A 253550-nucleotide genomic window follows, 5' to 3' on the forward strand; every position below is an offset into this window, starting at 1 on the left:
TTCTAAATGGAACAGGGGACAGTACACAAGATATGAAGGGGGAGGGGCCGTGGCTCTGCCAGAAGACAGGGGGGAGGAAGCAACAGTGAAAAGACAGGTCACAAAAATGAGTTTGAAACATTATTGCAATTGTTGTTATAATGTAACTGTTGGAAGTGACATAAAAGATGATTGAATATATTGTTGATATAATGTAAAACAAAAAGCTGCCAATGTTTATCTCTTAATTTTTGATTCTTTTTTTTCTGTAAAAGTTGTGAGATTTGGGGGGATTTCTACCTTTTGCACGATGTAGCTGTCAAAATTTTCTGTACCTATTTACCCCTTTCCTATAAATATTTGTAAAAACCAATAAAATTCTTTAAAAAAAGAAGAAGAAGAAATAGCTCCAAAGAGAATTGAGATTAATGTTCCATTGATTCTGCAACTAGTTATATGCTATAGCAGGGATGTCAAAGTCAAGGGTGCTTAAAATTGGCCCGCGAGGCTGGCCTGGAAATAGCGAAGGGCCATCCCACAGTGTCTCTGCCATCCCAAACAGGGCATGTGCACCCCCATGCCCCATTTTGGCCGGCAGGGTTTGGAGGAAGCCGTCAAGGCCAAAATTGGGGCATGGTGGGGCTGTGCACGGGCCCCCCATGCCTGGTTTAGGCTGGCAGGATGCTGGAGGCCATCCGGGCCAAAAACAGGGCATGAGGGGCTGTGCATAGGGCCCCTGCCTGATTTTGGCCACCAGGATGCTTTAGGAGGCTGTCAAGGCCAAAAACAGGGCACGGGGGGAGTGTGTGGGGTTCCCCCCCACCCATTTTGGCCAGCAGGGTACTGCAGGAGGCTGTTCAGGCTGAAAATGGGGAACAGGATGCCACGGGCGTTCCCCATGCCCCATTTTCAGCCTGGATGGCCTTCCAGGCTGAAAATGGTGCACAGGGAATGCCCGTGGCATCCCGTGCCCCGTTTTGGCTGGCAGGGTGCTTCAGGAAGCCATTATGGCTGAAAACAGGGCAAGGGGGGAATGTGCAGGCCCCCCGCACCCAATTTTGGCTGGCAGGGTACATCCTCAAATGGGGCAAAAAGTCACTTACAACTGTCTCACTTAGCAACAGAAATTTTGGACTCAATTGTGTTTGTAAGTCAAGGACTACCTATAAAATGACTGATAGAGAATAGAATAAAAGGACATATGAACATATCTGGGGAAACAACAGTTCAGAATCAATAATAACAGTGGTGAGGTAATAAGATAACAACTGTGCACAAAGAAATGTATATGATGGCAAAATAGATTAGTTAACAATAAAATGATGTTTGCAACAATACAATGAGTACCCAATGTTCAAAACAACTGAATACTTTTATTCTGTAATATGATACATCTCAGTATTGGAATAGTAATTCTTAAACAAGAAATTCAGAAGTTAGATTGCAATGATAATGGAGTTAAATGATTTTAGTTAGACAATATTTTAAAGTCCTGATACAACATTCTTCATTAGGAAAATCTTTCAGGACATCTCATTTCAAGATTGAAAAAAAAATCTACCACACAAAAATAATATTTTGCACACAGAATTAAAAACAAAGCATTCAAAGGCTTTTGAAGCCAATGATTATTAAAATTAACACAGTTAAATTTCATTTTAGAAAGCTTGGAACAAATTCAAATGCACTTTAAAAATACCATAACATTACACATTGAAGTGGAACTGGTTGCAGGGGACATAGTACATGTGAGATGCCAAAACTAAGCAACTAAAAATAATGATGCATTGTATTAACTCAGCCCCTGGTGTTTACATGGGACATATTTAAATGTATTATGGCATATTACATAGCCATCACTGCCCTACACCATTTCTGACAAATGGCAGTCCGGTCTCTTCTTGAAAGCTTCCTGGGATGAAGCTCCCCCAACTTCTGTAGGCAAGCTGTTCCATTGGTTGATTGTTCTCACTGTCGGGGAAATTTCTCCTGACTGATCAAGGAGAGGTTGAATCTCTCCTTGATCAGTTTCCATCCATTGTTCCTTGTCTGACTTTCAGGTGCTTTGGGAAATAGCTTGATCCCCTCCTCTTTAAATTACTTAGCCTATGATGAAGATGATGAAGGTAACCATAATGCACCAACAATTCCTTGTCAACTCTTAGAGCTCACATATTTTTTTCCCTGACCTCTATTCCTGACCCGGTGTTGCAGATCTTCTGCACCGACTGCTACTGTCATTGAATCCATTCATCTGATCCTCAATTTCAATATAGATTTGTTTTGAACTTTTTTTCCTCTAATCCCTTCTCTCCAACTTTTGAGTAGCATAGCAAAGGATAAAACTTCGGACAGAAACTCAACCCCGCAGACTCGACTTACTGTGACTTGTGAAGAACTAAAATATTGGAAGCCCCAGAGCGATCACTGAAGCAAATGGAAAAGAGAGGCGCCAACTCGCCTCTGCTGAATATAAAGCAAATGCGTAACAGCCGAATGACCCCTATACGGGTACGTTTTAAAATACCTATACCTTATCTCATGAGCCATCTGACCATAGCGCGGCGCTACGTATTAGATGCCCTCTCCTCTGCGCCCTATCGGAGGGGAAAGAATTCCCCAGGGGTTAAGCCTCCCCCGCCTTCTTCACTCCCGTATCTAAACGCCGGTGTGACCTTCGTTGGATACGAAAGAAAGAAGAAGCAGCAGCAGCAAAGGACAACTCAGGAACAGTTCCACAGCAGCCTGGCTCAACAGCGAGCATGCTCAGTGCCTCTCTGACCTACTTGTGCAAACCGAGTCCGGGGAGCTCAAGTCTGCAGCTTTGCTGGGAGCGCGCGGAGGAAAGCGCAAGCCAGCAGGGACTGCGGCGGCGGCGGCGGCAGAAAACGCGAGTAAAAAGGGTGCAACACCCGGGAAAGCGAGTCCTCCTGCACCTGCTGGGGCTCCAAAAGCCGAACATACCTGGAAGTAGCTTCCAAATTTGCTTAAGCGGCAGCTATAAGAAAAGCTGTAGACGAGAAGACTCAACGGCCAACGAAACTGCCTCTCGGTAAACATTTCTGTCCGGTTTATCTCCATCCCTACTGGGAATCGCCGAACGCCCTGGCATTGGGCAATGCAGACAGGGCGCCCCACGCTAGGAGGTGGGGTTCAAGACAGTCAGGAGGGAGGAAGAGAGCCTTCGCCTCTTTTCCAACTATCCCCGATAGATTGGACCAGCAAAGGTAGTGGTGGGTGGCAACAAGAGAGGTATAAAGGGCGATATTGCAGAGAAAGGTAGCGATGGTTCTTTGGTGCCTTCTTGTGTGGCAACTTCTGCGGGCGCAGCGCCCAAACCCATCGTTTGCGTTTAACGAAGAACTGAGGCGGTAGTTGTGATGGGAATTAGTTTGCCCGATTGGAATTTGGTCAGCGTTTAAACCAGGGGTGTCCAAACTTGGCAACTTTAAGACTTGTGGACTTCAACTCCCAGAATTCCCCAGCTGGCTGGGGAATTCTGGGAGTTGAAGTCCACAAGTCTTAAAGTTGCCAAGTTTGGACACCCCTGGTTTAAACCATTAGGCATAAGTTATCTATTATTTTCCTTTTGATCTGCCCACTTTCCTAGAGCGAAGTTTGGCTGGCCTCACCTGACTCTTGACTAGACTTATGAAGCATTCTGCTTTCAGAGACTTAATGAGAAAGGAAAATGAGAAGGAAAATATCCGGGGCTGGCATAAGAACACATGAGTTGATACTTCTGTGAAAAGATTATAAGACAAGGACCCTGTTAGTCTATAGGAAAGGGCTGCAGAGGGTGGGCAAAATATTTTCTCCTTAATCTTAGCCATATATTGTGTCTAAGGAAAACTTGTTTCCCATCCAGAAAGCTTGAATTAAATCAGGACAGAGGAGGTACTTGCTTCCATCTATTGCAGAGCTACAATTCCCAAATTTGTGAATGTTAGGAGTTAGATTTCAACAACATCTGAAGTGCAAGAGATTCTATGTGACTGTTTTAGGATATTAAAAATACCAATAGAAGTTCAGGATTGAACTTGGGATCCTTGCCTCTCTCTGGGTTTTGTAGTTTTCTTGCAGACTTTTCATTACCAAACTAGGTAACGTCATCAGAGCTAGAGGGATTACGATTCAGAGATCACCAAGAACCCCACAATATTAAAAGTAGAATGCAAATGGACTCTAAAGACAGGGAGATCAGCAACTGAGAGACTGCTTTAGATTGGACTTCTTTTCTATTGATAGACATGGGAGAGTAGGGAGCGTCTCAACTTCTGCTGACCCACTCTGGCTCTGACGCTTTCCAGGAGAGCAAAGCTTTAGATTGCCTTGTCCTTGCTACTTGTTGTTTTGGGAAAGGGTCTACAGTTTAACAGTCCTAAGAGCTTTACGCAGAAACAGGGACATGAGGTGATATCTATGCTGGAATTAAATACATGGAAAAAATAATAGCAAGTGTATTTGAACTGGTGTCAGTGTTTTCACTTGGGGAAAAAAAACTGAATAAATATGATAACTAGTATTGAGGTTGGCCAGGTATCCACACTTATTGAGACCAAGGCAAATTCATTTGATTAAGTGCAGGTAGTCACTGACTTACATCCACGATTGGGATCAGAATTTCTTTTGATAAGTTGTGAGTCATCCCTCATTTTATGACCTTTTTCTCATGATCCTTAAGCAAATCTCTGTAGTTGTTAAGTGAATGATGTGGACATTAAGTGAATTCCCCCATTAAGTGATTTTACTTGTCTAAACCAGCTGGGAAGGTCACAAATGGGGATCATTTATGGTGACCCTGGGATGCTGCAACTGTTGTAAATACACGCCCATTAGCAAGTACCCAACGTTTGATCATGGGATTGTGGAGATGGTGCTATAGCCATAAGTGTGAGGAATGTTTGTATGTTACTTTTTTCAATGCCATTGTAACTTTGAACGGTCGCTAAACGAATGATTGTAAGTTGAGGACTACCTGTATGGAAGAAAAATAAGTGCAAATAAGGCCAGTCACACATCTTTCAGTATCAAGTATGAAAGCATATCTAAAAGCACCTTATGCTTCACAATTTTGCTCTTTGTTTTACCATTAATACTGTACATTTGCTGTGGTACAATTGGTTGCCAAAAACTGTTGGTGGCTAACACTTGTTTCACAACTAAAAGAGACATCTGGGATTCTTAGCACAATTTAGTAAGAGCAGCATGTCATCCGCCTGATTAAGCTCAGTAGGTTGTATAATTATTTTGACATGATTAATCAATTTCCATTCTTATATTTGCCTTACTTCCTAAACATTGTGCCTTGGATCCTTTTCAGGAAGTTTCTCTGTATATGCTGCTTCTTTTCCTTGCAAGCACCTGTTTCTCCCAGATAGGAGAATAATTGCTCCTGAGATTATGGGACTGGACTAGGATAGGGGAGTTGTTTAGGAAAGGGAAACAAAGCTTAAGATCCATGAAATTTCCTAAATTAACTTATCTTAGAAACCAAGCTGTCATCATAAATAATTGTAATGTAAACAAGGGTAAAATGACATCTAAAAGGGGAGGGAAGCATTAATGTAATACACAGTAAAGTTCTCAAAATATATATTTTTTAAATGGGATTTGATGATAAGCCTCAAAACAGGGTTCTGGAGCAAAATTATTTAAGGAAAGAGTTTCAGAAAAGAGAAACAACTGTACAGTTCTATACATGGAAAATTGATTTAGGGTATTTCCCATCCTTTTGTTCCCGGTGTTTTATTTAAACTGGACTTTCAAAGTTTGAACCTGGGAACTTAAACTTTCCTACAGGTAGAAGTTGTGGGTACTCCATCACTGGAGGTTTTAAAGAAGAGATTGGACACCCATTTGTCTGGAATGATATAGGGTCTCCCCCTTTTATAGGGGGTTGGACTCGAAGACTTTCAAGGCCCCTTCCAATTCTGTTATCTAAAGATTGGGGAAAGCTGTTCCAGTTACTATGCCTTATCAAATTTAATATTGGAAAATGCTCAAATGATTAAAAAAACATAAAAAAGCATAATTTCTCTCCAATATTTTGGTGGCAAAACACATGCAGAGATTCCATTATGCCACCTAAACCTCTGCAGAACCCTCAGAATGGTCTGCCTAGCATGCCAAGGACATATTTAAGAATAGCATTCTATTATATTAAAAGAGTATAAAGAGAGCCCTAACCAGAATTAGAGAAAAAAAGGCTTCCATGCCGAGTGGAAAAGGCTTTCTCCTTACTCGGAGAAAGAAGTGAGTTTTGACTGATCTTTGTGTAGAAATGAAGCATTGAAAACAGATGAAGCAAAAAGCTGGGGGGGGGGGGGAGAGAAGATAGGAAGTATTCTATTAATACGGCTGATTTTCCCCTACTTTCTGTACAATAAGAAGGATTTAAGTGATTGGGTTGTTTTATATGTACGTGTGACTCAGACACTGCTGCTGAGAAAAAGAAGCTGCACTCACAAACATCATAGTCTTGGGTATTCCTGTGAGTTAAACAAATATCTAATAAAGAGATACAGCTGTTTCCAGCTTTGTACACTAAACCTGGAAACGTGGTTTACTTGTCATTGTAACTAAACATGAGTGTGAATAAATCCAGATGATTTATGCAGCTATAGTATTGACAAAACCTATAAGACATTTATAAAAAAATGTATAACAAATCAGTTAAATTGACATAAAATAAGATTTTAGTCAAATAAAATTGAAACAAAAACATTTCACTTTTCTTGCATACAGTTGTTCCTGTTTAACATAAATTTCATAAACAACCCTTTTTCAAAAACCTCCCTATACAGATATTTAACAGATTAACAGAGTTGGAAGGGACCTTATAGGTCAAATTTCTCCACATGCCCCAGGTTTTCTGGTTGTCTGACATCGTAACAAAAAAACATATTATATTATGATTTTTATTTCTAAGACCGCCTCTGACTCCCAATAAACGCCATAAATCCAGTGCTTTATTTGGAAGTATCTCACCTGTCCAGAACAGTACAGAACCAGATGGGACAGAAAAATAGACTATTCTGGATCATCCATATTGAATTAAAAATGTCCATCAGCATTAAAGGACAAAGAAGCAATATAGGTTGTCCTCAATTTACAACCACAATTGAGCCCAAAATGTCTGTTGCTAAGTCAGACATTTGTTGGGTGAATTTTGCCCCATTTTATGATCTGTCTTGCCACATTTGTTAAGTGACTCACTTCGGTTGTTAATTTAGTAACAGGGTTGTTAAGTGAATCTGGTTTCCTTGTTGACAGAAGGTTGCAAAAGGAGATTACATAACCCCAGGACCAGAGGTGGGTTGCTCCCAGTACGCACCAGTAAGGGCATACCGTTAGGGGAAATTGGCGGGACGTTTGTGGACTGGTAGCGGCAGCAGCCTGGCCATGCCCCGTACCAGTACGGTCCCCTGGCCTGCCTCCACTCGCTCCCTCTGCCAGGCCCTGGGATGGTCAGCAGTCCACGTACTGCTACCATGTGACCGCTATGGGGGCTCAGCGTCCGGCTGGAGTGGTGGGGCTGCCCCAGGAGGTCTCGGCCAACTAGGAAGGATCGCCAGGAGAAAGCCAACTGCAGCCAGCAATGGGACGCAAAGGAGCGGCTGTCCAGCAGAGCCGGGAGTGTCACAAAGTCGGTGGGGGGCAGGAAGGTTATGCAGACAAATTTTCACCAACTGGAAGAGATGTGTGTGTGAGAGAGAGAGAGTGTGGGAGACAGAGGGAAGGAAGGAAGGAAGGAAGGAAAGAAAGAAGAAAGAAAGAAAGAAAGAAAGAAAGAAAGAAAGAAAGAAAGAAAGAAAGAAAGAAAGAAAGAAAGAAAGAAAGAACATTTTGAAACCCACCACTGCCCAGGACACTGCAATTGTCATAAGTATGAGTCAGTTGCCAAGCTTCTGAATTTTGATCATATGACCATGGGGATGCTGCAATCATTATGCAGTGTGAAAAACTGCCATAAGTCACTTCTTTCTGTGCCTTTATAACTTTGAATGGTCACTAAAGAACTACTGTAAATTGAGGACTACCTGTATGCAGTTCAAGGAAAGAAATCTATTAAGGTCATCTAAACAGACCATTGGATTTTCTAGCCAATAAACCCTGCCAACTGAGATCTCTTTAACTGACAATGACACACACCAAACCAGGGATATTTTATATGCAAAGCAGGACTTTTAACTTTGAATTAATGTTCCCTGCCCTATTCTCTCACATGCCTTCACTGAGAATTATGCTGACTAACAAGCCACTTGCTCTTACTTTTAACAACAGATGTAGGATGACACTGAATTCTTTTTGTATGATTATCAACTGCAAACTATGTAAGGATACTCTTTGAAATATATGCTATAACTCATTTCCAGTGGAAAGCACTTTGTTTAGATAGATGCTTGCTAAAATGTTGTCCAAATAAAAAACCATCTAAAAATTCTATTTGAAATACAGTACATGCTAAACCCTTAGTTACATTGTGTCGTGCATACAAAATGTTTACCTTCATATTATATGTATATTATTGCTTTTTTTCATCTAGCATAACCTGAGACATTTTTAGAGATGCATTTTTAGATAAATAGATTTGTTAAGAACATTAATTTCTGTTACATTAATCCTTATTCCTATACAATATGATAGTGATATGAACTCAACCCCAAAAAAACATTTTTGTTTTGCTTATATATCAGAAACAGTTTCTGATTTTTTTTAAAAAAAAATTAAAATCACTGAACAAAACAGGGTTTTTCTGTCGTTGAAATTATATCAAAAAATACACAAAAAACTTAAAAAATATATCAGGGGTTATGATAGCAGCAACATTGAAGTTAAACTTTTGAAACGATGACTTCTGAGATAGATTGTTAGTTTAAATCAAAATTGCTTTAACTACTTCTGCTACATCTATTTTTATTTTTTTATTGCTGTAACTTGTTTTATTTTGCAGGTCTAGATTTTGTTTGCTTTTGAAATTTGATGGATCAAATTTGATGGGCTACTGCAGCCTGGTATATTCCCCAGTTCCAGGTCCACTAATTCTAATTGGCAGATATATTTGAACAGGCGAACATGTTCAAGAGCCACCTTTTTTTATACTACTGGACCATCTTTCATGTTTTCAATTTATTAGCAGTATGGACAACTGCTGAAGATGTCATTAATAGCACTTTAAATCACACAGACCTGCTGACAGGATCTGTGCCTATGGTAATCTCCAGTCTTGACCATATTATAGTCAAGGAAGGTTATAGTGCCTTGATTGACTGCAACGTTCAAGGTTATCCAGAACCAGTGTACGAGTGGTACAACTCAAATGGCCATTTGGTGAAAGAAGATGGAGGTACAGTTTTCAGATGTTTTTCTATGCATCCTATGCAAACATATTGTCTTCATGTTATATTGTCTTAAAAGCACCAATTGTTGTAAATGTGTTTTTCTCTATTTACTCAAGATAAATGAGTAAATAAATGCAAAGTATTAATTATACTTGATAGATTGAGGCAACTACCAACTCTACCCAGCAGGAAGATTCTTTTCCTAAATTTAATATAGATATTTTACAGAATGCTGATGGAGCTGAGAAACTTGTATCTATATGTAAGAAATTTATATGTTCATTAACCATTTATAGTCATAAATCATAAATCTACATACCATGAGTGACTTATACCACACCACACTTGTCAACTCACTCGGATTAGGGCCAGTCTTTAATCCCAATGATGTTGATTCTGGCTATTGCTGTTACTTCTCTTGTTTTTTTTTCTAATTTCTTCTGTGATGTCATGATTAGTAACAGAGTTTAACTTCCTAATGCACACCACATCTTCAGAAACATCATTTTTTGTTAAGGGAAGAATTATAGCCATTGCAGTGTTGATCCTGATTATTCTACCCATATTCCATTGCACTTGGAAAGAGGACATGTGGAAGAAAAACATTGTTGTAGATTCCTGCTCATGGACTCATGGGAAGTAGCTGGCAGGATTAATAGCACATTATCTGTTGTAACTGCTATATCCATTTCTTCAAAAGTCAAACAAGGAACTATCTGGAATTTGGAAAATCAGATATTACAAAAAAGCATATGAGCTTTTGAGTGCTTTGCTTCAGTTGGAATGATACTGCTGGATTCTTCAGAACATTGATGATCCCAAATCTACATAATTCGTTGGGATGCTTTGCTTTAAGCATCAGTATACGCCAAGTGGGAGTAATGGTGAGAAATCATGCCTATCACAAGACAAGATGAATTGGAGATTATCTTTGGTTGTATGGATATGTATGGAGTGTTAGCATTCCGAGTAACGCATCCACCAAAAGCAGAACTCCAAGGCAGGTAGATTCTTCAAAGAACAGGTTTATTGGCTACATCATATCAGCACCGCTAGTGAAAACCAACTCTAAAAGTTCCCATGGTTTTTCCCTTAACTTAAAAGAACAATTAATTCCCTCCCCAGATGTCCCGTCACATTGTCCAATGACAGGCTGCTTGGTCACTCCACTCCTCCTTCAACTGCCATCTGTTGGGATGACCTTGGTTCCCGCGAGAAAACTTTTTGTTTTGACTGGTAGCCAGTCTATCTACTCCCCCTCCCCCTCATGGCAACTATGAAGCAGCAAAACATGGCTCCAGCCAGGTTCGCTTCAGAGTTGACAGGAATATTTTTTTTGTGCAAATGACAGCTCTCCACTGAAGCAAATGTTCTTTGCCCACTATCCTTTCTTAGATTGGCAGAAAATTATTCCAGCATGCATTTAACTGTACTGAATTCCATTTCCTGTTTGGCCTCTGTGGTATGTCTTCTGAGTCACATTCAGTGATCATGCCCCAAATATGCAAGGTATGTTAATAAAACAATTGTTTGATTTCCCCAGTTCAACCCCTTCCCCTGCCTGGGGAGATGCAGAAATATGGTTCCCAACAGGCGGGCCACATTTCCTTACTATTTTGCCAAACATACAGAAGGGCCTTTTTCCAAGCTATTTCTTCCCTTCCTTGAAATGTTTATCAAGGCAAGGAGAAACCAAAGATGCAAATTTCATCCAAGACTTTGAATGATAATTTTAAAAAAAATGATCAGCAGTTCAGCCTTGTTTTGACAACGGAATTGGCATTCTTTTTCAAAATTCCAGTTCTGATACTCTAAACCAGTCTAAAAACAAGCCAGAAGAACAACTGAACAGTCAGGCTAGTGAGCTGCATGTCTTCAAACTCAGGGTCGCAGGGTTTTGAGAAAACCGGTTCTCCTGTGTATAGAGTTGCGCCTCTGTCTCTATTAGCTATTCTGCAGGCTTCAGGGAACTGCAGGTATGGGAGCAATTGGCATCTGTATCCAGCATTTCTTCAGCCAAAGAAAGAGCCAGACCCAGGGAGAGGACACGCATGTACAGCTTAAAAGGGTTAACCTTAAGTGTACAATTCACTAGAGTCTGCCATGGACAAAAGAGGCTGCAAAGTCACCCAATTTTAGGTACTTGAAACTGCCATGTATGTCTGCTGGCTTAAAGGGGAAAACACTATTTGGCTATTTGTTCATGGACTTAAGATGAGGTACAGGCAACCTCAATAAATGTAGCAAAATAAAAAGGTTGCAGGACATATTCGTATTTGGGTGAGTTACAAGGGAGGAAAAGCACAACGATTGGCATTCTTGTTTAGGCACGCCCCTCAATTGCTTTTCTGATATAGTTTTCCTAGCCCAGTTCTTTACTGTGATCTCTTTGGGCTTGGAAATTTTCAACAAGTATACCAGCTAAATAGTATATAAAAATAGAAAAGCTTCATCCAGGAAGTTAAATCTGTGACATATGCAGCCAAAAGTAGGAAAGATTCTAATCTAAAATTATGAAGAGCTGCTATCAGAGCTGTGACCAATACATAAAATGGATGGATAGTGAGATAATCCCTTGGGTACTCCAAGCATTAGAAATAAAATTCCAAGGTTTACTTGTGTCGGGTAGCTATGACAATCAAAATAGACAATAGGGGTTTGGGCAATCAAGTAATCTGACCTGTTATACTAGAAGGAAATCTCTTGCTTAAACATTAAATAGCTCACTCCTCATAACTCTTCCGTCTTGTTATGCCTGTATTGTAACAAAATTAATTTAAGCATCTTTTGAAATATATGTGCAATAAAATGCTGATTTAATTGGACAAGTCCAGAAATACATCAAAGTTCTTTTTTACATGTCCTTAATTTACAGGAACAGATTACTTTTTTGCTTATATACAAATCATTTACAATCTCTTGCCTACACAAAAGTAACCATAAGATTTCTTGGGATTAGATTAGTTTAAAATCATTGGAAATGTGTGCAAGATAATTACAGAATGGTTTAAGGGATAATTTTGCTTGGGAACATAAACAGTTTTACAATCTAGCAATATCATAGGACATTCTATGGCAATCTTGGACAAGCAGTTTGGGGTATTTACTAGATCTAATTAATGGCCAAGACTTCAAGTTTCTTAGCAGCAGTTATTCCAGAATATTGTAGATGCATTATAAGATGTCTTTGAATCTATTACTTGAATGTATTGTGATATTTCCTAAATGATGATAAGAAAATATGGATACATTTTACTAATTAATTCTGGCTTCTTTCCAGCAGGAAAATGGATTCTCAATAGCGGGGAACTAAATATTACCAGTGTGTCATTTGAAGATCGAGGAAAATACACATGTGTTGCTTCTAACATCTATGGCAAAGTGAATAATACTGTCACCCTGAGGGTTGTATTTACCGCTGGAAACATGGGGATCTACTACATGATTGTATGTCTTGTAGCATTTACCATTGTTTTGATCTTAAATATTACTAGACTATGCATGATGAGTAGCCACTTGAAAAAGACTGAGAAAGCGATCAATGATTTTTTTCGGACAGAAGGAGCTGAAAAGCTGCAAAAAGCTTTTGAGATTGCTAAGCGCATCCCAATAATCACCTCAGCAAAAACTCTTGAGCTTGCCAAAGTAACCCAGTTTAAGACAATGGAGTTTGCCCGCTACATTGAGGAACTAGCTAGAAGTATTCCCCTACCACCTCTTATAATGAATTGTAGGACTATCATGGAAGAAATCATGGATGTAGTCAGATTAGAGGAACAAGGCCATAAATTCGTAAGGCAATCAGCCGTGGGGCAAGGGATCATGGACCCTGATGAAATGTACATGATTTCCAGTCCCCTAAAGCGTAGTGATTCTCTTGCCGCCGATTCAGATGCATCTTCTTTGCATGAACCACCACTCAAGATTGCTATAAAAGTCTCAGTTCATCAGTTAACTAAGAAGGACTGTATTGATCACCTCACACAGGATAGTATAGCTTTAGAAATGAAAGAAGAGAAAGAAGTCGCTCAGGTACAGACGCAATCTAGTGACCTGGTCTTGGACCCTTCAACTGAATTCAGCTCAACTGAATTCAGCTCAACTGAATTGTCAACTGAGACAATTGTGGGAAGTGGCAAGGACACATGTACTATTTATGAAACCAATTTATGATCATTTATCAGCAAATGTATACTGATAAAAATAGTATAAAATGAAGTGACAGAGTTGATAAGCCTTATCTGAACACCATAATAACAAAAACATCTATATGGATTTCTTGATACATTCTTCCTCATTATATACTGTGCAGTATATTTAGCTGGGACACCTGATATAATTTCTATGACACTAATAATTTAATTACTTTTTTGATCCAGGGAAATTTTAATGAACATTGCTTTAGCTCACAAAACACCTCAGAACGTGGATTAGGATTCTGCTACTTGCAAGAACATCTAGAAATTGTGTTTATCACTTAGAAATAAGATCTTAAAATTCTCACTCAGAACATTCAATTTCAGAGCAGAGATGTTGAAGTCAGGGGAGCTCTTGGTAAGGTCTGTATTAGCAAGATGCTATAATACCTAATGCTATATTACATAAACCAAAAAAAAAAAAGATCTGTATTTTTCATTTTGTTCTATCAATTACTCCTTTGTGTACTTTCCTAAATTCAAATATTGTACATGGAGAACATTTTTGTAGCCAAACTAAACCATTGTCCTACATTTATTTCATCTGATAGTTTATATTTAAAGCAGTATATCTTTGGGTTTTTAAAATTTAATAGAAGAAAGTAATCATTTTCTTCACAAACTGCATAATTGGCTACTTTCTTTCTCAAGACCATAACTGGTCTCTAGGCAGAAAATCTCAAGATAGTTACCCATTATCCCAATTACAAGCACAAAACGTGAGTCACCAAAACTCTACATCACTGAGCTGAAGGCCTGCCTACAAGCAAAGATAGAAAAGAAGAAGAATTAAAACACATCAAGGAAGCCCTCAGAACCTGTGGCTGTCCCAGGTAGGCCTTCATCAAATCTCAAAAAAGACCCTACAGGAACTCCTTCATAGTAGACAATTAAGAGAACAGTAAACAAAGCAACATTGTCATGCCATACATTTCAGAAATATCGGAAAAGCTCAGGAGGATCTTCGACCAACACAACATACACTTCAAATGCAAAAATTCTCTAAGGCAGAAGTTTGTCTACCCCAAGGATAAAACACCCAAGCACAAACTGAGCAAAGGGTATATGCAGTGAGCCATGTGCAGATATGTACATTAGGAAACAAAACAACCACTTCATAAACACATGGCATGACATAGGGAGAACGAACCCATCAGGACAGGCTTCAGCAGTCCATCTACATTTAAAAGACAAAAACGACTTTTGAAGACAGCAAAGTCCACATTTTTGGATAGATGACCTCTGGTTTGAAAGAGGGGTCAAAGAGGCCGTCTATGTCAAAATTGAACAGCCCTCTCTCAACAGAGGGGGGGGGGATATGACATCATTTATCTCCAGTGTACAACACAGTCCTTTCAACAGTTCCAAGAAGGCTCCACACCCATTTGCACCTTTCAGTTGACCATGATGACACAGATAAACTTCAGGTGGCCTTAACGACTCTCTAAAAGTGCAAATGACCAGCCGTCTGCAAGGAGTATAAGTCCTTCCATTCCCTACCATCCAGTCAGAGCTGAAAAAAGGTTCTTGGTTGAGAAATGAAACGTCTTCAAAGAAAAACCAGAAAGTCCTATTGCTTCTTGAAAAAGCACCTTTGGGACAACCATGGCCTGGATGACTGAGAATCTCCATGGACATTTAGTTCAAATTGTATTAAGCAAGCAGAATTATTCTTCAGAATATCCATACCATATGATGATGATATGCAAAAAAGGAATCTGGTCCTTATGCATCAGAGAGATTTTTTGATAGCTGTAAACTAGACCAAGTAACCACAAGGAGTGGTTCACAGAGGTGTGCGTGTGTGTGGACACACATACACAGCTTCTGCAGTGCATCGCATTGCACTTTATCTACTACTCTTCATGTGGCATACCAAATAAGGGGAACTCCGACCACATTTGCACTTGATCATCCTAATTCCTGCAGGAATCTCATTTCAATATAATAAAATGTGACTTTGTATTGCTATTATTATTATTATGAGGATAGAATCTGCAATGAACAGCTATAGGAACAATTTGCTTCTGTGTGTTTTCAAGAACAAGAAACTGAAGATCTGCATAAAAAGCTGCCCTGAATGATGGCTCTCAAGTAGTAATATCTGCATCGGATGAAATAGCTTCGCTGCATGAATAGATGTTAACAAGTTACATAGTTATTCAGCAAATAACTCTGGGATGACAGTGATTGGGTTTGTGCCTTACTCATTATAATATATCATTTAGATTCAGAAATTTGCTAGGATACGGGCAGGCAACTTAGTGCTGCAGTAATAAGCAATAATTGCTAGTGTATAGGGAGACATCTCATTAAAACTCCACCAGGTATTATTTCCCAGGCACCCTCACAAAGCAGGTTTTCCGACATCTTTATATAGCAATTCAATTATTAATAGGCTTTACTATGAGCTTATGTAACCATGTTTGTGATTCTTAAATGTTCATGTTTTTATTGTGGTTGTTGAAGGGATTACTCTCCCTTCCTTTAAAAACAGAAGCATGCCCTGGCTGGATTAAACCAAAGGCCACCAAATTCTTGCAGTAGCCCATTCAATGACACTGGAAAGTCCATTAGCAGGATAAGCGTCCAGTCTCCTTCTCTACTCTTTTACCTTACCAACTCGTATTTAGAGTGCCTTGACGCTTCAGAATCTAAACCACCATATGGTACACTTATTCTGAAAAGGAGCAGGTGATAAGAGTGACTGAATTTATCTAATCCCATTAGATTAGAATTTATTTCATTTATATAGGCTAAAAACATATTCTTATAATTTCCCCCTCGTTTCTACCCATTTTTGTTGTAAATCATTTAAGATTGACTAAATATAAGGGGACACAGGATGGAAAAACTGAGACTTACTCTCTCTCTCTCTCTTTTGCCTGTTCTTAAGTATTCCTACCTGAAAGACCCACATTTCTTGAAAATCATACTAAAAATAAGTAATTACCAAGTATGAATGAACAAATCAAACAAATAACTACTACAGCTTTTGAAAAATAAGGAATCAGAATAGGAATATTATTTATTGGCCAAGTGTGATTGGACACACAAGGAATTTGTCTCAGGTACATAAGCTCTCAGTGTACATACAAACAACAAAGTGGTAAATCATAGATTATAAATCATACGATACAAACAAGTGATAAATCACAATATATCAATAGAAGAGAGTAGTAGGAAAGATGAGAAGGATAATAGCAGCACAGCCCTACTACATGGGTAAATATATTTAGGCATAAGGCAGTGCTGTGGAAATTTAGTAGAGTGATGGCGTGAAGGAAGGAACTCTCTCTGTGTCTTAGTTGTTTTGGCATGCAGGTGTCCTGAGGGGAGACGTTGAAACAGTTTGTGTCCAAGATGTGAGGGCTCTGTAGATATTTTTTCAGCCCGCTTTCTGACAGTATACAGGTCCTCAATCGAAGGTAGGCTGGTTGCAATTGTAGCATGTAAATTTTTAGATATCTATTTCTATTCTTCAGGAGTATAAAAGATTAAAAGAGAAAGATTAAAGATATATTTTAAAAGAACCTTTTCACTTAACATCCACAGAGAAAACCTTACTCCAATAAATAAATACAAAGAAGTAAATCTAAAATACATTGCATGAGGAAGATCTCTGTTGATTTAGAATACTAATTGAAAAAAGATAAGGATGTTTCCCAGGTAATTAAAATTAGTTTACTGCAAAGAGAGAGAGAGAGAGAGAGAGAGAGAGAGAGAGAGAGAGCTAAGCATTGGGTGTGGAGAGTGTCACCTTTGATTTAATTCATTGATGCTCTCATGTATACATTTTAGCTTCATCTTCTGCAGTATTATGTTTCTTCACCAACTTCAAGTCTGTTTTTACACTGAATTTAATGGAATTTACTTTTCGTAGAAGAGTTTACTTATGTATCATCTCTTCAAATGCTGAACTCATGTCAGTGGACAAACGTTAGTTATGAATAGGAAACCAGAAGGGGAAAAAGATAGATTTCTCTGCATATTCAAAATTCCCCTTTTCAACCCAACAACTGAAAAGGGAAGTCCACTATATAGTTATATAACAAAACCATGTTCTTCTACAACATCAGCAGAGTAGAAAAAACATTGCAATTGTAAACATAAATTAGCTTCATATTTGATTTAATTTTATATAAGATTTGTTTTTCTCTTGGCTCAACCATTTCTGGAATGTATCCCACATATTCACCCCTAATTGCAATGTGAAAATACTGTATTTAAAATACTTGTATTCCACTTTTGTGCCATAAAAGATCTAAACATCGCATAAAATAAATTATTAAGCATTCGTCATACAGTATTTAAGTAACAGTATACTTAAAAAGAACTATTAAAAAAGAAACATCAAAAATTCATTGAACCCTACCAGCAATAGCAGTGGCAACAAAGTCAGTCACTAAGGTGAAATGATTTTCAGGTTACAATTTTACAACATGAAATAACCAAAGACTGGTTTCTGTATGGCTAACAGAGTGAAACACTAATTATTCTCATGATTTGAGCAGATTCATGAGAAAATAGGTATCCTTTGGACAAGGTTAAGGGATTTAAAGATCGTAAATCAATTCTAGTAATTTCAGCTATTTTTCAGTGCAGAATTTATAAAATAAAGCAGTAAAGCAAATCCATGCTTCTTACACCTTTTAATTTCACTGCATTTAAGTTACATAATCTGAACCTTACTTATCAAATTTCTTTACCACACATCTCACCTTACTTTGGGCAGGTTGCAAATACTCTGCAGTATTTTAAATTCACAATTTCCCCCAAAGATAATTGTTTTCTTATACTCTTTAGCTTGAATAAATACAGAAGCAATGAAATATAGCAAGACAAAAATAAAAGTGCAATTCTACATTAAATATTTCTATGCACTACCAATTTCCATGAGAGTTCATAGGTATAGTTGGATATAAAATTGAAGACTTCATCTTTGGACAAACTGTTGAAAGCAATAAGGATATGTTCACAACTTCAAAAGAATGTAGGTATTTTAAAAGGGAGCAAAAGTGAAGCACACATACAAAATGTTAAAATCTCATTTTTGAAGGATATCAGGCACCACACATTTTTCACATCATTGTATATGTATTCATGGCTATCATTATGTAATACATATTCCTTGTGTGGTGGACTTCACCATTTCCTTTGTCAAACTACTTCGTGATTGGGATATTTTTCTGCTGGAGTCTGTCTTGTAAAATAAGATATTGTTCCAGTTGCCTTTTGAGTCAATAGGAAACATGTTTTGACATCCTTCAGGTGTCTGAATGGTAGTCTTATGTTCCTATTGTCATATTTTTCAAAGGCTAAACATGCTTAGTTATCTCAGTCTATCTTGTTAAGATTTAATTTTGATTTCTAGATGATTCTGGATTTTTCTTCCCTTAATTCTCCATATCTTTCATAAAATGTTATCCCCCAAATTGGAACAGTAATTGTTGTTGAGCTGTGACTGAAGGAGAATATATTGGAACTCTTAATTCAGGCATGGAGTCTAAAATTGCATATGTTGTGCTGAATTGCTGGTTCATCTATGCCATGCAGTCAGCCAACCCAATTTGCTAATTGGAATGGGGCACTTTGTCAAATACTTTGCTGAAATACAACTATATTATGTCCAGAATGTTCTCCTGATTGAATAAGGAAAATACCTATTCAGAAATTGAAATAAGATTAGTTTTCAAGAGTTTTGTGAAATTTGAAAATGAATTAATTTCATAGAGTATAAACTTTTGTAGACTGGAGCCTCTATCTGTAAATAACTAGGAATATGTGAGAACTGAAGCTAGCAAGACCAGAAACAATGGACAAGAAAGAAGACCGTATCCAAGACTGAAGAAAAAGGGGGAGCAGTTTATTATTGCATATGATTGGCAAGAGATACCAGCTATAAAGGAACTCTGAAGTTGAATAAATATGTTTAGATTCAGCTGCAGTTGTTAATATTTGGTAATATACGAGCTGCTTTCTCATAATGAAAACAATTTGAATTTTTTTCATTCAATATTTTTTTACAACCAAGCTCATGAGAGCAAGAGCTTCTACGTAAATATCAATTTATTGCACTGCTCTGGCAAGATGTACAGTATACAAAATACAGTGGCATTAAATAGCAATTAAATAAAAACTTAAACATATGCAAAATTAATCAAATAGAAATGAAAGTTATTTCTTTGGTATGTGTGTGTGTGTACATAAATATTTGCTGGTTTCCAGATAGGGCCTCAGAATTCTAAAATGTAATATTGGAAACCAAAGAAGAGGTGCCTTCCTTGGCTTCACAATAAAAAAAATACACAAGTCATGGTTTAAATTTTGCTAATGGTTAAGTTATGGACACACTATGTAATTTGGGGATATCTCAATCAATGCAATAGATACATCCATGAAATGTTGGACTTCAGATGGTCTTACCCTGTTTTCCACTTTCTTGGCCAGTGATTTCTGCAGTATAAACTTATTAATTCATGGATCTTTTTCATCCCTCTTAAGCCCTTTTAGAAAAGCTTTCTTTGTATTTTGGAAACATCTCAATTTAAGGTATGTCAGTATTTCTAAACAGTTAATTATTGATTGATTTGTCTGAAGTCCAACTTCACATTGGACTTCAAGCATCGTGCAGTGTGTGCCTCTCCATTCTTCCACACTCTGGGTCCTTGGTTTCCAAATGAGATGCAAAAGTTTCTCTCATCAGAAAAGAGGACTTTGGACCACTGAGCAACAGACCAGGTCTGTTTTTCTTTAGCCCAGGTAAGACACTTCTGATGTTTGTTGTTCAGGAGCGGCTTGACAAGAGGAATACGACATTTGAAGCCCATGTCCAGGATCCGTCTGTGTGTGGTGGCTCTTGATGCACTGACTCCAGCCTCAGTCCACTCCTTGTGAAAGTCCCCAACAATTTTGAATGGCCTTTTCCTGACAATCCTCTCCAAGCTGCGGTCATCCCTGCTGCTTGTGCACCTTTTTCTTCCACACTTTTCCCTTCCACATAACTTTCCATTAATGTGCTTTGATACAGCACTTTGGGAACATCCAACTTCTTTTGCAATTACCTTTTGAGGCTTTCCCTCCTTATGGAGGGTGTCAATGATGGTTTTCTGCACAACTGTCAGGTCAGCAGTCTTTCCCATGATTGTGATTCCTACTGAACCAGACTGAGAGACCATTTAAAGGCCCAGGAACCCTTTGCAGGTGCTATGGCTTAATTAGCTGATTAGAGTGGGACACTTTGAGCCTAGAATATTGCACCTTTTCACAATATTCTAATTTTCTGAGATTGTGGATTTGGGGTTTTCATGAGCTGTAAGCCATAATCATCACAATTATGACAAATCACAGCTTGAACTATCTTGCTTTGCATGTAATGAGTCTATCTCCTATATTAGTTTTACCTTTTAAGTTGCATTACTGAAATAAATGAACGTTTGCACAATATTCTAATTTTTCGAGTTTCACCTGTAGTTTAGATTCACAGAAAGTAGAATTTCTGCATTTAGTAACTGCAGAAAAACTGAATGGATTGCTATTCATTATTTAAAGTCAACTGTATAACATAAATGCTATGGCAAACACTATGTTTTAATATTAAGAATTGTTCCTCCTAGGTTTTGTAGTTTGCAGCAATAAACTACATATTATGTTGAAAAGAGGTGATCACCTTGACCAGCTACTTTATATGAAAGTAAAGGAATTCAACTTTTTTTTAAAGGGGGCAAATCAGCAAGTCTAGGAACTACTTCTCATGTGACCATAATTTAAACCATGATTTTTTGAGGAACTCATAATTGGATGGCTTCATACATATCTATTAGAGGTGTGTTCTGGTTCGACTGAATTGGTAGTAACTTGGTGGCCTGGGTCACTGGAACCAGTAGCGACCAAGGCCTGCCATTTCCCTGAACCAGTTATCAGCTGTAGGCGCCACCATCTTGGGTTTTGCTTAAATTTTTATTGTATTGGCTGGCCACTCCCACCAGCTCTGATGCTCGCCCTGCCTCACCTTCACCATGTGGGTCCACAGAACTGACTCCTCCTGCCTACACACAGGTAAGCAGCATTTGTGCTAGCCTAGCTCCCCCCTCCCCGCAGGCTACAAACCGGGCTCCATCTGGTTAGCTGGACAGCTGGATAGGAAAGTGGCAAGTGAGCGGGCGAGCAGCCGGGACCAGCCTGGCCTCCAATGCTCCATTTGGCAGGGGTGGCGGCAGCAAGCAGCAAGGGAAACGAGCCCTGGGCTGGCATCCCTTCCTCCTTCCTCCAAGGGAAAGCGAGCAGCAGGGAAAGCGAGGCAAAATGGAAGGTGCCCTGCTGGCAGAGGGTCCGGGTAGAAGGTGAGGGTGCAGCGGGGGGGGGAACTGGCCATCCCCCAAGCCTGCTCTCAGAGAAAGGAGGCAGAAATGCTGACCCGGAGCTCACTTCCCTTGCCGCTCGCCACCGCCCACCTGCTCACTCGCCGCTTTCCCAAGAAGGGTCTCGAGAGGCTTCGCTGAGTTGTCCCCGAGCTGCCCGGAGGCTTCCCTTCTGGGAAACCCAACTCACCACTGTCACGAGGCTCAGCCCGGGTCTGCCAGGGCTTTTAGGTGTGGACCTTGCCCACCGGGCAGCCTTTTCAGGAGCATTGCAGCTCAGCCTCGCCTTTCCTGGCTCTCTTCTTAAGTTAGGAAGCAATGCTTTGCCCCCAGGATTCCGCAGAAGCCCAGGCTTGGACACTTTGTCGGGGCAGCTTGGCGGCAGGAAGACCCCTGGCACCCATTCCTTCAAGCAGGGGTCCCTTCAAGCCACCCACCGACCTGGGGATGCTCCTGGCTCTGCTGGGCAGCCGCTCCTTTGTGCCCCATTGTTGGCTGCAGTTGGCCCTTCAATGGCCCTGCTTTTTCCTGGTGCCCCTTTCTGGCCGGGAGACCCTCCAGGGCAGCCCCATCACTCTGCCACATCCAGGCAGGTACTGGGTCAGTCAGCATCCCACGCACCACCTCCATGTGACCACTCTGGCCAGGGCAGGGGGGAGAGGCAAGAAGAGGAGGGAGTGCCTGGTGGGTGAGGGGCGCAGCTTCCCTTTCAGCCTGCCGCGCTCGGTCCTCTCAGCTCCTGAGGATATTTTCCAAGCCGGCTGCCAATTTATAAACAGAAATTAACCATCTTCTTTTAAACTTTCCATTTCAATGAGAATTTAATAAATTTTAAAAAAATTCTCATTGAAATGGAAAGTTTAAAAGAAGATGGTTAATTTCTGTTTATAAAGGTCACATGACGGAGGTGCATGAGCTGCTTACCGACTCAGCGCCCACTGGGTGTGGCCAGGGCAATGGGACTGTCTCAGAGCATCTTCGGGTTTGGGGGAAGGCGGCCAGGGCCGGGCTGTCATTGCTACCTTCCCCCAAACCCAGACAGTGCTACTCCTGCATCCCCGGTGTCCAAGCTGCAGCAAGCGAAGCGCCACTTCAGTGGCTGTCTCCAGGTTGCAAAGCACGTGGAGCAGAGAGCAGCCACACCCACAGAAGCAGAGAGCAGCCGCAACCGCTTTTGCTGGTGGTGATGGTAGTAATAGTAAACATGGACGTATCCTTGCTGTAGGTCCCGCCACACCCAGTCTCGTGGGAGGCGAAATGGGAAGGGTGCAGTGGCGGCAGAGGCTGGCTGTCCCACAAGCCAGCTCTTGCAGGAAGAAGGCAGAGATGCCACCCGGGCTTGCTATCCTACCTCCTTCCTCCAGGGAAAGGAAGGCTTCTTTGCCAGCCTCCCTGCTGGCAAAACATAATTTTTTGTGGTTCTGTGGGTGTGGCTAGATGGGGGCCATGTGACTGAGTGTGCGTGAGTGACGTCAAGTTGGCCATGCCCACTCAGTTATATGTCCCCCCACCTAGCCACGCCCACAGAACTGGTAGTAAAAAAAAATTGAAACCCACCCGTGATATCTATAACCATAAACAATGGTTTAAAATCAGAATGTCTGGTTTGCATTATATTATATTAAACCAAACTAAAACCATGTTACAGTTTAATACAATGGGTAAATATTTGAGTCCCGATATATTTTCTTTTTTAAATTCACATTTTTCTCATTTTTTCATTCTCTGTCATTCTCTTTCTCTTTCACCTCTTATTTTATATGGTTGCTTTAAAAGACAAGCAGAGACAGAGAAGAAACATCTAAAGACCATTGTTTCCCTTTTCTGGTCCAAAATGGAAAACACTCATTCATTCAACTTTTTATAGTAAGTTCAGACTATATCACTCCCATATCTATGTATTCCAGAATTTTTTCTATGATTGTTCTATTATTTATTGAGATTTTATTTTGGGCAATAACTTGGTGTCAACTCAGTGTGGAAGGCAAAATTCTCTGGAGACTTTTCAGGGCTTTCCTTCCATGATTCCTAAGAGTTCTTCTTTGGTTGCCACTTTTAATTCCCTTTACCTAGAATGAAAAAAGAAGAAGATGATATGGAAAGAATTAAGCATATAAGAAACAAAAGGTTAAAAGAAGATGTTCTGATCAGTGGTAGGTTTCAAAAAAAATTACTACCGGTTCTGTGGGCATGGCTTATTTTGTGGGTGTGGCTTGGCAGTCATTGACTGGGTGGGAGTGGTTTGGTGGTCATGTGACTGGCTGGGCATAGCCAATTTAGCCATCCATTTTGCCAATTTAGCAGTCCATTAAGCAATACACAACAGCCCCCTTTTCTATTCTTTTTAATACTGCATGAAGTTTTTGCTTTGGGTTTTTTTTTTTACTAGGGGGGAGAGGTTGGAAATGCCTGGGGATTTCTGGGAATTTCTCCTCTGTGTTAGAGGCACTAAAATAACCAAGATGATACAAGGTCTCCTGATGCAGCAGTGGGTTGGACTAGATGACCTCTTAGCTCCCTTCCAGCCCTGGATGCTGTGCTGTTTCAAAGCATCCTTTGTAGCTGTGTCTAGTGTCAGGTTTGTGGTCCTTCCTTCCTCTCCTTTTTCTCTCTCTCCCTCCCTCCCTCCCTTCCTTCCACTATTGATTAGCTTAGCCTGAGCAAGGATAGCTAGCCACACTTTCAATAAGCTCTCAACTCCATGCCAGAGGTCTGCAAACTTGTCAACTTTAAGACTTGTGGACTTCAACTCCCAGAATTCTCCAGCCAGCAGAGCTGAATTCTGGGAGTTGAAGTCCACAGTCTTAAAGTTGCCAAGTTTGCAGACCTCTGCTACATGCACTTGAGGATCTCCAAATGGTGACAATTTCTTTCTCTCTTGAAGCCCCCCTGCTTTTGCTCCTAGGGGGCTGCAGGGAGGCTCGCTAGCCCCTCCCCCACTCTATTTTGGGCCTCCCTGAAGCCTGCTGGGAGCCAAAATGGGTCTGCCCCACCCTGCCCCACGCTCTATTTTGGGCCTAGCAGGTATTCCTAAAGCCTGCTGGAAGCCAAAATGGGGCGGGTGAGCGGGGCATTTGCACTTAAAATAGTCTGTGCATGCACACAACAGTAAAAAAAAGGGAGAAATTACATTTTTCCATGAAGATTGTTCTGCGCATGTGCAGAACAGAAAACCAAGATGGCGCTGCCACCGAGGATAGTACCGGTACGGTCACGCATCTGCTGAAGTTACTACCTATTCGTCCGAACCGGACCAAATAGGTAGGAATCCACCTCTGGATTGTATGTATGTCCCAACATTACTCTATATTTTTCAGTGACTGGGTTGAGCAAAGTTTCTAAAACAAAACTGAATACACAATATTATGATTTAGAAAGCTGTGTAAGTTCAGGAATTGAGGTGGTTGGTTTGATAAATTGCAGTTAAAAGGAGGAATATAAAGAACATGATTATCCCAAAGGCACTTTTTCAAGAGACAACTGGATTTTCTTGTTTTTCTTTGAAGACGTTTTGCATCCCATCCAAGAACCTTTGGAACAAGCATGACCTGGATGACTTAGGATCTCCATAGACAAAAGAGTATGATGCACTGATATATATATGTATATATATACACACACACACACACAATCTTGTGTTGTCAGAAAAAGAAGAACCAACAGATGTGGCAGCTTGGTACTTGTTAGCCTCTATGATATAATATAAACATTGTTTCAATAAAGAATTTACACAGCTCCGAGTTAACTGTGTATCCCTGTTAGTGAGAGTATATGTTCCTGCATAATTCATCTGCAAAAACTTAACTAATAGCAAACCTATCCATCAGGTCTAGGGAATTTCAGATGCAATGTTTCTGAACCTAATCCAATTAAGTTTCTTTTTATTATATGTGGAACCAGTTTTTGTTATATAAGAATATAAAGCATAAATTGCTTTATGCAAAAATAATATTAGATCAGAAGCTGAATAGTGTTGAAAATTATATTGTTGCAGTGCTTTCATAAAGTAATAGTACACATAAACCCTTAAGTTAAATATTCAGCACTGGATTTATACACTTTACTAAATTGTATGTTAGCTTGTTTGGATTTGGCTTAATGTAAACTCAACCACTACATGTTTTAGAATTTGGTAGATAGCTTAGTATGTTGGGCAGGTCCAATCATTTTATTAAGTGTCACAGCTTAATAAATCATGCATTGACATAACATAAGAACAGATTTCTCTCTTTGCTGCAGTCTTCTCTGACCTGGGATATTTCTGATGTGAGAATTACCAAAACTAAGGCAAAGATTATGCTGTCATCTCAAGTAGAGTCAGTGCATTAGGCGTGCCCTGCCCTTCGCCTCTGCTTTTGTTATGCACACTCAGGGAATATAATCCTAATTTTGAAACAACCCAAGGAAGTAGGACTACCTTTTCTGGTAATGTTGGCAACACCAACATTTAGGTTTATCAGAAAATAATGGCTTGAAAAGCACCTCCAGGTTGATAGTGTCTTAATTATGCATCAGTGTTGAATAATCTCACAGAAACATCCTTACTTCCTGGCATACTGGTTTTTCTGCTTATAAGAGACTTCTCTTTTATAGGTGAGGTTGCAATAGATACTAGGTATAAACTATTTGTCAGGCCTGTAGTTATGTTCCTTTTAGGATCTTTGGCCTGCCACCCTTTCTATTAATTCACTATGCTGTTTCATTAGTGTAGTAGTTGGGAAGGGGGAATAGAAAGGAGTAGAGTTGTGGAAGGTGTTGTTGTCATTCCTTTATAGAAGCCAAGGTCATATTTTGTCTCCGCACCTCTGCACCTGACCGGAACCAGCTGGATGGAGATGCTAGCGTGGCCGAAGAAGATTGGACCATGTGATGGATTTATGGGTGTGGGGAAAAGATCATGAACTTTCAACTGGGTGGAATCCCAGGAAGTTTTCAGATTTGGGATTCCGCAGTTCGATGCCAACGTATCTGTTTTATTAAATTGAAACTTTAAGGATAGCTCTAACTTGGACTCTGCATGATATTTGGAACACTGACACTATTTTTGTTTTGTTTTTTTTGCTTACTTTTGTAGAACACAGAGGTCTTGGCCTTCCAAAGCCTTGTCACAACATCTCAAATGTTGCCAGCAGTGTTTGCCATTCAAACAAATGCTAAGCTGTAGCTTTAATAGGCATAGGAGATTCATGATGATCAAATTGCAGTCTGCCAGAAATTACTTCCCTTCAGTTTAATTCCCTTCTGGCTTCATTTCAAAAAGTTACTTAAAACATCTTAAACAAAATGTATACAACACTGAAAAGAGGTAGCAGTGTTATTTCCGCAGTGTAGTTTCTCCAAAGTTGAAGATCTGAAGAACTCAGGAAAGCTGGTTAGGACAATGATACAATACACAAACCTGGGACAAGCAAATAATAAGTTATAGTTTCACCATTATAACTCTACAAGATAAAGATATCCAGCATATTTTCTACAGATGGGTGAATGTATTCAGCAGAGATGAGCATCTGGTCTACAAAGAAGTGATAATTCCAACTCTATATCCAAGATGGTTTGTACTGAAGAATTAGGCGACATATTGTCCTATGACATACACATGGTCATATGTGGGGTATTTGTGAGTAGCTTCGGATGAAGGGTAACTGTTCCAATGCACTAAATACTGTAAGTGACCCCTATACAGCCTGTCTAAGATTTTTTCACCTCATAATGTGTCTCCCCTTCCATCACTACAGGAGGAGAGGAAGCTTGGGTGGACGGTCTTATACTGGACCCAATTACTGGCTTCAACAAGCTACAATGAAATACTGGGCAATTTTTCCTTAGAATTCTGTGTAGACTGAGTTGAACTGTAACTGGGTTAATTATTTTCCCTATTGGGAATGGACCTAGAAATTTTGGGCCAAATTTCTTGCTAGGCATTCTTAATCTTATGTATTTGGTAGATATGAAAACTTTGTCCCCCACACGAAAGTGGGGTTGGAGCGAGTGGTGTTTATCAGCTTGCTTCTTGTAGGCTTCTGCCACATCCACTAGAGTTTTCTTTGTATTTTCCCATCCTTTCTTCAGCGTGTCCATCCATTCAGTTAAAGACATAGAGGAAGGAGGTTCTCTAGGCAGCTCAGGCATGGGAACAAATTCCATGCCACTGGTAATTTGGAAAGGAGTTAATCCAGTGCTGCTGTGGACCGCGTTCTTGTACACCACTTCGGCGAAGGGTAGCAAGTCCGACCAGTTGTCTTGTTGATAGTCCACATAACTCCGTATGTATTGTTCCACCATCGCATTGGCCCTCTCCGCTGCGCCGTTCATGCTGGGATGAAACGCTGATCTCAATCCTTGTGTGGACCCAATGGACCTCAGGAACTCTCTCCAGAACTTGGTGGTGAACTGGACTCCGCGATCTGAAATGATCCTCTGGGGCACTCCGTGCAGGTGATAAATGTGTTCCACAAACATTTTCGCTAATTTCTTTGCAGACGGCAACCCTGAGCAAGCGATGAAATGTGCCTGCTTGGAAAACAAATCAATAACTGTCCAAATTATTCTATTCCCACTGTTGTCTGGGAGCTCGACGATGAAGTCCATTGCAATATCTTCCCATGGTCGTCTAGGGCTGGCCACTCGTAGCAGTCCAGGGGGCTTCCCCAGCCATGTTTTCATAGTTGTGCAAGTAGCACAGCTTTTCGTGTAATCTTCCACTTCCAATTTCATCTTTGGCCACCAAAATTGACGCCTGGCAAGGTGGAGCATTTTTAGGAATCCAAAGTGGCCTCCTAGTTTCGTCTCATGGCTCACTGTAGAACTTCCAGCTTCAACCCCGCGGGGACATACAGTTTGTACCCCTTCCAGGCTAAACCATCTTTCATCATTAGGATGTCCTTATTATTGTTGAGCCATGGGTCTGCTGGGAGTGCCGATTCATCACTGTCGTCAGTTTATCCTGGCTTCGGATGGTGACTTGAGCCGCCTTTTGGTGGGAGGAAGAAAGGATGGGGTGAACAACTTCTCTCTTCTTACTTTCATACTGCGGTTTTCTCGACAAAACATCGGTTTTTTGGTACTTGTTGGATACCTAGGGGTTTTGTCTCTGCTGCAGGTGGTGCAGGTTCTAGGTTCTTGGGTTCAATCATCCCTGGCTGGCCCTTTGGCTCCACCGGTAGTAGTGGCCCAAATGCGATCATCAATTTCCTATCGCCGTCTTCACACTTTATCATAGGCATCCACTTGTCAAGCCAAGCAAGCCCAAGATAATTAATTCCTGCATCTTTGCAGCCACAATGAATCTGAGGAGCTCATAGTGGCAGCCTATTTGTAACTTTATCAGTTCGGTCATTAGCGTGCCCCCCGTCCCCCAATTAGCATTCCATCTACCTGGTCAACCTGAATGGGATGGGCTAGAGGTCTTGTGCATATGCCTAATTGCTTTACCATCGACATGCTGATTAAGCATCGGGTGCAGCCGGTGTCCATGACTGCTTCAACTTCTCCTTCCACCCCCATTTTGGGTACTTGGAGCTTGGCTTGGGAGGCGAAGGGACGGACGGTTGCACTCACCATTGGGTTGTCTACACTATTCTCTTCCTCCAAGGTTTCCCCATTGGTTGGACTTTTCATCGCCTTGGGGATCAGCTTTCTGAGGTTGTTGACCCAGATGGCTCTTTTCTGGTGGCTTCTGGGACCTTCTCTTTACCGCACTGGATGCATGTTTGTGATATTGAGGCTGGAGCCAGGCACTCTGACTCTCTGTAGCCAGGTGGACAGAAATGGTGGCATTTTATTGCCCCCCCCCCGAGGGAAGGAACCCAATTGCATCTCTAAACTTAAGAACCACCTCATCACATTGTTCTGCTATCCAACCTGCAGCTTCTCCCTCATTCTGCCATTATCAGAAGGTGGGGTAAGAGCCTATTGGGGCATTGCATGTGGGACTGGACTCAGTGGGGAGGTCAATCCCTGGGTTGGTCCCTGCCCAGTTGTTTGACATGGTGCCATCTGCTGAGGGAAGGCAAGTGCCCACTGGCATCTCTCCCATCCATGACCTGGAAAGAAAACCCCTCAGTGATGGTTGATTCAGAGGCTGCAGCCCAAACATCGGTGGCTGACTAGGAGAAGATGTGGGCCAAGCCTCTTTCTGTTGGCTGGATTGATTTTCCCATGTTGGTGGCCAAGCAGGCAGCCACTGCTTTCTCTCCAATCCATGACCTGGGAAGAAAGCCCACCCCAGTGGTGCTTGATTCACAGGCTGCAGCCATGGCTGGCTAGGGGGAGATGTTGCCCAAGCTCCTTTCTGCTGGCTGGATTGATTTCCCCATATTGGTGGGGGTTCTGTCTGTGGCTCAGCTGCAGGGTAATGGGTCATTTCAGTTGTTCCTGTGTGAAAGGAGTAAAAACGTCCACTCCAGTACATTGCAGAGCCTTTGCTAGGGAAGGAGGAGGGGTTTTCACTCACGTTTGGCTACAAAAGTTGGTCTGGGAGGCTCCCATCATCTGGTCAGCTACTGGGTAATTGCTTTTGTCCTCTCCAGACGTGTGTTGAAATAGCCTTTTCAAACTCCTCCGGCTGTGACTGCATAACTCCAGACACTATAAATCTCTTTTGCCCTCAGGAAACAGTTCTGCCTCCCCCCCCTCCTCAAGCCCAGGAACAAAGCCCGCTCCTCCCACCAGATTCACCCAAGGAAGGAGAAAGAGAGCCGGGCTCAGTCGATCTGCTCCCCCCGAACTAGAAGAAGCAGTTAAGGGCATAGACCGCAACACTCCCCAGCGCAAGCGAGAAAATAAAGCTCCTTTTCTCAGGCGGTGTGGAATGGAGTTTAAGGCTAACCCAGAAGGGGTGGCGGCTTGGTGCTTGCTGCTTGTTCTAGCATAGGGAAAAGGACCTTGGCGGATTCAGGCACTCTCTCTCCTTCCTTGGGTGAATCTCTAGGGAGGAGCGGGCTTCGTTGCCGGGATTGAGGAGGAGAGGAGGCAAAGCTGTTGCCTGAGGGCAAGAGTAATCTGGTTTAGGGTGTCTCTGGGTTAGTGTGGAGCCACCTTGGCCCTCCCTCTCTTGGTCTCCTTGCACTGGGAGAATCCTTCTCCGAGCAGGGGCAAAGAAGAGCCACCACCCTCCTCCCCCTGTGGCTCCTGTCCAGAGCTCTCTCTTCTTTCTCCCCTTCACCTCCCCACACTTCTTTACCTGTTCCAGAGAGCTCTGGCTATGCCTCCCTCCAACCTGACCGCCTTCCTCGCCGGTGTCACTCCTGAGTGAACTCTTCCATCCTTGACTGTTGTGAAGCACAACCCAACGCGCAAACTGGAAGTTGGTTCCTGGAGGCTTCAGGGAAAAATGGCTAAAAATGAAAGACAAAGTCAGCTGGTCAGCGTGCGCATGCACGCTGGAGCTGACAGGACAATGCCTCGCGTTCCCTGACAAATGGCTCTGCGTGCCATAGGTTCGCCATCACGGATATAGAACTTCATGGCATGGGCTCTGACTATTTGAGGAGTTGCCAGTCCCTGGTTGTTTCTGTCTTTCTGGTGACAGTGGACATGCTTTGGGTCATATTGATTAAGCAGGGTGATCTAGCAGGACCCAGGGAGCATGCCATTTCTATCATGGCACCTATCCTCTAGAATGTTATCATATTAGAGAACTGGATGCCTCCCATTTTGATAATATTTAGAAATCTATTAAAAATCTGGCTATTCTCCTGGGCCCTGGGTAGGATGAAGGTTGAGCTCCCGTTGGATAGGATTTCTTTGCATGTTTGTCTTTGTGTCACTTATGATTTCTTTTCTGTTTTATATTTGGATGTAAGTTGCCCAGAGACATCAGGTGTGGAGAGGTCTCTAAATTGTATAGATAAAATAAAAATATAGCATTTTCCCAAGATCCAATTCAGCCAGCTGGTCCAGATGACTACTAGATTGTTTTAAAAAGCAAATAAATTTAAAGCACTTAAAGTTTATTATCTATATTATCTATAGTAAAGTCACCAGATATTTTAAAAGCCACACTAAGTTTGTTTTAATTTTAAAACATTTCCACTTTCCCCATCCTGGCTGGGTTCTTTGAAAAGCACCTTTGGGACAAGCTTCTCCTTGCTTTTATACTTTGAGATCTGGGTTTTGTAGTTAGTGAAGCTGTAATTTATGTTTGCAAAACATAATTTGATTCATAGTCACTGTAACTGCATGACTCTGAATTAATAATCTCTACACCGGTGGTTCTCAACCTATGGGTCGGGACTCCTTTGGTAAGGTGACCAACCGTCCTCCTTTAGGGAGGACAGTCCTTCTTTTGTAAGTTCTGTCCTCCCTCGAAAAATGTCCTCCTACATGTCCTCCTTTTCGATATTTGAAGGCTAATCTGTTGCGCGTTATGTGACGTATTTTATTAAACAGTTTTTAATGGTGTTTTTTTTTACTTCATCGCAAGTATATTGAACAGATATTGAATCTTGTGTTGAATTTTTATCTAAAGAAATGCTAGACATTAAAATAGACGACAATTGTCTCTTTGAAGAAATTAGAAGACTGAATGTATATTTAAATTCTAAAAAATTAATACAATGGGAAAATCAACATTGAAATTGATAAAAGATGGGTGGATATTTTCAGCCATTTCAAAAACGAACATATTCCATGTGAACATTTATTTATACTTGTTCAATTTACGTTGTGCTGCCCTGGAACTAATGCAGCAGTTGAAAGAGTTTTTTTCAATTGCCAATGATTTTTCGACAAGTGAGAAATCGAGATTGAATGTTGATACTCTAGCTGCAGCACTTGCCGTAAAATTCAATATGAAGGATATTTCTTGTTCAGATATTTCCAATATATTGTTAGAAGATGATACATTGACAAAAAATATTAATTCAATGGAAAAGTACTCATTTAAATAATAATTAACAGGCATGTAAGCATAATTACAATATAAAATGTTGCAAATGTTTTTATTATGCATATATCATATTTTAGTGTATTATTGTTGCAATGAATAAAATATTTCTTTTATTTACGATATATTTTTTCCAATTTATTTGTCCTCCTTTTCATTGTAAAAAAGTTGGTCACCTTAGCATTTTGGACAATAGAACGTGTTTTGTCCTCCTTTTCATTGTAAAAAAGTTGGTCACCTTACCTTTGGGGGTCGAATGACCCTTTCACAGGGGTCACCTAAGACCATCGGAAAACACATATTTTCTATGGTCTTAGGAATCAAGACACCAATTTTATGGTTGGGGGTCACCACCACATGAGGAACTGTATTAAAGGATCATGGCATTGGGAAGGTTGAGAACCACTTCTCTACACATACCCATCTAATCATAAGTAGAAAATTTAATGGCACACAATAAGCTCCGCTTTTTCTTTCACCAGTGGGAAATCTCATGGAAAAGGGTTCAAAGATTAGTGCCTTGTTCATGGTATAACATGAAGAAAAAATTTAAGGGAGTTTTCTAATGAGGAACATCTTTTCCCATCCACCATCACATAATTGGAATACATTATATCTGATATTTTAAACTAAGGGCTTGTTTTGAAGATTGGGAAAGTCCTCTCATATTCCAATCTATAAAAAACTACTTTATGTCTTAAATTCTTGATGCAATTGTTGGAAGAAATGTCCTTCTGGGTTCGGCTCCAAGTGGGGGAAAATACACTGGAGGCATGGAGGCTGCTTGGAAAGATGGTTTAATGGTGGACAGGATCACATGGCTTGAGTCCTGAACATAAAAGGTGATCACATGCTTCAATGTTGGGTGAAGAAGGAGAGAGAAGAGAGGAGAACGAAGAGGAAGGGGCTTGCTTTTTATAATCTGTCCCACCTCTGTTTCCTGTTCCTGTGTAAGAAATGTATTTTGATTGGTTGTCAGACTCCCATGGGGCCATGCAACTCTCTAGGCTATGTTTTGAATCCCAAGTTTGATTGAATTCTCAGATGCCATGTGGTGAGTTGGGTAAAGGGCTAATACTATCATGCCTTAATCCCATCACCCTGGAGCTGAAGGGGAGAACTCTTTATTATGTAGAATAGACTGGCTCGGGCATCTTAATGGCCCATCGACAAAGGGGGATGGGCAGGAACCTGCAGGGAGCTACTTTTTTCTTTAAAACATGTTTCTCTCTTTTCACAACCAGGGAAATATAATATTCTGCCTTTTCAATATTTCCCAGGATATTTCATTTTTCTAGGAGAGGGCTGGGTGCTAACTTTCTATACAATAATGGCAGTAACTGTAAACCCAAATAGAAAGAGAGGGAGGAGCGAAAATATGCAATTGAAGATTGATTCTCAAGACAAAGCATTTTGACCTTTTGGTTTGGGCTTCTGCTTAACAAGATTTCAGCAGTTTATAGTTTCTAGAGCTTAGTGTCTCTATATATTACCAATTATCTTTAGCAAGGAACAGAACAGGTTTTATGTCATTATCATTTTACCAGTGAAAAGATGTTCTTGAATCAATCATTATTCTAAAAGTGCTCTCATAGATCCACAATCACACACCGTGATTCACACTATTATTCAGACTGGTTGCCAATTACTGTATCTGGGGTTTCCACGACAACTTTTGTATGCAGAATTAAATTTCTTCTTTCTATTTGAAGTTCAATCCCTTTAAAGAAATATCCAGCTTTGAAACAGAGCATTACCTACAAATGCAACCTGGAACCTGTGTTATCTGTTAAAACAGGGAACCTCAATTCCCAGTCCAAAGCCAGTCTGTGGCTCGTTGGGAACTGGTCTGCGCAAGCAGCAAGTAAGAACACAAAGATCCATTTGTGCAAGTAGTAGGCGTGTATGTGAGACCATCCCCTCCCCCCCTCCCGCTGCCACCACTGCCACTGTTGCCAGTCTGCAAAGCTGGAAAGGTTGAGGACTGCTGTGTTAAAATACACCCTTACAGTTAGTCCTCGACTTATAACCACAATTGAGTCCAAAACCTCCATCTCTAAGCAAGACAGTTTTGCCATTTTATGACCTTTCTTGCCACAGTTGTTAAGTGAATCATTTTGGCATTAAGTGAATCATTTTGGCATTAAGTGAATCTGGCTTCCCCCACTGATTTTGCTTGTCAGAAGCAGACTGTGAAGGTTACAAATTGTGATCACATGACTGCAGGACAGCGTAACTGTCATAACCAAGCAGCCAAATTTTGACCACATAGCCAGTTCGGTCATAAAGAAAAACAACATTTCCCTGCTATGAAATAAGGCTCACATGATAATAGACTTGGATTTGCACATTTTTCCTTGTCCTCTCTTCCCCACCTTTTTAATTTTTCCTGTGTCAGAAGGAACTGCATTAATCATAATTTCTCAAAACATTTTTTAAGTTTTAAGAAACTTAAAAAAAAATGTTGCCAGACAATGCCAAACAAATTTCAAACAAATAGTATTAATCTTTACTGCCTGAGACGACCATATGATACACAAGGAATTACTGTTTTGGGAATATTAACCTACAGTACAAGTTTAAGCTACTTACATCCTATTATCATTAATAAGGGTCATGTGGCTGGCAAAGCAGGCCCATGTTAACATAAAAGCTTATTTCCTAGAGATTTAATCAGAGAAGGATTTTTATGGCGTACTGACCCTGTGGGCCACAAAGTCTCAGTTTGGTTGTGAGAACATTTCAGGAGATTGAAATTGGGAGCTGGTGGACAGCTTGTTCATGCAAACCTTGATTGCGATGAGCATTTATCAGATTTAGTTTTTGTGCAACTAAGTAAAAAAATAATTCCTCCCCCCAGCAAAAAAATAGATCATTGTCAGAACTCAGTCCCCCTGCCTAGACAACCCGAATAGGCCTGGACAGGGATAATGTCCAGTGAAGCAGGCCTAGGGCTCTGAAAAGAATTGTTCTTTTTTCTGGATGACAATTTATGCTACAATTTATTTTTCCTCAGGGAAAAGCAGGATTCCAAAATAACATCTTAACACCCAACAAAGATAGATAGATAGATGATAGATAGATAGATGATAGACAGACAGACAGACAGACAGATTTGTATGGTATGTTGAACCACGGCAGTGCAGTATTGCAGGCAAATCTGTCCCTAGTCAGGAGTTTGATCCTGACCTTAAGGTTGGTCAGATCAGTCTTCCATCCTTCAAAGATAGGTAAAACCCAGGTTGTTGGAGACAATATGCTAACTGTGTAAACTGCCCAGAGGGTGCTCTAAAGCACTAGGGTGCTACTGCTGTTGCTATTTTTGTTCATCTGAAATATTTTTTTTCTTTATCAATTAGCATATTTTATTGCCTTCCTCCCATTTTATTTTGACAAAAGAAAGCCACGGAGGGGGGAAAATACAAAACAGGCAAAAATATTAAGTCTTGTATACCAACTATGCTTGGAATTCTCTCTCTCTTATTATTTAAAATAAATTTACAGAGGAAGTCTGGTTGCAAAGTAGTAAACTGAATTCACACGGAGGTGCAGACACACACTTTTCGCCCCATTAGAAATTCTATTACGACAACAACCACTGACTCTATTACTCAACCCACCCGCATCTTTAAAGGTGCAGCGGAGGAGAAGCCACTTTTATCGACAGTAGCTTCCTTACTCTCCAAACAGAGATGACTCGACAGGAGGTCGTCTGAACTCCTTTCTTGGGGGGGGGGGGGGGACAGCTCCGACAGCAATTCCCCCGCCCTGCAGGCAGAGGTGCTTTTTCCCCGCGAAGCCGGGCGGTACCACAGGAGACTCTGCTCAGCGTTTTCCACTCTGCTGTGATACTATTTAGTTCCGCTTCCGTGAGAAAGAGCGAGAAGCGCGAACTGGAAGGAACCGTGGCTTCGTTTTGATTGTCGTAAGGAAGCTTGCTAGTTTCCTGGCTGTTTATTTTTGATTTGTCTGCTTTTCACTCTTGTTTCTAATAGTTGCCGCCTGTTTTGTTCCCTGCCTCTTTTACTGTCTCTTTACCACCCCCCTTCATTCTAACCTTTTCCTTTTTATAAGCTGCTGTTTTTCTCCTCCCTCCTCCTTTTTCAAGCCTCTGTAAAATAGTGTAGGGAAGGTGAGTGTTTTGCGTGTTGCAATAAAAATGTAAGGAAACTTGGGTTCAGTAGTCCTCGTTTCCAGATACGTTTTGTCTTCCTTCAGATTACCCTGTGTATCCTACCGATTTCCTCTTTTATTGACCCAGTTTCCTCGATTCCTATAAAAAAACCACAAAATCCGGAGGTGCCTTAAAGATGAACACATGTATGACTGCTATAGGCACACACACCTGTGATTACTCTAGTCTTCAGGTGAACCTCTAAGGCGCTGTAAAGTTTTTCAAGTGAACTTGCTACAACAACAGGCTTAATACAGCTCTTTAGACCTACTTCCAATCCGTTGGTTTTGAGCTTGTTCTCTTGCCTCACTTAGCAATGATAGTCAGAAGGCCAGAACAGCTCTTAAGAGTTTGCTTGCATTTCCATTTTTTGTGGTACAAACAAGTCTCTCTGTCTTTCTCTCTTACTGTTGAGATTTATGAATGATGTAGTAAAGTATTTGCTTTGATAGAAATTTGTATTTGCTTTGAAATAAATTCTGCAGAGTTCAGGGGGGGGGGGCCTTGGAAAAGTAAGTACAAAAGTGTAATTAAAGATGGCTTCTCGGGGCATTGTCAACTTATTTTTGTCTGTTTAAAACAGGTTTGCTAATCTGATTCATTCCAGATATGTTAACCAAAACACTTGTCTCTAACCATTATGATTATGCTATCTCAGGATAGTAAGAATCAGAATAAATTTATCTGGAAGGAATCAAAATGGAAAATGCCGTTCACATAATTATTTTGAACCTAGCACTCCAAATATCTAGCATATTATTACAATAGTACCAGTAGTTAGAAACGTTGGTTTAATACTGTTTTCCTATACAAGATATCAGACATATTCCTCAGCAAGAATATGTCTAAAATCACAACATATCCCTATATTTTCTGGGAAGTTCCCATTCAGTTCAGAAGTGTTTGCTTAAACATCAAATTATGAACTTAACAGTTTATGAGCAATACTACAATGTTTTGCTTGCTGCTTTGTTAGTTTTTGTACCAGTAATCTTTAACATTTACTAGCTACCCAAATTGCAGCTAGTAATTTGTGCGCCCTGTCTTATCCTCTTTTATTCTTGATTGACATAGCACCAAGGAGAACTTGGAAACTGTTATAATCGCAAAAGACAGAATATAGCAATGGCAATGGCTACAACAGGTACCAGAATGGCTGGAGGTAGGAAGCGGAGATGTCATGCAGAAGCACAAAAGCAGGTATCAGTAATATGTCCCCATCTCTATTCTCACTCTGTCGAAGAACTGGACGTTTTGTGTCCTTCAACTACAGACAAGAGGCAGACAAGAGTTCAAAATACCATTCTAATATCACCTCCTGTCCTCGGGATCTTTGATGCAATAACAAATATGTTATACATTCATACAAAGTGTCTTGGTCTCATCATGTGTTACTTAGAAGCAGGGATTTATGAGGATAGAATGTGTAACTAACTTGGCATATTTTTTCTTAGTTTAAATCTGTAAACCGTTGCTCATAAACAACATGGAGAATTATATATTCTCTTTGCTGCTTATTTCTTAGTGCACCGCTTTATCTGCTACAAATGAGAGGTTAGCCCCCAGATTACATTCAACAATTGGTTTCTTTTTGTTGTGTTAAAATGATAAATGTATGCGCCTATTTCTTCCTTGATTTTCTGTTCACTGGTAGGCTGAAACCATTAAAGAAGTAAAAAATGTACAAGCTGGCAAAGCAGATGTCTCTGATTGTATTCGCCAAGAAATCGAAAGCTGTTACCGGCTCAAGATGCCTGAAGACTTCTATCATTTCTGGAAATTCTGTGAGGAATTGGAACCTGACAAGCCATGTGGTAGATCTTAAATGTTTATCTTCTCTTTATGAATTTTTGTATGTGTGTACATATATAGATATAGTTGTGTGCGTGTGCATTTTTAGGCATAACAGTATCTTCAACATTTTGATATTTATTTTAGAAATTTATGAGGCTACCCAATTGTAAAATGACTCTGGTTAGCATACAGTAAAAGTAATACAATTAAAATAAACAAATCCACATACACTCCCACTCCCCTCCAGTAAAACAGACATTAAAATAAAATTTTACCACCCACTTGAACCCAATTCCTGGGGAAAGAACCAGGTTTTCAATGCTCTCTTGAACATAACCAGGGTGGAGACAAGATGGAGGAGACGGAATAGTTCTGCAGAAGGCAGGTGTTATGACCAAGAAGGTACACTACCTAAGTATCATCAAGTGAGATTGCTTAATTGATGGGATCTGGAGCATTCCAACTGCGTCTGATTGGCTCACTTGACTTCTTCCTGTCAACAGATTAGACTTGACGACAAAGAATAGAGGGAAACCATAATGCAATGTCTTTCAGTATGCTATGGGCTAGAAGTATGCTATGGTTGATACTATGATTTGATATTATTTAATATCACTAGTAGTCCTTTCCACATATAAGATGTATTTATCCTTCACTTTTTTGGTTTATTTCTAATAATCGCCATCCCATGTCAATCAGCATATTCAATTCTTGTGGGGAGTGCCATTTTGGGATTATTATTTTTATTTTACCGGTCTTTTAATTCTTCCAGGCTTCCTGAACTATAACTCTCTGTATAGAGAGCAATTTTGGCTTTTTAAGGATTTGACCCTAATCTCTGAGAACAGAGAGAATTATAGATAAATAAAGCATACATTATATGAAAACAATAACTGTTTTGCATATTTAATGTATTTCATTTGATGTATTTAAAACTGGGCTGTAGGAAACTTAATCAAACGCAGAACTTTTCATGTAATGTAGATCAGAGATCCAATATTTTTGTTTGAGTTAGTCTTTATTTTCTCCAACCTTTGTGTAACATGACCAAGAGGTAGTTATGTTAATTACAGTTTGGATTGTTTTTGCCTTGACTGCTAGTTATGTATGTTATTTTCATTATTGGTTTTGTTTTATATTTAATTGTTGTTAGCTGTCCAGGGTCAATGTGGTGAGATAGGCGGACATATAAACTGAATAGAAAAAACAAATAGTACTTTATTCTGTGAGCTTAATGAGAAAGTGAATCCAAAGTGTTAGATGCAACTTTTCCATTAACCCTAGAAGCAGAAAGGATAGCAGACAAATAAGTAAAAACAATAGCACCTTTTAAATAATTTTAAATATATATTTTGTATATATATTTACAATTATCATATAACAATATGTGTTTTTATGTTGTAGATGCTCTCAAATCAAGTATTGGGCTTCAGCTTGTTGGACCATATGACATTCTTTCTGGAAAACATATAAACACTAATAAATCAAAAGAAATAAATTTCAACCTTCACTGGAGATTTTTTTATGATCCTCCTGAATTTCAGACAATTATTATTGGAGACAGCAAAACACAATACCATATGGGATATTACAGGTAAGAAATACCTTGGCTGGAAGGAGAAAAATAATTATTTAATGATGTTCTTCCTGCTATTGCTTTAAAACAATGAGCAGGGCGTTACTGAGTTTTCCTTTGTAAGATTTTTTTCATTCAGCAGGATATAAAGTTGAAAAACATTTCTAACATAATTTTTTTGAGATAATCAAAGGGTAAGGTGAATAAAAATAGATTACTTTAAAAAAAATTTTTTTTATTTCAATCGGATTTTTTAAAATCAAATTTATTTTAATAAAATATTTTTGGAGTAACAATCTAAAGATAGTTTTCTATTTAAGATACATTAATAATTTAGTGTATTCAGCATGAAGTAGAGCTTAGTTATGTAGCATGAGGCTATATATTCTGCAATATTTACATTTTTGTAAACTCATTCAATGAATCCAAGGCCTGCAAGCTGAGGTAAACATGCACTGCATTGATGCATTCATACAATTTCACAGTAACCATGACATAAAGCATAAAACAAAGTTCAGGAATATTCCTTTATACCATTGTTTTGCAAATCTATGTACACTACAAGCTGTATGATTGTTTGAAGAGAAATGCATCTGTACCACCAGGCACTAAGTGTGACGAGGAAGGACAAACAGTAAAAAAGAAAGTGAAACTTTCTAAGCCGCTTATAAATATAATATTAAAGAGCACCTGTCATTTCAGATCCATCATGGCAGCACCTGTTAGTGGGCATCCACTCACCTGCTGCCTGCCACGTCCCTCACCTTGTGTCACTGCTGCATCACAAGTCGTCTCATTAAAGTGAATGGGACTGTTGGTTAGACAACAGTGGGTTAGAGGAGGAGCCACTGTGGGGCAGAGATGACAGTTGCTGTTTAAAGATTATGATGTAAATTGGGTTGATTTAAATCAAGCCTTTTTACTAGTGATTTAAATCATGATTTAAATTGGCTTGGTTTAAATCAAATCCACCCTGTCAAAGGGTATATTGTCTCTCTTGGTGTGACATTAGGATGTTTAATTTATATGTACTTGCCAAGAATATTTTGGAATAGAATAAAAATCATTTTGCCATTGGGAAGTTTCCTGGCATGCTGTGATTTATTTTGCAGGTGAATTTAGAGTTGGTATCTTCAGCATCTATTGTACGTGTGCTAGATTGTATTATCCAATGTTGACTTAGACAACCAAACTTTAAAAAGTTTGTTTTATTGTTTTTAAAAAGTTTTTTTCCCTTTAAGCAATTTAGCAATTCAATTTAAGCAATTCAATACAATAGGATGTACTTTCATTATTATACTGACTGTCATTATACAACATATTAAATGTAAAGCTATTGTGGATGCATTTTTGTAAAATAAAAAGCTCCATAAAAAACTGTGTTTTCCAATGTAGCGAATTTCACATATATTGTTTTTTTTAAAATTAAGACTATGTCATTCTTGATAAAATTTGAGATCTTATTAGGTACACTTTAAATTTGCAGTCTAGTCGTCATCCTGACAATGTTGATCCAGCTATGCTAGGGGTAATCAAGTAGATTTCATAAAGTAATCATCTGATCTGGAAGCAATTTGGGTTGTTCTGATTGGAATCCCATGTCTGAAACATGAAATATTTTCAGTTTGAAGGATTTGTTTCAAAATTTTCAGTTTGAAGGATAGGTGTCTTGCACATATCTTTTAAAATACTTTTTGGGATATGAAAAACAGTGTTTCAAAAAATATCTCTATGGTAACGTAGCTGCTTCAGCTCTAATTCTTAAAATGTATTCAGTTTTAATATCTTGTATATTTTATAGAGATATACCAGATCAACTGCCAGTGTGTGTTGGAGAAACTGAAACCCAGAAAGGCTGTACAATTTATCAAGTTGGTGACAATATATTTGCTGCTGTAAAGTAAGAATTTAACATTTTCATCCTGTAAAAAGAGGTTAATTTGGAAATAGCAGTCTGCAAGGGGGCTTTTTTCCTTTTACTCACATATAGCTAATGCTCTACGCCATTTCAATTAGGAAAATACACCCCTTAACACTTCAGTATATTATACATGTTCTTATTTTTGAGAAAAATGATTTTGAAAATGAAATATTGGGATGAAGCTTATTCCTCTTTTCCTCTTTTCAAACTTTGAATATAAGTCACTGTTAATAGAATCCTCTTGCTTGTAAAAAAATAGATGCAATATAGTCCCTGTTTATGAAAGTCAAAATCTAGTTTCATGGTCCAGAAAAAGGTGCTGCAATGTTTTATTTATGACAGGAATGTTGTACTTGGCTCAGAATTTAATGGTAGAATATTGCTTAGTTTGCTGCTCAAAATTTCTTATTCAAATAGTCCAGTAATTTGCTGCTATATACTATACTAATTTGGGAATTTTTTGGACAACCATGTAATATTTTTAATTTGCAAAATATTTTCTACAAGGTATAGCTGAATTCTGGTTTTCTGTTGCATTTCTATACATTGCATTGTTCATTAAAGCATTGTGAGAAACTTTCACATAGTTTATATTCATATATATGTATTTGTGTTACAATCCCTGGTATGCCTAAACATTTATCAGTACAAATACAACACACACACACACACACACGTGTGTGTGTGTGTGTGTTGTATTTGTACTGATAAATAAATAAAGGGAGACTCAGCACAAATACAACACAAATATAAAAAGGCAACATTAAAAATAAAAATATGGTTTTCTGCCTGCATGGTCTTCGAAGGACAGAAATGAAGGACAGAAATGAGGGAGTAGTGACCTTCCTCCCATATTTAGGCAAGCCAGGGGTTGTAACACAAATACATACATACATACATACATACATACATACATACATACATACATACACACACACACACACACACACACACACACACACACACACACACACACACATATATATATATATATATATATATATATATATAACTTTCCATATTTAATCTTTCTGAATATAGTGATGTGAAAATTATTTTTGTATGTTTTCCATCTGTTTCCTCCAAAATATATTCAGCTACATTTTTAGCAGCTTATTGAAAAATATGTATAACAGAGCTTTTTTTATTACTGTTTTTGGCTTTTGCTTGTCTCAGCTTAGTGTAAAATGTGATTCATAAGAGTGAATGTCCCAAAGGTGCTTTTTTCAAGAGTCAGCTGGACTTTCTGGTTTTTCTTTGAAGATGTTTCTTGGATGAGAAGTGAAACGTCTTCAAAGAAAAAACAGAAAGTCCAGTTGACTCTTGAAAAAAAGCACCTTTGGAACAACCATGACCTGGATGACAGAATCTCCATAGACACTTAAGAGCGAATGTTTCACAGAATTTTTTTGAATCAGCCTAGTTACAGGGTTGTTTTACATATGGATATGAAAGGATGAAGATTTTATCTGGTGCCTATTTGTTTAGAAACAGCTATTTAGTCATTGGTAAAATTCCTTTCATGGAATCACATCAAAAAATGTTTCCATCTCTTTATAACTTTTTTCAGATAGTACTTCTGATCATTAGAAGTCTATTCTGGTACGCATAGGAGCAACCTTTGGGATTTCTCCTAATTGGACTGTTTTGAAGTGTGCTTCTATTAGCTAGTAAAAGGCATGTTTGAGTCTTCAAGACCAATGAACTGTAGGATTTTGTGCGCTTTTGTTTCAGATTATTTTTGTCTAAAAAGCTTAAAGAACTGACTAATAAAAAGAGAGGTGGCTTCTTAAAAGACACAGATGAAAAGCTAACTAAAACAGCAAAACAATTGGGTTACTCTTTGGAACAAAAAAGCTTGAAGGTAAAACAGCGAGATAAGAAGGTAGGATTTGTTTTCTCCAAACTCAGTAAACTTTAATACAGCATTTTTTTTTCTGGTTTGTGCTAAAATATGTTTAATTCTAAGTCTCTTCCAAAACCAGAGAATCCCATTTAATTCTTGGGGTCAGCAAAATAAAGTTCATAGCTAGTATGCAAATAGTAACAAGCATGCTGTAAACATTACAGATCATCTAAAGCAGTGGTTCTCAACCTGTGGGTCGGGACCCCTTTGGGGGTTGAACGACCCTTTCACAGGGGTTGCCTAAATCCATCGGAAAACACGTATTTTCGATGGTCTTAGGAACCGAGACACCTGTTTTATGGTTGGGGGTCACCACAACATGAGGAACTGTATTAAAGGGTCACGGCATTGGGAAGGTTGAGAACCACTGACCTAAAGGGTGAAAAACTTTAGTTCTCAGTTACCATCCAGTCTTAAAAAGGTAAAATATACTGATTTAAGAATTGAATTAATCAGAAAACACTGCTTCCTGTTTATTGGACTCCAAATAATATTCAGAACCGATTGGATATTTTTTGGGCTGACATTGTAACAAATTTAAGGATTCTTTAATGATTTGGCATTTTACATCCTATTTGGTTTCAAGTTTTAGCATATGTTAATACAAGGTGGGGGGGGGGAAATGTAACCAACATATAAATGTATATTCAATTATCTTTCCATGATATGGAATGTGTGTTTTTTTGTTTGTTTATTTTATCTTAATCACTATTGCGTATAAAGGATTTTATATTGTATAGTTATTACATTATTACAAGTAGTCCCTGCTTAGTGACTGTTCGTAGTTATGAAGGTGATGAAAAAATAACTTTGCAACCAGTTCCTGCATTTATGACTTTTGTAGCTCCTTTAAAGCAAAGCTGAAGTAAAATCATAAGCACCGTTTATTATTTATTTATTTGTTAAATTTAGGTGCCACCCATCTCATCAGAGACAACTCTGGGCAGTGCAGCTTACAAACATTAAAACTAGTACTCATTAAAAACTTAGCGACCACTTCACTTAATGACCAAGTTGCTGGTTCCAACTGTGGTTGATAAATGAGGATTGCATATAGGATAGTTGTTTGTTATATTTCAGCAACAATAAATAGATGAACAATTGTCACTCTTATATCTGTATCAAGCCCAGCTAAATTCTTTCCAGTGGTGAATTGCCTTTTCCACAAGAATCTGCCAAGAGGTTGTAAAGCTCTTTAAAACTCTTTATGGCAATTTTGCAAGTAAAATCCACCAGCATTCTCACTGAATTTGTCACCATTATTTTGGTTGCATGAATTGAGAAGTAAACAAAACCGTTCTACTGTTCTGACTGCCATGATACGTGCAAGCTTTTGTTTACATCTGATAATTTGTTCTTGTGGCTATGAGATGCAACCAGAGTTAGCTTTTTTTTCTTTAATAGAGCATTTGGTTGCTTGTCAGGAAATATGATGCAGCCTTGATACATTATTCCTCTTAGGCCCACTTAATTTGCCAAGTACTATCTAGTCTATAAGCTTGCCATTTGTTTGATAATGCAGTATATGGGAGAGATGACATTAGAGCAGTAGTTCTCAACCTGTGGGTCGGGACCCCTTTGGGGGTCGAACAACCCTTTCACAGGGGTCGCCTAAGACCATTGGAAAACACATATTTTAGATGATCTTAGGAACCGAGACACTAATTTTATGGTTGGGGGTCACCACAACATGAGGAACTGTATTAAAGGGTCGCGGCATTGGGAAGGTTGAGAACCACTGCATTAGAGGCTAATTATTAGTGGAATCCCCTAGGCAATCATCAATTTTCCTAGGAGTCTTCTCTTTCTTTCTCTTTCAAATTAGCAGGATATCTTAGTTAAATGTGCATTTGACTTATTAATCAATTATACAATAAAAGCAAAACTTATGCGTAGTATTTGAAGACTAGTGTATTTACACACAATATCTAATGTTAAGGTATGTAAAGTACTTGTTTTATTTTCCAAAACAGATAGTAACAAAGACATTTCACGGAGCTGGTTTAGTTGTTCCTGTGGATAAGAATAATGTTGGATACAGAGAGCTTCCTGAAACAAACGGTAGGTATTGTAGAACTTTTCTCAAAATACAAAATTAAAACTTCCATGGAACCATTGTTAATAGTGTGCATCTAGACATTTGACCAAATGCCTTTAAAAGGAAACAATAAATATATCTTCCCAGAGTCCTGCAGAGTGGACAGCAATAAACATTTTTTTAAAAAAATTAGCATAAAGTTAGTAATTAGGTTTCTCCTCATGTTTTTATCTAATAAGGTCATTTATAAAAACAGAATTCCATAGCACAGACAAATAATTGTTATTAAGACAGGATGTTCTTATGTTGAGCCTATTATTAAAAGCACTGTAGTAGTCTTTCCTATAGCAGCAACTGAATGTCTGTCCTGAAATTCGTTAGGCTAGACTTAGATTAGTTGCATTTAATTGCATTTTAAATTGGGGGAACCATTATCTCGATTTAAGTCCCATTGGTTTCAGTGGGAGTTTAGATTGAAATTCTGCACTTATTTTGTACAACAGATGATGGGAAATAATACCAGTTAACCTCCATTTTATATTAATATAAAATGGAATATGATACTATCAAAATCTTGGAAGATTTATGATATAAATTAGCATATATTGTGTAGTTAAAAATGGTTTTAAAATAATACATGTATTTCATGTAAAGAGAATATATGGAGGTGTGCAGTGCTTATTTGATTTGGAAGAAGTGCTTCTAAATGTAAATCACAGTATGAAGCACAGAGCACAAGAAACAGATTGCAGCTGCTGTAATGAATTGCAGGCAGTTGCAATTTGTGCTCCTGTGCATCCCAAGCGCATCTCTCCAAAATCAAATTTTAAAAATTGCATAGTCCTAGAATATACTGTAATATAGTTCTCATGGAATCTTTTTCTTCGTAGCAAATCTCAAAAGAATTTGTAAAACCATTGTAGAGGCTTCTAATGATGACCAGAGATTGAAAGCCTTTGCTCCTATTCAGGAAATGTTAACTTTCGTACAGTTTGCTAATGATGAATGTGACTATGGAATGGGATACGAACTGGGCATAGATCTCTTCTGCTTTGGGTCACATGTAAGTTCATATTTTTCTCTGTAGTAATTGTTTGAGATATGAATCATTGTCTCTATATATGTGGCTCTGAAACAAATGACTCCAAAAGTTCAGTAGTCCCAAAGGTGCTTTTTCAAAAGGCAATTGGACTTCGTTTTCTTTAAAGACGTTTCGCTTCTCATCTAAAAAGTTTCTTCAATTCAGTCAGAACTAAAGAAGTTTGTTGGCTGATAAGTGAAATGTCTTTAAGGAAAAACAAAGTCCAGTTGCTTTTTGGAAAAGTACCTTTGGGATGACTATGGCCTGGATGACTGAAAATCTCCATAGACAAAAGGTCAATAGAGAATAGCTATTTATATAATAATTTCAGTGCTTAAGAAATTGAGAGAAAGGTGGAAATGAAAAACAAAGCATTTTATGTTGCTCTGAAATGCATTATGAATTTCAATAAAACTATTACCTTTCTTTTAATTTTTTGCAGTATTTTCACAAGATTATCAGCCAGTTGTTGCCTCTTGCATATAGTCTGCTGAAAAGAAATCTGTTTGCAGAGATAATTGAAGCTCACTTAGCTAATAGAAGAAAAGAGAAGGTAAATCTACTTGCAGCATGAGAAACACTAAAATACTGTAAAATACTAGTTATTTATCAATTTTAAATGTTTTTTCTACTCTGTACTTATTGTATGATAAATAAAAGTTTTTTTCTAAATTAGTTATTTTGGCTATAGACTCTAAATTATATAAATCATTACTAACTTTTTGTTTCTAATATAACTTACAGTGAAGATTCATAAAATAATTATTTTTAAGCTGTTCTATGCAGAACCCTGTACATTCCTGAATAAGTTGCTTTATGAAGATAAACTTTTTCAAAAGTTTCCAATGTATAAGGAGTTGTCATAAAGAAGAGTGAGTTAACCTATTCGCCAAAGCGCCTGAAGGCAGGACAAGAAGCAATGGATGGAAAATAATCAAGGAGAGTAGCAACCTAGAACTAAGGAGAGATTTCCTGACAGAACAATTGATCAGTGGGACAAGCTTTTCTTCAGAAGTTGTGGATGCTCCAACATTGGAAATGTTGGACAACTATTTGTCTGAAATAGTATAGTGCCTGAGCAGAGACTTGGACTAGAAGACCTGCAAGGTCCCTTCCAACTCTATTATTCTGTTAAAATATAGCCTTTATGTTGTTGCTAAGAATTCAGAAATGTATGCAGATATGTTCCAAGTGCTGGGAGAGAAAAATATTCACCAATAAGTGTAATACTAATACTTATTATTCTTCATGAATATTTTTTTTATTTCCTGGTACTTGGAACATATTGCATATTTCTGAAAAGTTTTACAGTGTTTATAGGGTTTTTTTGTAATGACTGTTTGATAGGCACACTTTTACACTTTTTCTTTGTAATATAGTATCCAGAATCACTTCTTGCATGATACAGTAGATGGCTATATAAATTTGGTAAATAAAGTAATAAACCTCAGTATAGTAAAAACAGAAGAAACCACAAGAAAGAAGCTAAATGGTGATATGGTATCAAGAGTGTTGTTATTTAGAGTGGGTAATTTAGAAATTCTAATCAATTATTAGGTATGCTCTTGCTCTGAACATGAGTTCTATGTTCTTGTAGGCACTTTTTCATTATTTTGTTATATTGTAGATGTCTTAATAGATGTCTATAAAGAAAAAAAACTAGTAAATTTATATTTCTATCCTTAACCAAAAGTAATAATTAAACTCCTAATGTTTACAAGATTTGATACAATTTGCCACCTGTACTATAGCTCAAAATTTCCTGTTAGTAGATTTTTATTATCCAAGCTTTGAGTCTTTTGAACAACTTATAGCCCTTCAGACTTTAGGATTTTAGACAACTGCCTTGGATAACTCTTTCAGCATTTACCAATTTTTGCAAGTCCTAGGCCCTTGGAATTTTGTGCAGAAACTATTTTTTCCCTCAAAGATCAAATGAGTCAAGTGAGCCTGAAACTTAGGAAGTATTCTCAAAAATGTATTTTTTGAAACAGGAATTGATTTGTGTCACTTGGATTATGGCCTGGATTGCTGTTTTTTTTTTAATGAAAGATCTCTTACCATCACTGGATTGTTTCAGTCATTGAACCATGACTGAAACAACAATTTAGATGAAAAGGGGCTGGTTTTTAATCTCGATCAACAATCTCAGCTATAGTGGAGGAAACTATGCACCCGGAATGCTGTGAAAAAAGGGAAGCATTGGGTATATCTTTGAAAATTCATTACTGCACAGATTTTAGCTTGCTTTAAAACCTGGTAATTTGAACTATTTACAGTGGATATAAAAAGCCTATAACACCTGTTAAAATGCCAGGTTTTTAATATGTTAAAAAAATCTGGCCAAGATAATCAGTAGAATTTTTTCCACCTTCAATATAACATGCAAGCTGTACAATTCAATTGAAAAAACAAATCGGGGGTGGGGTGGGTGGGTTATAAATGTACAATAATGTGGTATCAATGTGAATATCTTAATACTTCGTTGAAACATCTTTTGATTTTCTGACAGTATTCAGTATTTTGAGGTAAGAGCCAATCAAACATAATATATCTTGTTTTGGGTGTCTGCTACTTTTTCTTGAAAAAGTGCTCCACAACTGTCAGATTGCGAAGGGATCTTTGGTGTACATCTCTCTTAAGGTCACCCCACAGATTTTCAATTGGATTTGGTCCAGACTTTGGGCAATTCCAAAACTGGTCTTTTTCTGGTGAAGCCATTTTGTCAATTGTTAGTCATTATGATATTCCTCTTCACCTCCAGTATTTTAGCAAAAGTCTGAAGGTTTTTGAAAAAATTGATATTTGGAACTGTTCGTAATTCCTTCCATCTTGACTAAAGCTCCAATTCCAGCTTAAGAAAACCCCCAAAGCATAATGCTGCCACCAGCAGTTTTTACTGGGGATCTGGTGTACTTTTGGTAGTGTAATGTTTTTTTGTGCCAACCAAACCTTTTGGAATTATGGTCAAAAAGTTCAACCTTGGTCTCAACTGACACATTTTCCTACCTGCTTGTTAGACTTGATGTAGGTTTTTGCAAAATTTTGCCAGGCTTGGATGTTTTTCTTTTTTAAGAAAAGACTTTCATCTCGCAACTCTATTCTTTCAGATATGAAGAATATCTGAAATTGTTGTCACATGTAACACACAATCAGTTACTTGCCAGAAATACCTGCAGCTTTTAAAATGTTGCTACAGGCCTCTTGGCAGCCTCTCAGACCAGTTTTCTTATTTTCTCCTCAATTTTGGAAGGACATCCAGTCGACACAAAACCTAGTGTTACTGTGGTGGTATATTTTCTCCATTTGTTGATGACTGTCTTCACTGTGTTCCATGGTATAATCAATGCCTTGGAAAGTTCTTTGTACCCTTCTCCTGATTGATACCTTCCAACAATGAGATCCCTTTGATGCTTTGTAAGCTCTTTGAAAACCATGGCTTTTGCTGTAAGAGGCAACTGAGTAAGTGTAAGAAAACTACTAGAACAGCTAAACTTTATATCGGCTTGATCAGAGTCACTTTAATTGATGACAGGTATGTATTATTTAACTTTAAATGTGATAGGCTAAGACACATCCCTATTTATGAGAGGGTATATACACTTCCAGCAATACCCTGGGTGACCGCTGGCACACTATTTTTTCATGGCCACAATGGAGCAGGAGGCCGAGTGACATGCTGGTGTCACAACCACAAGATGAGGCGGGGTGTGGAGCTCCTGATCTGTTCCACACAGGTTTACCTCAGGGCTCCTGCAGCCAGGCCATCCACGCTGTGACACCTGCCTTGCCTCGCGGTCATGGCACCCTGCTCAGCCTCCTGCTCAGTTGCGACCACAAGCAGGCAGAAGTAGGTTGGTAGCCACGTGTATTCCTGCTGCACATGACTGTCAGTGCTGACCCTTCGAGGTGTTGGGGCATGGATGGCCAGCTTCAGGGGCCCTGAGGTAAGCTGGTGTGGGCCGCATGGAGCACTCCACAGTACTGTGAACAACCAGACAGAATAGGCATCTGGCAGCTGCGCAGGCTCTTAATTAGGGCTTATTTCAGGTTATATCACACACAAAAACCTAGGTCTTATTTTTTGGACAGGTCTTATTTTGGGGGAAATGGTATTCTATTTTTTTGTTATTTCCCCCTAAAGTATTTATTTGTTTTCCAACTGAATTATACAGCTTGTTATATTAAAGGTGGAAAATATTCTACTGATTTTATTTTGGTCTGGTTTTTTACATCTCAAAACTCTGACATTTTAACAGGTATATGTAGACTTATTATATCCGCTGAATATATGCTACATGTCCTCCATTAAGAAAATTGTTTTACAGAGAAAATTATGTATTTATAAAAAATCTTAATGACATAAAGCCCATGAATTAAAAGGTAAAAATGAAACTTACAGGGACTGCAAAAAAGGACTCTGCTGTACACTGATAAAGTCAAAACGGATATTTCACTAGTTTTTAATAAACAACAACAAATCTTCAATGTACTTTGTGTATTCAGGCTGAATTGCAGTTTAACTTAAAAGACGACATTTTTTACCCTAGTAAAATTGATGCAATCTTTAGAACAGATTGAATGGTATTGTCAACTTGTGAAGCATTCCTGATCTGCTCTTGAGTTGCCATAGGCAGGGGGATGGGGAATTGTAGCTGCATCGAGGAACTTACACTTCAGTCAAAACAAAGCACATTCCAGCTGGCAAACGCCAAGGCCATCTCCATGGAGATCCACAGTGGCCGGAGAGAGGGACTTCTATAACCTGCAAAATTCCTTCATTGGGGTAATGTGACTGATGACATACCTTGGGGGGAGGGGGAAACGGTTTCAGAACCAAAGTGCGAATTAAGTGTGATCACAGTTGGCTTCACTTGTTCTGTGTCGACATGACACTCTTAATAAATAACTGGATTTCTTTTGAAGCTTGGCTTGAGGCTCATTATTTAATTAGGGCATTGGTCCGAACCCTGACAGCAAGCCAACTCTCTCAAAACTAATGAAAATGACTGGGATTCCTGAGCCCCGGACTCTTCATTCGCTCCCAACACCTCTGGTACGTGGAGAGAAACTCAGGCTGCCATGTCAGAGGGTGGACTATATGAAGAGAGCCTGCTCCAGAGCGGGACAGAACTTGCCCCCACCCAGGGACCTTCAGGAACCAGCAGCCCAGTCGGAACCAAAGTGCAGGCCTCTCTGGACATTAAGGCCGAGATGCCCACCTCAGCAACCAAAATGAAAAGGGATGAGTATTGGTGGGAAAAAGTCCCTAAAGTGGCTGAGGTCGAGCTCCCCCACCCTAGCGCCTAGGGCAAACCCCTGCGTGAGCTAGGAAGACTGGAATGTATGAGGGACTCGTAACAGACCACACTCCTAAAAACTGATGGAACCCTTGGGGAGATCCTTAGAACAGCTGAGGGAGAAATTTGACTGAACCATCCTTTGTGATGAGGGGCCATTGTGCCACCCAAGAGAGACCGGGTTGCAACTGAGCCCTTTGAAGTAAGGAGCAGATAGGAACGTAGCCCCCTTCTCCACCCACCAGGAGACTGAGACTAAGGCTGCTGCCGGTGGCTCCTCTGCGCAACAAGCAAGCTGCCCAAGGCAGGCGCTTCCCTTATATGAACTAGAGCCGAGGGAGACAGACAAACATACCAAGCGCAGGCATACAGGGCCCAACATGGTGAGGGGGAAGCAGTGCTCAACTGGCTCTATTCCTTGACTCTGCTGGAGTCCAACTAGAGTGGTATGGACACATTTACCCATCGCACAGAGCCAGGGTGAATCAGGTGCGCAAAGCGCATGATCAGTGAACTGGTTAAACCGGTAGGATGCCATTCCTGATTCTAAGTAGCCGTAAAAGTTGACTGAATTGCGCGCCAATAATATGAGGAAGCAACCAGACTGGAGACCATCCGGCCAACAGGAGGCCGAAGAACTGCAGCTGGCCCAAAGACCAACCCTCCCACTAAGCCAGTTGAAATGCTACAGATGCGGAGGGATAGGCCACATTGCATCGGCATGCGCAACCCCAGCTTGAGGAACTTGCACTTCAGTCAAAAAGAAGCACTGGCTGCAACCAAGAAGTGTCCCAGCAGCAGAGCCAGCAGGCATGACAGGTGGAAGCTAGAGTGTATTGAGAGCTTGGCCTGCAGACGCCACAAGAACAGGAGCAGCCCAGCAGGGCAGCCAAGAGCAGCAGAGCCAGGGGGGCGAAGAGCCCCCATGAGGCCAGCAGCAGCCGGCAACAACTGCTCTGCAGCCACGAATATATTGCAATAATGGAAAAAAGCAGAATAGGTCTTATTTTTGGGGAAACATTATTTGGCAGCATGAGAAAAAAAAATGAAATGTCAAATTATATTACTTTCTCAGGGTCTGTTAGTTTTGTTGGCACATCCTGAATCTAATGTTCATTCATTACTTTTACAGACATGTATTTGATGGCCATAGTGCTAGATAAAACTTTAATTATTAGCATAAAATTTCTTGTTTATTGCATTTGCCCAGTGCAGTTCTGTGGGAAAAGCTATTTCATTCTTTAGTTTCAATTTTATTTTTAGGCTCTCATATCTTCAGATAAGGAAACATGGCCTACTATACTGTAATTAAATAAAGCAAAAAAAAATAAGATCTAAACAGTCATACAGAAATGTTTAATGCATTTTCTAATGAAATCATCACAGTAACAAAACTTTATTTTACTGTAATGAAATGCAGTTTTACCACACCAGTATAAATTAAAACACTAAGATCAATGTTTAATACATCTCTAGAAATATTACAGGTGTAATTGTCATAATCAGCAACTGAACTGTTCAAGCAAGAAAAAAAAATCTCCCCCAGACATCCCATTCTGTTCCAATATAAATAAGGCTTTTTAATTAGTTGTATATATTACAGGTAAATCCTTTTTGTTGAATGCTCAGATGTGCTAATTTCAGACTCTTAACACATGAGCAGAGGCACATTTTATGTGCTTGTAAGAAGTTGGGTAAGAACATAAAACACTGCATTAGATCATACTATAGATATGAATTACTAAATTAAAATACATCTGGGATATGAATTGGTATCACTTTACATCACAAAGGGCATTGTAAATTAATACAACAGGCAACTTTGGTAGAGAGCATATGGCAAACTAAGTGTATAGATGAGAGTTTTAAAAACATGCTACAGGAAAAATCATTTTAGATCTGCATGATTAGCAAAGAAGTGTTTAGTGTTAGAGGAAGCATCCCAAGTTTCCTAAAATGTTTTATACATAAATTGAATTCTGTTAATGATAATTTATAAATATAAGGTATACAGGTACAAAATTCATTGTTTAGCCCCCCGAAGTATAATTTTCTCTGAAATGATGTTGAAATATCTAATCACAATGAACAATTATTTATTGCAGAAAAACATTCTCAAGCATTCTGAAAAGCCATGTAATAATATCTGGGCTGTTTAACAAAGCAGTTTGCAGTATTGATTCAGGATTTTTTACTCTGATAATCCTTTGAAATTTTTTTTTTCAAAGACATGGATCAGTATCTTTGGATTATATGATTTACAAGAAAAAATACAGACTATTTTACTTTGGCAACAAAAATAACCTCTTGTTACAAGGGCTTGAATGCATAGAATAAAGCGTGTGATTTTGTTGACCTTCCTTAAAGTGACTTCCTGTGCAGTTTTGATAATAGTTTTGATATTTACTTTCAAAACAAGCTTATCAATAGAGGTAGGAAGTTCAAACAAAAAGTAGAAGTCATACCATGCGAACAAACCTTATAATACAACTATACTTTCATCACTAATTCATGTTTGAATAACCATTAAGATGGTACAACCTTTAGAATTTTCAATTGGCCGTCACTCGTGAACTTTATACAATATATCAGTTTTATTAGGTAAATAAAACCTCATATCAAATATTTGCAATACTTCTCCCTAATAAATTAATATTCAAAATGCAAAAAAAAAAAAAATTAGGGATGGTAAAATTTAGTTGTTATGTTAATTCTTGGCTTGTATTTATGTATTACAGAATTTTTCAAGTAGCTCAATTCCATTTGAAATCAATTATTATCACTTCAAAATTCCTCAAAATAAACATTTTAAATTCTGTAATATTTACAAATAAGGGTCTATTAATAATCTAGTCCCTTAATTAAACACTAATGAATTTAAAACTGGCAATCAAGTATCAGGATGGGTTACAAAGAAATATAAAAATTCTTTCATTAGAAACTTGCCAAGTTTATGGAGGATTTAGAATATAAAAATCACATTATTAAAGTAAAATCAATAGTGCGACTCATTTATATTTAATACATCCTAATGTATAGAAACAAAAACTATAATATATATATTTTGTGCAAATTATAACACTTTCCTGCCTTTATTTGATATAGGTATGTAAAACAAAAAGACCTTCATTTAGGGGGAATATTCTCTAGTGCTTGAACATGCAGTTGCTATCAGGTTCACAATTAAACTGAATGAACAGAAATTAAACAGAATTGTTCCAATTCTTAGTAGAATAGTAGTATTATCTTTACATTTCACAAAATTGGTATATAACAGGGTTTTTAATAGTACAAAAATTGCATAAGTCATTATTTTGCAACAGAAACATAGTTTAAACAGATTTGGCTGTTTAACTTGCAATTACTAAACTGCAGGGTTTAACATGCTCACCCCTGTTAATTAACCTGTTCAGTCTGTTCTTTTTGCAGTAGATCTAAACTCACAAGACTTTTATGATATCCAAACTCTTAAGCTTAAATGGCACAAGAAATGCTTCCTTCTTGTTATCAAATTCAGCAGGACACAGTACATCTCAATATGAGAAACCACCATTCCAATAAGATGTAGGAGGCTCAGTTGGGGCCTAGGAGAGATAATTGCTCTTATGGAATGTAAAGAGGTAATGTGGAATAACTACATTTCATGAATTAATTCAATAATGGTCTGTTGTAAAATGGGCTAAATCTTTGTTTTCAAAGGACAGCTCAATTCAAGGTGATTCAGAAACAGGAACTAACCATGAATTTCTTCCATGCTAAAGCAGCAAGGCCCAAACTGGAGCTTATGAACTTCTTATGAATTGATATAACGTCCAACTGCACTATCATGGCAGATCTAACAATTCAGAGTGCATCCAGTGCAGGTTTTCAGATTTTGTTTCCTCCATCTTTCTTACTTTGTAAAACCACATTTTCCTAAATCAACTCCTAAATTCCAGCAGTTTACTTTTCAAAAAAAATCCAGCCTTTCTTTCGTATCACAAAAACTATGCATTATATTAAAGTGTTGTACTGTTCAACAAGTGAACCTCCTCTTCATTTTCCTCTCTTGTTTCAGCTATTGAGTTCAGTTGAACATTATTGATGAGGGATCTTGGTTTGCCATCTGGGCCATGTGTCGAAGGATATCTTTTTTTGTGATAATGCCAAGCAGGCGTCTAGAAAGAGACACACAAAAAATATGGCTAATTTACAATATTTAAAACCAATCAATTTTTCTTGTAGACAAAATCCTTTTCGTTGATAGGAACAGAGCAGCAAACCTGATTATTTCAAAGAATGCATTTTTACAGACAGTAACCATCAATTTATTAAAACTATAAAAACTCTGAAAGTAAAGAGGATGGTCACTAAACAATTACATATTTTCACCTAAGAAATAACCAAGTTACCACCCGCTAATAATTTGTTGATTATCATAAGCCAACAAAAAGTAACAAAGGCGAAAAAAGATTTCAGTAAATATTGATCCCATTGCAAAAATGAAATATAGTTGAATCTAGGCCAACTCAAAATTGCTTGATAATTCAATTTCGAGAAATCAATTTTGAAAAACTGAAAGGAATGTTTTAGGTGTTTCTATAAGAGATATGCAGAAAAGCTTGAACAATAGATAATCACAAATAAATCCATCTGAAAGCCAGATTTTTTAAAAAAAATTGTCATATTTTCTCCAAATTAAAAAGCAATGCTTTTATGATCAAAGTCTTGATATTATCAAAGAGTGAAGCTGTCCTAAGAAATACTATTATAGGAGAGGCAGAAAGATATGCTACTCTGGTTAGTAGTTATACTGCAACTGACTTTATAAGAGGAGGCATGAAAAACTTGTGAAGTATCAGAAAAAAATACAGGTTAAATAAGAATGTAAGCAGTTAACTTGGAAGACAGTGTTTATTTTTAACTTTTTAAATTGCAGAGCAGCAATTTGCTAAGTGTCATAGAATACAGCATTAGTGTTGATCAGAAAATACAGGAAATCCTAAGATAAGATCTAAAATATCCTATTGTAGATGTCAAGACTAAAGTGTCATATGCAGGTTAAGTAATACCTAAAATTAAAAATGAAAACACTAATCAGAATTTTGACAGGATTTGTGTAATTTCACAAAACTAGGGGGAGAAAAAGATGTGTGTGTATATGTGTATATACACACACACACACATCCATTTGTTGGAAACATGCTGAATAAAGATAGCACCTGAAGTATTTTAGCCTAGCACCAAGATTGCTAAAATACTACAGGTCCTATCTTTATTCAGCATGTTTCCAACAAATGGATGTTAAATATTATGTTTCAAATTTACATGATATTTTAATTTAAAAGCTTTTAGAATTATATACAATTGCTTGTCCAGATGTTGTAATAGAACACTGAACAATTCACAAGTTTCATGCTTCCTGATGTCTAAAGTGTCAAATGAGATCTGATATATCTAATCACCAAGGGTTCGACGTGCTGCTTTAGTTGCTCGAGATGGTCTAATATGTTCTTCTTTGTGATGATCCCCAAGATAATCCTGAAACAGATCATGTTATGCTAATAACTGCGTGTGAAAAAAAATTGAAATGAAATGAAAACATGGATTGCAGAATTGGTAGTAATGAAAACAGTGAAATGGAAATCTTTGTGGTCAACATCTCTTTCAAAAGATGTAAAATTTACAGTGAGGACATAAAACAAGAATGAATTTAAACATGATGAACACTGGTTAGGCATCTACTGCTGTCACTAAAACCTCCAGTTTCCTAAGGCTATAAAAATGAAATGCAAGAATGAGCTTAAGTATTTCTGCATATAGGAATTCTGAGCTTTTTACAAATATCAGATGCTATGCATTTTATCCAACTTTTTTTTAATTCAAATCATATGAAAGATTTTAAATATGCATTTAAATTTAAATGCAGAACCATTTCTTTCGCTTGATTTCTGCATTTAAAATATAGTAAATTGCATACTAATACATTCATTTTGAATTTCTTTTAACATGAGACTAGAAGGGAAGAATATGTCAAGGTTTTATCAGTGCCATCTAGGATCAAAATCAGGGAGTGGTGACAAAGGAAGACAGCTGGCAGAATTACATATCTAATCTAGGTCAGTCACCAGGACCAGAGGTTTAGCTTTCCAAGCTTTTGGACTCATGCTGGAGCCCATCCTCAGGGAACTTCTCTCTCACCATTCTGGTCCCGGTGACCGACCCAAGTTGGATCCTGCAAAATTATCCTGGGACACATATATTTGTCTTCATTCGTGAGATTTACCTGTGATCACACAGCTCCACATCCTGATTCCTGGAAATCCTGCTTAAGTTACTTCTAAATTTTTCTTACAAATCATACAGAGAGAAAAAAGTTTTAAACTCTCTAAAGCAATTTTATAATATGTGTAATAAAACTGAGCAAGTTTTATGTAGTAGAAACTGGGATACCATAAATTCTAGTCTCAGGCAAAAAGCCAACTGGGTGATCTTGGGCGAATCACAGGAAGGAGGCAATAGCTAATCATTTCTGAAAAACATTGCCAAGAAAACTACAAGACTTAACCACGCAGTTGCTAGGAGAAAATACTGATTCAAAGACATCTAGGGACGGACAGACAGACATGTTATAGTTATTTGTTGAATTTGTAAGGTGCCTCAGTCATCCAAGAGATGCCAGGCAACAGTGTGTGTGTGTGTGTGTGTGTGTGCGTGTGTGTGTGTAGGTGAGTGTGCGCACACATGCACAGACACAGACGTCTGTGTGTGTGTAAAATATATATATATATATGTTGTATTCGGGTCTTTTCCCGTGTAAGGTTGAGATTGTCTTTGCAACGTTTCGGCAGGATCTCACCTGCCATCTTCAAGCTGTGGGCTTAAAAGCAATAGCAATAGCTAATCATTAAAATAGCAAAAGCTAATCATTAAAAGCCCACAGCTTGAAGATGGCAGGTGAGATCCTGCCGAAACGTTGCAAAAACAATCTCAACCTTACACGGGAAAAGACCCGAATACAACAAAACCAGCATATATATATATATGTGTGTGTGTGTGTGTGTGTGTGTGTATGTATGTATGTATGATGTATGTGTATGTATATATATATATATATATATGTATATGTATATGTATATGTATATGTATATGTATATGTATATGTATATGTATATATGTATATATGTATATATATATGTATATATATGTATATATATATGTATATATGTATATATGTATATATGTATATATATATTGCATATTATTATTTAATGAAGGGTAAAATGCTGCACAAAGAAACTTTTTTTCTTTCAAGTATAGTGCAGTACTTTATTTCCTTGATAATGTAACAAATATTTAAAAATCATGGAACTGAACCAAAATCTATTGTTAATCAATTTCTTAAAACAGAACATTCCATAGATTTTTTTGGAGACCTATATATTTTACTGTACCAGATTTTCAACTCTTTCTCTAGAGAAGTGTCGTACCAGAAAAATCTACTGCTAGAACTGTTGCACTGATAATAGTTTATTCAAGTATTGTATTTCTAATGAGTTTACCAACTGAGCTTGCCTCTCAAATTGAAGAGAATGAAATCTGGTTACTGTGGACATTATCAAATGCAAAAAATACTACAGCTAGTTAAATTAACATAAATGCTATATCTTCAGGCTAATTACTTTTGCCCACAAAAATTCATTCACTAAAACATTAAAATAATATTTTGGTTATTTAGGGTGGCCTTTTTACTTACCGTATTTTTTGGAGTATAAGACGTACCAAGGTTTTGAAGAGGCAAATTAAAAAAAATTTTTTTGCACTCTGCAAATCTCCCCAAAATGGCCCGTTTTTCACAAAAACAGGCCTGGTTCCCCCCCCCAAAGGCATGAATAGCCTTTAGGGGGCTTGTATAGTGTTCCTGGCATGGGGGGGGGGAGAGAAAACAAACAAAAAACAACCCATTTTTTGTCAAAAAAAATTGCATGCATAGCCTTTAGGAGGCTTATAGAGTATTCCTGGGGGCAAAAGTGAGCAAAAATGGCCCGTTTTTCACTCATTTCTGCCTTCCCCAGCCCCCAGGAGCTCTCTGAAAGCCTCTATAAGGCTATGCATGGCCATTTTGGTGAAGGGGGTGGGGTTTCGGGAGGTTAAACATGCTGTATTCAGTATATAAGACGCACCCAGATTTTCAGCCTCTTTGTGGAGGGAAAAAGGTGCATCTTATATTCCAAAAAATATGATAGTTTATTACTTTCCAAAACAATTATGAACTTTTACTTTGTCTGTATATCTTATACTAACTTTATGTGATCACTTCAAATTTCTAAAACATTATTTCTACTCACTATAATATTTTAAATTCTCACTCCATAACTGGAGCTCAATCACATTGACTGGAAAACAACACTGGGTCTAATATGTGAAGAATGCAATTACAATCTGAGGCGCTGATGATCAGAGAGAGAACTGTCAATAGAACTGCTTTCTAGGTATCCATCTGCATGGAATCATGTAAAAAAAAGCTAATCTTAGGATAGAAAGCAGAAATCTGGAAATACTCAGCAACAAAATAATTCAGAAACAGGTAGCAAAACTGGAAACTCACTATGGAGTTTTGAAATCAGCCCTACTTGGGGAGGGGGGGGGAAGGTGTCACAATAAGATTTTCTTGACTGCAAGTTATACCAAAGCTCCATTCAACCCATTGTTGCCAATAGCTGGTTGGAATGTGTAGTCCAACATCTAGAAGTATTAAACTGGAAACAATGGCTTTAAAAAAATCACATAGTGGAGGTTGATATCTTCTAAGGAACGGAAGGCCAACCTGTAGATGTAGGGGCATTTGAAACACTTGGTAAATTTCAAAAATATTCTGTGTAGACTACACAGTGTAGAAAAGTAGAGAATAAGAAATAAAAAATGGTAGTTTGCAGGGAATGGGGAGATACTTGTCAAAACAAGAATCGTGAATGGCTCAATGACCATTTTTACTCTAGCCCCAATGATCAGTTATTTCACCTTACTGATAACAATCATACAGACTCTAAGAAATTAAGTGGTTTTTAACAGAAAAAAGATTGCAGAAGCTCAGTCTTGGTAACCAGACTTGTCTCCACAATTCATCGTCACAACCACAACCTGGGAGAGAGATTGATATGAATAGCTACAATACCTCCAAATACATAGTGACTTCCCTGACTGAGCAGAAACTTGAACCTATATTCCAGCATTTTACTTTGCCATACTGGCTTTTTAATATCTTTAGAATAAAATTATGCAGAACAAAAGTAGTTTCAAATGTATTGTAATTTTACAATTGTAAAGTTATCTATATAAAATATTTTAAATACACACTAGAAGAATGACCAAGTTTCCTATGAACTTAATATGATAATGCAATATAGTATTCCACCCTATAAGGAAAACTCAATAAACATCACAGTAGTTTCTTACTTGCTTTTAAAAGCTGACAAGGAGATTAAATAAAGTTCCAAGAAGTTATATAGCAGTGATGGCGAACCTATGGCACCCGTGCCACAGGTGGCACGCGTAGCCATTTGTCAGGGCACGCAAGGCGCTGCCCTGTCAGCTGGCCAGCACCCATGCGCGTGCTGGACAGCTGAGTTCACCCTTTTTAAAAGCCATTTTTCGCCCTCCCCAGTCTCCAGAGGCTTTATGAGCCTGGGGAGGGCGAAAAGACCCTCCCCTCACGGAGGCCCTCCGGAGGCTTCATGAGCTTCCGTGAAGCCTCCGGAGCATAAATAACCGGGAACGGACTTCCAGTTTGCTCGGAGGGTGGTTTTGAGTGCTCCGAAAGCTTCAGGAACCGTCCGGAGGCTTCCCTGAAGCCTTCGGAACGCTTAAAACGACCCTCCGAGCAAACCGGAATTCCGGTTTGCTCGGAGGATCGTTTTGAGTGCTCCGAAGGCATCTGGCGGCCTCCGGACGGTCCCCGAAGCCTTCGGAGCGCTTAAAACCACCCTCCGAGCAAACAGGAAGTCATTTCCGGTTTGCTCGGAGGGTCGTTTTGAGCACTTCGAAGGCGTCTGGGAGGCCTCCGGACGGTCCCTGAAACTTTCAGAGCGCTCAAATTGACCCTCCGAGCAAACAGGAAGTCACTTCCGGTTTGCTCGGAGGGTCATTTTGACTGCTCTGAAGACTTCAGGGAAGCCTCCTGAGGGTGCCCGGAGGGGCGGGGAGGCTGTTTTCGCCCTCCCCAGGCTCCAAAAAGCCTCTGGAGCCTGGGGAGGGCGAAAAAAGCATGTAAAAATGGGGGGAAGTGCCTGTAGTGCGCGCATGCGCACTGGGGGAGTCGCGCATTGCATTATGGGTGCAGCACGCCCGCACACGACCCCCCTGCGCTCCCCCCACTTATGGCACGTGAGCCAAAAAAAGTTTGCCATCGCTGTTATATAGAATAGGAATGGCCACTACTGGGCTGCAGCCTGTTTGAAACCAAGCCACGTAAGTGATGGGCAAACATGCATGTGAAGCTCCACTCACACAAGCGGCAGGAAAATCCATGGGTATGAAGCTGCACTCATACAGGCAGTTTGCGCCCTTGCGCTCACACATGAACCTCCGCTTGCAAAAACGGACAGCACTTATGTGGAGGGCACTTGTGCTTGCACGTAAAGCTCCATTCACGCAAATGGAGTTTTGTGCACAAGCACTCTTGACTTGTGTGAGTGGAGCTTCATCCTCGAGCACGCTCCACTCATGTGAATGGAGCTTTGCACGCGAGCACAAGTGTCCTTCGCTCACACAAGTGGAGTTTTGGGCACAAGCTCTCAGCTCAATTCGTGTGAGCAGAGGGGCGCTTGTGCGCGCCTGCCACTCATGCCAGCCCAGTCCATCAAGATGGAAAGGTTGGGAACCGCTGAATGATTGAGTTAGAAGGGAACTTGGAGGTCTTTTAGTTTTTTATTTTTACTTGAAAAAGTTATGGGTGGAGCAAATACAGTCTGTAAGACTAACATTTTTAATGAAGTGTGAAAGAACCATTAAACAATGGGGAAAACAAAATCTTGGCAGGGTACACAAGACATTTTTTCAATAAAGAACTCACCCATTGTGTGTTACAAGACACTGCCTTAGGCCCAGTTTGCGGAATATGTCTACAACAATCTCCATTGGTGTGTGATCTGTAACTGTAAAAGGGCTCATGTCAAGAATGCTCCTAAGCTTCAAAGGTCGAGGACTTTCTGCTGAAAGTGATAAGGTATGCTGGGCAAAACAGACTCTGGAACTGCCAACAATGCCTTCTTGTTTCTTTCTGGCACTTTCTTCAAAAAGAACAAAAAAGAAAAATTAGTATGAAGTATTTTTTAAAAAAAAATGCAAAGTATTGCTAGATTTTAGCCAATTGCTTCATGTGTGTATTATTATTCCAAATTAATTTTCTCTTCTGAACACCCATATAGGGATATATTTCATATTCCCACAGTAAATATGCATAAAGAAATGGAATTGTTGGGTAGCTAACTGATGTGATTAAAAACATCAAAAATTTGATAGCATACATTCAGGCCATGCAATGATTCTTTCCCTACGAATTCTATCTGTATATACCCATAAGCTCGCATGGAAAAGTCAAGGGCTTTAAACGATAAGATAAAAAGTAGCCCCAATAATAATCTGCTTCTTTAGTGAATGATCCTACCCTTCTTTTCCCTTTTCATGAGTTTTTTCCCCCCTCCTATCTTTTCAGCAACTCTTTCCTCTTGCACTGTATCTGTGTATCTATCTGGTTTCAGCCTCCTTTCAACTAACTCTCCAAGGCAGCCTAACTAAGAATAATCCTAAATTGCACAACATTCTAAAACATTAGAAATACCAAATTGAAAAACTTCAATTTTGAGAATTCAATTTTGAGAACTGAAAGGAATACTTTAGATGTTTCTATAAGAGATATGCAGATAAACTTGAACAATAGGTAATCACAAATAAATCCATCTGAAGTTCAGATTTTTTTAAAAAAATTTACAGTCATATTTTCCCCAAATTTAAAAGCAATGCGGTTATGATCAAAGTCTTGATACTATTATCTATTTGATACTAATACTATTTGCAAGAGAGGCAGAGAGATACGTTACTCTGGTTAGTAGTTGTACTGCAACTGACTTTATAAGAGGAGGCATGAAAAACTTGTGAAGTATCAGGAAAAAAAAAGTTAAATAAGAATGTACTGAATGCCTCCTTCCAACTAAATCTCCAAGGCGGCCTAATTAAGAATAATCCTAATTTGCACAACATTTTAAAACACCATAAATACCAAATTGGAAAACAACTAATCAAGGAGAGAAGCAACTTAGAACTGAGGAGAAAATTCCTGACAGTTAGAACAATTAATCAGTGGAACAGCTTGCCTCCAGAAGTTGTGAATGCCCCAACACTGGTAGTCTTTAAGAAGATGTTGGATAGCCATTTGTCTGAAACGGTATAGGGTTTCCTGCCTAGGCAGGGGGTTGGACTAGAAAACCTCCAGTCCCTTCCAAATCTACTATTGTATTGTATTGTATTGTATTGTATTGTATTGTATTAACAAAGAAATTCCAAGGCCTTCTGAAAGAAATCTGTCTTGAAAAAGTATCTAAAAGCAGCAGCAGTCCAAAGCAGGCTCTGGAAATTTTTTACACTTTGTAGATTCACAGATAACTATCCGATCTAATAAATAATGGGGATTTGAGGCTTTAAAATATTATGAATAGTTAAGCTAAGAAGCAAACGGCACTTGCACTAATAAAATGAAATCGCCTCTCATCCAGATACCACCACAGCTAACTCCACTACATATACAGATGGAACAACTGATACAGGAGTTAATTCAGGATTAAATCTGTGTCTCCAGAGATTTTAATTGGCTAAGTTCCAATGGGTTAATGAATATTTTTATTATGGTCACCGACCAGAATTTAAAAAACGAACACAAAAATTAAGCATAAACAAAACAAGATAAAATATTACAATTGATGGTGGGTTTGTCAATATATAATAAAGGTTCCAAATTTTACTGGCAATATAATATAATTTATCTATGTTCAAAAAGAATGAATCATATTATTCATTAAAAAAAAAACAGAATTTCCAGGATATTTTACCATGTAAGAAGTAATAAAGTGGGTCCTTGGGTCTTTGAGTCCTGAGTCAGGACTCCTGACAGAGGATACAGTATAGCGGCCATAAGCTGTAGATAGTTCTCCACTTATAACCGTTTAGCAACTAATCAGTTAAAATGGCACTGAAAAAAGTGACTTAAGACCATCCCATACAACTGTTGCAGCATCCCCAGTCCTGTGATCAAATTTTGGTGTTTGGCAACCAGCATATATTTACAACGGTTGCAGCATCCTGGGATCCATGGCTACCATTTGTAACCTTGGTGGATGGCTTCCAACAAGCAAAGTCAATGGGGAATTCACTTAATAATGATATGACTTAGCAACTAAGGGTTGTAAAATCAGACATGACTCATTTAATAACTGCTTTGCTTAGCAACAGAAATTCTGGTCCCAATCGTAGTTGTAAATTGAGGACTACCTGTAGTTTCAACAGCCCTTGGCTTATAAGCACAGTCTTAGCCAATATGGGACTTTTTTGTACTGGTCCTCCAAAACTACTGTGTGCAAAGTGTTAAAGCATGTTGAAGTTAGTGCTCTTTGTAATTTAGAAATAATTATGAGGTGTAGTCTCTCAATGGTTTATAAAAAAAAGGTTTGGCTGCTGAGAAAGATTATCTTAGGTAGAGCCTACTAGTTCTGTTGGATTTCCAGGCCTTATATATACAATTTAAATGCCTAGGTACATGCTCATCACCTACCATTAGGAGCACTTTCCTGGACAAGCTGAGATTTTGAGGTTTTTGTGAGATTCTAATCAAATACAACTTTACCTTACACAGATTCAGTTTCAGCTCTCCAGCTACATTAATAGCCGCGTTGTTCCATTCAGAATTCTGTATGGCAAAAGATCTACCAAGCATTTCATCTGAACTATCATACCTGCACTGTCCTTAACACAACTTTGCAACGATAGAATAGGTATATTTGATTTAGATGTGTATTATCTATAAAAATAGTTCATTGAAGACTCTTCTCCGTTTGGCAAGGAAATAGGACACATCCAAAATACATGAGACCAACCTTATCTGCTCTTTGAACATCATGTCCCCATTTCCTTCCTCAGGGTCATGTATACTGCCTGTACTTCTGCTATGACTGTCTTCCTGTTACTCTTTGGAAAAATAACAGATATCCTCCAGCTAATGAAAAGCAATTACCTATTGCAATAGTCAAATCTCTCCTTAGCGCAAATCCTACTAATCTTTGGGATTCTTTTGACATGATTACAGGAAAGCCGTTATAGCTGGTTTCATTGATCAAATTCTCAATATCATCCACAGTCATATTATCCTGTGTTAATACTGCCAATGGAGCATCATTTCTTCGAGGTCTCATGACATCAGCCGCCAGGGTTGTATGAGTAAATTCTTCCTTAGCATCCAAGAAAGGATATCCATTCAGACGTATGTGTGCTTCATAGATGCCTTCTCTGCCAAAAGCATCTCCAACCCATTTGCTCGTCATTACTGCAGCCATAAGAGGTACAATGTACTCTAGTCCCCCCGTTAACTCAAACACAATAACCACTAGAGATACAGTCATCCTTGTCACTCCACCTGGGAAAATAAAAATAAAAATGGCTTAATCAGCATGTTGTGAAATGCAGGCAGTTTTGTTGAATTGTTTATATTATGCTTAGACTTGCACTGTAAAACTTAATTGAGGAAATTGCTAAATCTTAGAGGTGCCAAATATAGCACCTCTAAGGTTTATAAGGATCTTTCTTGCTCCTAATGAATTATTATTCATTTGTCTTTTTTTTTAAGATTCCAATATTTAAAAAGAATTAAGCATGAAGATAGCATGCTGCCAAGCATTAGCTTAAAGCTTCAACTTTATTTCCAATCTGCTTCTGGGCTGTATTTGGTAACTACTGTACAGTGTTTGTTTTAACAGCATGCTACTTCTTTAAAAAAAAAAAAGCAAATGGAAATGGCAAGGAATATCCAAGGCTCTAAAAAGTATATCAAGTAACAACTTCTCCAGCTGGTGTAAAGGTAAAGGAATACAGGTAGTCCTCGACTTATGATCACAATTGAGCCTAAAATTTATATTGCTAAGTGAAACATTTGTTGCAATGAGCTGCCCTCGGAGCTTCACATAATCCCTGACCTCCGGTCCTTCCGACGCGTCCTAAAAAGTTGGCTTTTCCAGCAAGCCGGCCTGGCCTGTTAATGTTAATTTTATCTCATTTTTTAAAATGTTATTGTCCTATTAATTGGGTTTGCTTTTTGGATATGTGTCTAATTCTTTTTAACTTTTGTGATGTGTGTTTTTTAATGTTGTACGCCGCCCTGAGTCCTTTGGGAGAAGGGCGGCATATAAATCCAATAAAACTCAAACTCAAACTAAGTGAGTTTTGCCCCATTTCATGTCCTTCCTTGCCATAGTTGTTAAATGAATCGCTGCAGTTGTTACATCAGTAACATGGTTGTTAAGTGAATCCACTTTCCCCAATGACTTTGCTTGTCAAGTCACAGAAGCTGATCACATGACTCCCAAGGAACTGCAAATATCGTAAATATGAGTCAATTGTCAAGCATCTGAATTTTGATAACATGACCATGGGGATACTGCAACGGTCATAAGTGTGAAAAATGGTTATAATTTTTTCAGTGCCATTGTAACTTCTAACGGTCACTAAAGGACCACTCTAAGTTGAGGACTACCTGTAGTTGTGACTGGTCAATTCATAATGGCAATTATTTTTTGATACAGACATCCTTCCACATCATACTATTATAGTTTTCTACAGTTAAATGTTTTCGTATGACAACAATCAGGTCAAATATTTGTATCCACTTGTAACATAAAATTGGCTGACCGTTGGCTGTTATAATTACCTAAGCATGCAGCAGCACCAACCATAGCGTAGAGGCCCGGAGTTATGCAATCTGCTCCAACTTCACACCACTGCTTGAAGATAAACCAGTCATGATGATAATAAGCCAATTGTTCCACAGCAATTCCAACAATTCTGCCAGCTATTGCGCCAATGGCCATACTGGGTATGAACAAGCCTGATGGAACCTACAACAACAAAATGTCAAGGAAGATTGTGACTTAGAAGAATGAGTATCTTCTTTTTTCAGATTTTTGAAAAAGGCTATAAAAGAATTTGCTTGTATAAAGAATCCAGAAACAGAACACCTACAAGCCACATTTGAACAATCAAGAAGAGAATCAGAAAAAGGCAATGCAAGCAGATAAATAGCCCGTAAAAGACTTGAATAGCTTGTAGAAATCGTCACCAGTAATCCTTGCCATATCAACTCATCATTGCTTCCTGTCTATGCATATTTATCTCCCTCACATACCTCAGAGTGGGAGTGCCTCAGACATTGTGTATGTGAAAATCCTAGCAATATGCTTTTCCTCATTACAGCAGCGTAACAAAATCAGCACATTAACATAGCATGTTTTCCACCATACTGTCTGGAAGCAAACCGTCTACAAAGTGCAAAGTATTTTTTTAAAAATTTAAAAATAGTATTAGTCTGAAATTAATAGCTAGGTTGGAAATGAAAGAGTCAGGGAACCAGTAAATAAGATGACAAACTTCTGTTTCTTTAGCATTTCTGTTAAGAGATAGGATTTTAGAATTATATGACCAAAATCAGAATAAGCTTTTTATCCAGTATTTACCCTTTGACTTTTAAAGTCTTGACTGTGCTCATTCATCATCCAGCTAGCTGGAATGTGCTGCTAAATAAATATAAAAGGTTGAAGCCTAGTAGACTATACAAGCATGAGTGAAGAGTGGACAAGGCCCTGAAATTTTACATCAACTTGTCCAAGAATACATTATTTCAAAGCAGTACAGGTAGTTCTTGACTTACAACAGTTCATTTGGTGATCATTCAAAGTTACAACAGGATTGAAAAATGTGAATTACGACTGTTTTCCACAGTTATCACCTTTGCAACATCCCCATGATCACGTAATCAAAATTCAGATGCCTGGCAACTGGTTCATATTTATGACCGTTGCTGTTTCCCAAGGTCATTTGATGACCTTTTGCGACCTTCTGAGAGGCAAAGTCATTGGGAAACCAGATTCACTTAATAATCAGGTTACTAACTTATCAACTGTAGTCATTCACTTAATAACTGCGGCAAAAAAGGTTGCAGAATGGAGCAAAACTCACTTAACAAATGTCTCACTTAACAACAGAAATTTTGGGCTCAATTGTCGTCGTAAGTCAAGGACTACCTGTAAACAGTTTATCTTATGGAAATAAATTAGTTCTGTTCAATTGCCAGTAAAGAGATGGAGAACTAATTAGAGCATTGCAGAAAGAAAAATGAAAAAGACCAAAACAAGGAAGGAAAGTTTGTTTCATCTTACCTTAATACCAAAAGTGAAGACAGTCATTATAATTTTAAATATAAGAGCTAAGCACAGCTGCCATATTGCTGAATATACTCCAGTGCCTGCTGGACGGTCAGGAATATCATCCACTATTTTACTGGCATTCATGTCATTTCGATAATCACAAAGTGAGGATGACTCCAAAGGCCCACAGTCTGTGAAAAGTTCTTTAATTAGCTCACTGGTGTTGACTCTGGTGTAGGGGTTTGGAAAAGCAATGACAGCTGTTATTGCTGCGACAATAATAACCTCAAGAACTGGATACTTTCCAAATTTGGTTGATTTCCGTCGACGGCACCAAGCAATGTTGGCACGGATGAAAAATGCTCCCCACAGTCCACCAAATACACCCAGAAGGATAAAGGGCAATAGTTCAAATAGATACCATGGAGTGTGATATTCAACATAGAAAAGAACCAGACGACTGTTTCCAAAAGGATTGATGGATCTCAAAACAAATGCAGCCACCAAAGCAGCAAAAAACGATCTCCACAAAGTCTTCAATGGAAAATAATAACTAACCTTTAAAGACACAAAAAAGAGAATACAAATGGATCTATGGACAAGATTACTTTATTCTAAGCAGTTTGTTGACACAGAGCACCAAGTGGACCTAACCAGGTCTCCCAATTTTATTGCCAATGAATCAAACAGGTACTGTGCCTTTCCTGGGACGTTTCAGCAACCTTCAAGTATCTAGCCTCAAAAGAATCTTTGAGATGGCAAAAGAATCCATTTGAGCTGGAGAGACAGGGCTCCTGTGACTCTGGACAAGTAGAAACAACAGAGCAGGTACTCCTCCAGTGCTTATATTACTGTTCTTATTTGTTTGATTTTTTTAAACCCATCTTTATTATTTTATAAGTAACTCAAGGCAGCTAACACAGGTAATACTTCTTCGTCCTATTTTCCCCACAATAACCTTGCGAGATGGACTGAGCTGAGAGAGCGTGACTGGCCCAAAGTGTCTCAGCTGGTTTTCATGCTTAAAGAGGGACTAGAACTTACAATATCCTGGTTTCTAGGGCAGCACCTTAACCACTATACGAACCTGGCTCCTTACAGAGGCATTCATACTGGGCTTATCTCAGTGTTACTGCTTAATCCCCAGGGTGCAAAGGACAATTTTACACCTCCCTCCTGCAAAGTTTTATGCAGCAGCACTGAAAATTCATTAAAGATGACTTGTATTTTACATAAAGTAAAATGCTTATTTACATTTTGTAGGTATTATTCTATAACAGGGGTGGCGAACACGCGGCTCTCGAGTCGCATGCGGCTCCCGGCCAAAATGAATGCGGCTCTTTGCCTCTTATCATTATTTTGTATACTGTGGCTCTTTGCCAAGTTTGGATTTTGTCCCTTTCGGCGCTAAACCCGGATCGCGCGCTCCCTTTCGGCGCTAAACCCAGAAGTACGGTCTTGCCCCGCCCCTGGCGATGCGACGACGCTTGCCTGCGCTCCACCAGCTCGGCTGGGAACGGAGACGTTTCTCTGCTCAGCAATGTCTTCAGTGGAGTGGTGGCAGCCTGGCAGGCTGAGCCTGCGTCCCTTTCAGGCGCTCCGCTCCGCTGAGGAAACGTCTCCGTTCCCAGCCAAGCTGGTGGAGCGCAGGCAAGCGTCGTCGCATCGCCAGGGGCGGGGCAAGACCGTACTTCCGGGTTTAGGGCCGAAAGGGAGCGCGTGGTGTGGCTCTCTGACTCTCAGTTTAAAATTTTGGCTCTTTTTGTCGAACTTGTTCACCACCCCTGTTCTATAACAACCAAGATATTGTCTCACATATTAAGCTATTTATTTTAGATGTTCAATGATCATTAGAATAAAACCTTTAACATCGATGAATACAGACAAACTACTGCTAGCTATGACTGATCATTGATAGCAAGAATGAATTCATGATAAGAATATATATTTATAAGGAACTTCAAGTGTTATAGCAATACAGATTTTCCTCCATTAAAAACCTATGACAAATAGGAATTATCTCCAGAATTTTTTTTTATAAAATGGTACAATTTTTCTTTCATTCTGTTGAAATGATGTAAATGATGCTTAAATAGATCAAACGTATTTTGTGTTGTCTGATAATTTACCATCATTTATCTGCAAAATATGTTGCAAAATACTTCTTTCTGTTTGTTACTGAATCACCCTAGGCAGAGGGGATGAAACAGTTACATCTGCAACTGGCAATAACAAGTAACAAGGAAATCCAGGTATTTTCAGTACTGGGTAATACATACTTCTTCTAGGCTGAAAAGAACTCCTCCAATTGGGGCACCAAATGCTACTGATACTCCAGCTGCTGAAGCAGCAGATAATACCTAGAGAACAGATTAGACAGTTTTAGATTCTCTAAATACCAATTAATGAAATACGCTAAACTTATGTTCCAAAGAGTTTGACCTGACCTACATAATGCTAAATATTATAATGTGGCATTTATTTTTTCCTTAACCCAAACACTTATTTTTTTCTGGGTTGCATGGCTGTCAAAGAAGTCTAGGAAAAGGCGGAGTTTCTTCATGAAAGCAATGGACAAGGACAGTGAGCAGCTCAATTCCCATCTATAGCACCTTTTCCACTTTGGATCCAAATAGGTAGACAGCCCTGTACAGTACTCAAATAACAAACCCTCTCCTCTGTGCATCAATGAAAGCTCCTTGTGCTTCTTAATTATGCAAAATCCACATACAAACTTTTATTGCAACAAGTAAGCAACCACATTTTATTGAAGTAAGGGAGAAGAAAAGTTTCTTTGTGGTGTATACTTCCACATTTAGTCTTGATTGCTTCTCAAATTAATCTATTGTCAATAACACTGCTTTCCATTTTACAAAAACAATATTTACTGGATTAATACAAGCATGTTTTTACAACAAAAGCGTCCTGCTATACATAAAAAATTAGAGATTTGGCTATTTAAAATGTAATATTTGGAACACCATCAATAAGACTAAAACAGTTCATATATAATTTTATTTTTTTTGAATTTGAAATATCTTGCAAGTTCTACTGAAATTAAAAACTGGTTAAAAAGGACATACCTCCCTTTTCTTTGCTTCATTTGTGCTGTACTTGGGAAAGAGGTACGAAAAGATGTTTCCCCAGCAACAGGCAACATGTACAAGAGGGCCTTCTTTCCCTAAGCTCAAGCCCGAGGCTACAGCCAAGACTAAAGTGACTGTTTTAATCATCAATGTCCACTTGCCCAGGTATCCTCTAATGATGAAGCCACTTAATATTGTTTTGATCTAGAAGAAAAGAAAAGTATATTCTAAAGAAATGCTTCTCAAAATATTTATCCTTTTCAGAATGTGTGGCTCTATTTTAGTTTTTTTGTAATTCTTAATGTTTTTGAGTCTTTGGAAGGATTATTTATTTGACAGTTAGAACAATTAATCAGATTATTAATTAATCAACTTCTTGCCACCAGAAGTTGTGAATGCTCCAACACTGGAAGTTTTAAATAAGATATTGGATAACCATTTGTCTGAAGTGGTGTAGGGTTTCCTGCCTCAGCAGGGGGCTTGACTAGAAGATCTCCAAGGTCCCTTCCAACTCTGTTATTCTGTATTATGTAAATATTATTTATATGTATTATTTAAATACATTATCTCTTAAGATATATTTTAAGAGCTCATTTTCAGAACATTAATGTGTGCTGTAATAATCCCTTCCGAACAGTATTTTCCATTCAGTATACATGAAATAAAAATTAAGATTGCAAAGAAAAACCAAAGATAATCTATTGTAAGGAGTTTCTGCTATTTTCTTCCAAATATATTATACATCTACATATAGGTTAATCTGCTTTTACAATCATAGTATGCTAAAATAAGGCATTCAAATTTCTAAGTAAGGTAACAACTTTTTCTCAAGTTATACAATAAAATTCTGTTTTAATTTTCCAAGAGCTGTATTAATATCTTTCTTAATAATATTTGAGAATATTTTAAATGTCTATCCTAAATTGCAATCTTCATGACAGTCTGGTTTCTTTTATCAAATTCTAGTTTCTTATTTCTTCATAAAACAACAATATACAGTTAGTTATATACAGCAATATTTTTCATAAATTTATTTTCAGCAGAGTTATGGATAACTATAATTCATTTCTTACCTCAGGTATCCCTGAGCCACAAGCATAAGGTGCGAACACCTTCACCAAAGAAACTGCTAAGAAAGCGAAGCTCAAAGCCCACAAAATGTACATTATGTAGTTCATTATATAGGAACCTGGTCCCTAAAACAAAACAAAGTAAACTTTAGTAAATCATTTTTTATTTTTCAAATAGATTCCCAGCTTTAAAAGCAAGCTTACAAATACATCACACTTTATGATCAAACATGTTATTTAGAATGTAAATAATGACCTATGACCATTTGACCTATGACCATTTGCTCATCAACCATTTAAAGTTACAACAGTGCTAAATGAATGGTGGTTATGACTGGTCCTCGGAGTTTTATGTCCCTTTACCTCCACAGTGACATCATTCCAATCTGGATCTTAGCAACTGGTTCACACTTATGGCCAATTATAGTGCCCCACAATTACACAAATACTATTTGTCACCCTGTGCAGGTTTCCCCCAAAGCCTAATGGGGAACCTGGCAAGGAAAGTCCCAAATCCCTGGCATAAATCTTCTCCATTGTGCACCCTTCTCCCCTTTGAGGATAGAGCCATGTTGGCTTTGTACATCCTCCTCAAACCACATCATGGTTCTTGCAAATTCCTAACTCTCACTCCACATTTATACAACCTTGCCAACCCATGCCACACATAGCACCGTCAGATACTGAACCACGCCTCACACAGCACCCTAACGCCTGCTCTTGACCTTCACTGCATCATGCCTCCTTGCACACCCCCTTGTTCTTTTCCCCACCTGAGCATCTTCCTACCAGTTTCCACACTGATTTTGTTTGTGGGAAGCCAGCAGGAAATTGCCTTGCTTAATGACCCTGGGATTTGTTTAACAATAGCATCCCGGACTGCAGGATTGCCATTGCTAAGCAATGCAGTTGTACTTTAAAACCACATTCCTTACAACAGAATGACCATTGGTTTACCTGAAAGGTCCTTTTCTGTGCACTGTGGGAGAGTCCAAGCATGGATTAAATTAGTCTGATTGCCCAAGGACTGAGTTCAAAATCTTTGGCCACGCCTCCTGCTCCTCATTAAGGCCAGATTTTTAATGATGCCTGTACAGAAGATGTGATGAGATGGCGTGGAGAAAGTCTGGTGGTCCCGAACCCTGGGCCCGCACAGAGCAGGGTGGGTTGGACTCTCCCACAGTACACAGAAAAGGACCCTTCAGGTAAGCCAATGGTCATTTTCCTGTGCACTGCTTGGAGACTCAGTTGTCCCCAGGGCGGGTAGAAGAGGCGGCCAAGGGTTCGGCCACAGAGTGAACTTGTAGCACCCGTCTGCCAAACGAGGCCTCCACCGAGGCAAACATATCTAACTTATAGTGCCGGACAAACGTCGTCATCACCAGTCGCTCCGGTTCCTTGAACTCGAGACCTCTTTTGACGGCCGGAGAGAGCCACCACTGCAAGGAGCGCCTTGCCTTCGGGGAAATCTAAACTAGTGCCATGGAGCTGCTCCTGTTGGCCCTCTGGTGAGGTAGCAGGAGCCACTGTAGAGTCCTGGCATAGAGCCTTGCTCAGGGAACCACGGATATGCAGGATATCATCTTGCTCAATAATTGGGACAGACGAACCACTGACACACTCCGTGCTCCCTGCACCTTGAGGACCAGGGCCCTCAGGCTGGTTCACCTGTCCTGTGATAGGTAAACCTTGCAAGCTAGGGTGTCTATCACTGCCCCCAGGTGTAGGAGCCTGGTGGTCGGCTCCAAGTGGCTCTTCTCCAGGTTCACGGAGAATCCTCATGGTGGTGTGGAGGTCGCGGACTGCCTGCTCCCTGGATGACAACTGTAACAGGATGTCATCCAGGTAGCAGACCAGTCGAATTGGCCTTCTCCGTAGGGCTGCTGCTACCACCGAGAGAATTTTGGTGAAGGTCCTGGGCGCTGTCGACAGGCCGAAGGGCATGGCCCTGTATTGGTAATGTCGGCCCGCATAGAAGAACCTCAGGAACCTTCGATGATTGTGTGGATATGCCTCCTTTAGGTCTATTGAGGTGAGAAAATCCCCGGGCCTTATCCCCGCCAGGATGGTTTGCATCTTGAATCTCCTGTACTTTATGAGGCACTGATTCTTTGACATTGATGTCCAGGAGATGCTGGATCTCCTCTTGCATGAGTGCCCTCTTGGTGGGACAAGAGGGCGTGGGGCAGCGAACAAAGTTTCTTGGGGGAAGGGAAGTAAACTTGAGGGCGAGGCCCTGCCTTACCATCTGCAGGACCCAAAGATCCGACGTGGTGAGGCCCCACTGAGTGGCAAACTGCTGGAGTCGCCCCTCAATGGGAGACGGCCCCAGCTGGTCACTTCTTCCTGAATGGCCTCTGTGAGGCCACCCTCATGGTTAGACCTGCAGTAGGAGTACTGTTGCCTGCCCCTATCCCAAAAGGACTGCCTGCCCTGGGCCCTGACAGAGGATTGGGAATACGACCTGTTGAACGCTGGGGCATTGAACAAGGAGTCAGATGCCCAAAAGGACTGCTTCCTAAAATAGGGGTGGGACTTCCTATCCTGCTTCTTTGCACTGGTGGGAAGAACCTTCTTCTTGTTCTTGGATTCAACCAAGACCAAATCCAAAGGCTCCCCAAACAACTTGTCCCCTTTAAAGGGGGCAGCTGCGAGCTTCCATTTGGACTTCATATCCACCTGCCAGTGGCGGAGCCAGAAAAGGCGTATAGATGTTACGTTAGACGCCAGCACCCTGGAGGCAAATTTGGCCGCATTCAAAGAAGCATCAGCCGAGTACTGGAATGCTGCAATGATTTTATTCACATCTTGGTGGAGACTTGTGTCTTCTGCAGGCAATTTAGCCAGCAGATCCTTCAGCCACAGGATGGAAGCCCTATTAAAGAAGGAGGCAGAGGTAGAAGCCTTAATGGCCCAAGCAGCCGCTTGGTGAGTTTTGTGGCAGGTTTTTTCTGCCTTCCTATCCTCTGACTTGAGGCCTTTCAGCTGGAAGTATCGAATTAGATGTCAAGGAGGCCACAGGGGAATCTACGGGGGGCAGTTTGAGAATATTCTCCAAAGACTCCTCCACTGACTAGTTTTTTGTCCCCTCCACTGGGAGCTACTAAGGAGCCTGGTTGGACCCATTGACGCTTTACCACACCCAAAAAGAGTTTGGGCACAGGAACCAAATCCTGAGCCGGAGCCTGCTTCTTGAACATGCTGTCCCTGGGATTAGGAGCGTCTGCTCCGGGAGTTCCCTGACCAGCCTGAGGGGCACACCAAGTTGCGTGATGGCTTTAGCTTTGTGCAAAATGGACTTGAATGTAGTGGGCCTAAATAAACCTGAGAACGCAGGGGTGTCAGATAGAAGATTTTCGTCTTCAGACTATTCCTGGTCATCCTGATCCTGCTCATCCCCAAAAGAAACTTCACTGATGACAGAGGATTCCAGGGATGGGTGCCTCACCCAGCTAGTGGAAGCCACAGGTTCCTTCCTGAGCCCACCCACTGATGGAGCAGTCTGGCACTGAAGGCCTTCAGCTATGGCCTGTGAAATGGCATGTGCAAGCACATCTTGCACTTCGGAGGAAAGCACTAGACCCCTGTCCTCCCTGGAGCGATGCTTGGCTCGAAGAGGGGGGTAAGAAGGCTCTGGGCCTGAAAGCCTGGGAGGGGACTCGGGAGGGAAGCCAGGCTCTGACCGAAGAGAAGGGCCAGGAGAGCTGGGGCCCACCACAGAATTGTCTGAGGATAAATCTAGCTCCTTGCCTTCCTCCTCTACCACCTGCAAGGGCCCATTGGGGACAATGAGAGGGGGAGAATCTCCCTCCTCCAGCCCAGCTGACCTGCCTTGGCGTGGAGGCAAAGGGACTGCTTCTACAGAGGCCTTGCCCTTGCCTGCCATCCTGCTCCTCCCTTTGGCCTTGCCCCTGGTAATGGCCCCAGTTGGACCAGAGCTACCGTCTCCAGAAGACCCTGGCTGCTCCGAAGCAGTGGTAGGCATCCAGCAGACAGATCCAGCCGCTGGTGGTGTGGCAGAGTTAGAAGCCAAAAGGGACGAGAGCGCTCCCGCCAGGACTCACAGCCCAAGCACGCTGGAGAGAGTAAAGGCCTAGCAGCGTGGTCCTGGCAGCCTCCACAGCCTCGTGGTCACTTCTCAACGTGATGACGTCGCTGCTGAATGGAGGCTGCGTGGCAAGCCGTCGGAGAGGTGGGGGGACCCGAGGAAATGGCAGTTTAAAAGTATGGGTGGCGGCGGCACAGCAGGCAACCCAATCTGCGCCCGTGCACCACCCAGCGGCAGTCTCCCCTGGAAAGCTAGCAACAGAGACAAGGCGATGCCAAGAAAGCGCACGAGGTGGAGGCTTGTGATTGGCCGCTGCGCGCAGAGGGAAGCATTCCAAAATGGCGGCTGCAGCCACACCAGGCAACAGAGGAAGGAAAAAGGAAAAAACCTCCAAACCAGTCCTTTTACAAGTCTCAAGCCGGGGAAGCTGTTTGCGGTGCGAGACACCCACAGCAAGACATCTGCAGCGAGACACCCACAGCAAGTCAAGCATCCATGCTTAAGGCACGGAGGCAAGCACCCCCGTTAGCTCACTCCTCTCTCTCTCTCTCTCTCACCTCTCGACAATCATGACGTACGAAGGAAAAGAACATAAATTTTAAAAAACATAACAAGGGAAGTAAACCAATAGAAAGAAAAATAAAATAAATAAAATTTGTGCTAAATTGGAGAGTCCAAGCCGAATTAAATTAGAAAACAGCTGGAGCTCACTCAAATTAGTCCTGATGGGCAGACTGGGTTAAAAAAATCTGGCCTTAACGAGGAGCAGGAGGCGTGGCCAAAGATTTTGAACTCAGACCTTGGGCAACCAGACTAATTTAACCCATGCTTGGACTCTCCAAGCAGTGCACAGGAAAATGTTTGGTTCCAGGCTATCAAAATAATAATTGTTTATTGTCCAAAAAGTGATTTACAGCATGCAGGGGAAAAAAATGAAAAAAATAATAGGGTAAGTTTTAGTAGTACTGTAAGGAGATGAAATATATATACTAACTTAAAAAATTTCAACAAGATCCACAGCAGCCCTGAAAATCCCATCCCACAAATATGGTTAATAAAAATGCCCTTTAATATTTTGTGATAAATAGCTAATCCATTACAAAAAAAATGCTTAATAAAGTATCATTTTGTTTTTGGAAGGCCACCAAAACCTGGCTTTTTACCTCGGTGTTGAGCAAGAATGAGGATATATGGAATTGGTTGTGGGACATCCCAAAGGGATGACTGAGGCATCAAGTTTGTTTTGATCATTTGTAATTTTATAGTTCTGGGTTATATTGTCGATATGAACCTCCAAGAGCTATGTTTTAAGCTATACAGTCATACAAATCTTTTAAATAAATAAATAGACTGGAGATTAAAACATAAGAATAGTTGCAGGAATTGGGTATGGCTAGTGTACACTAAAGAAGGACCAGGGGGGACATGATAGCTCTATTCTAGTATTTGGAGGTCTGCCACAATGAAGTGTGGTCAATTTATTTTCCAAAGCACCAGAGGGAAGGACAAGAAACATGGATGGAAACTAGAGAAAAGCAACATGGAATTAAGAAGAAACTTGCTAAGAGGGATAACAATTAACCAGTGGAACAGTTGTGATGGTTTCATCACTGGAGGTTTTTAACAAGAGACTGAACAGCCAATTGTCTGGAATAGCATAGGGTCTCCTGCTTGAGCAGGGGGTTGAACTAGAGGTCCCTTCCAGCTCTATTCTGATTGATCTAGAAAAACTTTCCTTTTGTTAGATAGGGTTTTCTCATCAAGGCACTGATTTCTCTTTAAAGACTATACTTACCTCTGCTTGACCAATTATTAATTCTGCCCACGTTTTCCATAATGGACATTTATCTCTCTCTTCAAATGTTGTTTCATTAGATGCCCAGCAACATTGTTCATGATTGAACCACAGGGCACTGAGACAAATGCCTTCCTTTAAATCAGTCATCCAATCTGCAGCAATATCTATCAATCCAGCCAAAGCACCTAGTACATAAATACAGAATGTTCCATACTTTCAGAGAATAAACACACTCAAAATTATAATGCACTAAAACACAAGTCTTACTGAGGTTGCTTTTTAGTGGGTTAGAGTGCAGTACAGTACTGCAGGCTATTTCTGCTGATCACTGGCTGCCAGCAGTTTGGCAGATCAAATCTCACCAGGCTCAAGGTTGACTCAGCCTCCCATTCTTCCGAGGTGGGTAAAATGAGGACCCAGATTGTTGGGGGAATATGGTGACTCTGTAAACTGCTTAGAGAGGGCTGTAAATCACTGTAAAGGGGTATATAAGTCTAAGTGCTATTGCTATAAATGATTTTATAAAAATGCTGACACACCATAACTGTGTCTTTTATTTTTCATGTTAAAATATTGAATATGACATGGTATCAAGAACAGTGGGACATACTTTGGAAAAAATAAACATTGTAGAAAGCTTTATAATCATGCTGTTTCATGCTAATATTTATAATTAACATAAAATTAGTGTAACAAAACATAATAATATTAGCAATAAATAACATACAATTATAAATACATTGGAAGAAGGAATTCTAATGAATACAGTAATAAATTTGATCCTGATATCTCCATTCATAAATGGAGATTGATGTAAAAATCCTGATCTCTTCATTTCCCATTTTAACATTTCATTATTCGTTCATATCTTAGTTTTTAAACCATAAGCAAAATCCATAAGTTTATAGCTCCAGAGGTCTGATGCTTTGGGAATAAGCAAAGAAAGCAACCAACGATACTGAGTCAACCAGCTATTACTAACTTGGATTACATGCTTAATTTCTCATTTCATAATTAAATATGCATGATTAAGACATGCATATTGTAACATTACAATACCAATACATGCTATTTCTAATGGACCTATGTACTGTATGCATGAAAATAAATGTGTAGGTTAATATAATTTCTGTACATTCTTTTTAATAAACAAACAAAATTATACTATCCAAGTTACTCTTCTGGAAAGCTTCTCGATTTGTGAAGTCACCATTAAATATGTTTCTAATTTCTTTTAATTTTCTAACACATCTGACAACTCCTTGGGATGCTGTTCCAGAAAATAGTTAACTTCACAGTTTTTTGGAGGAGAAAAGATGATGCAGTAGAAGAATATGCATAAAACTCCTCTGTACCATGCAATATAACATAACTATCAAAATTCAAATCATAGTTAACATATTTAAATATCTACAGGTAATCCTTACAATTACAATGGTGCCCAGAATTTTAGTCATAAGTTGTTGTGGTTGTTGAGGCACTATGACAGTCATAAAGTCACTGTGGTTGTTAGGCAAATCATGTGGTCATTAAGCAAATCATATGGTTGTTAACAAATCCATTCTTGGAAAATGGCAAAAAACACCAAGTATATATGTATACTTTTTTGTTCTCTCTTTTTTTTAAAAAAGGAGGAAGATATATGTTGAAATTAAATATTTATACTGAAAAGGAATTATAAATTCCATCAACATAAAATGGAGCTCGCTCAGAAGCTGAAATACACCAAGTAAGTGAGATGAAGAATGTGAAGTAGAGGAGAGAGGTAAGGGAAGAAGAGAGGGATAGGAGAGAGGACTGGCGGGGGAGTGAAGAGGAGGAGAGAAAGGAGGAGTGGAAAGGGGAGAGAGGAGAAGGGGAGAGGAAGGGGAAGTAGAAAAGGGTGACAGAGGAAAGAAAGGAAGGAGGAAGGAGGAAGGAGGAGGAGAGAGGGAGAAGAAAGTGATGGATAAGGTACAAATATGGTATATGGAGAGCAGAAGAGCCAATAATTGTTTTTGGGAGTTGATGGTAAGATGAATTGATATAAAGATTTAATAATACAAGATGATGTTGGCTATGTAATAGTATACATGTGGTTATATGTTATGAAAATGAACAAATAAAAAACTTTATATATTAAAAAAACCACCAGAAACTGGTAAAAATATTGCAAATTGTAGTCATAAATGCAAGCCTGTTTGCCGAACACCCAAAATGCAATCACATGACTGTGGCAGGGGAACAATACTCAAAATTATGAGACCAGGTTGTAATTAGTTTTTTTTAAAGTACATTGTAACTTCGAACAGTCATTGAATGACCGATCATTAGTTGAAAACCGCCTGTAATTTAATATTTCCATAAGATGTTGGGTTATCTGTACCTTTGGGAATATATATATAGTGGCCCATATGACTAACTTGCAGCCATATAATCTTTTGTATTTTTATAAATCGCAATTAACGTTTCAAGAAACAGGAAAGCAAGTAAACAAATTACTAAGTCAATAGATGTCCATATAAATTGAAGAAAGAATTGTAACAACACTTTTGGAAGAGTGAAATGCAAGTGAATTACTGAAAAATGTAGTTGACAATGGACATTAGACACATGGTTCTTGATAACATGAATTTATGCCGATATAGTTTGTGCTGTTATATGAGGAATTTAGTATTCAAAAAACTGGGTTCTAATAAAAACACAACTCTAAAGGAACTTTAAATTTTAGCCTGAATTGTGATTCCAGCATTTCCTCCAGGTTATCACCACAATTCAGGACTAAATCCTGTTTTTCAATCTTAGTTTAAAAGAAGCAGTTAAATTGCATTTCCTGGTTAGGATGTCACAAATATGTAGAAGTTGGAAGAAACAAAGTACAAAGTACTTGAACTCACTGCTCATTCATGCTCCAATGAACTGAGGGTTTGTTTGTTTTTGTGAAAGTAATATGTTTCAACAAGCTAAAAAGTACAAGTCTTCAATAGTTATCAAATATTTTGTATCCATTGCTTCAGCTTCTAAAAAGTTAAATGGAACTTTAAAACCTGCCTGACTTGTTCTCTGCCTAAAAGAAAAGAAAAACCTATGCAATGCACATATTTTATTTGGCATGAAACCAAAATAAAACAATACAATTTTTTTCGCAACCAGCAATACTTTAACACTTTATGTTCTACCATAGATCCACAGTATTTTAGTAGAAATGAAATTTGTACTGTGAAAGAAACTCGGCTAGTGCAATTAGCACAATTCTATGAGATTCAGGACTGGAAAGCATAACTTCTTGTTTATATTAACTGCATGGCTTCCAATACCAAGCAATAATATGAGAATCCTGTCTATGTTCCATAGCTGGTTTTCACTGAGCTGGTTATCCTAAGCTTACTTATACAAGTAGTCCTCTTTTATTAACCACAATTAGAACCGACAACTTGGTACCTAAGTGACAAGATGAAATCACAAGACCATGTCTGTGTTTACAATTTTACTTCAGCTTTCCTTCGCTCTAGAGCAGGAACATCAAACTCGAACCCGTCGCGGACCACATGAAGTGTTTGTTTGCCCTTGGGGGGCCGGGGTAGGCATGGCCTGGTCATCACGGCTGACTGGGCATGTCCAGGCCCTGGGAGGCAGGGGCCGGCCCTTGCTATCTCTGGGACAGCCCTGCAGGCTAATGTCACAGGCTATTGCGGGGTACATCCAGCCTGCAAGCTGCATGTTTGACACATCTGCTCTATAGGATCAGGATATAATCCCAAACAGGTGGATGAGCCCAAATGGTGGGGAAGATTTCTGGAACTGAACTTGGAGGGAGTTGAGGAAAAGGGCAAATCTTATAACACCTTTTCTTTACTCTATTGTTTTTTGGAATATTCTCCTCATCCCTGGGATAATTAGCAAGAAGAGTTACTTTTTTTATCACCACTGGAACTTTGAACAGTCATTGCCTAAGGCAGTCGCTAATCAAGGTCTTCCTATAGATGGGAATCTTGAGCTATTACCTCGGAGTGGGTTTCTACTGAATTCGACACAATTTATTTCTAAATCGAAATATTTAGGATTATATTATTTAAAAAATGAATTCCTACCTGATGCCAAGCCAGTTAGTGTCACAACCAGCCATCCTGACCATGCATCGTACAAACTCTCTGTCATTTCCCATGCTGATTCTTTTTTCTTGCTATTGATCTAGATACAATATATAGTTTAGATTAATACAAATCTTAATTTTATTAACAAAGTAGGATACAGTACAGGTAGTCCTTGACAATTCAGCCCCAAATTTCTGTTACTAAGCAAGACAGGTAAGTACGCTTTGCCCCAGTTTATGACCTTTCTTGCCATAGTTGTTAAGTGAATCACTACAGTTGTTGTTAGCAACATAGCTGCTAAGTGAATCTAGCTTCCCAATTCATTTTGCTTGTCAGAAGGTCACAAAAGATGATCATGTGATCTTGGGACATTCCACTCTAGAAAGAGTGCAGAGAAGAGCAACAAAGATGATTAGGGGACTGGAGACTAAAACATATGAAGAACGGTTGCAGGAACTGGGTATGTTTAGCTTAAGAGAAAGAAGGACTAGGGGAGACATGATAGCAGTGTTCCAATATCTCAGGGGTTGCCACAAAGAAGAGGGAGTCAAACTATTCTCCAAAGCACCTGAGGATAGAACAAGAAGCAATGGGTGGAAACTAATCAAGGAGAGAAGCAACTTAGAACTGAGGAGAAATTTCCTGACAGTTAGAACAATTAATCAGTGCAACAGTCTCCATCTGCAGTGACCTTGGAGCCCAAGAAAATAAAATATGTCCCTACATTACTTCCTATAGTTGCAGCCTTTTAGTCAGGAAGCCAAGGGTCATGTTCTCCTCCCTCAGACCCATTTGAGGGCTTCTGTTCCTAAGGTCCATCAGTTCTTCCTCACGTCTTCTTAAATGCCGTGCAGTGGGTAATCTCAATTGCTCTACCACAGTGGTAAAAAACCATGTGACTTTTGAACTCCAACTCAGGAATTCTGAGAACTGAAGTCCACATGTCATAAAAGGGCCATCATTCCCCACACCTGCTCTCCCAGGAAGGAAGAGCAATTTTAAAAGAAATCTATTCACTAAAGCACCTGAGGGTAGAACAAGAAGCAATAGGTGGAAACTAATCAAGGAGAGAAGCAACTTAGAACTGAGGAGAAACTTCCTGACAGTTAGAACAATTAATCAGTGGAACAACTTGCCTCCAGAAGTTGTGAATGCCCCAACACTGGAAGTCTTTAAGAAGATGTTGGATAGCCATTTGTCTGAAACGGTATAGGGTTTCCTGCCTAGGCAGGGGGTTGGACTAGAAGACCTCCAAGGTCCCTTCCAACTCTGCTATTGTATTGTATTGTATTGTATTGTATTGTATTGTATTGTATTGTATAACTGTCAGAAATACATGCTAGTTGCCAAGCATCTGAAATTTGACCCCTTGACCATAGGGGTACTGCAACGGTCGTTAAGTACGAAAAACGGTCATAAATCACTTTTTTTTGTGCCACTGTAACTTTAAATGATCACTAGATGAATGGTTATAAGGTGAGCACTATCTACACTTGTTTTCTTGTTAAACTCAAGAGAGGCAGGGAACAGTGAAAGCAATGCTAAGCTTCTTATGGATGGATGGATGACCAATATCTTGATTCAGAAGGTGGGCAAATGCTTACTTTTTCAGATGAACATATAAGGCAAACTCTAAATAGAAACGTCCAAGTATTCAAGCATTTAAATTGATTGTTTAAGCATGTCATATTAATATGAGAAACAACAAGATATAAGAACAACACTTTTCCCCGCAAATGAGTGTTTACCTATCTCATGGAATCAAAAATAATTGGCCACCAACAGCATGCTATTGACGGCTCTCCTTCCCCCTTGCGCCCGCTGGTCTTTCTTCCTTCAGTTTATAAAAGCATCAAGAAAAGTATTTTAAGTATTTTAAATACCCTTCTGTGTCTCTCTCTGTCCTTGCATTTTTCTCGCACCCAATCAATTGTGTGGAAATCATCATAGGTTCCAACTCCAGGAATGGGCTCTTCAAGGAGATCCAATAAATGTGTGGTACTGTTAATACTGCCTCCATTTGTCATTGTATAATGAGTTCCTGCAGCTGAAAACAGAATAAACAGTGTCTTAGTTCTGTCAAAAGGAAAATATATAATTCAGTAGCAAAAGGAAATGGGAAAGAAAAGTAAATACACACATACAGACAGACACACATTACATACAAAGTACAAAGAAAAAAAATGAAAATGATGACTGATGAATTGGAGAGGTGAGAGTGTCTTGCAGTGGAACAAATGGGGTGCTACAAACCTCCCTCAGGCTCCCTTCCATGCAATCAAAATAGCTGTAGTAGAGGATGTGTTATATTTTTTAGTTCAAAATACCACTTTCCTGCCAGATTACTTTGATTCAGCCTCAGCCTGCCTCAGTTACACTGAAAAGGAAGCTCCATTGTGAGGATATATCCAAGGGGTAAGCAAGTTTTTTGGGGATGTTATATGGAGAAGTCTTCATCCTTTCGAAGTTCTATAAAACACACTTAGTTTATATAACTTCAAAAGAATGAAGACTTCTCCGTATACACTGTACGATTCAATCTTTCAATTGAAAGATTGATTGAAAATCTATGAGCCATGAAGAATCAAATACTGTATATTACTACTTTTACTTTTCTTTTTGCAATAACAACATTTTCAAAAAATAAAAGACAGACACTGCAAAGATGGCATTCCACAGGGCACAAAATATTACTAAGATTCTGGAGGGCAAAGGCAGTGCCATATAATGACTTGCCTTTCAAATATAAATCAGGATTTTACCCTGAAATACTGTAGCGTGGAGGCTGCAGTTGCTGTCTTATTACCAGTGCTGAACAAAGAGAAAGCCACCACTCGTTAGTTTCTGTTAGGGAAAGGAAGTCATTTTCCCCGTTCAGCATCAAACAGCAAAATATATTGAAGTAGCTTTAGTTAAGATAGGTCAGTCTAGCAATCTAAAAAGCATTTAAATAGTAAAAGTGTCATGCTGACATAAACAATTTGATAATCTCATTTTTTTAAAAGGATAGACACCAAGACGCAATCTATATAGAAGATAAATATACAAGTATTTATCAAATCATCATTGAAATGTACTGATCCCCTTAAACTGCATTTTAACAGTATTACAGAAGGTACCTGGAAATTATGAAAAGGAATAAGACAAAATCAAGAACAGAGCACTGTATGAAATTGAAGGATCCATAGAAAATATTGACATTGCAAACAGAAGGCAAATATACAGTATGATTAATATCCATAAAAAAGCCACTTGGGAGATCATCATGACTCAAAGTCCTATCCAACAACAGTAATCAAAAATGACAAGACAATTTACTCTGAGGGAGGAAACAAAACTCTGCATATCCTTTAAAACAAGCATAAAATAAATTAGGGAGATAGGAGTAGTTTATAGTTTCGTATCCAAAATAAAAGAAACTGAATCACGTAAATTGGAAAAAAAATCTGAATTGAATTGAATACTTTATTTGGCCATGTAATTAGACACATAAGGAATTTATCTCTGGTGTAGAAGCTCTCAGTGTACAGTATATGCTAAGCAACAGAATAATGATAGCCATAACAATGCCAATAAAAGGGGGGTAGTAATGAAAATAATGAGAGACCAAATGCTAAGCATACTATAGCCATACTACGTGGGCAAATACACATAGACATTAGACAGCACTGTAAGCATTGGTCTAATACCATTCCCTCCATTTTCCAGACTTTCATCAAAGAAAATTTTCACATAATTACCTTCCTTTGCACAATTATGTTTTTAGCAATCCAGGAAAGCAATCCTCTGAAGAAATGGTCTGAAAGTGTCCTTGGTAATAAGTGGCTCATCAAAATAGGTCACATGCTACGAGAGTATTAGCTAACAAGTTTCAAGTAACATGTTTCAAAACAAGAGCAGAGAAACTTTCAGAACACCAGCTGTGTGAATGAATGACTATTTTAAAGCAGCCCCCCCCCCCCCCCCCAATCAAATGTGTCTTCTAACAATTTTCTTAATTCCCACTGAGCGGAAACAGCGGCTCTACTGACAGGTTATATTGTGATCCTATGTGCCTCCTGAGCACCTATTTTCCAACATGTTTAGTGAAAAACAGTCAACTTAAATTCCTAATTTTAGCTCTATGACCCAGTTACAATTCAAAACTAATCAGCTAACGTAGTTTCTTCTTGGAAAAAAAAATATTGATTAAAAAAATTATAAATCATATAAAGTCATTTGAACATATACAATCTAACATTTCAATGTTCCAGAAACCAAATCTATTTCTTTCAAATAAATACGAATTAATACCATCAAATTCCAATATGGGATGGCTTTATTTCTCCTTGTGGCTACAAATTCCTTGTTTTCTTACAATTAGACATTTTTCAAATAAATGCAATGCAAATTAATAGCAAACCCATTATTTCTCAACTAAACAGCTTATTAATAACAACAAGAACCAGAAAAATGTAGTGGTTAACAGCACTAAATTAGGATCATGGAGGCCAAGATTCAAACCTTCAATTTGTCCTGAAGCTCAGTGAGTGACTTTAGGGGAGACAAATATGTTTTCTGTCTACAAACATATATCACAGGGGTGTCAAACTTGCGTCGTCACGTCATCGCATGACATATCACAATTTTTTTTCCCCTTTCCTAAACCGGGGGTGAGCGTGGCCAGCACATGATGCATACATCCCGCAGGCCGTGAGTTTGACACCCTTGATATATAGATAGTCCTTGATTTACAACCAGAATTGGGACCAGGGAGTGGTTGAGTTGTGCCTGATTTTTCAATTTTTTTGTCATGGTTAAGTGAATCATTACAGTTAAGTGAATCATTACAGTTAAGTGAATCATGATTGTCTCAACAACTGCAATGTTTCACTTAACAACTGCAATCTGACTTTCCCCATTTACTTTGCTTGCCAGAAGCCAGCTGGGAACATTGCAAATGTCAATTGCATGACTACAGGACACCACAACTGTTATAAATACATACTGATTTCCAAGTACCTGAATTCTGATCACATACAGTGGGGAAGCTGCAATCGTTGCAAGTGTGGGTCCCATATCTCAACAACCACTTTTTCCTTCACTATATTTCTGTTTTCCAACTGAATTCATTCTATATTCATTAAGATATACTTGCTAGTATAATATAGCAACATATAATATAGATTGCTGAGATATGAGACCTAAAAATATTGTATGTTGTTCCATCAACTGGAAAAGTCGATGTGACTGGTTGTTTTGCTTAATTGGAAGAACTTGAAATAAAATTATGGGTATTTCTTATGTTTTGATTGGCTGTTACTGTGAGTCACCTAAGATTACTGTGTATATGATATGGGGGGGGCTTATCAGTTCCTTAAATCAATCAATCACACAATTAAATTTCTACCAACATATAATAATGCAACCAATAAAAGGCAACAATCTCTATAGTTCTATTAACTGTCTTATGTATAAACACAGTTTATTCCTAATGGTTTTGCAATTTTTTAAGCTGTACTCAAAAAACTCATTTTTTGTAATCTTTGATCAAACAAATATTTGAAATTATTAATTTCCCAGTAACACAGTTATGCTTATAATTAGAAATGAGAAACCTGGTAATGAAGTACCATGCAGATGAACAAGACAGTTTCAACAAGGAAGAGATAAGGACTGACTTCCTGTCCCCCTTCTGTTGTTTTAAATCAAGTCTCTTTGAAACACCGTTGACTACTAGACATTATAAAACTCACAAAAATTTCCACCTGTAGATTATCCTGACTGCACCAACTATTCTTAACATTCAAATGACACAGGAATGGGAAGACTACAGGGTTGAATATTCCTTAATCCCATAAATAAATGTTAAATGAACAAATATATTTAATTTTATTTTTTGTGCTCTGCACAAGTGATTATATTTTAAAATTAACAGCAGAATGTCAGAAGGCAAGAACAATTTCTGAGATATATTACAATGTAAGAAAGAAAGAGAACAAAATGAAGTCTAGGTAACCTAATATCAAGCATTCAAAGGAGCATTTATATTTAATAATTGATGATAGTATTTTTGCAACATTTAACCTGCATTAGAAAGAGAGAGAAATGGAACCAGTAGCTCCAATGTTAGCATGACAGGAAAGAAAACTGTTTTAGTATTTCATAATTATATTGTTCAGCTGGTGAGAGTTACATCCCTATTTGGACTAACTGGAGTTTTTATCCCTCTTTCAAAACATTAGGATCAATTTAAGATGCTTGGAGATTTCCAACACAAAATAGCTTCTTCACAAAATACATACTTAACTTGTGGAATTCAATACTCCAAGGCATGGTGTTAGCCACTAACTTGACAGGCTGAAAAAGAAAACTAGACCTACTACTCTGTAGTTTTCCAACGGGGTTAGACTAGTGATGGTGAACCTTTTGGGCTCAGCATGCTCTTCTGCAGCCGCTGAAAACTGCTTGAAAGCATATCTGGTTCTCACATGATTTTCAGAGGGTCCAGAGGACATACAAAAGCACACCCTATTCTTGCATGGCCTCTGCAGCTTCCAAAAGTCATTCAAGAATGAATAGTGCTTTCCAGTGGATTTTGGCATGTTACCCCAAATGTTGTGGTATCTCACCTTTGACATGTTTATCTTAGATTTGCCATCAATGAATTAGACTCAGTAGCATTTTTGAATATGGCAGCATGTCTTCAAATACCAATGGCAGAGGATAACAGCAGGAGAAGGATATAGCTCCACTTCCTTATTGTATAACCCCCAGAATTTATAGGCCATGGTGAGAAAACAAAATCCTGGTGTCAAATGGGCCTTGACTGATGGCTATCCTTACATTATTACAGAAGAAGCTCCATTCAAACAAAACAAGATTACATTCCCAATAATTCCCAAACTCAAATCAAACATATATATCAACAAATGCTCAGTTTGAAAATTTACATCAAAATCAAACACACACACACACATATAACAAAGCATTTATTTCAGTTTAAATGCCATATGACAGTCATATGAATTTTTTTAGCAGTAGCTCACCAGAAGTTTACTTTGTCTGGTTATATAAGAATTCATATGTCACAGAAAAGATAACCTACTGTTCAGTTTTAAATACATACGACATGAAAGGCATAAACAGTCTTAGTACATTAAGAGCAAAGTCTAGACACACCCTAATCCTATTTAAAACATTTATTCATTATACGTATGAATAAAGTTATCAGTAAAAGCCCACACATCTTTGAAATAAATGTCAATAAGATTTTATTTTAGTTAATTTAGTTTATACAGGGGTGCTGAAAAGAAAGCATTTAAAAGAGAAAGTTTCATGGAAGCCCAATATTATAGAAATATAATAGAAAGCTTCACTAGTGCTACTTTACTAATTCTTTTTCCTCTAGCTCATAGATTTAAGCTAAGACAGCAGCTTCCATGATAAATGCTGGAACTGGAAGAAGAAATATTTAAAAACTGCCTATCATATTTGTGTGCTGTTTTGCATAATCACTCCATGTCACAATCACTCCTTTAGACTGTAACAGCCATATTAACCAGAAAAAGATATGTCTGCTACTATTTGAACAACAGACTCGCTGTGAATTGTCAGCTCCCCGAATTACTCCCTCTCCTTCTCCCGTAACCTGAAAACTGCTCATCCTCTAACAATGCTTCAAAGCACCTGATAAAGGAAAAGGCATAAAAATATTTTACAGCAAACAGTGTTTCTAATGGCATATCAATAGAAAAATAGCATTGAAATCAAAACTTCCAAAGATTGCAAATAAAAACCAATATAACCCATTTTGTTTTTTTACAATGAAGGACTTGTTTTAAATCATGCAGTAAATTCATATTTCACCAGGCATTCAGAATGCCATGAAGGAGTTAATGCTAAACAGCACGTAGAGAGACTTCAACGCCTAGTATGAACAGCATTCTCTTTCACTGAGGAGTCAAAATAGCTTCCTTGATTAATTCTGGTCATTCTAGTTAGGGCAGCCATTACTATAGTATTACACAATTTACATCAAAGCTTAAGTCTTCTGTTTTTTAAAAAAGAAAACCAGATACCAAAGATGGAGTCGCTTGCTGATGATCTTAAGAAAAAAATGGCTTATCAACAAGGAAGTAGGTAGATCTAGGGTAAAACAAATGAGAGGCTTGCCAAAAATGCAGTATTTAAAAGAAACAAAAAAGCTTCTCTCTCACTCTCTGAAAGTAACTGGCCACATGACAAAAAGATAAAAAGAAACTAAATCACAACACAAATTTGCTATACCTCTTTTATGCAACTCTCTTAATGGAATGCCATCTCCTCCCCCATCGTATGGTAAATAAGGATCAGAAGATACTTCCATGAGCTTGACAAAAGGAGTTTTAAGAAGACAACAGCTACGGCGTTTCTTATAGCACAGCAGCAGACTGGGAAGCTGCCATATTCAATCAGGATTTGGACTGTGTGCGGCTTATTGCAGCAACTCCGTTCTTCCAGATCGATGATGTCATCAAAGGGAAATTATTGCAGCCTGGTTGCTACTGACTACAATCTAGGAGTGCTTAAAGGTGGAACAGCAGACTTAATTTATGAAGTCTGCTGTTTCTGAAGGTGACTAAGCCTGAAGTAAAGCAGCATAAACTGGTTTAAGGAAGTCCAAGCTAAATCAAGCAACATCAGCTTCTATTCATGTCTAAGCACTGAAAAGGCAGCCATATTAGCCTTACAGCTTGTTCTTTATACAGTCCAAATATTAGAGATTCATTTCTCTAAGGAAAAAAACAATCCAATACTATCCAATACTTACATTTTACGTTTAGATCTAGATCTGTAAATTATTACTAAGTAGCAGGCACAAATCACAGAATGGCTTAAAATAATGGATTTATATTCACATTAAAAAAATGAAAGGTTTGCAGTCATTTCATATATTTCATTTTAAGAATGCCATTGTAATCACTTAACCAATGCAAAAATCTAAGTAAAACTTTCTCTTTTAAAGCTTAAAGATCTTATGAAAACTGTTGCAATTTACAACTGTGATAGCAAACAGACACTGGACTGGTATATGCCCTCAACTTACAGCCAGTCAGGAATGTGATCTAAAGTTTGATATGTGACCCTACAGTTACACCAAGGGGAGCATACTATGCAGATGCCATATGAGGTGCGAATCATATTCAGGGTTGACTTTTCCAGCTGATAAATGAGGAAAGTCAGCATGCATTGGTAGGAGTGAGATGTTCATAATTTTTTTCCGGTATATTTTCACTAGTAAATCTTGCCTTTGTAAAGCTGGCAGTGCTATATGGCTCAGAACAAGAAGCCAGCAAGTCGGAGTGGTTTTAATACATCTGCTTATAATCCTCAAGGTGTCACTGAATCTGGCATCTACCTAACTAGTATGGTAGCTGTTAAGCCATACAGGGGCATAGTATTCTGCTGTGGAGTAGACCAACCCTGGAGTATGTTGTTCTTAGTATTGATTTTTGCCACTGTTTTCTCTAGGTGTATCTTATAGGAAAAAGCTTGATACAATGTTACTCCAAGTACTTTGGATGGGGATTATAGGGGCATAAATTGTTTTTTTAAAAAACAATTTTATTTGTTTTTAAACAAGAACAAACATAAAAATAAAAAACCCATCTTCCATTACAAATTGTAGAAAGTGTGTCAGTTGGTTACAGTATTTCCATGCATCTCTTCCATAGTCACCACCTGCTTTTCATATCAAATCACATATTTTAAATTCACCTATATTCATGTATATCATAATTATTATATCTCAACCTTAATTTGAGTATAATTGTTTTATGTCCTTTTATATATAATTTTCAAAACATACAATAAGATTATATGATAACATTCCATTAAATCATCCTAAAATTATCCAATCACAATACATCTTTATAGCATATTCTAGATAAAGCTTTTAAACCTCCTCTCATAATCTCCATGTGTTGTTTATATAAAATTTCATATTATCAAACTAATATATCTATATGCATTGTTATCATTATTTATCATTATTTAACTATAGCTATTGTTGGTTCATTTTATACATACTACTAGTAAACTAAATTTAGCTTAATTTTTATTATACATTTTCATTGCATCAACCTGTATCCCTCCAGCAATAGTACGGTCTTATATCTCTTGCCATTTGTAACATTGATGTTCTAGTTACTTTCTTAATAAATCTTGGATAAACCTCCCTTGGCAACATGCTGTTCCTTTCGTATCTTGAAACCCAACATCTGCTCTTTCCATCAGCTTATCTTTGGTTATCACTAGTACTTCTATCAAGATTTCTCTCCTTATCTCCGTCAATTTTTCCCTCTTTTCTTCTTCTGTGCTTTGAAGTCTGGGGTAGAGTTCCAATCCATCCATCTCCCCTTTCCATATTCCACTCTTGCCATTACCAACCACGCTCACTTTGTTGTCAGTATCCACAGTTTTCTTATCTCTTTGCTCATTTTTTTTCTTCCATCTTTTGAACTCTGTCCTCCACTTTCTTCATTTGGCAAACATCCTCAGTTTCTCCATCAGATTTTTTGTATTCCATATTCTCCAATCTCTTTTCAATTCTCTCTGTCACAACTAATAGATTTTGAATTTCAAACATAATCATTTGCAATGTTAGTTTCTTTTTCCTGCTCATCCATTCTTTCAATTTTGCAGACACTGCCACTATAAGGTTCAAGGCTATTTTAATAAACTTCAAACAGGTTCATTTATTATTTTTCAAGTCAAAATGTTGTCTTCCCTCCAATAGCTAGTGATAGAACTTCCAAAAGGCACCTGTATAAACAACTTGTGCTCTTCCTACTATCACTGTCAATAAACAAACTAAAAGAACCTTGAATCTCAAGTGATCAAAGAGAAAGAAGAAAAAACAATGTATCCAGCCTCCAATCTCTAAATGGCAGTGTAACTACTTTCCCTCATGTTGTTACAACCCTTTTTATAATCCTTCTTATTTTCTTCATTATATTCCAAGCTTAAGAAAAAAAAAACCTTAAGTGGAGATCAAAAACAATCCAATCAATCAAATCAAGCATTATAAAAAAAGGAGAATTTTAATCCATAGGTATAAGCAAAAGTGAAAGAAGAAGAAAGAATTAATCCATTCAGTTTAAAAAATAGGGAGCCCCTACAAAAGTTCCATCCGTGAAAAAAAGAAAAAAAATAGAAACTGGATAACACACTAAGTTCAACGCAGATCAATTTTGCCACCTACAGTCTTTTGTCTTCAATCTTAACTTAACTTAATTTTTTTTCTTGGGTAGTTCTTCCTCTAATAATAAAATTTCCTCACCAATTCAACACACTTTCTCTTTTTGCTTTCTTCCCGTTCTGGAGCTGTCCCAACTTCAGCAGCTTCATTAGCTGCGTTTCTGTCGCCAGAAAAAAAGGTTGTTCCTGGATCTTTCAGGGACTTTGCAGTGTCCCTGAGATCAGCAGGAGGTGCCCTTCTCAATCACCGTCTCTGCTGGATGGTTTAGATCCAAATGGACAGTCCAGCGGCAGGAATTCGACTGCGATCTCAGAACACCAAGATCGCACGTTGTGCCGTCGCGATGTCAGCTCTCTTCTCTCAGGAGCGTAAATTGTTGTTTAGTAGACCTTCGGGGTTTCATATACTAGTTTATTAAAATGGAAGCATATAGTTACCGTTTTGCTGGTGCTAGGAGTAAGCCTGCAGTCTTTGAAGAATTTTCCCAAGATTTTAAGATCTTTGGACAGGAGCTGTTAGCTACCTCCATGTGTTTTTCTTATACTGCTATGCCAAATCACCAGTGTATCCAAATTTGCATCCCTTTATTGCCGGCATATCTGATATGTTTATGTTGAATAGTGTAGGTGCCACTACAGAGCCTTGTGGGAGGCCATTGTTTAATCTTCTTACCTTACTTACATTATCCCCCATTATTATCTGAAAGGACTTATGTCTCAGCATGTTATTAATTAGCGGGCAAATTTTTTTGCAGGGATAATACGGCAATGTTTGTATAACAACCCGTCCTTCCAAATTGTGTCTATGCTGCAGTGTGTATGGCCATGGTTTTAAGACCTCATTGGAAACCTACTTCAATATAACCTGTTAGGCTTAGCATCTGGCCTATACAACTTATTCCATGGGCAGACATTCCTCTATTATGGGACCCATCATGTTTATAATTAAACTTTCCAGGAATTTGTAACAAGAGCTCAAAAGGGTGATTGAGTGAGTGTTTTCAACTGGTTTGCTAGGTTTTAGAAGTAATATTATTTTAGCTTTTTTGAATTCTGGTGGGAGGCAGCCATTGGAAACTATGTCTGAGAGGAATTTACCAATCTAATTCTACCTGCATCTTGTGGAGTTTATCAGGAATTCTGGAAGAATGCCATCATTCATGCAGAATGTGCTTTACCACATTCCAGAGTACCAATGGTAGTGTCAATTTCCTTTATAGAGAAGGGACAAGAGTACTCAGAAAATGTTCAGCCTGACCACCGAAAAACTGAAAGATGAGATTGGAGTGTCCTTTCACCCTTGGAACTTTGGAGAGATATAACTAAAGAGGCTATTTGGTAAGGAGTTACATAGAGTGTTTGTTCTGTGGGTTGTCTAACTTTTCCAAGTTTCCTTAGATGACTCCAAGCTTTCTGCTGGATTTGCTGAAATTCTGTGTATTGTTTCCACTTCTTACATCAAGCTGCATCCAAGCTATGTAAGAGATCATCAGCAATCTCTGGATCACAACTCTTTAAGAATACCTGGTAGAGTCCTTCAGTATATATTTTTTTCCAACCTGGGATGTACTAAATCCTTGAGGAATATGTCTTTTTGCCAAGATGATTATTGTCTTCATAAATTTATGATATAGTGCTAACTACTTGGTGGAATTTACTGCATAGTTTTATCAAGATTTGAAGGCACTGAGGAATCTGTAAGGAAATATTTCTGAGACAATGACCCAATGGGTCACAGGTTGTCTAGTTTCAGTTAACAATAACACTGTGAAGCACAGGATGTATTGTGATAATGCAAAACTAGTGGTAAAATAGATTGGGATTTAAAATACCGTATTTTTCGGTCTATAAGAGGCACTCCCCCCACAAAAAAAGTGGATGAAATGTTTGTGAGTCTTATGGAGCAAATGTTGCCGAAGCCCCACCCACCTGCCAGCCCCCACCCTTTGGCCATTTTCAGCCTCCGTGAGCCCCGTTTTTAGCCTCCACGCACCCCATTTTCGGCCTGTTCCAGGTGGTGAGTTTTCTTGGAACAGGCTGAAAATGGATGCGTGGAGGCCAAAAATGGGCCACGCAGAGATGGTGACGATCCCCACAGCCTGGCACAGCTGATCGTTGGTATTCCAGGTGGCCGATCCAACCGCCAATCAGTTGCTCATGCTATATCAGGCTGTGATAACGTGCTGAAGTTGATCAGGCTGTTTGCTGTAAGAAAGCTAGCCAGATGAATACCAATGGATGCTGGGAGGCAGAGGCAGATTTTTTAAAATTGTTTTCCTCTCGAAAAGCTAGATGTGTCTTATGATCCAGAGTGTCTTATAGTTCAAAAAATACAGTAGCTAAGTATGGAAATTACTAGGTATTTTTTCTGACAGTAAAAGAATGCTATTTCCAGTAAGTTGGCTTAATTGAAAACAAATGTATAACAAAGCATAGTCATTTCTGTTAGTTTGCTATGATTGGAAACACTAATGCATCCTTCAGACAACATACGTCTTCATTATCAGTCACAAGCAAATTGTTTAAAATTGTATTTCTGGTTGCTCACAAAACAAGTACTACTGCACATGGGAAACTGGTAAACATTCCTCAATTAACTAGACATTTTATCTCAGATTGTAGCACCAGTAAGTTTTGCTCTCAAAATGAAGCTTAAGTTCCTGCTTTGCGTTACTTCCATTCCATTTCCAGATTCTTCTGGGTTATCTATTATCTACAGTTGTGATGTCTGAATTTAGCAATTATAGCTGTCACAACTCATAATTTGCCTCTAAATCCAAATCAAAGACCTAATTCAGCTCGTGTTTTCAATTCTAATTTGAGACAAACAATGATTTGCACTAATTGTAGTTTTCCTAATTTAGAGGTTATATCTAAAACTATAAAAATCAGAACCAGGAAATGAAAGGGGCATTAGGATTCATGGGTTCAAGCTGTAGCTCCAAATACAAGAAAGCCATATGATATATCAGTACAGTTATTTGTTTCATTTTATATTACATTTATATTAAAAAATCATTTTTTATTCTTAATACACAACTGTCTCTAAAAAAGCTATATGACAATGCCAGATTACTAGTGTTAGAGCAGGGGCTGCGTGTTGGGAAATGGACTGCGCAAATGGCGGGCGAGTGCACAAACCTTAATTTGTGCATGTACAGGAGCTAGGTTTCATACACAAAATCATCCCCTCACCACCACCGTCACCACTGCTGCAGGTCCATGGAATGAGAAAGGTTAGGGACTGCTGTGTTAGAAGATGTATCGGTAAATGAAAGTAATTAATTAAAGAACATAGCAGTAATATACAGACTCACCAATACATATGTCACCATCTAATAAATTGTCATCCTCAGAGGTCTGGAAATCCATGATAACACCAGCTCCATCTAGCAATTCTTCATCACTACTAGCACTAGTTATGCTGTTGTAACTATTTCTATAGTAACCTCTAGGGAATAGTTGTTCAGACTCCATTTAGCTTCCTTTGTAAGCAAAAAAAGAAGAAGACAGAAATAATTAGATGTACACTTCTCTTTAAAGAGGAAAAACAAAAAGGAATTTTGAAGTAATATACATGTTATTCAAAGTTATAATGGCACTGTAAAAAGTCACCTATGACTGTTTTTGTAAGCAAAAAAAAAAAGAAGACAGAAATAATTAGATGTACACTTCTCTTTAAAGAGGAAAAACAAAAAGGAATTTTGAAGTAATATACATGTTATTCAAAGTTATAATGGCACTGTAAAAAGTCACCTATGACTGTTTTTCACACTTACAAATGTTGCAGCATCCCCATGGTCACACAATCAAAATTCAGACACTTGACAACCGGCATATATTTATGACAGATGCACTGTTCCAGGATCATGTAATTACCATTTATAACCTCCCCAGCTGGCTAATGACAAGCAAAGTCAATAGGGGAAGCCAGATTCACTTAATAACTGCATGTTTTACGTAACTGCAGTGATTTGCTTAACAACTGTGGCAAAAAAGGTCATAAAATGGGACACAATTCATTTAGCAATGGTCTTGCTTAGAAAAATAAAGTTTGGGCTCCATTGTAGTCATGGTTATTTGTAGTTTACTGCACATCACTGCCCCAATTCATTAAAGCATAGTAAGCATGACAGACATTCAATCTTCAGCAAGTAGAAAGTTTGGTTTGCAACTTTATATCTCATTGGCAAGCTCTCTAACAGGGAGGGAAATTGGTGAAATCTTTATGCTCAGAACATGGAAAATGTTCCCTGAATCTCAGCCAATATTAAATATTATTTGATTTTTTAACAACTCTGTCTATTGTTTTTAAATTTAACATGCTATACTGATGTATAATACATAAAAGTGGAATTCTTGCAATCTTGGAATCAACATGATTACTGAGTTTGTCTGGAACTAATTAATTTAAAGATAAACAGATTGCCACTGAATTTAATTCTACTTTGTAATTCATCGTATTAAAATACATTTTTTAAGAAAGGAGCTTTAAAACTATATTATTGGAACTTTTATTTTCAGTTCTTCATCTAACAATATTCAACACGGAACTTTCTTTTTTCCCAGCAGCCTCATACTGCAACAGTATTTTTTGGGGGGTATTATCTATAATGAAATATTTGTCCACTCATTTGCTAACAGAACAGAGTTCATGGGGGCAGCGGGGTGGCCGTGCGTGCAAACAGCAACATAATCCTAGAAACAATCATGGCTACTTGAATGTGTCATAATTAAGTGCTACATTCACATTTCCACACATTTAGAAGTGCTTCTTTGAAAATAAGTCAGTAGCACTACGCAGCCCAGTTAGCACATAACCAAGCACATTCAGTCTAATTTTTCCCCCATCACAATGAGCTATAATCTTTAAGTTACAAACTAAAGCACCAGTTAGTAGCAGCTGTGCATTTAGCAGCTTTGGGTCTGAAAACTAAGTGCTATAGGCACAACCTGGTCACTATCTATGACACACATATCCAAATTTAGATAGCAATTCCAAGTACAGCAGGGCTGTCAAATTTGAGGCCTGGAGGACACAAGCGTCATGTGCTGGCCATGCCCACGCCCAGTTTAGTGAAGGGGAAAAAAAGTCGTGATACATCATGTGATGACATGAGTTTGACACCCCTGGATGTACAGTGATATAATTTCAATTGAATATTTACAATACTTTTCTGAGACATTCAAAACTAGAAAATAATTCCAAAATCTTTTTAAATGATTGCGTTATTTATACATTTACAAATATATATTTATAATTAAGATGTATATGCCATTCTCAAACCCAAATAGTTTGATTGAAAATATTGTGAAATAATCTGCATAAGCAAGAAATATTTTACCTTAAATAAAAAAATATAAAAACGCATCAGTAAGGGTTTTAACCACAGAACTACTGTAAAAGTTGAAGAAGAAAAGAAACAATATATGTCCTTGTTTTACACTTCAAGTTGGGCTCTCCCTTGAAAGATGAACTTGCTGTAGCCAAGTGCCTGAATTTTGATTGTATGACCATGGGGACGTTGTGATGGTTATAAGGGTAAGTACCAGTTGTAAGTTACTTTTTTCAGCACTGTCATAACTTTGAATAGTCCTTAAATGGTGGGCCGGCTGCCGGACAGAGAGTCTTCCGGACAGAGTCTTCCAGCAGCCGGCCCACCATAGAGAGCACTCCTAGAGCGGCCGATGCTGGAAGACTCGGCCCCGAGTTTTGGAGTTTGGAAGTTATGCGCGGAGCGGAGCGGGGCGGCGGCGGGCAGCAGCGGCCAGCGGCGGTGGCCTGGGAAAGCTGCGCAAGGGCTTGGTGAGGCTGCGGGCGGAACAGGCACTCGCGCAACCCACTTCTCCAGTTGGGCAGAGCTCCATGCACTGACCTAGGGGGTATCCCGAATGTGCCAAGCCGCGGGAGCTGAGGGATGGGCAGAGCATCACATGGCTTGGCACCTTAGGGATACCCCCTAGGTCAGTGCATGGAGCTCTGCCCGGCTGGAGAGGGGATTTGCCGGGCGGCTGCTCGTGAGCATGGTTACCTCTTCAGGAGCCAGTTTACAAGGGAGCAGCCACCCGGCAACTCTCCCCTCTGGCCAGACAGAACGCCACTCCCCAACCTAGCGGTATCCCGAAGGCGGCAAGCAACGTGAGCGCTCCCCCCCGGTTCCTGCGCTTTCGGGATGACGCTAGGTTAGTGAAAGGTGCTCTGCCTGGCCGGAGGGGGGGGGTTGTCCAGGGGGTTTATTTTCAGGGGTGGGCTTATATTTTTGCCCACGCGAAAAATGCGGCAAGGCTTTAGTTTTGGGACAGGTTGTATTTTCAGGGAAACACGTACTAAGTGCTTGGTGTCACTTAAGATTTAATCCATGATTCCTTCTTTTCTGATATTTCTACCACCAGTTGTTTTATTTATTTATTTGCAAGGTTTATAAGCCATTCCAAATATTTCAGTAAATAAAATCCACTTTAAGGAGTCTAGAATATGCTATCTTTGTAAATTCAAATTAATAACAAAAATGAATCAGAACAATATAAATAATATAGTGCAAATCTGTAAGAAAAAAATGTAAAACCACATTTAGTGGGCTATCAATAAAATACTATTTCTGTTCAGATTAAGCACTAGTCAGAGTATTCCAGCCCTCTGGCCTGATGGAACTGCTTTAATATGTTTTAATGGACCTTTCTAGCCAGGAAGGATGGAGCCATTCTGATATCCAGATATCTAAGCATCTGAATTCTCTATCGGATTCCAAAAAGTATACAGGTAGTCCTTGACTTATAAGCACAACTGATCCCAAAATTTCTGTTCCTAAGCGAGATAGTTGTTAAGTGAATAATGCCGTTTTATGACCTCTTGTCACAGTTGTTAAGTGGATCACTGCAGTTATTAAATTACTAACATGGTTGTTATGTGAATCTGGCTTTCTCATTGACTGTTTGTCACAAGGTTGCAACTGCAACTGTCATATAGAATTTTGATCATGTGACCATGGGGATGCTGCAACGGTCGCAAGTATGAAAAACGGTTATAACTCACTTTTTTCAATGCCATTGTAACTTTGAACACTCACTAAATGAACTACTTCAAGTCAAGGACTTCCTGTACTATACAGGTATTATGTGGGCATATCTTGGAAGTCTAATACTGAACATATTGCTGCATTATGGACCAGTTGAAGCTTCAGAATGCTCTTCAAAGGACATTGCAATAATACAAGTAGAAGGGGACTAAAGCATGAGTGACCATAAGCAATACCTCTTGATCTAGGAATTGGTACAACTGGTGCATAAGATATAATTGTGCAAAGGTTCTCCTGACCATGCTGCCATTTGCTCGACTGTTATCTATCCAGAATCAATTACAGAAAATCATTGGATTTGAGGGGCCTTAAAGCTCAGTCACTCAGTCTTATCAAGGTTAAGCTGAAGCCAATTCCTTATTATCCAGACCTACACACCCTCCAGGACCTGAGAAAGCGCATCAACAGTATCACTTAAGTGGTTCAGGCATAGAAGTAACTGAATATGATCAGTGTACTTAATTTTAATTGTTCAGTTAAGTACAAATCAGACCAGAGGTTTCCAAATCTTTTCAGGACAGAGAAAATGATAGTTTAAAAAAGTTCTCAGAACCCCTAATCAACAGGGATATCTCTAATGATTAAAAAAAAATGGCCTTAGACTCCCACATAACCAACCTCATCAAGTTTTTTTGAAAACTAGAAAACAGTTTGAAAAAACCTTGAATTATATTTAAAGAAATCCAGAAAACTGAAAAGTAGCAAAGTTGTTGCCAAACCAATTAGGGTAATATTCCAGATTCAATCCCTGTATTTACAATATATTCAATTCATTCTTTTTGAATGACCATCAGCTGTATTATGTATACATAATCACAACTCATGAGTGTCATATGACTTCAAAAAATTATATTAAACTTATTTAAAAATCATATGTTTAACATTCCTAATAGCAACACTATGAATCCATAGTACTGTAGGGTTGGATTATTTGTATTATTAACCCTAAAACTTTGATTGCCACCAATAGGAAGATAATTTTAAATAATTTTTCCTCCATAAGAAACTGGATAAAAACTATCAAACTTAAAAGCTATTCAATTCCACAAGTACAATAAAAAGAAAGTTCCAGATTTTTAATAGCAAGAGCAGACTTATATACCACTTACAGCTCCCTCTAAGCAGTGGTGGGTTGCAGGCAGTACGCCCCGGTATGAGCGTACCGGAGCACTGGGTACTGTTCCAGTATGGTGCTCCAGAGCACCTTACCTGTCTTGAAACTCTTTGGTACTTCCGCGCACGGCGCATACAGCACGTGCGCGACGCTCCGCCAAGCAGCTGGAGCATCACGAAGGTATTGCTGGACAGTAAGATGCATGTGCGCGCTGCGCATGTTCATGTGGAGGATGCCAGGCCCCGTTGCAACTGTACCGGTTGCAACGGGATCCGGAACCCACCACTGCCTCTAAGTAGTTTACATAGTTAGCATATTGCCCCCAACAATCTGGGTCCTCATTTTACTGACCTTGGAAGGATGGAAGGCTGAGTCAACCTTGAGTTGGTCAAACTTTTTAATCAAAAAGTTTTATAATAAAATTTGGGAACATTTTCAAGGAATATTAAGATCTAACATACCAACTCTTTGGTATATTAAGTGACATAATAAAAGGAGAACTCTACATTGTTTGCATTCCTCTAATAATAACTATAGTGCCTTGCTGAGATGCATAGGTCTGTCCTACATCCTGCAATCTAAAGGAAAATATCTTGGTAGGAAGAGAAGTATGAGGACAATGATTATGCAACTTAAAAATTAGATTCAAAATTTGGAACAAAAGAAGATCAAGCACAATCAATTGGATTAAAACTTTTCTAATGAAAGATGGCCTTAAGTAAGTAGTTTCATACACACAATATTCCAAAACAAGTTGTGGCTAGGCTTAACATTACACCAAGGTAATGATTTTGATTAAAACAGACAGCATTAAGCATAGCCTAAAAATCACAACAACCTCCTCCTTTTGCCTTCTCAGGAAAGGCATTGTCACTGCTTCAAGTACATTTTAAAAGAAATATTGTAGGAAGCATCCTACAGAAACATTTACCTATGCATGTCTTCTTTCATTCAGTTAAAATTAATCTTTCACACATATTATTCAATTCTCAAGATAAAAACAGCAATTTAATGAGGACATCTCTTACGGGACAGGATTCCAAAAGAATATTCACGGAACAAGGAAGAAATTACTGAAGACAAGAAAGATTGCCCACTGCTTTTCTTTTTCATCCCTACAGTAGGGAGATTTTGTCCAATAAGATACCATATAAAGTTCCTCCCTTTTTTTCCCAGAAAGGAGAAAAAGAGAGCAATAAAAAGTAAAGCAGCATCCAAGTCAAGAGTTTAAAATCCCTGTAAAATATTACCTTTAAAAAAAGAAAAAGAAACACAGCACAACCTATGACTTCAAATGTGCTAAGGCTGTAACTCCCAGAATTTTCAGAAACTTGTTTTAACACATCCAGAAAGCACCAAGATGAGGAACGCTGGCTTCAGCACTTCTCAGATGAAAACTTTTATTACTTAACCTCCTCCTGCTGTAAAGTCTAGGGTAGAACAGCCAGAGCTTCAGACAATGCTTCAGCTTGTCTTTTCATTCCCGTTTTAGATGTAACGTACATAGAAAGGCAGGCTTGCCGCCACCACCATCTCTCTTGCAGTTAAATGGCGGCGGGAGGGGGAGGGAGGAGGGTGTTTGTTTGGTGAAGGATGCCGGCAACATCTCTAGCTGGATCGCATCTCTTTCGCTCACGCATATCTACGTATCTACTGAAACGTTTGTCACACTCTGGTTTTGCGATCGCGTCTCTGAAAACGATTCCTATCTCGATCCCCGATCTAGCGCCCAGGCTAAAATCCGCCCTTACCTGGCCGCGTGGCGCCGCCTGGTGATACCCGGAGAGGGTCTCACACATCCTCCTGCTCCCGAGCTGGGAAGAAAAACCAGGACTCTCCGAGAAAGGGGCGGGGCTTTGTAGAGGCAGGACGAACTTCTCGAGATCAAACCTTACCAACCAATCAATTTCCGACGCCGTTCGCATAACAGAAGCTTTGTTTTTTGGAGGGGTAAGCTTTCTGCGCTGCGCAAGCGCAGAGAAGGACTCTACAAATGGGCCTGGCCCTAGAAGCCTCGTTCCAATTGGTTTGCGACTTTGCGCATCCGCCTGAACAGGTTTGTCAAATACCCACGTAAACTTGCTGACCCGAGAATATTGGAGTAACAACGAGGGGTTTCTCCCTCCCATTTCCGCCACATGTTTTAAGATTTGAGCCTCCAGATAGGAACTAATAGCCTGAACTGGAGGACGCGAATTTGAGCTTGCATTTTAACATACACGCCCATCTAGTTTAATAAATGCAGTTTGTAATTCCCCAAAATGTACGTCTATTGGTTTCCTAAATATTATTGCAAACCTTTAACTCAATTTTACTTTTGTTTGCCTCAGAATCAGTGTCGATTCCTGGAAATTGCCTAGGTTTAGTCCCTGGAATTTTGGAAGTGATTTGCCATAGCTGCCTTCCAGGGTTGAGAGGAGGGACCAGCCCAAAGAGCCATTTGGACCCTTTTCCCACAGAAAACACGGAGTCACAAAACCTGGGTGGGCGTGGCCAACTCAACATCACTCCCAGTCACATGACCCTTGGCCACACTTACCTAGGTTTTGTGGCACCCCGTGTTTTCTGTGGGAACAGGGTCTCCCTCCCTTCCTCCCCCTCATTTCTGTTTTTCTTTCTCTCCCTCGTCTTCCTTTTCTTTTTCTCCCGCTTCTCTCTCATTTGTTTCCCTCTTTTCCCTCTCTCATTCTCTCCCTCCAGCTCTCATTTCTCCCTCTCCCCTTCTCTCTCTCATTTTTTCGTCATTCTCTCCCTCTTATCATTTTCTCGTTTCTCTCTTTTTCTCCCCCTTTCTCTCTCATTACTCTTTCTCTTCCCCTTCTCTGTTTCCTTTTCCCCTCTCTCATTTTCTCCCTCCAGCTTTCTCTTATTTCTCTCTCCCCCTTCTCTCTTTTGTTTCTCTCTTTTCCTCTCTCTCCCTCCATCATTTTCTCATTTCTTTTTCTCTGTTTTTCTCCCATTTTCTCTCTCTCAGAAAGCTGAGGCTGGGCCATTCCGGCGAGCTCTCCTTGGGGCTCTTCGTTACTCCTTTTCTTTCTTCTTGGCAACTTTTTGGAAATCCGGGCTGGCTGAGGAGTAAGTACAAGTCGCGGCAGCAGCTTCACTAGACAGCCCTCCTCCTCTTCCTCATGTGACCCCCTAGCTGGCTGTTGCAGGGCTGGGAGGGTGCACACAAGCAGGGATACCCTCCTCAAACAAGCAAAGTGGTATCGCAGCCAGCATTGATTGAAAAGTGTCCCCCAGGCGGCTTTAAATCTCGTATGGGGGACTTTCACTGCCCAGAGGACACTTTTCAATTAACTCTGCTGGAGGACTAAAGAAGCTCAAGGCAGTGGGAAAATGGGACTGGCCCTGCCGAACTTTGCACGCCCACCCCAGGGATCAGGTTCGGAGAAAGCCAGAGACCTTGCCAAAGATGCTCACTCATCAGCTGATCAACCCGCCTGCTCCGTGCGCCTTCTGTTCTTTGGCTGAACCCAGCCACTCGCTTGAGGAGGATATCCCCACTCATGTGCACCCTCCCTGCCCCGCAACAGCCAGCCAGGGGGGATCACATAAAAAGGAAGACCGTCTTCAGTGAAGCTGGGGCGCTGGTTCATGCTTGCTCCTGAGATGTGGACCTGTCCCCTTTTCCATCATACCCTCCTCCCGGATCCCATTTTCACCTCGCCAGCCATCATGTTAGTGAGGTTGATGTCAGCCACAGCCAGATTGGGCCAGTGTTTCGGGGCAGAGAGCAGGTCGCGTGACCAGGTCGACAGGGTGCCGCAGGAGAGGGGTCAAAGAGCCACATGCAGCTCAAGAGCTATGGGTTGCCGACACTCAGACTAGCCCAAGATCTCATAAATGGCTTTGTGCTAAGGCTGGACTAGGACTCAACAGTCTTCTAGTTTCTAGCCTTACCCACTTCTCAGAGCATCTCAAAGATTAGTGGGAGGATGTAAAAGCTGGAGGAGGAGGATCTGGAATGAGTGCTTGTAAAATAATATTGATGGCACAACAGTAATTAAAAGATAAGTTTTAATCACTATTTAATAACTAACATTTCAATAGTAAAGATGTATTAACCTCTGGATGCTTCAAAGTCATTACAAACAAGGCAGAATTGTGCAGACAACTAAATGAAAATCAACAATCACTAGCAGGGATTCAAAATTATTTTTGAAAATAATCTAGAATTTCTATCTCCCGACTTGCCAAGCCAACATAACTTAGTGGACTTGCTTAACAGGATTGCAGTATTAGAAAAGATGCAAATGTCCTATGGAAACAATGTTCCCTATTCATTCCAAGAAAAACTCTGTATTTTGGAAAACGCTCCGAGCAGCAGAATCCCAGTCAACCAAATAATTTATGTATGCAAGTATAGATAGCTTTGATAAGATAAGGCCCCAAATGTACAAATAAAATATATTTTGCTCTCATTCTAGGAAAAATAATAATAAACCAGTTTTCTGGAGGGGTATTTTTGGGGTGGGGAGGGGTTGCTGCCTGGAAATACCACGAGACTCTGAACTCTACAAAATCAATTGGGTGATCTTGGGCCAGTCACACTTTCTCAGCTCTAGGATGTAGGAACTTGTCCAAACAGTTGCCAGGACTCACCAATAACTTGAAGGCACCACAGCATAATAGTCACACAGTGAGGCACAAACTTTGATGTGGTTGTGGGCCTTGAATCCTCTGCAAACTAGCATAGCTGTTGAATTGTTTTTCGTTCCCACATCAGGCACTCTCCACTCTTCCTCCTCAGAATGAACAAAGCCCTCTAACTAAAAAGATGAATTGAAAGAAAGAATAACTGAGCATCTACAAAAGCACCAAAACAACAGAATAAGATTGCCTGCATTGAAGCTTGTTCCAAAGAGCTAGCACAAGTATTAAAAGATGTCAATACTGTAATATCCAATATAAGCACCAGCTCACTGTAAAGAATCAAATCAACTACTATATAGAACTTGTGCAATTATAACTGAATAACTGGGATACAAAATCAGAAACAAGAAAGAAAAACAGTGCATCACCAAAATGAAACATCAAAATGGAAAATAAGATCAGCTTGTTGCCTTGGGCTTAGTGCAATAATCTTTACTACCTGGAAACTTCAACTTTACAAAATGCAGCTGCATATATAGTAATGAGAGCCCCTTGATTTATCCATGCAATGTTTTTGTTGCATGAGCTGCACTGGCTTCCAGTTTCTTTTTGGATGCAATTCAAGATGCCGATCATTGTCTTTAAAGCCCTATAAGGCACAGGGCCAGGTTATCTGTAGGACCACCTTTCCCTGAGATCATCTACCAGTCCTACCAGGCACGGTAGCCAAACTACTAGTCCCTTCTCCTAAATGTTGCCATCCGATTGGAGTTAAAAAGTGTGTCCTTTCTATAGCAGATCCTGCCCTATGGTTCACTCTGCCTCCCTGAAATTCAGCAGGCCTCCATCCTCCTGGCCTTGCCTTGACTTTTTCTCCAAGCACTGGTCAAAATTGGATAACTGCACATTAGATGGTTGATTTGGTATCAGATTTTTTTTAATGGTTTACTATTTTAATTTGTTTAGTTTTATAGTTCTAATATGGTTTTATATGTTGTTTTAACAATGATTGGGAGGTGAACACAGTTGGTTAGAATATAGGCAGCTACATAAATGTTTTAAATAAAATTAATTAATTAAAGATCTCCAACAGCAAACTCAGTGAGGAAATACCATCAAAGAAGTGAATACCTGGGTAATTCCAGTTGTTAAATATACAGCTGGATTAGTAGACTGGACTTAAACAGAATGAGAAGCTCTGAGTAGGAAGACCAGAAAAATAATGACAAAGTATCGTACCCTTCATCCACACAATAATGTTGACAGACTTCATTTACCAAGAACATAAGTGAGCCTGTAAGGTAGCAAGTATCCCAGATAGTTGAAGAAGCAAAAGGGTAATTGGAAAAATATCTGAAGGACAGTGAAGAAATGCATTGAAACTAGTACACCATGATGGTAGAAGATATCACATTGGTCTACAAGAAAGACCACAGAAAAGAGACATGGCAAGGCATGGTACACATACACACACACACACACACACACACACACACACACACACCTTATCACTGGTTAAGGGCAGAGAAATTGAAAAAAGACAGATGGGACTAATTCTACTGCACAAGACCAAACCTTGAGAACAAATACATACAAAATCACACTTGAGAAGAAAATGCTGCTTTTGCAAAGAAATTAAAGAAACCATCGAACACCTGGTTAGTTGCTGCAAGAAGACTGCAGGAAGACTGCATAAACTGATTACAAACAACATTATGGCAAAGTAGCAAAAAGTGCATAGGAAAATCTGCAAGAAATAATATTTGAGTGTAAGGTTTTTTTTATTGGGGGAACCACAAAATAGACAAAGTAATAGAAAATAAAGAAGTTGAAGTGCTTTGGGATTTTAGAATTAACAGACAATCACCTGTTACATAACACTCCAGACTTAATTGTTTATAAGAAAGACAAAATGTCTGGACAGTGGACTTGCTGTACTTGGAGACAGTTCAATATAAGAGAAAGAACTGGAGAAAATGACAAAATACAAAGACCTGCAAATAGAAGTAGAATGGCTATGGCAAAAGGAAGCAAAGATACTACTCACACCACTAGACAGCTTGAGTACAATCTCAAAATGCACCTGGAGCATTTGAACACCATCGGAATTAAAATTGTCACCAGTCCAAAAGGCAAATTTACCTGGAACAGACTATATCCTGAGATGATATCTTTAACACTAACAAACAACATCTGCCTATTACAGGTCTTTGGGAAGAACTTGATAGGTAGATAAAAATGTCAAACCCAGTCTAAACATCTGGCTGACTGTGCAAGCAGCGATAAGTTGATTGGTTTGACTGATTGAAAACTTGCCATTTTAAGTAATTTATTGAAAAAAAATTAAGTAGGTAAGTAGAATGTGGATCCAATGCAAACTGTGCATCTTAAAACCTTCCTCTAATGTTTGAAGGTTGACTGAAATAAATGACATTCTAGGCACAATTTGTTTTTCTTTTAAATGTTTTGTGACTTTATCAAGGATTTGTTTCTATAAAACTGTTGAATTTGGTTAATTTGATGGGAATGTGTTTCCTGACCTGCTTTCCAAATTATGGATATTTGGTAGCTGAACACATTAAGATATGTTAGTCTGGCTTAGAAATAGGCAATTTTAAAAAAGATTTCTTAAATTCAGAATTTTGCTTGGAAGATTTGAGAGTTATAACAACAGTGGTTCCCTGATTTTGTGTGATTTTTGTAGTAAAGTTAATTGCTTTGATGGCAAAAATGGTTTTCTGTGGCTATTTTAAGGAAACATTGAATTGCAAGTAAGTAATGGAATATGTTTTCAGTGAAAATTTTGGACCTTTTTGCACCAAAGATGAAAAAAATTCTTACAAACCCAGAAATTGGATCAATATAACTGGCTGGAGATAGGCACTATGCAGTTCTAGTTTGTTCTTGACAATTTTAGAGTTAAGAAGTTGTTGGAAGAAATGCCCATTGTCAGGCCTGTAGTTATGTTCTTTTAGGATCTTTGGCCTGCCACACTTTCTTATAATTTTCTATGCTGTTCATTAGTGTAGTAATTGGGAGGGGGGAATAGAAAGGAGTAGGATTGTAGAATGTATTGTTGACATTCTTTTATAGAAGCCAAGGTCATCTTTTGTCTCCGCACCTCGACACCTGACCGGAAGCAGAGGGGTGTAGATGCCAGCGTGGAAGGTGATGATTGGAACATGTGATGGATTTGTGGGTGTGGGGATAGATCATGAATTTTCAACTGGGTGAACCCACAGGATCTAAATGAGTGTTGGAATTTTCCATAGACGTGCTAACTTGCCTGTAGAATAAATTGGACCTTTAAGGATAACTTTGCCTTGGACAATGATTTAATTCTGCATGGTATTTAGAACGCTAACACCCATCTGGGTTCAGTTCCAAGTGGAGAGGCAGACACTGGAAACATGGAGAGTGCTTGGAAAGATGGTTTAATGGCGGACAGGACCACATGGTTTGAGGTCCTGGGTAGCTGATCACATGGACTGTAGAGTGAGATATATTTATACCATCTCTTGGGCTTTGAACTTGTCCCTGGTCCTGTGAAAAAAATGTATTCTGATTGGTTGTCAAACTCCCATGGGGCCATGCAGAGGCAACTTTGTAGGTTGTCTTGAGTCCAAGACTTGGTTGAATCTTGCTCGGTGATGTAATCTTCCCAGGTGCCATGTGGTGAGATGGGTAGAGGGCTAATCCTATTATGTCCTGAGGGTGAAGGTCTTTTGTGTTGTAGGTAAGCTGGCCCAGCCTTTTGTCCTGTAGATAGGATGGCCCAGTCTTTCTGGGGCTATTAACAAAGGTGGGGGCTGCTTTCCAAGAGCATGTATCTCCTTTTCTCATCCAGGGAGGTATACTTTCTACCTTTTTAATATTTCCTATACTATTTCATTCTTCTAGCAGAGGGGTGGGTGCTAACTTCCTACAAAGTCAATCATTCTTAATATTGAAAGAATTAGAATTCTCTACTGTGCTCGTTTGCTTATTTTAAAATTTGCCCATTCGGAATACTTATCTTCAATAAACTGTAAGATTATTTGTGGCTTGGTTTCCACTGAGTTAATACTTAAATTCTACATTTGTAGAATCAAGAAATTTTTTTTATTAGAAAAAACAATGAAGCCATATAAAGCATTAAAAAATTGGCTCAGAAATAAGCTTATTTCGTCAACTGTGTCATCAACGGTTAAATTATATGCAAAAGAAATAGCCTAATAGGAAGAATTAAGGCTCTGAATTAGTACACATAGTGCTAACGAAGTACCGAAACGCGTGCAATGTAAAAGAAAATAGGCAATAGAGACGATTCTTACGTTAAGCTAGCCTGCGCTGGGCTCCCCCTCCTTTCTAAGGCTTCCACGTCGTCACGTGGTCTTTCCCTCGCCGTTGCTAGGGTGAAGCTGTAAGCAATGTGGCGCTCCCTATCTGGTACATCTAAACCCATAGGTTCCGTTTCGTCCAATGAGAGCGAGAGTTTTAGATCGCCTTCCTATAGCAAACCGAAAGAGGCGGGACCGAAGGTTGAGGCTCGGTTGAAGTAGTTGGAAGAACAGAGGGGCTCTCTAATGAGGTTGTGCAGAGACGTGTGAAGCTTCTTGTAGCGGGACACGGATGGCTTTTCTCATATCACAACAGATTTGATGTTTGTTCCGTGGTGGATCACGGTCGTTGCCTTGTAAGTTACCTCAATTTGGTGTCTGAGTTCTTTCTCCGGAATGGGTGTGTCAAAGCCAGAACTGCAGTGATCATTCTGAAGCGAGAAGGCCTCTCGTTTCCAATCACAGAGTCGGGGCAGCTGTGTTGGGAACCAGGGAACGCAATTTCGGAAGAGATTGTAATATAAAGGATTATTTAGAGAATTCTTATCCACAGCTTATTAAACGGTCATTAGTATTCAGAAACGACCATAACGTGAAAGAGTGCTGAAAAAGTTAAAATCTCGCTTTGTGCTATCAATTGCTGTTACGATTAATTCAAGGATGAATGCTAAAAACTCGTTACATCCTTGAAAATGTCTTTACTGCAGTTTAGTATAATGCAATTGTTTTTTTACTTTGAAATCAAAGAGAAACGACTTGCATGCTTATAAACAAACTCATGAGGAATTTCTCCCTCAGTCTTCTGTGATGGGTGGGGAAGATGATCTACCTAGAAGCATCCAAGTAGCAACCCTTTATCTTAAAACAGTAATGTAGCTTATTTTGAACAGAGATAGCTGTACTGTATAACAGATTGGATAAGTCTGTTTCTTTTATTGGGAGTTCTGTTTGCTACCTTTTATCTACTAGTTACCAGGTGTATGACTACACAAGACACTCAACCCTATATTCAGGAGCTTACTTATGCCAGCAGTTTCATAGACATGACACAGGTAAATGTTACCTTATTCCACACAAGTGAGATATGCAGAAAATCAGCAGAACAGAGAAAATCAAGCCATTTGCCTCTGCCTGCTTCAATGTTCAGCATACTTGGATTCTGGGCCTTGTCCTCTCACTTTTTTAAGTCAACAGACTTCAGTCGTTCTTTTTCCCAGCCTTGAGAGTTGGAGACCTCTGTCCTATGTTTATATAAGCATCCCCCCCCCGCCTCCCCCCCCGCCTCCCCCCCCCCGCCTTCCCCCCCCTTCCCCCCCCCTGCCCAGTTTGAATGTTTAATCCCCACCTTAGCAGGTGCTGTTGCTATGGAATTTTAATTTACCAAATCCTAATTTTCTATCCAATGACCCTGATTATTAGTTTCAGGTATACAATAAATGTTTATTGGTAATTACAAGAAAATTTTGGTTCCCTATAAACAAATTCCTTTGAAGCAGAATAAAACTGTTATTAATACGTTCTGTTACTCATCAGGAAGTAAAGGTTGAGTTTCTGCAAAGCAGTTCCATCTTTCACTATAGTTAGACGTTCGAAGAGGATAAGCTGAGAACTCCAGATCCACAAAAATCAATAGGTAATATTCTAGTATATCAAGGCACTTTCATTCTCTAAATATGATTAATTACTAATAGTTTAATTTAAGACAGTTAAATATCTTATTTTACCCATAGTTTATATAAAATAATATTTTGTCTCTTAATTATAAACATGTTCATTGACAACCCAAAACTTTACTCTGGAGCTATTCTCAAAAAAGAAGAAATGTTGGAAATAACTTATTTAGCATAAACCTAATTTAGGTAAACATGCATAGGACTAATTTACATAACTGAGATTCAGATTCAGACTTAATGAAATGGTTCAAACAAAGCATCTAAACTATCTTTGGTTAATTCAAGCTATACTAGTGCAGAAAATTAAAAAGTTATTGCTTTGGTGAGGTGCCTTATCCTTAGAAATGACATTATGCAATGTCATCTAAAAAGTTTATATACTGTATAAGTTATACTGGGTCAGGCAATTTTTCTATCCCGGTTATGCTGAGTTGACATATTTAAAATTTAACTGATAACACTAAAGAAAAATGTTGGTATGTGATCAGTTCTAAATTCTCTGTTTTAGGCGGCTTGTGGCAACATAAAGTAATCTTAATTCTGGGTTTTAAAAGCAAAATCGTTACACTGAATTTTTATTTGTTTTAAAACTCAAAATTGTGAAAGCTATTAGGATGCTTCATAAAGTGTATTAGTGCAGGTAAAGCATCCTCTTTGAAGCATTATGCTAGTGTGTCTTTTGCAAGTGTCAGTATATGCTCTCTCTGTGTATGCATGCACAGAAAATGCCATTGCAGTGAAGTAAAAATGAATGTATACACAGATATGCAAACTGTGGGAAAACTTCAAATAGCCACATTGACCTTAGCAATTGCCTAGAAAAGTCCCTGCTGTGTTCTTGGAAAAGTTTTTCAGAAATAGTTTTTCACTGTCTTCTTTCTAAGGTTTAGACCGCAGGAGTGTCAAACTGGTGACCTGTGGGTCTGATGCGTCACATGCAGGCCACACCTATCCCAGGTCAGCAAAGGGAAAAACATCTGGAAACATCACGTGGCGGCAACGTGACACCGCGAGTTTGACACCCATGGTTTAGAGAGATTGACTGGACTAAGATCCCCCAATTGGCTTCCAGTTTCTAGCCTGGTGCCTTAACATTTGGTGTTGCAGTGCGCCAAACTGGTTCTGATTCCTGAAGACACAGAAACTTCAATTTGAGGAGGACCTTTGTTTATATCAATATAGCAATAGCACTTATATACCGCTTCCTGGTGCTTTTACAGCCCTCTCTAAGCAGTTTACAGAGTCAGCATATTGCCCCCAACAATGTAGGTCCTCATTTTTTTAAATATATTTTTATTTTATTTTTAAACATAAAAGACAACAAAAAATTCTCATCCATTACATACAGTATGTCCAAGTGGTTTATGGAGGCATTCCATTTTTCCAAAACAAAAATTTGAGATTATAATACAGAATTCCCCCTTTTTTATTGGCAATTTGCTGTAAATAAAAACTAATTATTTTTAGTGAGTGCTACTTTGAAGATAATATGGATTCTCTAATTGTTACTAGTGTTTGTATATTTTGTAAATTATTAATAAGCCAACTATTCCTCTGTTTCCCATTCTTTGAAAAACAACTATAAAACAAAGCAAACATGAACACAAGCTAAGTATAGCTTAACTGAAACAAACAAACAAAAATGATTCAGGTTGTAGTATATTAAACTAAGTGATTCAGAGACCAGTTTAGAGTGTAATTTTAATCTAACAAATGCTAAAAGAATAAACTGATTTTCTCCGCAGCTTATGAATAAGGATGCCTTAAAAAGCTACCATGGACAAATATATTAAGGTGCAAAAAATTGGTGAAGGATCTTTTGGAAAAGCAATTCTGGTTAAAGCAAAGGAAAATGGCAAACAGTATGTTATTAAGGAAATTAACATATCCAAGGTATGTCTCTCAAATTATTTTTCCTTTTCATTATTCTATTTACAAATAAATTTTAAGAAATAGTCCTTCTTTTTTTAAGATGTCAAATAAAGAAAGAGAAGAATCAAGAAGAGAAGTTGCTGTTTTGGCAAATATGAAACATCCGAATATTGTTTTGTACAGAGAATCATTTGAAGGTAAGTCGTAATGATAAACTGATATTTTGAAGTCAGGCACAGAAGTCTTAAAACACAAACTTGATTAAAGATATGAAATTGTCAGAATTTGCTTCAATAGGATTTTTACTACCCAGGTTTTCTAGTTAATTTTCTTGTCTATGTTGCAATTTCATGTCTGCTGATGAGGAATAAGTACAGCTAATTCCTTATGAGGAATAAGTATAGTTACGAGCATTCATTTAATGCCTCTTTGAAATTATGAGATAAGCACCCATAGTGTTTACAAGCAAGTCTCAAAATTACGAATGTTGTAGTACCACAAGTTGTTCACCCTTACAAACAGTTGCAGGTCTGCAACATTCACCCTATTCCCTCTGCTCCCCACAACTTCCCCCTCCCATCTTGCCCTCCATTTTCAAAGGAGTCATACCTGCCTATGGCATGGTTCCTCAAACTACGGCCCATGGGCCGCATGCAGCCCACCAAGGCCATTAATCCAGCTTGCACAAGACCACAAGACTGCCCCACCCACATCATCCCGCCCACCCTTCGGCTGAGTGCAGGACTTACCTTTGCGAGCCCCACGGGCTGGAACTGAAAGGTAAGGCCAACAATTTTGGCCTGCAGAGACATTCTGGAGGCAGGGGATATGAAAAACGGTGCATAGATGCCACAGGAGACCAAAAAATGGGGGGAAATGGCCCATTTTTGCCCCAAAACAAGCCATTTTTGCCTTTTTTTGACCTGCAGAATGCTTCTGGGGGTGGTGGTGGTGAAAAACGGGGTGCACAGACACCCAAGGAGGCCAAAAAATGAGCCATTTTTGCCTACTTTTGGCCAAAAAACCAGGCTGTTTTTGCCTGTTTTTGGCCTGCAGAATTCTTCTGGAGGTGAGGGGGGGATGTAAAACGGGGCGCACAGACGCCCTAGGAGGCCAAAAAACTAGCAAAAACAATCCATTTTTCACCTTCCCCACCTCCAGAAGATAGATACAGAGAGAGAGAGATAGACATACAGAGAGAGACCGAGGGAGGGAGGGAGAGAGAGACAGATATTTCTCAAGCTCCTGGGGCTGAGAAGAATTGGTGCAAAACTGAGTTTCCTGAAGTGGACTACTAGACTCCTAAACAACTGGAAAAAAAATAATCTAGTAAAAAAAAAAAGGCAACCAAAAGAGCAACATGCAAACAAAAGCAAATAAAACACCCCTAGGAGCAAAACAAATTAAAGTTTAATTTGTGTTAATTGTTCAGTGGACTGTTAAATTAGCCACACCCATCCAATCACATGATCACTTAGCCACATCCAGCCAGTCCGGGGTCCCCCAACAGTTTGAGGGTCTGTGAATTGGCCCCCTGTTTAAAAAGTTTGAAGACCCTTTGTCTATGGAGCATTTCAAAAGGGAGCGAATCCATAGGTTTTCAAAGGTCCCATTTGCACGCAGATGAAGCGTCCAGTCTCTGGGGGAAATGTGTCCCGGTGGTAGTGGAAATGAGTTTGGGGAGGGGCAAGGAGTAGAAGACAGGCACCGCAAACACTTTTCACACCCAGGAGCTTCCATTGACTCTTCTCTCAAAGTGGAAGAAACTGTGGCAGAGAGGAGACAGTTCTTTGCAAGATGAGTCCAGTGCGGCAGGGAGTGGGAAGCATGAGGTATGTTAGTGGGTTGAGGAGGCCTTGGGGGCTTGTTTCATCACTACACCCCACCCCCAATGGCCTTCCCCACCTGAGATACCTCATGTGCACTTAACAATTATTATTACTGAATACGTGGATGAAAGCAGGGAGTAATCTCATTCAAGATCATTCAAGGTATGAATGAAATGAGCAAGTTCCATTCCATTTGTAACTCAAGGGCTACCTATAATGCTGATCAGTAGGATTTCTAAGAGAATGTTATTGAATTATGATTATAAGGTACCATATCTATTTCATTACTTTGAAAATATGTAATTATTAGAGATGAGAAACTAAGAAATTACTTTATTAATTGTATATAATATAAATAAACAACTATTTTCTTTTCTTTGTTACAGAAGCTGGCTGCCTTTATATAGTAATGGATTATTGTGAAGGAGGAGATCTGTTTAAAAAAATCAATGCACAAAAAGGAGTCTTTTTTTCAGAAGACCAGGTAATAAAAATTGGAATATTTATTTATTTTATAGGCTGTCCATCTTCTAAATAACTCTTGGTGTGACTCACAGCTAAAAAAACATAGAACAAATAAAGTTACTCGGAAGAGCAAAATAACAACAAAATCGTTCATACCAAAATAAAACAAAGAAAAACAAAAAAGAGCTCTACAATCATCCTATTCTAAAACTTCTAGAGAACAACTTGATCTTCAGTGCTTTCCTGAATGATATAAAGGTGGAAGCCACACAAATCTCTGGGGTAAGATCCTTCCAGAAAGCTTCCTGGTTCTGAAGATGACATTCTTTTATTGGTAGAAGTACATTCACCTTGTTGGGCTAAATTGGAAGAACCCTATGTGTAATTTCTCCCTGCCTGCCAATACTGATTGAAATCAGCCATAGAGAAATGAGACAAATACATAAAATGGTGCCTCTTACTCCCAGTCCTGAAAGCTGGTCTAAAAGGATATGAAGGTCAATTGTGTCGAAAGCTAGTGAGTGATCAAGGAGTATGAGGATGGTCACATCCTTCCTATCCCCGCTTCATCATAGGTCATCAACAAGCACAATTAATCCCATTTCCTGAACCCTGGCCTGAGACCTGCCTGGAAAAGGTCCAAATAATCTTCCTCCAGAATCCTCTGGAATTAAATCCTGACTGCTCTCTCCAGCGTCTTTCCAAGAAATGGAAAGGTGGAGAGTGGATTACATTTTTCTAAGTTTGCTGATACCATGTGGACTCAAATGCAAGCTAGCTTCTAGGTGGCTTTGACAAGTCTAGAAAAAATGTGTTAAATACAAAAGGTCTTGGGGTGCTTTGCTTGTTTAGAAAAGAGAAGAGATTGATTCATGAATATGCAAAATAATGTTGAAAAGACAATCTTTATTATTGTCACTGACCATATTTGTAATGTCATTAAAAATGGGCAAAGTATGAAAAGTCACAACATAGGAAAAAAAGCATAAACACTATCGTGAAAGAACAATAAAAAGTTAAAGTTTCTTGTCGTGTCCAAGGCTAAGGCACAATGCTGCTCTCCATTTCTTGGCTGAGGAAACTAGGATTGTTTGAAAACATTTTCCATGGTCATCTGGCCAGCATGGCTATATGCCAAAGATGCACAGGATGCTATACTTCCCACTGAAGTAGTATCTATTAATCTACTTGCGTTTTCATGCTTTCAAACTACTAGATGGGCTAGAGCTGGGGCAAGTAACAGGAGCTCACCTTGTTGCGTGGAGCTTGGGGTTCCAACCCAGGCTGTCAGTTCTCCAGCTGACAAGCTCAGCATCCTTAACCGCTGAGTAAGGCATCAATATGATCAGTTGCTGATACTGAAATTGATTCTTTCAGTCTTGGTAAATTTGAATAGAGGTAAACCACTTTTAACAATCACTTGTTAAACAACCATTCAAACTTATGATAGCTCTGAATGAATGGTACTTATGATTAGTTCTCAGAGTAATTGTGACTGTGTCCCCACTGTCACATGATCGTCATTTGCAACCTTCACGGCCAGCTTCTGACAAGCAAAGTCAAAGTCAGCAAGAGATCATGTGATGTCATACAGCATGAGATTTGTTAACAGTGGCAACCAGAAGTACTGGAATTGTTACTAAGCAGCACAATCATGTGATATTGCACTGTAGGACCATGTTGCTTAGCATCAGACTTTCTAGACGCTGCTGCTGTTAACTGAAAGAAAAAAAAAGTCTGGAAACCATGTGATCTTGCCTATGTATGTTCTGCATTCCAATGGCTAGGAAGTGTAGATACTGAGCTGTCTTTAGGACACTTCCTGGATTCAGATTCACAATCAAAAAGACTGCACAAGGAAATAGAGATGGAGAAAGAAGGACAATGGTGTTTGATGGTGGTGACTAAATCTCGATTCAGTATTTGTTTTTTAGGGGAAAAATAACTTACTAAACTACCATATTTGTGGGTCTCATACTATTTATAAAGCTTCCACTTTCCTGAATCCCTGTCTATGAGCAACATGCAGTTCTATGGAAAAAAGCCGTTTGAAGATGCTTCTGCCTAAATGACCACTTCTTGTCTTTTCCAAAGGAAAGGAGCTAATGAAGCTGACATTCCCATCTATGGGAATTTCATTCCTCACTTATACAACATTCTGAAATATACTATCTGTAATTTTTTTTCTTTTTGTAAAAAAATTAAAGTAATTTTGAAAGTAGTAAAACAGCATCTCCCTGAGAATATTAATTTTAATCTCATACTAAAAATATAATTTTCTAACAAAAAGTAATTTCTTTATAACCATAGATCATGGATTGGTTTGTACAAATATGTTTAGCACTGAAGCACGTACATGATAGAAAAATTTTGCATCGAGATATAAAATCACAGGTAAGTTAGATATAAACATTTTATGTGGAATTTTAATAGGTATGCTGAAACCTTGTGCTCACAATTATTGTTGAAATAAATCAGTTCTTCACAGTGGAGAGATGGCTTGTTGAAAGCAATACTGTAGTTATTTTGTTGAAATATAGTATTTCAGAAATGAGCTGTACTAAATATCAAGCTCATGTTTTTTCTTCCCACTACTTTTAATATGTATAGCTATGGGATTTTAAAGTTCTAGATTTTAAATAAATTATTGTTTTCTGTTATGCCTATTTGCATTAGCAAATTTATTTAAATGTTACCAAAAAAACCTGTCTTAAACTGCAGGTTTTCAGCAAGTTTTCCAAGTTTATACTTTCAGTTTCATCCTCTTCCATGAACGGAAGTGCAGGAGCTTTAAGCTACCATATTTTTCGGAGTATAAGACGCATCTTTTTCCCCCCTAAAAGAGGGTGAAAACTTGGGTGTGTCTTATACACCGAATGTAGCCCCGCCTACCCACTAGCCCCCATCTTTTTGTCTTTGCCTCCCAGAAATTTACCTCTTTGCAGCAAACGGAGAAAATGGGTCTTGCGGAAGCAGCAATAGGCTATGGCAATCCCTACATCCGGAAACAGGTGATCATCGGGAGACCAATGCTAAAATTGAAATTGAAACTTGCTGTTTGCTGCAAGGGGCAAATTGCTGGAAGACAGAGGCATTTTTTTCTCTTCTTATCAGGCTAAACTGAAATAGGCTGTTTGCTGCAAGGAAGTAAGTCGATAAGTATAAATGCCTATAGAATGTTCTAATTATTAAACTTATTTTTTAAAGACTGCTTTATTATTGTTGTTCTAGATAACTTAATAAAATGAAGAAGCTTTTTAAAATAAATGCTTGATCTGAAGAGGCCCAGTGCTATTGTATCTTCTTTTAAATAGCAGAGAATAACGTATACTTCCAGAAAGCCACATCAATTTTAACAGCATCTGTATAAGTATAGTCTGAAATGTACAAACAGGATATATTTTCTGTACTGTTTGGTGTTTGCTGCAAGGAGGCAAATTGCTGGGAGGCAGAGGCAGATTTCTCCCCACCCCACCCCACCGTTTTCCTCTCCGAAAGCTAGGTGCGTCTTATACTTTGAAAAATACAGTACTTTTAGCTCATAATATAAATATAAAACCAAAATTTTAGGCTAGAATGCCTTCTCAAGAGCAAGTTGTCCTCTAAATGAAAGTTAAATTAATGTTAAATAATGTAGCTGATGTTTAGTTAGGTTAACAATGTACAGGCTATAGTTGTGCTAAGTATTCAAAAGAGGAGCTTCAATTAACAAAACAAAACAAATTGTTAAAACAGATCCTTTGGAAAGCTTGTCAATTGGCTTCAATTCTGTTCCTGTTTGTGCACATGCACACAATTCCACCTGTTAGTAAAGCAGCTATGCATGAAAGTCTATGCAGAGACAGCTGGGGTGTATTGAAGCAACTGTGTTATTATTTATTTATATCCCATCTCCCACTGTTATTATTTTTACAAATAACTCCCAACAGTTCCTCCACCTATTTTTCCCCAACATCAAATCTGTGAGGTGCATTGGGCTGAGAGAAAGTGACTGTACCCAAAGTCACCCAGCTGCACATAGTGGATTGAGCCTAGTTCTATCATGAATTTAATAGTTTTATTAATTTAAAACATTTAGTATTTATTTCATCTTATCTTAGATTTCTTCACCGGCTCAAGGTTAACTCAGCCTTCCATCCTTCCGAGATTGGTAAAATGAGGACCCAGATTGTTGGGAGCAATATGCTGACTCTTAAACCAGTTAGAGAGAGCTGTAAAGCACTGTGAAGCAGTATATAAGTCTAATAATCTCTTAGAAGGACTACAACATTTTTTGAAAATATGCTATTTGTATATTAACTGTTACATGATCATAGTTAAACAGTTTGATGACTCCTGAAGTTTAATCAAGCATCTTTTTTCTGCTTAGAGGCTGATATGCATGATTCTGTGCATTAATTTGCTTCAAAATAAAAGATTGGAAAAATAGTATAGGAAAAATGCAAGCGTGTCTCACTTGTAGATGTTTGGGACTGAATTGTTAGATTTGCACTTCACATTATGTAGCCATGTTTGAATACAGCAAAATCGCTTCATTTTCTACAACATACATTATAAACAATGGATCTTTAAAGCACAGTGATTGGATTAACAGAATACAAGCCAAAATTAAACATTATAAACTGTATGTTATCTCTGAATAATATAATGGGCATTCAGCTGAGTAGTTTGTAATTGTAAATTCTGAGTTAAAATCAAATTATTGTGTATATTTTTTTAAAAAATAATAGTATGTTTTTTCTTCTACTCCAGAATATATTTTTAACCAAAGATGGAACAATACAGTTGGGAGACTTCGGAATAGCTAGAGTTCTGAATAGGTAACCTTAAAACAATCCCCATTGCCCCAATTCTAATAATATTATTAAGATGGTTATTTGATTAATACCATTTTATTTTTTTATTTTAGTACAGTGGAACTTGCTCAAACTTGTATAGGAACACCATATTACTTGTCACCAGAAATCTGTGAGAATAAACCTTACAATAATAAAAGGTAGCATTTAAGTATTTTCCATTGTAATCTGGATAGATACCATGACCTTTTATTGTGCTATGATTTTCTTCAACTTGCTTGTTCTCATATAACTTTGCTCTTTTTTAGTTTTGTAGAGAAATTGGTGTGTTTATTTAGTCTTAATATAATAGTTTTTAGATAAAGGAATAAAAATGAAATTTTTGAGTACTAAAAATCTGTAATATGTAGTTCTGACTCTATAAAGCAGTATATATGTTCTACAATTAGAAAACCTAAGTATATAGAAAATATCTTAAAATACCATTATATATATTTGATAATCAAAATGTCTCCATAAGTAGCCATCTCATTATGTGTAGTTTACTACGGCACTAGCAAGGATTGGTGCTGCTTCAGTAATATAGGATTTTATTTTTTTCTAGAGTCTGAAATAAATGGCCTAGGAGAAAGTGAAATAGAAGCAGTAAGCAGGCGGATGGTACTTAGATTACAATCTGAATCTATTGTACACTGAGCCACAATTTTTTTATTTAACCATTGAAAGTCAATCAGTAAGTCACAGTGGCTTGTATCACATAAAATGCTATATATCATAAGCATGGTTTACACACCACCGGTTGGATTCACTGATAAATCCGTGTTCTGCCTTAGTATAGTATCAGGAATCTAATAATTTCTTCCTGTTTACCTAAGTGAACCAAAACAGAGTATATTTCAACTGTGGCGTTTTTCTATGTTCTCAAACCCATACAACTATCAGATGATATTCCTACAACTGATGAGTATAATATATTTCTGCACAGGTTTTTTTATGGGAGGGACCAAAGACAAACTTGATTTTTTAGCAGCCATTGTAAATGTACTATTTGTTTTTGTTTCTTAGTGACATGTGGGCCCTTGGGTGTGTTCTTTATGAAATGTGTACATTGAAGCATGCAGTAAGTTAAAGTTTAATATTCTTAATCACCTATTCTGAGCATTTGCATCCCTTGCTGATAATATTTTTGGTAATTGGGTATTGGAGAAGAAATAAACAATTGCCTTAGCTATTTTATCTATGTTCATGACAAATACTATTTTGCTTTAACAATATAAATAATGTGTTTTTATATAATCTTATTCTTACATAAAAAGCTATTGTACTTTATACATATGTTGGATGACTTGAATGCTTTGAATAATATTGTAAAGAAAAGGTCACAAAATGTGAGATTATAGTTAGTAATGTTAAGATTTAAGTTATCCATTTATACTCATTCATCAACTTTTCAGCATAAATTAACGTTAATATGTCAAGTTCCTTCTTCCTTACAGCAATTTGCACTACTTAAGTATGTTTATAAATCCTAGTTTCAGTGTGTCAATTCTTTGTATAAATATAACCTTGAAATAATTGCGTGTAGCCTGTTTTATTTATATTTGCGAAGTGCATTCTTTATGTTTCTGAATCACTATGAGAGGTGAATCACCTCCATATTTGTGAAAAATTACAGAATATGATGAAAACTATGGAACAAAATGACTGATCAGTTTTTTTTTACTCTATAACTAATATAGATTGGTTCTTGTAAAAATTCCCAGTTTATACACATGCAGATATTGAAAAAAAATCTGTGAAAGTTTCCTGTTGGGTGAAAAAAGTTAATATCTTGAAATATATTTTAAAGTAACTTCAGGATATCAGTAAGTATACTTAACAGCATTGCTATTATCCAATAAATTCTACTTTTTTCTCTCTAGTTTGAAGCTGGTAATATGAAAAATTTAGTTCTCAAGATAATCTCTGGATCATTTCCTCCTGTTTCTACACGTTATTCCCATGAACTTCGGAGTCTAATTTCACAGTTATTTAAAAGAAATCCAAGAGATCGACCATCTGTCAACTCCATATTGGAGAAAATGTTTATAGTTAAACGCATTGAGAAATTTCTTACACCACAGGTACGTATTTGAACCTTAGATCTAGGTAGTGAATTCAAAAGTCCATTTTAGATTTTTTTCTTCCAAGAACCATTAAAAAGTTCCTTTATCAGTGATTATATTAAATTATTATTCTATTTCATAAAATGTTTAAAGATAGTGTGAAAACACAGGCAATTTTTTCTCCTCCAGACCAAGAGGAAAAGCCTCCATTTACGATAGCCAGGGAAAAAATGGAAGATGTTAAAGCCTCAGGCAAATAGAAATAAACTAAATAGAGAACTCTATCAACAAGGAAGTAAGGACAAGAAAATATATGTCAATCAATAATGTCAACTAGAAGAAAAAAAGGGAGAAAAGTTGCAGGGAAAGTTTTATAGCAAATAGAAAACTGCATGCGAACTTTGTAAGATCCTTATAAAAGCCAGTTTGGTTTAGTGATTAAGGAGGAGGACTAGGAGCAGGGAAATCAAATTTTAGGCCTGGTCTAGACACAGCCTAGTTGGCCTCTTCAGTTAAAGATGAAGAAGTGAAGGTAATAGGTAGATTTGATTATTGCCTAAGAAACAATAAAGATGAATGGAAAAGTAGAAGAGAACCCAGAAAGAGGATGGAAAAGTAGAAGAATTCTAGATGGGAAAGGAATGACAACTTTGAAGACAGGATGGTTGATATGAGTATTTTAATGACATTAATACAGTTAAAGTAATAATTTTTTCTAGTAGTGATATACAGATAAGAAAACTAGATATTGAGAAGGAGTGAGAGAAGGACATACTGAGAGAACTGTGGACTGAAAGAAGAATCAGCTAGTCTTGGACTAAATAAAAATTTACCTTGAGGTAATGATCAGCAAGCAGAAGCTCGCATATTTTGGGCATATGAGATCAGCAGGTGAGGGATTAGAAAAGCCTATGCTTGTCAAATGGAGGAAAGTAGAAAAAGGGAAAGAAAAGTTAATACAATGAATAAATGGAATTTAAGATTATTAGAATTTCATCAGCTATGACCATTAGAAATCAAGCTGGCAAAACATTAGCCGTAACAATCACCGAAAATTGAACTTGATTTAATAATACCAACTAATTGCAGAATACGCTGAATTTAATTGAGTTTAATAATTTCAAGTGTAAATTTTATTTCAACACCTAAAGTTTTGAAAAGCTGTTAAAATTGCTACTGTCTAGTCATATGTGCAAGTAACCTTGATCCTTAATTTAACTCAAATATTTATGGAGTCCTTGGTGTTCTCTGAGCTTGATTACTTGCTTGTAATATTTTCAAGTTTAACCCTGAGTTTACTCTTATATACTCTTCTACTAGAACCAAATATTTGCTTGAAGCCAACTTTTTCCAACCTAGTTACCTTCTAGGTCCGTGATGGCGAACCTATGGCACGCGTGCCACAAGTGGCACGCGGAGCCATTTGTCAGGGCACGCGAGGCGCTGCCCTGTCAGCTGGCCAGCGCGCGCATGCTGAGTTCACCTTTTTAAAAGCTATTTTTCGCCTTCCCCAGGCTCCAGAGGCTTTATAGGAGCCTGGGGAGGGCGAAAAGAGCCTCCCCCGCCCCCCCCCCCCCCCGGAGGCTTCAGGGACCGTCCCTGAAGCCTTTGGAATGCTTAAAACCACCCTCCAAGCAAACCGGAAGTGACTTCCGGGTTGCTCGGAGGGTCGTTTTAAGTGTTCCGAAGGCTTCAGGGACCGTCCGAGGCTTCCCTGATGCCTTCGGAGCGCTTAAAACGACCCTCCGAGCAACCCGGAAGTCACTTCCGGTTTGCTCGGTGGGTGGTTTTAAGCGCTCCGAAGGCTTCAGGGACCGTCCGAGGCTTCCCTGATGCCTTCGGAGCGCTTAAAATGACCCTCCGAGCAACCCGGAAGTCACTTCCGGTTTGCTCGGAGGGTGGTTTTAAGCACTCCGAAGGCTTCAGGGAAGCCTCCGTACAGTCCCTGAAGCCTCCGGAGGGCCTCCGGGGGGTCGGGGGAGGCTCTTTTCGCCCTCCCCAGGCTCCTCTAAAGCCCCTGGAGCCTGGGGAGGGCAAAAAAAATGTAAAAATTGGGGGGGTCATGCGTTGTGCGCGCATGCGCACTGGGGGGTCACGCATTGCATTATGGGTGCGGCACGCCCGCACTCGGGCCCCCCGCGCTCCCCCCACTTGTGGCACGCGAGCCAAAAAAGGTTCGCCATCACTGTTCTAGGTTATTGAATTACAATTTGAATAACCATTAGTTAGTGGCATCCTGAGAGTTACAGCTGATGTGGAAAATTTTAAGTCCAGTTCAAAACTCAATATCTTCAAAATACACATGGGAGTTCTTATTAAATATCAGTATGGCAAGTTTGCATGTATAGAATTCCTGCCTAAATATTCCAGTTTTTATAGACACAATCATCTTTGAATCAGGCTGTGGGCTCTTTAATAAGATACTTTATAATTTGTTCATATATTAAGTTTATATTTTGTCAAAATTATAAAGTGGAATAGAATTGCATTTCATTCTGCCCATTTTTCTTCTCAGATACAAGTTCAAGAGGTAGAGTGAATTGAGAGTTAATGACTACCCAAAATTATTCAGTGTGTTTAAATAGGCTGAAGGTAGACCTGAATCTGGGTCTCCCCAATTAAACCACTAAATGATGGCAGCTATCAGAAAGTGATACTAGTTATAAATCAGGGATCTGCAACTTTAAACACTCAAAGAACCATTTGGACCAGTTTCCCACAGAAAACAAAATACCGAGAGCCACAAAACCTGGGTGGGCATGGCCAACTCGATGTCACTTGCTCCCATTGAGTCACATGACCTCCCCAAGCCACGCCTACTCAGGTTTTGTGATATATATATATATATATATATATATATATATATATATATATATATATATATATATATATATATATATATATATATATATATATATATATTGCACTTGAGGCAAGGGGAGCAGATGGAGCTCAATATCTCTCTCTCTCACTCGCTACCCAATTGCAACAGGAAAAAGCAGGCATCCCCCTCTGTCTCTCTCTTTCTCTCTACCTCTCTCTCTCCTCCCCTCTCTCTCTTGGGTGTGTGGGTGCAAGCATGCACATGTGTGTGTTCCCTCTTGAATCATTTCCAAGAAACAGGCCAAGGTTGAAGGTTTTTTTTTGCTGGTGTTTTTTCTTCTTAATGGGTGCTTTTTCACCATATGATGTAAATCAAGAGTCATTTCAGGTTCCCAGATAAATGAAGCTCTTTGGGCCCTCTCCTGCATCTCCCTGTCATATGATCCCAGCACTGGGTCGTCCCTCCCCCTCCCTCCTTGCCTGCCCTGAGAAGAGAAGGGTGACAGCGGTGGATGGAGACTCGCTCGGTATTCCAGAGCAGAAGCAAAGCGCCCCTCTATTTGCCAACCCTTGTTGGGAGACGCACGGCTTTTCTCCATGCCGATACGCTGGCTGGGCCATCTGGCTGCAGCCTATGCTCCCCATCGTAATGGGCTCCAGTAGGAGGAGGAAGGGATGCATTTCCCCCATTGTGTAGCACACTAAGTTTAAGTGCAAGAGCAGCAAACAGCCATGGTGGCGGCGAGAGGAATATGGAGAGACCTGCACCAGCCGGTGTCATGGGGCGGAGAAAGTAGCGCATCACCCCATATTCCTCTCGCCGTCTCCATGGTTGCTTGCTGCTCTTGCACTTAAACCTAGCGCGCTGCACAATGGGGGAGACAGCGTCCCCTTCTCCTCCTAGATCCCATTATAATGCGGAGTATTAGCTGCAGCCAGGCGGCCCTGCCAGCATCTCGACTACGGAGAAAAGTTGTGCGTCTCCCCCAGCGGCCGAGATGCACACAGTACCAACAAGGGCCAGAAAAAGAGGCAAGTAGAAGACCGCTTCGCTCCTCTGGAATACAGAGCGAGTCTCCATCCTCCACAGTTGCCCTTCCCTTCTCAGGGCAGGCGGGGAGGGGAGAGGCCACCCAGTGCTGGAATCATCTTGACGGAGCCGCAGTAAAGGGCCCAAAGAGTCACATGCGGCTCTAGAGCTGCACATTGCTGACCCTCGTTATAAATGCTTACTAATATTAGTATTTTTAATAATTTATCTTTAAATTCACATCAGTTTTTTCTATCATGAATGCAAATATAGATATCACTTTCAATGTTTTATTTTTGTAATTAACTTTAACTTCATATGTGTTATTCAAAATCATGTTCTTTTAGCTTATTGCAGAGGAATTCAGCCATAAAATATTTCAGAAGTTTGGACCTCATGCTGGGCCAGGTAATATATAAACTAGGTAATTAACTAAACTAAATATATAACTGACTAATAAATAAATCTTTGTATAGCTGATCTCTGAGCAATTAACATAACAATGACTTTGTGTACATGAAATATTTTATTTATCTTACATAGTTAAGATCTTTAATTTAAAATCTGATTTATGATTCTGGATAATATCTGTATAAGAGAAGCTATAAGTGGCCACACTTTTATTCTTGAGATGATTTAGTAACTTTCATTTCTTTATGACTTTAATAAAACTATTGCTTTACTTGGTTCATTGAAAGAGTCTTAATATAGTATATTATTAAAATAATTGCAATTCAGCATTTCATGCTGGATTTTTTTCAGTTATTCTTTTTGTAAGGCAAATATTAATTTTTGCTTTTTGTACATTAATGGAGCTTCAAATTATAAATAATTTTCCATTATTTGTCAAAGTAAGTGAATTGTATAGTTTCTCCCTGATTACAACATGCATTTAAACATTTCAGTTTTATGCATACTCTGAAGCATATGAAAATCAGTGGGATTTATTGTATAAGGTTAGGTTAATGAATATTTTCTGAATATTCTTCTCAATAATGTTTTACTATAAGCAATATTTTATCTATCCAGTTTTGTGCAAATAGTTGACATTGTTATTCTCTCTTGCATAGCAAAGAGACCAGCCCAAGGACAAAACTTAGCCTCTGCTGCACCTGCTCACAAAATTACCAAACCTGCTGCTAAATATGGAGTGCCTTTAATACTTAAGAAATCTGGGGATTCAACTAAGAAGTTCTGTGAGAAGCCTATAATTAAATGTAGACAAGTAAGAGCCTATTTAATAATAAAAGTATTTTCAGTCTTTGGGGTAGAAGAAGGGTACATTTATTGCGGAAAGTGTTTTACATTGCACTTTTCAGTGTCATAATTTCACCTGCAAATTCCCTAACAGGAATTGAAACAGTATGTAACTAGTTTTTGCACCTAGTTTGATATTGGATGCTGATTCAAAATATGTAATATACATTTCCACTGACTTTTACTTGTCTTTTATTGTAGATTAAATATGCATCATATTTGACTAAATGTATATGAATACATGTAGTTACCATGTTTCCCTGAAAATAAGACCGGGTCTTATATTAATTTTTGCTCCAAAAGACACATTTGGATTTATTTTCCCAGTTAAAATGCATCTGTCTGTCTGACAGTCTTAACTGGGGCTTATTTTTGTGATATTGCTTATATTACAAGCATGCTAGGACTTATTTTCAAGGAAACAGGGTATCTGTGGGTTAATGGTTAAAACAGCTGCGAAGTAGAGCAATGCTGACGTTTCATCTTAGTGTCATTTTCAAATACGTTGTCTTATTTAAAACCGCAGTAATACATAATCCTGCCAGTAAATATTCCTGAGAAATCTAAAATACATAATATCTAAAAGCAATAGGTTCTGGTTAATTGAAACCAGGTGTTTAACTTCTAAAAGTGCAAAATAATGCAATTTAAGTGGGTCTTCCTGAATATATTGTGACATTATGGCAATATATAGAATATATTATGTTAAATGTTCACTATTGGACCTCATACCTTTCTATTCAAAGTAGGACATGGATAATTAATCAACTAACAGTTAATTGGTGGTTGTTAAGAGAATGCTATGGTTGTTAAGCAAACCCATTATCCACAATGGGTATTTTTGCCAGAAACGAAGTAAACACACATTTTCAACAGAGGAAACAAATTATGTGGGTGCATGATGCTGAAAATGGCCATAAATACAGTTTGATTGCCAAGTCCCAAAATGTGGTATGTAACTAGTGAGGAGCCCGACTATTGAAACTTCAGATTCAGATTGTGAGTAGCTCTGTGGAGGTCTGTCATAACTTTGAATGGTTTCTAAGCAATTGGTTGTAGGTCCAGGACTATCTGCATTCCTACTTATCATCCGAGAGAGTAATTGCTAATATTTAATTTGAAAATACTGTTCTATCTTTTTTGATTACATTTAACAGATAATTGAGAAATAGAATAAGTCATTATTTAAAATAACATTAAAATAATAAAACTAAATAAGAACTAAACCTAAAGATGACTTTGTAAACTATAAGCCTGTACTAATTTATGTGTGAAAAGTCAATTAGTAAAAGTCAATTTATTAGTACAAATGCACTGGGCCCACAACAATAATTGTAAAATTTAATTTTAAACTATTTATTTCACATTCTCAATGTGCAATATGTAAGTTCTTGCTAATTTGCAGTTTCACTTTTTATTTAGGGCCCTCCACCTCCATTGAAGAAAGGGAAACTACTAGCTGAAAAGATGAAAATGTTAGAGGTATATAGACAAGGAAATAAAAAATTAGGCTAGAAGCTTTTAAAAGCAATAAATAAAAATCTTGAAATCTTTCCCCCTTATTTCCTTACAATAGAATATTTCCAATTTATAAATGAGAATACATCTTTGTGCCATTGAGTCATTACTATCCTAATCAGGATATGATAACAATTCATACTTTAAATTAGTTTCCATTTTTCAGGAAGCAGTAAAAAAGAAAAGGCTAGAGGAAAAACAACAGCGTGAGCAGGTAAATTGAAGGATTTGCTATTTCTGTTTTTGTTTCTGTTTTTTGACAGATTATAGGAATTGGCAACATTCTTATGATTACTTAGATTAATGATTAATTGTGGATGTTAAATAAGTTCGATTGCTGCTAATTAAAAACATTTTCATCCTTAATTTTTAGATCAGTTATATGAAGGTTGAGCAAATGAGAAGACTTGGAAAAGAAAGGGTAAAATGTTGGACTTTAAACATTAAAGTTCAGTTTTCATAACTTCCATTGGATTCTAAAGTCTAGTTTTAATTTTTCCTCCTCTTCTCCAGATGGAACGAATAAACAGAGCCAGAGAGCAAGGATGGAGAAATGTTCTCAGCATAAGTGGAAGTAGTGAAATCAAGGTTGGAGTCTCCTACCTTTCTATATGAAATTACTTTTTCTAGTTTTACAAATGTGAAGAGGAGCAAACAAGAACTTCTTTTTACATTCATAGGCTCAGTATTTTGGTGGGGGAGGAGCTATTGTGCCTTTACCTGTTCCTAGTCGAGGACCATATGAACACTACCATGCTATTTTTGATCAGATACAGCAACAAAAAGAAAATCCTAAAATAGAAGGAAAAGCTATAAAGTTGAACGAAAAGCCTGGTCTAGAGCCTAGTCAAAGGTATGTCTACCTTCATTTTAAAAAAAGCATAACATGTAATTCTGGCCTAAGGCACTGAAAATTACTGTGCATATTTATCTACAGAGGATCTCCACCTGGAGTTCATGCAGGAATTCATAATGGGCCTGCAGCTTACCATCATTCATCTGATGCAGATGCTATTAGGAAAGGAATGGAAAGATTGGAGAAGGTCTCTAGACAAGCCAATGCAAACAGGTTGAGTAATGATACATATCCTGTGTGTGTAGATGACGAAACACTTAATGTACTGAGAATCACAGACATGAGGGCTCAAAGGGATACCTGAAAGACGTTCATTAATTAGTTATACTTCACACATTGTTTCTAAAGATACCATGCTCTGTTTCACACATTAAACTACAACTTTTACATTACATTTCAACATTATTATTATCTTTTGTGAAGCAACGCAAAATTCAGGTGGGCAGCCTACTATCAAATCTTTATTACGACCTTAAAACAGCATAAACAGGTGGAGTACAGTAATTCAAAAAGCACAGAGAAAAGATCAGAATAAAACTATATTAAAAAATTATAAAAAGCTAGAAGATATAAAAGATACATGAATTAAAAACAAAGTACTGGTATTGTTGTGGCCCAGCAGCGGCCAGCTGAACTGTTGGTGGAATCTCACAGCGATGAACACTATGGGACTGCCCTGGAGGCTGAGGAAGACTCTGGGGGGTGTTCGGAGTCAGAGCAGGGACTGGAGAGGCCTGTTGGCCACCAGGTGGCGTCTGAGTCAGGGAGCAGTGAGGAGGAACAGAGAGAGGTTGTCCCTGACGTGAGGATGCGTAGAGCTGATAGGAGGAGGGAGCAGCTTTGGAAACAAGCTCATAGAAGGAAATAGGAAACAAGTGGCTACTGATTGGCCCCTCCCAGAGAGCTTATAGGTGGAGCGACGGGAGGACAATTTTGCAGGAAACATCAGTTTAAAGTTTGAAGAATTCCGTGAGTTCCGTGAGTCTTGTTTTTCATAGAGATAATTTTACTGGGCTCCTAGCCAAGTGGTGGCTTATCTCCCTCCTTAGTCATGGCAGACAGCCAAGCTGGCATCAGTATAATTTAGATGCTTAGGACAGAACAGTATGTTTCCTGCCTTTTAAAGCAGATTTACATATAATCTAAAATGGAGCAGCTTTGTGCCGAAAACGCCCAGCTCACGCAACAGGCAGCTTTGCTGGCTATCCAGGTGGCTCAGCTCCAAGTTCACGCTGCTCCACCCCCACCTCAGAGGAAATGCCTGGTTGCAGTGCCTGATAAATTCAATGGCAACCAAGCCATGTTTTTGGCTTTTTGGGGAAAATGCCAGATGTTTATCAGCTTGAGAGCAGAGGATTTGTCCACTTACCGAGATAAAGTGGGGTTTATGATTAGCCTGCTCTCTAGCTCCGCAGCTCATTGGGCTACCCCACTGCTGGTCCTGGCTAGCCCTTTGCTGGATGACTTCAGGGGGTTCTGTGACCACCTCAGGTTAATGTATGAGGACCCCATTAAGACGGAGACGGCTACCAGATGTCTGAAGACTCTGAAGCAGGGCCAGGGTTCCTTGCAGGAATACATCCACAAGTTTAGGCTACTTAGCCAGGATTCGGCTTGGAATGAGGCAGCCCTCACAGACAGAACAGGTATATAGAAAAACAATCTAAAAGAAAGGATAGGTACCATTATTTTTCAGACTATAAGATGCTCCTGACTATAAGACGCACCTAGCTTTTGGAGAGGAAAATAAGAAAAAAGATCTGCTTCTGCCTCCCAGCAATTTGCCTCCTTGCAGCAAACAGCCTGGTCAGCTTCAGTACAGCCAGAATAAAGCCTATCAGATTTTCCAAGCTGCGGGGATTGCCATCGGCTCCTATCGCCACTGCCACCTATTGCCTCCTTGTGCCCCATTTTCGGACTCTGTGCGCTCCATTTTTTGCTTCTTTGAGGTGGTGGGTATCGCCGCCACCTATCCCTGCTGCCTGGAACAGGCCAAAAATGGGGTGCACAGAGGCCGAAAATAAGGCACGAGGTGGCAAAAGGTGGCAGCGGGGATGGCCGGTGGTGATCCCTGGAACAGCTGATAGGCAGTATTTCGGGAGGCCGATCCAACCGCCAATCAGCTTCTCATGCTAAATCAGGCTGACCTTGCTGTTTGCTGTAAGGAGGCAAATTGCTAGAGGCAGGCTGAAGGATGGCGGGTGGGCGGGGCTTTGGCAATATTTGCTCTATAAGACACATAGATGTTTCCACCAACTTTGGGGGTGGGGGGAAGTGCTCCTTATACACTAAAAATACAGTATGTTTTATAGGTGTAGGGGAACATAATAAGTATGTGGAAGACTATATCAAGTTACCAATCTCTCTAATATAGCAAAGGAGGTGTTCATTAAGCATAGTTTATAACACTGGTGATTATGTGACGAATTTTGAGTGCTGCTCAACATTGGCAACATTGGATGTTGTAGCAAGGTTAGTATCTGAAAGCAGCAGGGTACCGTAAAATTATCTTAAAATTATTAACAAAATAGCATTAATAAAACAATAATATCTAAAGTATTATTAAAACATAATATGAAACACTGAAAATATCAAAAAATACAAAGAATCTCACTTCATCTTACATTTGTTTATATGCTTACTAGTCTACTAAGGTATGTATTTTAGAAATGGCAGTAAATCATCCAAATTTTAGTGACCATGGGCCTCATCTCAGATATGAAAGGATTTTAAAAAATCTTTAAAAGATTAGTAGACACCCAAGAACCACTGGGTTATTGTTTCAGAGATATTTACTTAAAAAGAAACAGGATGACTAAGGGGAAAGAGTAAAAGTGGGAAACTTCCAATTTCCTTCCAGCTTGACTGTGACTTCACTCCAATATTTGATTGTGGGATTGGTCTGCATAGCCTCCAGAAGGCTGGGGCAGGAGCAGTCTCCCTGATCTCCAGAAAGTAAAGGAAGAGCAAGTCTACTCAACCTTCAAAGGGCTAGGGTAGTAGTAGTCCACAGAACCTCTGGGTAGCCCTGGGGCAGCAATGAAACAATCACAAATTTGCCAAGTTTCAACCCCATGGGGGACACGGGTCCCAGATTTTTTATAAATTAGCCCTTTTAAGGTACATTGGCTCAAAGGTTATTGCACTATGATGCATTGTTTCACCCAATGCTTTTAGTACTATATAGATATACAAGAACAACCCTAACCACTTGTGAAGGAATCATGGGAAGATTTTTTTCCCCAAGCAGCTAGTATAGAAGTTTTTAAACCTTACCCAATATTACCCAGTCTTATTAGTTAATAGTATTGCTGATTATGGTTAATTAACCATTGAAAATAAACTCTTGTAAAAACTAAATTTCACTGGATTAAATTCAGTTTGGTGAGTTCATCAATGAAATGAATATTATTGGTAGAACGGTCCCACCTCCCTTTTATCTTTTACAATGCTGCTAAAATGTCAAAATGTGTAGTATGTGATATAATTAAAGACAAAACACGTTTATAAGTAATGCTATGCTCAATTGCTAATTTCCAATAATGCAAGTGTAATATATTCCATTTTAAATTATTCAAAATGCATCTAATGGAGAGAGCTCCTTTCTTTTAGTCTAGTATTTATATTTCTTTTTACCATAGAACTCATATAATTGTCTTGGAAAGTCAGGCTAGCTCCTTTTCCCCCTCTGGCTTCACATTGGGCTTTGTGGCAGAGGGAGATGTTATTAGGATGAGATTCTTAGGACCATAGGTTTTTATTTGCGTACATCGAATGTTGCTGGTTTTAATTTTGAAACTTCTTTTTCATTATATCTTAATGTCCTATGGTATATTTCTAACTAGTTTTTAATATGTTAATAATAAACACCATGGAGGAAGTGACGTCCCGATGTCTAGCAGCTGCAGGAGAACGGGCTCCTTGTCCCCTCCCCTGGCTTCTGCTTCTTCGTGGGCTTTTTTAAAAAGCCAAAAAACCCTGGGGGTGGGGGGTGAAGCTAAGTGTCCTGTGAGGTTCCGGGGGAGATCGCAATTCCCCTGCAGAGCCCTGGGGCATTTTTCTTCTATGCCACATCAAGAGAAGAGACAGCCTAAGATGGCTGTCACAAAGCTGGCGCCAGCTTAACATCCAAGAAGTATGCTGGAGCAGTGTTTGGAACTGGGTGAGAAGAATTCTTTTTAATTCAAAGTGTAACCCCAAAAGAATATTCAGGAAAGAAAGACTCCTAATTACTTTTAAAGTGCCGGCGACCGAGCTATTTTTGAGTAAAATCTTAGAACGGAAGAGAAAAGAATTAAAGGAAGAAAATAAAAAACTTGCTAAAATACAGAAGATTGAAGTTGGGTGTTGGAAAGGCATTTTAAAATGCTGGAACTATTTATATAAAAGCTAATACCACATTTAAATTTTGGAGTATTATAGTAAATTTGTATAAAGAAGAAAGCTGATTTGAAAGCTGATTTAAGAGTGCCAACTGTTGATAAAGGAAGGTACAACATACCCCCCAAATCCTGGAAAGACTTGGTTGTGGAAATTTAAGTGTGAGATGAAGAAAACCTAAATACTAAAAAGACCCCTAAAAGCTTCAAAATAAGACTGAACTGGCAGAGGGATTTATGAAGATTTCATTTTTGGGCTACTTAGAAGAACAGATTTTGGGATACAAAATCTCTTGGACAGTGAATATTGAATCACTTGAGAAGTGACTTTGAAAATTGAAAATTAGATTGTTGGACTGTTAGACAAAAAGAAAAGAAAAAGGAAAAAATGAGTGGAATCCAGGAAGAAATTGCGTCGTTAATCCTGGACTTTAAAGACACCTTGACGAGGATGTGAGGAGATTTTAAATAAAATGCAGAGCATAGATGAAAATCTGGAAATTAAAGCACAAAAGACAAGGAGAAACCAGGATGCTCATGAAGAGGAGGAGTCAACTGAAAGAGCAGCTGAAAAAACTGAACAGAGGAAACAACAAGCAAGAAGATGACAAAAGGAGATAAAAATTAAAATAAGAATGATTGATGAAATAAACTAAGAGGAGAGTATTTTAATGGAAATTAAACAGGAAATAGAAATACAGGAAGATTTTCTTGGGAGAGAAACAGGGGTAAGAGTAAATAATTTGAAACTTAGACAATGGAATAAGATAGAGAAGGGATAAATATTTCATAGGATTGGCCAAGCAATGCAAGCATGTAGACTAGATCCAAGAGAAGAACATGGGAGACAAGCTAAGAAATGGAAAATCAAAGCTTCAAAATGGGTGAAAACGATGGATAAAAAATATTTGGGAATATTTCCTTAAAATAACAGTGAGATAAGTTAAAATGGGATTGGAAGTTAGAGAAGGGGGGTTAGTTTGTGTGTGGGTGTATGAATTATTATTAATAAGGAAACCTAGGCTTTTAATGATGACAATTTTGAATTTGTTTGAATAAAGTGTTAATGGCTTTAAAAATAACATAGAAATATTGATAAGCAAAAGATTGAAGAGTATAATTTAATATAAATATGTGTATTATTAGTATAACCATACATGTTTGTTAAAATGTAACAAATGTGACTATCAACATTTTAGTTGTAGTAAAAGGGATGATATGTAGAATTTGGCTAGCATGAAAACAACATTGAATTATTGAATAAGATAATAATGAAAGATTATAATTCAACAAAACAGGTGTATTATTACTATTATTAGAATTATATAACTTGTCAAATTGTCAAATATAATAAATAATAATAAACACCATATAATGACTTAAATTTCTCCTAAGCAGTTTCACAAGTGTAAAAATTCAGTATTCATTGTAGTCTAAAACCTTTAATGAATAATAGTTCTGTGCAGTAGATATGTCTCTTCATACAGAGTTGACGTGTGTTTGTGTGTGTGCATATGCATGCATGCAAAGATTAGCTCTTAATCTTCATATTCCTGTTGGGTGACATGCTGGTTACCCTACTGGGAGTTGAAATCCATCAGTTTGAGAAGTAAAGAGGTTTTAAAATGTCCAGAAATATTAAAACAATGGGAACCTGTTTTTCCTAGAATAAAAAACATGAAAATATTAGAAGAAAATAATGTATGCTGCTAACAATGTCTACCCTACTCCCAATGTTTTGAGGCCTAACAGAGGATAAGAAGTCATCCAGCAACTTCATAGTAAAAAGTGAAAGCAATCTCCTGAAAAGAGGATTGATTAATTATTTTGTGAGTCATGGTCCCTTGCAAGATGATCTGCATTTTTGTACTTTCATTTGAGACCTTTTAACTCAGAGGTGTCACACTCATATCACGGAAGTGTCATGTGACGTCACAGACTTTCCCCCCCTTCGCTAAATCGTGTGTGGGCATGGCCAGCACATGACACAATCTGCCCACGGGCCACAAGTTTGACAGCCCTGTTTTAACTTGTTCTCTGGTTATACAAAATGCAATGATCTCATGTTTTAATTGTCCTGCATTACAGTATATTGCATTAGAAATCATTCTGGGAACAAAAACCTAAGTATTTTCTTAATTACAGGTGGTCCTCAACTTACAACCACATTCGAGCCCAAAATCTATGTTACTGAATGAGAAATTTGTTATGTACGTTTTGCCCCATTTTACAACTTTTTTTGCCACATTTGTTAAGTGAATCACTGCAGTTGTTAAATCAGTAATACGGTTGTTAAGTAAATCTGGTTTCCCCATTAACTTTGTCAGAAGGTTGAAAAAGGTGATTATATCACCCTGGGACACTGCAATCATCATAAATCTGAGTTGGTTGTCAAACATCTGACTGTAAATCACATGACCATGGGAATCCTGCAACAATCATATGCATGAAAAATGATCATAAGTCATTTTTTTCAGTGCCGTTGTAACTTTGGTCACAAAATAAAATGTTGTAAGTCGAGGACTACCTGTAATTTATATATTGTTTTAAATTAAAATATTAGGAGATGTTCAATTATTTGGTGTTTTCTTAGTTTTGAAGACCATGATAACATTGGGCATTTTTCTATTTTAATTTTTCTTTTTTTCCCCTCTCCTGTTTGTAATGTTAAAACCATTCTTCAACTGTTTCAATGATAGACTGAAAATAGTTTGGGCAAAGCCCCTACTATCTACCCTAACCCATTCCAGTAACCTCTGGAACTGAACAATTGCGTTCATAACCTCCCGTTGGAAGAAAATATGCAGACACATATAAAAGAGCAGTTATCAATAGGTTCAAAAAAGAAGACACAACCTAGCATTCTTATTGCAGGAAGAAAAGTATCCCAGACTTCCGGAGGAAAAAAAGGCAAATATTGATGATTGGGATTCAGTTCTTTGGGGAACAGAAACAATAGTCTGCAGACCCAAACAGTCAATCCAGGAAGATATGTTGTCAAAAGGGAGGTATGGAGCAAAAATTAAACATGTAATTGAGAACCTTACTAAAATAATCAACCCCATGGATTACTACCCCTCTCTTCTACTACACATGGGGACAATGAATCTAAAAACAATGAGATTACGAACAGCTAGGGAAGAAAATTAAAGCTCAAGTGGTGTTTTCATCTATACTTCGAACAAAAGGCCAACATCCAACGAGGGAACAAAGGATTTTAAAAACGAACCACTGGATTGAAAATTGGTGTCATTAAGAAAACTTTGGTTTCCTAAACCATCGTCTGCATTACCTACATGAAGGGCTGCTGGCAAGGAATGGAGTCAACCTCACAAGAACTGGAAAGAATATATTCAGAAAACTACTGGCTCAGAAGAACTTTAAACTAAAATTGAGCAGGGGAAAAATCTTCAAGAACTTTAGAATCTAATTCCAAATAAAAACCACTAGATAACCAATCATATAAGGAGGTAGGATGCAAAGAGGAAGAAGATGAAGAAAAAAAGGAAAAACACAGTGGAGAGTGATGGAAAGGTTGGAAAATCCATATACAAAGTAGGAGATATAAGAAACATAACCCAAGACCGATAAAGGACTGAAATGGCTATATACTAGCGCTCAAAGTTTAGGGAACAAACGGTGAAGTTCAAGTATTAGTACATGAAGGTAGGTAAGATATAGTTGGCATTACTGAAACATGTTGAGATGAAACTCATAACTGGAATGTACTGATGAGAGGATACAATTCAAAAGAAACACCTAACAAAAGAGGAGGTGAGGTTGCAGTATATATAAAATATCACTACATCTCTACAGATATCCACAAAACCAAAGATGAAAACCACCTAGAATCCATATGGATCTGTATAAAAGAAAGAAAAAAAGAATGACATTGCTATAAGCGTATACTACAGGCCATCCAACCAAGTAGAAGAACTAGATGAAATTTTTGCTAAATAATTAACAAATGTATGTAGGAAATATACCATAGTAGTAATGGAAGACTTTAACTACCCTGACATCAACTGGGAGACAAACTCTGCAGCAAGTGGGAGATCAAATCAACCTACCTGATACATTTTTCTTCAAAAAGGTAAAAGACAGAACTAGAGGAAAAGCTCTACTGTACCTAATTCTTACTAAATGATAGAGGGAGTTGAAGTTACCGGAACTTTGGGTGAGAATGACCACGTCATACTGAAATATAATGCAAACAAAAGCAATAGAACATAATCCAGCCAGTGGCTTAAACTTCAAAAGAGCTGATTTTAACGAACTCGGAGCCTAAGAAAAATTCCATGGATAAAATTTCCTAAAGAGGAAAACAACTCAAGAAGCATGGGAAAAGCATAGTCCACCACAATACCACTGAAACAGAAAAACATGAAATCCAAGAAGAAATCAGCATGGTTGCACAAAAATCTCTCTAATAAAATGAAAGATAAAAAGGACAAGTACAAAAAATGGAAAGAGGGATGCATAACTACCATGTTTCCCTGAAAATAAGACCTGGTCTTATTTTCTTTTGGGCTCTAAAAGAAGCACAAGGGCTTTTTTCGAGAGACGTCTTGTTCCTTTTGAGTGCTGCTGCCGTGCGTGGTGCTGAAGCTGCCCCACACACCCCACAGTATCTTACCTCAGGGGCCTTGCAGCCAGGCCATCCATGCCCCAATGCCCGCCTCATCTCATGGCCACGGTACTGGTGCATTGGGCAGTCTCTGTTGTGGCCACCAGCAAGCAGAAGTGGACTGACAGCCATGTGAGGTCTTCAAGGAACGTGACTGTTAGAGCCACCGCCATGAGGCGAGGCAATTGTCATGGCACGGACGGCCTGGCTACAGGGGCCTTGAGGTAAACCAGTGCAGGACAACTCTCTGTCACTTGGCCTTCTGCTCTGGTGCCACTCCAGTGCCAGAAAGAATGGACCAGTGGCCGCATGGGCTCCTGCTGCACTGGCTGCCGCTGCTGCTAGGCAGTTGACAGGACGTGGATGGCCTGGCTGTGGGGGCTCTGATATAAGCTGATATGCATAGGGCAGTTTCACGCACCCCTCACCTCGTGTCGGCACTGCAAGCAACCAGACAGAATGGGCAAGTGGGTGGCTGCCAGGTGCTTAAATAGGGCCTATTTTGGGTGCAAGCACAGAAAACATCCTAGGGATTATTTTTGGGATAGGTCTTATTTTTGGGGAAACGTGGTAAGACAGAGTATCAGCAGATAGCCCAAATCTTCAAATCAGGAAAGAAAAGGCTCAGAACAAACAAAGACTTGCAACAAAAGTCAAAGATAATAAAAGAAAGAGTTTCTTTCAACATATAAATAAGAAAAAGGTCAAGGAAACAGATTCACTTAAGAGAGAAAATGGCAAGGAAATAACAGCAGAGATAAAGCAGAATTGTGTAACTCATTCTTTATATCAGTCTTCATGCAAAAAAAAAAAATCTTATAGCCCAACCTACCAAAAACATAACTAAAAGACAGACTAGAAATAAAAATAAGCAAGAAAATGGTTAGAGAACACCTATCTGAGCTTGATGAATATAAATCACTGGGACCTGACATATTACATCCTAGAGCTGGCAAATGTTATCTCAGAACCATTGGGAACCATCTTTCAAAAATCCTGGAACATCGGGGAATTACTTGAGGATTGGAAAAGAGCTAATGTGGTTCCCATCTTCAAAAAAGGAGGAAAAAAAACTGACTCAGGAAATTACAGACCAATTAGCCTAACATCAACACCTGGGAATATACTCATGTTCACACTCTAGCAATCAAAAAATAGATCTGCAAACATCTAGAAACAAATAAAAGTTATAACTAAAAGCTAGCATAGGTTTGTTAAAAATCATGCCAAACCAAACTTATTTTATTCTTTGACAAAGTGACTAAATTAGTAGATCAGCAAAATGTTGTGGACTTAGACTTCAGTAAGGCATTCAACAAAGTATACCACAACCTACTCCTTGGTAAGCTAGAAAAATGTGGGATAGACAGCAGCAGCATCAGATGGATTTGTAATTGGCTGGCAAACCATACGCAACGAGTGATCCTTAATGGTACTACATCTACATGCAGGGAAGTAAGCAGTGGGGTACCACAAGCTTCCGTCTTCGACCCAGTACTCTTCAATATCTTCATAAGTGACTTAGATGAGGGAATACAAGGGGAACTCATCAAATTTGCAGATGACACTAATTTAGCAGGAAAAGCCAACATGCCAGAAGACAAGTTCAGGATCCAGCAATGGGCTCTTTCCCACAAAATGAAATTTAATGTGGAGAAAAGCAAGGTTTTACACATAGGCAGGAAAAACCAAAGGTAAACCAGATTAGGTGAAACCTGGCTCCAAAACAGTAACTCTGAGAGGGACCTTGGAGTCCTAGGCTTAACTATGAGCCGACAGTGCGGCAGTAGCCAAACAAGCTAATACAATCCTTGGTTGTATAAACAGGCAGAGAATCAAAATTATGTGAAATATTAGTTCTACTTTATAAAGCCTTAGTAAGGCCACACCTGGAATATAGTTTTGGTCACCACATTACAAAAAGGATGTTGAGAGTTTGGAAAAAATGCAAAGAAGAGCAACTAACATGATTAAAGGCCTGGAGACAAAAACTTACAAAGAATGGTTGCAGAATTTGGGTTCGACTAGAAAAGAAAAGAAAGATTAGGAGGGACATGATAGCAATATTCCAGTATTTGAGAGGTTGCCAGAAAGAGGGGGGTTAATTTATTTTCAAAAGCACCAGAGGGCAAGACAAGAAACAATGGATAGGAACTAATCAAGAAGAGAAGCAACCTGGAATTAAGAAACTTCCTAACAGAACAATTAAACAGTGGAACAGCCTGCTTTCAGTAGTGGTGGGTGCTTCATCACTGGAGATTTTTAGGAAGAAATTGGCAACTAGGACATGTCATTTAATGGAGTGAAAATTAATTTGCAATTCTTTTTCACTGAGGGGTTCTAAAAATGTGTTTTTACAACAAGAATTCAAATATGCTGTTATTTTTGTATTGCACAACATTTCGCTTGGTGTGGTAAATCCATGTCTGATCATATACTCCACAAAAGTTTCTTGTAACCCAAATACTGTTAACTTGATCTTCTCAAAATTACACCACGTACTTCAAAAATTAGCATCACAAAGTAATCTGAGTTACAAAAATATTTAGCCAAGTTTCATCAAGTCTTGTTTTGATTTGTTCTTTGACATTAGCCGCTGACTTGTTTCTTAGCCTCTGATATAAACCCTCATGTTTCTCACATGTATATACTCTGCTTGCTGTTTCACACATCTCTCTATTGATTAGGCATGACAGGGCCACTGTGGTACTTGCATTTGTTCGTCAATGAACTTCTTTATTTCTGCTATAGTAAGTTTGGACGTCAAAGGTGGTTCATATATACCTTCAGACCAGTCAATCAGCTCCAGCAGAGTGGGTGCTCTGTCATTGATTAAAGGTGTTTTTCTAGCACATACAGAAAAATATCCTAGCGCGTCATCATCTGCACCCCTCAAGTCAACGAACCTTTGCAAACCAGCTCTCCTCTCTTGAATATCATCTGAACACAAGAGTGTCTGGATTATCATTTCACTGAAAGCATGCCATGTTGAGCACTGAAAGGTTGGCAAAACAGCATGTACTACAGCCTTCTTTTGCAGTCTGACTTGCTGCAACTGGAACAACACATGCCTTCAATGCAGGAATGTTTTGCTTTAATGTCGAATCAACAAGGCCAGGGGCCCCCAACGATGTATTCCACTCCCATTCTTAGGTTTTGCAGAGTTTTGGCTTTAAAGCCATGTTTTGAAACCCATATTCGACAGCCTATTTGCAGTTGTCAACCAGCATGAATGTCTTATGGGACCAATTTCCACAAGAGCCAGATCTGTGGGAAATTCTCCTGTCCTTATTGCCTGTGTGATCCTATATGTATACACTTTATCAGTAGAGAGATACTTTACAACACTGTCGCTCAGTGAAACGAACACAACAATTAGATCAACTTCCAGTCAAGCTTGACCACCTACCCAGTCCATGGCAGCACCTTCAGAGCCAGTATTAACATTAATACTGTATTAACAGCCAGTATTAACTGGGTGAGATCATCCGTGGTTTCGGGGTGGGATACCATCTGTACGCTGATGATACTCAGCTGTACTTTTCCACCCCGAACCACCCCAACGAGGCCATCGAAGTGATGTCCCGGTGTGTGGAAGCCATACGGATCTGGATGGATGACAACCGACTCAAACTCAACCCCTCCAAGATGGAGTGGCTGTGGGTACCGGCTCCCCGGTTCAGCCAATTAATTCCATCATTGGCCATCGGGGGCATTCAACTTGCCCCCGTGGAGCGGGCGCGCAATTTGGGCGTCCTCCTGGATGCCCGGCTGTCCATGGATGACCATGTGACAGCCGTGGCAAGGGGGGCGTTCCACCAGGTTCGCCTGGTGCGCCAATTGCGCCCCCTACTGGACCGGGACGCCTTACGCACAGTCACGCATGCGCTGGTGACGTCTCGCTTGGACTACTGTAACGCTCTCTACATGGGGCTTCCCTTGAAATGCACCCGGAGGCTACAGTTGGTCCAGAACGCAGCCGTGCGGGTAATTATGGGGAGTACTAGGTACTCCCATGTGACACCATTCCTGAGCGAGCTGCACTGGCTTCCTGTGGTCTATCGGGTGCGTTTCAAGGTTTTGATAACAATCTTTAAAGCGCTCCATGGCTTGCGGGATCGTATTCTGCCCCATACATCCCTGCGACCAATCCGCTCGCACAGAGAGGGCCTCCTCCAGGTGCCGTCCACCAGACAGTGTCGAGGGGCGGCGCCTAGGAGTAGAGCCTTCTCTGTGGCGGGCCCAGCCCTGTGGAATGACCTCCCCCCGGATATTAGGAATACCTCTGACCTCCGTTCCTTTCGTGTAAAGCTCAAGACCCACCTTTTTCAAGTTGCTGGCCTGGCTCAACTTTGATCCAACTATATCGCTCCTGACGGGTTTTTTATTTGGGGTATTTTAATTGCATTCAATTTATTTAGGGGTTTTTAAACATTGTGTTTTTACTTGTTTTTATCTATCAGTTCACCTCCTCCTTGTATATGTCGTATATATCTCTTGGTATATGTTTTGTTATATGTATGTCGATATATTTATTTCCTATGTTTCGTTGTACGCCGCCCCGAGTCCTTCGGGAGAGGGTGCGGCTAAGAAATAAATATTTATTATTATTATTATTATTGGTAGAATCTCCTTCAATGGCCCTCAAGCTTTTGTCAATGCCTTTTTTCTTCATGAAATATACCAGATTATCTGCAATCACTTGAGCAGATTTTCCTGTTTGTGAGCCTTTCTCTGGAATGAAATGATAAAGATATCTTCCACATGGCTCACTGCATGTGGAATAATCTTCTTTGATGGTATTGGGGAATTGTTTTGAATTGTTTGCTTTCAGCATAACTTTAGTTGCATCTACATAGCCGTCAAAGATGCATTCTTTCGCCCTTCTTACAAAGCTCATCAAATTCTTGATCTAGGGATTTTAGAATTTTTCCCTGGGCTCTCTTGATTTTATTGTGGTCAACTACAAGTTTTTTGTCTTCTTCGGTGGTCAAACTAGCATCTATAAAGTCGACTGTGGTTATGGCAGCAATGGCACATAGTCCAACGCCATATCTTATGCTCTGCATAGCGACATTTATTTCTAATCTATTGTGTTCTGTCTTTTCTTTTGAAGTAGAGGGCATGTGTGTTTGGTCAAAGGCCTCTACATAACTTCCATCACATTAATCTTCATCATCACTCATCTGTCTTTCATTTTCATCATAAGAGATAATATCTTCATTTGTCAGTATCAAAATGTCTGGAATACATCTCTGCTTATATTTAGTGTGCCTTTGTCTCTCATAGTCTTGCCACTTTTGCCTTTTGAGTAGTTGTTTCTGCTCAGACAATCTAGCAAACCAATCTGGTGTGAACCAAAAGAAACAATCTTCCTTCAATGGTATCTTCATCTCCTTAGGGCAGGTACAGTTAATGTGAACTTCTTTTTTGCAGCCAACAGGGCAGCCGAACTTGGCACACAGAACAATTTGACACTTGCAGTTGAGAATGTCAAACAGTTTCACAGTGAACGTTTTTTTGACATCTAACTTTCCTCTAGATATGTTTTTGGCTTGATCTCAGCTCTCTTGGATCTTGTTCAAGATTGTCACTCATGAATTTACAGCAGGTATCACAAAAGAACTGTTTGCCCCTTCCCATTTTTCAAGCACTTTTAGATCTACAGTATGCCTCTTGCAAGACTGGCTACTGTATAGTTTCTATCATCATCACTACTTTATTCTCTCAACCGTAGGCCATATCTGAGAATGTCTCGCAATGTTGGGAGTTCAGACAGCACAAGTCTCTGCCAGTCCCAAGTAGATTGCTCATATGAGTGACTGTTGCCAATCTTGTTCTTTTTTTAGGAGCCAGATCACTCTCACAAGAAACGAGGCCAGCAGTATTAACAGTGTCAGACAAAATAATGTTTATCAAAAAAAGAAAGATGGCTGAACCTCTGAAATGAAACAAACTAAAAATGTTAAAAAGTTATAATATTTATGTAGTTGCTTACCAAGCACATCTAAATTATATAAAAGTAATCAAAATATCCTTACAATCCCCAAGGGACTTTTGAGCTCACAACTTTTGAGCATCTTATTTTTGGAAATTGAAAGTTGAAAAATTTGACATGTTCTAACAGTAGACAGTCACTTGTCTGAAATGATATAAGGTATCCTGCTTGATCAGGGGATTGAAGACCTCAAAGGTCTCTTCCTGCTCTATTCTGACTGACTGATTGAATGAATATTCTAAAATTAGTTCTTATATCTGAATTGTATTGCATTGACTACTAAGTAACTTTTTTAAACAGATGCTATATCTTGTGCTGAAAATTCTGCAGGTTAATGAACAATGTAACATATCAAATGCAAGAACAATGAGCAACACTAATCAGAGAAGGCTGAATTAAAATAGAGGATCAGCACTTAACAAGTAGCAGCCCAACTTGAATGGAACCAGTTAACAATCACAGTGACTTCCTTCTGTATATTTGTAACTGTTCCTCATATAAATAGAATTTAATATTAAATTTCATATTTCATGTTAAAATAGTTTATTTGTTTGAAATAGTTTATTTATTTGAATTCTAATATTCTGTCTACTATTTTTATAAGTAACTCAAGGCCGTGCACATATATAAAACTCTCTCCTCCTGTTTCCTTAATAGATACACTAAGATGTATTAATACATTCGACTTTCATATTATACTCAGGCAAAAAGGATGGCTAGCTGCAGAAAGAGCCAAACAACTTGAAGAATTCTGGCAACGGAAGCGAGAAGCCATGCAAAACAAAGCCCGCGCTGAAGGACATATGGTATGAAACGGTGGCATTCTACTGTGCAGGCATTTGAAGTATCTTTTTTATGTTAACTTTGTTATCAATCTTCTATTGTTTTTTAAATCTAATTATTTTTATGACAAGACAAATATATTTTTTGTATCTTAGAATCTTGGTCAAACAGCCCATGAATTATAAATAACATTGTTTTTATTTTAATATTACTTATTATCAGAAATTATTTTATTTTTATTGTATCTTTTGCATCTTGCTTTTTATTTTCTTTAATAATAAGTGATTGTAGTTTGCAGTTTATATGGTAATAATAGTTATAAATCCTATTTATTTTAAAATGCAGTCATGTATGTCTGTGTGTATTTCCTTGAGAATAATTTCCTAACTTATGATTAATCCAACTGCATTGTAAATTAATTTTAAAATTTGGGCAAACAAGCATTCTTGATTTTCCCAATGTGCCTTTTAATTAAATCACTTTTTAAATTATACTCTAAGACTTAAGGTAGCAATGGAGAATTAAAGTAGAAAAAAGAAATCCTTCAATATATATGGATCTTGGCTTTCTTTAATACACCTAAAACAAATTATTCCAAAGTAAAGCTTTGTTCTAATTAACATGTTTTACTATTTTATGATATAGGTTTTATATATAATTATATAATCATTGGGCTGTTCACATGAAAACCATAGCTTCTTACTATACACTGTGTGCACGATTATTAGGCAAGCTGTATTTTGGAGGATTAATTTTATTATTGAAAAACTACAGTGCTCTTGCTCAGCTAGGCTTCGACCTGTTGCTGTACAGGGAGTCATGTGTTGACACAGGAGGAAGTTCAAAGGCGGTGATTCCAGTCCCCATTCATCATCCGCTTGAGCACCTCTTTTGTATCCTGACCATTCATTTGGCCTGACCGTTGGTTGTGGGGTGAAATGGAGCAGATGTTACGTGCCGTATCATGTTAGTGTTGAGGAATGACTGAAACTCTTCTGCTGTGAATTGTGCCCCGTTGTTGGACACGGTCACATCTGGCAGGCCATGTGTGGCAAACAGCTGGCACAACTCTCGGATGATTCTGGTCATTGTCATTGATGAGACCGGTGCAACTTCCAACCACTTGGAATAACTGTCCCCTACAAAGTCAATGTGCACGCGAGACCATGGGGGCGTGTGGTCTCCCAGTGGTGCACTGGTGCTTGTGGCATCTCCAATTCAGTTTCTTGGCAGGCCTGGCAACTCCTTACTTGATTCTCAATGTCTTTGTCCAGGCCTGGCCACCACAAGTAGCTCCTGGCTAGAGCCTTCATCCAAACAATTCCTGGGTGCCCCTCATGTAGGGAATCCAGCACCTTGGAGTGAAGAGTGGGTGGACTGATGACCCTGCTGCCCCAAAGCACACATCTCTTGTGGGCCGACAGTTCATTTTTTCTCAAAGCGTAATGCTGGAACTCAGGGCCTGGCCGGACCTCTGGCCATCCCCTTAACATCCAGTTGAGGATGCGGCTAAGCGTTTTATCTGTGACTGTTTCAGCTGCAATGTCTCCTGCATGTAGGGGTGCTTCAGGCAAATCCTGGATTGCCAGAATACGATCAGCTGGGGCTGGATCCGGCTCAATCTGTGGTAGAGGCAATCAGCTAAGAGCATTGGCTTTACCCATTTCCTTGCCTGTCTTGTGGACTAGCCGATATGAGCATGCAGCCATGAAAATGGACCATCGTAGCATTCTCAGTGACAGCACTGGTGGTGTCTGTCGGCTGTAAAGGGACCGAGCAAAGCTTTGTGGTCGGTAAGAATGGTGAAGGTTCATCCATATAAGAAGTTGTGGAACTTCTTAACACCAGCCACCATGGCGAGGGTTCCTTGTCTTTCTGGGCATAGTTCCTTTCAGTCAATGATAACGTTCTAAAATAATATGCAATGGGGGCCTCTCTACCACTTGGCATCCTGTGGCTTAGTACTGCCCCAATGCCATATGGCGAAGCATCACAGGCTAGTGTTATTGGTAGGTTTTCATTGAAATTAGCTAGGACGGAGTCGAAGGATAGCAATGATTTTACCGCCTTGAACGCTTTGTCCTGGATCTGGTATGCTCAATCAGATCCAGGGTGCTGTTTTGTCCAGAAGGCGGTGTAGCGGTTCTGCCAGAATGAGTGGTAGAAATTGAGCAAGTTGCGGAATGCTTGAAGCTCCCCCTTGGATTTTGTTTTGGGGGCTTGCTGAATTGCCTTTAGCTTAGCTTCAGATCGGTGGAGTCTGGCAGCATCGATTCAGAAACCTAGGATTCAATGCCGATCTGGCACTTTTCCTTCTTTAGTTTCAGGCCTGCCCCGTGGAAACGTTGGGAGTGGTACACAGAAGCATTCCACTAGGATTGCCACTGATTTCCCTGTGATCAGGACGTCATCAACGTATGGGCAGATCTGGGAACGTTCTCCAGTGTTCATTCCATAATATTTTGGAACAACCCTGGTGCTACGCTTACCCCAAACTGCAAACGGCGCACTCAGAATGTACCTCTGTGTATGACTATTGTCTGTGCCTCTGCGGTAGTGCTGGCCACTGGCAGCTGCTAGTAGGCCTGGATGAGGTCTAGCTTAGTGAAGATTCGGTCTTCCTGGAGTGAGGCGACGATGTGGCTTACTACTGGTACAGACTAAGAATGCTGCTATAGTGCCCTATTTATGGTGCACCTGTAGTCTGCACAGATGCGAACATCCCTGTTAGGCTTAACTGGGGTCACTATGGGAGTCTCCCAACTGCTACAGTCCACAGGTTGGCGCACTCCCTGCTGAACCAGCTTTGTCTAGTTCCGCATCAATTTTGGGCTTCAATGCAAAGGGAACCCTGCGTGGTTTTAATCGGATTGGAGTTACTGCTGGATAGAAGTTGAGTGAAATGGGTGCCCCTTTGTATTGTCCCATCTCAATGCTGAATACGTCAGCATATTGTTAGCATACCGCTTCTAGATTGGCTATTTGGGTTTGATGAATGCCCGCTACTCTGATGCCCAGGGCCTCGAACCACTCCAGTCCTAGGAGGCTGGTGTGCAGCCCCTCCATGACCACTACATTGAGGGGACCCTCAAACTCTCTCAATTGTACCCTAATAGCAGCTTCGCCCCTTACAGGAACATGGCAACTCTGAAAATCTATTAGCACCAAGTTTGATTTGAGTGGGACTCACTGTCGGCTACTTTTGCAGATGTGGTCGAAAGTCATGGATGATATAATGGACAGGGCCGATCCAGTATCAAGCTCCATTGAGCATGGGACCCCTTGGGGTTTTATTTTTTCTTTGATGGGGCTTTGGGCCCCTGTGCATTGCATGCTTCACCTTCCTGAGCAATATTCAACTCTGTTCTGTCCTGGGGGCCCTTTCCACTTGTGCTGCTGTGTCGCAGGTTTCTTTTCCCACTAATGACCTCTGCAAACTGGCAATGTTCCCTTGCTTTCCACAAGCATGGCATATAGCCATGCGGAATCTGAACTCTGCTCTTTCATGTTGTCCCCCACAGTTTGGGCAGCTGTGTGGAGGAGTTGGTTGCTCTGTAGAGCGTGGCCATCTGGGTGTCTCTCTCTGCAAACAGTTGATTTCATCACTTTCACTGGCTTCCTCTGAGCCTTCTGCGGTCTGTTAGTGGATTGTTGTGGGGCTGGTGTGTACTTTTGGTGGCCAGAGAGCTTCATTGCCCCCCTGGCAGCCTCCTCTGCCATGACTTCCTTCAACACATCTTGGAAAGTCAGTTTCTCCCTGGCAAATAGATGCTGTTGTAATTCACTATTACGCAGGATGCAAACGAGCCTGTCTCTGAGCCTGTCTTCCAGATCAGGGAACTCACATTGGCGTGAAGCTTGGTGAAGGGCTGCCACAAACGCTGCTGCAGATTCCCCGGATCTCTATTCTCGTTACTCGAATGTGTGATGTTGAGTGATGACCAAGAGTTTAGGCTTAAAATGTTCCTTTAATTTTTTCTTGAGGTCTGTGTAGGCCACTGTCTGTATGCTTGCCAGTGCTACCAAGTTTTCAGCGATAGCAAACATGGCTTGTCCATAAACACGTAACAGTGTTGCCGCCTTTAGGCCGTCGTCCGTGATCTGGTTAGCCTGGAGATAGTTGAACTCCACGGTTCCGGATGACGAATGTCGAACTCATTGAGTCTTCCCAGTTTAGCCATTTTGAAAAGGTTCCTATGGTGCTGGTTGATACTTGTACATCTGTGGTTGAAGCTGGGTTGCACTTAGGAGTCCTGGGGAGGGATCCCTCAGGTTTCAGTTTCAGTTTCAGTTTATTAAATTTATAAACCGCCCCCTCTCCCCGAGGGGACTCGGGGCGGTGTACAGACAGAAATAAAATATACAGTAAACAACAAAAATACAAAACCCCAGACAAACAAATTAAGCACAAAGTCTGTACAATAATCATAAATTAACTAATGATTAAAACTAATTAAAACCAATTAAAATACCCCAGAATTTGAAAATTTAAAACATCGGCCAGGAAGGTCGGGATTAGATCATGATTGTAATTGCGATTGGGCCAGGCCAGCTAATTGGAACAGGTGGGTCTTGAGTTTCTTACGGAAGCAGCGGAGATCAGCAGTAATTCTAATATCGGGGGGGAGGTCGTTCCAGAGGGTTGGGCCCATCACAGAGAAGGCCCTACTCCTGGGCACCGCCCGCCGGCATTGCTTAGCGGATGGTACCCGGAGGAGTCCCTCTCTGTGAGAGCGAATTGGTCGCAGGGATGTGTGGGGTAGGATGCGATCCCGCAAATAGCTAGGTGTGTCTGTGTCTCCAGTGTGTCTTATTGGCAGACAGGGCAGAGAGTATGGTCCCACCAGGGCTTTTTTTCTGGTCTAACAACCAGTGATTTCAGCATGCCTCCAGTGTGGCTTACTGGCAGGCAGGGGGTGAGGACTAGTCCTGCCGGGGCTTCATTACCCAGCCTATCACCCAGTGACTTCAGTCTCTTGGTTAGCAGCAGCTCTCTCCCCAGCAGCATCCCAACTTCGTCGCCATTGTTGTGTAGTGAGCGTCAGTAGGCAAGAACCAGACCAGCATAGATGCAACAGCTTTTTTTGATTCAAAAATGGAGATGAGGAACTGCAGGCAAATGCCTGTTATTTATACTCTAGACCAACAGGGCCTTAACCAATCATAAACTAGAACACCACCACCACCACCATACAATTGTTCTGAACTTCCTTCCAACAGTTGGAGTCATGCAAAGATTAGTTTCACTTTAGCCCAGTTCAACAGTCATGGTCAACTAAAGGTTAATCCCCTTTAGCATAACTATATACTTTTAATACATAACAAATATAGCCACCCTTCTTTTCAATAATAGTCATAAATTAATGTGCATTTTTTTTCTCAACACGTTTCTCGCGACCCTGTTGACTATTTGCAACCAAACATTTGATGGTTCTATGATCATGCCCCAATATCTGAGCAATTTCAAGAATGCTGCATCCATCTAAAGGCTTTTTACAATTGTTAATTTTTCAGAGTTAGTTAAATCTTTTTTTTAGCCCATTTTGCCTGAGGAAAAGAAGCTGCCTAATAATTATGCACACCTTGATATAGGGTGTTGATTTCCTTAAACCACACACTCTCATTACTCAAATACACATCACCTGATCTGCTTATATCCACTAAGCATTCAAGTTTATACAGTTTGGGGGTGGGAAATATGCATAGAAAGGATGATATGGTCAAAATACCTACTTCCCTAATAATAGTGAACACGGTATATGAACAAATCATGGTGAGCTTCTCCCCTAATTTCCTTCTTTGGGATATGAAAATGGAAACCAGGTTTCTATTTTTAAATCAGTCATGGAGATCTATGATTTGCCTGGAATTACATGCAAAATCTTCTACCATTCTTTGTATTTAAAAGAGGTAAAGATAAGCACTGATGACTGTGGCTTGTTTAGCTTATTTGAAACTTCATTACACTACACTGTATTTTAATTTGGTCTTTGTTACCTTTCTCTCCTGATTCCTTCATGAATCAACTTTCTGTTCTAAATTTATTGTAGTTCTGTATAATGCCCAGTATGGAAATAGACCAAACAGGACAGTGGGTTAGATGGTTCACAGTTTTTAATTTAATTTGTTACAGTTAAATATTTAATTGAAAAACCCTTGAATTGAAAAATTCAAAACTCTTTCCTTCTAGTTTTCTCCTTCGTTAGGGGCATTTTGTTTAATACCACAATTCCTCTGCAATACGTCTATTATACTTTATAGACATTTGTTCATCCTTTATAATAATTGCTAGCAGTTTTATATTAACTCTGAAGGTCAGGCCTAGCTTTTAGAGGGGAATGTAATAAACAAAAAAAGAATATTATTTTCTCTTTTTAGCCAATTTCAGTAGGTGTTATAAATGACTATAAATATGTGAGAAATACTTGGTGGCAATCATATATACTCTTACATATGCACAAATGTCTTTAGAGTACTGTGGAAAAAAACCAACTGATCAGCTTTAATAATATAGCCACAATTATCTGAATTTCCATAATTTATCTTGGTAACGTTTTATACCTTCAACCTATCACCGTGAAAATTCTGGCATTATTAGCTGGTTGGAATGAATCAATTTTACTAAGGCTTAGCTTGAAGCTGTGCATCCGCTGTCTGTGGAGTGCAATGAGACTGGCAATCTGCTCTAAAAATTTCAAAATCAGATATTTTTTATTAGTGGAAGAACATTTTAGGGTGGGACAGAGAAAAGAAAAATACAGTTGCATAGGCATCTTTTCCTAGCATTTATGTGACCATAGTCCTCTGGGTAATAGGGCTACAATTTTGCATTGGGTAAGATTGTACCTTTTTTCTCGTTTATATCCCTTGCAGTAAATTATGTTTTTTCCCCCATTAATATAAGAGTGCAGGAATAGTCTGACCGTGTAATTGCTGCACTGCAACTTAGTACCAACATATGTAAACAACATTTTTGCTCTGCACTGCATAAACCTCTCTTAAAAATACTTTTAAAATATGCAGTGTTAGGGCTAAAATGGGGTATGAAAAGCTCAATTTTATTAACTTTATGTTCACAATGTTTATATTTAGAAAAGAATGATCTAATTACCTTGACTACAGATAGGAAGTAAAGATTCCTTTTATACTATTTCATCTATGAGTGAAGAAATATTTGTTAAGATTTGAGTCCTGATCAAAGTATCAAAAGATTAAAATTTTATTGCTTTTTACAAAATAGGAAATGGAGCTCATCACATGGATCAGAATAATGAATAAGATATGAAAAGCAATAATCTGATTAAATGAGCAATTCATAAAAAATGATAATTTCACTAAATTAAATTACATGTACATTTTATTCAAAATATTTCCAAACTTTACCACTATATTATCTATAATATTCAGTTGCTATGATATGCATTTATATTATGAATAAGAATTCTGAAAATATTTTGAAATTGTTATTGAAATATTTTCAATAAGTTATGGTGAGGGTTTTTTTGAGATAAGCAAATATTAGCATTCAGCAAATATATCCATTGATTTTACAATTTTAAAGGAAATAACTGGAAAATAGACAGCAAGAAAAAAAGTGGAAGAAATTTGGTGATTAAGAACTCATTTTTTCTTTAGCCTTTTTATTCATTGATAATGATCAAATGTTGATTGATGTAAGACTAGATAATATGATGGCCCTAGTTGTTATTGAATTTAATACATTAAATGGTGAACAGGACACACTGCAAAACCTGACAGCTATCTATGGAGGCAGGTCCATTTCTTCAAGAGGAAGAAAAGCCAGAAACAAGGAGGAAGAGGTATGCTTCCTGCATGTTTTCTGCCTTCATTGCATACATAGAATCCCATTCTCTGCCTCATTTTTTCTGCATGGACATATAATTTTTTTTAAAAAAAGGCTTCTTTAGAGTTTTAATTAGTATAAACAGACAACTCTTAAGAGATGGCCCTTTGGCAAATTATTGTATTCATTATCTAAGTTCTGTCACCAGAAAAAAGTAATTCGTTTTCTCTTAGAAAACAATCAGATTTCATCTCCTCTGACGGTAATTAACCACATTTCATGATACATCAGTGATGTTTCTGCTGAATTTACTTCTCTTCCAAAAGAGACTTGACACATTACTAGTTTGTGGAATTTGAAAGATTCAGCATTGCTGAAACGTTCCTCAAGCAGAAAGGTCTCTTTTTATTTTCTTTTAGGAATACTTGACAAGATTGAGGCAAATTAGACTTCAAAACTTTAATGAACGTCAACAAATAAAAGCAAAACTTCGTGGAGAAAAGGCAAGTTATTTTCTTTTTATTTATAGTAAGTATAAGTATTTGCAGTGACTCATGATCTTTTATGCTGTTTTGGGTTAATTTAAAAACCTCTGTATAAGAAATTAATTCAAACCCTAGACCTCTGTGTTTTGTGCTTCTGCTTATTCTGTGGTCTGTTGATTCAGAAAGAAGAGGGTATCAAGAGGGGAAAAGAGGTTTCCCCATTCACTATGTAGCCTCCCTGGGGTTATTTCTGAGAAAATGCAACATTTGAAAAATTGTGGCTCACTTCTGATTTAGATTATTAGTGATATCTTTTTCTAAAAAATATTTTTTATTGAATGTTTTAATCTTTAAAAACAGAAAGAAAAACACCACAAGAAAAAACAAAGCACAAAACGTACATAACAATATAAAGTAATTTTACAGCCTTCTGTATCAGCTTTCCTTTTTAGCCTTTATAATTCTCCATTGTACATTGCCTTCCTATTGCTTTTACTTTGTCCTATAACAACAGTAGTGCTGACACTTATACTAATATTGATTATTTATATCACCATATATTTACATTCTCTATTTTCTGTTTTGTCTTCTGTTTTCTAGCCACTTATAAATTTTATTCCATATTTTATAGAAATCCGATTCTTCTCTTTCTTTTAGTTCTATTGTCATCTTGTCCATCTCTGCACATTTGAGTACTTTTCTAATTATTGTTTCATCTGTGGGTATATTGATTTTTTTCCAGTTTTATGTGAAAGCAATCCTGGCTGCAGTGATTATGTGTATGATTATGTATTAAGATTATTTATCCATTTTTTGGTCTAATAGTCCTAATAAGAATGCTTCTGGTTTCAGTTCTATTTTTTGCTCTGTAATTTCTTCCAACCATTTCTGAATTTTGCACCAGTATTTCCTTGTGGTGGGGCACATCCACCACATATGGTAGAATCAGGGATGGGTTACTGCCGGTTCTAACTGGTTCGCTAGAAGAGGTTCCACAAATCTAGCATGCCGTTTAAAACCAGTTCGAGCAGTGGAACACCCCCTCGCTTGCTCACCCCCGGGCCCTGCCCATCCGGTCACCGCTGGTCCGCTTGCTCCCCCTGCCCATCCCCACCACGCCTCTAAGAGCCCTATAGAGAGCCCTGGGCTCTCTATTGCTGCCTGCCGAGGAGGTAAGTAAGCTCTTCGCTGGCGCAGCGGCTTTTGGGGCTAATGAGGCTTGGGTTTCCAGCCCGAAAGCCCCCACAGCTTCTGGACATCTATTGCAGTCGCGAGGAGAACGTGAAGGTTCTTGGTACTCCAGGAAGCCGCGAAAGCTGCTGGGAGAGGCGCGCAACTTCGTTTAGCCTCCCTGGATGTTGCAGCAACAGCCTCAAGTGCGCCGATCTCGGTGTTTTTGGGATTGCTGGTGGTGGAGGTGCGGGCCTGTCGCCCTGTGCTCACAAAGCAAGTCCGGGGAGGTCTTTTGCGCCGGCCGGAAAAGGTCTTCACTCACTCCCTCTTGCAGCATGCCCCGATGCGAAAAACGCTGAAATTGGTGTGCTTGGGACTGCTGCTGCGACGTCTAGGGAGGCTAAACCAAGCCGCGCGCCTCTCCCAGCCGCTTTCGCAGCTTCCTGGAGCACCAAGAACCTTCACGCTCTTCTCTGCTCTTTCCTCGGCTCCTCGTGACTGCAATAGATGTCCAGAAGCGGCAGGAGCTGTCAGGCTGGAAACCCAAGCCCCATTAGCTCTAAAAGCCGCTTCTGGACATCTATTGCAGTTGCAAGGAGCCAAGGAGAGCACGGAGAAGAGCTCGAAGGTTAGGGTTACTGGGCAGCGTGGGAGGGGTTGTGAGGCTGGACCAGTTCTGCTCTGAATGGAGGGAGAGGAAAAAAGTTGGGATTCTCCCTGCTGCAGCCCTTAAATGGCAGAGACAAGCCGGACTTATTCCCCTCCATTCAAAGAGGAGATGCTGCTCCCTTTATGCCCCCCCTGGCCCCCTCCCTCCCGGGGTCGAAGCACCTGAAAGAGACAGGCAGGCTGCCACAGCTCCACTGAGAAGACATTTCTGAGAAGAGAAAGGGCTTTGGTCCGGCTGCACCCAAGCTGGTGAAGTGCCTGCAACTGGCTGCCCGTTGCCAGGGAGAGAGCCAGTGTAGGTGAGCCGCGTGTTTGCTCCAATCGCACGGGCGCTCCACCAGCTCGGGTGCAGCTGGACCGGAGAACTTTCTCTTCTCAGAAATGTCTTCTCAGTGGAGCTGTGGTAGCCTGCCTGTCCCTTTCAGGTACTTTGACCCCTGGGAGGGAGGGGGCCAGGGCGGGCATAAAGGGAACCGCAGCTCCTCTGTGAATGGAGGTGAAAAGGTTCAGCTTCTCTCTGCCATTTAAAGACTGCAGCAGGGAGAATCCCAATTTTTTTCCTCTCCTTCCATTCAGAGCGGAATTGCTCCAGCCTCCCCCCCAAACACACAGGTTGCCCAGTAATGGGGCCAGCCTGCTCTACCCTGCAGTATTCGGGTGGCGGGGTTCTCTGTTTGGGGGGGGGAGAATTTGGTTGCAGAAACACCAAGGGGGGGCAGACTTGAAGGGCCTATTCCTCCTCCCCCTTTTCCTGTCAGTCCTGCAAATCCAGAAATCTCCCCTGCTCCAAGCAGCAACTAAGACCATGCAAGGGGGAGGGGGGCAGGAGAAGATAATTGGACAAGAGAAGTTGAAAGTCAGGAAAGACGGAGCAATTGTGCTGCAAGAGGAGTTTCTACAAAAGGGAGGGGGAGGGGACAGCTGCAGCTTCCAAAGACCTTTTGCTTTTAGTCATAATTGCCATCAGAGCAGATGTTGGGGGGGGGAGAGGAGGAAAGGGGTCCAAGAAGCCCAGCACCTTGAAGAGGTATGCGCGGATGGGGTGACGGGAAAGCGGAGGAGAACTGGGGGGGATTCCCTCAATCATCTTCCTTTGCTCCCCTTCCTGGAGGGGAGACCAACAGGAGGCTCTTTGTGGTGGGTGAGCGGGCTGCATGGTCTCTGGGCTGCACCCTTTTAAAAAAAATGGTTGAAGTTGGGCCCCCATCCCTCTTGGAGCTCTGCTTGCCCATCCACAATAGATTGCCAGGAAAAAGAAAAAGCAGGAAAGGAAGTCTGCAAGGCGGTGTCAATGCTCTTAAATTGCTTAAGGAAAGCCCATCCAGGGAGCAATTCCTGGGTCTATTTTCTTTAAGGCACCCACCAGCAGACCTTGGAGACAGCTCTGTGTGTGTGTGTGCGTGTGTGTGTGTGTGTGTGTGTGTTTTCCCCAAAAGGTGCGGGGGGGGGGTGGCCTATCCCCAGCCGTGCATTTTTCCGGATGCTGCAGTGGAACAAGAGAGGGAGTGGGGGGGGGGGGAAGGGAAGGGGCAGTTGTTCTCTATCAGGCTTGTGCATGAGGAAGGAGAAGCTGCTTCTCTCCCCCAAACCAGCTGGCCTGTTAATTTGAAAATGAGCAATAAAAGAGAAGCATATTTCTGTACATAACCCTGAGAAGCATTGAGGAGCTGAGGGGTGTGTGTGTGAGTCAGGGAATTCCAGACCAGAAAGATTGATTTGTATTCCAGTTAAATTAGAACTGGTTCTTTGTGAAGGATCTGTGAAAATTTTGAAATATTGCAATAAGGCCCAAGAAAAAAAATAAAGCAGAAAGAATTAATTGAAGGAGAACAGAAAGAATGGTAAAATATTCACTAAAGGCCGTTATAATGTGTTTTCATTGTAGGATTGGAAGTATTTGATTTACTGTATGATTTAATGTTGAAAAAGAATAATCCAACTTCCACTTCCGGGACCGAATGGCGACGGACATGTAGTCTGCCGATCGCTCCCCTGGCGGGCTCCGAAAGGAGCACAGGAGACTCGAACAAAGTGTCTCCTGCCGAAAGGCGGCTTGCTGGGACCCCCCACAGAGGCGGCAGCCGGTGGGGGTGTTTTTCCCAGCTTCACCTAGGTGCCAGGGAGCAGTGGGGGGGCGAGTGACGTCGCCTCTTCGCCGGACGGCCCTGGGAGGTTTTAGATTAAAGGAGAAGTGTGGCTGAAGGCTGGAGGCGCGGATCCCACCTGGTCCTCTTTGTTTACTTTGAAAGAAAGCTACAGATGTGCGTGAGTTGGTGTGCTCTGGCTTTTGAAATGGAAATTAGAGGGGGGTGGTTCCTCTATTACCCCCCCCTCGGAATAAGCAGCATTTAAAGGGACTTTCTCGGAGAGAGAGAATAATGACTGATTAGTTACTTGGACAGTGAATGAGAATGGCTTTTTACAATTGCCAGAAATGATTCTAAAGCTGACCTTCGCCTTTAAAAAACAGGGAAAGAAAAACTTTTTGTGACTTCTCTCCCTGCGGAAGGGATGGCCAAAATGGCGCCCGCCCTCCTCCCTTTGTCTACATATGAATGAAACTTATCCTTTGAAACTGCTCCCAAAGAGAAAGTAAAGAAAAGTGAATTGTTTGCTGTACTCTCTCAAAGGGAAGCTGGGACCTCTTTCTGTGGCTCTTCTGAGCTTTGATTATTGGAATCACTTCTTGGATTATCTCTCTATTGGAATTGTGGGTTTCCCCGCTTTTATTTGCCTTTTGAGGCCAGCTCCGCTGTGGAATCCTCGGACACCATTTTCTCTGGAAAGGATTTGCATCTCTGAACTTAACCAATGGCTGCAAGAAAACCACCGACTGGCAAGGCGCACTCAGCGCCATCATCTGCTGCCCCCAGCCCCACAACGCAACAGTCTAAGATCACCTCATTGTTGCAGAAAGGAGGGGCTGGAGAGGACACAAAGGAACTATCTGTTACGGAAATGTTTAAAGAACTTATGAAGGGGCAGAATGAAATGAGGAAAGAAATGGCAGAGGTCAAAGAAGAGCTCAGAGACGTTAAAGAACATATTGCTGGGAGTAAGCAAAGAATTATGGTGTTGGAGGAGAGAGCGGCGGAGATGGGGAGGAGCTTAAAACAACACACAAGGGAAACGCAGATGTAGAAAATTTTCTGACAAAAATAGAATTTGAAAGAATGTCCTTTTTTCTTAGATTCCAGAACCTGCCAGAGGAAGAAAATGAAGATCTTAAAGAGATTATGAGCACAATTTTAGCAGATTATATTAAGGGAGATAAGAAACAATTATGGTGGGATATGGATCTAGCATATAGAATAAACTCAGCATATGCCAGAAGTCACAACGTTCCCAGAGAGGTACATGTTAAATTTGTCAGGAGATCCACAAGGGATGAGGTGCTTGCGACCCAAAGGGAGAGACCATTGAAATACAAAGAGGAATAGGTCACCATTCTTAAACAGATCCCCCCAAAAAATAAGAGAGAGAAGGAGGAAATATTCCCCCTTATCAAAAAAATTATGCAACATGGGGGTCTGGTTTAAGTGGTTGTTACCAGAGGGGATGATGGTCTCCTGGGAGGGAAATAGGATCAGAATTAATACAATTCAAGAGGCGAAAGCCTTTATTAAAAAGAATCTTTCCCCCCCAGAGGAGGAATTTAGTGGGAGTAGGGAAAAGGACAGCAAGACACAATATAAGGAGGGGGGCGCTGAGGCCCCTCCGGGGGGCAGGGAAAAAGAAGCAATATCGAAAAGGCTTAGATCACAAAAATGAATGTATTTGGAATAATTGCAATTGTTGATACTACAAAAAGTAACAGAGAAAACTGTTATTATGTTTGATAATATTTGTTAAATTTGTTCTGATGCTTTCTTTTATATTTTATTTTTAAGATTGTTAAATCTGTGAGTATCTTGGGGGGATTTTCGCCACCAGTGTGGAAGCTGCAAAAAATTTTCTGTACACCCTTTTACCCTTCCCTATATATTTTAAAGCCAATAAAAATTTCGCAATTAAAAAAAAAAGAATAATCTTTATCAGTATAAGCAGAGGCGTATTCTTCAACCTTTAATTCAGTTTGCAAAAATCATTGTGGTAAACTGAATACCACTGTAGAACATCATTTCTCACCAAAAATGCAATTGAGTGGAGAGTAAAGTAAGATTTTACACAGGCAAGAAAAAATGTATAGAATAGGTGGTGCCTGGCTCAACTGGAAGTAACTGTGAGACGGATCTGTGAGATGGAAGCTTATCAAACAGATCCAACCTAGGAATGAGAAATTTCTTGACAGAACAATTAGAGAAATGGGATGCCTTCAGAAATTGTGGGTATACCATCACTGGAGGTTTTTTAGAAGAAATTTCTCCATAATAGTATAGGGTCTCAACTCATGCTTCCACAGGGGTTGGACTAGAAAACCTCCAGGGTCCCTTCCAACTCTGTTATTCTTTATAAATCTCTCCACTCAGTCTTACCAAGAGAATGGTGATAAACAATATTTGGAAATGTACAGCAGGCGGTCTTCTAACAGTAAAATCTCATCTTATTGGCTAGTATCAAGGGGAAGATGACTTTGAAAATGCTTCATCTCCCACCATAACATGCAAGACGAGGCGAGGACTGGCTGAGGAGAGGGGCAAGGAGAAGCCAGGCCAGGTGCCCCTCCATGTGAGTGACATTGAGTTGGCATGCCCACCCAATCACATGACCTTACCTAGTCATGCCTACCTGGTCACATGACCGCCAAGCCATGCCCATCTAGTCACATGACTGCCAAACCATTCCCATCCCGGTCACATGACTGCCAAGCCACTCCATCCAGTCACATGACTGCCAAGCCACTCCCACCCTGTCACATGACCACCGAGCCACTCCCACAAAACAGGCCACACCTACAGAATAGGTTCTAAAAAAAATTGAGACCCACCACTGGGTAGAATGTTCCAGACTTGTGACTACATCTCCAACATTTGAGAGATAAATTTGGGTACATTTTGGGCAAACTCACTGGAGGCAAATGCCATCTATAAAACATTTTATAGAGGTTTTATTTGTAAGCTACTGCCATTGTAAATTTATAATTTCTTTCCCATAGTTTATCCTATTTTTCTAACTCTATATTATGGCCAAAATTTCTTCCCCAGCTAAACATTATCTCCTTTACAGTCTCTTCCTCCATTTTATATCTTAAAAGAAAATTATATAATCTAGTAATTATTTTTCCTCCTATCCCTAATAATATTTTATCTAATTCCATTTGTTTCTCATGTATTCCGTATTGTTCCTGGTCTTTTAAAAATCTTGTTTTATTTTGTAAATAGGGCCACCATTTCATATTTATTCCTTGTGTTTTCAGATCTTGTACTGATTTTAGTTCTCCTTTTTCATCTAAGAATTCTGCATAACTTACCATTTTGCTGAGATCTATAGTATTTGGATATGTTATTGCCTCCATTGTTAACAACCAGATTGGGATTTTCACATAGTGGATTTTTTTATTTTTCTCCAGACCTTAAACAGGGCATCGCTTACTATGTGTCTCTGGAAGTAGGCGTGAGATTTATTATTTCCCTCCCAGAGGAAGCCATACCAGCCTACTTGGAAATCATGGCCTTCTAGCATAAGAATTCTTTTATTTTTTAGTTGAATCCAGTCCTTGAGCCATGTCAGAGCTGCCACCTGATAGTAAAGCTCCCAGTCTGGGAGGCCAAAGCCCCCTTTGTTTCTTATAGTAGTTTGTATTTAATATGTGGTTTTTTTCCCTGACCAGATAAATTTGGATACCATTTTATTTAGTTGTTCAAAATAAATTTTCTCTAATCAGTATTGTTTGGAAAAAATAAAGTAGTTTGGGTAATACATTCATTTTACTTGTTGAGATTCTGCCAATTAGTGATATCTGTAGTTTAGGCCAGTTATCCAAATCTTTTTGTATTTGTTGTGGTTATCTTCTTTTATTGTAATACGTTTTGCCGATAACCATATTCCCAAATATTTAGTTTTCTTGGCCCTCAAAATTCCAAGTTTCTCCTCCAGTTCTTCATTTTGTCTTTTGGTTAAATTCTTAGTTAATATTTTAGTTTTCTCTTTATTTAATTTAAGCCCTGCCACTTTACCGAATTGGTTTATGTCTTGTAATAATATTAATCCAGTTTCTAGGGTTCCCTATGATAAATGCTAGATCGTCCACAAAGGCTTGCACTTTGTATTCCTGTGATCTAAATTTCAATCCCTTTATGTCCTTGTTCTGTCTAATTTGTAACATCAATGTGTCTATTGAGAGGATAAATAACAGGGGAGATAGAAGGCATCTCTGTCTTACCCCTTTGGTTATGCTGAAACCTTCTGTTGCTTCCCCGTTTAGTATTATTTTTGCCCTCTGACTAGAATATATTGCTCTGATCATCCCGATAAATTTCTCTCCAAAGTTAATTACTGCTAGGTGATTTATAAGAAAATCCCAATTCAGGGATTCTGCTTCCGGTCTCTGAGGACGACGGACATGTTGTCTGCCATTTGCCGTCTTGGTGGGCTCTCCCTGACTCAGGGGGGGGGCACAGGGTGCCTTGTAGGGGCACCCTGCCGAAGGGGCGGCTTGCTGTAGCCCCCTGGAGTGGCGGCGGCCGCAAGGGGGCTGCCAGCTTTGCCCTAGGTGCCGGGAGGCATAGAGGGTGCACTCGCGCGCCTTCGTCCTGAGGAGATGGGAAGAAACGCTCTATGTGAAGGCAACAGCTGAAATGCGGTGAGAGGGGAATTCCCCCGGGGTCTCTCTTTTTCTTCTTGGAGCAATAAGTAAATAAGGACTAGCAGCTTTCCTAAGACTCTTCGATCTTGGAAAAGTGTTAAGATTGGAGAGGGGGTTTTCTCCCCCCCCCTCAGAAAAGCGGCTTTACACGATCTCACTCTCGGAGGAGAGAGAGAGAATTGGAAAAAAACTCTTTTGATATTCACTTCTTTCAAGCAATGGGACAATGACTTGCCAGAAAAATTGCGAAAGAAAGAATGTGAGCTGACTTTATAAACTATGAATGGAAACTTTTTGAATGGTTGCTCTCTGATCCCCTGGGAGGGCTGAGCCAAAATGGAGTTTCTCCCTCCTTTTCTACTGCCGTTACAAATGAACTGTCGCTTTTGAAACATTTTCTGGGTTGGAATTGCTATACCCCAGTGAATCCTGGAGGCATCTCCTTGTATAATCTTCCTTGGGCTGGAAAAAATTGGTTTTAATTGGCGGGGAGCTGTATTGAAAGACTAATATCCCACATTGGACTTTGCCTGCCTGTGGATCTCCCCTGACGGTGCACTTCTGAAGACGCCATTTTCTCTGTCTAGACTTACAACTTTCTCTGAGTTTTACAATGCCTGCGAAAAAGTCCCCCCTCCCCTAAACCAACGTCGGCTCCAACATCTTCTGTTTTAAGTCCTGTTCCCCAACAAACACAATTATCTTCCTTTTTACAACCTAAAGCTTCTGAGGGGGAACAGCTGTCTCAAGAAATGTTTCAACCAATGTTCCAGACGCTTATAAAGGGACAGGATGAAATTAAAAAGCAGTTGGCAGACTTAAAGGAACAACTCAGAGAGAATCAACAACAAACTTCTCAAAATAGACAGAAAATCTGGAGGAGGGTGCTGTGGGGATGAGAGAAGAGGTGAAGACACTGCAAAAAGATAATGTTGGAATTGAAAACTACATGGAAAAAATGGAATTTGAAAGGATGTCTTTCTTTCTTAATTTCAAAATATACCTGAAACGGAGGGTGAAGATTTAAGAGAGACTATGATAACAATGTTAGCAGATTATATCAAGAGAGATAAACAACAGCTAGGGTGGGATATTGACTTGATATATAGAATCAATTCAGCATATGCTAGAATACACAATACTCCAAGGGAAGTTCATGTTAAATTTTTTAGAAAGACTACAAGAGATGAGATTCTAAGGGTTCAAATGGGGGAACCTTTAAGATATAAGGATAAAGAAATAACCATTTTAAAACAGATACCAAAAGGAATAAGAGATAGGAGGAAGAAATTTTACTTTTTAACTAAAAAATTGTATGAAAAAAATATCTGGTTTAGATGGTTAATTCCAGAAGGGTTGTTGATTTTCTGGGAGGGTGGTAGAGTGAGAATTAATACAGTGGTGGAGGTGGAAGCCTTCATGGAAAAACACAAGATCCTTCTAGACGGAACAAGTGACAGTGCGCAAGATATGAAAGGGGGGAGGGGCCATGGCTCAGCCAACAGATAGGGGAGAGGAGGCAGTAATGAGACTCAGGTCACAGAAATGAATTAAAAGTACATTGCAATTGTTAATATAATGAAATGGTTAGAAGTGATATAAAGTATGATTGAAGATGTTAAAGAATTTGAGGTAAACCTAAACTGCTAATATGTATGTAATAATGATATTTTGATATATATAAAATAAGAGAGAGATGTAAGATCTCGGGGAGCACCACCTTCCGTATGATGTAGCTGTCAAAATTTTTCTCCACACTTATGTACCCTTTCCCCCAAAATATTTGTAAAAACCAATAAAAACTTTTTATTTAAAAAAAAGAAAAGAAAATCCCAATTCAGGTTATCAAATGCTTTTTGTGCATCAATAAATATCAATGCTGCATGTTTTCCTGAGTGTATCTCGTAGTATTCTAATATGTCCATTATCGTTTGTGTATTGTTTTTTATGTGTCTATTGGGTAGAAATCCATTTTGGTCTGGATGTATGATTCCGTTTAGTATATTTTTAATTCTTTCCGCCATTATTATCATAAATATTTTATAATCAACATTTAGCAGTGAGATTGGCCTATAATTTTAGATCTTTTGTTTTTCAGTGTTGTCTTTGAGAATTAATGTTATTAGTGCCTCCATCCCTGATTTTAGTGTCTTAGCTTGTTCTGGTACTTCATTACACATTTTTAAATATGTTCTCTAATGTTTTTTGCAGTTCTTTATAAAATTCTGCTGGAATTCCATCCGGGCCTGGGGTTTTGTTATTTTTTTGTTTTTGGATTGCCCTTTTAAATTCTAGCCTCGTTATTCTCTCATTTAGTGTTTCCTTTGTTGGTTCGGTAAGGTTGGAAGATTTCTCTTCTGTAGGTATCTTTTAATATACTCCTATTTTCTCTCGGCTATACAGTGTTTGAAAGTATCTTACTGCTATGCTTTTTTTTTCTTCCTTCTGGTAGTGTATCACCCCTTCTTCATCCTCTAGTTGCTGTATTAATTTATTTTCTTTTTTTAGTTTATAGGCTAGCCATCTCCCTGGTTTGTTGACATTTTCGAAATAATTTTGTCTGCTTGATCTAATTTTCTGGGCCGCTTCTTCTTGTTTAATTAAGTTTAATCTATGTTTAATTATTTCTTTTTCTTCTTTAAGTTCCTGGTTTTGAGGTTCTTTCTGGATTTTATATTCTAATTTCCCCAGTTCTCCTGGAGCTCTGTATATCGTTTCTTTTTATCTTTGTTTCTTCTTATTGTATATGCTATCGTAATGCCACACACTTAGGCTTTGGTTGTGTCCCATAGGTTTTGAATGGTTGTCTGTTCGTTCCCAGTTTTCCTTTAGGAAAAGCACTAATTCTTTTTCCACATATTGAACATAGTTTTTTTCTTTCACAACCCTCTGATTCATGGTCCATCTCTTTTTCTTTTTTGCTTCTCCTTTCCATTTGATTGTTAATGGGTTATGGTCCGCCCACATATTCGGTGTTATTTCTACTTCCTCTACATCCTTCTCCATTTCAGCCAGCATGTGACACATCCAGCCTGTGGGCCGCGAGTTTGACATCCTTGATCACCCTTGATATATGACCACATATAAACTCTCTTTCCACACTGTCAAGAGCTTTTAGTGGTATTATAAAAATATTTTCAATTGGCTTTCTGATTTAAGAATAGTTTTATATTGGTTCACTGTGCATATATTGTACATAGGCAAGATTTCATATCTGGATAATTAACTTTAATCAAAAATACATTATTTTAGGGTTGTGTGAATCCAGCAGTTGGGTGACTCCAGCAGCTAAGTTAAAAAATATCAGCTCAACATGCATATGAGCTAAATTACTAATTTGGTAATCAGTAGAAGCTGATAGCAAGATGAGTATCAATCAGTGCAAGTAACAATATTTTATATTACTGGCCTGCTACATTAGCTATGTTCTATTTCTTTATTGAGAAATGGAAATATAGTCCAAACACTGTATCCCTGAAACAGAGGAGTCACTATTGGAGTTATTTTGCTGTGGTCTGGAAATCTGTGAGTAGGATTTCAATATTTGACCTGGCATTTCACTTATCTATATAATCTGGTTTGGGGATATTTTTATTTTATACATCTAGTGGTTCCATGTTATATAAGATATGTTGTAATATAACCAAAAGAATTGCGGTCTCTTTAAATGAAGTCATTTCTCTCTTTATTAAAATAGAACAAACCTTACTTTGAGTTTGAAATGTAGTTCAATTATATTGTTACTTTTCTTTAGTAACAATCAGCATTAAGAAAACTGATTTTTTTTTTAAAAAAAAAACAATTTTTCAGAATGAAAACGGTGGTTCTCCTGTCCATGAAATAAATGAAGAAACAGAATCAAGGCGTAAAAAAATTGAAGCACTAAAGGTAATAATGAAAAATAAAGGAGAAAAATAGCTAAATTGAAAAGGTAGGATCCAATTATCATATGGATTTTATATGTAGGAATTGCCACTGCATATTAATAATTTCCAAAAAAGAAAGAGTCAGAGCCCTTAGATTATTAGTAAAGTACAGGTAGTTCTCAACTTATGACTATAATTGAGCCCAGAATTATCATCATAAATAATGATGGTCATTAAATAGGTCACAGTGTGATCATGACAAATTTAAAGACAATTTTGGATTCCTAGACCATGGTTGGCATTACCTACAAGAAGAGCTTCTGCACCTCGCAAGAACCAGGAAGAATGTACTTGGAAAACAACTGGCTCAGCTTTACTGAAATGCTTTAAACTAAAACTGTGGGGGGAAGGTGACCAATCTTTAGCAACCAATCCCAAGGATAAATCCCAAAGCAATCAAACAAGGAGGTAGAGCATAATTGAAGGAAGAAAAACTCAGATATAAACTAAGATATAACTTAGATGTATGAAGCATACCCTGGATTAGCCATAAAGGACTCAGATGACTATAACTAATGCTCATGGTTTGGGGAACAAACAACGTGAACTTGATGGACTAGTACATGAGGGAAAGTATGATATAGTTGCCATTACTGAAACACAGTGGGATGAAACTCACAGCTGATGGAAGGATATAAGCTGTTAGGTCTATAAACAAAAGAGGAGGTGGAATTACACATAAGAAATCATTACGTTTCTATAGAAATACATAAAACCAAGGATGAAAGCTGCCTAGAATGCATATGGATTAATATATTTTTTTAAAAAAGAATGACATTACTATGTGTATACCACAAGCCACCTCACCAAGCAGAAAAAAATAGATGAACTTTTTGCTAATCAGTTAACAAATGTATATAGGAAACACATAACAGTAGTAATGGGGGACTTTAACCACCCTGACATCAACTGGGAGACAAAATCTGCATCGTGGGAGATTGAACAGGATGCTGACCAATTTAATTGACAACATTGTCATCCAAAAGGCAGAGGACGAAACTAGAGGGATGGCTACAGTGGACTTAATTATTACTAACAAAGAAATGATAGAGGGGATTGAAATTGTAGGAATGGTGGGAGAGTCACCATGTCATATTAGAATTTAGCATAATGCAGACACAAGTAATAGAAGATAATTAAACCAGTGTTTTAGACTTTGAAAGAGCTTATTTCAACAAACTTAGAGCTTGGGAAGGATACCATGGATGAAAAGGGGAAAATAACTCAAGAAGCTTGGGAAACACTGAAAAATATTATTATAAAAGCCCAGTCCAGCACAATCGCACTGAAAAAGAAAAATAAGAAATCCAAGAAAACGTCAGCATGGTTGTACAAAGAACTCTCTGATAAACTGAAAGGTAAAAAAGGACAAGTATAAAAGTTGGAAAGAGGGACACATAGCTAAGGCAGCATACCAGTATATAACAATAGGAATATATCTCCACTTCTGGTGACCCAGACTATGCTATGACTGCCCTCTCGCGGTGCCTGGATGGCTGTGGGGGCCTGGATGGTAGACAGCAGGTTTTGGCTACATCCTTGTAAGACTGAGTGGCTTCAGTGCGTGGAGCTCCAAGATCCAGGACTTTTAACATTTTTACTTCTGGATGGGGGTGCACTACCTTAAACAACGTGTCCACAATTTGGACCCCAATTTGGTTTTTTTCCTGGACTCATAACTCCTGTTCAAAGAGCAGGTAGTAATCACAGCTATGAGAGCCTTTGCATATCTTCATTTTGTGTGCCAGTTGCAGCCTTTCCTGGGTGAGGCGTCCCTGTGCTCAGTTACTCAACCTCTAGTCATCTCATGTTTGGACTGTTGCAAATCAGCTCTATATGGGGCTATCCTTGAAGAGCATTCAGAACATATAGCTGATGCAGAGTGCAACAGCGCAGGCAGCTTTTAGGGTTCCTATAGGGGCTGCATGGCATGGGTCCACGCTACTTGAAGAACCGTCTCACACCAATGTGACTGGCCCACACTGGCAGAGGGGGCATGCTGCAGATCCTATCAGCCAAGGAATGTCAGCTGTCAGGCTTCAAGAGAAGAGCCTTCTGTGCTGTGGCTCCTGTCTTTTAGAACATCCTACCCACTGAGGTGAGATTGGCTCCCATCGTCCTATCATTTCAAAAGAACCTCAAGACTTGGCTCTGTCTGATGACTTGGGTATCCAATAGGGGAGCTTCATACTGGAGGTAGTTGATTAGTTAAAACCTAATCCCATCTCCCACGCCCTGTGTGTCCATCCCCCACCTTTCCCATTTTAATGGTTTGTAATTGTGAATGGTTTTATCTGCTGTGTGCCCTGTCTATTTTAAAGTCTTTTCTTCTTTAATGTTTTATGCGGTAAGTCATCCAGACTCATTGGATATGAGATGGGCGGCAATTAAATTGTCTAAATAAAAATAAATAAATAAAGTGGGATATTGCAAACCAGCATAAATATGAACTGGTTACCAAGCACCCAAAATTCAATTGCATGACCTTGGGGATGTTCGTGACCATCAGAACTCTAGAACTGGGTCTTAAGTAGTTTTAGGGAGATCCGTGATAACTTTGAATGGTTGCTAGGTAAAAACTATTATATCAGAGGAGAAGATTCTATTATTTGCTCAGCACCGTCAAAATCTATACATGGGAAAATTAAAAGGGACTCCAATTGAGAATGAAATAATACCTTAGTCTATTGTTCCATGCCTCTCTATCATGAAGTGCATTTCTTTCCTACTGGGCTAGTGTTGCTCAGTGTAGCTTCACAGTCCCTTTTTCATTCAAAGGGATCTCATTATATTCCTGCAGTCTGTGACATTTTCTTAGCTTAGCCTATACCTCAGCTTCTTCATGTTGTCAGTAGTACTCAACTTACAACCATTCATTTAGTGACTGTTCAAATTTCTGATGACCCTGAAAAAAAGTGAGTTTCAATCAGTCGTCACGCTTAAGATTGCCAGAGTTGCAGTCATGTGATAATATTTGAGCTCTTGGGAACTGGTATGACTTTACATGGTTACAGCATACTGGGGTCACATGATCACCATTTGGAACCTCCAGAGTCGGCTCTGAACAATGAAATCCATAGAAGAAGTTGGATTTGCTTAATGACTGTGGCAAAAAGGTTGTAAAATCAGGCATGACCCACTCAATGACTACCTAACGTAGCAGTGGAAATACTAATCCCAATTATGGTCATAAGTCAAGAACTACCTGTACTCAAATCTGTTCTCTTGCCAAGTTCTTGAACTTGTTAGAACTAAATTTATTTGAGCCATTCTTGGAGCCCCAAAATATATTAAAATGCCATGTTACATTTGAATATCAGTTTGGCTCTTATTCATCAATTTTTCATTAAAATTATTTTCCTTCCCTCTAGTTTTGGTTTATTTGTTCCTTAAGGATTGCTTTAAAAACATACCTTAAGAAAGTTATTTGGTTTTCTCAATGGAGGGCCTCTACTCATAAGATTTATGGAAATGTTAGAAATGCTGTCAAGTAATAGATCTGGGAAATTAATCTTCTAACTAATCTAACCTTAACATCTACTCTTACAATTGGAGTAATTCGGGGTTTGGGCCAGCCTCCTCTCTATCATCCGTTGTAACGATGAAATTTTGTAGAGTGACTGGCACAAAAAGGGGTTATTATGAAGAAAGAAAATAGTCTGTATTCATTTAGATTTGAAATGGGCCAGATGTAAGTGTTTAGTTTTTTTCATTCAGCATTAATTTCTAATAAAGGAAGATGAATCTGTATTATTAACCAGCAAAGCAGAAAGCCAACAGCTTCTCTAGTTCCTTTTGCACGTTCTCTAGCTTGTACATACAATACTTTTTTTGTTAAAAGTATGCTGCCTATATCAGAGATGTTTTCTGCAATGCTAGTAAAATAAATATACAGCAGAAATAGATTTATTTCATGAGGCCCAAACTCCATGGGTGAATAGTTAAAACAAGAGAGAGACACCTTGAGAGGAACAACTCTTAAAATGCATGAAACAGAGATGTAATCATATGTTTTGGGAATCTAATTGGTTAAACTTCAACGCAAAAATATTTTTAAAAACTATTATAAATGTCAGATGTAGAAAATCATATTCATGGAAATGAAGTTGGTAATTAATTTCCATAGAATTAGAATAGGGTTTCTTAGTTTAAAAAATTACTTTTTTGATCATATTCAAGGCACAAGCAAAAGCCCGGGCTGCAGTCCTGAAAGAGCAGTTAGAACGAAAGAGAAAAGACGCATATGAAAGAGAGAGGAAAGCTTGGGAAGAGCATGTAAGAAATGTTAACCTATTGGATGTTTTCTATCTGCTTGCAATTTTTCTTTGAAGCTTTAAACTAAACGTTGCCTTGTAGTGCACGAAGTATGTGTAAATAGTACAATGTTCTTAAAACTTAAGAGATTTTGATTTTTTTTTCCTTTTGTATTTTGAGAATCTGGTCACTGGATGTTCTTGGACAGAAAATTGTCTTAGGCAATGTTCTGTCCTTGAGCAAGTCATAATTGAGACATTCCTCCTAAGCACTACTAATGTTATTGCCTTTATTCCTCTCTTGATTTATTTTATAATCATCTCTGTGATTTGCCCTTTAAGCCTCTCTGAGATATATTTCAGGTACTATTCAGATCACTGAATTGATTGTGTTTAGATAATAGGGTAAAGAATTCCTATACCCAGGACCCATAAATGTTTGGTTTAATTTCTGTAATCATCACCTGTCTGCTTCCCAAGTACTTGAATGTGCAGAAAATGTAGAGGAATGTAGAGGAAATTGAAGGTTTTTTTCCCTACTAGATAAAGAGGCATGAAAAAGAAGTTGTTTCTAGGCAACAATAAACTCCTAATTTCTATGTGGTTTAACTACAACAAAATGTGTTACCTTCATAACTCAGTTTTCAGAAGGAGAGTGATTTTAACTATCACACTTACCTAATGCTAGAAATGAGTGTTTTAGTAATTTAATTATAAAAATGAAAATCAATAATATTTGGAAAAATATTTGGAAGCTGTTCATGGAAGAAGAAATGAAAATGTTTCTATCTTTACATTTTTGTGCTAATATTTGATTCTTCCTTACTGTTGTGTGTGTGTGTATGTATGTATGAATTATAATTACAGCTGGTGTCCAAAGGGATAAAAACTCCAGTGGGAGCTTCAGAATTAAGTACTACTAAACAGGAGGAAAGTTCTCCTACTAAATTAAAGGTCAATTCACCACACATCATCACAATGACATCAGCTTTGAAGGAAGTGGGTGCAGTAAGTAATATCATCATTTACAAATAATAAGATTAGAGTTTTGGATAAAAAAATTCTTCCACTATGCCACAATTTCTTATTGTCGCCTTAAATTGACCTTTCCCCAATATTTAAACTCCAGAGTATTGTTGGAAAATTATGATAAAAATGGATCAAAACAAATGTGAACTTATATATATTACTCATTCTACAAATGAGTAGCACTGATATCACACATGAAATAAACACATATATATCTGCATGTCCATGAAGACTGATGTTCTGTCAAGGTTTACATGCTTTTTAGAATTCATAACTGTGTCAAATAAACAGCACAAAATTAGTCCTCTGTTATATGAATTCAAATTATCAAAGCTGAAAGTAACTTTATGTCAACATATTGATAGAATGAAATGACAAACATTATCTTTTCCAGTCTCATGGCTATCACTTAATGTATTTGACATATATTTTCAATCTGGATTTGTAGGATGAAAATGCAGTACTTGCCCAAGAAGAGGATATTAAACCTGATCTTTCTATACATGTAAGTTTAATTATATGGGCTTTGTTTTGTTCCTACACTTCAACATTTTTTTAAAAAAATCACTATTATGTTATATAAATATCTAATAAAAGGTTTGCTTGGATCCCAAACCATTCTTAAATCTAACATTCTTAAAATTCTAAATTGCTTTTTCTTTTTACAAACCACATCTATTGCTTTTTTATAGCAACATTTCATTTAGTTTCCATCTAAGGAATTAGATGCTATTTTATATACCAAACTTACATGATTATGATATGAAAAAGTCTTTTATAGTATCATTGCTTTAAAATCCTGAACAACCAATTTTTTAAAATCCAAATCATGTCAATTTTTGACAAGAATCCATGTCTTTCAGTAAAGTAGGTATACTCTCTAACTTAAATTATAATGTTTCTGCCTTTATATATCAACTAGCTCTACATTGTCTATGAAATCAAAGAAAAAAAATGGTAATTTGGCTTGAGCTATTTTAATATTTTTCTCAGAGAGTCTGTCAGTTCTGAAGATATCACCCCATTCCAATTCTCCATCAAACACCAATTTTCAAAAAGAAACTTATTTTATAAATGACTTATGGAAAGATTAACAATAACTTGTCCTCTTTTGGGGGAATTTTTTTTTGTAAACATTTTTCTGCTTAGAACAAGCGAGAAATACTTCGAAGACTGAATCAAAATCTTAAAGTACATGAAGATGTGAAAGAGAACAGGGAGCCCGAAGACACCTCAGAAATCCCTGTGGCTGGCGAGAATCATCACCAACAAGTAGTAATATGTCCAGTTTCAGCTGATCGCAAGAAATGGGAAACAGGGGCACAGCTTGTAGTTCCACTAGCACAATTAACAATGGAAGAATCCTTCTCTCGAACAGAAGGTAAATTGCCTTGGTTTTCAAATTGCGTTTGCAGTAACATGTAGATATTTATCCTACCACGTAACCTAATGATACTTAACAGAGATTGTGTCTACTTCACCAGATGTATTATGCAAATTGCAATGCATAATAGATCAGACATGAGGCAGTCTTCAACAATGAACTATTATCACCCAAGAAAGGCAAAGGCATGATTCAGACTTTTTGCCTTAGTCTAGGGCTCTTTTCCTCCTGTTCATTTTTTAAAAACTTTGTACAATTAAGTAAGCATTATTATATTTTTATTTAGACTATTGATGGTTCTATTAACCTAATCTCATAATTATTTGTTTCTTTATCCTAGATTCCTATTTTTTGCAGAGCTCTGTTCTGACTTTCACATATTTTCTAGCTTGCTGTATGGCATTACTAAGAACATAACCTAGTTTTCAAAACAAAAAAGGAAGAACAGATCAACACTGTGTGTTGTTAGAGTATCCAAAGAAAACTGTGCATACTCATGAATCATATTATCTGATAGTGATCTATGATTGTAATAAAGTTTAAATATAATTTACTAGTTAAATCACCTGTTTCTTCACTTGAGAACTGGCAGTTTTTTCTATTAATCTATCTGTAGAATCAGCTATTCAATCTTTCTCTGTACTTAACTATAATGGAGCTAAGAGAGGAGTTCAGTGTCATGCCTTAAGGCAAAGAATCTGAATCACATGCTCTCTGCAATAAAATAAGATTGAATGACTTGTTGCATCAAACTAGAAAGGATCTTTATAATACATCATCAGTATTTTGTTTACTGTTTAAATTTTGTGCAGAGTCTGACTAAATACGCATAATTTTAAACTAATGCTGAGCATATAAATATTAATACTTTTCATTTTTATTGTTGGAGGTTGGTTTTCCCCTCCATATAAGATGTGTTCACTTTCTTTTTCACACTTTATTAGTGTGAAAAATAGCATCTGTTATATCATTAAAACTTTTTCTTTCTCATTTATCTTAAAAGATGGAATAGTAGTTATTAAGTTCTATAGAATATTTTGCCAGCTAATACTAATCAGTCTTTTTTTAACAAAATTTGTTTCCATAGGTATAACTCATATTAATTTATAACAAATGAAATTGTTTTGATAAAATTGTTATATTAGAAGTATGTTTACAGGCCACCACATTGTCACTTTATTCATTTTAAGGATCATTTAAAATTTTAAAAACAATGCGGAGTTATTCAGAGGTGGCTCTCTCAACTTTCACTGAATGTACAAGCAAAATACAGTATCTTCCCATATATTGTTTTTTAAAGATACATTTTGGCTAACATGTTAAATTTTTCCTACAGCACAAACATTTGGAGAAGTTATTAAATTAGATGTTGCTGAACCCCAGCGAAAAGTTTGGGATAATAGCTCTATTGATTCTGTACTGAAGAAACTTGGGGAAGTTGAATTACAGCTCCAAACTGATCTGATGGATAACTTAAACATTACCAGTGGTAAGGATAAATTATAGCTATCATTTGGAGTTTTGAAATCCATACAAGGCTTACATTTTTTATTTTTTTATGAATTGTAGTCAGAACATTAAACTAATGTACGGTTTTTCTTGATTATTAAGAGAGTAAAATCTCTTCGCTTTGGCCCTGAAAATGGAACTCAGAGTATGGTCCTTTTTTAAAGCTAAAAGACATTAGCTAAGACAGGGGTTTTCAAGCCTTTTCCAGCCACAGAACCTATTTTTATTTTAAAAATTCTTGGAATCTGATCAAGAGTGATGTAATTTCTGAATAAAACCACATCCTTCTAATATAGTATAATTTAGTGACTAAGGGGAAGAAAAACCTTTCTACAAGAATTGGTGAGGGGAGACTGTTTTTTGCTGAGAGTATTTTCCCCCATTATTTTAGTCCTGCAGATCCCATTGAAATATTTGGGTTCCATGGAACTGATTTAAAGATCCCACCTTAATATATATTTTATTTCTGGGTCAGGTGATGTTGCAAGGTTATCTGGATCTCATTAATCATGTCCACATGATTAATGTGGATAAGGTGTTATTTTACTTGTGCTCATAGTTCTGGGCTGGATCTGTGTCCGACCTTTGGAGATAGTGGAAGAGTGGCTACCTGGATCTAGGAGGTGTCAGTCCTTTGCTTCCGGCCTACTGTTCTACCCTTAGACCTTCTGTTCTGGCCAACTTTCACAACTATTGTCTGTTAGAAGCTTAATGACAAAATGTTTGCAAAGTACCCCGTTAGATTGTTTATTATCAATGTTTTCGTTATGTTTCTTATTGTGGATAGTTTTATTACTGTACTTGTGTAAGTTCCTGCAAGTCTGTATGGACAGCATACAAATAAACAAATTGCATTTACTAAGCAAGTTCCCCAACCTTTCTGGCCTTGCAGACTGGCGGGGAGAGGCAGGGGAGAGGGATGGTTCCATTCAAGAAGCCAGCAAGCGTGCATAGCTCCATTTGCGCAAGTGGCATGCATGTGCACCTTCCGCTCATACAAATGGAGCATGCATGTATGCGCTTACCCACTGCTCATGTTTGGGCATGCATGCGCTCAACTGCCATTCCTGCAAAAATCTCACAGCCCAGAGACTGGGGATCCCTGTGTTAAGCAGCATGACACAGAATTCATAAATATATGTAACGACTTTTGGGTGTCTAGTTGACATAAAAATAGTCCTTGACTTATCACTGCAATTGAGCCCCAAATTTCTGTTGCTAAGCAAGACAGTTAAGTAACGTTTTGCCTCATTTTACAACTTTCTTGCCACAGTAGTTAAGTGAATCACTGCAGCTGTTAAGTTAGCAACACAATTGTTAAGTGAATCTGGCATCCCCATTAACTTTGCTTGTCAGAAGGTCACAACAGCTGGTGACATGACCTTGGTCACTGCAACTGCAATAAATACATGCCAGTTGCCAAGATTCGGGTTAGTGTCAGGGTTCCAAGTAACACCCCAGTGGTGGGTTCCGGATCCCGTTGCAGCTGGTACGGTGCAACAGGGCCAGGCGCCCACCACATGCACGCGTGCAGCGTGCGTATGCATAAACACTGCCCACGACACTCCAGCTGCTCGGCGGAGCATCGCACAGGCTCCGTACGCTATGTGCACGTGCACAAATGCCCCGGTCAGCTCAAATAGAGGTAAGGAGAGCGGGTGGGCCCTCCAGAACACTGTACCAGAACGGTACCTGGTGCTCCCAGCAGGCACCGGTATGCCCGTACTGGGGCCTACCGGTCGTAACCCACCACTGTAACACCCCCAACGAAAGAAGACTCCAAGGCTTTCAATTCCTCAAAGTTCCATTTTATTAGAGATGTCAAATTGACACATCTGGGAAAACCTGAATCTGAGAATTCCGGGTTTTCCCCACCCAAAAGAAAGTTAAAAATCCATCCCCTGCACCCACAAGTCCATCACGTGGCCCAATCACTTCTTCACTCTAATCGGAGGCAATCCCCAGTCACTCCCATCCAGGTGCAGGGCAGTTGTCCTTGTCTCCCAGATAAAGGAGTGTTGTGGCTAATGTTCTACTGCTCCTTGCAATCCCCCCTCCCCCTTTCCCAGGCTCTAAATGTGGCAGCTCTGAAGCTCCAAAGAAAAGATGGCTCCCAGGGTTGACAATTAGGGGATACAGATGGGAGGAATACTTAGATTAAACAGTAAAAATGCAGAGGTAGATAGAGACAAAGTTCTAAGAGAGGAGTATGGGAGATATGCCAAAACCAAATAAAAATTGCAATATTGAAACGGGCAAGAGATGATGGATAGAAAGGAAATATTATTTCTTGGGGTTTTTCCCTTCGTTCTTTAGTATGCAATAGTAATATAGTAACAGAGTTGGAAGGGACCTTGGACATCTTCTAGTCCAACCCCCTGCCTAGGCAGGAAATCCTATACCATTTCAGACAAATGGCTATCCAACATCTTCTTAAAGACTTCCAGTGTTGGGGCATTCACAACTTCTGGAGGCAAGCTGTTCCACTGATTAATTGTTCTAACTGTCAGAAAATTTCTCCTCAGTTCTAAGTTGCTTCTCTCCTTGATTAAGTTCCACCATTGCTTCTTGTTCTATCCTCAGGTGCTTTGGAGAATAGTTTGACTCCCTCTTCTTTCTGGCAACCCCAGAGATATTGGAAGACTGCTATCATGTCTCCCCTAGTCCTTCTTTTCATTAAACTAGACATACCCAGTTCCTGCAACCGTTCTTCATATGTTTTAGCCTCCAGTCCCCTAATCATCTTTGTTACTCTTCTCTGCACTCTTTCTAGAGTCTCCACATCTTTTTTACATCATGGTGACCAAAACTGAATGCAGTATTCCAAGTGTGACCTTACCAAGGGATTATAAAGTGGTATTAACACTTCACATGATCTTGATTCTATCCCTCTGTTTATGCAGCCTAGAACTGTGTTGGCTTTTTTGGCAGCTGCTGCACACTGCTGGCTTATATTTAAATGGTTGTCCACTAGGATTCTAAGATCCCTCTCACAATTACTACTATTGAGCACCACCTATACTGTACCTATGCATTTTGTTTTTCTTGCCTAAATGTAGAACCTTACTTTTTTCACCATTAAATTTCATTTTGTTAGATAGTGCCCAATGTTCAAGTTTGTCAAGATCCTTCTGTATCTTAAGCCTATCTTCTTCTTCTTATTATTATTATTATTATTATATTGCGTGCTTCTAGACCGCCCCCTCTCCCAAAAGGGACTCGGGGCGGTGTACAGTCCATGCAAAATATATCAAAATAAAATAAAAAGTTGAATATGTACAGTTGGAATGGAGGAGGTTAAAATGAAATTAAAAGAACTGTACAGAGCCAGTATATATAAATATAAATTTAAATTTTAAACCCCTAAAACACACACAATAAATTAAAAACAATACCCCTAAAATAACCAGTTAATAGTGCATTTGCCAGGAGGAACAGTTGTAATTATACCAGGCTTGCTAATCGGAATGCTGGAATGCTGGCAGCTTGGTGTCATCTTAAATTTAATGAGTTCCCCATTTATCCCCTCATCCAAATAATTGATGAAGATGTTGAAGAGTACTGGGCCTAAAACAGAAGCTTGGGGTACTCCACTGCATACTTCCCTCCATTTAGATGCAGTTCCATTGAGGACCACATGTTGAGTGCAGTTGGTCATCCAGTTACGAATCCATCAGGTGGTAATGCTGTCTAACCCACATTTTTCTACTTTATCTAGTAGTAGGTTATGGTCTACTTTATCAAATGCCTTATTGAAGTCCAAGTAACTTATATCAACGGCATTCCTCTGGTCCACTAATTTTGTCACTTTGTCAAAGAATGCAATAAGATTGGCATGATCTGTTTTTGACAAACCCATGTTGGCTTTTGGCTATTACTTTATTTACTTCTAGGTATTCGCTAATTCGTTCCTTCTAATCAAAGGATTGTAGAGTATGGTATATTTTCCTTCATCAGTAGATGGCACTCTCAGCTTAGGTTTCACTGTTGTCTCCATTCTAACAGCTATTAAATCCAATTTAAATTTGTGCTGATCAAATTTGTATTGTTTTTTCCCTCTATAACATCTTACAATCATCACATTAACATTGTGTCATCATACTTGTATATATCAATCTTACATTGCTTCTACATTCATCTACAGTTTTATACATTTCTCTATTGTTTCTTGGCTAAATTAGCTTTATTCCTGTTACGCAACCATTTATACCAATTATCCTAAATTTCATAGTATTCACTCTTTTTTGTCCTTTAATCTTAATGTTAACTTGTCAATCAATCAATCTTCATTTATTAACCCTTGGGCCATATCAAAGTACTAAATTCCAGAGACAAAAACTACAGTTTAAAATGAGATTGAAATAAACCACAATTTAAAATGTAAATGGAATAAAGTAAAATTTAGACTATAAACAGAATAGAATGCAATAATTTAAATTACAAATTAAATATGCTTAAAATTATATTGCAAGGTCACCCCTACGTCTACCCCATCAAGTAGTCTTTCCTACAATCTGCCGCGTTCTGCACCAACTTTGTCCTTGTTTCCGTCAACTTTACAGTAAATTTGGCAATCCATTTCACCAACTGCAAATTAGTACCTAACAAACAATGTTGCAAAAAGCGCTCTTTGGACTTAGGAGTATTGATATAAAAGATCCTACCCAACTGGTGTTCCCTCAAATCTGAGTACAGGGGGCAATCAAAAATTATGTGGGATATTGTTTCGACTTTCCCCGTCCCACATAAACAGACTCTTTCACTTGCAGGGATCCTCTTATACCTGCCCCAAAGCATGTTTGTTTGAAGTTGGTCCAATCTCAATTTGGAAAAAAAATATCTCATGATGGGAGATAAAGGGGAAGTTAGATATTTTTCTATTTTAAAAATTTGTTTATTTACTGATAGCTAGGGGCAAACTTTTGCTGCTGTCACTTGTGTAATGTCTGATTGTGCACTTATGTTCATAAATCTCTGTGCAATCCAAGATCTGATCTGCCTAAGATCGTACTGCTGCCAGTTTAAAGAAATACCAAAGCTTGATACCTGCTTCAAAATTCTTGATAACCAATTATTTTTATTACTTGAGCTAATCTGCTCCATTAGCGCTATCTTTACTAACCTCCCTTCCTCCATTATTCTTAGCCAGTAATAAACAGTCTTCAACATGGCCCTTGTGACCCTTGTGCCAATCGCATGTACTCCCAATTTTGCCCTCACTACGCAAGACTGTTCCAGGGGACACAGCCAAGATTCTCCTCAATAACTTATTTTGAGTGATTTCCAACCCAGGCAACTTAACTAACCCCCATATTTCTGCCCCATAGGTAAGTATTGGTTCAATTTTCGCCTGAATGACCTTTAACACTGGCGTTAATGAAGATGGAGTTTTCTCTAAGATAAGTTTATTTAATTGGGCCGTCCGAGCCAGAGCCTGCTGACGTCCAGCTTTTACATGTTTATTCCATTTATCATTTGTCTGGAATACTATCCCTAAGTAGGTAAATGACTGAACTTGTTCTATTCTTCTGCCATTTAAAATCCATCTCCTCATCTTTTGTTGCCTGCTAAATATCATTACCTTTGATTTCTCTACGTTAATTATCAAGCAATTCTTTATGCAATATGCTGCCAACCTCCCAAGTGACCTTCGTAGCCCCACCTGTGAAGCCGACATCAAAATTATATCATCTGCACATAACAAGCAATTTACCTGTCTTGTTCCTATGCTAGGCCCATGGAGTGATATGTCTTCCAAACATTTTGGCAAGTCATTTAAGTATAAATTGAAAAGTGTTGGAGCTAAAATGCAACCTTGTCTTACGCCCTTATTTATTGGGATTGCATTTGTTACCAATCCTGTCCTGTTCACTCGGACTCTAACCTGGGTTTCCATATATAACAATCTAATTAAATATAGCAATTTCTTTTCTATTACCCTGGCCTCTAATTTATCCCATAATATTTGTCTATTAATTGTATCGAAGGCAGCCTTTAGGTCTATAAATGCCACATACAGTGGTTTTTTTCCAAAACTTAAACTTTGTTATTAGATGGTCCAAAACAAAACAATTCTCCATAATAGATCTTCCGCTCCTGAAGCCTGTCTGTTCTTCAGCTAGAATGTTATCTCTCTTTATCCAATCTTCTAATTTATGCAGTAAATTCTTAGCATAAATTTTTGCTGAAATATCGATTAAACTAATTAACCGGAAATTATCTGGGTTATCTCTAGGACCCTTTTTATGTAGTGGAATAATTATTGATGTGCGCCAGCTATCAGGAATTTGCCCTGTTCTATTAATAAAAGTAAAGAGACCCTCCAGGACAGGCACTCACCAGGTTATGTTTTCTTTAAATAACGATGCTGGGAGCGCATCCTGTCCTGGAGCTTTGTTTGACTTCCGGGAAGAGATTAAACGCCTCACCTCCATGTTTATCACTTCTGCCCACCGGGGTAAGGTTTCATATCCCTGTTTCAGGCTATCACGTCATCAGAACTTTCCGCTACAGCTGGAGTGGCCAGATGCCTCCCCCAACTTGCTGCAGTAATATTTGGGTCACTTGTTGATTTTCTATCTTTAATAATTTTTGAGACCCCCAACCAGAAGAGTGTAGGTGAAGCCAGCTTTGCTGCCTCTTCTAAGCCAGCCCATAAATTATCAAGATATGAGGCTTTTTTTTCTCTTCATTAGCTGCTTATATTTCTGCCTCATGGTGATATACTCCTTCTGTAATTCCATGTTTGGGCTGTTTAAGTATTTCCTAAGTGATTTCCTGAGCTGTTTTCTCTTATCTTTGCATTCGTTATCAAACCATGTTGAGTGACTATGATCAGACTGGCCCTTTGGCTTAGTAGTCATGAAAAAATGTTTCAATTTATGGCATATTTCCGCAAAATATACTAAAAGCTCTTGTTCACCTGTACTATTTGAGCATATAAGCGCTAGGGTTTCCATACATGGTGAATTCAAAAATTCTACTTTCCCGTCAACCCTCTTCCATGTTAGCTTTCTCTCCTGGGCTATTTCCAAGTTGTGGCCTATTTGTTGAATTGATTCTTTTTCCTTAAATCAGAAGGAAATACCAGGGATATCTCAATTGGAAGATGATCACTTTCAGGCCTTGGTAACATCGAGACCGAAGTAACCCCTGAGACTAAGCTATGAGAAACACAAAAGTAATCGATAGAGCTACATGCCTTGGGACCAAAATAGGTTATGGGGTACCTTCTAACCTCTGAGTACTGGCCTACAATTTGAAGGTTACAATTGTATACCATTGTTAGAAATTTCCCCCCATCTTTATTCTTTTTCCTATCTTGGGAGTCCCATGATTGTTGGTTATGTAAATAACTATCTAGAATTGTACCGTTTTCAACAAAAGGCTCCAATGAGGGGCCTAGACGGACATTGAAATCTCCTGCCAAAATTAGAGGTGTTTTTATAATTTTTTCCATATATCTAATATCTTTACCTCCAGTGCCTCCCACAGGTCGCCCATTGCTGGGTTAAGATACACATTTATAAATACTATTGACTTCCCTCCATATGCCAAATGGATTGCTTGAGAAAATAAAGGGCCAGAGTCAGAGCATATCTTGCTTCCCTTCATCCTAATTTTGCTTTTGCCAAAATGCACAGCCCTCCTGAGGCTCTTCCCTTTATAGCTACCCTCTTTGCTGGTAGCTGCCAAATATTAAACCAAGGGAGCTCAATAGGGGCCTCATCACTACTAACCCAAGTCTCCTGCAAGGCGATTACCTGATACCTGTTTAGAAATTTAATACAGTCATCCGTACACCAACTTCCTTTCCATCCTGCCACATTCCATGAGAGGAAATGTATTCTTGTTTTGTAAGTTTTATTGATTTTAAAAGTTTTACAAGGGAAAAGGGGTTAAAAGGTTATAGAACATTTTGACAGCTACATCGTGTGGGGGGGAGAAGCCCCCCCCAGGTCTCGCAACTTTTACAAAAGAAAAATTAGAAAATTATGAACATTTACATAGATATTAGCAGTTTTAAGTTTAACACAAAATCTTCAATATGTTTCAATCATTTTGCTTTTTATCATTTCCATAAAGGTACATTGTAACAACAATTGCAATGGTGTTTCAATTCACTTTTGTGATCTGAGTCTTCTCGTTGTCGCTCCCTCCCCCCCGTCCACTGGCAGAGCCTCTGCCCCTCCCTGCCTTGTTTCTTGTGTAGCCTCCCCCATGTCTCCTAAGAGAGCACTGTGTTTTTTAATGAAAGCCTCTGCTTCCTCAACTGTGTTGATTCTAATTCTACTGCCCTCCCAAAAAATCAACATGCCTTCTGGTAACAACCACCTGAACCAGACCCCATTATTGTATAATTTTTTTGCTTAGAAGGAAAGTTTCCTTCTCTTATCTCTTACTTTCTTTGGGATCTGCTTAAGAATGGTTATTTCTTTATCCTTATATTTTAATGGTCCTCCCCTTTGAGCTCCTAGAACCTCATCTCTTGTGGTTTTTCTAAGAAATTTAACATGAACTTCCCTTGGAACATTGTGTGTTCTAGCATAGGCTGAGTTAATCCTATAAATCAGGTCAATATCCCACCCAAGCTGTTGTTTGTCTGTTAATATATTCTGCTAACATTGTGGTCATAATCTCCTTAAGATCTTCATTTTCAACTTCTGGCAAGTTTTGAAACATCCTTTCAAATTCCATTTTCAACACGATTCTCAAATTCTACATTCCCCCTCTGGACCGCCTTCAGGTCGTCTCTCATCCCGGCCGCACCCTCCTCCAGCACACCTATCCTCTGCTCATTCTGTGTGGTTTGTTGTTGCGTCTCTCTGAGCTGATCGTTTAAGTCCTGGAGTTGCTTTTTCATTTCGTCCTGTCCCTTTAAGAGGGCTTGAAGCATCTGTTGGGTGGACAAATCCTTTGAACTCTCTTCAGAGGCTTTGGGTTGTGAAAAAGATCCCAGATGTGATTGTTGAGCAATGGGGCTGGACGTGGAGGATGTTGGGGCCGAAGAGACCTTTCCAGGCGGTAACTTCTTCGAACACATCATGACGCTCGGAGATAGTTATTGATCTATACAGAGAGATGGTGCCCGTGGGAAAGCACAGCCAGTAGAGACCACCAGGTAGGCAGATCCAAAGGAGAATAAGTCGTTTAGTACAAAACTAGAACTGATAGGTGGATCAAGATATTCCAAATCCAGGGGGAAAACTTATTTGAGGAGGTTCCTGGAGGTCTCTGGGGTGGAAATTAGTTCAAAGCGACAAAAAATTTTTAGGGGAAGAGTCTCATGCACAAAGACAAAGAAGAAGAAGGAAGTGGGCCATCTTGGCTCAACCAGTACAGGTGGTCAGGAAACAACAAAGTCAAGATTCCCATGCATAGTTTAGAGAAGAATCAGCTCAACCATCCTTTCTCTGTGATAAGAAGAGAAAAAAAGAGATTTTCCCCCCATTAATTAAGGGAAGTGAAAGTGTTTCAAACTTTCTCTCTCTCCCTTGCAAGGGAGAGATTGTCCAAGTGCCGCTTTTCCAAGGAGGGTGGAAATTCCCCCCCCCCTCCAATTCTAACTCCTCCAAAAGTTGAAACAAAGTCTCAAAAAGAAAACTGCAAATCAGTCACTAGGGTAATAAACTGTAAAAGACTGGGGAGACTCCCCGCCTCACCGCACTTCAGCTGCTGCGTTCAAATTAATTGTTTCCTTCCAGGCTGCATCGGCGAAGCGCACGGTGGCATTCCGCGCGCTCCCCACGCTCACCGGCTCCTGAGGCAAGGCTGGAGACCCCTCGCGGCCGCCGCCGCTCCAGGGGGTCCCAGCAAGCCGTCCCTACGGCAGGGCACCCCTCCAAGGCACCCTGTGCTCCCCTGCGGTTCAGGGGAGCCCACCGAAGCAGCGAGAAGGCGGACACGCACGTCCGTCGCCTTCAGCTGCCGGAAGTCATCTCGAGAGGAAATGTATTCTTGAAGAAGGTGATTGTACGCTATTTCCTAGTCAGGCTTCTTGAGTAATCTCTTCCACCCATCCTTCCCCATTTGCGCTCACACACCCATTTAATCGCCTAAACTCCATAAAAGACTGTTTAGCTGTCATTTCTCTGCCTGTTGTTTTCTGGCTTGCAGATCTGTAAACTCTATTAATCTCTGCCTCCACGATAAATGGTTTTTCTTGCAGCATCACTCTTACGTCGTTCCTTGATATCATTTTCGCAACTAAGGAGGACTGGGAAATTCCTTCCTGGGTACATTCCAATTCTGGTGCTCGTCCCACAGCACTTTGCACTGTTAGGTCAACTGTCTCTGACACTGTGTGCTGTACAAATGCGACCATCAGGATTCCTGGGCTTTTCAGCTACTGACTCTCTGGAATTGTATCATGCCTTGAAGGGGACAGAACAAACGACCTCAAAGGAGCAGCAGAGGAAATGGTCTGCTTCAGCAGCTTTCTCGTCTCTTTGAGTTTTTTTAAGACTTCTTGCTCCTCCGATATTGGAAGTAGAGAAAACGTTTCTTAAGCAAGCAGAGTCGAATATCTCATCTTGCATTAAGCCAATTGAAGGAAGATTCACATTAATTGGATCCAAGACCTCAACCAACAATTCCTTTGTAACCCTAATCCTCCCAATTTCAGTTGACTTGCTTTCCCTATTTGGTTTACTTTTCGAGTCAGCTTTTCCATGCGCTGCAATGCTCTCCCTGGGGGCTCTCTGGATCAGCGGGCTGACTTCACTACTAGAAAAAAACTCGAATTGGTAAAATTTGGAAGAAAGCCAAGAATCCTCTCATTCGCATGAGCAGGCTTGGGAAGAGCTGTTGTTTGAACTTAAGAAGGATTCTGGAATAATTATCGCATTGCGGAAGATATTGATATGCTGCCAAATCTATTGCCCCCTTATCACTCCGCGTAAGCTGCGACAGAGAAGTCACTATCCATCTTTTTGAAGTCCATCTACCCGCATTTATCTCAGAATTATATATGTCCAATACAATCTGCTCTTTCAACGGTTTCCTATTTCCCCCTGACTCCTATACCATGGGATTTCGGTGCTCACCAGCTCACCATCTTTTTTTCTTTCACAATTACAGTCAAAATACTGACTGTTTACTCCTTGGTTGATTCGATGATGATATCTGACCAGATCTTTCTGTCTGGCAACCAGTCAATATTACCTGCGGCTTTTCCGTCTGTTCCGCCACAATAAGATTGATCATAGAGTCCAAATTTAAACGCACCTCTTCAAACTGGTCAAAAATGACCAAGACTGTCTGAGAAGTGAACATGCTGTGTTGGCTGATAAACTCCTTTGTACTATCACTTAGCTGTTTTTCAAGCCCTAAAACTGGTCCACTATAGTTGTGAAGCTCCAATTCCAATCCCTTATCCCGGCATCACTTAAAGTTGCTGAGTCATTTGTCTTCCGAGTACGCGGAGGGATTCGCGAGCCTCCCAACAGGCCTTCCAACTGACTCTCCTTGGCCTGTGCCTGCCGATCCTATTCCGGGGGGAAATCCCCAAACAGTGCCAAAACCTTGCAGCTGTCCAGCCGGGGAAGCGGGGAGGATGCACGACCCACAGTTGATGGAATAAGCCGACAGTATTCGTTGATTCTCTGCTGCCCCCACATTCCAGCTCCACCTTCCTTACTGCTAGGTGAGCACTGTGCCGTCTTTCTTTTCTTCCCCCTGGGAGAGGCCATCCTGCTTTCTACCGCTCTATCTGTGATCCGTGTTAACATGTCCATTTCTGCGTAATCCAGAATTTTCTGAATCACTAATTCATCTGGGGGAATATTACTTTGTTTCCAACATTGGGCAAACATTATTCTGGCTGTAGTCAACAGGTGTATTAGTATGTATTTAATTTTCTTTCTATATTTCCCCTTGGTTATTCCCCGCAAAAAGAGTTCCGGTTTATATTCTATTTGTTCCCCTGTAATTTGTTGTATCCATTTCCAAATTTTAGTCCAATACTTTTGAGTTTCCGGACTGGTCCACCATATATGATAGAAAGTCCCTTGCATTTTTTGCACTTCCAGCAGGTCGAATTCATGTTCGGATACATTTTGGAACATTTTGACCAATCTCATTGGTGGTAAATACCAACAATAGAACATTTTGTACATGCTTTATTTGTATGCTACTGATCTTGTTAATTTATAATTTGTGTTCCAAATTCTTTCCCAACCCACTAGATCTATATTGTGTCCACAATTTTTGGCTCACACTATCATGCAACCTTTAACTACTTCTTGCAATGTTACTTCTAATAAATATTTGTACATTTTTGTTATGAATTTATCTTCTGGGCCTGTTAAAATTTTATCTATTTTTTGTAATTCTATATAGATTCCATATTCTTTTACATCTTTTTTGTACCTTGATTGTAATTGAAGATATGGCCACAATCTATATCTATATTTTGCTCCTTTAATTCCTGATTTGTTTTCAGATTCCTCTGAATGTCTAAAATTTCTCTGTATCTAATCATTTTAGATAAATCTAATGTATTAGGATATGTGCTTCCATAGTGGAAAGCCATGTTGCTATTTTCATGTAGTGTTTTTCCATAATTTTATTCAAGACCTGTATCAGTGCATCTCTAATATAGTCTCTATGAAAATATTTTTGTTTCTTTTTTTCCCTCTTCCCCAGAAGAAATGCATCCCATTTGCAAATCGTGGTCCTCTAGTGTTGATACTCTTTTATTTTTTAAATTAATCCAATCCCTGATCCATGTTAATGCTGCTGCTTTATAATAAAGCTCCCAGTCAGGGAGTCCCATACCACCTCTGCTTCTGTCATCATGTAACCCTTTCAGTTTTATCCTAGCTTTCTTCCCTTGCCATATGAATTTTAATATAATTTTATTCAGTTCAGTAAAAAAGTTTTTCTCTATTTTTATGGGAATTGTTTGAAATAAGCATAGAAGTCTCGGTAATACATTCATTTTTATCGCTGCTATTTTCCTTAATAATCATAGTTGTAGCTTCCAACATAATTCTAGACCTTTTTTATTTGTTGCACTAATTTTGTATAATCCAATTTAAATTTGATTTATAAGAGCAAAGTCAATTATTAAAGTAGATAGATCCAGCATTATGAAATGCCTTTCAAAATAACGCCTACCCAATTTAGCCATCCAATTTTCTGTATTTTGAAAGTTTTAACTTTTCCTCTCTTAGTTCTTTTCTTTCGGGTCTAGTTTTTCTCTGTGTAATTATTCACCACTTTAATAAATAGTTAAGAGTCTCTTAAGGATTTTTTCCCTCTTTTGTTTTTAAGGTTAGATTTTGAGTACAAAAAAGAATCATCTCACCCAGTTCCAATTACTGTTCATTTCCACTGCTCCTGTGCTTTCTTTGTTGCCTCGGCTGTCCCAGCTTCATGGCAGCCATTTTTGGCTGCCTCTTCTCGTCATCATGAAGGAGGGGGGGGGAAACTCTGGAACAACCGGGAGTGATTGTGACTCTACATGACCTGCAGGGTGCCCCTCTTTTCTTCACCACCCCTCCAGGGTGGCTTTAGCTCCTTTGGGAGCCTTCTAATATGGAGAACTCGCCATGGGAGCACGGAGCACGCTCGTCACATCCAATATCGCCTTGACGTAAGCCGGAAGTCCCAATATCTGAATTTCTATACAATTGCAGTACAGTTTTAAAATAACATAGATTAAAAATGCAGTTTCTGAGTGCTGAATGCTATATTTCATGTTTGCTGAAAGGAATTCAGTAAGAAGTATGTTTCAAATGATAATGTTGTTTTTCTGTAGAAGTGTCAAGGACAACTTTAACAGCAGGAAAGAGCGATGATACTAGAGCAGTAACTTCTGATGAAGGAAAATCATCCGTTGAAGCTGATAATAGTGAAAATTTGGCAATAGCAAGCCTTCATGGATCTGACTTAGCCCAGTTATCATCTGAACCTATTCTGACAGAAGGTATGTCTTGCCAATTCTCAAGTCAAGTATATTTAAATGTATTATTCTAATCAAGCAGGAAAAATATATTAAAGAAGCTTGACAAGAATTTGTTACATATATGAAACCTTGCAATCCATCTAACTGTTTTATTCCAGCATACTTTTGGTCCTGACTGATTGTAGAAGAGCATAATAATTATATTTATTTTTTATATTTTTATTCTTTACTTCTGTCTTGTTTCTATTGTTCTTATTGTAAACTGCCCAGGATGTCAGTGCATTGGAATAGTTGACAAATGCTGTTACAGGTAGTCCTCGACTTATGACTGTAACAGAGCATTCCCTGTGATGGTCATAAAGTGGGTCACTCGGTGACCAACTCAATTTCACTATCTTTTTTGTGGCGGTTGCTAAGAGAATGTGACAGTCATTTGCTGTGGGGCATTTTTGCCCAAAATAGGAACTAACTGGCAAAAACATTGTAAATCACCGTCATGTGATTCCATGACACTGCAAACAGCCATAAATGTGCTAAGCACCCACAATATGATCATTTGACTGTGGGTGGGGGCTGCTGGGACTTTGGAACTGGATCATAAATAGCCCTGAGAGGTCTGTTGTGAATTTGAATGGTTGCTAAGTGACTAGTCGTAAGTTCAGGACTATATGTATTTAAATAATTCAATCAGCCATAACTGAAACATGTAAAAATAACACAGGGAAGTATTTAATAACATTTCACATGGCATTTTAAAATATGACTGTACTGGTTATATCTTGCTATTGCTATTTTTGAGTGCTTTTAAAGATTTTTAAATGATATTCATGCATAATATTTCAAAATAATTCATATTCTTCTGCTGAATTTGCTGTATGTAAACATCTCCAGAAAAGCTAAAACTTTTCCCCATAGAATCAGATGGTTTGGAAGTAGAATTGCTAGAAGAAACTCAAAGAAACAAATGTCAAACAAATATATTTCTTGTTGCTGAAGCGTGGGTTAATGAAGGAAAAGAAAAGGAAACAATGTAAGTCCCCATATTTTATATAGCCTCCATTTGAAAATCAGTTTTTGACAAACTAATAATAAACTATATGCTTTTTTTTCCTGGTTGCAATGTTCCCACAGGTCAGACGTTCATACTGATAATTGTCACTATGACGACAACAAAGATCTTGTTATAGAAGATGGAAATCATAAAAAAATGCCAATCCTTGATGAACCATCAGTAGGTCAGCACCTGCAATTGTTTAACGCAAAATTCCCTCACATGTTTAGACTGATTGGTGCATTTGGAAATTTCAGATCATTTGTGGGTATAGTCACAAAATGAATGCTATTAGAGAATTCCCCCCAAATAGCTGGCATGTTGGGACAGATGCAGTCACAAAAGCACTGATAATATATTGATGATCCCTATTTATCTTTATCTTATTAGAGGGCTGCTGAACATTGGGCAGTAGTCATCTAACATTTTTATCTTTAGGAACATTTATGGATTTATTTAATATACAAGTGCAATCCTAGAAATAAAGACATTTGAAGATTTCCTCATCTTAGCTAATTTAAAGATAATTCTAATGCTATGTCTATTGTTTACTGTTTTATAATATTGTTTTATATTGTAAGCTGCCAGAGTCCCCACAAATAAATTTAATTCATAATGTATTTTGCAGCTTGTGAGCTTCCTGCAGACTGATAGATTGATATGTAGGCACATACATTACACAAATGCATGCACACAAGTCACATTTAAAATACCAATAAAGGAGAATATTTGTAGCTCAGGATTGAAATGAGGGTGTACAGCACTAATGATGAAATATCTGCAATAAAACAACAAAGCTCAAAGAGCACCAAAGACCCCTCACTTTTAAACTGTTCCTTCTGGAAGGGAATATGGTCGGCCATAAGACATCCTTATATAAACTAATAAACATCCTTAGGTCTTTAAATGTAAAATGGGACTGGATTGGATGTGCCTAGATATTTATTTATTTAAGTACATTTACATGGCAAGCCATTTACAAGAAATCTAGTCAGCTAACAATATTAAGAACATGATAAAACAATTATAATAATACAATTGCAGATGAGAAAACATTTGCATGCTTAACAATCATCTGACCCACATGCCTAGATAACCCTGTTTAAAGGCTTTTCAGAATGCTAGTAAGAGCCAGCCTCCCCCATATTATTTTTTTCTATGTTGTTCAGTATAATAGGAAACCTGTCTGAAAATAAACCTCTTGTGATCCCAATGTTCTTAAGGAACAGAACTGTCACCTGAATTTTGTTTTTGTTTCTTTCTGATCAGTACAAGGATTTAGTAAGAAAAAAATGCAGAAAAGAGACACAGAAAAGAAATCATGTGATGAGTGAAAGAACTTTTTTCCTTTTGCCATTTATCCTGCTGAAAAATCTCCACTTTTCTCACACATAGGTTTTCATAGTCTATGGCGATGTGGAGGACAGTTATTTTTTACTATTTAATTTCAATGAATTATGAATTAAGCACAAATTTAAAAAAAATAATTATAGAAAAGCTAACTATTGTAGATACAATGAAAACATTGTATTAAGACTTTGATAAGATATCTTTAAATTATTAAAAGAGGTGTTTGTAAGAAGTCTGTCTTAAGTACTGGAAGCACTATTGGAAATTATGAAGAAAAATGCAATAAATGTTATATAAACTAAGTCTGGAATCTTTTACATAGGATAGTTGATAACAGTAATCCTGAGAACAAGGAGAGGAAGAATCTAGTTGAACAGTTTTTTAGACTTAAGTTTACCTCCTTTTGTTCTTTTTGTACGACTGTCAGATGAAATAAGCCCAAAACCTGGGACTGATAATTATTTCTCTTGAGCTGAGCAGCAATGCTTTTTTCAACAGTGTTGCAGTAGAAACAGTCAAGAATTAAAAAGAACTAAATTTGATTGACAGGACTTCTTAACATTCATTAGGCAGATAAAATTTAATGACTTGAACATAAAATTACTGAAGTTAACTGACAACTTGAAAAAAACTGATTATTTCAGATAGGAGGGGATCCTAATGCATTGTTTTAATAACAATGTACCGTATTCATATTTTAATTCTAAAATGCTTACTAAATATACAATTCCTTCAGATGTCTGAATCATGTCATTCTTTTACTTAATTGGAGCCCTTGAATTGTTACTATTGTATATGTATTTTTAAAATAATTTGATCTTTATCATACCAGAGACCAACAGCCCTGCACTGCCTGAACCCTTTTTTCAGAAGGTCCAGGAGCACCAAGCAAGACTAGTAGCTTTTCCAGTTCTTTCAACACAGTCTTCCCTTGAAGATTCTCTTCCAACAAGATCACGCTCTGTATCGCCAGAGAAAACAAAAGGCAAAAATTCAGTGTTGGTAGGGCTTTCTACAGGTCTGTTTGATGCAAACAACCCAAAGGCAAGTGTTAAAAATCTTTAATATCTTCCACAATCTAAATCCTATAATTGAAAGCAAACACATATTATTTTATGAACTGATTAAGCAACATAAGCTAATATAAAATGTTGGGTTTTGCATGCACATGTATGGATTTATTTGGTAGTAGATATAGCAGTTTCCATGTATATGTATGGATTTATTTGGTGGTAGATATAGCATTTATTCTAATGATTATAAAATTATGATATCTGACCTGTATAGCAGGGATTCCCAACTCCTGGGACACAGATCGGTACCGGTCTGTGGACTATTAGGAACCAGGCTGTATAGCTGGAGGTGAGCTACGGGTGAGAGACAAAATCAAAACCATTCCTCCTCTGTAGACTTCCACGAAACCGGTCCCTGGTGCCAAAAGGTTGGGGGCCACTGCTGAACAATACAAGAATTACATAACAAAAGTTTTCATATAAAAAAGGAGACATTTTGTAATGTTGGAAACAGATGGCATTCTGGGATTTTATATTTAAAATAGAAATTTTATTTAAGCATTTAAAAGTTGTGAAAAAGTTATAATGTTTGTGACATGATAAACAGTTTATCACATTATATATTGTTATAAACTTCTATTACATAATGAGAACAATTCAGTTCTGTCATGAAAACTAACATAGTTTAACCTATTCTGTTAACAACCTATAACTTCTTCCCATTGCCAAACAATATAGTTGCTTCATTCTTAGAGTTAAAAATAAAGATACATTTCTTTTGTTACAATATTTTATATTTATATTCTGATTAAGATACTATGTTATCTTGATATAAGCTTTGCTTTTTTATTTAATCTATTCATGTAATGCACTTCATTTCAGTTGCTGAGGACATGTTCCCTTCCAGATCTTTCAAAATTATATAAAATTTTAGTTGATGTTCCCAGTGTTGCAGATGTCCAAAATCAAGAGAACCTTGAAATTGATGATGTGGAAGATGTACCAATTAAAGAACATTCAGATGCTGAAGAAATGTGAGCTATCCTACTTCACTAAAAGTATTTAGAGAATGTGTTTGCCACGATTTTCATGAGAATTAAAATGAATGATAGTATTAATAAAAGATAAGTTTTAAAAAATGGATTGTTTGCTATCCCAATCTGGTATTCTGCCTTTTGGGTCTTTATATACTGGATCCATTTGATCTTTGATATACTGGTTTGGTCATTCTTGCCAACGGTCTCCTCCCATGACATCTATCCCCTAACAACGATGTGAGAGATAGGGCTCTCAGAACTTGTGCTGTCTTTCTGATAATTATCAGGTAATCCTATATATAAAAATACTCTTTGTACCAGATAAATGAAGACCTATTCCAATCAAAACAGGAACTTTAAAAGAGAATTAACAAAATAACCCCCAGTACTTTAGGGAGAACATAAAATGGTAATGGTCTGTGCACGTTTTCAAAAATAGTATTAAAAAATACTATAGAGAATTTGCAATGAGATTTCAGTTTATTCCAAACCACAAAAAAAATCTTAAGAGAAATTATTTCACCTGGCACAATCTGGAATATACATAAAAGTACATTATATGTTATACAAAATATACATAAAGAAAATTATTGAGCTGGCAAAGATAAAAGATATAAAATGAGGATTCAAAACAATACACAAAAGCAAACCAATCATCTTAATTTAATCTAACAGCTAGTTAAAACATATTGACTTATTTCTATAGAAATAGAAGTTTTTCTTGAATTCCAGTGCTTCCTTTTAACTGGGCTTTACTTTTTTCCACTGGAAATTCCAATTTTTAATCTGAAGCTTTCAGAAACTGTGTTAATTTCTTTTCTCAGTTTCAGTCCAGCAACAATTTCTTAATTTCTTCATCTGCTCTGTATTTAAAATACTTCAGATTTTTGCTTCTCAAAGACAGAGCAGTATACCTTTTCGTGCATGTCAGAAGCCACCTTCATTCAGGAGATATACTGTATATTTAAACTAAGATACTTGTTAGCATGTAAGCTGATGTCAGGTATTAATGGTGAATGTGAAGGTTTGCAACCCCCTTTGTCACCAAAGTAGTACATCCAGTTGCACAGTTATTTGTGAATTTCTTGATTTATAAAGTAGTTCTGGTCGGTTTGTGAGGTTCAGCCAGGAGCTGGCTCTTTGCGTCTGGCTCCCTGCTGACATTTCCTTTCAGCAGCCTCCTTAGCTTCCACCACGGCTTGGGAAGGAGAGTAGATGGTCTCAACATAAATCGCTGAGCTGTCACCTACTGCTCCCCCTGTGGGTTTCTTCTCTTCCTCCATATTCCCTGAGTCTTTGCACTGCCGGGTCGACAGTGGGGCTCGGGACTCCCAGAGAGCACCCCGAGGTTCGGGGTAGCTGGTAAAGTATTTTAAAAGTGATTCGGGTTAATGTCAGGGTTCCAAAAAACACCCCCAACAAAAGAAAACTCCAAGGCTTGTGTTTCCTCAAAGTTCCACTTTATTAGAGATGTCATGTTTGCACATCTGGGAAAACCCGAATCTGAAAGTTTCCAGGTTTTCCCACCCAATTGAAAGTTCAAGACCCTTACCCCAACACCCACAAGTCTATCACATAGTCCAATCCTTCATTGCCACGAAGACAGATTCCTCCCATCCACTTACGTCCAGGTGCAGGGACAAAAGCGACCTTGACTTTCTGAGAAATAATGTTATTATGGCTACACATCACCTAATTCCGTATAATCCCTCCTCCCATTTTCCCACAGTAGAAAATGTGGCAGGTCTGAAATCCAAAAAGGAAAAGATTGCTTCCGGGTCTGACAGGAAGATTCTGTGGGGCAAACATGAGGGTGAGAAGAAGATAGGATAGGGGAGGCTTCTGTGGAACAAGCCTGAGGGAGAGAAGGAGAGGAGAGACCAATAGTAACTACTCATTAATTTTCAATCTGTAAGTGTCAATTTATCAAGCCCGATCACATAGTTTCATAGCAGAACAAGGATATTCAGCTAGTATAATATATTCTATAATGCTGTTCTGTTGTCTATGATCAGTATTAGCTGCTATTGTGGATAAAACAAGTTTTGCAGTTTTAGCTTCAACATAAAGAATCCACTCTCTTGATTAAAGTAATGGCCAAAAAAATTGTGTTACAGTATTTTTGGGGAGACTGATACAGATTTGCAAGAGCTTCAGGCATCGATGGAGCAGTTACTTCTCGAGCAACCCAGTGATGAATTTAGTGAAGAGGAAGAAACAACATTAAAAGCCAAATGTCTAGGAAATGATACAGAGGTGGAAGAGGATGGCAACAATTTCAGTAGTGAAAGTGCTTTTAATGAAGAATGGCATTCAGGTATGCTTTGGTTCTGTAATTGTTTTATAGAAAGGTAAGTCTAAAATTTGTGAGTATATATATATATATATATATATATATATATATATATATATATATATATATATATATATATATATATATATATATATATATATATATATATATATATATATATATATACATTTGTCAACTCTACTAAGAAATCATTTTATTTAGCATTAATTGAATTAATAGGTAGCTTGAGATTGAACTATTGTTGTCCATGTAAATAATTGCAAAATGCCATTAAAAAGAGAATAGTGTTGTGCTCTATTATCAATTGCCCAATACTATAGATATGAACAGGAATTTTCTTAAAGTGGATCATACTGAAGCTCTGTCCAGTCTACCACTGCATATTTAGGACTAACGTGTCAGCATCCTTCAAAACTGTATTTCTAATTTTACAGAGCAACAGTTTACAAGGTAGAGAATGTCTTACCACATTTGACTTGGAGATTTGTGCAAAGTGTGGAAATTGTTGAAGGTGTGTGCAGTCTTGTTATTTAATTGGATACACAAAATAATTAAAACATATGGCAACTTTTTGAAACCTTTTCACTAAGATAATGGGAAACAGTTGTTTCTTTTCCATTGGTTAGAACCAATCTCAAATACTGTATTTTTCATAGTATAAGACGCACCTTCCCCCCCCCCCAAAAAAAAGTGGGTGAAAATTTAGGTAGGCCTTATAGACTGAATGTACTGTAGGTATTTTGGGCCTCCTGAACCCTTGAGTGTGCAGATGACAACTTCAGAATTTAGACATGAACTGGAAAAAGGATAAAATAAGTGTTGCTACAATAAAAATTGGAATGCTAAAATATTTTCTCATATTTCTTCATAGACAATAGTGATGGTGATAATGCCAGCGAATATGAGGAATATAATAGTGTGTTCAGTCATCTAGAAGAGCTGAGGTGTAACCTGGAAAAAGAAATAGGCTTTGAAAAATTCATCAAAATTTATGAAGAAATAAAGGTTTGTAAAATGTTTAATATGAAGAAAATGGATCAAAATTATCATCTAGTAATAATGATCTCCTTTATAATATGAGAACTTTTAAAATGAAATTAAGCTAATATAGTTATTTTTCAAATGAGTTTTAACATACAGTTTTTTAGATATGCGCTAAGTAATTCATTGTGTTCAGAAGCTGGAGGCCCATTTATGCCTTGATAACTTCTGGCTGGTAGCGTATCCTGTACGTCTTCAGCTAATCATTTTCTGAATAATATGATTTAGAGACAGTCCTCCATAACTGCTAACTTCTACTCCCCTTCCCAAATTTCTCTACTTAGATTTTAACACACACACACACAAAAAAAACAGTTTTGGTGCCTTGTTGGATCCAGATGAGGAAAGTTTGTGATCTTATAGTATTTTATTATGTTAAGTAGTATATTTCTACACCTTATTTTCTAGGCTATACATGAAGATGAAGATGAAAGCATTGATATTTGTTCAACAATAGTTCAAAATATTTTAGGAAATGAACATAAACATCAGTATGCTAAAATTCTCCATTTAGTAATGGCAGATGGTGCATACCAGGAAGGTAAGTATCTGACAAGCACATGTTTTCAGCATTATTTTTCTGCTGACTGCCTATTTATGGTTAGCTAGTTATTGTGTACAATGCGGTTTTTTGATGCACAACAGTTATTTCTATATACTAGAAAGTTATATATTTTTAACTCTTAAATTTAAATATAGAACTACTTCTTTAACTTTTTAAAAGTTGCCAAAATTCTGCTAGTTAATAGGATTCTATCCAGTAGTAAAATCTTCAGCTTTGGTTTGCCCATTCTTTGGATAGAACATAGTCCTATTTGTCATACTGCAATTTGTAATTGTACATTTTTCTATTTAATGTTTTTAATGGAAATATTATTAGATATGTTCATACTGCAGAAAGTAAACATGCTAAAATATACAGCGTTTTGTGTATTTATGTGTATTGACTTGATGCAATGTTAATCTTGATCTCTTGCTTGCTTTAAAAGAGGCAAAAACAGGATTTTGCTAGTTCTTGAAATTATTTCATAACTAATATGAAACAATTTTACAGATGCCTAATGTTTAATACAAATTGGGTTGTATTGATCCTAATCCCACACATGGAATATGCAGCTAGAGGGATTTAAATTATTTAAAAGAAATAGACCATGGAGTTGCTCTCTATATAAGAAATAACTACATCTCTACAGAAATAGAGCACAACAATGATGAAAACTGCCTTGCATTCATTTGGCTCAATATAAAAGGGGGGAAATGACATAGGTGTATACTATAGTATAGGCCACCCAACCAAACAGAGGGAATAGATGAACTTTTTGCTAGTCAGTTAACTAAGGTATGTAGGAAGCACATCACAATAGTAATGGAGGATTTTAACCACCTTGACATCAACTGTGAGACAAACTCTGCACCAAGTAAAAAATCAAACAGGTTCCTTATAAACCTAGCAGACAACTTTGTGTCCCAAAATGTAGAGAAGAGAACAAGGGGGTCAGCCATATTAGACTTAATTCTCACTAACAAAGATGAAATGATAGGTGTTGAAGCTACAGGAACCCTGGGGGAGAGTGATCATGCAATATTGACATTCAACATTATGCAAGCAGAAGCAATAGAACAAAGTCAAACGAGAGTCTTGGACTTTAAGACAATTAATTTCAATAAACTTAGAGAGAGCTTGGGAAGGATTCCATGGATTAGAATCCTGAAGGGGAAAACAACTCAAGAAGCTTGGAAAATTTTGAAAAGTGAGGTTATAGCAGCCAAATCTAGAAAAATACCAATGAAGAAGAAAAATAACTCTCAAAAGAAGTCAGCATGGTTGCATAAAGAACTGTCTGATAAATTGAAAGACAAAAAGTATAAAAAGTGGAAAGAAGGGGCACACAACTAAGGCAGTATTTCAGCAAATAGCCCGAGCCTGCAAAGATGAAGTGAGGAAAGCCAAGGCTCATAATGAACTAAGGCTTGCGACAAAAGTTAAAAAAATAACAAAAAAAAGCTTCTTCCAACATGCTAAAAACAAGAAAAAAGTCAAGGAAATAATTGATTCATTGCTGGGAGAAAGTGGCAAGAAGGTGACAAGCAACAGGGAGAAAGCAGAACTATTTAATTCGTTTTTTGTACCTGTCTTTACATAAAGGGGAAAAACAATCCAACCTATCAAAAACAGCACCACAAAAAACAGATTACGAACACAAGTTAAAATAGGGAAGAAAATGGTAAGTGAACACCTGTCTAACCTAGACGAGTTCAAATCACCAAGACCAGATGGATTACACCCTTGGGTTCTGAAGGAACTGGAAGATGTGATCTCAGAACCACTGAACTATATCTTTCAAAGATCTTGGGGCACTGGGAAACTGCCAGAAGTGTTATGTCCACGCAGGCATGAGCAGAGGCTTTTCCTACTGCCGTGCAAGTGTGGAAAGTATTTTAAAGTTATTGGTTAATTGGCTGAGAGCTTCCCCTTAAAAGGAGCTGTCGGCCAGAAATTGGATGTTGGTTTATAGTCTGCTCATCTTCAATAAACAGCATTGTTGGAATGTGGATCCTTGTCTGTTCCCCATGCACATGGAAAAGAGCTGATGTAGTCCCCATCTTCAAAACGGGGGAGGGGGGGGATAGATCCAGGAAACTCCGGAGACCTATCAGCCTGATCTCAATACCAGGGAAGATTTTGGAAAAGATAATCAAGCAACGAATCAGTGAATACCTAGAAGCAAACAAAGTAATAAGCAAAAGCCAACATGGGTTTGTCAAAAACAGATTATGCCAGGCTAATCTTACTGCATTCTTTGACAAAGTGGCAAAATTAGTGGACCAGAGGAATGCTGTCAATATAATTTACTTGGACTTCAGTAAGGCATTTGATAAAGTAGACCATAACCTACTACTAGATAAGATAGAAAAATGTGGGTTAGACAGCATTACCACCAGATGGATTGGTAACTGGCTGACCAATGTACTCAACATGTAGTCCTCAATGGAACTGCATCTACATGCAAGGAAGTATGCAGTGGGGTTCCCCAAGGTTCTGTTTTATTATGCTAAATAAATACATTAAATTTATGCAGATCTATTTATACAGGCTCCCCTCAGGGCTGTGTGCTCAGCCCCTACCTATACTTGCTATATACATATGACTGCATATCCTCTGATCCATCCAATATCATAATAAAGTTTGCAGATGACACAACTGTGCTCGGTCTCATAACTGGAGGGGACGAATCAACATACACGAAAGACGTCCAGAAGGTATCCGCATGGTGCTCAAGAAACAACTTACAACTAAATACTAGTAAGACAAAGGAGATGGTGCTAGATTTCTGGAAGCACACAGAGGAGCCTGCCCCATTGTATATCGAGGGGGGCTGTGTGGAGAATGTTTCCTCTTTTAAATTTTTGGGAGTGCTTATTAGTCAAGATCTCACTTGGAAAAACAACATGACTCTGGTGATTGGAAAAGCCCAATAGAGACTTCATTTCCTTAGAGTCCTGCGAAAAAATCAGGTGGAATAACGGCTGATGACCTCTTTCTATCGGTCCACCATAGAAAATGTCCTCACATATTGCGTTACAGTATGGTATGCTGGTTTAACTGCTGCAGATAGGAAGGTCCTACAGAGAGTGATCAGTTCGGCACAAGAAACCATTGGTTGCCCTCCACTGGGTGACATCGCCAGATCTCACTGCTTTAGCAGAGTAAGGAAGATAGTCAGACATGATTCACACCCTGGTCAGTGTCTCTTTGCACTTCTACCATCAGGCAGAAGACATCAAAGTATAGCCAGCTGAACAAAGAGGTTTAAAGATAGTTTCTAACCTTGGGATGTCAGATTTTTAAATACAACCACAATCACTCCATGCACACACTAGGTTTTTTCCTTTTTCTTTCTTTTTTCGTTTCTGCTATAATTTTGCACCAGTGAGGTTAAAACCAATTTCGTTGTATTTAAGTACAATGACAATAAAGATTATACTTATACATAAGTAAAGTATATGTCTCTAAAACTTTAATATATAAAACAACATGAATCATGGTAAAATTTAAAATTAAATTAAGAAAACTTTAACTGAAGTATAAAAATAGAGGATTTCTTATTTGCTTAGTACTTTTTTCATTATTTCTTAGAGAGAAGTGTTTGTTGTCTTTTACTAGATTAGCAGTTTTGAAAGTCTGCTTGCTAGAAATTGTTTTTCCCATAATTAAATATTTTAAAATCTTTCTTTGCAGACAATGATGAATAACACGCTTTGGTGACATTCTGAACAAAAAGCAGGTGTATGGATTTTATTCTGTAATAACAAACTGTACAGCAAAATAACACTCGGAACAGACTTAAAATATTGTTGGCTGCAAGAAGAAAATGGAAAAAAATGACTCTCTTCACCATTTTATAAATATCTGTTGATATATAGCTTCAATCCTTCAATGACACATTGAAGACTGTGTTCTATTTAAAATGAATGACAAAGAATAGAAAGAGTGACTCAGAAATAATTTACTGTTTGAAAGTATCATGTATGAACAAGCACATGATCTAATAGCTATTATTGTTTTTTCTTTTTACCTAAGCAGTAAAAAGGAACAAACAAAATAATATATTTTTGTGCTCCTAACAACCTTTTTAAAAACCTTGATTGCTTTGGTGGAATTTTTAAAGATGACTTTGTTTTCTGCGTAGGATGGCCATTTTTCAGTGATACTACTTGATTTTTAAGTGCATACAACATGGAAGTAATTTCTCTGAAATTAGTGGAACATTTGACATGCATTTAATATAACTTTATTTTTGCATTTTGCTGTAGAAAGTGATTGTAAAATTATTTAAAATTCTCAGAATCAGTTTATTGTTTTTCACTTTGAAATCCCTTAACTCAGTTTCAATACAGTTTTTGTCAGCTTGCAGAATTAAGTGATTTTCCACTGTAAATCAAAGGAGCTTTCAGAATGAAGGTTTCTTGTTAGAGTAGTATGTACGCAGCGAAGTCTGCTGCTTTTTTCGTTCACCTGTAACAATGCCATCCTAGCAAAAACAAATGCAGTATTGCTGCTGTTTTGAAAGATACATGCATATTCTACCGCTGGGTTGTTTAAAAGGAAGAATCTGGATTTTATTTCTTCGGCTTCTCACTGAAAAGTAATTCTTTAGTGGAGAGAGAAAGAATTTCTGCGAGATGATGAATCAAAGCATTTATAGTAGATAACAGATAGTATTGACCAGCTGAATCAGCTGTATAACAACGGTTTACTTTGAAAATATAATTCTGTATTTCCTGGCTAACAATGGAAAGTGGAATGTATATCAAGTATAATTCAATTTTTAAAGTAATTATAACTATGAAATAAAGATTGGAGATGTTGTTTAAATGGTAATTTGGATTTTCTTGATTTATGCAACTTATGAATTTCCATGTTTATATTGCAGGAAAAAGAAACAAAATTAAAACATATTTATATTTTGTATTTTAAACTAAAATTTAGTTTACACTTCAAGCAATTATAGAGAAATATATACATATCTTTTATGGAAAATAAATGTAGGTTCCAGATGGCAAAAGCAAGAAAATTCCTTGCTGACTATTAGTTGAGGTAGAAATTGCTTTCTATGGAATGTTCCCTCTACAAGAATAGACAATTTGCTGGATTTAAATTAACATTCTAAACTAAATGATAGAAAATTTTAAAGGCATTGTATTTTATTTTCTCTTCATCTGTTGAATATTCTCTCCCTGTAGTTTTAAGAGGCTCACAAAATAAATAAGCTTATTCTCCATTTGAAAGTAATGTACGCAAATTCTCATTCACTTAAATAGAGGACTAAGTACACTTGACACTGAACCCTAAAACTAGAATGTTATTAGTTTTCTGTGGATTCTACAAAGGTTCATAAAACAGATGGACTTTCTAATTAACTGACTACATAAACAGATATACCTTTTTAAAAAATATATATATAGTCTCCGAGGTAATTTATTTGATACTTCATACTTACAAGGAAAGAAAACATGAACAATTTACATGCATCTTAACAACTCATGCACTCTTTATTGTCAGTTGCTGAATCCTTGAGCAGGGAGTGATATGTGTCTCGATTGCAAATGAACACTATGAATACATGTGTCATTTTGCTGCCTAATTTTCCCTGATCATAAATTTGTATTTTAAATATTTCAAAGGAAAAGAAAATATAGAAATTCTGCATGTAATAATTTGGTCTTAGTCAGCCTGGAGGAAATCCTGCTTGTACATAGTTTTGCCTTGCCCAAATTGTGTTAATGTATCACAGCCATCTTAGAACTACTGCCTGCCATTCTCTGTAAAATTCGTACTATATAATCAATGTTTGCAGGATAGAACTATCCAGCTTCCCTTGGAATTATACACAGATAAAGAGATCCAACTTAGCCATGATTAGTACTGCATTATAGAACTTAGACAGCAGTAGCAATCGCTTGTGGTGGAAGCATATAGCAGGAATTTTTTTAAAAAAACAATTAATAGGGAATCCTAAAATCCTTATAGTCTGAAACAAATTCTTGTTGGGCATTCTTGAAAAGCGATTTTAAAAATGGTTGATGGTCGTGCTGCAAATATCTCAATCCCAAATATTTCATATTACAACAATATTTTACCTGAGACACTGGGCTGGTTAGGGAAACTTCCTATGCTCAAACTGCAAGGGCATGCAAAGGAAGCAAAGCAGCCAATCAGTGTAAAATATTTATTTCTTTAGAAAAAGGTAGCTGAATTACTTATTTTCAGTTTTAAGCAGGATTACCAACCCCAAGCAGTTTGGGAATGAATAGTGGGAATACCAATCCACTCCAGGAGTAATAAAAAAATAAGAAGTAAGGCAAAGAGTCCCACTGGAATTGGTGTCCCTCATTCACACTGGCAGGGGAGGCATGCTGCAGGCCCCTCCATCAAGGAATTCCAGCTGACATAGTCCAGGCAAAGGGCCTTCTTTGCTGTGGCGCCTGTTCTTCAAGACGTCTTACTTTGTGAGATCTTACATCTTACACCTGCCAGATGGCTTGGGGCCCTATTGGGGGAATATCACAATGTATGTGGTTGTTGAATTAAATGTAATCCCACCACCATTACCATCCTGTTTCCTTCCTCCTCCATCTTTTAACTATGTTTTATCTTGATTAGATTTCTATTTTTATTCTTTTAAAGACATTTATATTTTAGGATTTTAATGATTTAATGCTGGAAACTGTCCAGAGTAATTTGCTACAAGATGGGCAGCAAATAAATTCAATAAATAAATAAAGTAAGAAAGGACACCAATCTTCTTCAGAAATTTCTTTTTTATTGATAATGATTGTAGGCCAAAACTAGATCAAATAACATACAGCGGCTAATCACTTTAGCTATACTGCATAGGCCAGTGATGGCGAACCTATGACACGCGTGCACTTGCTGGCCAGCTGAGTTCACCTTTTTAAAAGCCATTTTTCGCCCTCCCCAGGCTCCAGAGGCTTTATAGGAGCCTGGGGAGGGCGAAAAGAGCCTCTCCCCCCCCCAGAGGCCCTCCGGAGGCTTCAGGGACTGTCCAGAGGCTTCCCTGAAGCCTTTGGAACGCTTAAAACAACCCTCCGAGCAAACCGGTGAATTTAAGTTTGTATGATGGACTGACTTGTTGGAGCAACTTTGTATTGTTTCATGGACTATTGGCCATTGTCTTGTGGCTAATCTTGGTCTGCTTGTGTCTGGATTTATTTGGAATAGTTCTGAGGCTGAGTGAAGGGAACTGCTGGGGAATGTTAATAAACTCTTTAAAACACACACGTGTGTGGGAGGGAGGGGACAGCACACCCGGCCAGACAGTGGGATGTTCTTAAGATGTTTTGGGAAATTCTGAGGTGTCAAACTGGTAACATTCCATTCTCAGGGTAAACAGCCTTGAATATCCTGGTACACGCCTGTTTAACAGTGATTTAGTCTTCTTTCATTCTCACTTCCCTCTACCTATTTTCCATGTTTGAAGTTACAGCCATAGAACCCAATAAACTCCCATCCTCCTTCCTCCTCCCAGCCCTAATGGCAGGACCTCAACAAGGCTCAGCCTGCAATGGACCTGACAAGAGCTAGCTGCTTGGTCCCTTGGCCACCCTATATATTATGTATGTTGCATAGTGCCATCCTGGATGTGGGCACCATTTTGAAAAATCCAAATTTCTTGAAGTTGCTCCGAAAATGTTGCCTGCTTCCATGTGGCCACTGTGTAACAGATTGAACAGATTAACAAAGTTGGAAGGGATCTTATAGGTCATCTAGTCCAACCGCCCACTGAAGCAGGAGACCCTACACCATTTCTGACAAATGGCAGTCCAATCTCTTCTTGAAAGTCTCAAGTTATGAAGCTCCCACAACTTCTGAAGGCAAGCTGTTCCATTGTGGATTGTGCTCACTGTTAGAAAGTTCCTCATTTCTAGGTTGAATCTCTCCTTGGTCAGTTTCCATCCGTTATTCCTTGTCTGGCGTTCAGATATTTTGGAAAATAGCTTGACGCCCCCTCTCTGTGTCAGCCCCTCAGATATTGGAACACTGCTATCATGTCTCCCCTGCTCCTTCTCTTCACTAGGCTAGCCATGCCCAATTCCTGCAACTGTTCTTCATATTTTAGCATCTAGTCCCCTGGTAATCCTGGTTGCTCTCATCTGCCTTTTTTCTAGAGTCTCAACATCTTTTTTATAGTGTGGTGACCAAAACTGGATACAGTACTCTAGGTGTGGTCTTACTAAGGCTTTAGAGTGGTATTAGTACCTCGCTTTATCTTGATGGTATCCTTCTATTAATGCAATTTAGGATTGCATTGGCTTTTTTGGCTGCCGCTGCCAAAATGTGATCTAAATGGATTTAATTTAATCATTACATCGTTTTTTCATAAACCTATAACACTGAATTTGGGTTATTCTGTAAGAAGCAGGATGGAAAAAAGGGAATAATTTAAAATAAGAAATTGAGTTTTAAGGATCCATCTGATAATAGAAGTCTGTCACAATGAAGAAAATATAATTGGTCATAACCAATGCTTAATACTAATAGAGTGAAAATTCAGAAAAATTATTTAACAAAAGGCAAAAAAGGAAAAGGAAACACAGGTTGACATCTAAAAGGGTTTCTAGAAATTTCAAACTAAAAATGAGGGAAAACATTGAATTTGAGAGAATAGAATTAAGGAACGTTGAAATTTCAATGGTGAGCAGAGACTCACAAATAAAAAACTGTTCTTTATGAACATGATTTGTTGGCACTATATTTTGTAATTTTATTGATAAGCATATTCTGGAAGTCCATATAGCTGAATGTTGCCAGGGTTGAAAAAGACTTATTGAACACTTGTTCTAATCCCCTATGTTTAATTCAAGAAAAGAACTGGCAATTTACCTTGAAGTTTTTTTTACAGGGGGATGGAGCAATAATCCATTATTTTATACACATCATTGAACAAATGTTTCTTCTATATGGCCAGCAGCCACTTCCCAATTTTCCAATCCCTTTGTATCAGTGTGTTATACTGCAAATGTTTTCAGTTTTGTTTCCTTAAGCTGCCCAGCACTCCCACCAGCTGGCCAAGAGGAGCACTAAAATGTCAGCTAGCCAGCACCCTTTCCTTATTCTTCCTTTAATTATTTAAAAACAAACAATTGTGGGGATATGGCAAAGGTGCTATCAAGCCACAGAAAGCGGTTTGGGAAAAGCAAAACACAGCGGCACTTTGTTTGGGGGCGGGGGGGGGGGAAGCCCAGGGGCTGATTTGTTGCATTAACTGCCTCCCACCGTGGAATCACCATTCCACAACCACAATGGAAGGCATAGCAAATTATGTTAATAAAGGGAGTTTGCTAGAAGCCTCACAGTATTGTTCCACCTAGAACAACGCCGCAGAATTTAGATTGCTGTTTCTCTTGCAATCTACTGAACAGCATTATAACATACTGTATTGATATGGCCATTCGTGTATCTTTCATACCTTTTGGTCCCTTACCCAAAGCAGTTCAATCCTTTTCTTAATAAACTATCACATTTGAATCTCTCCTGTTTTTTAACTAAGGGTCACCCCCCCCTTTTTTTTTTTTTTTACAGTACTGGTGGTAATATGAAGCTTTCTGGGCATCGGTGCATCCGTCCGTTTTTTAAACCCGATCTTCCGAACCTGCAAAGCAAGGGGGGAAGGTCTTTTCTTCCCTGGATCCGTGCACTTGAAGTCTCTCCGGGCTCCGTCAGCTTGCCCGATCCATGCTGAGCCAGAAAGGTGCGGAAACCTTTCCAAGAAAACGGATTAAAGGTTCCTTTAGTATTTTCAACTAAAGAGACCCTATACCGAGGAGGGATGGAGGAAGGGAGAGCCGAGGGCCTGAAGGACATGACTGGGCGAGTAGATGGCCGGGATACAGGGCCAGGCGTTAGCCTGGAGCGACTGAAGGCAAGGTGTTCTAAGGGAAGGGAGAGCCGGCTGGTCTACCAAAGGGAGCAGCACTCCTTCGGAAGAACTCTCGCTCTCCTCTCCTCCAGTCGACTCCCTCTCGGGAATCATGTGTGGGAGAGGCGCTCCGTGCTCCTCCTGCCGAAGGAAGAGGGAGTTCCAGGAAGTAGTAGTTAGGTGGGCAGGACTGCTTGAGCGCCGAGAGCCCTGTTGGCGGTCGGTCTCCTCCATCTCGGAGCCAGGCTCCTTCCTTGAGGCGGAGCGGTGTCTCGCCTCAGCCCCCTTTTAGGAAGGAAGGAAGGAATGAAATAGGGAGGAGCGGAAAGAACAGAAGCCAAGAGGAGCCTCCTCTATACTGGGGTGGCGAGAGCGAGCGCGACGGCGGCTCCTCGCGGGAACAAAGAGGCGCCAAAACGCGAAGGCTGAGGGAAAAGCGGCCACTCTTCGTCTCGCTCCAACGGCCGCGGAGATGGTGAGTTCTGGGAAAGGGAAGTGGAGGGCATGTTGATCGCGAATAGCGATCTTCCGACTCTTAGCACCTGGCCGCGGTGTTTCGCGCCGGGCCGCAGTAAGGCTCCGCGATGGCCGTGGGGACGCTCCCCTGGGATAGTTCTTTCCACAGCGGCTAGGTCTGTATTAGCTACTCCAACCTTGGGTCGTCCAAGCCATTATAAACCTCGGTAGAGACCGCATTTAGCCCTCCAGCGGTCTCCTGGCAAAGCGTGTCTTTCCCGAGAAAAGGCAGGGTCTTGTCTCGCCTCTTGCTTCTGGAGACAAGATCTCTGTCGTATACTGAGCAGCACATCACCATAACGCAAGCTAGGCACGTACGGGAAGCCATAATGTTTAATTTACACTGTCCAGGCACGGCTTTTTATCCTGTTACATTTGGTTCCATTACTGCTGCTGTTGTTTTCTTTTCACTCCAAATAAAATATTAACGTCTTTCCTATATGCATTGGAAGCAGTTCACGATTTTTCCCTAGATTATTTGGCCGTGGAGTGAACTCTTAGTGAAGTATCTTAGTGAAGTATCTTATTTGCTGTTTCTCATAAAATCTGAGGGCATCATCCTCTTGTTTTATGTTAGCTGCCACTGTCCTGTGCTAGGAACCTTCTGTTATTGGCTCATGTGTATTATATGAATTTTACAATGTAAAACTCGAAATAATTTAAGTAACACATCTCTATCTATACAAGGGATGTATTTAAAGTAGCCTTGCCAACCACAATAATTTAATTTCTATCAGACTGTTGAAAAAGTAATCATTTGCTGAGTGTGTTTAGATTTCTGTTAAATACTGCTCTTGGAATTCTCACCAGAACTCAAGCTGATGCCTTATTGGAGTATTATATAATGTCTCCAATAGCAAAACTATCTTTTTCTCTTGGGTGGAAGTTTGATAACGTCCCTAAATTTTCAATATGAATTTTAAGAGATGATTGTTAACTATAGTATGTTGCTTCTAGTAATAGATGTCTTTTTGTTTTAATACCAAATTTTGATGATCAAGCTGTTTCTTTTTCATAATTGCTTTCCTATTTACATTGAATTTTCAGATATTGTGTACAGTTATTTAAATATCTGCTTATTACATTACTTTTTGTTATAGAAAGGGAAATGACTTAAATTCCATATCTGGAAATATGAATAGAAATGAAGATTGCTAGCAGCAGTAATTAATGTGGACTGTGTAAACTTAGAGTTTGAAAATTAATGATATTGTGATCTTGGCATTATACTGACTTCCTCTGTTGAAAGGCATAACAATACCTTCTAATGATGCTATTTCAGTTAAGGAGGCACTAATAGGATTTGTCCTTTTACATCCCAAGATTTTGTCATTATAGAAGCTGTAGAGAAAGTTGATATAAAAAAAACTATTATAGAAATGTACTTCCAAAATATATCATGTCTCCAGATAAATATTAAAGCAATGAAGCCTGCACTTTAGACAAGAACACTTAAAGTATTTTTATTTATAAAAACTTTTGTTTTTAAAGTTATTGATTTGTTAGGCTGTCTCAAAGAAACACATTTTTACTTTGTTGGAATGCTATTCTCCATTTTCTTTTGTATTGATGTTTTTTTTCCTTTCTTAATTTTCAGAAAGAAGAGTGAAAAGGCATGGATATAACATGAATTGCTTAACACGTTCAGAAAAAATAGGAATTATTTCTCAGTTAACTAAATAAAATGGATGAGTCGGTCTTATTGGATCTGTTGGAGTGCCCTGTCTGTTTAGAACGTCTGGATGCTTCTGCAAAAGTCTTGCCTTGTCAACATACATTTTGTAAAAGATGTCTCTTGGGCATTGTGAGCTCACGCAATGAGCTTCGTTGTCCTGAATGTAGAACATTAGTAGACTGCAATGTTGATGACCTTCCTAATAATATTTTGCTTGTTCGACTACTAGATGGCATCAAACAAAGGCCTCAGAAATTGACTAATTTAATGACGTGCTCAAATTTATTAAGGGGCCAAACTAGTACTGCTGCTAATTGCATTCAAAAAGACCTAAATAGTTCTCAAAGTGTCCAGCAACAGAGAGTACAAGCACAAAGTCCACCTGTTAGGGTAAGTGACCAATATGCTAAAAATATAAATGTTGGGGATGTTTGACAATCCAAAGAAAGTAGAATTATGGTATGATTCATTCAGAGGGCTCATCTAAAAAATTCAGCAATAGTTTAATGAAAAGAAAATTAAACATAAATTTAAATATATGGGGGTCACATGGAGTATTGACTGCACTAGTTCTTTGTTGCTTCTGAAAACAATGGCGGAATCTAAAAGTAAAAATTAAAGGAAACACATTTTGGTTAAACTTTAAAAAATATTTATAATGGAATTGGTTATTTATTGATGGAATTGATTTCCTTGTCTATATTGTTGAAAAGTGACTAGCTTCTAGTGATGTAGTTTTATCTTGCTTTGTAGATCTTGCACTCAATGCTACAGCGACTGTTGGAAGCTGTAATCCAAAATACTTATAGGTAGTATCTACAGCAAAATGATACCAAAATGACAACTTATGCACATCATCATGCAAATACTGCCATTAGGTACTTACAATCCAAAGTCAGACACAAATATTTAAGTTGTGACATTTGCATGATGCTTATTCCTTGTCATTTGCCCCTAGAGAATAAGCAATTGCCTGCATTAGATTAATATCCCTGGATTACATTATCACCAATATATTCCTTCCTAAATAACATTTATTGGTAGTTGATAAAAAAAAATGCTGTTTCTTTAGCATAGGAATGCATTGTTTCTTCTGTCTGCTTTCTCTCCCTGAACTGAGGATGCTTTGGACAGCTGTTCTTCCACCTTTTGCATTTCAATTTTTAACCTCAGTGTTATATATGAACTGCTATAGTTAAGCTTAATAATGAAAAGAATGTTAGAATGCTTTGGTAAGAATCCATGAATCCTTTTTATGTATGGGTGACGGAGAGAATACACACTTATTTTTTTAGGCTACTCTTCTAAAATATATTTCAAATTTTGGAAACAAAACAGGTTTAGGCCTGAAATTGAAGACCTCTAAGAAATATCAAGGTTATAGGAAGAATTGGAAATTCAAAACATTTTGCCACTTTATGGGAAGCTACTAGAAGTTAAACTTGACAGATAGGAGACTACTTTTTTCCTAACCCCAATGTTTTCCATATAAATACAGTTAAAATTAAAATGTATGTTTTGAAATGGTATTTGTGCAAAACTTTAGTTCTTAATATTATACATTGCCAACTAGCCAAACTACTAACTGCAGTTTTTTTCTTGGCTTTAATTGTTTAAGCTAAAAATTATATTTGTTAGATTCCTGCCTTTCAATTCCTGGTGACTAAAGACATTTCAGATTTTTCTCTAGAACAGTTGAGGAATCCAGTCAGCCAACAAAGTCTTTTAATTAAAACTGTCACACAACAAAGATACTTAGAATGGAAGAGCAACAAAATTTCCCCCTTTTTCTTGTTCTAGATAACAAAGGATGCTAGTTAGTTTTTCATGTATATCCACTTATTCTTTTAAATTTAGGGAAAAAAAAATATCCGAACCATTCCATTAAAGTTGTATAGTTCCATTTAAGGATTTAAATGTTTTCAGTTCATTCAGTATGAATAGTCAATACTTATATTCTTATACCGAGGCTTGACTTAATTTCATGGCAATTCATATCCCTGAATGTATCAAAGTAGTTATTTATTTCAACTTTATTCAGAAATTAATTGAAACGATAAATATAAATTGATTTTTGCTTAGTGGCAGGTCAGATTAGATTCCTTAAAAAGGTTTGCCTCTCATCCAGTAATATTTGCATATGCAATGCCTCTGGGTATAGTTTGAATTTGCTGTGCAGTGATTAAGTGCTTCATCAGTTTTGAAGAATGCATTGTAGTTAGACGGAGAAATAGTTCAAATAATATACGGAGTGAACAAAGACTTAAAAGCACTCAAGTATTTAAAGTATTTTTGTTTAGTTCCTTGACTTTCCCATACTTAGAACATAAGACTATTATATTCTTGTAGAGATTGGCTCCCCACAGAGATGCAACTGGTTGCTAAGAAAAGGAAAAGATTCAAAAGCTGTAAGATCCTTTTTATATTATAGTGCAGAGGTAAGCAATGTGAAGTGTTGGATTACAACTCCCTTAAATTCCCACTAGCATGAGTTGGATCAGGGGTATGGGAATTGTAATCTAATGTAATATAAATAAACACCTGATGTAATTTGTCTACCTTTATTTCATTGTAATTTGTCTAAACAATGTAATTCCAGTGCCAGGCCAAACCTGATAAATATGTCTTATTTAGAAATGTTCTTTTGAATATTATATTGGGATGTATTTTACTTTTTACCTGCCTTGTATCTAAGTTGTGAGTCTTTCAGAAAGACTCATGTTAAAGACATATATTTATGCTCTTGAGCCTTCTACAAGTATTCAAGATTGCCCACAAAGGACAGAGGTATTTTTCTTTGTTCTAATATATATATAAAAATAAGCTATAAAATAGCAGTTCTAAGAATCAAAAGTAGTTGATTTAACCAATGTTTCTCAGCTTTGGCAACTTTAATATGTGTGGCCTTCAACTTCCAGGGTTCTCCTGCCAACATGTTGGAGAAGCCCAAGAAACATCCATTTACCTGTATCCTGCTTATATAAATGCTATGTATTTCTAAAAACCTCAAGTGTTTTAAAGTGTTTTAGCATTCTGTGCAAATAATTAATGGATCCAACTTTTTCAAATTTTTTAGAGAAAAATAAATAGTGCTGACTATTTCACTATTTGGAATCTGTTCTGGAACACTAATAATTTATTTCTATATTTGCAAACAGAAAGTGCTATTTCAGTTTTATTATATTATGATTAAGTGATGTAAACAATAGATATGTTTAGCCAATATTAAATTATTGTTCATAGTAAATGTGTAAAATGAGACCATGTTCACATCACATGTTGCAATACTACATAGTTCTACTTAAATTAAACTTCTTTCAGAAAAAAAAGTAATGTATAGCCTTTTAAAGTCTAACTTCTCAAATAATGTATAACCAATAAGAATCTTTTATAGAAGTTAATTGTTATATGTCTTCATAGGTAGGCTCAGACTAGTTTCTTTGAAATTGAGAAATTTAATTCATTCTTTTTCTTCTCATTTTTGATTATTGAGTAATTATTTTTAGTGTCGGCCTGTTAGGAATTATGCTTGATTTCCTAGGAAATATCCTGATTTGTGAATTACCTCACATATTCTGAATACCTGTAGGGATTACTCATACCAGTATCCATATAAGTATTAAAACAAGTAAAATAACAGCAGCAACATCATAGTTGAAGCCTCATCCTTTTTCTAGCACTTTTGATATCATACCTGTAAAAAAGTATGGGTTGTGCTATTATGACTGCCTTTTCCCCTTAGGTATGAAGGATGTATATGCTTGAAAGTAGTGAACACTTTCCTCACTGCTTTCTTGTACAAACAGCACCAATAACATATGATTGCTATGGAGTCATTCATATAAATATCTAAAAGAAATAAATGTTAAGATTTAGTCTCATAAAATGAAATAATGCTGCCACCGCTCGGCAAACCCACATAGCCCGAAGTAGGAGAATAGGCCAGTTAGAAAGGCATTACCGAGGCTCTCAGCAATTTGCGCAGGTCCATTAGGCTGCAGCCACTGTGAGTGGGGAAAGCCAGATCCCCATCGAAGCCCTGGCTGCCCAGGCCCAGCAGAAATGCGGGGGGGGGGGGGGGGGAGAGGAACACAATCCTGGCTGGGCTTGGGCAGTCATAGCGCTGATGGGGGTTGAGCTTTCCCTGCTTGCGGTTGGCGGCCTTCTGCCTGCTAGGAATGGCCGTGCTTTTACAATTTGCTCTCACAGGGAGGGGCTTCTCCGGGTGCCGTCCGCTAGGCAATGCCAGCGGGCGACGCCAAGGAGTAGGGCCTTCTCTGTGATGGGCCCAACCCTCTGGAATGACCTCCCCCCCGACATTAGAACCACCACCGACTTCCGCTCCTTCCGGCAGAAGCTAAAGACTCACCTGTTCCGACTGGCTGGCCTGGCATAATTTCAACGCCTATCTCCTGGCATTTATATTTTTACTGGTTTTTAAGGGGATTATTCTGTAGACTTAATTTTATTGGGTATTGGGATTTTAATGTCTGTATATTTTAATTATTTATTAGCAATACAGTCCTGCACATCTTTTATCCTCCTCTTATCCATCTATTTTATATTTGTATATATATATATTGTCCATTTAGTAATTTTAATTGTTTTAATTTTGTTCTTTGACATGGACTGTACACCGCCCCGAGTCCCTTTCGGGAGAGGGGGCGGTCTATAAGCACTAATAAATTCAAATTCAATTCAATACCACCCCTACTCAGCCTTTTAACTGGCTGCTTTACCTCGGCGATGGCACTGGCCTAATGGACCTGCGTGAGCTCCACAGTGCTTTTGGGGCGCTGCCTGAGTGACGCAGTTCCTCCTGCCTTCTGCCTTGCAACCCCCCCTCCCTCCATATCACTGTTCAGAGCTTGTGTGGCTGTTGGCAAAGTGGGGCTGGTGAGAAGCAAGCCAACTAGGGAGTGGGTGCTGTCTCTGCCACTGGAGAAGGAGGGTTGCAGCCAAATTTCGGGAAGGTGTGGCTCGTGAGTAGCCAGGCTTCCTTCCGCACAAGTGGGCGAATCGGCAGGACGCTACCCAAACTGGTGCCTTTGGGCTCAAAGGCCTGTTCCTCCAGCCTTGGGGTAGGCGCCACTTTCTACCCCAGCCCCTGCGACGCTTCAGGGAAACCCAGCCGGGTGTTGGGTGTTCGGTCTGGTAGCAGACACGGAAATGCCACACTTTCCTCCATTTCCTGCAGGGCCTGCTGGCAAAGCACTCCTCTCGTGCACTCACCACTGCAGTCAGGTGCATGAGGGGAACACACTTCACACGCAGCCAAGGGCAATACCCGCGAGGGGGCCAAGGAGATGACCAGCGGTGACATGATCTCCAACCGCAAACCAAAAGAGACGGGAGGGAGTAGGCAGCAGTCCCACACCCTACTCACCTTGTCTTCGCCCGCAGTGGGAGCAGTAGCTGAAGGCATAGGCACAGGGGAGAGGAATGAGGTCCTGCAGGTTGGATGTGTTGGGCAACCACATGCCTTGTCCCAGCCACATGGGATGGAGCAGGCGTGTGATCCGCATCACGTGCCTCACCCGCCCCCGCCCCTCTGGCTGCTGCCGATGCAAGTGCCACCACCGCCATGCCTATTTCTTGGAGCGTCAGCTGCGGAGTCCCTGGCCACCCCCCATGCCCTCTGGCAGTGGCGGCAGGTGAGGCACCACTTTCCAAGGCCCCTGTCAGCCGGGAAAACCCAGCCATGCGAGGAGTGGCAGGGGCGGGGCTGAATCCCACCACTGAGCGGACTGGATAAATTATGTCAGTGGGCCGGATCTGGCCCGCAAGCTGTAGTTTAAGGTTCCCTGATTTAGATAATATGCTTGTGTATTTTTTTTAACGAATAGTTGGTGGGAAAATTATAATTATTGATAGGTAAATTAAAACTATAATTACCACAATATATATTGCTCAAGCATTCCTATATATGACCTATGGTTTAGCCTTATTAATTGGTTTGCCTCTGTTTAGATGTGGGTAGGTTATTTACATTTTGCAACTAAAATGTACCTGATTTGTTTCTGTAGGGTGTACCTCAGTTACCTTGTGCCAAAGCATTATATAACTATGAGGGAAAAGAGCCTGGAGATCTTAAATTCAACAAAGGTGACATCATCATATTACGTAGGCAAGTTGATGAAAATTGGTATCATGGAGAAGTTAATGGTATCCATGGATTTTTTCCTACCAATTTTGTCCAGATAATTAAACCATTACCTCAACCTCCACCTCAGTGCAAAGCACTTTATGACTTTGAAGTTAAGGACAAGGAAGCTGACAAGGATTGTTTACCCTTTTCAAAGGTAAAAATTTATAGTTATATTTTCATAGTCTCAGCAATGTTGAAATACTTGTTAGCCTACAGAATTACCGTCTATCAAATGTTGTTATAATTTTTCATCTTACTATTAACGTTTTTCGGAAGAAAATCAAAGTTATATTTATTTTAAATTTAAAATATAACTTTAAATTATCTTGGAGAAATAGTATTTGAACCTCATTTTCCATTTCCACGATTAACACTGTTGTACATACAAGGTAAATTAGAATTTGTGATATGGTTTTTGTGAAATATGTAAATAAATACTTACAATATGTCCTTTGCTGTGTGCAGTATATTTTGTTTAGGTAAACTGTTAGTTTGCTTGTTAGAATTTTTTTATTGTCCAGGCATACTTACACCAGGAGCCTTTTAGAATCAATATTGTGTTGGGCCAGGTAGGCTTCTGATTTATTTATTTTGTGATTCTCCAAATATAATTTAAACAAAATACTCTCAGGAGCCCCATACAGTAAAACCAATGATAAATGATACTGAGATATGAAAGCTAGCAATGTCTTAAAAACCAAAACGTTCTGTGTTCGAAGTTTTCTTAGTGTCTTTATCATGGACATTTCCTAGTTCATTAAGCCCTAAAAATATTGCAGTACATACATTGAACAATTGGTATCTAAGTTGCATAAAAACAACTAAGAATACATAACATAGAATTCAGATATATTGAGATCTGTACTCTAATGCTGAAAAAAAAGCAGTTGTTGCTGTTTTTCAGCAATTATTTCATTTGATGATTGGTTTGCTCCTGGAATGCTTTTCAAATTCTTAGTAATAGGAGCATACTATTGAAAGAAATTTTCATCTGCGAATATGCAAGTTGACTTTTTTAAAATCTCTATAGCTTGAATGCCAGGGTAAAAATCTTTAATTAGAACTTGGAAACTTTCCTACCCTTTATTTTTTTCTTTCACATCCAGGATGATACTCTTACTGTGATTCGCCGAGTAGATGAAAATTGGGCTGAAGGAATGTTGGCTGACAGAATTGGAATATTTCCTATTTCATATGTTGAGGTGAAAGAATCTTAAGTTTCTTTAATGTTGAATTAATGTGAATACACACACAAACACACTTTATCCTAAAATTCTTTTACTTTGGATTGCATAGATGAATAGAAAAAATTTAGACGTTAATCAAAGAACACATTTTTTAGCAAATTGAACCATTAATTATTATTTATTTAGCATATGATGAGAACATGACAGAAGAGAAGTAAACATATATATATGCAATCCATATAATTATGTACAAAACGTTTATGGGAATATGGCAGTGGCTTCATCTGGATGTCTAATTCAAGTGTCCAGGTGATCGACTTTGGCATTGCTTTGTGCAGTTTTTTTAGGGAACCAGAGAACGCATGTTGCGGGCAATCTTTCACAATATGTTTAATAGTTAAGCAGAATCCTTCCATCCTCTTTCCATCCATACAGAGCAGAGGCACTTTTTCCAGTATCACATCTACTTTGTTCAATTTTGTTCAGACAGAGTGAGGCAGATCAAAACCAGATAGCATTCTTTCCAGAGTCTCATCCTTTTTTTTTATTTTGGTGACCAAAACTTGCAATATTCCAAGTGTCATCTTACCAATGCCTTATAAAGCTATGTTGGAGAAGGAGGGCAGGCCATTTTTATCTGGACTTTATGGCTGTCTCCTGGAAGAGGCCACCATTTTCAGCATGCCCACATTTCCTCACATTGCACTGAAATGGCAGCTGCTTCCAGGAAGCTGTCATGTGACCTAGAGATGAACCACTCTATTTTGCTTCCCTAAAGTGGTCTGCACAGCACTAAGGAAAGCTCTGGAGATCTTCAAAAAGTACCTGCCCAATGGGTGATTTATTGGGGAGTATCCCAAAAAGCAGGGAGTGAAGCATGGGTATGACAGTATTGCGGAGACCTTGGGAGTCCCAGGGCAGGAAAGCCTAGGCCTTCCAGCTCTTTTCCCACCTCTAAAGGACCCTATGCTTTGTTTAATGACCCATACATTGAGCACCTTCAGGGAGAACAGGGTGGGAGTCGTAAAACAAGGCCATCTTGCTTAAAGGCCATCACCATCTGCAACCACAACGGACAATCTTCATTATGATTGTAGGTTGATTACTAAAGTTCATATGAGATGATTATTAAAATTAAACAGCATCTCACTAAAGAAACAGATCAAACCTAGGCTCTATCAATGAACTGCCCTAGGCATTATCACTGAACTCCCCTTAGCTTCTCATCAAGAAATCAAATCTCAGTCATCTATATGACAGACATATATGCTCACCTCTTTATCAGGAAATAATAAAATACTGTAAAAGTTATTATTAGTAACATTTGAATATTAACAAATTTGCACAGTAATTTTCAGTATTCAGAATATTTTAAATTTTTAATCACATGTCATAATAAATACTGAATATTTACGAAGTTGGTTAAATTTCCTAGGAAATGAGTTGTTTAGAATTATATTCAGTTCTAACATATATAATCTGGCCAGTATTATCCCTGCTGTAATGAATTGTTCATAATAGTGCTCTTTAAATGAGACTTAATGTTTTAGCTGTAATTTAAATTACAGTATTCACATCCTTAGCAAAATTTCCAACCAAATTATGGGTTAGAAAAGCTTACCTTTATCTTTTTGGCAGTAGCTTGCCTAGTCACAAATGAAAACAAAATGAGACATTGTTGCTCTGTGCAGTTCTGGTTTTTCAGAAGTTTGATTTTAATATTTATTGCTGAAATGAAAACTGCTATAGCGGATTCACTCTGAAGGAAGAAATTTGGGGTATAATAGGGGACTAATGCAGTTTATTATCCAATCTTGCACTGAACATTGCATTATTTCCCCAAAAATAAGACCTATTGCGAAAAGACCTGGCATGTTTTTTACGTGTGCACATAATATAAGCCCTCCCCCCCAAATATGTCCTACTTAAGAGCCTGCGCAACCAGCCGGCCACCCATTCCATCTGGTTGGTTCTTTATCTGCTAACTTTCACATTTTTACAGTGATAAATTGACTTTTGGGGGAAAAAATGTTTAAAGGGGCGTTGGTACTATACCTTTCCATAGTCTTCCTCTAAGTTTATAGCTGGCAATAAAGAGGTTGAAGTTTACAGATAACTGGCAGCCTTTGACTTTATGTATGTGGTGTATTTATTTATGTGTATTTTTTTCCTTGAAGTCTATCGTTAATTTTGTTCTCTTTAAAAGTCTATTTAATAAATAAATTTCTGATAATTTAAGCAGATTTAATTGCAGATAAAATTGCCTTTTTCTGCATCTATCTACACCCCATAAGATTAGAGGTACATATTAGTTAAGTAGATCCCATACCAACTTGAATCCTGTTTTCTATTATTATAAATCAAGCGATATGTGGCTGTACTTTGTAATATAATTAAGCATAAATATTACTTTAGCTGTGATCCCAAAGAGGTATAAGTATGATTGCAGTAATTCACTTCATAGATTTTTTTCAATATTATGAAGCAGTCAGTGAAGAAGAGAATAAAGATTCTATTTCTTCTCTTCTCACATTTACATACATAGAGCAGCCAAATGTAATGAATTACAAAATATTCATGATTGATACAAAAATAAAACTTAACACACAATATGTAATTACAATGGAACTAACACAATTTTTATTTTAATCAAATGATAGGGTTAATATTTATGTTTATTGCCTTGCAGTTTAACTCAACAGCAAAACATCTTATTGAACTAGACAAACCATCAGTTTCTACCATAGATTCTGGAGAAGGCACCTCTGGTACATCCCATTGCAATTCAGTTCAAAAACATACTGATGTAAAGAAGAATACCAAAAAACGCCATTCTTTTACTTCCCTTACCATGTCCAATAAGGCTTCACAGTTGTCTCAGAATCGTCATTCAATGGAAATCAGCCCTCCTGTTCTCATCAGCTCCAGTAATCCAACTGCTGCAGCACGGATAACTGAGCTTTCAGGCCTTTCTTGTAGTGCACCTTCACAGGTAATTATAATATAAGTAGAAATCAAGGTATATCATGGCTTTTTAAATGACAGTTTAAAATATTGTCAAAATAAATGGGGTATAATTATTGATCTAAATATTTTTATAATTGTATTAAAATAAGCAAATCTTATTTTGGGTGTGGAGCAGTGGTGGGTTCCGGATCCCATTCCAACCGGTATGGTTGGAATGGGCCCGGCGTCACGCGCATGTGTCGTACCTGCCTGCGACGCCTCTGCAATGCTCCTGCTGCTCGGCGGAGCATCGCGCAGGCACATACGCGCCATGCGCATGCGCGGAAGCGCAGAAGGCTTAAAGGACAGGTAAGGAGCTTGGGCGGGTGGGTGGGCCCTCTGGAGCACCGTACTGGAACGGTACCCGGTGCTCTGGGCAGGCTCCGGTCGCCGGTACCAGGTCGTACCGCCTGCAAACCACCACTGGTGTGGAGCTTTCTTGGAACTGTTGAAAAGACTGTGTTGTAGACGAGAGATAGATGTTGTATCCTTCCCCCTTTGTTGAGAGAGGGCTGTTAAATTTTGACATAGATGGCCTCTTTTATCCATCTTTCAAACCAGCAGTCCTCTCTGTCCGAAATGTGGATTTTGCTGTCTTCAAAAGACTGGCTTTTGTCTTTTAAATGCAGATGGGTTGCTGAATCTTGTCCTGATAGGGTTTGTTCTCCTATGTTGTGCCATGCGTTTATGAAATGGTCGCTTTGTTTTCCCAATGTACAGTTTACAATATTATAAGATACAACATAAAACAATTAGAGTGTTAAAAATAAATATTAAGAATTCAAACATTAACATTAACAAAAATGGATAAAATGATGGCTGTTATTATTTATTAATAATATTAATAAATCTAATAAATCAAATATATTAACAATAACATTTGTATTACACATTTGCACTTGAAATGCATACAAATTTAAGACTAGAAATAATTTATATTAAATATAAAAGTAATATTTTGTTGTAAAAGTATTTTACTTCGTTCATTTATGGAATGAATGGATTTTCTGGATGGGACATTAATTATGTTTAATGTATCTGCTATTAATAGGTTCACATTAGTACCACAGGACTAATTGTAACCCCACCACCCAGCAGTCCAGTAACAACAGGACATTCATTTACCTTTCCACCTGAAGTCGCTTACCAAGCTGCTTTTGCTGTAAGTGTAAGTATCATTTCACAGAAGTTAGAATAGTAGTTATGGAATTTTATCTCACTTGGCACTTTGAATTGTAGAAGCTATATTTTCTGGATCTATAGTGGTACTGCAGTACTCATAGTTAATTGGTTCCTGGAGGCACGATGAGTACCAAAAACTATGAATACTAAACACATTTTTCCCATAAGGAAAATATAAATATGCATAAAATATTTTAGGAAAAGTCATTTGCTAAAAAGTACATATTAAGAAATACATATACATTAAGTGAAATGAACATTAAAAACTATGCAATTTCATGTAAAAGTTAAAAGAAATACTTATACAGAAATTAAAGGGACAAACGTTTCTATTCATATATGTTAGATTAGTCATGCCAAGCCCAAAATAATGTATTTATGTATAATAAGTGGTAACCTTGAAATTTCTTTATCTTCCTATTGACCTAATAGAGTCCAGCGATGGCGAACCTTTTTTTGCTCGCGTGCCATAAGCCTGGGGGGAGCGGAAAGGTGTTGTGCACGGGCGTGCCGCACCCATAATGCAATACGCGACCCCCCCAGTGCGTATGCACGCATGACAGGCGCTCTCCCCCATTTTTTGCATGCTTTTTTCGCCCTCCCCAGGCTCCAGAGGCTTTATAGGAGCCTAGGGAGGGCGAAAACAGCCTCCCCCGGAGGCCCTCCGGAGCCTTCATGAAGAATGAAGATTTTGCAATATCCTTCCCCCAGGAGTGGGGTGGAAATGGAGATTTTGCAGTATCCTTTCCCTGCTATGCCCACCAAGCCACGGCCACAGAACTGGTAGTAAAAAAAATTGAATTTCACCACTGACCAGAACAGAAAATTATTTTTAAAAAAGCACAATACAAAGAGCAAAATTCTGAATAAAATTAAATTATTCATGAGCATTACTAGAGTGGCTTAGCCTATGGCCTGATATCTAGATCATTTAACCTTTGGATAGAAGTGTGATTATGTAGTTCTTGCAGGGATCCAGGGAACCTTCTGAGGGGACATTACGTCATAAAGACGCGTAAAGTTTGCAGGACATTCTCACAGTCATAGTTAGTATTATCAACCAGTCCCATTGTATTTCCAAAATTGGAACCTGCCATGGTTGGTTCAGATCCAATTGAATACTTTTCAGTTTTTCCTTGAAAGATCAAAGCCATTGTACTCGATCAGACACCAAATTAAACAGATCTGGGTTAGAAGCTGCCTGTTCTTGGCACCATGCTGTCTCAATATCAAAGTCTTCTCTAACTAATTGCTGTCCAAATTTCCATGGCAGATTCCAAAATTTGAGTCTGATTTCATTGTGACAGTCCTCTTGTGTAGATAAAAATCAGTTTGCCTCATTTTATATCACTCCTCATTATACTAAATAGTGCACAGTTTTCAGCTTGTCACGTGTTCATCTAAAACTATAAATAGTGAGATTAGTATCATGAGAGATATGTGCAACAGTAGTGGGTTGAAATATATAGTGGATATGGATATTTTATATTCGTGTAGATTTATGTTTTGTTTCATTCTTGGGTAGACACCTTTGGGATCTTTGAGTGAGGATTTAGTAGAGTATGTAAAAAGCTATACTATATCAGTAGAAAGATTCAAGATTCAAGCCAACAGTTTCACAAGTATATTTTTCTCTGTTTAACAGAATATTCTGTATTACTTCCTTAGCTATTTCTATAGCTCTGTCTTGCGCTATTTTATTTTTGTTTTGACACAAGATACAAGAGTAACTGTCAACCCAGTCCCAGATTAGAGAACTGTTTTATAATTTCTGTTAAAAATAGATATCTATTCTCCCTTTCAATAAGCAGCTGCTATTCAAGGAAGCATTTACTCTTCAGAACATTGTAGGATGCTCTATTCAATCTATGTAGGTATTTTCTGGTAAGATGTTTTTCCTTCTGATTAAGTACTGCATTTTTTGTACTATAAGACGCACCCAAATGGGTGGAAATATCTGTCTGTCTTATTGAGTGAATATTGCGGCAGGGGAAGGAGGGTTGATTCCCTGCTGGCGGGGAACGCTGGAGCGTTAACTGCTGAGCAGCAGATTGGCAGTTGGATCGGCCTCCTGGAATACTGCCGATCAGCTGTTCTAGGTGGCATAGATCGTCTCCGCTGATCGCTGCGGTTCACCGCTACCTATCGCCATTTGGCAGAGGCGATTAGCGGAGGTGGTGAATGGTGGCGATTGGCGGAGGCGTCGATAGGCAGTGAATGGTGGTGGTGGCAATCGGCAGTGATAGGCAGTAGCGATCCCCACCGCCTAGAAGAGCTATCGACAATATTCCAGGAGGCCGATCCAACCGCCAATTAGCTGCTTGGTAGCACAGTCTCCAGTGTTCCCCAGCAGCAGCAGCAGCTCAGCTCAGTTGACCGGTGGTGGGCGCAACGGAGCAGAGCCCTGACAAGCTACATGTTGAAGCTGACCAGGCTGTTTGCTGCAAGGACGCTAGCCAGATGAATACTGGATGGATGCTGGGAGACAGAGGCAGATTTTTTTTCTTGATTTCCTCTTCTAAAGCTAATGTGCATCTTATAGTGTGGAGGGTCTTATAGTGCGAAAAATACAGTAAATACTTCACATTTCTGCCTTTTAAAACACTAAAAATAACTCCTTTCAGAATGAATTTTTTAAATGGAGGAATTGTGTAGTACAACTGACCACAGTAAGGACCTACCGTTTAAAAAAGTTTTCATGTTCTATTGTACAACTTTGTAAAAATTACTACTTTTATTAATCCTGAATACAAACTACAGCAGTAAGTAATTACAGACAGTAGTAAGCCTTTGTAATTTAAATGTAACAATGCAATCACGATAATTTGCCAATTTTATTTTTTTTAATTGTTGTCATCAGGAAGGAATTTTTAGATTTATGTATGAAAATAAAAATTGAAATACTGCCCAATCTAGTGATTCTAGGGCCTAGAATCTAGGCAGTTTAAATAAAGGTGATCCTTGACTTACAACAAACAGTTCATTTAGTGACCATACGACCTTACAATGGCTCTGAAACAAGTGACTTATGACTGTTTTTCATACTTGTGACTGTTGCTGCATTCCTATGGTCACATGATGAAAATTCAGACACTCAGCAATTGACTCAAATTTATGACAATTGCTGTGTCCCAGGATCATGTGATCACCCTTTGCCACTTTCTGACAAGCAAAGGGGAAGCCAGATTCTCTTAGCAACCCTGTTATTAACTTAACATCTGGAGTGATTCATTTAACAACTGTGGCAAGAAATATCATAAAATGGGGCAAAATTCACTTAACAACTGTATTTGCTTAGCAACAGAAATCTTGGCCTCAATTGTGGTCATAAGTATCCCAAAAATGTAATACATAAAGCATAATATAATAAAATAGACAATATCAGAAAGGCAGACCATACCATCAGTCTTAAATATAACATGAATGAAGATGCTCAGCAATTCCATTCTGAATTTGACATGTTTCGTCAAATCCAGTTGCAAAAGATAGTGTCAAAGGTATAGAGCAGGGGTCACCAACTTTTCGGACCTCAGGGACCACTAAATCTATAATTTTAAATCCTGCGGGAGGGGGTCCTTCAGGCACTTACCTTGGGCAACTGTTTCTGTAACCTTAAACACTCAATGAGCCATTTCCCACAGAAAAAGAAAACACCGGGATTTCCCCCCCTCTCTCTCAAACACACACACACACACACAAACACACACACACACGCCAGCAGAGAGGAAGTCGCGCGTCTCCCAGTCATGCAGCACCAACAAGGGCCGGAAGAAATGCCCGCAAGATCCAACAAGAGATGAAGCTTCACTCCCGCTCTGGAATATCGAGCGAATCTCCATCCCCCGCCCTTCCCTTCTCAAGCCAGGAGAGGAGTTAGTGGAAGGGGAGGGCGAGGGGCGATTTAACTGAAAGGAAGCCACAGCAAGGGGACAAAACACCCAACACCCATTGCTTTGGCCAGCCTGTGCCTCCACCCTTGCTGCAACAGCACCATTTTCTCATTCCAGCAGGCGAGGGCTGCGCTACTCCTATGTTGCACATCCTGCAAAGTTGCAAGTTGCACATACCTCCCTTTATGGCGAAGATTTCCAGCCCCACCACGAACTGCCTGGCTGGTCCCATATTTCAGAGCTCTAGTCCCAGGGCTGGCCCATTGGTCATCCCGGAGCAGTTCCTCCACCTGGGTGTGCTGCAGATCACCAAGATTTTCTCGCGGACCACCAGTTGGTGACCCCTCGTGTGGCAGAGTCAAAGCATTTTTTACTTTTTAGATTGATGCTAGCATTTCTAACTAGCCCTGGAAATCTATTGATGGCCAGTGAAGCAAATAAAGTGTCAGTGCTATGCTGCGAAATATCTTCATCCCTATTAGGAGATGACCTGCTGAATTGATTTTATATCAATTGTACTTTTTAAGATATTTTCAATAATAGCTCCAGGTAGAATCACAAAGGTGCTTTTTTCAGGAGGCAACTGGACTTTCTTGTTTTTTTCTTTTGAAGACATATCACTTCTCATCCAAGAAGCTTCTTCAGCTCTGACAGAATAGTTGGGAATGAAGGATTTATATTTATATTCCTTGCAGACAGCTGGTAATTTTAGAGGACCGTTGAAGCACTTGGAGGTGTAGTGGATTCTAAACGTAATAATGACTGAGGCAACTGGTGCAAGCAACTAAACTTTATTGTTAACAACTCGGATCAACACGAGCCAATTTGACAGCTATTTATACCATAGCTGTCAAACGGGCAACCAATCAACAAATGCTGTTTTTCCTGCCGGGGTTTGCTGCGTCTCAACCAATCAGAAGTCTCTTGCTGCCATCTGACATTCCGTGGCTATAGCAGCCGCAGGGATGTAACACTTCTTCCCACCCGGATCATGCAAGCGTACTCAGCAAGGTAGGCGGGACGATGTATGTTTCTTCTGGAATGGCACAGTTCTTGGGTTGGAGTCATTGATGGAACAGGAAGGAAGTCATGTGCGATGGCCAATGGGGAACGTTCCTCACCTGTGCCTGCCGAAGTCAATACATCCGGAGATCCTGGTTTCGCAGGTGAGTCCTCTGTCGAAATCCTGCAGGGCGGTTGTTGAGCTGGTGCATCACTGGGTGATGGCAATGGCCGGTAGGCGGTGTCTGGTACCTCGTTGTCAACTGGAGCGTCCTCGATGGCCGAATCTGCACATGCTGAGCGGCGGTGCAGCTGATCGATATGGCGCCGCTACAGCATCCGTCCCATTATTTGACTAATAATGGCTCGAACCCATCGGGGATTCCCACATAATATTTTTTTTTACATTTCTTTGTTGAGAATGATGCGTTACTGACTTCCTCTGCCTCGCATTGATCATTGTCAACTTCGAAACATACATTTCTGCGCCACCCAGCAGGGCTGTCATACTTTTTATTTGCTTTTTTATCTTTTGAGGTATTAGCAGGAAGAACTGACCGACAAACAACAGCAATATGCCCCTTCTTTCCACAACGCCGACAGATGGCTGTTTTAAAATGGCAGTTGCACCTGATGTGATTTCACCCACATCCTATACAGCCATTTTGGGGCAATTTAGCCTGCCAGTCACTATGAGGCAACTTAGCTAGTCGTTGTCCTCTATTAATTGGATTTGATTTGAGGCGGCTAATGTCCTCATCTTCCTCAGTTTCCCCCTCCTCAAATTCAAATTGCTGATTCACTAGTCCACATTTAGTGCCGTTTTGAACCCAGTTATATATCGCTGAATTTCAGTAGTCGATTTTTCTGCTAATTCTGTTGCCCTTGCCTCATCAACAGCCCCTTGTAATGTTAATTCTTGTCGGGCTAGCAGCCTGCGTTGGAGTCGCATGTCTCTGACTCCACACACTAACTGTTCTAGCAGGGCTTCCTCTGCTAGATAACTCCCAAGTAATAGACCTGCTCCTTGAGGGGAGGGTGACCCTGTCCAGAATTAACCTTGAAATTGGAGTAAAGCCAAAGGTGACTCTCCTCCTATGAACAAGATCTTGCTGCAATTTTAACCTTTTTTAATGTCCTCTAATTCATCTGTTTCTAATGGCAAATAAGGACACCCACATTTCCTTTTTTGAGTGGCAATATATGTTGACTATCACCGGAACATTAATGATACTTCATTTCAAACTGAATAACTTCCCTCAGTAGTTTAATGAAGATGTACAATAAGATTCAATGTCCCTCCTCAGTAATGACTGATGAGAACTGCCTGTTTCAGAATTACTGTGAACTGGTACTTCAAATTGTCACAGTTGGCTCAGAAGGATATACCATCATAGTTACTAAATACTGCAGAGAGGTTTAACATGACCAGAAAGAACTTCCATCCAGATCCCACAATAAGTCATTTTGTACGATTTCACTCTGATGCCAAGATCTGGATCTCATCTAAAAGGGATTTTGGAACCCACCACTGGTCCTGCTATGTAAAACATCTTCCCCTCAGAGATCTAAAAAGCCCCGCCCTTTTAACCTTCAAAAGAACTTTAGTCATGGTTCTTCCCCTAAGCATCATGTTAGGGTGAGATCCGAAAAGATACGACTATAACAATATTCTCATCTTATAATGATAATGAATATAATTGTATTTAAGTACAATGACAAAGATTATACTTAATGATATAATTGCATCTGGAAAATATAGTTATGACATTAGATTTTTCTGGTTTGGGTTATATTGTTTGGTTTTTTAATTGCTGTATATATTTTTTACTTTTCAATTGTAAGCTTCCCAACATTTGCTTTAAGATGGGCAACTATATGTAATCCCCAGATTACAAGTGTTCCCTTAGCGAATGTTCGAAGTTACACAATCAGCGCCCCCTGGTGTTTATGAGCAAGTCCCGAAACTACAAATCTTGCAGCACCATGCAGTTGTTCACCCTTACAAACAACTGCAAAGGTTCTGCAACATTTGTCCTGCACTTTGCTGGCCAAATTGGAGGTGTGGGCCCATCTCTCCGACACTGTGTTTAAGCCTGCACAGGCCTCACCTGGCACATTGCAGGCCAAAATGGAGGTTTGGAAGGGCGGGCCAGCCCCTCTGACGCTCCGTTTACGCGTGCACAAGCCTCATCCAGCAGTTTGCCTGCCAAAACGGAGCTTCATTTAGACCTGCACAGGCCTCGCCTGGCACATTGCAGGCTAAAATGGGTTTGGAGCGGCAGCCCAACCTTCCAACACTCAGTTTAGGCCTGCACAGGCCTCGCCTGGCACATTGCACATTTTGCAGCAAACTTGCTAGAAGAGACAGCTTGCTAGATCTTCACATGGTAAGTAACCCGGTGTAACAGATTGGGGGGGGGGGGAGCAATTGTGCGGAGCATGAGGTATTTCAGTGGGTCGGGGAGCCTTGGGTGGTCTTACTCAGGTGGTCTGTTTCATCACTAGGCCCATGGCCTTACCCACCATGAAATACCTCATGTGCACTTAACAAACCTCACATTTGATTAGTGAATGTGTTGGCAAAAGGAGGAAGGGATCGTGTTCAAGGTACGAGATTCACTCCTATGAATCCTCGGGTTACAAATGGAATGGGCAGGCTCCATTACATTCGTAACTCGAGGATTACCTGTACATACAAACATTTTAAATTAATAAAATTGTGTTTTGTTGCTCATATTGTTACCAAATACTCTCAAATGTGGATATGCTGCTCTGTTCAATCACATTCACGCTTTGTTTTCTGCCACTTTCACTCTTCAGCATCAAGTTCCTAAATCATCTAAAGTCCTTCCCAGAGTCTGCATCAGATCAGACCTGCACATTCATCTATCACCAAATCTAACCATTTTATATGAGCTAGCATTAGCAGCAACATTTGAAACCAAAGGATTCAGCAATCTAGCTACCTGAATTCAGGAAATAGCCAGATTGGCCAGAACCTGAAAACAGTACTGACTTACAATTCTCCTTTTCCTGGAATGGTCTGTTCAATGCCGCCTCCTACAATTTCTTCAACTTGCAGTTGTGGCTATATGATCCTCCACATCCCAACTGCATTTCGCCTTGTACTCCCTTTCCCCAACTCTGCAGCTATTGACCACTTCACACCAAATACAAGTAGTCTGCAACTTACGACCACAATTGAGACCAAAATTTATGTTGCTAAGTGAAGAATTTCTTAAGTGACTTTTGCATCATTTTGCAACTTTTCTTGCCACGTTTGTTAAGTGAATCACTGCAGTTATTAAATTAATAACACAGTTGTTAAGTGAATCTGGCTTCCCCATTGACTTTCATAAATGTCATAATAAATGTGAGTCAGTTGACAAGCATCTGAATGTAAATCACACAAGCATGGGGATGCTGCGTAAGTGTGAAAAAATGGTTGACACTTTTTTCAGTGCCTTTGTAACTTCAGGTGGTCACTAAATTAACTGTTGTAAGTTGAGGACTACCTTTACTCCAGTGGGACGGAAGTCTAGAATTGTACTTCTCCTGTCACCAATACATTCACCCATTCAGATCTCTGCCATCAGGACCCTACTTGAATGGGGTCTTTTTCTATACTCTCACTGTGATTGAGCAGTGTTTCTCAGTTCCTGCCTTTTATCCTAGCTCTTCCCTTTCAGTCTTGCAATGATGTGTTCATCATAATTTTTTCTATTTGATTTCTACTGCCACTCATACTACCTTGAGACTGCAGTGTGATTGACCTGGCTAGGAGTATTTCTCACATACGAATCATTCAGCTTCTGACTGGCATCATTGGTTTCTTCTCTTCTTATAGAAATTAAGATAGATGACTTTGAAAGAAATATGCAAGCACCTTTACCTAGGTAAAGGAGGTTGAAGCATTCTTTAAGCCCTAGGAAACAAGACAACATTCACAAATGTCTATTGTAAGGCAAACATCTCCCTAATTCATACAACCATAAGAAGGAGAAGGAAGTGCAGCACAATGAAATGTCCAAGTTTCTATTATTATAGCCTATCTCAGTAATGTGTTGTTTTGGTCTTTCATGGAATTGATTTTCTGATCTGATCTGGGTCTGAAACCCTGAACTCCTCCAGTATTAGCTCCACAAGATTTTTCTTATTGTTGCTTTTACTAAGTGCCCTTTCCAAGGATATCTTCAGGTCCTCTACTTTCTGGCCTAGCAGTATCCACATATTTTCCATTACCCAACCGCACAATGTTTGATGGCAGCCCTCACATTGGTGGTTTGTTCCCAGCAGCTACAGCAACCCAGGAAGCAGCAGTTTCCATCACTACTTCTGCTCCACTGTTTCTACTACTACTTGGCAACAACTGTGCAACATCCCTTTGCATCTCCAGGTCAGTCTTTCACTCTTTCTCCATCTTTTCCTATATCTCCTTCATCCTCTTTTCTTTTTCTTCTCATCACTACTCATTTAGCATCATTTACTAATTATTTGCCCTTAACTGCTACAGACGGAGGGGAGGGGGGACAACATCCTCACTCCCCTGACACTGTTGAACCTTCATAGGAAACCATCTTTAAAAAACTAAAAGTAATATAAAATAGGGGCAAATTAGACTGACATTTCTTATATACCTTAACTTTCAAAAGCTGAAAGGTTTCAAAATCAATCATGGCTTCTAGATATATTTTGAAAAAGGCAATCATATGTTGAATGCTTTTTGGATTTCTGCCAAGAGCTTGCTTTGAATTTTTGTTCTGCTTCTAGTTTCAAATACTTATTTGCTTACATATAGTAATTGCTATGGTAGTTCACTGTTTACTAAGATCAAGAGATAACAGTCAAAGTATGCAAGGCAAAACAAAGACTTTGATATATGCTTGCCTGAGTGGCTTGCTTTTAATATAACCATCCAGAAGAATATTTCAAAACCAGTCCAAGGTTCTAAGAGCCAGGTCAAAGTTGTCAGCCAGTCAAGAGGGCAGAATTTAAGGAGCAGGGTTCACACAAATGTCATGCAAGAGCAAAAGAAGATAGCTCAGGGCTGACTGTTAAATTAAGATGCAGCTTATTGTCCCCATTCAAGAGATTTACTCCCGTGCTTGGTAGAAGCCTCATAAAATATCCCTGCTCTGCTGTTTTCAGTACTTGATGGGTGGAGGGGCTGGGAGGCTTACATTATCCTCATCTGACACTTCCAGCTGTCAAAATGTTGCCTATTTTTGACTAGCTTCATGTGATTTTTAGCTTGGTATCTCCTGAGACTAGCATTTAATAAGTTCAACTGGATTCCTGGATCTGGGCAATGACCGTTTTTATACTTTAGGATTATACTAGCATTTTGAATTTGTACATTTGTCTCAAAATAACATACCTGTTGTTCTCAGGGTAAAAAAAATGCAACTCTTTGTCTAAGTATGTTCTGCCAGGATGCGGCAAAGTAAGGTTATTGTTGGGTGCAATTCAGTTCTGGAGTATACGTGTTGTGCCAGTGAATATTATATCTGAATATTGGTGCTGAAATTTAATTTCACTTTAAAAATATTTTATTTTTAGAGTATTAATCCACCTCTTCCGCCACCACCTGTCTTATCTGCTACAATAATTGCCCCTAATTCTTCGTGCCTGTCTTCGGGGTCAGTTCAGAAGTCAACATCTGCATTGACTGAGCAAATATCACATTTGAGAGCTCAGACAAGACCAAGTGTGTAAGTGAAGCTAAAACCTATTGGCAATTAATGGAAAGGATAATTAAAAATTGCCAAATAATGAGTTGAAGTCTTGAAATTGTTTGACTTCCCATTTGGTGTCTTTAATTAGGAAAAAGCCAAAATACATGTTTGATTTTGATATATTGCAATTTTTATTACCTTCTCAGACGTATTACTGATAGATTCCTTCACTTTAACATAATTTGGTAATTTCATTAATATCTCGGTATAATTTACTTAAAAATATGGGAGTGGTTTCCTATTAATTTTTTCCAAGATGCTTTCTGATTCCCTAGATATATTTTGTTGTGGCCTCTTTCTAAGCACTAATCAGCTCCAACTACTGTATTTTTAGCTTTTTAAGATCAGCAAGATCACTTAAGTGTTGCCATCTAATCAGGCAATAGTATCCCATTGTTTTATAAATTGTATTCTATAAAAAGAGAAGAGTTAAAGAAGTCTATGAGAACACTAAATTGTGAAGTGGTGTAAGCAACAGCAAATTGCTGGTTAGTATTAAAAATGATGCTAAACATTTTGGCATATTCTTAGTAAATTTATATAAAATTTCAATGAAGAGCAGATTTTTTTATTATAATATATTTTGGCTTCATTACCAAACTCAAAAATTTCAGATTATTCTACGTGCCTTCTTTTCCTTGCATTAATAGATGGTTTTATCTCAGACCATTCATACATAAAAGCCTCTCTTTAAAAAAAAACCCAAAAGTACTGTTCCTGAAATAAAAGCACTTCTTTTTGCTTGCAACTTAGTTAACCAGCGGTAAGTAACCTTTCAAACAAGTTTTTGAGATATGTAATTAGGAAAAGGTATAACAATTATGATTATAAATAGTAACTGTCACTATTTAGTGGACATTTGAAATAGTAAAATCTTAGGAAGCAGTTTGGGACAGAACATTTTAGATATCTCTTGTTGATTATAATTTATGTGATTAAAATATCTCTAACTACATAGAGGAGCAACTTTTCATGCTGAATTAAACCAACACATTTTATTTTCAAGCACAAATGATTCTATAAAATATGCAAATTGCAACATTTGAAGTTAAAATAAAGACATAAAACAAACATATTTTGGCATTCTATTCCTTAGCCCGTGGTTCATTAAGAATGATTCATTTTCCAGGTATATTGCTATTTATCCATACACTCCTAGAAAAGAAGATGAATTGGAATTGAGAAAAGGTGAAATGTTTTTGGTGTTTGAGCGTTGTCAGGATGGCTGGTTTAAAGGAACTTCCATGCATACCAGCAAAATTGGTGTGTTCCCTGGAAATTATGTAGCACCAGTTACAAGGTATAATGTTCAATAAGTTATACTTCAACACATTTCAGAAATAAAATGTTTTGAAAATTTGTATATAATGGGACTGAATGATCTATTTAACAAGAGATGCATAATGTTTACATTATTTTTAATAGGCCAATGACAAGTGTTTCCCAAGCAAAAATACCTGTATCTACTGCTGGCCAGAAAGGGGGAGTAGTGACCATGGTCAATGCTTCCACTGCTGGAGGAACAGTGCAAAAACTTCAGGGAAATGGTGTGACAGTGGCATCTGATACAATACCAACAGCTGTGGTCTCTGCTGCACACATACAAAAGAGTCCACAATCCAAGATCATTATGCATATGTCCAGTCAAATGACAGTGAATCAAGCTCGCAATGCAGTTAGAACAGGTAAAATAATTTGTTTCTTGACATAGGCAATATACATATGAAGAATGACCTGCAGCTTGATAAATCTTAAAATTTATATAGGAAGGAGGATGCAGCAAATATAGTGTACAGGTAGTTCTTGATTTACCACAGTTCATTGCAGTATCCCAAAGTCATATGATCTTTTTTTGTGAACTTCTGAAAAACAAAATCAATGGGGAAACCAGATTCACTTAACAACCATATTACTAATTTAATAACTGCAGTGATTTGTTCAACAAATGTGGAAAGAAAAGCCATAAAATGGGGCAAAACTCACTTAACAACATGAATTTTGGACTCATTTGTGGTTGTACGTTCAGGGCTACCTATAGCTAGTATTTGTGAAAATAATGTACAGATTTACTAGGTGACCTTGGCTCAGTTATATTTCAAGGGTAACATTGCTTTCATATTTCATTTCATATATACTATATATTGTAGGTCTTAGAATAGTGAAATATGTCTAATATGTCACAATCTGTAAATATATTCTTTTTCGTTATCTGAACTATTTCGCCTTGTCATTACAGTTGCAATTCATAGCCAAGAAAGACCGACAGCCACTGTAACCCCAATTCAGACTCAGAATTCAGCATGCCTTATTCCTGCTGCTGTAATTATTCCACACCATTCTGTTGCCTCCCAACAGCTACAACCTCAATTTTCAAATGCTGCTGCCTATATCACAACTGTAAATATCAACCGAGCAAATGTCCCATTTGCTTGCACAACTTCTTCATTAAACTCTCCTAGCACTTCTGTATCAGTAGATGGAGATTCAAGTGGAAAAATTGTGACTGTTCATACAGGAGCTCCAGCTTCCCCAGAAAATACATTGACTGCTGGAAGTACTCCTACTATGAGAAAAACAGAGAGAGATGGAAAGGTAGGCATAATATTTTTGTTCTTTTGTTTTATGAGCTCTGTGTTGACCTTGAAAACCCAAAGAGGTCTAAATCTAATTAATGTTTGAATGGGAAATCATGAGAAATTACTTCATGGAAATACTTCCATATTTTTACCAAAAATGTCATGGACATCTACGAAATCATTAGGAGTCAAGCTCAGTGTAGATACTTCTGTCCCCTGCAGAATCCTTCAATCTTCTTACAGGACATCCTCTGTTAAGTACCGTATTGTTCAGAGTATAAGACGCACCAGAGTATAAGATGCACCAAGGTTTTGAAGAGGCACATTTTTAAAAAAGTAGGTACGGTAGGTAGATAGAGGGAGACAGAGGGAGAGAAAGAGAGAGAAATACAGTAGGTAGGTAGGGGGAGAGAGTAGGTAGGTTGGTAGGTAGAGGGATAGAGAGAGAAAAATAGAGAAATACAGTAGATAGGTAGGGGGAGAGAGTAGGTAGGTTGGTAGGTAGAGGGATAGAGAGAGAAAAATAGAGAAATACAGTAGATAGGTAGGGGGAGAGAGTAGGTAGGTTGGTAGGTAGAGGGATAGAGAGAGAGAAATAGATAAATACAGTAGATAGGTAGGGAGAGAGAGAGGGTAGGTAGGTAGGTAGATAAAGGGATAGAGGAGAGAGAGAAATACAGTAGTTAGGTAGGGAGAGTGTGTGTGTGTGTAGGTAGGTAGGTAGGTAGAGGGATAGAGAAAGAGAAATACAGATAGAAATATAGATAGGTAGGTGTTTCTGCTGGCACAGCATTTGATCAATGTAATTCTCATCAATCAGTTAAACAGCTTTTCAAAAAGGGGGGGGGAGTTTTTGCACTCTGCAAACCTTCCAAAAACGGCCCGTTTTTCATGAAAACGGGCCCGGTTTTTTAAAAAAAGGCATGAATAGCCTTGGGGGGGGGGCTTGAAGAGTGCTCCGGGGGGGCAAAAACAAGCAAAAAATGGACCCGTTTTTTGTCAAACAAATTGCATGCATAGCCTTATGGAGGCTTATAGAGTGCTGCTGGGGGATAGGGGGCAAAAAACGACCCTTTTTTGCTCATTTCTGCCCTCCCCAGCCCCCAGGAGCTCTCTGAAAGCCTCCATATGGTTATGTACAGCCATTTTGGTGAAGGGGCGGGGCGGAGCTCTCTGAAAGCCTCCATATGGTTATGTACAGCCATTTTGGTGAAGGGGCGGGGCTAGGGGGCAAAAAACGACCCTTTTTTGCTCATTTCTGCCCTCCCCAGCCCCCAGGAGCTCTCTGAAAGCCTCCATATGGTTATGTACAGCCATTTTGGTGAAGGGGCGAAGCAAAAAATGCTATATTCGGTGCATAAGACGCACCCAGATTTTCAGCTTCTTTTTTGAGGAAAAAAGGTGCATCTTATACTCTGAAAAATACGGCACTTCTCTATTAATCTTAGAAAAAATAATTGCCATTATTTTTGAAGCAGTGGCTTTAAATACAATGCTGATTACTTGATTGCCAAATGTAGAATTCCAAATTCATATTTCCTTTTTTAAAAAAATCTCTTATAGAAAGAAAAAAAGGGGTTACTGAAGTTACTTTCAGGAGCATCTACTAAGCGTAAACTTAGAGCATCACCACCATCATCCCCAACTCTCGAAGTTGAGCTGGCAACTACAGAACCCTCCCTTCAGGGTGCAGTGGGGCCAGAAATTCCATCAATTTCTGGTCAGGGAAGAGCAGACACTTGCCCCATGGACACTGAATCACCTACAATTGTGCTGGAGAATACACACAGCAAAACAAGTTCTTTGGATTCTACTATACCTGTAGTTCCTCCTCCAAGGCAACCATGCTCATCATTGGCTCCAGTGTCAAATGAATCCAGATCTGTAATCTATGAACGGTAAGTAATTTTCCTGGATAAAAATGTGTTCTTTCATACATTTCATCAAGAAATGCTAATTATTAAAAATGATGGAAGAAATTTTCTATTCTTCTTGAATTGTATTCTGTTTGAAATGTTCATTTATTCCTAATATATTATATAAACAGGCAGTTGTTTCTAATATATTGCTTGTTGGACAGTGATCAGAAGGCCATACATGATTAGGGACTAGAGGCTAAAGTATACACTATGAAGAATGGTTGCAAGAATTGGGTGAGTTTATTTAATGAAAAGGATTAGGAGCGATATGATAGCAGTAGTTCAATATCTAAGGGGTTGCTACAAAGAAGAGGGAGTTAACTTACAGTACTCTCCAAAGTACCTGAAGGGAGAACAAGAAGCAGTGTGTGGAAATAATCAAGGAACCAACCTAGAAATAAGGAGAAGTTTCTTGGTAGTTAGAACAATTAAGCAGTAGAATGGGTTGCCTTCAGAAGTTGTGGGTGCTCCATCCCTGAAAGTTTTTAAGAAGAAATTGGGCAACCATTTGTCTGAAATAGCATAAGGTTTCCTGCTTGATCAGGGAGTTGGAATACAAGACTTCCAAGATTTCTTCCAACTCTGTTATTCTATGGAACTGGATATTGTGGGTATTTTTTTTTTTTTTGAAACAAAGTTTTATTTGTTTTTTAAGAAATAATATAGGAAAGGGGTAAAGGAAAGGTTACAAATTTTGGCAGTTGCAATGTGCGGCAGGAGTCCCCTCCCTCCATACTCATAGGATACAATTACAAAAAATTCAATACTAAATAACAATATATAGTCAGCATGTAAATTCAGTTAATAATTTCGATCAATTTATGTCAAGTGGATTTTCTTACTCATTTTTGTGATCTGAGTTTTCTTGGTATTGCCCCTTCTGGTATTGTGGGTATTTTTATGGCTGGCATAAAAGGAAGAATAATTCATTAAAGATATGATATGGTGAAAAATTATTTACAGAATGAAAATGAATAATGAAATTTACAAAATATACAAAATGAAAATGGTAATAGCTAGAAGAGATACAATTTACACATCGTCTGTTATTATTAATTCTAAATTTATAGTTTAGAATTTGTTTATAATTATAAACAGCTCAAAGAAGCTTTCTGATTTTTTTTGCTTTTTTCCCTAAACAGTGGAAGTCTAAATGTTGTGAAAAAATCTTATTCTGCAGATACAGAGTAGTGGTACCCTATCCTCCTCAGAGTGAAGCTGAACTTGAACTTAAAGAAGGAGATGTTGTTTTTGTTCATAAAAAACATGAAGATGGCTGGTTCAAAGGCACATTGCAGCGAAATGGAAGAACTGGCCTTTTCCCTGGAAGCTTTGTGGAAAGTATCTAAGAAAAAATATATCAACTCTCGCAGCACTATAGAACAAAGAGAGAGATGGCAGCCATGGAAGGCTGTAGCATAAACAAATTTATATTTATGTTTTTCAGTATCCTACAGCACAATTCTGGCAGCAAAGATTGAAATAGTTGCATTTTTATCATTTTGAATTCTTGAGTGTAATGTGTGCCTTGTAATGCCTGATTTATTCTTCAGAGGATTTTTAAAAGAGAGAGTGTGTGTGTGTGTGTACACACATACATATCATAAAAACTTATTGTTTACAAGGCTGTAGCTAATTTATTCATTTTTCTAAACTTGAATTCTGTTTAATAGCTAAAGTTTGGTGATTATGATTAACAAGTTATTTATAAGTTAAGGAGAAGCTGGATACTTTTCTTACAAAGATATAATGTCAGATGGCTTTTTCCAACTGTGTGTGACAGTGAGGTTTTTTTAATGGGTAAATGTTGGCTATAATGATGGTGATGTGGTGTCAGATTGAACCATGCATTCTGGGGTAAAATGACATTGTGGATTTGTTTTATTTAGGTTGAGAAACTGTCTGTCAATAACAAGTCTTGATGTCTCAGATAGAAACGTTTCTGATGAAACACTTCTAAAAGGCAATGGAATAGCTGTACAGCATTGTTAACATTTTTCAAAGTGAGAATAGAATATATAAAATATACCAGAAATGGGGAATATCAACTTCCACTATCATCTATTTGTCGAGTATTTTTGGATATATGTTGAGATTTCTTTTGTAGAGTTGACTAGTTCTTTGAGTACAGATAGTCCTTGAGTTACAAATAGAATGGAGCCTGCCCATTCCATTTGTAAACCGAGGTTTCATGAGAGTGGATCTCATACCTTGAATGGGATCACTCCCTCCTTTCGTCCACGCATTCGCTAATCAAATGTGAGGCTTGTTAAGTGCACATAAGGTATTTCATGTAAGGTAAATGCACATAAGGTATTTCATGGTGGGGAAGGCTACCTGCCTAAGATCACCCAAGGTCTCCCCAAGCCACTGAAATACCTAATGCTCTACACAATTGCTGGCTTGCCAGGTCACTTACCTTCTGAAGATCTAGCAAGCAGGCTCCTCTCCAGCCTCATGCACCCCTCTGCAGTTCTGCTCAGGCCTCTGCAGATCTTGCCCGGCAGGTTACTTCTGGGGCCCTCCCACAGTCCGTTGCAGGCCGAAATGGAGCCTCCGGGTGCCAGATCTGGCCCTCCACAGGCCTCCCCTGGCCCATTGCAGGCCGAAATAGAGCCACTGGGAGAGACCTCCGAGGCTCCATTCAGCCCTCCATGGGTTTCCCCTAGCCCGTTGCAAATGGAAATGGAGCCTCGGGGGGGCTGGATCTGAACCTCTGGGGGCCAGATCCGAGCCTCTGTGGGCCAAATTCAGCCCTCTGATGCTCTGTTTGGCCCTCTGCAGGCCTCCCCCAGCCAGTTGCAGACCAAAATTGAGCCTCCAGGAGCCAGATCCTGTCCTCCGATGCTCTGTTCAGCCCTCTGCAGGCCTCCCCTGGCCTGTTGCAGGCCAAAATGGAGCCTCCGGGGGCCTGGGGCGGCCCTACGAGGCTTTGTTCAGCCCTACAGGGTCCTCCTCTGGCCCATTGCAAGTTGAAATGCAGCCTCCAGGGGGCCCTCAGAAGCTCCATTTCGGCCGGCAACATGGAGGACGAATGTTGCAGAGCCTCTGTGGTTGTTCATAAGGGCAAACAACTGCCCTGGTGCTGCAAGATTCATAGTTTTGGGCCTTTTTCAGAAACACTAGGGAGCCTTGATCGTGTAACTTGAAACGTTCACTAAGGGGACACTCATAACCGGAGGATTACCTGTACACAACATTCAGAATCTAAACGAGTTAAGATGCAGAACAACTGGAAGAATGGAAAATAATTGTGATAATTGATATGATCAAAATTTAAATTCAAATTGCACTCACTGTCTAAATATGCCAAGAAATGTTTGCTTCTTTACATTTTCAAACTAATTTGCATGGCTGAGAAAAATTACATTGTTTGAGCAAAAGTGGTGGTAAATGATGTGTTTTTAAAGTAAAGGCTGTAAGAACACTGTGACATTTTTGCTAATTTTAAAACTGTTGCTATTTTTATATCTTGAGTCTTCAGTTTCTTGCATGCATTATCACATTCATACAGGTACACAAAACAGTGTATGACTGACTTTAGAGTTTATTATACTGTACTGTTATGATGAACTGGATATTAAATAACCAGTTACTTGCTAGTATGAAAGCCACTGACCAAAAACTAGTGAGTGATTGGATACTACTGTATAAAGAATATTCTCCACTATTCAGCATAATTCCAGCCATGGATATTTTAAAGCACAAGAGTTTTGTGGAGCATATCCTCTACTTAATTTCAGGCCTTGAAGAAGGTTCAAATATTCAGTTTCCTCTCTCTTGCTATTTTTGCATTCTTAGTTTGGAAATAAATTTTCTAAGGAAGGCAAGCTGCCATTTAACTCTTTTTTTTATCCTCTGCTGAATATCCTCTGCTCAGAAGCTATTTTCCTCCTAAACAATGTATATTGGCAATGTTCCAGGGCATCGGCCTTGGGATATTGTCTCACATATTCAAGACCTAAAGTGTGTGTCTGGGGCGGGGGTGTGATATTCTGATTATTTAAGACTTGTATTACATCTCTCTTTTCTGATAAAATATTTAAAAATTATAACCTTTTTAAAATTTAGAATCTGTTTAGGTGGGCTAATAGAAATCTCTTATTCTCCAGTGATCTGCTAACATCTGGACATTACTCTGCCTTTCCCTCTTCAAGCTAATTAGTCCTATTAGCAAGATTAAAAAATAATTTTGTAAAGTCTTTTGATCTCTTCCCAAACTGAATTCTATCCAACAAAAAATGTCAAATCTCATGGATTTAGTTGATGGGAAGGGAGTGGGTTTATAATAGTTACACTGGAACTTTTAGTGGACCTGAAACTGTCATTTATTCTACATGATTCTTGTCAGGAAAATGCAATTACAGTATTTCGAGATTATTGCATATTCAAGCTATTATTACTATTATTATTGACAGAGGAGACCCTATGCACAAGATTGTCTTCATGCCATTGCTTTATGGTGGCAATCTTGTTACTCATCTAATTTTTGTATAACATTTAGATTACTTTGGCAGATCTCTTCTTTAAGTATATGATAGAAAGAAATTCTATAGGCAATTACCTTGAAATAGATACCCTGCCCATGGGAAAGATTGACCTGTAAATTTCCACCTATTATGCAGCTGCTCAAGATTAATAATTCAGTTACCAAAATAGTGGGTAACCTTAAACTCGGTATCTTTTCTTTAGTAACCAGTAGTGCGAGTTTAAAAGTCTTTGTTTCCCGACAAGAATGAAACTTAAGTTTAACATTAAAGGAAATGCATGCTGTTTTAAGGTTAAGAATTCAAATTAGTTGATGATTGATGATTTTCATGTAAAAGACAAATGATTTTTTAAATATATAAATGGGAGAAAACAATTGGTAGCTGAACTGATTTCTTCCCATATCAAGTAGTTTCATTATTATTTTAATATATTGAAAACATTCCTTAAATGATACACTGAACAATTCATTTCTGTGGAATTTAAAAAGCTTGGTTTACTTGAATGTTTATAAGATGTACAAACTATTTGAAATGAACTTTAATAAGGAAATGCTGGCATCAACTTTCATCAGCACCTATTGACACTTATGCGTTGATCTTATTTTCATGTATTAGTAGATTTATGTGAGAGACTACTAGAAAGAATCTTCTCCATATGGTAGCGTACTTGTGTCACACAGGTACCTCTATTTCAAGATTTTATTATATAATGTCTATCAAAAATATAAATTAATATACTTCTTACAGTATAATACACTTTTTAATAACTTTTTAAGAAAATGGATCATCATATTACTTTAAGGGCTTGTTATACACCATACAACAATTTTTAAAAATGCAGTTTTCATGTCACATGACCTTTATAAAGTTTGTGGGACTTGGATTAGTTTTTAGGGTTAGGTGTAATTGAGTTTATGAACAAAAAGCCTTTACACTCATTTTGGAGTACTTTCTTAAATTCTATGGAAAATGTTAATGTCTATATTTGAAGTCCAGTGAATGTTACATGCTTTTATCTGTTAAATTTCATTCCTAATAAATATTTTCTTAGCAAAGCACATAAATGCACTGTGTTGTATTTTGGGAATTGTAGTTATTAGGGGGATGAACAGTAGAGAAATATAAAGAACACATACATCACCAATTTTTATATGGGTAGCTCACTCTGATCAGATCTATAGAAACTCCCTTCTCCTGTACTCTATCTAGCAGAGGTAAAATTCAAACAGCTGCAATTTATTTTTCAGTAGATGAAATGTGCAGCTTATTTAGATCCTGGAAACAGAGAAAACTGATGGCAAAAAACGACCCAGTAGTCCACTAAGTGTTTTTTATTTGATTTTTTGCTTGCTTTTGTTTTCTTTTTAATTAACTTTTCTTTTTTATTTATTTTATTGATATTTTATTTATTGATTTATTTTTAAATTCTTGTCAGGTGATAGACATAAATTTATCCCAAGCATGTTTAAATTAACTTGCTTATGTTTGATTCACTCCCTCTGCTGGAAATTGGTTTCAAGCTTTCACTATTTCTGTGAAATAATACAGGTAATCCTTAAATTCCGACTGTAATGGAGCCTGCCCATTATGGTCACAATGTTAAGTGAATCACATTAAATGAATGAGCCCCTTCCCTGATCCCCCCCCCCCCCCATTGCAATCATTAATTGAATCCATGAATCATTAAGTATACATGGGGTACAGTATCTAGGGATGGGAAAGACTATGGGGGTCCTGGTGCAGGAACAAGACCACCTACCTCCGGCCACTCAAGGCATCCTCCCATTCACTAAGATTCATGCTACAGCTGCTTGTGCTTCTTTTGCACCAATTTCCTGTCATTGCTCACTTACCTCTCGAAGATCTGCAGAGCTCCAGAAAATCCTGGGCCATGTGGCAGAAAAGCTGTGGGCTTTCTTCCCAGGTCATGGATGGGAGAGATAAATGGATGCCTGCCCTCCCTCAGCAGTTGACACCATTTCAGATAACTGGGCAGGGACAACCCCAGGGATTGTCCCCCCACACCGATTCCAGTCCCACCTGCAATGTCCCAGCAGGATCTTGCCCCACCTTCCAACAGAGAATTAATCTCGACAATAACAGAAGGGATGAGTGAAGGGGAAGCTGCAATGTTGATAGCGGAGCTCCACGATGAGGTGGCTCCTGAGTTAAAAGATGCAACCAGGTTCCTTCCCTCGGGGTGGGGCAATAAAATGCTACCGTTGGGGTCAACCGGGCCACAGAGCGTCAAAGTGCCTGGCTCCAGCCCCAATCCCACACAAGCGCGCACCGCCAGCATGATAAAGAGAAGGCCCCAGAAGCCACCAGAAAATTGCCATCTGGGCCAACAACCTAAGAAAGCTGATCCCCAACCTAAGGGGATGAAAAGTCAATCGATGGGGAAACCCCTTTCACCTCGGAGGAGGAGAATAGTGTAGACGACTGATGGTTTGTGCACCTGTCCGTCCATTCTCCATCAAAGCCAAGCTCCAAGTACCCAAAATGGGGTTGAGGTGGAAGTTGAGGCAGTCGTGGACACCGGCTGCACCCGATGCTTAATCAGCATGTCGATTGTAAAGCAATTAGACATACGGCAAGACGTCTAGCCTATCCCATTTGGTTTGAGCAGGTAGATGAAACGCTAATTGGGGGAACCCCAGCCACGCTAATGACCGAATTGGTAAAGTTACAGATAGGCTGCCACTATGAGTTCCTCAGATTCATCATGGCTCCGGAATTAATTATCTTGGAGCTTGCATGTCTGGACTAGTGGACACCTACAATAAAGTGGGAGAATGGCATTTGGAAATTGACTATTGGCGTTGGGTCTTTATCACCGGTGCAGCCAGAGGGCCACCCTGGGATAATCAAACCCAATAAAGCAGACCACTCAGAGCTTGCAGCCCCTGGCAAAAAAGGCTCTGCGCAGCCGGTTATGACTCCGGAGGCAAGGGGCCCCACCCTCCATGGATGGCCTCTGGAGTCATTGCCGGCCGCGCAGAAGCTGCTCCACACCATGGAAAACATAGGCGCGTGCGCACAGCCCATACAATTAGTCTCGGAGACTTCGTAACAGCGGGAACTTGTTCTCACTCACCCGGGTTTCTGCAGAAGCTTCCCTCTGAAGCCCTCCGAGGGAGAAGGGGCCAGTTGGGAGAGGAGCTTTGGTCCTGTTCCAGACTGTAATTGTGCGGGGCGTGTGCGCACCTATGTTTTCCACGGAGTGGGGCCGCGGCTGGAAGACAAGGAACATGAGGTGGCACAGCGGTGTCGGAAGAGCCACACTCAAGGGGCCAAAGAGCCGCATGTGGCTCATGAGCCGCAGTTTGCCGACCACTGTCCTAGAAGAACATGTGAAGCTAGTAAGACAAGTACTGGAAAAACATCTAGCTGCCAAACTATATGCAAAGTTGTTGAAGTGTGAGTTCCACAAAATCTCACTACCGTTTTCCCCCCAAAATATGCCATCCTCATAATACAGCCATGCCACCTTTTTCTGGTGGGCAAAAATATAAGCCCCCCTGCATATAAGCCCCCTGGACAACCCCCCCAACTCTGGTCAGGCAGAGCGCCACTCACCAACCTAGCAGTATCCCAAAGGTGCCAAGCCAGGGGAACCTGGGGGGAGGCAAAGGTGATCGCGTTGCTTGGCATCTTCAGAATACTGCTAGGTTGGTGAGTAGCACTGTGCCCAGCTGAAGAGGGGGGTTGCTGGGCGGCTGCTCTCTTGTGGGCAGGCTCCCAAAGAGCTGGGCACAGCCTCATGGGCGAATGTGTTGCGCTGTCGCAGCAGTGCAACACAACAGCCATGAAGCGACCACGCTTATGAGCAGCCACCCGGCAAACCCCCTTTGCAACCAGGCACAGCGCCATTCACTGACCTAGGGGTATCGCCAAGCCACGTGAGCGCCTGTTCGCCGCCGCCTGGCTCCCACAGCTTGGCGCCTTTGAAATGGCAGTGAATGGCGTTCTGCACGGTTGGAGAGGGGGGTTGCACAAGCGGCTGTTCCGCTCTCACTCATCCACCTCCCACCCTCACAATACATGGCCCAGCTCTCATTACGGAGCCAGGGCACCTCCACCACCGCCATCCCAGCCTAGCTTTTTCCACGGCTTCCAACCCAAGTCTTTCGGCAGTGGCCGCTCTGGGCGCACGCTCTATGGTTGTATGCTCTGCAGGCAGCTGGCCCACAACCATAAAGTGTGCGCCCAGAGCGGCCACTGCCGAAAGACTCGGGTTGGAAGCCATGGAAAAAGCCAGGCTGGGATGGTGGTGGCAGCGGCGGCGGAGGTGCCCTGGCTCCATAATGAGAGCTGGGCCTTGCATCATGAGGCTGGGAGGCGGGTGAGCGAGAGCGGAACAGCCGCTTGCGCAACCCCCCTCTCCAGCCATGCAGAGCACCATTCACTGGCATTTGGAAGGCGCCAAGCAGCAGGAACCGGGCAGCGGCGAACAGGCGCTCATGCGGCTTGGCGATACCCCTAGGTCAGTGAATGGAGCTGTGCCCGGCTGCAAAGGGGGTTTGCTGGGTGCCTGTTCATAAGCGTGGTAGCTTCATGGCTGTTGTGTTGCACTGCTGCGACAGCGCAACACAGCCATTCGCCCATGAGGCTGTGCCCGGTTCTTTGGGAACCCGCTCGCAAGAGAGCAGCCACCCAGCAGCCCCAAAACAATAAACCCATCCCCCCATAATAAAGCCCAAGCCATATTTTGTAGGTAAAAAGAAAATAAGACCCTGACGTATTTTCAGGAAAACACAGTAGATTACGTTGGCTACCCCATCTCCAACGAGCGGATAGACACGGATCCAGGAAAAGTGAAAGCTGTGTTAGACAGGAAATCTCCACGTACTCACAGACAGCTACAAAACTTTCTTGGATTTGCCAATTTCTACAGGCAGTTCATTCCGGGTTTTGTGGAGATTGCCCTCCCATTGACTGAACTGTTAAAAACGGGGCCTTCCCTGATGAAGTGAAAAGCAAACCAACCCCTAAAGTGGACAATAGACTGTCAAAAAGCATTTGAGAAATTAAAACGGCTGTTTGAATAAAGAATAAAGAAGGGCGTCTGTTGCCGTGTGCTTATGTTTTCAAAAAACTCACCACTACTGAAAGGAGGTGGGCCATTTGGGAGAAAGAAGTGTATGCAGTCAGGTGGGCCCTACTCACTTGGAGTCATTTCCTGGAAGACGGGAATGTGCCATTTGAGGTCTGGACCGATCCATAAAAACCTCAAAGCTCTCAAAAGCCCTCAAAGAGTGTCCCAAAAGCAAGCTCACTGGGCACAATACTTCTGAAGGCTCAAATTCAAACTGAAGCACATCCCTGCAGGAAAGAACTTGTTGGGAGATGCCTTGTCAAGGAAACCGCAGTACGACAGTAAGAAGGAACAAGTGGTTCACCCCATCCTTTCTTCTTCCCACTAAAAGGCAGCTCAAGTCACCACCCAAAGCCAGGAAAAGCTGATGGCAGTGATGAAATCGGCGTTGCCAACAGACCCATGGCTCAACAATAACAAGGATATCCTGACAATGAAAGATAGCTTAGCCTGGAAGGGATCCAAGCTGTATGTTCCCGCAAGTTTGAGGCTGGAAGTTCTACAGCAAAGCCATGATGTGAAACACTGCTCACTCCAACCACCCTTTCGTGTGAGGGACAAAGTTTTCTTATCTACTAAATACATAAGATTAAGAATGCCTAACTTATATTCTAGTTCAGTTAAAACAGAGAGGCTCTGATCCAGCTATATATTTCAGTTCAGCTAAAATGGAGAGGAAGAGAAAGAGGGGGCATCTTAAATCACTTCACTTTCTTTGTTCTTTCCTCCGGCAAATGCTTCGCCTATGGTTTCAAGCAATACAGCTTGATGTTTTTAAATCCAGTTTTAAATCCAGGCTAGTGCTTTTCTTGATTTTTTTCCTTGTTACATTCCATCTCTCATTGATTAGAATTGCTTAAAATATGTTTTAATTATGACAAAACTCAAACAAAGCAAGTCTCCTTGGTATGTTTTTAACTTTTGTCTTCTACTCCTTTATAATAATAATAATAATAATAATAATAATAATAATAATAATAATAATAATAATAATAATAATAATAATAATAATAATAATAATAATAAATTATTTCTTAGCCGCACCCTCTCCCGAAGGACTCGGGGCGGTGTACAATGAAACATACGAAATAAATATGTAAACAAAACAAACATATAACAAAGACATACACTGAAACATACACAAGGAGGAGGTCGATTGATAAAACAATTAAAATACAGTATTTAAAACCCCTAGAAATTAAATATAATTAAAATACCCAGTTAAAAACCCGTCAGGAGCGATATGGTTAGATCAGAGTTGAGCCAGGCCAGCTGCTTGAAATAGGTGGGTCTTCAGCTTAATACGGAAGGAGCGGAGGTCAGAGGTATTCCTAATATCCGGAGGGAGGTCATTCCACGGGGCTGGGCCCGCCACAGAGAAGGCTCTACTCCTAGGCGCCGCCCCACGACATTGTCTAGCGGATGGCACCTGGAGGAGCCCCTCTCTGTGCGAGCGAATTGGTCGCAGGGATGTATGGGGCAGAATACGATCCCGCAAGTAACTAGGTCCTAGAGTTTATAGAGTTCTCCATTGTCAATTAATCTATTTTAAGGACATAATCTTTTCAAGTCCAAATTCAAAGTTTGTGTTTCAATGGGTTAGTCAATTCTCTGTATTCCTCATTTCTGTCACCAAGTTGTTTAAAACAAGTAATAATAATAATAATAAATTTGGATTTATTAGCCGCTCCCTTTCCAAGTAGGACTCGGGGCGGCGTACAATGGAGCATAAAACATAAAAAATATATAACAACACCAAACGTACATACATACACAACATACCTACATACATACACGGAGGAGGAAACAAATTACATCAATAGACAGTTAAAAATCAACTTTAAAATACCCCAATTGTAAAAACCCAATAAAAATTAATATTTAAGGACAATTTAAAAACAGTTTGGAGGAATGGGAAAATTACGATTGCGATTGAGCCAGGCCGGATAATTGAAAGAGGTGGGTCTTCAGCTGTACACGGAAGGAGCGGAGATCGGAAGTAATCCTGATGTCACGGGGGAGGTCATTCCACAGGGCTGGGCCCATCACAGAGAAGGCTCTGCTCCTGGGTGTCGCCCCCCGACACTGTTTGGCGGACGGCACCCGGAGAAGTCCCTCTCTGTGTGCGCGAATTGGTCGTAGGGTAGTAGTTCTTTTTGAGCTTGATTATTTTTAACCACCATTCCCCCCCTTCTTTCTTTTCTTTCTGCCAAAATCCCAATCTATCCCTCAGTGTTATTTATACTCACATGGTTCTTTGCCTTTTCCAAATCTGATTTATGTCAGTTGGTTAATTAACTCTTCTTATCAGGTTTCACATTCCTTTCGTACACCGCTCCTGCTTAGATGCTTTGGCCAGTAGCCCTCAGCTTGATGGTAGTCATGTTGCCATGCTGCCCCCCCCAACAGTGATTCAAAGAACTAATCTCTGACCTACGAGGAACCCGTTACACTCCTCTAGGTCTAATGAGACGCAGCACCTTCTTCACTTTTCCTACCGAAAAGTTCTGATCCAAAATGGATCTTGGTATTGGTTTGTCAGTCAGAATTTGGATGATGCAGAATTCCATCTATCTCACTGAGGCACTTCTCCGCACTCCAAAATTAGCTCTCCAGCTAATTCCAAGATTCTAGTTTGACTTTGTTCTATTGCTTGTGCTTGTATAATGTTGAATTCCAATATTACATGATCTCTCTCTCTCTCTCTCTCTCTCTCACACACACACACGATTCCTGTAGCTTCAACACCTTCTATCATTTCATCTCTTTTAGTGAGAATTAAGTTCAGTATGGCTAATCCCCTAGCTCTCCGCTGTAATTTTTGGGAGACCAAGTTGTCTCCTAGGTTTGTCAGGAACCTGTTTAAACTTCCACTTGATGCAGAGTTTGTCTGCCAGATGATCTCAAGATAGTCAAAGTCCCCCATTACTATTGTGATGTGCTTCCTACATACCTTTAGTTAACTGACTAGCAAAAAGTTCATCTATTTCCTCTGTTTAGTTGGGTGGCCTATAGAACAGATCTATTGCAATGTCATTTCCCCCCTTTTATATTGACCCAAATGCATTCAAGGCAGTTTTCATCATTGCTGTGCTCTTTTTCTGTAGAGATGTATTTATTTTTCATACATAGTGCAACAAAATATGTTTTGTTCTTCTGACCTTGCACCATTTTTGTTGCCCATCTCTGGACTTGCTCTATCTTGGAATAGAATATAGTTAGAATAGAATATAGTTGGAAGGAACCTTGGAGGTCTTCTAGTCCAGCCCCCTGCTTAAGCAGAAGAACCTATACTATTTCATATAAGTGACTGTCTAGTCTCTTCTTAAAAACATCCAATGATGGAGCACCCACAATTTCTTTCCTTTTTTATTTATTTATGTTTTTCTTTAATATCCATAAGTGCTTAGTGAACAATGTATTATCTGGGTCAATATATTTGCATACAATTCCGATAATGTTACCATTTAAATATACATAATCATACTTTTTCAACTTCTAATATTTGTGTATACATAGTAATCATAATATGTTCTATTATATTTCAGTATGCCTAATATTAGGGATGCGGTGGCTCAGTGGCTAAGACGCTGAGCTTAGGTTGGCAGTTCGGCAGTTCGAATCTCTAGTGCTGTGTAATGGAGTGAGCTCCCATTATTTGTCCCAGCTTCTGCCAACCTAGTGGTTCGAAATCATGTAAAAATGCAAGTAGAAAAATAGGAACCATCTTTGGTGGGAAAGTAACAGCTTTCTGTGCACCTTTGACATTTAGTCATGCCGGCCAAGTGACCACGAATACGTCTTCAGACAGTGCTGGCTCTTCGGCTTTGAAACAGAGATGAGCACCGCCCCCTGGAGTTGGAAACAACTAGTACATGTGTGAGGGGAACTTTACCTTTATACGTAATATTATTTTCCCAATTTCTATTTTCTATTTCTTTTTTCTAAGAGTTATTAGAATAACCACCCATTGAAAAGTACTCTATATCTATCCATCATCTCTTCCCCTTTTTAGGATTTCAACTCATATTAACTTTTTGGTGAATCTGTCCTGCTTCTTCTCTGGTATCTTGTAATGCCTTTTGCCATTTTTATTTAATCTAAATATTTCTGTTACCACAGCATCTAAGTCTTGCTGTTGGATCTCTAGAATACCCATCCTTGTTCCCCCATCATTTTTAAAGAATCTTTCTCTTTATTCTCTTTTCTAGTTTGAATTCGTAAAGAATATTCTATTTGTTGTGTGTTTAAAATTATTGCTGTCTCTTCCATCTTTTTGTCTAGTTGTATCATTTTTAAAATTATTTTCTCTGCTTTTTCCTCAACACTTTCTGGTTTCTCTATTTTCTGAATTTTTTGTTCATTTTTTATTGTCATTTGCTGGGCTTTTCCTAATCTCACTGTATCTTGCATCAATTCCATCATCTCCTTATCTTGTTATATCTTCCTTAATACATTGAAGCATCAACTTTATAGACTGCATTTGTTTTCTCCTGCTGAGCCATTTTGTGCTGATATATTACACTAATACTTGTTCAATATTACACCAGAGTTTCAATATTCCAATTGTCCAAAATCACAAAACACACCAGTATTAATAAAATTTACACAGTCGTGGAACTATTCCTTAAACTGCCCTAAATTTATAATCCTTAAAATTTTCCAATTTATGCCCTCTGAATTTTCCAAATTTTAAGTCTTATTCATTTTTTCTTCTTTCTTCTTAGTATTCCAAATTGGGCCACTATATTTCCCCAAATGCCTTTAATCTGCCAAGTCAGATAAATAGTTTCAAAAATGTTTCTTGTTCATTGTAATCCACCTTGCCTTAAAAATCTTCAAATGTCCCCCTAATACTTCCAGGCAGCCAAAACTCCAATTGATATGGTACCAAAATAAAAAGGCCTTCCTGGTGTTTGTCTTTCACTACTCCTCTTTGCTATTTTTGTAGTATATCAAGTAATTCTTAGTTCAAGGTTATTCCCACAAAGTACTAATGTAATATCTTCTTTGACCAGTAGATGGCATCCTCGTTCTAAAATCCAGCTTTAAACACTAAGCTGGGGGGGGGGATAGGAAAGCTAAAAAGCAAAATTCCTCTTTCTTTGGATGAATTCTTCCAATAATCAAGCAATATTACCAACAAATTAAATCCCTTTTCACACTGCTAGCAGTTCCAGTCCAGTCTTTTATTTTAAGGCTTCACAATCTTCCCTTGATAGTTTGTTTCACTTTTAGATCTGTGAGCTTTCTCCGTGTAATAAATCGCCGCTTTCTTAACGTTTCGGAGAATCTTTTTTTGAGAGTTCTTTTATTTGAGTTTCTCTAATATAGAAGTTGAAAGTTATCACCCAGTTTCAGTCCACTGCCCACAATTCGCTCCAGCACTTATTCTTCTTGTCCAGTTGTCACAGCTTTGGTCTTGCCAAAAATGGCTGTCATCTCTGCTGCTGATCAGGACAGTTTTCTTTGGATCAAACGAGAAATTGCTGTTTCCTCAGGACTAGCAAAGCATCCTGCCTTTCTTCACCACTACTCCAGGGTGGCTTTGAACCTGCAGGATCTCCTGGCAAGCAGGTATCGGCT

General features: G+C 38.9%; 5 protein-coding genes across 19 annotated transcripts; 4 read left to right on the top strand and 1 right to left on the bottom strand.

The window, feature by feature from the left end:
* The first annotated feature begins 2778 nt into the window (after window positions 1-2778).
* On the top strand, window positions 2779-13933 carry MFAP3L (microfibril associated protein 3 like). The gene is made up of 3 exons (XM_081958877.1): window positions 2779-3031; window positions 8936-9328; window positions 12604-13933. Exons 2-3 carry the CDS (start codon window positions 9058-9060, stop codon window positions 13494-13496), a joined length of 1164 nt encoding a protein of 387 aa, XP_081815003.1. The 5' UTR covers window positions 2779-3031; window positions 8936-9057; the 3' UTR covers window positions 13497-13933.
* A 22471-nt stretch (window positions 13934-36404) lies between these two features.
* On the top strand, window positions 36405-47920 carry HPF1 (histone PARylation factor 1). Of its 2 annotated transcripts, none has more exons than XM_081959581.1 (9): window positions 36405-36544; window positions 38013-38138; window positions 38593-38752; window positions 40137-40326; window positions 42110-42208; window positions 43964-44114; window positions 46109-46196; window positions 47064-47236; window positions 47697-47920. In XM_081959581.1, exons 2-9 carry the CDS (start codon window positions 38064-38066, stop codon window positions 47826-47828), a joined length of 1068 nt encoding a protein of 355 aa, XP_081815707.1. In that variant the 5' UTR covers window positions 36405-36544; window positions 38013-38063; the 3' UTR covers window positions 47829-47920. The 2 variants fall into 2 exon arrangements, with proteins under 2 accessions (XP_081815707.1, XP_081815706.1); XM_081959580.1 differs by having other exon boundaries at window positions 36538-36689.
* A 5969-nt stretch (window positions 47921-53889) lies between these two features.
* On the bottom strand, window positions 53890-112460 carry CLCN3 (chloride voltage-gated channel 3). 9 transcript variants are annotated; one of them, XM_081959400.1, is made up of 15 exons: window positions 109729-109820; window positions 108083-108249; window positions 98605-98772; window positions 85951-86114; window positions 84065-84164; window positions 79992-80179; window positions 74152-74274; window positions 73076-73282; window positions 72272-72352; window positions 70005-70550; window positions 68501-68687; window positions 66815-67213; window positions 63605-63821; window positions 57999-58074; window positions 53890-56711 (listed from the first exon to the last, which is right to left on the bottom strand). In XM_081959400.1, exons 3-15 carry the CDS (start codon window positions 98762-98764, stop codon window positions 56553-56555), a joined length of 2607 nt encoding a protein of 868 aa, XP_081815526.1. In that variant the 5' UTR covers window positions 98765-98772; window positions 108083-108249; window positions 109729-109820; the 3' UTR covers window positions 53890-56552. The 9 variants fall into 9 exon arrangements, with proteins under 9 accessions (XP_081815526.1, XP_081815527.1, XP_081815525.1 ...); XM_081959401.1 differs by lacking the exons at window positions 108083-108249; window positions 109729-109820 and adding an exon at window positions 111586-111608; XM_081959399.1 differs by lacking the exons at window positions 108083-108249; window positions 109729-109820 and adding an exon at window positions 105229-105375.
* Window positions 112461-112581: 121 nt separating this feature from the next.
* NEK1 (NIMA related kinase 1) lies at window positions 112582-204478 on the top strand. Of its 4 annotated transcripts, none has more exons than XM_081959395.1 (34): window positions 112582-112748; window positions 115811-115958; window positions 116038-116134; window positions 118153-118250; window positions 120542-120625; window positions 122984-123051; window positions 123141-123227; window positions 124093-124147; window positions 124950-125150; window positions 129333-129393; window positions 130056-130210; window positions 131665-131724; window positions 131927-131974; window positions 132134-132181; window positions 132274-132348; window positions 132441-132613; window positions 132698-132829; window positions 148324-148426; window positions 156627-156710; window positions 169090-169167; window positions 173385-173480; window positions 174326-174466; window positions 174936-174992; window positions 175637-175868; window positions 177208-177360; window positions 191143-191310; window positions 192205-192319; window positions 192421-192524; window positions 194523-194734; window positions 195586-195737; window positions 197858-198057; window positions 198926-199059; window positions 199504-199636; window positions 203336-204478. In XM_081959395.1, the coding sequence occupies exons 2-34, from the start codon at window positions 115842-115844 to the stop codon at window positions 203347-203349; spliced, it is 3735 nt and encodes a 1244-aa protein (XP_081815521.1). In that variant the 5' UTR covers window positions 112582-112748; window positions 115811-115841; the 3' UTR covers window positions 203350-204478. The 4 variants fall into 4 exon arrangements, with proteins under 4 accessions (XP_081815521.1, XP_081815524.1, XP_081815523.1 ...); XM_081959396.1 differs by lacking the exon at window positions 112582-112748 and adding an exon at window positions 113931-114025; XM_081959398.1 differs by lacking the exon at window positions 132698-132829.
* Window positions 204479-209555: 5077 nt separating this feature from the next.
* Window positions 209556-240436, top strand: SH3RF1 (SH3 domain containing ring finger 1). 3 transcript variants are annotated; one of them, XM_081959825.1, is made up of 12 exons: window positions 209556-210012; window positions 211651-212118; window positions 217755-218030; window positions 218983-219078; window positions 221753-222055; window positions 223121-223231; window positions 233706-233857; window positions 235011-235181; window positions 235307-235566; window positions 236118-236473; window positions 238021-238355; window positions 239557-240436. In XM_081959825.1, exons 2-12 carry the CDS (start codon window positions 211738-211740, stop codon window positions 239723-239725), a joined length of 2610 nt encoding a protein of 869 aa, XP_081815951.1. In that variant the 5' UTR covers window positions 209556-210012; window positions 211651-211737; the 3' UTR covers window positions 239726-240436. The 3 variants fall into 3 exon arrangements, with proteins under 3 accessions (XP_081815951.1, XP_081815950.1, XP_081815952.1); XM_081959824.1 differs by having other exon boundaries at window positions 209557-210012; window positions 223121-223237; XM_081959826.1 differs by having other exon boundaries at window positions 209557-210012; window positions 223121-223237; window positions 239519-239700.
* Window positions 240437-253550: the final 13114 nt, after the last annotated feature.

The sequence above is a fragment of the Natrix helvetica genome (assembly GCF_964273705.1).
Source record: "Natrix helvetica genome assembly, chromosome: 7".
In the NCBI taxonomy this organism is placed as follows: Eukaryota; Metazoa; Chordata; class Lepidosauria; order Squamata; family Natricidae; genus Natrix; species Natrix helvetica.

Bases quoted from the DNA above. Each gene is read 5' to 3' on its own strand.
- MFAP3L (XM_081958877.1), top strand. From the start codon at position 9,058: ATGTTCAAGAGCCACCTTTTTTTATACTACTGGACCATCTTTCATGTT. The intron at 9,329-12,603 runs GTACAGTTTTCA...GCTTCTTTCCAG, and splicing joins TTTGGTGAAAGAAGATGGAG to CAGGAAAATGGATTCTCAAT.
- CLCN3 (XM_081959401.1), bottom strand. From the start codon at position 98,764: ATGGAGTCTGAACAACTATTCCCTAGAGGTTACTATAGAAATAGTTAC. The intron at 84,165-85,950 runs GTATTTAAAATA...TATTGTATCTAG, and splicing joins ACAGAGAGAGACACAGAAGG to ATCAATAGCAAGAAAAAAGA. The intron at 58,075-63,604 runs GTGAGTTCTTTA...GATCTGTTTCAG, and splicing joins TGTCTTGTAACACACAATGG to GATTATCTTGGGGATCATCA.
- HPF1 (XM_081959581.1), top strand. From the start codon at position 38,064: ATGGCAATGGCTACAACAGGTACCAGAATGGCTGGAGGTAGGAAGCGG. The intron at 44,115-46,108 runs GTAGGATTTGTT...TTTCCAAAACAG, and splicing joins TAAAACAGCGAGATAAGAAG to ATAGTAACAAAGACATTTCA. The intron at 46,197-47,063 runs GTAGGTATTGTA...TTTTCTTCGTAG, and splicing joins AGAGCTTCCTGAAACAAACG to CAAATCTCAAAAGAATTTGT.
- SH3RF1 (XM_081959824.1), top strand. From the start codon at position 211,738: ATGGATGAGTCGGTCTTATTGGATCTGTTGGAGTGCCCTGTCTGTTTA. The intron at 223,238-233,705 runs GTAAGTATCATT...TTTTATTTTTAG, and splicing joins AAGCTGCTTTTGCTGTAAGT to AGTATTAATCCACCTCTTCC. The intron at 238,356-239,556 runs GTAAGTAATTTT...CTTATTCTGCAG, and splicing joins AGATCTGTAATCTATGAACG to ATACAGAGTAGTGGTACCCT.
- NEK1 (XM_081959395.1), top strand. From the start codon at position 115,842: ATGGACAAATATATTAAGGTGCAAAAAATTGGTGAAGGATCTTTTGGA. The intron at 125,151-129,332 runs GTACGTATTTGA...ATGTTCTTTTAG, and splicing joins AGAAATTTCTTACACCACAG to CTTATTGCAGAGGAATTCAG. The intron at 156,711-169,089 runs GCAAGTTATTTT...ACAATTTTTCAG, and splicing joins CAAAACTTCGTGGAGAAAAG to AATGAAAACGGTGGTTCTCC.